The 288,358-nt window shown below is 43.6% G+C and overlaps 7 protein-coding genes across 12 annotated transcripts; 2 read left to right on the plus strand and 5 right to left on the minus strand.

The window, feature by feature from the left end:
* Positions 1-50,109: 50,109 nt before the first annotated feature.
* LOC121553446 (protein delta homolog 2) lies at positions 50,110-67,769 on the plus strand. The gene is made up of 6 exons (XM_041866549.2): positions 50,110-50,332; positions 57,443-57,535; positions 63,967-64,024; positions 64,628-64,758; positions 64,857-65,004; positions 65,735-67,769. Exons 2-6 carry the CDS (start codon positions 57,457-57,459, stop codon positions 66,552-66,554), a joined length of 1,236 nt encoding a protein of 411 aa, XP_041722483.1. The 5' UTR covers positions 50,110-50,332; positions 57,443-57,456; the 3' UTR covers positions 66,555-67,769.
* Positions 67,770-73,437: 5,668 nt separating this feature from the next.
* On the minus strand, positions 73,438-75,518 carry dnph1 (2'-deoxynucleoside 5'-phosphate N-hydrolase 1). The gene is made up of 4 exons (XM_041866548.2): positions 75,133-75,518; positions 74,835-74,906; positions 74,408-74,518; positions 73,438-73,685 (listed from the first exon to the last, which is right to left on the minus strand). Exons 1-4 carry the CDS (start codon positions 75,266-75,268, stop codon positions 73,540-73,542), a joined length of 465 nt encoding a protein of 154 aa, XP_041722482.1. The 5' UTR covers positions 75,269-75,518; the 3' UTR covers positions 73,438-73,539.
* Positions 75,519-75,648: 130 nt separating this feature from the next.
* On the plus strand, positions 75,649-77,924 carry LOC121553444 (male-enhanced antigen 1). Of its 2 annotated transcripts, none has more exons than XM_041866546.2 (4): positions 75,649-75,755; positions 76,719-77,038; positions 77,182-77,287; positions 77,481-77,924. In XM_041866546.2, the coding sequence occupies exons 2-4, from the start codon at positions 76,751-76,753 to the stop codon at positions 77,642-77,644; spliced, it is 558 nt and encodes a 185-aa protein (XP_041722480.1). In that variant the 5' UTR covers positions 75,649-75,755; positions 76,719-76,750; the 3' UTR covers positions 77,645-77,924. The 2 variants fall into 2 exon arrangements, with proteins under 2 accessions (XP_041722480.1, XP_041722481.1); XM_041866547.2 differs by having other exon boundaries at positions 75,661-75,755; positions 76,723-77,038.
* Positions 77,925-84,282: 6,358 nt separating this feature from the next.
* On the minus strand, positions 84,283-140,020 carry LOC121553443 (serine/threonine-protein phosphatase 2A 56 kDa regulatory subunit delta isoform). 2 transcript variants are annotated; one of them, XM_041866545.2, is made up of 17 exons: positions 139,867-140,020; positions 138,713-138,796; positions 128,403-128,580; positions 99,136-99,335; positions 97,076-97,186; positions 96,826-96,918; positions 96,052-96,182; positions 95,619-95,678; positions 95,404-95,512; positions 95,231-95,284; positions 94,572-94,742; positions 94,167-94,294; positions 86,550-86,651; positions 86,299-86,371; positions 85,794-85,832; positions 85,550-85,666; positions 84,283-85,123 (listed from the first exon to the last, which is right to left on the minus strand). In XM_041866545.2, the coding sequence occupies exons 1-17, from the start codon at positions 139,891-139,893 to the stop codon at positions 84,986-84,988; spliced, it is 1,815 nt and encodes a 604-aa protein (XP_041722479.1). In that variant the 5' UTR covers positions 139,894-140,020; the 3' UTR covers positions 84,283-84,985. The 2 variants fall into 2 exon arrangements, with proteins under 2 accessions (XP_041722479.1, XP_041722477.1); XM_041866543.2 differs by having other exon boundaries at positions 85,526-85,666.
* A 2,508-nt stretch (positions 140,021-142,528) lies between these two features.
* znf318 (zinc finger protein 318) lies at positions 142,529-166,000 on the minus strand. The gene is made up of 10 exons (XM_041866305.2): positions 165,538-166,000; positions 154,785-155,696; positions 153,385-154,609; positions 153,169-153,251; positions 152,959-153,058; positions 152,535-152,854; positions 150,589-150,783; positions 149,701-149,800; positions 147,674-147,792; positions 142,529-145,988 (listed from the first exon to the last, which is right to left on the minus strand). The coding sequence occupies exons 1-10, from the start codon at positions 165,799-165,801 to the stop codon at positions 143,586-143,588; spliced, it is 5,721 nt and encodes a 1,906-aa protein (XP_041722239.2). The 5' UTR covers positions 165,802-166,000; the 3' UTR covers positions 142,529-143,585.
* An 8,707-nt stretch (positions 166,001-174,707) lies between these two features.
* Positions 174,708-191,781, minus strand: LOC121553684. The gene is made up of 18 exons (XM_041866986.1): positions 190,987-191,781; positions 190,772-190,804; positions 190,479-190,651; positions 190,291-190,336; positions 190,071-190,196; positions 189,835-189,939; positions 189,262-189,480; positions 188,412-188,549; positions 188,099-188,206; positions 187,850-187,975; positions 185,931-186,137; positions 185,606-185,746; positions 181,122-181,226; positions 180,894-180,982; positions 179,207-179,909; positions 177,128-178,972; positions 176,676-176,757; positions 174,708-175,365 (listed from the first exon to the last, which is right to left on the minus strand). Exons 1-18 carry the CDS (start codon positions 191,500-191,502, stop codon positions 174,734-174,736), a joined length of 5,394 nt encoding a protein of 1,797 aa, XP_041722920.1. The 5' UTR covers positions 191,503-191,781; the 3' UTR covers positions 174,708-174,733.
* Positions 191,782-211,554: 19,773 nt separating this feature from the next.
* Positions 211,555-264,100, minus strand: LOC121553716 (cullin-9). Of its 4 annotated transcripts, none has more exons than XM_041867044.2 (41): positions 263,938-264,100; positions 262,157-262,813; positions 256,923-257,077; positions 256,018-256,596; positions 255,766-255,907; positions 255,370-255,560; positions 254,831-255,221; positions 254,312-254,504; positions 254,004-254,205; positions 253,619-253,812; positions 253,297-253,493; positions 252,222-252,459; positions 249,501-249,606; positions 249,011-249,238; positions 247,888-247,978; positions 244,534-244,705; positions 244,116-244,221; positions 243,906-244,001; positions 243,614-243,789; positions 243,395-243,528; positions 242,844-243,029; positions 242,470-242,499; positions 240,343-240,476; positions 239,988-240,170; positions 239,615-239,772; positions 238,206-238,407; positions 235,447-235,618; positions 232,371-232,516; positions 232,134-232,263; positions 231,679-231,878; positions 231,231-231,478; positions 230,008-230,383; positions 227,710-227,850; positions 225,806-225,970; positions 225,404-225,567; positions 225,170-225,263; positions 224,111-224,296; positions 220,427-220,544; positions 213,385-213,518; positions 213,168-213,259; positions 211,555-213,042 (listed from the first exon to the last, which is right to left on the minus strand). In XM_041867044.2, exons 2-41 carry the CDS (start codon positions 262,806-262,808, stop codon positions 212,862-212,864), a joined length of 7,683 nt encoding a protein of 2,560 aa, XP_041722978.2. In that variant the 5' UTR covers positions 262,809-262,813; positions 263,938-264,100; the 3' UTR covers positions 211,555-212,861. The 4 variants fall into 4 exon arrangements, with proteins under 4 accessions (XP_041722978.2, XP_041722976.2, XP_041722975.2 ...); XM_041867042.2 differs by having other exon boundaries at positions 242,470-242,496; positions 255,727-255,907; XM_041867041.2 differs by having other exon boundaries at positions 255,727-255,907.
* Between the last annotated feature and the right edge of the window lie 24,258 nt (positions 264,101-288,358).

A 288,358-nucleotide genomic window follows, 5' to 3' on the forward strand; every position in this document is an offset into this window, starting at 1 on the left:
TCCTTGGTTGGAGAGCGTTCTGGGTTGCTGGAAAACCCATTCGTGGCACAGCGGGAAAATCTGCTCCTCTTCCGCTGTAGTGTAGTGTGGCAGAGCTTCATGTCACTAATGTGGGCAAGGCAGAGTGACAAAGCCTGCCAGATCCTTTCCCCTGTTGTCTTCTGATGGAGTGTCATTATGGTTTACAAAACCGACATGCCTGTTCCGCTCAAGTGGTGGCAAGGCCACTAAACAACTATTTACAATTCTCAACATTTTAAGTGTTAGGAATTGTTATTCACCGACATAAGCAATGACTGATTGGCTATATAGCTTGTTGAATGGAGGTTTTAGAGCTCCCAGACATTACATTGCACAGAAGAGTGATTGAAAGTAACCCCTTTGTAACTCCTGGACATCTCTAATAGGATTAAATGAGACAACAGTTGTATGCAGCCTTCAAATAAATGAGAGGAAATTCACTGTCTTATCTCGATATCTAGCATTCCCAGACATAACCACAAGGGGAGGATAGGTAACAGCGATTCCTCTCCGAAAAGTCGATGAGCATGGGGGCTCGGTCGTGCTCACTTAGGGTGACATGACGATGTCTCCTAGGGATTTTTTTGAAGGTCTATGTCCCTAGAGGAAAATGTGTGATAGCAGTGCAGCAACTGGAGCTTTCTCTGGTTACCACTCTTTCTTTCATACCTCCATCCCATTCATTTTTCCCATAGGGATTTTACTCTATTACAAACACTGTGAGTATACAACAAGTTATTGCTCACGTATATCCCTTTAATCATAATGTCATTGGAAAGCTTAGATTCACACCTATCCATCAGACACATTTTTGGAATGTTCAGATCAACAGAACTTTGACCTTTGACCTCTAGGGTACATATCAGAATTACCTGTTTAAATTGCTTTAAAAAGGAAATCCTGTTACATTTTAAACTTTGTTTGACATGTGATTCTGAAAGGTCATGAAATTACCTTTCAATTATATATAATATATGGTAACCAACTTTGAAAGCACCAGCTACAACTATTGTTTTAAAATCTCCCATATTCTGCCATTGACATTAGAATGTTGGAAGCTTAGCCATATGTTTTTAGATTGTAACTTTGGTGATAGTCACCAAATTTCACACAAACCGAGATTGTTATTTTATGTACACCGTTTCTTTTTCATTTATGTGATCGCAGCTGTAACTATTATCCACCTATCCCCAGAGATGACTTGCACTAAAGTTCGATTACTGTTCGATGCCGTTGACTAATACCTTAAATCTACTGACATGGAACTGCCATGGGCTAGGTCATGCAATAAAACAGAAGAAAAAGCAGACGTTGCGCTTTACAAGAGACACACCTCTGTGATTCTGAACATGCTAAACTCCACAGACCTTGGGTGGGACTGTCACAGTTCCCTCAGCCAGAACCCAGAAGCAGACCAGGACAAGGAGAGTTGAACGAAAGTGAGGGTTTATTCAGATAACAAAAAGGTGCAGAATAATCCAGGGACAGAGCGGGCGGCGTGGGTGAGTAGTTGGGGGGTGCAGTACTTGGTCCAGTGATGGCTCGGCAGCCGCCGACCATCAGGCAGAGGTGGGGTGAAGGTTCCGGACGTGTGACTGCAGGTGGAACAAAAACGGAGGTAAGGACACAAAAACTCGACAAAGTACAAAACAACCAAAACTCACGCTAGCACTCAAAACTGATACGCAGATACACCTACTGTTCATGGCTAACGATCCGGCAGGAACTGGATGTTGGGCCAGAGCCTAAGAAAGGTGCTGATTAGGCCCAGGTGTGCAGATTGCTAATGGGAAGCAGGTGCGGAAACCAGAGCGCTCCCGGAGCGTTCCCGAACCCTCGGGAAACTGGAGATTACGACCAGGACCCGACTCAGACAGCCGGGATCGTTACAGTACCCCCCTCCGACGAACGCCACCGGGCGGACTCCCGGAGCGCCAGGATGGAGGCGGTAAAAGTCCCTGATGAGATCCGCATCTAGGACCTGTCGCCGTGGAATCCAACTCCTCTCTTCAGGACCATACCCCTCCCAGTCCACGAGATACTGGAAACCCCGGCCCCGCCGTCTGGAATCCATAATGCGACGCACCGTGTAGGCAGGACCACCTCCGATCATCCGAGGAGGAGGAGGAGGAGGCGGAGGAGGCAACAGAGGACTGAGGAAGACAGGCTTGAGGCAGGAGACATGAAAGGTGGGATGGACTCTGAGCGTCCTCGGTAGTTTGAGTCGCACTGCCACTGGATTGATCACCTTCTCCACCACAAACGGGCCAATAAACTTCGGTAACAACTTCCTAGACTCAGTCCGTAACGGAAGATCCCGTGTAGCCAACCAAACCCTATCTCCGATGGTATAGGTGGGAGCGGGGGTCCGGCGACGATTCGCCTGGAGCTGATACCGGTCCGAACCTCTAAGGAGTGCCTTTCTGGCCCGATGCCAGGTCCGGTGGCAACGACGAATATGGGCCTGAACAGAAGGCACAGAGAGCTCCTTCTCCTGAGAAGGGAACAGGGGAGGTTGGTAGCCATACAGGCACTGGAAGGGAGACATCCCAGTGGCAGATGTAGGGAGAGTATTGTGGGCATACTCAACCCAAGGCAACTGAGAGGCCCAGGAGGTGGGGTTGGAAGAGACCAGACAGCGTAGCGTGGATTCCATCTTCTGGTTGGCTCTCTCCGCCTGACCATTGGATTGGGGGTGAAAACCAGATGTGAGACTGACTGTAGCTCCAATGGCCAAACAGAAGGACTTCCAGACAGCAGAGGTAAACTGAGGGCCACGGTCGGAAACGATATCACTGGGCAAACCGTGGACCCTGAAAACCTCCCTGACCAGGATCTCGGACGTCTCCGAGGCAGAGGGAAGCTTGGCAATAGGCACAAAGTGGGCGAACTTGCTGAACCTGTCCACGATAGTCAGAACGACCGTGTTCCCCTCAGAAGCGGGCAACCCCGTGACGAAGTCCAGGGCCAGATGCGACCATGGACGCCGGGGAATAGGAAGGGGGTGAAGTAGTCCAGAGCTGGGCCGATTGGTACTCTTATTCTGCGCACACACTGGACAGGCAGCCACAAAACCCCGAGTATCCTCGGCCATGGCAGGCCACCAAAAACGTCTGCGAAGAAACGCCATTGTCCGAGCCACGCCAGGGTGACAAGCCATCTTACTGGCGTGGGACCATTTGAGAACAGCAGGACGAACCGACTCAGGCACAAACAACCGACCGGGTGGACCGTTACCGGGACCGGGCTGAGTCCGAAGGGGCCGCCAGCACCTCCTCCTCAATCCTCCACATAACTGCTCCCACGACGCAGTTCCGGGGGAGAATTGTCTCGGTCTTGGACCCACTCTCCTCCGTCCTGGAGAACATCCGGGACAAGGCGTCCCGCCTTGCCGTTCTTAGATCCAGGTCGGAACGTCAGGACAAACTTGAATCGTCCGAAAACAACGCCCACCTGGCCTGACGGGAGTTGAGACGTTTAGCCGATTGCACGTAAGCAAGATTCTTGTGGTCAGTCCAGACAATAAACGGTTGCTCCGCCCCTCCAACCAGTGGCGCCACTCCTCCAAGGCAAGTTTCACCGCGAGAAGCTCCCGGTTACCCACATCGTAATTCCTCTCCGCAGGCGAAAGGCGACGAGAGTAGTAGGCGCAGGGATGGAGTTTACTGTCCGTGGAGCATCGCTGCGACAGGATGGCGCCAACTCCCACATCAGACGCGTCCACTTCAACGACGAACTGACGGGCCGTGTCCGGTTGAGAGAGAATCGGTGCGTTGGTGAATCGCCTCTTCAAATCCAGAAACGCTCGATCCGCCTCCGGATTCCACTTGAAGGTCCTGATGCTGGAAGTCAAGGCAGTTAATGGAGCGGCCACACGGCTGTAATCCCGGATGAATCTGCGGTAGAAATTCGCAAACCCCAAAAATCTCTGGAGTTGCAATCTCGTACCGGGCTGGGCCCATTCCAGAACCGCTCTAACCTTCTCCTGATCCATCCTAATCTCACCCCTGGAGATGATGTACCCGAGAAAGGATGTAGTGTGGGCGTGAAACTCGCACTTCTCGGCCTTCACGAACAGGCGATTCTCCAACAATCGCTGCAGAACCTGCCGGACATGCTGGACGTGGTCGGAAGGTTCCTTCGAGAAGATCAGAATGTCATCCAGGTAAACAAACACGAAGAGACCGATCATATCTCTCAGGACGTCGTTCACCATACTCTGGAATACCGCTGGAGCATTGGTCAGTCCAAACGGCATCACCTGATACTCGAAGTGACCCATCGGTGTATTGAAACCCGTCAACCACTCGTCCCCTTCTCTGATCCGGACCAGGTGATACGCATTGCGTAGGTCTAGCTTGGTGAACACCGTAGCACCCTGTAAGGAGTCGAAGGCAGAACTCATCAAGGGCAGGGGATACTTGTTCTTGACCGTGATGTCATTCAACCCCCGATAATCAATACACGGTCGAAGAGAGCCATCCTTCTTTCCCACAAAGAAGAATCCTGCCCCCAGGGGTGATGACGAGGGACGAACGAGACCAGCAGCTAGGGACTCCTTGATGTAGGTCTCCAACGCCTCACGTTCAGGTCGGGAGATACTGTATAACCTTCCCTTGGGGTAGACAGCTCCAGGAACCAGGTTGATGGCACAATCATATGGTCGGTGGGGAGGAAGTGACAGAGCCTTCTGCTTACTGAAAACTTCCCCCAAATCGTGATATGTCTCGGGAACCAGGGACAAATCTGGGGGTTTAGCCTCAATCACCTGACTGGGAACCGAATGGGGGCAGGCAGTCTTGAGACAGTTAGCATGACAATCAAGGCTCCAACTCGTTACCTTGCCCGTCACCCAATCGAACGTGGGATTGTGTTCCTTCAGCCAGGGGTATCCAAGGACCAGAGGAACATGGGAAGACGGCAGAATGAAAAATGAAATCATCTCAGAATGATTCCCCGACAACCGCATCTTAACCGGTTCAGTCCTCATCGTGATACGTGCCAGACTACTGCCGTTCAGAGTGGTCGCTTCAATGGCTTCCGGCAATTGCTCCTTGGAAAGCCCCAGCTGTTCCACCAACTCGGCATCAAGAAAGCTTCCATCGGCACCTGAATCGATAAAAGCGTTAAGCGCTAAGCTCTGATTCCTGTTCACAAGGGTAGCCGGGAAGCGGGGTCTGACAGAGGTACTGAGAGGTTGAAACTGGCTCGCTAAAAGTCCTCCCAACTTTAGCGAGCCGGGCAGTTTGACGACCGCCGGGAACAAGTGGAGATGTAATGTCCCGAGCGACCACAGTAGAGGCAGCAGTTGGTCTTACGTCTATGTTGACGCTCCTCCTTGGTTAACCCGTGCCGCCCCACTTGCATGGGTTCAGAATCGGGAGAGAGGTCCTCTCCACTAATCCTTAGTGGTGGAGAATGATCGACGTGTTCTGGTCCACCACCCGACCCGACTGGGAACTGAGAAGCTGATCGATTGGACGGACCCCATTGCTTCTCCCTCCTTCGCTCTCGGACTCGATTATCCACCCGAATAGACAAGGCTACCAAGCTGTCCAGGTCACTAGGCTCCGGATAGGAGATCAACTCATCCTTGAGCTGCTCCGACAGGCCCTGGTAAAAGGCCGCTTGCAAAGACTCCTCGTTCCACCCACTCTCCACAGCCAACGTCTTGAACTCGATCACGAAGTCGGCCACGCGGCGAGTTCCTTGGTGAAGAGAAAACAGACGCCTAGCTGCGTCCCTCCCTCGGACGGAATGGTCGAAGAGCTTCCTCATCTCGGCCGTGAACCCCTGGTATGAAGCCATGCAGGGATCCTGTCGTTCCCAAACGGCTGAAGCCCACTCCAGCGCTCGACCACGCAGCAACTCAATCAAAAAGGCTATCCTAGCCTTGTCAGTGGCATAAGAGTAGGGCTGTAGATCGAACACTAATCCACACTGCATAAGGAAGGAACGGCATCTTCCCAGCTCCCCCTCATATTTCTCCGGCGTCGGAACCTTGGGCTCACGGATGGACACAACTTCAGAAGCGGCAGGCGAGATGGGTGAAACCGGTAGTGGGTCCTCCACCGGACACTGGCGTTGGTTCTGGACCTCCATCAGGCCGGTAGAAAGGTTCCGAACTGACACCGCGATCTCCTGTAGTACCGTGCTATGATGGCCCAACATCTTCTCCTGCTGGGTAATGGCATGGCGAACGGAGTCCAGGTCCGCTGGGTTCATAATTGGCCGGATCGTTCTGTCACAGTTCCCTCAGCCAGAACCCAGAAGCAGACCAGGACAAGGAGAGTTGAACGAAAGTGAGGGTTTATTCAGATAACAAAAAGGTGCAGAATAATCCAGGGACAGAGCGGGCGGCGTGGGTGAGTAGTTGGGGGTGCAGTACTTGGTCCAGTGATGGCTCGGCAGCCGCCGACCATCAGGCAGAGGTGGGGTGAAGGTTCCGGACGTGTGACTGCAGGTGGAACAAAAACGGAGGTAAGGACACAAAAACTCGACAAAGTACAAAACAACCAAAACTCACGCTAGCACTCAAAACTGATACGCAGATACACCTACTGTTCATGGCTAACGATCCGGCAGGAACTGGATGTTGGGCCAGAGCCTAAGAAAGGTGCTGATTAGGCCCAGGTGTGCAGATTGCTAATGGGAAGCAGGTGCGGAAACCAGAGCGCTCCCCGGAGCGTTCCCGAACCCTCGGGAAACTGGAGATTACGACCAGGACCCGACTCAGACAGCCGGGATCGTTACAGGGACAGGTGTATTTCTCATCTTTCAAATCAAACAGTAGAGGCACAGCCATACTTATCCATAAGCATGTTCCATTCATAATTGACAAAAACATATCTGATCCGGAGGGGAGATTTATTCTGATAACTGGGTCACTGAATGGGCAACCAATTACTATCTTAAATATATATGCCCCTAACACAGATACTCCTGCTTTAATGTCGAAAATGATAACCCTGTTCAATGAGCATTGTGTTTCCTTTGGAGTGCTGGCTGGAGATTTTAATTGTACCCTCAACTCAACTCTGGACAAATCATTTCAACTCCCCCCCACAAACCCTAGATCGGCAAAGATGTTGAACTCTCTTACTAAAGAGATGGGACTGATAGATATCTGGAGAGAGACTAATAGCTAATCTATGGACTATACATACTACTCCAATAACACCTACTCTTGTATAGAATACATTTTTATCCCAAAGATTTTCATAAATTCTGCCACTTGTTCAATCGGACCCATAGCACTTTCAGATCACGCCTTTGTCCGTCTCCGCTTTGACCTCTGTAAAAACATCTCGAGGTCAAAGAGCTGGAAATTCAACACCTCCATGTTATCAAATGAAGCATTCCATACATTGGTTACTACATGGATAGACAACTACACACAAGACAACAAAGACTCTCCTGTTTCTCCAGCCACAATATGGGATGCTCCCAAAGCCACACCAAGAGGTCATTTAATTGCATATGCTTCCTCAAAGAAAAAAGCAATGGAAGCACACAGGTTAGATCTTGAGAGGGAGCTGGAACGCTGCGAAAAAGTACATAAACAATCCCCAGACAGCGCCTCCTGGAGCCAACTTAAAGCATCCAAAGCCAAACTTGGACTATGCTCGGGAGATAAAAAAAAAAGTTTTCTTTACTAAACAGAAACACCATGAGTATAGCAATAGGCCTAGCAGATTGCTTACCATGAAAAAAAGAGCAGTCAGAGCGTACAATCATGGCCATCCGAACAGCAGATGACAAGGTCACATATGATCCAAATAAGATCAATTTAACTTTTCATGATTTTTACTGCCAATTATATACATCTGAGAGAAAACATACGGATGCAGTACTCCATTCCTTCCTAGAGGGAATCTCCCTACCAAAACTATCAGAGATCGACCAAGAAGATCTCAACTCCCCCTTCACTCCTGAGGAGGTCCTAGAGGCAATTATCTCCATGCCACCTAACAAGTCCCCAGGCCCAGACGCATTTCCCAGAGAGTTCTTCAAAGCTTTTTGGCCCCAGCTTAGCCCTATTTTCATGCCAATGCTGGATGAATTTTGCAATAACAGAGCTCTCCCAGACTCTATGTACACAACCCGCATTACAGTGTTGCTAAAAAAAGACAGGGCTCTCTATCCTGCTCGTCCTTCCGGCCCATAAATAATTACCAAATTGCTCGCCAAAAGACTAAACACTCTTCTTCCCAAAATAATAAAAGCGGACCAAACTGGATTTATTAGAGACAGGTACTCTTATGATAACATTCGGCGTCTTTCAAATCAAATCAAATTTTATTGGTCACATACACATATTTAGCAGATGTTATTGCGGGACTAGCGAAATGCTTGTGTTCCTAGCTCCAACAGTGCAGTAGTATCTAACAATTCACAACAATACACACAAATCTAAAAGTAAAATATTAGGACGAGCAATGTCGGAGTGGCATTGACTAAAATACAGTAGAATAGAATACAGTATATACATATGAGATGAGTAAAGCAGTATGTAAACGTTATTAAAGTGACTAGTGTTCCATTATAACAGTGGCCAGTGATTCCATGTCTATGTATATAGGGCAGCAGCCTCAAAGGTGCAGGGTTGAGTAACCGGGTGGTAGCCGGCTAGTGATGGCTATTTAACAGTCTGATGGCCTTGAGATAGAAGCTGTTTTTCAGTCTCTCAGTCCCAGCTTTGATGCACCTGTACTGACCTCGCCTTCTGGATAATAGCGGGGTGAACAGGCCGTGGCTCAGGTGGTTGATGTCCTTGATTATCTTTTTGGCCTTCCTGTGACATCGGGTGCTGTAGGTGTCCTGGAGGGCAGGCAGTGTGCCCCCGATGATGCGTTGGGCAGACCGCACCACCCTCTGGAGAGCCCTGCGGTTGCGGGCCGTGCAGTTGCCGTACCAGGCGGTGATACAGCCCGACAGGATGCTCTCAATTGTGCATCTGTAAAAGTTTGTGAGGGTTTTAGGTGCCAAGCAAAATTTCTTCAGCCTCCTGAGGTTGAAAAGGCGCTATTGTGCCTTCTTCACCACACTGTCTGTGTGGGTGGACCATTTCAGATTGTCAGTGATGTGTACGCCAAGGAACTTGAAGCTTTCCACCTTCTCCACTGTGGTCCCATCGATGTGGATAGGGGCGTGCTCCCTCTACTGTTTCCTGAAGTCCACGATCATCTCCTTTGTTTTGTTGAAGTTGAGTGAGAGGTTGTTTTCCTGGCACCACTCCGCCAGGGCCCTCACCGCCTCCCTGTAGGCTGTCTCGTCATTGTTGGTATTCAGGCCTACTACTGTTTTGTCGTCTGCAAACTTGATGATGGAGTTGGAGGCGTGCGTGGCCACGCAGTCATGGGTAAACAGGGAGTACAGGAGGGGGCTGAGTACGCACCCTTAGGGGTGGCCCGTGAGGAAGTCCAGGACCCAGTTGCACAGGGTGGGGTTCAGACCCAGGGCCCTGAGCTTAATGATGAGCTTGGAGGGTACTATGGTATTAAAGGCTGAGCTATAGTCAATTAACAGCATTCTTATGTAGGTATTCCTCTTGTCCAGATGGGATAGGGCAGTGTGCAGTGTGATGGCGATTGGATCATCTGTGGATCTATTGGGGCGGTAAGCAAATTGAAGTGGGTCTAGGGTGTCAGGTAAATTAGAGGTGATATGATCCTTAACTAGCCTCTCAAAGCACTTCATGATGACAGAAGTGAGTGCTGCGGGGCGATAGTCATTTAGTTCAGTTACCTTTGCTTTCTTGGGTACAGGAACAATGGTGGACATCTTGAAGCAAGTGGGGACAGCAGACTGGGATAGGGAGAGATTGAATATGTCCGTAAACACTCCAGCCAGCTGGTCTGCGCATGCTCTGAGGACGCGGCTAGGGATGCCGTCTGAGCCGGCAGCCTTGCGAGGGTTAACACGCTTAAATGTCTTACTCATGTCGGCCACGGAGAACGAGAGCCCACAGTCCTTGGGAGCTGGTAGCGTCAGTGGCACTGTGTTATCCTCAAAGCGGGCGAAGAAGGTGTTTAGCTTGTCTGGGAGCAAGACGTCGGTGTCAGCGACGTGGCTGGTTTTCCCTTTGTAATCCGTGATTGTCTGTAGACCCTGCCACATACGTCTTGTGTCTGAGCCGTCGAATTTCGACTCCACTTTGTCTCTGTACTGACGTTTTGCCTGTTTGATTGCCTTACGGAGGGAATAACTACACTGTTTGTATTCAACCATGTTCCCAGTCACCTTGCCATGGTTAAATGAGGTGGTTCGCGCTTTCAGGTTTGCGCGAATGCTGCCATCTATCCACGGTTTCTGGTTAGGGTAGGTTTTAATAGTCACAGTGGGAACAACATCCCCTATACACTTCCTGATGAACTGAGTCACCGTGTCCGTGTATACGTCAATGTTTTTCTCAGAGGCTACCCGGAACATATCCCAGTCCGCATTATCAAAACAATCTCGAAGCATGGGTTCCGATTGGTCAGACCAGCGTTGAATATACCTTAGCATGGGTACTTCCTGTTTGAGTTTCTGGGAGGAGCAAATAGTGTCGTGATCTGATTTGCCGAAGGAAGGGCGGGGGAGGGCCTTGTAGGCATCTCGAAAGGGGGAGTAGCAGTGGTCAAGTGTTTTTCCAGAGCAAGTACTACAGTCAATCTCCTGAGTGGCGCAGTGGTCTAAGGCACTGCATCGCAGCGCTAGCTGTGCCACTAGAGATCCTGGTTCGGATCCAGGCTCTGTTGTAGCCGGCCGCGACCGGGAGACCCATGGGGCGCCGCACAATTGGCCCAGAGTCGTCCAGGGTAGGGGAGGGAATGGCTGGCAGGGAGGTAGCTGAGTTGGTAGAGCATGGCGTTTGCAACGCCAGGGTTGTGGGTTCGATTCCCACGGGGGGCCAGTATATAAAATCAAAAAAATAATAATGTATGCACTCACTAACTGTAAGTCGCTCTGGATAAGAGCGTCTGCTAAATGACTTAAATGTAATGTGTTGATAGAACTTCGGTAGTGTTTTCATCAAATTTGCTTTGTTAAAAACCCCAGCTACAATAAATGCGGCCTCAGGATATGTGGTTTCCAGTTTGCATAAAGTCCAGTGTAGTTCCTTGAGGGCCGTCATGGTATCGGCTTCAGGGGGAATATACACGGCTGTGACTATAACCGAAGAGAATACTCTTGGGAGGTAATACGGTCGGCTTTTGATTGTGAGGTATTCTAGGTCAAGTAAACAAAAGGACTTGAGTTTCTGTATGTTATCACAATCACACCATAAGTAGTTAATCATTAAACATACACCACCGCCTTTCTTCTTCCCGGAGAGTTCTTTATTCCTGTCTGCGCGATGTACTGAGAACCCAGCTGGCTGTATGGACGGGGACAGTATATCCCGAGAGAGCCATGATTCTGTGAAACAGAGTATGCTACAGTCCCTGATGTCTCTCTGGAAGGAGATCCTCGCCCTGAGCTCGTCTACTTTATTGTCCAGAGACTGAACATTAGCGAGTAATATACTCGGAAGCGGTGGATGGTGTGCACACCTCCTGAGTCGGACTAGAAGTCCACTCCGAATACCTCTTCTAGCGGTGTCTTGGATTAGCCTCTGGGATAAGTTCAATTGCCCTGGGGGGTACGAATAAAGGATCCAAGTTGTATTCCTGGTCGTAATGTTGGTGAGTTACCACTGCTCTGATATCCATAAGTTATTTCCGGCTGTATGTAATAACACAAAAAACGTTCTGGGCTAATAATGTAAGAAATAACACACAAAAAAAGCAAATACTGCAAAGTTGCTTATGCGCTAGAAGCAGAGTTGCCATGTCTGTCGGTGCCATCTTGCCAATGATATTATAGAACAAGTAAACGAACAGAAGACACCTGTCCTTCTGGCTTCACTGGATGATGAGAAGGCGTTCGACAGGATGGAGTGGAGCTTTCTGTTCTCAGTTTTAGAAAAGTTAAATATGGGCCCAAACTTTGTTAAATGGATTAAGTCCCTATATTCTCATCCAAATGTCATGGTGACAACTAATGGTCTGAATTCTGACAGATTCCCTTTGGGACGTGGCACAAGAGAAGACAAGGATGCTCGCTGTCCCCCCTGCTCTACTTGTTGGGGACGGAACCTTTGGCGGAGTTGATAAGGAGCAATCCATGTATTATGGGTGTTTCTGCAGGTGTTCTTCAGCATAACATTTTGCTCTACATTTTTACATTTACATTTTAGTCATTTAGCAGACGCTCTTATCCAGAGCGACTTACAGGAGCAATTAGGGTTAAGTGCCTTGCTCAAGGGCACATCGACAGGTTTTTCACCTAGTGAGCTCGGGGATTAGAACCAGCGACCTTTCGGTTACTGGCACAACGCTCTTAACCACTCAGCTACCTGCCGCCACATGGATGATGTCTTGCTCTACATATCCAACCCTGAGAAATCCCTCCCATTTTACATTTAAGTCATTTAGCAGACACTCTTATCCAGAGCGACTTACAGTTAGTGAGTGCATACATTATTACTTGTTATTTTCTTCATACTGGTCCCCTGTGGGAATCAAACCCACAACCCTGGTGTTGCAAACACCATGCTCTACCAACTGAGCTACATCCCTGCCGGCCATTCCCTCCCCTACCCTGGACGACACTGGGCCAATTGTGCGCCGCCAGAGCCTGGATTCTAACCAGGATCTCTAGTGGCACAGCTAGCACTGCGATGCAGTGCCTTAGACCACTGCGCCACTCGGGAGGTTTTTAGACTCAATATAAGATACAGTTGAACTAATCCATTGTTTGCCCTCTCAATCTTACACTCACCAGCTCTATGAAGACACTCTGTCCACTCCAATGGAAGACACATACCTCTTTGTAACACCAAATCTGAATTGCCTTTTCAAGGAAAATGATCTCCCACTCCTGGATTGAATCAAGAATGATCTCCGAGGGCTCCCGAGTGGCACAGCGGTCTAAGGCACTGCATCGCAGTGTTAGAGGCGTCACTATAGACTCTGGTTCGTTCACAGGCTGTATCACAACCGGCCGTGATCGGGAGTCCCATAGGGTGGCGCACAATTGGCCCAGCATCGTCTGGGTTAGGGGACGGTTTGGCCAGGGGGGGCTTTACTGGCAAATTGCGCTCTAGCGACTCCTTGTGGCGGGCCGGGCACCTGCAGGCTGACCTCGGTCGTCAGGTGAATGGTGTTTCCTCCGACACATTGGTGCGGCTGGCTTCAGGGTTAAGCGGGCGGGTGTTAAGAAGAGCGGTTTGGCGGGTCATGTTTCGGAGGATGCATGACTCGACCTTCGCCTCCCGAGCCCATTGGGGAGTTGCAGCGATGAGACAAGATCGAAATTGGGGAGAAAAATTAAATATAAATAAAACATCTCCGAACCTGGATCTCCCTCCCAATTAGCTTAGTCGGAAGAATCAATGTTATCCATATGAACTGCCTCCCTAGATTGAACTATTTATTTCAGATGCTCCCATGCTATCTCCCAGTTTCATTTTTCAAAACAACCAACCAAAGCATCACAAAATGTATATGGGGCAATAGAAAACCTAGGATCAAGTTCTCCACTTTATCAAAACCTGAATCTAAGGGTGGTCTTGCCCTTCTCTGCCTTCAATTGTACTACTGGTCTGCCCAAATCCGCAACATGCTAACATGGATCACAAACAGACAAGACTCAATGTGGATTCAGATAGAGGCCCAATCCTTTGGTTCATTGCCGCTAAGCTCAATTATATTCATTAATAACTTTAGTGAAGTGGGCAACATAGCCAAAACCTTTGTGATTTACAGCACCCTACTAGCATAGAAGGACTGTAAGGAATACCTTGACATTTCCTCCCAGATATGCTCTCACTCGCCTATAATATGCAACCCAGACTTGCCAAAAGCCCTGAGTGATGCCAACTTTAATCTTTGGCATACTCTAGGGATCAGAACCTTTTCAGATCTGTTTCATCAGAACACAACTACACTGAAATCCTTTCAAGAGCTCTGCAGTGAATTCAATGTGCCAATAATTTTTTTTATTCAAATTAGACACGTAATTTCCTCATTCACTACCAAGGTGAGGTTTAGAGCTCAGCTGAATGAAGTTGAGACCCTTCTTGCTACAGCACAATCCATCAAAAGCAAAATCTTCTATATCTATAGACTCCTTTCTGAGAATGTGGGCTCCTCCTTTACTCCTTTGAAAATAATCTGCGAAAAGGACCTTTGTCTGACTATCAGTGATGAGTTATGGGCGGATGTTTGTGACAGGGTATACTGATGTAAAAATGAAAGAATCTAATTACATTTTTGTACACATTTTATTACACCCCAGTGAGACTCCATAGAATGAATACAGACATTTCTCCTGATTGTAAAAGATGTACCTCTGAAAGTGGAACCTATATGCATGTATTTTGGAGTTGTAGAGAGATTACCAGATTTTGGCAATCTATACATACTGCTGCACAGAAAACATTCGATGTCCAGTTTGATATGACCCCGTGTCTCTATCTTCTTAATGCCCAGCAGGACTTTGTTCTTGATCCAGACAGAGAAAATGTGTTTAAAACTATCACATACTTAGCTAAGAAATGTATTCTCCTACTATGGGTTTCTAATTATTCTCCTACATTTAAAATGTGGATTGACATTGGATTGTTATGGCAAGCCTATATAAGTTCAGGAATAAACATTTGCTTACTCTGTATGCAACAATAGGGTTTAACATGCTTTTTGAATGACTACCTCATCCCTGTACCCCACCCATACAATTATCTATAAGGTCCCTTAGTCAAACAGTGAATTTCAAACACAGATTCAACCACAAAGACCAGGGAGGTTTTACAATGCCTTGCAAAGAACGGCACCTATTGGTAGATGGGTAAAAATTAAAAAAGCAGACATTGAATATCCCTTTCAGCATGGTGAAGTTATTAATTACACTTTGGATGGTGTATCAATACACCGAGTCACTACAAAGATGCAGGTGTCCTTCCTAACTCTGTTGCAGGGATTTCACCATGAGGCCAATGGTGACTTTAAAACAGTTACAGTTTAATGGCTGTGATAGAAAACTGAAGACGGATCAACAACATTGTAGTTACTCAACAATACTAACCTAATTCAATTGAGTACAGGCTTAACTGAATGACAACATCGAGTTTTATTGAATAGTTTGGGGTAGGCCTTGTCTCTGAGGAATGCTCCTCAGAGCCAGATGCTGATGACAGGTTGCCCTATGCTGGACAGCTGGCATCGAAACCTCCCCGCTTGGAGTCCGATGAAGGGCCTTCAGGTTATTATGCTGGTGGTGGTGGGGAGGAGGAAGGTCGTTGGAAGACTGTTGCTGCAAAACATCAAGTGAGAGACAAGGGGGTGAGTTGACATAAATTCTCCCCTAGATTTATGCCCATTGGTTGACAGAAAGGGAAGTGATTATTGTACGAATTATCCCATATGTTAATCAGCAAGTGTGGTGGAATTGCCTTAGCGTGCCATGCTCTTTGGCTGAAGTGAATAGGTGAATGTCATTCCGCACACTTGCTAATGGTAAAGAGGAGGAGAGATGTGACGCTATCCTGATGAGTTAACATTATTAACACTACCATAAAAATAGCTGCTTTGCTGATGGGGTAACATGGACACTCCCATATCAATACCTGCTATGCTTATGAAGTGCCATTATAAACACTACCATGGATACCAGCTATGCTTATGAAGTGCCATTATAAACACTACCATGGATACCTGCTATGCTTATGAAGTGCCATTATAAACACTACCATGGATACCTGCTATGCTTATGAGGTGCCATTATAAACACTACCATGGATACCTGCTATGCTTATGAAGTGCCATTATAAACACTACCATGGATACCTGCTATGCTTATGAGGTAACATTATAATCATTACTTTATAAATACCTGCTATGTTGATGTGGTATCAATAAAATACCTGCTATGATGATGAGTGAGATAGGAAGCGATGTGAATTATAGTTTTCTAGATGAATGAAGTGATGATCCATTCAGACCAGCCTCACTGTGGGCCCGTCCAATGATACCCCCGGACAGGGCCAACGAGGCAGGATAAAACCCCACCCACTTTGCCAAAGCACAGCCCCCACACCACCCTAGGGATATCAACAGACCACCAACCTACTAACCTGAGACAAGGCTGAGTATAGCCCACGAAGATCTCCTCCACTGCACGAGCCCGAGTGGGCGACAAACCGGACAGGAAGATGACATGCGGAGATCATCCGTTCACCTATACTGTGTCTCACAAAGACATGGTGGTTGGAACCAAAAATCTCTAATTTGGACTCATCAGACCAAAGGACAGATTTCCACCGGTCTAATGACCATTGCTCGTGTTTCTTGGCCCAAGCTAGTATCTTCTTCTAATTGGTGTCCTTTAGTAGTGGTTTCTTTGCAGCAATTCGACCATGAAGGCCTGATTCACGCAGTCTCCTCTGAACAGTTGATGTTGTGATGTGTCTGTTACTTGAACTCTGTGAAGCATTTATTTGGGCTGCAATCTGAGGTGCAGTTAACTCTAATGAAATTATCCTCTGCAGCAGAGGTAACTCTGGGTCTTCCTTTCCTGTGGCGGTCCTCATGAGAGCCAGTTTCATCATAGAGCTTGATGGTTTTTGCGACTGCACTTTCAAAGTTCTTGAAATTTTCTGGATTGACTGACCTTCATGTCTTAAAGTAATGATGGACTGTCGTTTCTCATTGCTTATTTGAGCTGTTCTTGCCATAATATGGACTTGGTGTTTTACCAAATAGGTAAATCTTCTGTATACCACCCCTACCTTGTCACAACACAACTGATTAGCTCAAACGCATTAAGAAGGAAATAAATTCCACAAATTAACTTTTAACAAGGCACACCTGTTAATTGAAATGCATTCCATGTGACTACCTCATGAAGCTGGTTGAGAGAATGCCACGAGTGTGCAAAGCTGTCATCAAGGCAAAGGGTGGCTACTTTGAAGAATCTCAAATCTCAAATATATTTTGATTTGTTTAACACTTTTTTGGTTACTACATGATTCCATATGTGTTATTTCCTAGTTTTGATGTCTTCACTATTATTCTACAATGTAGAAAATAGTAAAAATAAAGAAAAACCCTTGAATGAGTAGGTGTGTCCAAACTTTTGACTGGTACTGTACATACCCACATATATAAATACACATACATACACACATACATACATACACATAAATACACATACATATACAGTGGGGGAAAAAAGTATTGTCAGCCACCAATTGTGCAAGTTCTCCCACTTAAAAAGATGAGAGAGGCCTGTAATTTTCATCATAGGTACACGTCAACTATGACAGACAAATTGAGATTTTTTTTCTCCAGAAAATCACATTGTAGGATTTTTTATGAATTTATTTGCAAATTATGGTGGAAAATAAGTATTTGGTCACCTACAAACAAGCAAGATTTCTGGCTCTCACAGACCTGTAACTTCTTCTTTAAGAGGCTCCTCTGTCCTCCACTCGTTACCTGTATTAATGGCACCTGTTTGAACTTGTTATCAGTATAAAAGACACCTGTCCACAACCTCAAACAGTCACACTCCAAACTCCACTATGGCCAAGACCAAAGAGCTGTCAAAGGACACCAGAAACAAAATTGTAGACCTGCACCAGGCTGGGAAGACTGAATCTGCAATAGGTAAGCAGCTTGGTTTGAAGAAATCAACTGTGGGAGCAATTATTAGGAAATGGAAGGCATACAAGGCCACTGATAATCTCCCTCGATCTGGGGCTCCACGCAAGATCTCACCCCGTGGGGTCAAAATGATCACAAGAACGGTGAGCATAAATCCCAGAACCACACGGGGGGACCTAGTGAATGACCTGCAGAGAGCTGGGACCAAAGTAACAAAGCCTACCATCAGTAACACACTACGCCACCAGGGACTCAAATCCTGCAGTGCAAGACGTGTCCCCCTGCTTAAGCCAGTACATGTCCAGGCCCGTCTGAAGTTTGCTAGAGTGCATTTGGATGATCCAGAAGAGAATTGGGAGAATGTCATATGGTCAGATGAAACCAAAATATAACTTTTTGGTAAAAACTCAACTCGTCGTGTTTGGAGGACAAAGAATGTTGAGTTGCATCCAAAGAACACCATACCTACTGTGAAGCATGGGGGTGGAAACATCATGCTTTGGGGCTGTTTTTTCTGCAAAGGGACCAGGACGACTGATCCGTGTAAAGGAAAGAATGAATGGGGCCATGTATCGTGAGATTTTGAGTGAAAACCTCCTTCCATCAGCAAGGGCATTGAAGATGAAACGTGGCTGGGTCTTTCAGCATGACAATGATCCCAAACACACCGCCCGGGCAACGAAGGAGTGGCTTCGTAAGAAGCATTTCAAGGTCCTGGAGTGGCCTAGCCAGTCTCCAGATCTCAACCCCCATAGAAAATCTTTGGAGGGGAGTTGAAAGTCCGTGTTGCCCAGCGACAGCCCCAAAACATCACTGCTCTAGAGGAGATCTGCATGGAGGAATGGGCCAAAATACCAGCAACAGTGTGTGAAAACCTTGTGAAGACTTATAGAAAACGTTTGACCTGTGTCATTGTCAAAAAAGGGTATATAACAAAGTATTGAGAAACTTTTGTTATTGACCAAATACTTATTTTCCACCATAATTTGCAAATAAATTCATAAAAAATCCTACAATGTGATTTTCTGGATTTTTTTCCCTCATTTTGTCTGTCATAGTTGACGTGTACCTATGATGAAAATTACAGGCCTCTCTTATCTTTTTAAGTGGGAGAACTTGCACAATTGGTGGCTGACTAAATACTTTTTTTCCCCACTGTACATATATATATATATATACAGTGGGGAGAACAAGTATTTGATAGACTGCCGATTTTGCAGGTTTTCCTACTTACAAAGCATGTAGAGGTCTGTCGTTTTTATCATAGGTACACTTCAACTGTGAGAGACGGAATCTAAAACAAAAATCCAGAAAAACACATTGTATGATTTTTAAGTAATTCATTTGCATTTTATTGCATGACATAAGTATTTGATCACCTACCAACCAGTAAAAATTCCGGCTCTCACAGACCTGTTAGGTTTTCTTTAAGAAGCCCTCCTGTTCTCCACTCATTACCTGTATTAACTGCACCTGTTTGAACTCGTTACCTGTATAAAAGACACCTGTCCACACACTCAATCAAACAGACTCCAACCTCTCCACAATGGCCAAGACCAGAGAGCTGTGTAAGGACATCAGGGATAAAATTGTAGACCTACACAAGGCTGGGATGGGCTACAGGACAATAGGCAAGCAGCTTGGTGAGAAGGCAACAACTGTTGGCGCAATTATTAGAAAATTTAAGAAGTTCAAGATGACGGTCAATCACCCTCGGTCTAGGGCTCCATGCAAGATCTCACCTCGTGGGGCATCAATGATCATGAGGAAGGTGAGGGATCAGCCCAGAACTACACGGCAGGACCTGGTCAATGACCTGAAGAGAGCTGGGACCACAGTCTCAAAGAAAACCATTAGTAACACACTACGCCGTCATGGATTAAAATCCTGCAGCGCACGCAAGGTCCCCCTGCTCAAGCCAGCGCATGTCCAGGCCCGTTTGAGAGGAATGGGAGAAGGTCATGTGGTCTGATGAGACAAAAATAGAGCTTTTTGGTCTAAACTCCACTCACCGTGTTTGGAGGAAGAAGAAGGATGAGTACAACCCCAAGAACACCATCCCAACCGTGAAGCATGGAGGTGGAAACATCATTCTTTGGGGATGCTTTTCTGCAAAGGGGACAGGATGGCTGCACCGTATTGAGGGGAGGATGGATGGGGCCATGTATCGTGAGATCTTGGCCAACAACCTCCTTCCCTCAGTAAGAGCATTGAAGATTGGCTGGATCTTGCAGCATGACAACGACCCGAAACACACAGCCAGGGCTACTAAGGAGTGGCTCCGTAAGAAGCATCTCAAGGTCCTGGAGTTGCCTAGCCAGTCTCCAGACCTGATCCCAATAGAAAATCTTTGGAGGGAGCTGAAAGTCCGTATTGCTCAGCGACAGCCCCGAAACCTGAAGGATCTGGAGAAGGTCTGTATGGAGGAGTGGGCCAAAATCCCTGCTGCAGTGTGTGCAAACCTGGTCAAGACCTACAGGAAACGTATGATCTCTGTAATTGCAAACAAAGGTTTCTGTACCAAATATTAAGTTCTGATTTTCTGATGTATCAAATACTCATGTCATGCAATAAAATGCAAATGAATTCCTTAAAAATCATACAATGTGATTTTCTGGATTTTTGTTTTAGATTCCGTCTCTCACAGTTGAAGTGTACCTATGATAAGAATGACAGACCTCTACATGCTTTGTAAGTAGGAAAACCTGCAAAATCGGCAGTGTATCAAATACTTGTTCTCCCCACTGTATATACAGTTGAAGTCGGAGGTTTACATACACCTTAGCCAAATACATTTAAACTCAGTTTTTCCCAATTCCTGACATTTAATCCTTGTAAAAAATTCCCTGTCTTAGGTCAGTTAGGATCACCACTTTTTTTAAGAATGTGAACTGTCAGAATAATAGTGGAGAGAATTATTTATTTAAGCTTTTATTTCTTTCATCAAATTCCCAGTGGGTCAGAAGTTTACATACACTCAATTAGTATTTGGTAGCATTGCCTTTAAATTATTTAATCTGGGTCAAACGTTTCGGGTAGCCTTCCACAAGCTTCCCACAATAAGTTGGGTGAATTTTGGCCCATTCCTCCTGACAGAGCTGGTGTAACTGAGTCAGGTTTGTAGGCCTCCTTGCTCGCACACGCTTTTTCAGTTCTGCCCACAAATGTTCTATAGGATTGAGGTAAGGGCTTTGTGATGGCCACTCCAATACCTTGACTTTGTTGTCCTTAAGCCATTTTGCCACAACTTTGGAAGTATGCTTGGGGTCATTGTCCATTTGGAACACCCATTTGCAACCAAGCTTTAACTTCCTGACTGATGTCTTGAGATGTTGCTTCAATATATCCACATAATTTTCCTTCCTCATGATGCCATCTATTTTGTGATGTGCACCAGTCCCTCCTGCAGCAAAGCACCCCCACAGCATGATGCTGCCACCCCCGTGCTTCGCGGTTGGGATGGTGTTCTTCGGCTTGCAAGCGACCCCCTTTTTCCTCCAAACATAACGATGGTCATTATGGCCAAACAGTTATATTTTTGTTTCATCAGACCAGAGGACATTTCTCCAAAAGGTACGCTCTTCGTCCCCCTGTGCAGTTGCAAACCGTAGTCTGGCTTTTTTATGGGGTTTTGGAGCAGTGGCTTCTTCCTTGCTGAGCGGCCTTTCAGGTTATGTCGATATAGGACTTGTTTTACTGTGGATATAGATACTTTTGTACCTGTTTCCTCCAGCATCTTCACAAGGTCCTTTGCTGTTGTTCTGGGATTGATTTTCACTTTTCGCACCAAAGTACGTTCATCTCTAGGAGACAGAACGCGTCTCCTTCCTGAGCGGTATGACGGCTGCGTGGTCCCATGGTGTTTATACTTGCGTACTATTGTTTGTACAGATGAACGTGGTACCTTCAGGCGTTTGGAAATTGCTCCCAAGGATGAACCAGACTTGTGGAGGTCTACAAAAAAAATGTCTGAGGTCTTGGCTGATTTATTTTGATTTTCCCATGATATCAAAGAGGCACTGAGTTTGAAGGTAGGCCTTGAAATACATTAACAGGTACACCTCCAATTGACTCACATGATGTCAATTAGCCTATCAGAAGCTTCTAAAGCCATGACATCATTTTCTGGAATTTTCCAAGCTGTTTAAAGGCACAGTCAACTTAGTGTATGTAAACTTCTGACCCACTGGAATTGTGATACAGTGAATAATAATCTGTCTGTCTGTAAACAATTGTTGGAAAAATTACTTGTGTCATGCACAAAGTAGATGTCCTAACCGACTTGCCAAAACTATAGTTTGTTAACAAGAAATGGCGGTTGAAAAACGAGTTTTAATGACTCCAACCTAAGTGTATGTAAACTTCCGACTTCAACTGTACATAACTTTTTAAAATACATTTTCCTTCATTATCTTCCCCTAACCCTACCAACCCTCCCCTAATTGGAGTAAACTAATGAACAACAACCCTTAGGCTTCTACTTCCAGCTTATACCCACTATATACATTTTACGGACACAATCTATTTTACAATAGTTCTATTTTGTTTGTTTTTAGTCCTGTCCTTCCTCTACCCTCAACCTCTCCAATCTATTTCTGATGTCCATCCAGTTTGATTTCTATTTGCCATATATTTTTAACTGTGCTGTTTCACAAACGTTCTAAACCTATATACATTTTACAGACACAGTATATTTTACATTTGTTATCTTGTTGTTATTAATCCCACCCTTCAGCTCCATTCCACTCCTCCCATCTATCTCTCATCACCATCCATATTGGATTTCTATTTGCCATATCTTTTTCAACTGTGCTGTGATGCTTCACAAAAGTTCTGAACCTTTCTATTCTCATAGTTTCTACAGATTGTAAATTAAAGATAAACATTTTTGCTAAAAGTATTATTATATTATTGATCGATTGACTATGACTTTTCAAATCATCCAGTATTGCTATCTGCAGTGTTAGCGCCAGGTAAATAGATATGCCGATAGTGGACAACCTTGTTTTACTCCTCTTGACAGTTTAAAACTTTCTGAGAAGTAGCCATTATTTACTAATTTACCCCTAGGGTTACTATACATAACGTTAACCCATTTTATAAGAGATTCTCCAAAATCGAAATATTCCAGGCATTTATATAGTCGTACTTTATCAAAGGCCTTTTCAAAGTCAGCTATGAATACCAGGCCTAGTTTCCCAGATTCTTCTTAGTGTTCTATTGTTTCCAGTACTCATATATTATCTCCAATGTATCGTCCATGTAAAAAACCTGTCTAATTAGGATGAATAATATTCGACAATACCTTTTTAATTCTAGGCGCTAAGCATTTTGTTAGAATTTTTGCATCACAACACTGAAGTGAAAAAATTTTTAAAATGTAAGTGTAATGGACTGGATCATTATATTTACCACTTGGTAATTGTCATTCTTAACAATGGGCTAAAATCTAGGGTAATTGCTGTGCTTGTCAGCAAGAACACTACTGTTATTCCCCAAATGTATTTTATTATTCCACTTCTTCCCAATTTTGCCAGTGTAATCACATATTTGAAATCTGATATGCCTACTTGTGTCTTTGAAAATGAATGATATGACGCTATGTATTTTTGCAGCCATGCATTGACAGTCTTTAATAAGTCATACATATAAGCATTGGATATTAAATGCTCCAGGAATCAAATATAATTTTTGACATTTTAGTATGCACATGCTCTGCAGAGAAGGTAGGGGGACTCACAACTCATAAAGGCATCATCTTTTTTCTATGTAGAGTAAGATGATGGCAAGGATCTTCAACTAGTAGGCATAAACCACCTGAATATTGATATTCATTAGATTTTTCTTGAAGGTTTTCAAAACCCAGCACATGGAAAACATAGATCAGGGGTGGCCAAGCCTTCTGGAGAGCAAGCAGGATTTTCTTCCAGACCTATTTTAAAGAGATAGTTCACCCGAATTGCAGAATCTCCACATGAGACCTGGATGGAGTCTGAGGACAAAGTGAAGGAAATGATCTCAGAGAAACTGAAGATGGACCACAGGAAGATTGAGGTGGAGCGCGCCCACAGAACTGGAAAACCCACCACTGGCCCAGGTGACAGGCCCAGGCCGATAGTGGTCAAGTTCCTGAGGTTCAAGGACAAGGTAGCTGTTCTGGAAAAAGACAAGAACTTGAGAGGAATGGATATCTTCCTCAACGAGGACTATCCTGAAGCTGTGCGCCAGAAGAGGAAATAACTGTCCCCAGAGCGTGTGGGGACATTGCTTACATCTGCTATGACAGGCTCATTGTCCACCCTCCCTCCAAAAAGCCTGGAAGGGATGAGAGAGCCAATGCTATGGGTTCGTAGCTTCAACCCTGCAGCACACACACACTTACACACACCAACTGATTGATGGACTGCTGAATGTATATTTTTTTCTCTTGCTTTGTTTGCTTTTTCCCATATTATGCCTATCTCTGATAAGCTACCCAGGAAAGGGCTGAAAATAGCCCATATTAATATATGTAGCCTTCGAAATAAGGTTCATGAAATCAATAACTTGCTAACATCAGATAACATTAATATATTATCCATTTCTGAGACTCACTTAGATAATTCATTTGATGATACTGCAGTAGCAATACAAGGATATAACATCTATAGAAGAGACAGAAATGCTTATGGGGTAGGTGTTGCTGTATATATTCAGAGCCATATCCCTGTAATGCTTAGAGAAGATCTTATGTCAAGTGTTATTGAAGTGGTGTGGTTGCAGGTTCATTTGGCACATCTAAAGCCTTTTCTTTTGGGGTGTTGCTATAGGCCATCAAGTGCTAACAGTCAGTATCTAAATAATAGTGTGAAATGCTTGATAGTGTATGTAAACAGAGAGGTCTACTTTCTTGGTGACTTGAATATTGACTGGTTTTCATCAAGCTGTCCGCTCGAGGAAGCTTCTCACTGTAACCAGTGCCTGTAATCTGGTTCAGGTTATGAATCAACCTACCAGGGTGTTTACAAACACTACAGGAACAAGATCATCCACATCTATTGATCACATTTTTACTAATACTGTAGAACTTTGTTCTAAAGCTGTATCCGTACCCATTGGATGCAGTGATCACAATATACAGTACCAGTCAAAAGTTTGGACACACCTACTCATTCAAGGGTTTTTCTTAATTTTTTATTTTCTACATTGTAGAATAATAGTGAAGACATCAAAACTATGAAATAACACAAATGGAATCATGTAGTAACCAAAAAAGTGTTAAACAAAACAAAATATATTTTATATTTGAGATTCTTCAAATAGCCACCCTTTGCCTTGATGACATTTTTACACAATCTTGGCATTCTCTGGTTTACACAATCTTGGCATCCCAAACCAGATGGGATGGCGTATCGCTGCAGAATGCTGTGGTACCCATGCTGGTTAAGTGTTCCTTGAATTCTAAATAAATCACAGACAGTGTCACCAGCAAAGCACCCCCACACCATAACATCTCCTCGCGGAGATCATCCGTTCACCCACACCACGTCTCACAAAGACACAGCGGTTAGAACCAAAAATCTCAAATTTGGAATCCAGACCAAAGGACACATTTCCACCGGTCTAATGACCATTGCTCACGTTTCTTAAGCCCAAGCAAGTCTCTTCTTCTTATTGGTGTCCTTTCGTAGTCATTTTTTTGCAGCAATTCGACCATGAAGGCCTGATTCACACAGTCCCCTCTGAACAGCTGATGTTGAGATGTGTCTGTGACAATTTCTGAGGCTGGTAACTCTAATGAAGAAACGTTCAAAGTTCTTGAAATTTTCCGTATTGACTGTCCTTCCTGTCTTAAAGTAATGATGGACTGTCGTTTCTCTTTGCTTATTTGAGCTGTTCTTGCCATAATATGGACTTGGTGTTTTACCAAATAGGGCTATCTTCTGTATATCACCCCTACCTTGTCACAACACAACTGATTGGCTCAAACGCATTAAGAAGGAAATAAATTCCACAAATTAACTTTTAAGAAGGCACATCTGTTAATTGAAGCTGGTTGAGAGAATGCCAAGAGTGTGCAAACTGTCATCAAGGCAAAGGGTGGCTATTTGAATAATATAAAATACAAAATATATTTTGATTTGTTTAACACTTTTTTGGTTTCAACATGATTCCATGTGTTCTTTCATAGTTTTGATGTCTTCACTATTATTATTATATTATGTAAAAATAAAGAAAAACCCTTGAATGAGTAGGTGTGTCCAAATCTTTGACTGGTAGTGTAGTAGCTATATCCAGGAAAGCCAAAGTTCCAAAAGCTGGGCCTAAAATAGTGTATAAGAGATCATATAAAATACTTTGCTGTGACTCTTATGTGGATGATGTTAAAACATTTTGTTGGTCGATGTATTTAATAAGGAGCATCCAAATGCTGCACTTGATGAATTTATGAAATTGCTTCTTCCAATTATTGATAAACATGCACCTGTTAAGAAACTGACTGTTAGAACTGTTAAGGCTCTATGGATTGATGAGGAATTGGAAAACTGTATGGTTGAAAGAGATGGGGCAAAAGGAGTGGCTAATAAGTCTGACTGGCTGACTTTATGTGACTAAACTCAAAAAAAGAAGAATAAACTTTATTATGAAGCCAAGATCAATTATATAAAAAAACTTTGGAATACTTTGAATGAAATTATGGGCAGAAAGACAAATTCAACTTTCATTTAATCAGATGGCTTATTCATCACAAACCATTTTATGTTTAATATGCCATTTAGCAGACACTTTTATCCAAAGCGACTTACAGTCATGTGTGCATACATTTTTACGTATGGGTGGTCCCGGGGATCGAACCCACTACCCTGGCGTTACAAGCGCCATGCTCTACCAATTGAGCTACAGAGGATCACAATGTTGCCAATTATTTTAATGATTTTTACTTCATTGGCAAAGTGGGAAAACTTAGGCAGGAAATGCCAACAACGAACAGTGAGCCATCTTACTCATGCATTAAAACAACTAATAATGAAAGAAAAGCATTGCAAGTTAGAATTTTGTAAAGTTATTGTTGGAGATGTGGAAAAATTGTTATCGATCAATAATTACAACCCTCCTGGCATTGACAACTTAGATGGAAAGCTACTGAGGATGATAGCTGACTCTATAGCCACTCCTATCTGTCATATCTTAAATCTGAGCCTGGAGAGAAGCCAAAGTCATTCCACTACCCAAGAGTGGTAAAGCGGCCTTTACTGGTTCTAACAGCAGACCTATCAGCTTGCTGCCAGCTCTTAGCAAACTGTTGGAAAAAATAGTGTTTGACCAAATACAATGCTATTTCTCTGTAAACAAATTAACAACAGACTTTCAGCATGCTTATAGAGAAGGGCACTCAACATATACTGCACTGACACAAATGACTGATGATTGGTTGAAAGAAATGGATAATAAGAAGATTGTGGGAGCTGTACATTAGATTTCAGTGCAGCCTTTGATATTATTGACCATAACTTGTTGTTGAGAAAACAGATGTGTTATGGCTTTTCAACCTCTGCCATATTGTGGATTCAGAGCTATCTATCTAATAAAACTCAAACTTAATGGAATTTTCTATAATGTCAAACATGTAAAGTGTGGTGTACCGCAGGGCAGCTCTCTAGGCCCTCTACTCTGTTTTATTTTTTTATTTATTTTTTTATGACCTGTCACTGGCATTATACAAAGCATGTATGCTGATGAGAAACTTCAGCTAATGAAGTAATTGAAACCATATGTGCATCAGCAACTACAGCTAATGAAGTCACTGAAACCCGTAACAAAGAGTTGCGGTCTGTTTTGGAATGGGTGGCCAGTAATAAACTGGTCCTGAACATCTCTAAAACTAAGAGCAAAATCATTCCCTAAGGTCTAGACCTCAGCTGAATCTGGTAATGAATGGTGTGGCTGTTGAACAAGTTGAGGAGACTAAATTACTTGGTGTTACCTTAGATTATAAACTGTCATGGTCAAAACATATAGAGTCAATGGCTGTAAAGATGGGGAGAGGTCTGTCCGTAATAAAGAGATGCTCTGCTTTTTTGACACCACACTCCGAAAAGCATGTCCTGCAGGCTCTAGTTTTGTCTTATCTTGATTATTGTCCAGTTGTGTGGTCGAGTGCTGCAAGGAAAGACCAAGTTCGGCTGCAGCTAGCCCAGAACAGAGCAGCACGTCTTGCTCTTCATTGTAATCAGAGGGCTAATATAAATACTATGCATGCCAGTCTCTCTTGGCTAAGAGTTGCATCATTTCTTATTTTTATAAGAAACATTAATGTGTTGAAAATCCCAAATTGTTTGCATTGTCAACTTACACACAGCTCTGACACACACACACTTACCCCACCAGACATGCCACCAGGGGTCTTTTCACAGTCCCCAAATCCAGAACAAATTCAAGAAAGCATACAGTATTAAATAGAGCCATTATTGCATGGAACTCCGTTCCATCTCATATTGCTCAAATGAACAGCAAACCGGGTTTCATAAAAAAAATAAAGCAACACCTCACGGCACAACGCCTCTCCCCTATTTGACCTAGGTAGTTTGTGTGTATGTATTGAGATGTAGGCTACGTGTGCCTTTTTAAAAAGTGATGTAGTTCTGTCCTTGAGCTGTTCTTATCTATTAATGTTCTATATTATGTCATGTTTCATGTTTTGTGTGGACCCCAGGAAGAGTTGCTGCTGCTTTCGCAACAGCTAATGGGGATCAGGCTGTAACACAACAAAATGTGGAATAAGTTAAGGGGTATGAATACTTTCTGAAGGCACTGTATGTCTGTTATGAAAATATGTTCTACGTTTTTGACCCAAAGATCAACTGTACTAGTTGTTCAGGCTCTGATCTTGTCCCATCTTGATTACTGTCCGATAATATGGTAAGGTGGAGCAAAGAAAGACCTAGGAAAGCTGCAGCTGGCTCCAAACAAAGCAGCATGCCTTGCCTTTAACTGCACACAGAACTAACATCAACAAGATGCATGATAGTCTTTCATGGTTGTGGGTTGAGGAGAAATTGACTGCTACTCTTCTAGTCTTTTTAAGAAATGAAAATGCTTAACCACTTGTATAATCTATTTTCATACACTTCAGACAGACTTACACTACCAGTCAAAAGTTTGGACACACCTACTCATTCAAGGGTTTTTCTTTATTTTTAAAATTTTTTACATTGTAGAATAATAGTGAAGACATCAAAACTATGAAATAACACATGGAATCATATAGTAATGAAAAAAGTGAGATTATTCAAATAGCCACCATTTGCCTTGATGACATCTTTGCACACTCTTGTGCCCAATATAAATTAATGTTACATAATGTATTGTGTCATTTTGGAGTCACTTTTATTGTAAATAAGAATAGAATATGTTTCTAAACACTTCTACATGAATGTGGATGCTACCATAATTATGGATAATCCTGAATGAATCATGAATAATGATGAGTGAGACGTCACGGAGGGTCAAAGATCATACCCTAAAGACATGCTAACCTCCCGTTATTGGTAAGGGTGAGAGGTTAGCATGTCTTGGGTGTATGATATTTGACCCTCTAACTTTCTCACTCATCATTATTCACTATCAGTTGAAGTCATGGATCTTGAGGCTTCTTAACAACATGCCCTTGAGTGTGCCAAAGTGCCATACCCTCAGAACCCCTCCACCCCACAGACCATGCAATAACATATTTGACTGCCCTGAGGACACAATTGCCCTTAATAGGTCATTAATAGGTCATTAATCGTCAATCTGCTCCTAATTTTCCCTTTATTGTCCTGTCTGATTAAGGTTTTACAGCTGTGAGGCAGCTGGTTTGTGAGGAGCACCAGGTGGGCTATAGATTATGTCCATTATTCTGGTGTAGGAAGAGACAATGCCCAGCCCCAGCCTCACCCCAGCTGTTTCAGAAACAATGCCAAAGCCCATCTCTGCTCTCTGGAGCAATGGGAGCTATGACAAGTATGTGCATTAGTTTAGTCAACGACTCGCAACTTTAGCAGCTGCTCTTGTCATTATGGTTTCTACATCATTGTTTTTTTCGATTGTCTGCAGTGCTGTTTTGTCAAAATAACTGATGTGGATGTGGTGGAGGAGTCAGGCGCAGGACACAGAGGCTTCGTCCAACAGACTTTACTAGTCAAAAGTGCAAAAATACAATACACGGCCTCAAAAACAAACAGAGGCGAGCGATTACGCAAACCATGCGTAAAAACACTAAACAAAACAAACAGAGCGAAAACACGCCGCTCCTATCGACAGGCAGACAATAACACACAACACAAGACTAACCAAACGAGAAACTTATAGGAGACATAATTAACCAAACAGGAAACAGCTGTACACAATCAGACAAAACCAAACAGACATCGAAAACATCAAACGGTGATAGCTAATACTCCGGGGACGACGACCGCCGAAACCTGCCCGAACAAGGAGGAGGAGCAGCCTCGGCCGAAACCGTGACATGTTTTCTTTCTAATGCTCATATTAAGGATGGAACAGCACACTAGGGTTTTAGCCTACATTGAGTTTGGTGTAGGTTAGGGCTGGGTGCTGCATGTGTAGTGGTAGAAGATTACAGCGCGGGTAGAAGTGTAATCTCAGGGAAGTTCAGACTTCAAAGTCTGACTTGAAATAGTGACAGATCTCATCAACTGATTGAGCTGATGCCTCCCCTGCTGCAGAATGCAGCCGATTCATGAGACAATGTGAGGAGCAAGAGCCAAACTCTATGTCAGGAAAACACAACACCAGACCCACATCTAGGTGACGGAATATAGAGATCTATAAAAATGTAATGCAATACAGTGCCTTGCAAAAGTATTCATCCCCCTTGGGGTTTTTCCTATTTTGTTGCATTACAACCTGTAATTTAAATGGATTTTAATTTGGATTTCATGTAATGGACATACACAAAATAGTCCAAATTGGTGAAGTGAAATGAAAAAAATAACTTGTGATTGTTTTCAATCAAAAATGGTCAAAAATAGCTTCTTAGCAAGAGCAATTTCTCAAGCAAGAATTTTGTTAGTACTATTTGGGAGTGGTCTGAGTGGGGAGGAGGTTTGGAACTCTCTTTTTATTGGTCTATTAACTAATTCACCGCTTGGTGATGTCACCAAGCAGGCCAAAACGCCATCCCATCAAAACAGGCTGAAATTTCAGGCAGTCTGTTCAAACAACTGTTACACTAAAAGGGCATTATCATAATTTTTACAATTTCACAGTATTATTCCAACCTCATAGTTTGGAAATATATATGCAACACAGGAAAATCACGTTTTTGACTGCACTGGGCCTTTAAGCAGCTGGGTCATTCCACCAATTCGGTGTCTTTTGAGAAGTGTAACTTGGTTTTTTCACATATTTAAAAAATGATGTCATAAAGAGCAAATGTTCAACTTAATAAAAAACTCAATAGGTTAAATAAAAGAAAATGCTATAGTAAGGGCCTTTTAAGTGGCAAATAAAGTAACAGGGTTGACCATAACAGGGTTGACGATTTCATGTTAAATCAGCCATAAATCCCCTTGTGACAGGGGGAATGGAAGCTTGTGTGCAACAGGGAGTGGCAATTGAATACAAGCTTCACAATTTTTTATTTATTGTTAAAACAAGTATAGCCTGTCTACAGTAGGTTGGTTGAATTTATTAATTAGGATTAAATATCCTAAATTCATAGTATTAATCAGTGTGAGAGCGATCATCTAGCTGTCTACTGTATATGGTTTTGAGGGAACTGGAGAGTTCACCCGGTTGCTGTTCTGTGTATCAAGTGTAATCTTTAGTCATCCAAATCCCCTCTTTTCGGCCCCCTGCCCTTGCCTTTCCCATCCACATGATTGATACCCAGTCTTACGAGGTATCTTTGCCCCCTCCTTCAGAAGTCGTGTATCAGGTGTCCAGATATTAAAGGAGCTCATCTTCTGATGGTGACGCAGGCTCCTTGCTGGGGTGTCAAAGGAAAACACGCATGAGAAGCACAGCAGCACCTCTCACTGCTCCGTCCACCTTGAAATCTGGCACTTCTTTTAAATAGCTGGAGGGGTATTTATAAAGAGAAACATCAGAGGTCTGACATGTGAACTGGCTGACAAGTGCATCTCTGTGAAAAACGGCCTTGGTTTAATGTCTGAGGTAATGGTGGCTGGAAAGAAGGGTTATAGTGTCTCATCTTATATGCTGTACATACCAAATGTTACTCTCCAGTGACAGCTGAAGGAAGGTAATAATCAAGCAATATTGTATGTCACTTTAAACACACTCTGTTGGTGCCATGCAAAATCAATACCTCAATAACTACGATACCGTAGACCAGGGCTGCCCAACCCTGTTCCTGGAGATCTACTGTCCTGTAGGTTTTCAGTACAACTCTAATTTAGCATATCTGATTCAGCTAGTTAAGGTCTTGTTGAGCAGCTAATTAGTAGAATCAGGTGTGTTAAATTAGGGTTGGACTGAAAACCCACAGGACGGTAGATCTCCAGGAAGAGGGTTGGGCAGCCCTGCCGTAGACCATCACTTAATAAGTTGATCGTAAATTCATATGAGGCTGATGCTATCTGATCCAGGCCAGGGAGCATATGCAAGATAAACCCAAGACTAAGAGGTGAGTTACAGAACACATGTTATATAGAAACAACACGCAATGACCCTTGGCATGGTTTTCATGTCATACTATGGTGTTCATGTCACACACTCTTTTACAGACAGGTCCTGGATCCTCTTCCCAGTCACATTTAAAGCCCTCAGCTCTCTCTTGTTTGAAGTGGCCATCACTCAGGAGTGTGTGAAACCAGACACTTGATGTATCTCCTGTCACTCTCCTGCTCCTATATGAAGCCTAACACATTCTCCAGTCCAATCAGTGTAGTAGGCCATTGTTCCCTTCTGTAAGGGGAACAGTGAGTTAAGGATGTAAGATGAGATAGGTGTAACTTTCATCTCATCGTCTAACTATTGTCATGTCATGGGATTGTGCTGGTGCATCAAGTCTGACACCAACAGGCTCTTGAACAGCTTCTATCCCCAAGCAATACAACTGATAAATAGCTAACAAAATAGCTACATGGACCAAGTTTAACTTGTATCTTTATTGACCTTTTATTTCAGTATTTGCACTGTCTCTATGCACACTCACAGGGCCCTACACACTCACACACACTGTCACTCCAACACACACACAAACACTCACTCCATCATTTGCTCACTCGCACATAATATGTAAATACATTTATACTGACTCTACACACCCGCACATCCACTCACATGCAAGCTGCTGCTGCTCTGTTTATCTTACATCCTGTTGCCTAGTCCTATTACCCCTATACATACAGTATCTACATCCATCACTCCAGTATCCCTGCACATGTAAATATGGTATTGGAACTGACTTTTTAAAAATATTTCCTTAAATAAATTAGTAGGCTTACTTACTTACTTTATTGTATATTTCATATTTCTTATTTATCATGTTTTTTTCTTTCTAGTAATACATTGTTATTAATTATTGCATTGTTGGGATTATTGATCACCAGTTGTCACAACCTTCCCCTCACAACCTTCCTAACCTAACTGACATAGTACTAATCTCTGATCTCCTCTATCAATTACTAAGATTTGGAGGGCAAAGGCTGAGTAATGAATGATCAGTCATTAGGCCCCAAGAGAACCTGTTTTCACTTCTAGGCAAAGGTAGTGCATTGAATAGTTTTCTGGAAAGCGGTCAATACAGATGTAGGATCTTAATTTGATCAATGCAGGACATTTAACATGTCTAGTGTATCTGAGGTTTAAGAAGGCTTCTGAAGTTTTTCATTTCCACTTTCAAATGTCAGACTTGAATTTCCCTTATGAAAAATGTATCAACCCCTACAAAATGTCCATTCATTATAATCCACATAACAATTAACATTTCTTGTTGCTGCAGGATTATTTTCATGCTGTAGCACACTGGCTCAAATTAAGATCCTACATCTGTAACCAACACTTAATAATTTGTTTTCAGTTACCAATCAGTCCCTCATGTAACATTGTCAATGTGCAATAAATCAAATTCATCAACTATAATGGAGACCTCCCATATGCACAACTGTACATGAGTGCAAGTATATGCTGTACAACTTCCAGATCTTTATTTCTTGGACACTGTTTCACATCCATCTTCTTATTCACTGCACAGTTGTCTCCTTCTCTGAATAACAGCAATTCAATAATTGTGAGCTCCAAAAGTATTGGGACGGTGACACATTTGTTGTTGTTTTGGCTTTGTACTCCAGCACTTTGGATTTGACATGATACAATGACTATGAGGTTAAAGTGCAGACTGTCAGCTTTAATTTTAGGGTATTTTCATCCATATCGGGTGAAACAGTTAGAAATGACAGCACTTTTTGTACAAAGTCCCCCCATTTTAGGGGACCAAAAGTATTGGGACAAATTCACATATGTGTATTAAAGAAGTAAAAAGTTTAGTATTTGGTCCCATATTCCTAGCATGCAATGACTACATCAAGATTGTGACTCTACAAATGTGTTGGATGCATTTGCTGTTTGATTTTGGTTGTGTTTCAGATTATTTTGTGCCCAATAGAAATGAATGGTAAATAATGTATTGTGTAATTTTGGAGTATCTTTTATTGTAAATAAGAATAGAATATGTTTCTAAACACTTCTACATTAATGTGGATGCTACCATAATTACGGATAATCCTGAATGAATCGTGAATAATGATGAGTGAGAAAGTTACAAATGCACAAATATCATACCCCCAAGGAGCGGCCTGAGTGGAAAGGAGGTTTGGAACTCTCTTTCTTATTGGTCTATTAACTCATTTACCACCTTGCAGGTCAAAACTCCATCCCATCAAAACAGGCAGAAATTTCAGGCAGTCTTTTCAAACAACTCTTACACTAAAAGGGCATTATCATAATTTTCACTATTTCACAGTATTATTCCAACCTTATAGTGTGGAAATATAAAACACAGGAAAATCACTTTTTGACTGCACTGGGCCTTTAAGCAGCTGGGTCATTCCACCAAATCGGTGCCTTTTGAGAAGTATAGCTTGGTTATTTCACCAATGTTTTTACATTCTGTCCTAAAGAAAACATGTTCAACTTAATAAAAACATGTTCTCCCATCTCAATAGGTAAAAAAACAAAAAGAAGACTATAGTACGTGCCTTTTAAGTGCCAAATAAAGCAACAGGGTTGACCATAACAGGGTTGACCGTAACAGGGTTGACGATTTCATGTTAAATCAGCCATAAATCCCCTTGTGACAGTGGGAATGGAAGCTTGTATGCATGCCATGCCAAGGGCCATTTTATTAAGGGTTATTGCATGTTGTTTGTATAACATGTGTTCTGTAACTCACCTCTTGGTCTTGGGTTTATCTTGCATATGCTCCCTGACCTGGAACAGATACTGTAGCATCTGCCTCATATGAATTTACGATCAACATATAAAGTGATGGTCTACAGTATCGTAGTTATTGAGGTATTGATTTTGCATGGCACCAACAGAGTGTGTTAAAAGTGACATATAATATTGCTTGATTATTTTACCTTCCTTCAGCCGTCATTGGAAAGTAACATTTGGGATGTACAGTATATGATGAACGACTATAACCCTTCTGCCCAGCCACCATTACCGCAGACATTAGACCAAGACCAAAATGTGTCGTTTTGGAGTCACTTTTATTGTAAATAAGAATATAATATATTTCGAAACACTTCTACATTAATGTGGATGCTACCATGATTACGGATAATCCTGAATGAATCGTGAATAATGATGAGTGAGAAGGTTACAAACGCATAAATATCATACCCCCAAGACATGCTAATAACAGGGGAGGTTGGCATTTTTGGGGGGGTATGATATTTGTGCGTCTGCAACTTTCTCACTCATGATTATTTAAACGGTTCACCCGATATGGGTGAAAATACCCTCAAAATAAAGCTGACAGTCTGCACTTTAACCTCATAGTCATTGTATCATTTCAAATCTAAAGTGCTGGAGTGCAGAGCCGAAAAAAATGTCACTCTCCCAATACTTTTGGAGCTCACTGTATATACTGTATAGCCAGTCTATAGAGATTTTAAAAAAACATCTGATTTAAGTAACAAAAAGTAAAGAGACTAATTTCACCTCCTCACACAATCAATCAGGGTCCATAATCCTTTGTACAAACCACTGGCTCCAGCTAAGAGTCAGGCAGCCCTGCTAAATCTCCCTCAGAATTAATAAAAGAGAGTGGCCGGGTTAGGCCTGGAGATTATTAGAGAAAGGGTCTACCATCAAACACAGGGATTAGACTTCACACTTTATTAAAATCAAGCCACTAACTGAAATTCCCATGACACTACAGATAATGTTCAGTATTGTGGGATAAAATGGGACATGCTCCTTCAAAATGGAGAGAACAAAAGGAGGGGAAACCCCTTTGAAGAGGAGAAACCAAAACTGAACATGTATGTTCTGCGTTTGGAATATCTAATGTGGACTTTGATAGCCAACCCAGAATATCTGCTTAGACCAGCAAACAGATTAGGAGAATGGCTGCGTTTCCAAGAAGCTCATCAATGCATCATGCTCAAGGCCAGTAATTGTCAATTAATTATCCTGTTTGTCCTTCCTGGAATCAATTAGCCTCTCTGTAAGGAGGACTATTAATACATGGAAATGCTAAACTCTGTTCGTAATAGGGTCCGTAACCTGCAATGTTCTCTCTTAGCCTCTCAGGTCTCTGTGATGCCTGAATGAGAAGGAAGTAACTGTGTGCATCTTTTGCGAAACCAATCTCATTAAATGCACACCATTGCAGTTATGTTAATAACTGCGTAAACTCACAAAGCACAGTTGGGGAAAAAAACAGATCAGTCTGGTGGCAGCCGCACAGACAATTCAACTCTAATAAGCACGTTAGAACATTTATCTGAAATGCATGTGCTGTGTAATCTTTTAACAATATAACCATATCAGAGATCATTTGAAAATGTCAAAAATGTAGGCCGACATATAACTTTGGACGCACAATAATTTTATGGATCTAATATTATTACGGACTCTACTCAACTTGCAAACCAGTGTATATAATCGCCATTTGAATATAGTTGATATTGGCATGATACAGTCCTCTCTCTGTTGTCTCAGCACCCATCTCACTTCCTTTGAATTATGGGTAGTAGTGGACTGAGACACACGTAGCATGTTGAAAAACCTCTGCCCCGCCGGGGAGTGAGGAGGTCCCCCTGCTCCTCCTGTTTGCACCAGCAGCAACGCAGCATGGCATATTATCATCCAGATAAAAGGCAGAGTTCTCTCCCACAGCCTCAGGGCAGATGAAAACAGGATGCTTAATTGGTGCTCTCAGCACTGTACAACCGGCTTATTGGTTTTATTCCATGAAGCACTTTTCTTATCACCTCTTGGCAGGTATTAATAATGCTGCTTGGAGTGTGCTCATTGTGGTGTTGGGGATGGATCGGGTGTCGACGCAAGACCCCTATAGTAGCGGCCAACAGGGTGCAGGATGTTCCTCTGTGTGTGTTGTGATGTCACGAGAGGCTACACAGCTTTCAGCGGGATTGCTCAAGTAGTGCAAGGAGACCAGGTTCAACCAAAACAAGGATTTTATTAAAGGTCTTGGGAAACTAACGAAAGTATAACACAATTCTGTTCTCTGGTGGCTCTTTAAGGGTTAACAGTTCAGGGATGTCTCTTCCACATCCAAAATCATAACTCTCCCTCGCTCAAATAACTTTTCCCCAGTCTTACTGTATTCCACGTTGCAGCTAGTGGCCAACCCAGCAAAACGTCCTTCCAAATGTCCCACACGTATTTCCACAGGTGCATATATCCAAAGGTGAGTATTTCCCAAAGGTAAGTATCTCCAAATCCTTATATTCCTCATGGAAGTGGACGTGCAGCACTCTTGTCCTCCAGAGAGCCCAGCTTGGAGACCGTGTCTCTTCCCTTCAACAAACCTTCAGCTCATCAGCTCCTGATTGGTTTCAGCTGCGTGGGAAGATTGGCCATAGAGGGTTGGAGTTCCCGACCATACCAGCAGATGGAGCCATAGCTGTCTGGGTTTGCAGCCACCTCAGGGGGATGTAACGTCCCTCCAGGACACAGCCTCTCGTGACATCACACATCCCCCCTCCTCGGGACCGACGTCCCTCGCCGGGTAAAGGCAGCGAAGAAGGCATCACGCCGGGAGAGGGCGTCCGCATTGCCGTGGTGCTTGCCAGCCTGCTCTCTCTTCAACTCCTCCACCTCTAGGACCAGGGACTCAGCCTCCTGTTGTCTCTCCTTGAGTTTCTTACTGAACGCATCAGCCTTGGTTTTAGCAGAGTTTAGCTTCTGTTGAGCAGCTTTCAGTTCCTTCTCTCTCTCTGCCTCCGCATTCTTCATCTTGTTCTCCAACACCTTGTACTTCTCCTCTGCCTTCTTCTGGACCTCCTTACTACTGCGCAGGGTCTCCTCACACTCCTCGATGGTCCTGCGCAGCCTCTCCAGCTCCTCCTGTTGCTTATGGAAGGAGCTCTGTTGGAGTTTAGCCTGGAGGATATCTAACTCTTCTGTCTTCATGTCTAACTGTTGCTTTAACAAACGATACCTCTCAGCGGTCCCCTTCAGACCAGACAGTTCTTTGTCCAGATTCTGTAGCTCCGTCTCTGTGTCGGTCTGGGCACCTGCCATCCCTATCAGAGCCCGGGGCGGGAGTGAGTAACTCGGAGGATTGCACCGGAGCCTTCCCAGGATGAGTCTTGCCTCTCCGTTTCCGAGGTACTCGGGTTATCCTCTCCTGAGACTCTCTCCAGAGTGGGTAAAAGGCTGGGCAGTCTCGTCCAATTAGGACAGGGACGGGGAGGGAATCAACCACCCCCCGCCGTCGTGTGTATGGTTCCCCGTGTGCTGGTCATTGTAAGTTCAGTAATGGGGTATTCTCTGGTGTCCCCATGGACACAGGAAACTGGGAGGACTTTCCCCGGGGTCAGACACGTTGGGCCCACCAAATCCTTACGCACCAGGGTGGCCCGGCTACCAGAATCCAGTAAGGCCTCCACATCCTGGTGATTCACAGTTACCGGGCAGGTGGGGGGTCGATCTGGGCCGCCATCTACGACTCCCAAGAGCGAGGCAAACGGTGTGTGGGTGCTGAGCTGGAGGACTCCGCAGTGGGCATAGGTTCATCGGCTGGTTTCCCACACTGCCAGGAGATATGTCCCATCTCCCCACACCGGTAACACTGTCGAGTTTCCCCCTCCTGGTGTACTCTTCTTGGACCCGCCTGGTTTCTGGCTCCCCCTGGAGCCGGGATAAGTCCTGACGTGGCTGGGTTCGAGACCTTGGGGTCCTTTGGACGGGTTCTTCCCATTTGTGGGGGGGGGCCGCACTCCTGGGGTCTTTTCGGGAAGCATTCAGCATCTCCGCTGTGGCCTGGTACTTTTCCACAGCTTCCACGGTCAGATCAGCCGTGGTCAAGGCCTGTTGACTGATGAACCGTTTTGCCTCATAAGGCAGGGCGCGTAGGTAACGATCCACCACAACGGCCTCCACCACCGCCGCTGCTGTATTCCTCTGCGGATCCAGCCATTTCCTTGCGATTCGGACAAGTTCATGCATCTGCGCCCGAGGAGGTTGGTCTGGTTGGAAGGTCCAACTGTGAAAGCGCTGGGCCATACCAAACCTTGTGAGTCCATATCTGCTGAGGATCTCAGACTTCAGGGCATCATAGTCAGTAACCTGGTCAGGGCCCAGGTCCCGGACAGCATTCAGCGCTTCCCCGGTTAGGAAGGGGGCTAACAGACCAACCCACTGTTGCTTGGGCCAGGCTTCCCTAGTGGCCGTGGCCTCAAATGCATGCAGGTATGCCTCAATGTCATCGGTAGCTCCCATCTTAGATATAAAGTCACTTGCCTTTATTGGGCGGGTATTTTGGACCACCCTCTGTCTCTGCAACTGCAATTCCTCTGCCTTCAGAAGGTTGGCTTTCTTTTGCTCCTCCAAGAGAGCCACGTTTGCTTGCATCTGGGCTTGCTGGCCAGCAACAAGGGCTTTCAATATGTCCTCCATTTCAGTCGGCGGGGAGCCTACGGCCAACTTGGAAAACTGGGTGATCAAACCTTCGGTATCCTCCTCTGACATGCACTATTAACGCTTGAGCGTGCCCGTATTCTCCACCATCTGTGATGTCACGAGAGGCTACACAGCTTTCAGCGGGATTGCTCAAGTAGTGCAAGGAGACCAGGTTCAACCAAAACAAGGATTTTATTAAAGGTCTTGGGAAACTAACGAAAGTATAACACAATTCTGTTCTCTGGTGGCTCTTTAAGGGTTAACAGTTCAGGGATGTCTCTTCCACATCCAAAATCATAACTCTCCCTCGCTCAAATAACTTTTCCCCAGTCTTACTGTATTCCACGTTGCAGCTAGTGGCCAACCCAGCAAAACGTCCTTCCAAATGTCCCACACGTATTTCCACAGGTGCATATATCCAAAGGTGAGTATTTCCCAAAGGTAAGTATCTCCAAATCCTTATATTCCTCATGGAAGTGGACGTGCAGCACTCTTGTCCTCCAGAGAGCCCAGCTTGGAGACCGTGTCTCTTCCCTTCAACAAACCTTCAGCTCATCAGCTCCTGATTGGTTTCAGCTGCGTGGGAAGATTGGCCATAGAGGGTTGGAGTTCCCGACCATACCAGCAGATGGAGCCATAGCTGTCTGGGTTTGCAGCCACCTCAGGGGGATGTAACGTCCCTCCAGGACACAGCCTCTCGTGACATCACAGTGTATACATTACTCCCGCTGTGCACTGCCTAGTGTCTATCTGTACAATGAACATGAGTCATCTATATTTAGTAATGGCTGAAGACAGCATTGAAAGCTGATGTTATTCACTCTTTAGACATTATACAGCCCAAGGGGAGAAACAGCAGGCAGTGTCGGTTCCTGGCATAAGCGCTCGCTTAGTGCCCCCTTTTTTTGAAGGAATTCAGTCGGGTTCTCAACTTACTATTGCGAGTAAGAATAGTAGAATATACCCCCAACCAAACCTCGCTTAGGGCCTCCGGTAAGACAAGGGGTGGCGGTCTGTGTATATTTGTAAACAACAGCTGGTGAACGAAATCTAATATTATGGAAGTCTCGAGTTTTGCTCGTCTGAGGTAGAGTATCTCATGATAAGCTGTATACCACAATATTTACCAAGAGTTTTTATCAATATTTTCCGTAGCTGAAAACTATTACAGACTACAAAGGGAAGCACAGCCGCGAGCTGCCAAGTGAAACGAGCCTACCAGATGAGCTAAATTACTTCTATGCTCGCTTCGAGGCAAGCAACACTGAAGCATGCATGAGAGCATTAGCTGTTCCGGACGACTGTGTGATCACGCTCTCCGTAGCCGATGTTAGTAAGACCTTTAAACAGGTCAACATTCACAAGGCCGCAGGGCCAGACGGATTACCAGGACGTGTACTCCGAGCATACGCTGACCAACTGGCAAGTGTCTTCACTGACATTTTCAACCTGTCCCTGACTGAGTCTGTAATACCAACATGTTTCAAGCAGACCACCATAGTCCCTGTGCCCAAGAACACTAAGGTAACCTGCCTAAATGACTACCGGCCCGTAGCACTCACGTATGTAGCCATGAAGTGCTTTGAAAGGCTGGTCATGGCTCACATCAACACCATCATCCCAGAAACCCAAGACCCACTTCAATTTGCATACCGCCCCAATAGATCTATCTATCTGAGCTAAACTGACTAAGACGCACCTCCAACAACAAAACATAAAACCTCACATAATTCTGGCCAAAAACAATTACAATTTCTCTCAACCAGTGGCACATGGGCTTTTTAGGTGAGTGCTGATGCCGCCCTTTGATAAGCAGTGTCCACTTTGTCAAAGGTAGGGGCGCAAAATATTTTGCTTGTCCATTCCCAGCGCCCCTCTCCAGTGTGCTGTTGGAGAGACGCATCTCAAAAAAACAATCTAACATAAATAATGTAGCAGATATACAGTGCCTTGCAAAAGTATTCAACCCCCTTGGCGTTTTTTCTATTTTTTTGCATAACAACCTGTATTTTAAATTGATTTTTATTTGGATTTCATGTAATGGACATACACAAAAAAATTAAGAACGGAAAAGTGGTGCGTGCATATGTATTCACCCCCTTTGCTATGAAGCCCCTAAATAAGATCTGGTGCAACCAATTACCTTCACAAGTCACATAATTAGTTAAATAAAGTCCACCTGTGTGCAATCTAAGTGTCACATGATCTGTCACATGATCTCAGTATATATACACCTGTTCTGAAAATCCCCAGAGTCTGCAACACCACTAAGCAAGGGGCACCACCAAGCAAGCGGCACCATGAAGACGAAGGAGCTCTCCAAACAGGTCAGGGACAAAGTACAGATCAGGATTGGGTTATAAAAACATATCAGAAACTTTGAACATCCCACGAAGCACCATTAAATCCATTATTAAAAAATTGAAAGAATATGGCACCACAACAAACCTGCCAAGAGAGGGCCACCCACCAAGACTCACGGACCAGGCAATGAGGGCCTTAATCAGAGAGGCAACAAAGACACCAAAGATAACCCTGAAGGAGCTGCAAAGCTCCACAGCGGAGATTGGAGTTTCTGTCCATAGGACCACTTTAAGCCGTACACTCCACAGGGCTTTACGGAAGAGTGGCCAGAAAAAATCCATTGCTTGAAGAAAGAAATAAGCAAACACGTTTGGTGTTCGCCAAAAGGCATGTGGGAGACTCCCCAAACATATGGCAGAAGGTACTCTGGTCAGATGAGACTAAAATTGAGCTTTTTGGCCATCAAGGAAAACGGTATGTCTGGCGCAAACCCAACACCTCTCATCACCCTGAGAACACCATCCCCACAGTGAAGCATGATGGTGGCAGCATCATGCTGTGGGGATGTTTTTCATTGGCAGGGACTGGGAAACTGGTCAGAATTGAAGGAATGATGGATTGCGCTAAATACAGGGAAATTCTTGAGGGAAACCTGTTTCAGTCTTCCAGAGATTTGAGACTGGGACGGAGGTTCACCTTCCAGCAGGACAATGACCCTAAGCTGCTAAAGCAACACTCGCGTGGTTTAAGGGGAAACATTTAAATGTCTTGGAATGGCCTAGTCAAAGCCCAGACCTCAATCCAATTGAGAATCTGTGTATGACTTAAAGATTGCTGTACACCAGCGGAACCCATCCAACTTGAAGGAGCTGGAGCAGTTTTGCCTTGAAGAATGGGCAAAAATCCCAGTGGCTAGATGTGCCAAGCTTACAGAGAAATACCCCAAGATACTTGCAGCTGTAATTGCTGCAAAAGGTGGCTCTACAAAGTATTGACTTTGGGGGGGGTGAATAGTTATGCACGCTCAGGTTTTCTGTTTTTTTGTCTTATTTCTTGTTTGTTTCATCCCCAAAAATATTTTGCATCTTCAAAGTGGTAGGCATGTTGTGTAAATCAAATGATACAAACCCCCAAAAAATCAATTTTTAATTCCAGGTTATAAGGCAACAAAATAGGAAAAATGCCAAGGGTGGTGAATACTTTCGCAAGCCATTGTAGGATATGGTAGAAAGAGTATGTGGCCTTTTCTGTAGCTGGAGATAAAATGTATGACAATGTAATGAGACTGACACTTTTTACATCATGCAGGTTTCTCCGATCAAATAGCCTAACCTAAATGGCGCTCAATCAAAAAAAATGTTTTATGTCATATTAACAAACAACATATCCTAAAAACAGGACAGGTCAAAGTAAAATGGACAATATGGAATGGACAATCACAACTATTGTCCAGGAGTTTCACCCCGTTGTCATGATCAGTGGTTTCAAGTTTGTATCCGTCAATTTTTTTTGACAATGTGATCATAGCGAAAAAGAAAATACTGCTGCATTTCCCGCTGTGTAAACACATTGCAAATAGGCTTGCGATAACTCCTGATAAAGTTGGGTAGCTGATATTCAGAGCTTAAATAACATTTACATTTACATTTTAGTCATTTAGCAGATGCTCTTATCCAGAGCGACTTACAGGTAGTGAGTGCATACATTATTTTTTTCATACTGGCCCCCCGTGGGAATCGAACCCACAACCCTGGCGTTGCAAACGCCATGCTCTACCAACTGAGCTACACTGATTAGTCACAGCAATCAGGACTAATAAAGCCAATGCAATTGCCTGTTTTACAAATGGTGGGCCTACCACATGGATGGGCATTCATAAAATTCCATTGTGGGCGACATGGTAGGCTACACCCCAGTAAGCACGAGCCGGCGTCTTTTGGATGTCTTTTTTTGGTCCTTTCCGGACTTCACGTCAGTAAGCACGGACCGACGGTGACGTCTTTTTGTGGTGCAGTTCCAGACCGGCCTTGATTTCCACATCCACAGACGTTGATTTTTGGTCTGGTCCGGACCAAATCTGAACAAATCACAGACGTCTATGTTTGGTTCAGATTTTGGCCAGTCTGGACCAGCCTTGATTTGGCCCAAACATAGATGTCTATAAATTACTTCTTTTCAACTTTCATTCAAAACCAAAAATGAGCCTGATTTCAACATCCGAAAAATACATACTTTCAACATACACTACCGTTCAAAAGTTTGGGGTCACTTAGAAATGTCCTTGTTTTCCATGAAAACATACCGTTGAAGTCGGAAGTTTACATACACTTAGGTTGGAGTCATTAACACTTGTTTTTCAACCACTCCACACATTTCTTGTTAACAAACTATAGTTTTGGCAAGTCGGTTAGGACATCTACTTTGTGCATGACACAAGTAATTTTTCCAACAATTGTTTACAGACAAATTATTTCACTTATAATTCACTGTATCACAATTCCAGTGGGTCAGAAGTTTACATACAGTAAGTTGACTGTGCCTTTAAACAGCTTTGAAAATTCCAGAAAATGATGTCAAGCTTCTGATAGGCTAATTGACATCATTTGAGTCAATTGAAGGTGTAGCTTGTGGAAGGCTACACAAAGTTTGACCCAAGTTAAACAATGTAATGGCAATGCTACCAAATACTAATTGAGTGTATGTAAACTTCTGACCCACTGGGAATGTGATGAAATAAATAAAAGCTTAAATAAATAATTCTCTCTACTATTATTCTGACATTTCACATTCTTAAAATAAAGTGGTGATCCTAACTGACCTAAAACAGGGAATTTTTACTAGGATTAAATGTCAGGAATTGTGAAAAACTGAGTTTAAATGTATTTGGCTACGGTGTACGTAAACTTCCGACTTCAACTGTACATGAAATGAGTTTGAATAGGAAATATAGCAAAATGCATAGGAAATGTAGTCATTGACAAAGTTAGAAATAATGATTTTTAATTTAAATAATAATTGTGTCCTTCAAACTTTGCTTTCGTCAAATAATCCTCCATTTGCAGCAATTACAACCTTGCAGACCTTTGGCATTCTAGTTGTCAATTTGTTGAGCTAATCTGAAGAGATTTCACCCCATGCTTCCTGAAGCACCTTCCACAAGTTGGATTGGCTTGATGGGCACTTCTTACATACCATACGGTCAAGCTGCTCCCACAACAGCTCAATAGGGTTGAGATCCGGTGACTGTGCTGGCCACTCCATTATAGACAGAATACCAGCTGACTTTTTCTTCCCTAATTAGTTATTGCATAGTTTGGAGCTGTGCTTTGGGTCATTGTCCTGTTATAGGAGGAAATTGGCTCCAATCAAGCGCTGTCCACAGGGTATGGCATGGCGTTGCAAAATGGAGTGATAGCCTTCCTTCTTCAAGATCCCTTTTCCCCTGTACAAATCTCCCATGTTACCACTACCAAAGCACCCCCAGACCATCACATTGCCTCCACCACGCTTGACAGATAGCATCAAGCACTCCTCCAGCATATTTTCGTTTGGTCTGCATCTCACAAATGTTATCCTTTGTTATCCGAACACCTCAAACTTCGATTCGTCTGTCCATAACACTTTTTTCCAATCTTCCTCTGTCCAGTGTCTGTGTTATTTTGCCCATCTTAATCTTTTCTTTTTATTGGCCAGTCTGAGATATGGCTTTTTCTTTGCAACTCTGTCTAGAAGGTCAGCATCCCGGAGTCGCCTCTTCACTGTTGACGTTGAGAATGGTGTTTTGCGGGTACTATTTAATGAAGCTGCCAGTTGAGGACCTGTGAGGCGTCTGTTTCTCAAACTAGACACTATAACGTATTTGTCCTCTTGCTCAGTTGTGCATTGGGGCCTCCCACTCCTCTTTCTATTCTGGTTAGAGCCAGTTTGCGCTGTTCTGTGAAGGGAGTAGTACACAGCGTTGTACGAGATCTTCAGTTTCTTGGCAATTTCTCGCATGGAACAGCCTTCATTTCTCAGAACAAGAATAGACTGACGAGTTTCAGAAGAAAGTTCTTTGTTTCTGGCCATTTAGAGCCTGTAATCGAACCCACAATTGCTGATGCTCCAGATACTCAACTAGTCTCAAGAAGGCCAGTTGTATTGCTTCTTTAATCAGCACAACAGTTTTCAGCTGTGCTAACATAATTGCAAAAGGGTTTTCTAATGATCAGTTAGCCTTTTAAAATGATAAACTTGGATTAGCTAACACAACGTGCCATTGGAACCCATTATCAGGGTTGCTGATAATGGGCCTCTGTACGCCTATGTAGATATTACATAAAAAATCAGCCGTTTCCAGCTACAGTAGCCATTTACAACATTAACAATGTCTACACTGTATTTCTGATCAATTTGATGTTATTTTAATGGACAAAAAGATTGCTTTTCTTTCGAAAACAAGGACATTTCTAAGTGACCCCAAACTACGCATTTTCAACATCAGGAAAATCCGAATTTTCAACTTTCATTCAGAACCGAAAATGAATCTGATTTCAACGTCCGGAAAATACGTATTTTTCAACATCCGGAAAATATGCCTTTTCAATGTCCTGGAAAATATGTATTATAAACATACGGAAAATACCTTTTCACTTTTCATTCTGAACCTAACTTGAACGTCTGGAAAATACATATTTTAGACATCTTTTCAACATCATTTTGCTTACTTGGGACCATTCTAGTTTTGCAGGGGGGGGCATCATTTTATGGTCTCGCAGAACGGCAAGGACCGGCCTTGAGTTCTTAGCTACAGTAAGTATGTAAAATACTGTATATGACATGTAAATGTAAAAATGCAAAGAGGTAAGTAGCCAGGTAAGCGATCATTATGATTTGAAACACAGCAACAGTGTCACGACTTCGGCCGAGGCTGCCTCCCCTCCTTGTTCGGGCAGGCTTCGGCGTTCGTCGTCACCGGAGTACTAACCACTGCCGCCCCAATCATCATCACAATTGTCTTGTCTCGTTATCACACACACCTGGTTCTAATCCCCTATTTAGTCCGTGTATAAGCGTTCCCTCTGCCCCCTTGTCCTTGTGGGTGATTGTTTATTGTGAAGGTTAGTGAAGCTCGGTGGAGCTTGTGTATTTTGTTCGACGGCAGTATTTTCCTGTGTGCCTTATATTTTCCAGTGCACCTGTTTAGTGCCCTGGAGTGTGTTTGACGCAGTTCTGCGTAAACCTGTATTTTGCGGAATAAAGCCTGTTATTCTGTGATTTACCCTCCTGCGCCTGACTCCTTCAACACCACCTCATCACAAACAGTATGAGTGGTTCTTGAATGACAAGACTAGGTTGTTCCAATGATTCAGTTACATTAATTGTTTCAGTTACATTGGAATGAATGGCGCATGTCGAGGTGAAGAGGTCAAACACACAATGTTCATCCATCAGACCGTTTGTCTCCGTGATTGGGGTCTCCAGTTACCACGCCGACTGCTCTCTGGCCCCGTCACTCAGGGCCCCAACTCGTCCTTCTTCATTTGTACACACATAATGTATACACGCACGCACACACACACACATACACACAGAAGCATAACTTTTAATCCTCATCTTCGATTCCAGTAAAACTCAACAGCATAAAAACATTACTGTGTTTACCTCAGGCAGGTCCTTAAGATTTTACTGAGTTACAGTTCATTTTAGCTTTTTGTGCATATGAATCATTTCTGGGATCTTTTATTTCAGCTCATGAAACATGGGACACTTTACATGTTACATTTTATATTTTTGTTCAAATGGCATTCCCACGGCCCCGGACCTCACAACACATAACCTTGCCCTTAACCCCCACATACTACACAGAGAGGCATGCACGCAAGCACCCTGGCACCCAAACACAGACAAAGACATGCACACTTTTCAAAACCCATCCAATTGGTCATGGTGAAAACTGTACAGATGTAGGATCTTAGTTTGCTACAGCAAGAAATGTGGATTATAATGAATGGACATGTTTGTAGGGGGTTGATACATTGATACAAGGGAAAATCAAGTCTGACATTTCAAATTGGAAATTACAAACTTCAGAAGCCTTTTTCTAAACCTCAAATACACTACGAGTTTTAAATTGACTGCATTGCAGGAAAGTTCTCCTGCAACAGGGGGATGAAATTATGATCCTACATCTGTAGAGACACAATGCATGAGGCACTTGGGACAAGCTTACGAGGACCTAAGTGCTTATAGGATCTCTGTTGAATCCATACAGTCAAGAGATGCTGGGTTTGTACAGCAATTGCACGTAACATGCTGCCTGTCTTTGTCGGCCATCCGGAAACCTCGGGCGTTTGGATGCCTACTGGCCCTACAGTCTTCTTCACAAGCCTCAGCTGCTCCCAGGTCAAGGCTGCTGCTTGTGTGGAATGTTTGTTGTTCGCTCCTCCCACCATATCCGTCCCTTCATATTTCAGAGTCATTCAATACCTCCGCCATCAAGGTCTCTCCTTGCTGACAGATAGCCCCCGCGCCCCGCATTGTGTGCAGATTACTAGCAGTTAGGGAAGAACGCATCTCACAGCTGCACCGTCCAGTTCAATGTGCTACCTCTCAACCCCCCCTTAAATGAGCGGCTATTTCAAAGTCACCATTGGGCATGGTCAAATTTAGCACCCCTCAACAAACGTAACAATGAGCCCCGGGATTAGGTTACAACAACCTGGCCATGTCCCCTGGGACACCATTCCCACACCTGCCTCGGGCAGGGGACAGGCAACATATTTGCCAGAGTGCAGCAGGGGGACACCGGCACGTCCCCGCCCATCTCAAAGTGACAGGAGCGGAGCATCCCAGCAATGGAACGTTAATTCTCTCTCCCTGCTTGTAGCACACAGGGGGACGAAGGGTGTTAATGACTAGAGTGATATCACAGATAGAACAATGAGCTACTTATACAAATCTTTGGTGATATCTCCTTTCAAAACAAATATCTGTAAAGAGCAAAGAAGACAGAAAACTGGCTGCTTGGACTTGGCCACTGTGTCTCAGTGTCTTTCAGACAGTCAGGGGACTACTTCAGGCTGTGCGTCTCTCTGAAAAAGACCTTACCTGAGCTCTGTGGGCGGCTGAGTGTGAGCTCAGCTGCTCTCTCTCTCTGTCTATTGGGTTTCAACTAACAGGGTGGTGTGGTTACACCTATCCAGGAGGGCTTCCGGACCTTGGCTTTTTTCTTTGAGTGACCCGTGTAATAAAAAGTGATTCCCAACATCAAGGCCAGTAAGACAATTATATTATATAAGACAAGCTTGAGCCTCTCTATTGAGGTGATTCTAAGCATTCTTTCCTTTCCTTGCCTAAACACTGGACCTGGCTTTGGAAAATGTTAGAGGTTTAAACAGAGGTTTCTCTGTGGTTTGATGCTGACAGAAAAGCACTTGCCGGGTGTTGATTTATGAACAATAAAATATCCACACAACGAGCTTAGCTATCTGATATGCCATACAGCCGCCAGAGCAGTCTGACACAGAATCAATCAGAGAACACGTGGATGGCTTGAGGACTCTCTGTGCACTGGAAAGGCGAGTAAGTGAGCTAAGGTGTGAATAGTGGAGTCAGTGAGCGAGCACTTGTTGTCCCTCCTCGGGTACAGCACATTTCCACCAGCGCAACCCAACAACTTCTGTTCAAAGACCCCGAGAGCTGGTGGCTGCTGTATGTTTTCTCTCGATCTCTTCCACTGCACTTGGATGGGCAATAAATAGCCACAGGTTCCCTGAGTGTGGAGCTGCTATCTAATCTAAGCTTAATTTAACACTGCCGCAAAACAAGTTATCCGACAAAGTACTTGGCGATAGAAAACAACCTCCGACACTCCCTCACTCTCTCTCTCAGCTCAACGAGTAAGTGAAAGAGTGTGTGGCCTGGAGGGTCAGGTCTGCACCCAGAGGAGAGGGCGAGGCGTGGAGCAGCCAGAGAGGGTGTGAAGTGGGGTGGACGAGTGTGTCTCCTTGTCATCCATCTAGAGGGGGGAGCAGTGGCTTCTCCAGCCTGTCTGCAGCTCACCACACTAAAATAACCCAACACCCACCAGAGTGAGGCTGTTGCCCAGCGGGTGTGAGGATTGGACACACTTCATGGGCAGAGGAGCCCACCGCCAGACTGATAGATTGGAGTGTAAGAGCACACTACAGGACAGTGGACTGAGGGGGGTTTACATGCCAAGCAAGGTAAGAACTGAAATTATTTCACATAGAATACATGAACACATTTAATGTAGATCATTATGTGTGTTTGCTTGCAAAAGTGTTTGTGGGCAAAAAGGTTCAGAGCAACCTACTAAGTACATTAAAGGGATAGATACCTAATGACAAAATGACATATTGGTTTCCTTACCCTGTAAGCAGTCTATGGATAAGGGATGACAGCAATCCATGCTTTGGTTTTGTTTACCTGGCCACTGTTTCAAATGCTAACTTTTTAGCATTTGTGGCAAAATTCCAATGCTAGTCAATGGTACCTACATTATTTTAGCATTTTTGGCTTCATGTCCAAATCATCCTAAATTATCTACAAATGTATTGTGTAACTCAATTAAGTTACTTATAGATGATTTGGACATGAAGTGTGAAAATGTTAATATTTCAAGTATTTTACCCTGTTGAGACGTGCCTTTCGTTCCTGGGGTTGAGTTGTATTCTAAGCCCATTGACTTGCTCTGCTCACTTCGGATTCATTTTCCAGATCAAAAGCCAAAGGCAAACAAATGTGGTCTCCATGATAAGGGGACCACAGTGGCCCGTAAATCAGTTAATAAATACCACAACTTCCTAATAAAAAGCCAACAAGAGTCTATAAACTGTTTTCACTGGCCCTCACAACCCACTGGGCACACTTGTTGAATCAACGTTGTTTCCACTTAATTTCAATGAAATTACCTTTAACCAACGTGGAATAGACATTAAATTGACGTTTGTGGCCAGTGGGAAGGCATTCTCTGGAACCAGACTAGAACGGGCAACACGGCTTAGTGTAGTGTGTGTGTAGCCTACACATGCGTGTGTCTGTTTGGGTGTTTGTAAGTTGCGCTGGCGAGAGAAAGAGTTTGTATTTATGAGAAAATACGTTGTCTACAGCATACGTGAGGTAACGACAATTCCGGTTCTCACAGCTCTTGTGTTAGCCCACTTGCTTTTGATTTAACGTCCTTCAATAAACACCAATGTAGACATGCTGGGCACATCGACAGAAATCCAGTATCAGTGACACTCATCTGCCGAGGCTTCATTATGTTATTTTCTGGCTGCAACACTGCAGGACTCGACTCCAGATCCCTTGTCCTCCTTATCTCTCTGCCTCCTGTCCTCTACAGATGCTTCTTAGTGATTTGTAGGAGCTGGCAGAACCCAATGTAGGGCGTATCTAACACACTTATTGGCAACATCAGGCCTGAAAGGATTCTCAGGTTCGGTCATTGACTACCTGCAAGTCAGACTCCAAGTCATTGACTGTAGGCCATTACTATAACAGCTTTATGAAAATGAAGCCGCTGAAAGCTAAATAACTCATCATGCACCATATGCCCTGTGATGAGGCAATATGCTAAAGACCCTTGTAGAGATTCTCCAGAATAGCCAATCTCTTTCCTCTGTTGCCATAGCAGCCATTGACCCCTGTGGAGATCAACCAGTGTTCTGGTGGGGTTAGTAACTGGATTATTTGCTTCCAGGGCACATAGCATGTGAGAGGCCTTCAAGGTACTCCTGTTCTGGTAAAAGAAGGATGAGCCACATTGCACAAACAATAAAAGACAGATATTCAGTTTATGCAAGAAGCCTTTTCCTCTTTCAGATGCTGTGTTTTCCCTCCAAATCCACAAATAAAGAAAAAAACTGTGGCAGCTAATGAATACTAGACAGAGTTTTGGCAAGGTAGATTGATCATTAATTCTAAAGGCAGGAGAAGGAGCCATAGTGCAGTGACTCATACTATAAAACTGGCTGGCTAGAGTTACCTTTCACAACAGCCCTGTATGCGTAACAGGGAAGGTCTATGCAGTTAGATAAGACAAAGGAAAGGAAAACTCTTCAAGGGTGGCATTTTTTTCCCTTTGAGCCAATGCATGTTCTGCTTTGGATAGGAAATTGGCACTTGGGCCGATGGGAGTGGTGCAGGAGTATGTCATAAAGTATGTAACTCCATAAACATTGATTTGTATTTTTTCACTCTACTGTTGCTTTTGTAATGCCTAGAAGATTTCGAGGCCTGACAAATTGCTTTCCCTGTTTCTGAGCTTAACTACATGTGTTACTAAAGCACTCCTTGAGTGGAAAAGCTCTGGGCAGATAGTAAAACTTTCTAGGAAACCAGAAAGATCATGAATTAATGAAGAACGTGTAGCAAAAGATATTCAATAAAGTCCATAAGTACATAACAGGATGATAGCATGTATAGGAGGTCTAGGTCCGTTTTCCCACTGGTGTGCTATCACCTTAGTCTGAATAATAACAATGGGAATTCCAAGACAACTATGGGAAAAGCACACATACAGTATTTGCTCAACTCAGGCCAAAACACTGGAAACTTTAAACCCTTGATGATGTGAACGTTCTTACTTCTCTCAGTGATATATTTTGTCCCTGATATTTGTGTAAAACAATGTGATTGCAGTCAGAATCAAAGCAGGAAATGGCACAAAAATTGGACACATACATAATGCAAATGTTTTCCTATGGATCCTCAGCTGATTAAGAATGGTAATTTGACCATAACTAAACTAACAAATGACAACAAACACATTCCCTTTTGTAACCTCTCTCTTTGTAGTGTTTAATGCATACTTGTGTTAATTTAGCAATTTTCTAAATTGCAGTCATTGACATCAAATGTGGCAATTTAGAATCAAGGGGGTTTGGCAGGCTTAGTAAAAAGACTAAAGGAAGCCATATATGAATAAAAGACTAACAGAAGCCATATACTCTCTGAAAGCAGGAAAGTGAATGCTATTATTTTGTTGCTGGTGTTTCATGTGGAGCAGATGCATCATAATCATGGTGTCTGAAAAGAGTCACACAAATGTAGACATCAAATTGCCTGGTCAGATGGGTAGAATAATTGGCATGCCATTATCCCAATATAAACACAACACAACACATGCAGGCAGATAGGCAGGCAGCAGAAAGTAATAATAATAACATGCCATTTAGCAGACGCTTTTATCCAAAGCGACTTACAGTCATGTGTGCATTCATTTTTACGTATGGGTGGTCCCGGGGATTGAACCCACTACCCTGGCATTACAAGCGCCATGCTCTACCAATTGAGCTACAGAGGACCAGAATAGCACAGTGGAGTGCGCTTCTCCATTCATCAGAATTTGGAGGGATATTATTTGTACACAGAGAGGGTGCCAGGCAGGCACACACCAGGACAGCTCTAAGGCTGTTTGGGTTGAGTGAAGTGGACGGAAGTCCTTGATGTGTTTCAGGAGCTAGTTGGGCTCCAGGAGTCAAATTCCTGTTTTACAGCAGATGTGCAAACTGCATACCCAAGGTGACTGGCAAAGCTTTATAATATGGTTTATTTCATGGCCAGATGCTAGTTTATACAGGTTTTCAGGGCTTCTTACAAGTGAAATGGGACTATAGCCAATTTTAAAAACAAGCGCCTGTAACCATTGTGTACTAAAAACAATGGTTTGCCACATTTAGCTGGATAAAGACATGTTCTTGCACAATATGCAGTAAAAATACACAACAGCCACTGTCAATTGTCACACATCTAAAATGCACACACACACACACACACACACACACACACACACACACACACACACACACACACACACACACCACTGTGTCTGCAGGAGGCAGTCAACCAGGCATGTGGATGCCTGTTTTCTAAGGCACACAGCCGTGATATTGTGGAGATAATCCCCTGAAAAATGATCCCTTTCTTACTATCGCCTGCAGTGGAACGTGTGGGCACAGCAGCCCTCCAACCTCAGGAGCCTGATCTGTCGCTACAGCAACAGCCGTCCACTGACTAGCTCCACATTTCCAGGAGGCAAGCGCACACAAGGGGGCTTGATTGATATACATCTCAAATATGTTTCTCGGCTCTAGGGAGAGAAACAGTGCCAGAAATTGATCACACAATCACTTTGTGAGTCCAGTGTGGAATAGAAAGAAAGTTGATTGGCAGAAGTGATGGCTGTCTAATGGAGATAAACACAAACGGTGCCTGTCTCTTTAAGAGCTGGTCCTTGGCAGGTCTGTGTTGTTAAGTGGGGAGGTGGATCCTTGCCTGTCTTTAATCTGCTTCTTGTTTCTCTGACAGGCTTTTTGATCAACAATCCCCTCCATAATGTCTGCCTGCTCCTGAACGTGTCTATGTAGCTCTATTACGTGTTTTTAATTGTTTGTGAGAGCATGTGTTCTTAATCACTCTACCTGAGGACTCTAATTCAGCGGTGAGGTGACCACCTTCAGCTCAGGTGTGTAACATACATACAGTGTGTGTGTGTGTGTGTGTGTGTGTGTTCAAAATGATTGTAGGAGATTGTAACTTTCTCTAGACAATATCTTGCATTGTTTTGCAAATGAACCAGAATCGGGATTGCTGATTAGGGTTGTGGCATACAGTACATGAAAATGTGTGTAGGCATCTTGGTGAGTTATCTAACTATCTGGATGGTGCTTTTATTTTTCTGCAAAATTGTGGCCTGTAATTTGCATACATCTTGATATCTTCTTGTTCTACTTAAAACGGAATAAGTAAGACCGTAATTACTGAATGAAACAAAACCAAGTACGTCTTCATTTTGATTCGATGCTATTTGTCAGCAGTGCAAAAATCTAAAGTGTGGGTTTGATTGAATTTTACACAAAGTGGTGGAGCAATCAATGACTGTTAGCATTTGGAAAGTCAACCTCTATGGTCTTGTTATCGTTCAATTGACCATGTACTCAATCTTTTCAATCAACAATGATCATTGTTGGATTACAGTCAGTATTCTGAATCCTGTGATTTCTGTTCTTCCTCTATGTTTTCTCCTTGGCAGTCCATTAGCGTTTCAGTGACATGAGGACATGCTTCCAAACAGCCTCACACGAATAGCACCTCCAATAAAGTGTTCATTCTGAGACAAAATCCCACAGGAACAATTATTGAAAAATGATGTTCAAATCGTTTCTGGAGGAAATTGCAATGCTGTTTCTCAACGGAAAAACGTGTGAATGCTGGCAGGCTTGTGAAAGAAAGAAAACGACGGTGCCAATAATATCACAGGAGACCCTAAACTCACACTGTGGCTATTTCCTACAGATACACCATAGAGACAATCAGTCATTTACAGTTGTGATAGAGCGACATTTAGCTAAGGAGACTATTGCAGTGAGAACAGGAGCAGGGTGAAGTACAGGTCAAAGTGTTTATGATTCCTGTGAGCTGAAATATAATTTGATTCAGCAGTTGAGCACAAAACACTTATGTTATAACCAAAGGAGAAAGGGGACAGAAGGTAGGTCTTATTAATGAAGAGAGCTGCACTCAAGTCTCTATTTAAAGCAGGTATCAGAGTGCATCTTGTGGAAGGTCTATTGAAGTCAGACCTGAATCTGATTGATGAAGAGCCAGGACCAGGATGAGACATGCTGCCTGCTGTTAGTATGTGTCATCTGCTCTAGCTGTTATACACTCAGATCTCGCTGCCATTTTCTGTCAACAAACTGACATAAGGCACATGGAAAATGTATCTTCAGAAAGGAGAAGAGGTGAGAAATGGAAGGATCTCAATGTCATAATGTAGATTTTGTGTCAGAAAGGCCAGTACATGTTACATTTGGCGTAGTTGGTCAGGTTTTTGTGAGCGTGGGAAACAAATCCATACAATGAATTTGTTGGGGTTGCATAACATTCTTGTCAACACAGACAGCGTAGCTGATAATTGACATGGAATCCAGAGCGTCAATGACAATGGACTGTGGCTATTAAATGTGGCATGGGGAGAAAACCCTCCTTATATGGAATTAAAACTCCTCTCGGGTTTCCCGTTCAAAGCAGGGCCCATGTTGGCTCTCATTAGCAGTTCACAGAGCTCCATTAGGCTGTAGCAGGAACAGAGAAGGGCCCAGTTGGTGCCCACAGCCACATTCACAACGGAATCTCAGAATGACAATTGGGAGATTACTGTGAAGGATATGAAAACTCCAGCCAAGGGTAAGGCTGAAAAGTATAGCTCCCGGCCCCTCGCTCTTAGTTTGCTCCATTCCAGGAAGAGCTGGAAAGGTCAACTTGCCACTGCATAGAAAAGTGAGGACAGCGCCTTCATCTGGATAAGACATTTAGATGGACCTGGATAGGGTTGAGTCGGCCGACTACCAAGTGGATATCAAAAATGTAAGTTCAAGTGCTGTGTGGCGGCAATGCAAATGTGATATACCTGAGTCACTGCATACTCTAGCCATCTAAATGGTTTAGCAGACCACTGTAAGTAAAGAGACCACGCTCACATGTCACATAGGTAACTAAAAGCAACACGATACAAACACAGTTGGAGGAGCAGGTTTATGCAGTAAGCTTAGATGCAGTATCACTGCACTGATCTCAAGAAGACATAATGGTCAGTTATTATTCTAACAGAAGTTAGGTGTCAGTGTGTATGATGGCCCTGAGAGAGAGAGGTGGCACTGGAGTGGTGGGTTTTGCTGTAAATGTCCAGTATTAAAGATTCACACAACAGTGTAAATTATTGCGTGAGTGTCTGTTGCCTGTTGAACAGATCAGGTTTCTCTCAGTTTGATCTTTTAAAAAAAAAAAAAAAAATCTTTGAGGGAGTTGGAGGAGTATTTTCGCGTTACTGACTAACTCCTGACTAATAGCACACTTCATTTTGGTAGACTGAGTAAGCAAAGCCCCACTTCTGAGTTCTGGAACTACTGAGACATAGAGCTGAGTAACGTGGGGAAAGAGATCTAGGCTGATACAAGGTTTTGTTGGCATCAACAGTTGTAGGTGTCTCTCTCCAGGACCAACACTTGTCCTGGAATGCCATCATGTCCGGCTGATTTATAACTGGGACACCTGGTTAAGTGTCCTTTATCAAAACGATGACAGCAGAATAAGAGTTATGAGCCAAGATGTAATGACCCTGCAGGCCTCCATGGTGGAATTTCTCACTCCTGTTCTGTAACCTTTGGAGACCCCTTTGTGGCCATAATCACGTTTGCCTTATGGTAGAGATTTATGTCATGCCAAAGATAGATGTCCCTACATTCGAGTGTATCGGCACAAGGTAACCCCCTACAGCCTAAAGAGGAATCTTCTGTGCTCGGTTTCAGATCCCGTTTGCACCATGCCTCTGAGAGACTCAGTCACCCTGCTGCTCTGGAGTTGCTGTGTACTACTGCTCATCCACCAATGTGAGACTCAAGGTAAGGCATTTGCTGCATGTCAATGGGTGCCTTCAAATAGTCAATGGCTCAAGGCTAGCCAGTAGCCACCCACTACAGAAGTACATGTATACCGGTGTGTACTTATTATAGTACATATATGTACTACTAGACAGAGAGCCCTGGCAACTGATACTGTATGCTGGGTAACTATCGGATTGAAGCCAAAGGAGCAATACAATTTATGCTTGTTGATAAAAGTAAACAAAACTCTGTTACAAACATACATCAGAAGTAGTTTGATAAATAATTATTAAATAAAAAATTTAAATCGAAAGAAGCAACTTAAAGGAGCACACTTTATAATAAAACAAATAATAATATTTATATGTGCAATAACGAATGTTTAGATCCGACTCAATAAAACAATGTTTAAAGCATAAAGTACAAAGATTCTTAACTGCATTTCAATTTAAACTTTGAACATTGCTGGCTGTGTGTGAAGAATCATGTGCATGGAACGGCGGGGACTGTTTAGTTTATCAGGATCCCCGTTAGCTAGTGCAGCAGCTACTCTTCCTGGGGTCCACATAAAACATACAAATACATTACAAAGTACAGAACAGTAATAGACAAGAACAACATAAGATTTGACGTAAAATGTTTTTAAAAAAAAGTTATATATAGGAAAGACACCAAGAGACAACAAATATACTATTTAAACACTATTCATATACAGTGAATTCGGAAAGTATTCAGACCCCTTGACATTTTCCACATTTTGTTAGGTTACAGCGTTATTCAAAAATTAATTAAATTGTTTTTTTCCCTCATCAATCTACACACAATACCCTATAATGACAAAGCAAAAACAGGTTTTTAGAAATGTTAGCTAATTTATAAAAATACAAAAACAGAAATATCGCATTTACATAAGTATTCAGACCCTTTACTCAGTACTTTGCTGAAGCATCTTTGGCAGTGATTACAGCCTCGGGTTTTCTTGGGTATGACGCTACAAGCTTGGCACACCTGTATTTGGGGGGTTTCTCCCATTCTTCTCTGCAGATCCTCTCAAGCTCTGTCAGGTTGGATGGGGAGCGTTGCTGCACAGCTATTTTGAGGTCTCTCCAGAGATGTTCAAGTCCGGGCTCTGGCTGGGCCACTCAAGGGCATTCAGAGACTTGTCCCGAAGCCACTCCTGCGTTTTCTTGGCTGTGTGCTTAGGGTCGTTGTCCTGTTGGAAGGTGAACCTTCGCCCCAGTCTGAGGTCCTGAGCACTCTGGAGCAGGTTTTCATCAAGGATCTCTCTGTACTTTGCTCTGTTCATCTTTCCCTCGATCCTGACTAGTCTCCCAGTCCCTGCCGCTGAAAAACATCCCAACAGCATGATGCTGCCCCCACCATGCTTCACCGTAGGGATGGTGCCAGGTTTCCTCCAGACGTGACGCTTGGCATTAAGGCCAAAGAGTTTAATCTTGGTTTCATCAGACCAGAGAATCTTGTTTCTCATGGTCTGAGAATCTTTAGGTGCCATTTTGCAAACTCCAAGCGGGCTGTCATGTGCCTTTTACTGAGGAGTGGCTTCCATCTGGCCACTCTACCATAAAGGCCTGATTGGTGGAGTGCTGCAGATATGGTTGTCCTTCTGGAAGGTTCTCCCATCTCCACAGAGGAACTCTGGAGCTCTGTCAGAATGACCATCGGGTTCTTGGTCACCTCCCTGACCAAGGCCCTTCTCCCCCGATTGCTCAGTTTGGCCGGGCGGCCAGCTCTAGGAAGAGTCTTGGTGGTTCCAAACTCCTTCCATTTAAGAATGATGGAGGCCACTGTGTTCTTGGGGACCTTCAATGCTGCAGAAATGTTTTGGTACCCTTCCCGAGATCTGTCCTCGACACAATCCTGTCTCTGAGCTCTACGGCCAATTCCTTCGACCTCATAGCTTGGTTTTTGCTCTGACATGCACTGTCAACTGTGGGACCTTATATAGACAGGTGTGTGCCTTTCCAAATCATGTCCAATCAATTGAATTTACCACAGGTGGACTCCAATCAAGTTGTAGAAACATCTCAAGGATGATCAATGGAAACAGGATTTACCTGAGCTCAATTTCGAGTCTCATAACAAAGGATCTGAATAATTATGTAAATAAGGTATTTCAGTTTTTTTTTTTTATTGCAAAAATTTTTAAAAACCTGTAGGCTTTGTTTATTTATTATTATGGGGTATTGTGTGTAGATTGCTGAGGATTTTATTTAATCCATTTTAGAATAAGGCTGTAACGTAACAAAATGTGTAAAAAGTCAAGGGGTCTGAATACTTTCCGAAGGCACTGTGTCTGATTGGGACACACACACCCACATATATTTTTTATGTATTGTTTGTATTCTTTTTTGTTGTTGTATTGTTTGTATATTGTTGTGTTTTGAATTTGTATGACTTTCCTTGTCTATCTGTGTTTGTTACTAAATAAACAAATAGAAATGTTGAATCAGTCATAATCTGCCCTCGGTATGGAGTGTAATATCACAAGCAGAGAAGTTTTTCACTCCTTCTCCCTCCCTTGTGAACTCAACTGTGAAATTCCTGTCTGGTTACAGAATGTGATTAATTTTTGCATGGCCCCTTGGGGTGAGAAGGGGAGCCTTGATGTGGTATGAGGCATTGTGTCAAGAGGTGTGTGACACGTGTCAGAGGACAGACGTCTGACCCCAGAGTGGGCAGCAGTCAAGCCCTCTGTGTCACAGCAGTAGCCACTAGCCAGGGGGTTTGATTTAAGGATAAAGGGTCGTACAGTATTTCCCGACCCTGTCTGCGTCTTTAGGCCCCTCCAGGAGCCTCGGAGCCAGGGGACAGCGGCTGATGATCCCTGCTCAGCCATCTTGCCTAAATATTTTTCTAGCGCCGCAAGCAGCTGAGTGGATACAGAGATTGAATTATCCTTAATTTCTCAGGGATCTGGTTACGACTCCCTCAGCTCCTTCAGACACTGGTGGCCCCTCGCACGTCCCTCCTCACCTCCCTTTCCTCTTCAATCTGAACTTAGGGCACACACACGTGCACACACTCCTTGGAGCGTGGGCTGGTGGCAGGCACACGGCCTGTCTGGGGATCAAAATGGAGGAAACCCAAACCTGTGCTGCGTGTATGACTGGCACCAGAGCTCTGACCGAGGCGCGAGCAGGGGAGGATGGGAGGGGGGATAAAGTTTCATGGCCAGGGTTAAATTTAGATCCCCCTGGTTTTAACACGGAGAGACTCGTGTGAAGTACCCCCCCAGAGGAACACCGGGGAGCTTGCAGGCCCTGAGGGCCAGCCTAGGGAAGAAAACAGCACCTGTCCCCCCATGATTAGATGGCAAATTAGAAGCTCTTAAATAATACTGCTCCAAACAAAGGACATTGTGTTTAACAGTTGGTGGTCCAGTCATTATTTCCGTGATTATCATGGTGATACATAAGCTGGTGACAAGACCCTGGTCCAAGGCCTGGATACATACGATATCACCAACCAGCATTCTATGAATGACAAGTTGACAACTTACAGTATATTGTATATAATGTTACACAGTTGTCATTGTTTATATTTTGACAATGTTTATACTGTACTGAATCTTTTGTTATCTTTGTCAATAATCAAGCAGCTGGGGACTTTGTCCAGATTAGTTCAGGACTTTTTATCCTGATTCCCAGTCTTCCAGGATGCAGTCTGTTGCCTTCATGGTTCCAGTCTTAGCAGAGCTGGGGGGAACTTATTACAAACATACAGAGCCCACCACAGAGACAGGGAATGGGGCTGACCAGACAGGCTTCCCTGGCAAACAGTGGCTGGGGCTGGGTCACTCTGGCTTGCTGCAGGGCCAGCAGAAGGAATGAGAGGCAGGCGGCTGTCGATGCCAGGAGGCTGACTTGTCTCATCAGTCTATCCACACTCTGCAGTGATCAGACGGCTGTCTGTTTGTGCACCCTGGCCTGCTCATTCCCTCCCTATGGACATGTGCATGATGTGTGCCTTTGATGCATGCCCATCCTGCATACTCCTCCCCTCTGTCCCTCTCACTCTCTTCTCACTCATTGTGATGCTCACTGTGGCCCAACTCTTCCATCCCCTTAAATTCTCAATCTGTCTTTCCTCCTGCCAGATATAACACAGTTCACATAGCGCTTCAAGAGGCTTTGAAGTTTACTCTAATAAAAGGGAAATAAAAGGGCCTCCATGTAGCTTTAACACTAGGGAGGATGAGAAATCAGAGAGCTCTCTGCTCTTCAGCAAATAACAGAAAAATGCTCCCATTCAAACCTGAAGCACTGGCAGCATGGGGTAAATGGCATCTGAAGGATTGTTGATGGTGTATACTGACATCCTCCATGCTATTTCAGGACACTGTACAGGCCAGGCAAATGGCTGGATCAGGGATCAATTCAACTTGAATTGCTTTGCTTTGCGTACACAGTAGCATTTAAACCAATTTATTTCCTATGGTCATATAAAATTGCTAAATGTTCCTAGATGTACATGCATATGAACAGGCAGGTTTAATTAAATTCAGCCCCAAGTCATATAAGGTGACACATCTCTTAATGCTTGTTGTTAAATTGAATGAAACATGCTTTTAAAAGAGCACAGTTTCATTTTTGCATGCCAAAAACATAAATAAGGTCTCTGAAAACATAACAGCTTACTGCAGTATTCCCATTGTCAGTGAGAATACTTGTTTTAATAGCTTCCCTGTTTAGAATACATTAGCAAATATTGGGCTTTCCCAGCTGTCCGCATTTAAGAGATTACGGTTACTGTTGTTGTTTTTCTGAACTGCTTCACCATTCTCAGATAACAGTTACTACTTCTCAGCTGTTCCCGTGATGGCGACGGGAAAGCCAAGAATTTCATTGTTCAAGGTCCGCTATGTTCCCACGGACACAGGGCTTTTTGCAGCCCACTGTCGTGTTGTTCATGGAAAATGCCTGCAATTCCACATCAAGCCAATGAGTGTCTGCATTGTATGCATACGCAACTGCAGGATAACTCAATTGTCTTATGGTACAGATTATAATTGCCAAAGCTACACTATTCTATATGTTGAGATGTGAAGACGCAACAAAAGTATGAAATATAGTCTGATTAGCTGAGAAACTAAAGCTAACAGCACAGGCTGTACGAGAAAATGTCCTACTGTATATTAAAGACATAATTTGTAGAAGTTACTGCTTGGGAAGAAATAGAATATAGTCTGTAAGAACACTGCTCTAAAAATCCCTCAAAGTCCACCTCTCTATAGTGAGAGGGTTGGGATTTGGACTGTACTACAGTGTGGAAGGCGAGACAAGGAGTGTTTGTGAATTCCAGTGGGGTTTGGGCAGAGTTTGTGCGGGCGGAGACATGACTGTACAGCATTCCTCTCCTCCCACCGCACACGCTCCCCTCGTGCTGCTTACTGCAACCACACGCACCCCCTACAACCTACCTGGCAAACCCCCATTATTTACTAAAGCCAAGTACAGACAGTACATAGGTATGCCTAAGGCCAGCCAAATCCACTAGTAATAACTGAGGACAATAACAGATTAATCACATATCCCTTTAGTAGTAGTTCAAATGCTTGCCAGTTTACAGGGATGTTTAATAACTCAGCAATGCAGCTGTAGTTACCTTTCTGAAACCAATAGCATATAATTAATAGTCAGATACATTCAGGTACAATCATATGAAACCCCAAGTGAAATCAAACTTTGTGAGTTATGTGGGCTTCGTCTAACCTAGTCCCCACTCCACATAGATCTGGCTGGTGGACGAGACTGGCTTTGACTAACATTTCTTCACTGTTGTTTCATCATAACAAATGAGTCGCCCTATAAGGCAGATCCTCAGATGCCTGTCTGTCTGTCTGAGCAGCAGCTCAAAGTTCCCCAGCAGTTGCACTGAGGAGTCATCTCACAGTCTCCGTGGAAGACAAGCTCTTGTAAATAAACACCACACACGGATGACCGACTGCCTAGGGTTAGAGGTAGTAGTACCATTAGCATCCCATTGAGCCCTGAAATCCCTCATGTAGCACTCAAACAGTGGTCATTCAGATACACTTATTCTGACTTTACAATTATCGAACCACCAGTGTATTTTTCAGCAACTGTTGTGTTAGAAATGGTTGTGGTAGAAAATGTATGCACACACGACTGTAAATCGCTTTGGATAAAAGCGCCTGCTAAACGGCATATATTATATTAGGAATAAACTCCCTGAATTCAACTGAGTTTTATAGAGCATAAAATGTATTTATTATCAGCTGCTGCTGGAGGAATAGAGTTGTGGAGTACATGCTTACAAACAGCAGAAATATCACAGATACGGCAAGTGAATCTGTTTAATGGATAATAGCCGTATCTAATCAATGACAAGTATTAAGTCTGAACGTCAGGGAATTTCTGGTACATCTGGGATCTTTCTCTGAAATGAGAGTTTCCTTTCTCTTACAGCTCTAAACTGCACGTGTAATGTGACCAATAGTCGGTGTGATGAAAATGCAGTGTGCAGGTAAGGAGAAACTTGATGGAAGATGCATCCATCTTTAACATGTCTAAGATATGATATATTTTAATATGTTGACTATGTCAAGCATATATGACAAACCTATAAAGCCATCATCCAGGCCCACGATATTCTGGTGTCAAGTATGTCCTTGTCACTCTTTAGAGCTAGTCACACTCACAAAATGTATGGAGTGTTTCTACAAAAGGACATTCTATGAATGTTCATATGTATTTGCCTCACAGATACTCTACAGAGCAGGGCATTGCAAAGGTTATTTTGTTAAGTATGGGCGCCCTCCTGTGTCCATTGCGGAGGGTAAGAGTGGCCATGCAATTTTTGAATATGCCACTGTATATAACTGTATATCAGTGGAGGCTGCTGAGGGGAGGACGGCTCATAATAATGGCTGGAATGGAGCAAATGGAATGGCATCAAACCATGTGTTTAATGTATTTGATACCATTCCACTGATTCCGCTCCAGCCATTACCACGAGTCCATCCTCCCAATTAAGGTGCCACCAACCTCACGTGCTGTATATCTCCCTCATGAGGCTGTGTTGGCTATAGAGTTGAGAGCTGATCTAACTGGCTGTGCTGTATTGCAGGTGTGACCCAGGTTGGGAGGGGCAGCAGTGCGACGTATGTGTGAGAATGCCAGGCTGTGTCCATGGATCATGTCATCAACCCTGGCAATGCACCTGCGAGCCTGGATGGACGGGACGCTTCTGCAACAAAGGTGACAGAAAATATTTGTATGTATCAGCCCATCATAATTGTATTTGTTCAGTGAGTGGTAGCGCAGTACTTATTCACCGCTTCTCTCCTTTGCTTCAGATATCCATGTGTGTACAAATGAGGCACCTTGTCAGAACGGTGCCACTTGTTATGCCAACGTTTCAGGGGAGTACTCCTGCCTCTGCCCTGAGGGATTTCACGGGAGGAACTGTGAGCACAAGACAGGGCCCTGTCATAAGACCGGCAGGTGAGTTCAATTAGTAACACACTCGAAAACAAACTATGGAACAAGTTTGTCTCAGGCCTACTGCTTCTGCCTTAATCAAAACAAATCACAAATTCAACTCCAACCAGTGACTCAACATATAGGATTGAGTGGTCATTTTAGGCTTTCAAACGGGAAACTAGCTACAGTATTAGTGTGTGTAAATGACAATAAATCAGTTGTTCTCGCAGAGCCTGTTCGATGTCTGTGTTTCAGTGTGTGTGTGTGTGTTTTGACTGTGTGGTGTCCCAGCTGGTCCCCTGATGGCAGTCAAACACATGCAGACTGGCGCGGGCCACGTAGCAGCCTGGTCAATTTGTATCCACTGGAGAGCAATCATGTGATTTAATGGGCTCATTATCGGCCAAGTGAGTGGCCTCTAGTGCTAACAGACACACTGAAGCCAGGCATCTACACTACAGCCCCCATGGAGTTCCCAAATCACTAGCTAAACGGTTACCAGGGAAACCATGCAGGCCAAGGCACAGGCTCTGGGTTAGATTAGACTTAAAGTGCCAAATCAATGCCTGATTGAATGTAATCAGTGATCATCACAGAGTAAGCGCCACACATTTACTTACAAATCAGTTGGCTGTCCAGGCCCATATGAACAGGCTTGGGTTAAGTAATCAATTCAGCATTGAACATCTATTCAGTTATTATGAACATTTCCCTCAGGGTTTTTAGTGCTTATGTTGTCTTTATCTTTCAGGTCTCCATGTAAGAATGGCGGGCAGTGTGAGGACAGTGGCGGCTATGCCCCAGAGCTCTCCTGCCGCTGCCTGGCAGGCTTCACCGGGCCGCGTTGTGAGAACAACATGGACGACTGCCTGATGCGCCCCTGTGCCAACGGTGCCACCTGCCTGGATGGCATCAACCGCTTCTCCTGCCTCTGTCCCGAGGGCTTCACGGGCCGATTCTGCACCATCAACCTGGACGACTGTGCCAGCCAGCCCTGCCTCAATGGAGGGCGCTGCCTGGACCGCGCCAGCACCTTCCACTGCCTCTGCAAGCCTGGATTCACTGGCAGGACCTGCGAGGTGCCCTTACAGAGCCCAGAGAGCCAAGCGCCCATCAGAAGCTCCCATGGCTGGGCTGGGGGAGGTGGGGGCTGGGGAAGGGTGACTCAGGCCAGGCCAGACCAGGACACCACGAGGGGGAACTCTCAGGGCAACAGTAACAATAGTAGTGGAGACAGGCTGCTGAAGATCTCTGTGAAGGAGGTGGTGACCCAGCGGGGGTCATCTGGCCTGTCAGAGGTGCAGCTCAACACCCTGCTGGTGCTGGGGGGCATGACGCTGGCCGTGGTGGCGCTCACAGCTGGCCTTGTGCTGAAGGGGCATTGGCAGGACCGCTGTGCAAGCTGCCGGTGCGGCCCCACCCCCCGCCTGCACCCGCTGAGACACAGAGACTGCCAGCCACCCCCGCAGAGCCACCTAGTCACCGTGGAGCAGGAGTGTAAGATCAGCTTCCTGCACACGCCCACAGCCCCAGAACTGGAGAAGAAGAAACTGAACACTGAGGTGCTTTAGGCTAGGTTTACTACCTCCACAGCCCTGAATACAGGACAGGAGCAGACAACAGACTGCTCTCAGCTGAAGGAAAGCCATGCTTTCATCCCAGCCCTGTCTCCATGACTGATTTTCTTCAGTACTGACAGTCAAAATACAGACAACATACCGATCTAGGAATCGATACCTAGAGAAACTCAGGACCAAGAAGGGACCAGTGTGTCTGTTCAAGGGTAGATGTTAGGAGAATGTGTTTCACACTCCTAGCAAAAGGAGCATAGTCCTAATATGACGGATTATTGCTTGACCATAATGAGAAATATACTCAAGTCCCATGGTTACTTGTCACGGACAACCAATGTGTAATTTGTCCGTCCTCAATATCAGCTGATGCGGTTTCTTGGCATGAACTGCATGTAAGACAGGCCTACTGACAAACAGCTTTGGAATGCAAGCCGAGACAATGCCCTTGTTATGTCAACCTAATTGGTGTACTGGTATTTGTCACTGCTGTTCTCGTCACGATATTAGGCCAAAATGTTAGACATGAATGAATCTGCCCATTTATTTCCAAATGGGCTCTGACCTCTCAGCCTCGGAACAAATTCCCTGCTTGCAGCTCTGCAGTGACCAGAATTCAGACATCCAGACAAATTATTCATGTTATTCATGTTGTTTTAACAATGTACTTTTTATACCACAGACTAAAAGAACTGCAACACCGCAACACCTACTTCAGTTAAGTAACTGTCCAGTCTTTTCAGATTTCTATGAAATATGACCTATAATTAATTACAATATGAGTAAAATAGTTCCTTCCAAAGAAAGTGTAATTAAGTATGTATTCTGTGTTGGAATGGTGTGGGCGTGCCCCATAGAGTTCGATAGAGGCATGGGCATTGCCATTGAGTGCTTTCAACATTTTAAGGTAGTCAACTGGGTGGGACTTCCTATGGGTTAAGGAAGGATCACATGATTCCATCCAGGTCATCAGGAGGGATCAGCCAATGAATTATACTTGTGAGAAAACACTAGATGACAGCATGTACCTTTTCAGTTTGTTTGTCAACTCATAGAAGTAGTAGAAGAAGAAACTGGACTACTTCAAAATAAAGATTGCCTCAACGGAGCTGCATGTGCGCTCACAGGCACCATAATGGGACATACACTGAGTGAACAAAACATTAGGAACACCTGGTCTTTCCATGACGTAGACTGACCAGGTGAATCCAGGTGAAAGCTGGATCAGTGTAGATGAAGGGGAGGAGACAGGTTAAAGAAGAATTTTTAAGCCTTGAGACAATTGAGACATGGATTGTGTATGTGTGCCATTCAGAGGGTGAATGGGCAAGACAAAATATTTAAGTGTCTTTGAACGGGGTATGGTAGTAGGTGCCAGGTGCACCGGTTTGAGTGTGTCAAGAACTGCAACGCTGCTGGGGTTTTCACACTCAACAGTTTCCCGTGTGTATCAAGAATGGTCCACCACCCAAAGGACATCCAGCCAACTTGACATAACTGAGGGAAGCACTGGAGTCAGCATGGAACAGCATCCCTGTGGAATGCTTTTGACACCTTGTTGAGTCCATGCCCCCGACGAATTGAGGCTTTTCTGAGGGCAAAAGGGGGTACAACTCAATATTAGGAAGGTGTTCCTAATGTTTTGTATACTCAGTGTATATCTATCACTGTGGAGTATCCCAACAACAGAATGATGTGGGCATATACCGGCATATATCGGAAGCTCATCCTTCTCCGGAGGATGATATCATCCTCTATGAGGAAATAGCAAGCATTTTCTAAATGTTCTGTTTGAGATACATGTTTGAGGTGGGGACTTGAAGTGTTTTTTTCCAATGTATGCTTTGGCCACATATGAGTATAGGATGAGTCAACAACATTATTTGGGTATTAGTTAACAGAATATGAACTTTTAAAAGTGAGATTTTCTCTGGACAGTTACTTCAAATTATAATTGTATTCTTTTGTATAAAGTAATGTTCTGTCAACACTGAAAACTAATTTGTGATCTGTTTACTTCTGTATGGTGGTTAATAGCGAATAACTATATGGATTTGCTTAACAGTATTTTGAAGCTGTACATTTTATTTATTTTCTGTAATTTATTTGTGGAATGTGGTCTTTTTGCAAAGAGTCTTATTTTTTATACTGAATTGTCTGCAATAAAGTTGTGAACTGTTTCCTGTACAAAGTGCCGTAATGACTGTCAAAATGCTTCCACTTCAGTGTAGATAGAGTCAGGATACAGATAACAGGTACAGAAGATCTAAGAACACATACCTACCTGTCAGTGGAGGCTGGTGGCAGGAGCTATAGGAGGACGGGCTCATTGTAATGGCTGGAATGGAATTAATGGAACGGAGTCAAATATGTGCTTTCCATATGCTTGATGTGTTTTAAACTGTTCCATTTATTCCATTCCAGCCATTACAATGAGCCCGTCCTCCTATAGCTCTTCCCACCAGCCTCCACTGCTGCCTGTCTTTATCCCTAAATTACATGACCACAGCGTGACAGGTTAATTCAATCAAGCAATTGAAAACAACACATTGTTCATCCATTTACTTATGATACTGTCCCTTTCTTTGCTACAAAAAAAAGCATTCTGAATGTCTATTTTCCAGGAGACAACCACCAATGGTTCAGACTTAGCGCTTTATACCATCACTGGTATAGACCTGCACTTTTTTCTAGCAAGCAATTGTTTCTACATAATTTGAGACTTACCCTTTTAGCTTCCCTGAGTCTCTGTGCTCCTATCCCACCATCAACATTTCATCAGCTCCCAAGCCCTTGAATTTGCCAAATAATACCCGGTGGGGGTGAAATGTGACCTGACCCCACCCTGACATAATATCCAGCAGAGGAAGTTATGGAGACCCCAAGAATAACATGAAACTAGAGTCCTCACTTCCTGTGGGAAAGAGCTCCAGACAGTTTCCCTCTTCAGGTTCACCACACAGGAGAGTGATAGAGCTACTCTGTAACATGCATTTCATCACAACACAAGTTACCGTAAGATAGCATTGTTGGAATCAATGTTAGAACACACCAAAATCACTGTCATTTTACTAATTGAAAAGTCAGGCCCTGGACCATACACACAATAAGATAACATGATAATCCCTAAAATAGCAGCCAGCACAAGGAAATGTAGTTGTCTGTAATCTCATTGAGGTTTACACTGACCTTTGGCCAGTTATTCAGTGCCTAATCACTGCCGATGAGAATTTGTTCCTGAAGCAGATGGTTTGCTCTGGGAGCCTAATGGTGTGCCTCCAACTGGGTACAGCATCATCATAACTGTGCCTGGAAACTGGTACTGATGTGAAACAAATGGGAACTGTTTACGTGTATGATGGTCCATAAACAGTCATGCATTCAGATCCCATAAAATATGAGCCAGTGAGCCTGAAGAAACCCATCCGGTTGTTTTAGGAGAGAGGTGCAACATCCCTCTTTGGTTGATATTAGTCATCTATGCCCTGTTATTGGCAGAAATGAAAATGACTGTCCTAACTTTGTAATGAACACAGTTATGATACTCAATACTGCCAAAGACGGGCCTAGTGTGAACCAATAACTATTTACTATTTCTTTCTCTAAGGCTGACTGGTTCCTTTTCCCTGGTCACCTGTCACAGTTCAGTGGTAAAAAAGGACTTGGAGAGGATTATGATATGGTTTCAGAGGTGATGGAAGTGCCGAGTGCCAACAACTGGGCCTGTGTGGGCAACAACGCTTGTGCCACAATGGCAGCTGCCTCTTTAGGGATAGCAAAAATGTAAACCTGTGTAGACTGGTTTCCACAGCTCTGCCACCTGTTAAGTGGTGCCAAGTCAAGCTGGCACCACTCCACTAGTCCATCTATCCTTATAGGCATACAGCGCTCTAAGGTATTAGTCTACATAGAACCCAAGATTTACAGTGGGGGAAAAAAGTATTTAGTCAGCCACCAATTGTGCAAGTTCTCCCACTTAAAAAGATGAGAGAGGCCTGTAATTTTCATCATAGGTACACGTCAACTATGACAGACAAATTGAGAAAAGAAAATCCAGAAAATCACATTGTAGGATTTTTAATGAATTTATTAGCAAATTATGGTGGAAAATAAGTATTTGGTCACCTACAAACAAGCAAGATTTCTGGCTCTCACAGACCTGTAACTTCTTCTTTAAGAGGCTCCTCTGTCCTCCACTCGTTACCTGTATTAATGGCACCTGTTTGAACTTGTTATCAGTATAAAAGACACCTGTCCACAACCTCAAACAGTCACACTCCAAACTCCACTATGGCCAAGACCAAAGAGCTGTCAAAGGACACCAGAAACAAAATTGTAGACCTGCACCAGGCTGGGAAGACTGAATCTGCAATAGGTAAGCAGCTTGGTTTGAAGAAATCAACTGTGGGAGCAATTATTAGGAAATGGAAGACATACAAGACCACTGATAATCTCCCTCGATCTGGGGCTCCACGCAAGATCTCACCCTGTGGGGTCAAAATGATCACAAGAACGGTGAGCAAAAATCCCAGAACCACACGGGGGGACCTAGTGAATGACCTGCAGAGAGCTGGGACCAAAGTAACAAAGCCTACCATCAGTAACACACTACGCCGCCAGGGACTCAAATCCTGCAGTGCCAGACGTGTCCCCCTGCTTAAGCCAGTACATGTCCTGCTTAAGCCAGTACATGTCCAGGCCCGTCTGAAGTTTGCTAGAGTGCATTTGGATGATCCAGAAGAGGATTGGGAGAATGTCATATGGTCAGATGAAACCAAAATATAACTTTTTGGTAAAAACTCAACTCGTCGTGTTTGGAGGACAAAGAATGCTGAGTTGCATCCAAAGAACACCATACCTACTGTGAAGCATGGGGGTGGAAACATCATGCTTTGGGGCTGTTTTTCTGCATAGGGACCAGGACGACTGATCCGTGTAAAGGAAAGAATGAATGGGGCCATGTATCGTGAGATTTTGAGTGAAAACCTCCTTCCATCAGCAAGGGCATTGAAGATGAAACGTGGCTGGGTCTTTCAGCATGACAATGATCCCAAACACACCGCCCGGGCAACAAAGGAGTGGCTTCGTAGAAGCATTTCAAGGTCCTGGAGTGGCCTAGCCAGTCTCCAGATCTCAACCCCATAGAAAATCTTTGGAGGGAGTTGAAAGTCTGTGTTGCCCAGCGACAGCCCCAAAACATCACTGCTCTAGAGGAGATCTGCATGGAGGAATGGGCCAAAATACCAGCAACAGTGTGTGAAAACCTTGTGAAGACTTACAGAAAACGTTTGACCTGTGTCATTGCCAACAAAGGGTATATAACAAAGTATTGAGAAACTTTTGTTATTGACCAAATACTTATTTTCCACCATAATTTGCAAATAAATAAATTAAACTTTTTTTTTTCTCATTTTGTCTGTCATAGTTGACGTGTACCTATGATGAAAATTACAGGCCTCTCTCATCTTTTTAAGTGGGAGAACTTGCACAATTGGTGGCTGACTAAATACTTTTTTCCCCCACTGTATACTGTATGAGAGAAAGTGTTATGATTGACTTAGCTCATTCACCTGCTCTGGTACTAAGAGCACACGTTCTTGTTGCATCAGTGAGAAATATCTCACTAGCTCAATGTGTCAACCATCTGTCAATTTTAGGATATCATTCATTTTTATATGAAAAGATCCCTACTTGGTGTTTAACCTCTTAAGGATCTAACCCTTTTTTTCCATTTTCGCCTAAAATGGCATACCCAAATCTAACTGCCTGTAGCTCAGGACCTGAAGCAAGGATATGCATATTCTTGATACCATTTGAAAGGAAACACTTTGAATTTTGTGGAAATGTGAAATTAATGTAGGAGAATATAACACATTAGATCTGGTAAAAGGTAATACAAACAAAAAAACATGCATTTTCTATTATTATTTTTGTTCAATCATCTTTGAAATGCAAGAGAAAGGCCACAATATAATATTGCAGTTTAAGCGCAATTTAGATTTTGGTCACTAGATGGCAGCAGTGTGTGTGCAAAGTTTCAGATTGATCCAGCGAAGCATTGCAATACTGGACTATTTTGTATCAAGTCTGCCCAAATGTGCCGAATTGGTCAATTGATACATTTTCAAGTACATAACTATAGAGAACATACAAAAATGATATGGTAATACAAAATGTAAGTTTACACACTCCCAGGAATGTCATACATGATGGATCATTAGCTTATACACTAACTTTCACACATCTAGATGGCCGGCGGGGTGGGTGTGGAGCCAGAGACAGCAGGTGTTCAAACTGTAGAACCCAGTTCCTACATTTCAATATAAAAATTGATTTTATCAAACAAAACTATGCTACATTTTATCTCTGGGACCCTTAGGATGACAAATCAGAGCAAGATTACTGAATGTAAGTACATTATTTACCTTCAGAGATGAATGTATCAAACCAGTTGTCGTGATAAGTTTTGTTGTTGTGCACTTGCCTCAAACAATAGCATGGTATCTTTTCACTGTAAAAGCTACTGTCAATTGGACAGTGCAGTTAGATTAACAAGAATTTAAGCTTTCTGCCCATATAAGACATTTTGCTGTTACTTACAACAGTCATGCTAATTACATTAGCGCACATTAGCTCAACCGTCCCGTATATGGGACACCGATCCCGTAGAGGTTAAAGGGAGCCAGTGACACCCAGTGGACTGAGGTACCTGCATCTACTGATTACCTCATGAAGAAAAGTACAATGAGCAAGATAGCGCATGCACCATGGATGTGACCTTATGATTTAGCTTTAAAAGTATTCAACAAACTGATATGAAATCAGTAAAAAGACAAGAAATGTGTATGTAGAAAATGTATTAAAAACACGTCATATCTATAAAATCTTTACAATTGTTTTTATTCATAACCATTTTTGACAAACATAGGTCCTTAATTGAGAAACTCGTAGATCAGCAAAGCGGGAATCATAACCATATATCTTCTTATACTTTTGAAGGCACCTTAGATGTACAGACTTTGACGAGTCCGTTGAAGTATTCTTCCAGGATGCCCTCCACCTCCTCCTCTTTGTAATCTTGCACCTGGAACAGGGACCCATCAACTGCCCCTCTGATCATGGCAGACAGTGCTGGACATGGGTAGAGAAGCCATATCATACAAGGTCAGTAGGTTAAAAAGACTGGAATATAGTATGAAAAATGTATGCACTCACTAACTGTAAGTCGCTCTGGATAAGAGTGTCTGCTAAATGACAAATGTAAATGTAAATGTAATCAAATCAACATCAAGTTGTGACTGTCTCAAATGTGTGATTGTTTAAATGTTTACTGCTTGCTGTGATATTTATTATAGAATTCAATTACACGGGCCTCCCGAGTGGCGCAGCGGTCTAAGGCGTCACTATAGACCCGGGTTCGATCCCAGGCTGTGTCGCAGCCGGCCGCGACCGGGAGACCCATGAGGCGGCGCACAATTGGCCCAGCGTCGTCCAGGTTAGGGGAGGGTTTGGCCAGCCGGGATGTCCTTGTCCCATCGAGCTCCAGCGACTCCTTGTGGCGGGCGCATGCACGCTGACTTCGGTCGCCAGCTGAACGGTGTTTCCTCCGACACATTGGTGCGGCTGGCTTCCGGGTTAAGCGAGCGGTGTGTCAAGAAGAAGTGCAGCTTGGCGGGGTCGTGTTTCGGAGGACGCATGGCTCTCACCCTTCCGTACGGGAGTTGCAGCGATTGGACAAGACTCTAACTACCAATTGGATATCACGAAATTGTGGAGAAAAAGGGGTAAAAAAAAGTTGTATTATGATAATTATTATTATGATAATTTTTCTCAAAGTCAAACTGTAATCTTACATTTTCCAGAGGAGGGCCGGAAAAGACAGAGGATCTTCTTGTGCATGTCCATTGCCCTTCCCAGCTCATATCCAACTCCAAGAGAGGGCTGTGTCACTTCAGCTATTATCACTGACATAAGAGAAGAGTAATGTTTAGCTTGAAACAATGTGTAGTAGCAAACACTATTAACTTGTCTTGCAACATGGGTATAGATTAGTAACTTTCAGCAATGGGTAACTTTTTAGCAAGAACAAGAGCTAATATGTAAGTACTGTAGGAGTAGCACTATACACTTGCAACTGAATGATAGAGCCAAACTTTGCTATTCTGAAATAAATACTATTCTTTCAATTAATACTGACAGAGTAGATGCACATATAATAAACAAGACAACAGACATTTAAATATTTTCATCCTAGGCAAACTCGTCCCAACTCTTCCTCACCATCAGACATCTCAAGCCATTCCATATCTCGGTCATGGATAAACTTTTCTCCATCCTGCACAGCATCCTCGCCTAGGACAGTCAATGTGCAAGGTTCAAGCAAATGTTGACAAGTTCATGACCACCACAGCACACATTCTAGTCACAATGCAAGAAATGAGTTTTTACAAACTTAACAGTCCAGCAAACGACAAGCAAGTTGAGATCAGACTGGTAGCCAACTGTACAAATTCTTACAGGGAAATAAAGAACAGATCTGTCAGACACTGTACTGTCTGTGCTAAAGAATGTGGCTCACCTTTATCTGACAGATCACAGTGACTCACGTGCTCCGTCAGAACTTCTCCATATTTCTGTAGTTTCTGCACAATTTTCTGATAAATAACCACATCCTGTCTTCCTCCACGAATACTGCCACAGAAGTAAATATGCATAGCTTTCTTTTAGCTAGCTAACTAATAGGCGTCTGAAAACGTTTTGATTAAGGCGAGTGAAATGATGCCTCAAAAATCCAGTGTCCACTAGATAACATAGCCACAAAGTCAACCAAATTTATATCGTAAAAATTAGTTTTTTTTGTTGTTGCTTTTTTGTCTTAATTTGAGGTTAGGGCACAAGGTTAGCAATGTGGTTACGGTTTGGGCTACAGTCAGGGTTCGTTTTAAAATCCCATTTTAAGAAGATACATTATAGTAATGGGCGGGGTTTATAACTTTGTGGCTATGGTAACTAGTGACGACCCGAAGTGTGTGATTTGCTGCAGTAAGCGCATGCATCGTGTCCTCTCGCCTTTTGGCGCCAGCATGTATATGCCACGTGATGACGTCAAATCCGCCTTGATTTCCGTTTCCTTGACATACAGAAACGTCGACAGTAGCTTGGTGGGCCAAAACATTTAGAAAAATATATTTAACTTTCAAGGTTAGTGAAATTAGATGTTATTATTACACACACAGATGTATATATTCAAAGGGTTTATAATACTATCAACTCATGCATGGGGTGTGTCCCTCATCGGGCAGTCGGTATCGACATCCTTTGCTAGCTAGTCGGTTAGCTAAATTGCTAACGTTAGCTATCTAAGTGACGTAAAAAAGCTATCGTCGTTTGCTTGCAGGCTAGCTAAAACGGTCTTATTTTGCTGTTAGAGAACAGCAGGTAGATGGAGATAGACTAATCTAAACTATATATAAGTATGTGTCCATGTTCGTGCATTATTCGATTCGAGTCAATATAGCTAGCTAACGTTACCTCGCTAGAAAATCATAACATTTTATTCGTCACATTCTAAGTAAACAACACAGGTGTATACTAACAGTGTGAAATGCTTAACGTTACTTACGGGCCAAATCAACAATGCAGAGAGAAAGAAAATAGAGAAGTAATAACGAAAATAATAAATACACAATGAGTAACGATAACTTTGTTATTTTGTACCGACAACTTGGCTATATACACGGGGTACCAGAACCGAGTCGATGTGCCGTGTTACGAGGTAATAGTTAGATATGTACATATAACTAGGAATAAAGTGACCTGGCAACAGTATAGATAAACAGTAGCAGCAGCGTATGTGACGAGTAAAAGGGTCAATGCAGATAGTTAAATAGTTAACCAAACAGCTACTCGGACTAACTATGGCTTGGGGATAGAAACCGTTCAGGGTCCTGTTGGTTCCAGACTTGGTGCATCGGTACCGCCGTGTGGTAGTAGAGAGAACAGTCTATGACTTGGGTGTTACAAACTTTAATACAAGCCAAACGTCCCTAGTTCCATAATGAACATCCATTGCAAAATTATAAGCCACAGGCAGACCACAAGTACTGTATATCACTGCTGTGTTGAAATGCCATTTCAACCCCTCAATAACACACTCTCCCCCAGCCAGGGCTTGTGCCTGAGTCCGGCGTCTGTGAATGGAAGTGGAGATAGCGTTCGAGATGGGTCCTGAGAGAATCTTACCAAACTCTGAGGAGGAGCTGGGTCAGGAGCGGCCGTCGGATGGTGGAGTGGGCGGGGAGTGGAGTGGAGAGGACATGGAGGAGGACGAGGGCGGTGTGGGAGACGAGGAGGAGGATGATGGAGGTTACTATTACCAACCACTAAACCAGGACCCTGATGGACTAAATGCTGCACCCGGGGACCAGCCTGAGGATATGCCCCCAGTAGCAGAGCAACTGCAAGAAGTCCAGGAGAGAATAGAGGTATCTAACCCTATATTCTGAATATGATCTGTGCAGTATTTCATTCAGTGTCATGTGTTTATCATTTGGACAAAAGTCTGTAAAATGTCAGTTGTCATATTGCTTGTCGAGACATTGATAAAACGAATTTGATTTCTCCACAGTCAATGGGCTTACATCTTCCCCAGCCCCCTCCTTTAGACAGTGATGAGGAGGAGCCAGAAGGCGCCGCTGCCCAGCGCAGCGCAGCCTCCATCCCCATGGATGAAGGTGAGGATCCAGCCTTGCTTAGTTCATCCACAGTACCCGAACATACGGGGGATACTCATACAGCCTTAGGACTGACCATAACTATTACTACTCCTTTATGGTGTTGCTCAGAATGACTTATGATCATTAAGTCTCCATGTAATGCTCACTCTCAATGTAATACTTTGTGCTGATGTCCACTCCTCTCCTAAAGACCACGTGGAGCTGGTGAAGAGGACCATGGCAGCAGTGGCCCTGCCCTCTCTGGCTATCCCGACCTGGGCTCAGGAGATCTCTGACGACCAGTGGAAGGATATGGTCCAGCAGACGCTCCAGACTCGCCAAAGCTCAGAAGGCCTGATGCTAGAGCGCAAATAAGACTGAATTGCCTCCTTCTCACAGTCCGTCTTTAACTGTGCCATGCATTTCACCATCACACTTACCCCAGGGGAGTCTGAGCTAAGGTCCTCTGAGCGGGTCATGAGTCCTAGGTGTCTCAATTCTTAAGATTTGAGAGAAATTGTGAAAACCCATCTGTCCAATTCCTATTAGGTTAGGATATCTCTCCTGAATATGTGTTTGAAAGGAGCCTCTGGGTACTCACTACTTCTAACCTAGAGGGCGGCAGGTAGCCTAGCAGTTAAGAGCGTTGGGCCAGTAACTGAAATGTCGCTGGTTCGAACGCCCGAGCCAACTAGGTGAAAAATCTGTCAATGTGCTCTTGAGCAAGGCACTTAACCCTAATTGCTCCTGTAAGTCGCTCTGGATAAGAGCGTCTGCAAAATGACTAAAATGTAAACATTTAACCTGGTGTTCGTCATTTGTAAAGTTTAATGTGAACGAGGTCATGCAAACTCTTACTGCTTCTGCTCTGGAAGGAAGAACTTGAATCAGTGTATTGGAGTTTTATGTATAATGAGGCTAAATTGTAATGACAGGTAAAGCCAATTGGCCTTGAGAACAGAAATACCCCGCCCTAAGCTTTCTGAAACGTTCCAGTGTACAGTCAAACCACCTTTTCCAACACCAGATCGCCTTTGTTTTGTGTTTTTAATGTGATTTTTATTTTTGGGTGGTGATTACCATATTGCAATACTATTTAGTCAGTCTTTGTTGAGCATAATATATCTACATATATATGGGCATCCATAAGAAATGAACAATGAAAATGTCCCCTGTCTCGTAACATGAAATCTGCAGAGGTTCATCAGCTAGTTCAGTGTTAATTTCCTGGGGACCCAAAGGGGTGCACATTTTTAGTTTTTGCCCTGGCTCTAGACACCTGATTCCACTTATCAAACGTTTCTGATTAATGGAATCAGGTGTGTAGTGTTGGGGCAAAAACACAAATGTGCACCCCTTTGGGTCCCCAGGACCCTAGAAACACTAAGCTACTGTAGTTCAATTGATGATGGATATTGACTTGTGTGTGAGGGCAACATATTTCCAAACTCAATGGATGTCAAACATGTCCACTTTATTTTTTGACTTTCTTTTCTGTACATACATGATCTGTACAAAATATGATTTTCATACTATGTAATGCTCTAACTAATTAAAGTACAACATATGTACATATGACCTGGAAAGCAGTTTAAGATTAGTGTCAGAACTGGACAGAGGGGAGGCATGAGACCCTTTGTTTCAAAATGTCCTCTTCAGTTTGTGTGGCTGCTGGACAAACTAAGCACAGTTCCATGTCATCACTCGACACCCAGCAATGGCATGTAGTGTACAGTAACAAGCTACCTCTTAGCGAGTCTGGAATGTCTCAACAGCTACCTTTTGGAAGCATGGTCAATAGGAATGCATGTGCCTTGTTCAGTCAGGTAAGAGAACAGTAACATTCATTCTATTAGGAATAACTCATTTTGAATTATATAGCGACATATAATATACTGTGTTTAAATAGATTAATATAAATGTCTCATGCACAGGTAACATTTTCAAACCTCACCAGAAAAATACAATTTAGAGCATGGGTTTTAGGAACAGACAAGATTTGGCAAATCCCATCTGAGCCGATTAGATTTGTTCCACCCAGGGTTAGTGTAGAGGTAATCGCTACTGTGATAACTGAGCACAGTACTTTCTCAAGATAAGTATTTTTACGTGTAAGGATACACGGATTTACATTTAAAGAAATTCAGATTATATAATAAACAGCTCCAGATAGTTTGGATTAAGACTACTCTGACATTATTGCTCTAACGTCATGTTCGGGGAGGAAACATTGGCAGCCAACCTTTCACTAAGCATGGGTGAGATGACGAGTCACTTTGCCCAGCAGCCATAGAAGGAGTTATTCCCCACGGTTGGAGTGATTTACAGAAAGCTCAATCAATAGATGAGACTTTACAAAGAAATTATGACATCGTACAGCAAGTGGAAAGAAACTAAAGAGGGAGGAGTAAGGGGGGTGCAACCCTAAGCAATATACGTTACAATATACCGTAACACAAATATTTGCAACAGTAACCGCAGGCTTTCCTTTTCCCCACATAATTATTGTGCCTGATTAGTGAAGCAAGTATATTTTTTCCATCTGTAGATAGTACTTTAAGGAGGATTGTTTTGCGCACTTCCATACACAATTCGACACAATTGAAGTGCATGAGTTTTTTTCTTAAACCAAAAAAATATTGCTTAGGTGCTTGAAAGAAACAATAGAACGCAATCTAGGCCAGAGACCTATTGAATCAAGCCGGTTTGGAGGAAGAGAAAAGGGAATAGGATATTTTGTAGAGATTCCCTACACTTGAACTGAAATAACCCTTACCTTTCTGCAATGAAGCCGACTCAACAGAGGAGCTTTTTCAAGAAACATACACTGAATAAAAATGCAACGTGTAAAGTGTTGGTCCCATGTTTCATGAGCTGAAATAAAAGACCCCAGACATTTTTCATTAACACAAAAAGCTGATTTACCTCAAATTTTGTCCACAAATTTGTTTAGGCCTACATCTCTGTTAGTGAGCATTTCTCCTTTGCCAATATAATATATCCACCTGACAGGTGTGGCATATCAAGAAGCTGATTAAACTGCAATACCATTACGCAGGTTCACCTTGTGCTGGGGACAATAAAAGGGCACTCTAAAATGTGCAGTTTTGTCACACAACAATGCCACAGATGTCTCAAGTTTTAAGGTAGGGTGCAATTGGCGGCATGCTGACAGCAGGAATGTTCACCAGAGCTGTTGCCAGAGAATTTAATGTTCATTTCTCTACCATAAACTGCCTCCAACGTCATTTTAGAGAATTTGGCAGTATGTCCAACCAGCCTCACAACCGCAGACCAAGGGTATGTGGTCGTGTAGGTGAGCGGTTTGCTGATGTCGACGTTGTGAACAGAGTGCCACATGGTGGCGGTGGGGTTACGGTATGGGCAGGTATAAGCTATGGACAATGAACACAATTGCATTTTATCGATGGCAATTTGAATGCAGAGATACTGTGAATAGATCCTGAGGCCCATTATCGTGCCATTCATCTGCAGCCATCACCTCAAGTTACAGCATGATTATGCACAGCCCCACCCATGTCGCAAGGATTTGTACACAATTCCTGGAAGCTGAAAATGTCCCAGTTCTTCCATGGCCTGCATACTCACCAGACATGTCACCCATTGAGCATGTTTGGGATGCTTTCGATCGAGGTGTACGACAGGGTTTTCCAGTTCCCGCCAATATCCAGCAACTTCGCACAGCCCTTGAAGAGGAGTGGGACAACATTCCACAGTCCACAACCAACAGCCTGATCAACTCTATCGGAAGGAGATGTCTCACGCTGCATGACGCAAATGGTGGTCACACCAGATACTGACTGGTTTTCTGATCCACGCCCCTACCTTTTTTATAATAATAAAACCTTTTTTTAAGGTATCTGTGACCAACAGATGCATATCTGTATTCCCAGTCATATGAAATCCATAGATTAGGGCCTAATGAATTTATTTCAATTGACTGATTTCCTTATATGAACTGTAATTCAGTAAATCTTTGAAATTGTTGCATTTTGCGTTTATATTTTTGTCCAGTATAAATCCACAAAAAAAGAAAGGCAAGAAGAGGGCTACAGAGGAATAATTAAAGAGGCAGAGGCGACGTTAGCCATTGGGCCAGAAACATTAATAAAAACATTAACATGAATTTGACGGAAGGAATGGATGAGTTGGGATAACAATCATGGCAGTCAAGAGTCTGTAGACAGAGCAAGAAGGTTATCTTAAAGAAAACGGAGAAAAGGATGGACTCATTCTGCACCCGCTTATGGTTGCTTTTCCTAAAGACAAACCTCTTGTGGACAATATTACCCTGACATTCTATCTAATGGAATTATTTTTGAAGGTTTCTTTTTGACACAGTGACATGATTCGTTTTGATCTACACCTCTAATTATAAAAAATACAAGAAACATTTTCAACGGGAGTTCTATTACAACTATTACAAGTTGAGACATTTGTCAACTCATTCTCTTGTATGGACAATTGCTAATATATCATGGTTTTGTATCTTTAAGTGCTTTTCAGTAGACCGGCTAGGAATTAACATATGAAAAGCCATATCAGTTTTGTGAACTACAAAAAGCTGTCAAAAACAGACCAAAACAAAAACACAATCCTACACTTATTAATGTGAGCAGCTGGGTCTGAACTACAGTAAGTGATCGTTTTTTCATTGACTTCTGACATAAACCAATCATCAGGGTTACAATCATGTTATTAGCATATGACTAACCAACAGGGAATGTAATTCAACAGACGCTGTAAGGCCATGATTTTAGGATGCAAAGAGGTGATGAAGATACAACTACAGTACTAAAACGTGAGCAAAACAGTGTCATTGAAGAGACTGACATACAGTAAATAATTAAATTAAGATAAAGTCAGCCACCTTGATTCCTAGTGCTCTCTCACTTCATTTAATTGCCTTGCCTAAGTTGTAGTGCTGAGCGATTAGTGCTTTTTGAGGTCGGTTCGGTTATTAAAAAATAATAATGGTTTTCGATTTCGGTTTCGATTACTTTTTTAAACATTAAATGCACAGTGCATTATGTGGGTTGTTGTGCTGAGCGATTAACCGACATTTTGTTTTTTTCTCCGGTTATTAAACAACTAATTGACCGACGTCAGTTCAATTACCGTTTTTTTGTGAGCCCAACGTGCGGTTTCTCTAGTGGGAAATCAAATAATTCACGAGAGAAATCAAGTCAAGAACTATGTGGGACGCTGGGATGAAGGGAGTTGTAGTTTTCCTTAAGCAAATATTCAACCTAGTTCATTTCCCGGCTCGGACAGAGACGGATCAGAGAGGAAGAGGCGGAACGAAAGGTTTCACTGTCGCCAAAATCAGTCCAAAATAAGCCCAATGCGATTCTATTGGCTTATTTTGGACCTAAGCTTGTCGCCTGCCTTCCCGCCTTTGGGACAATGACATTGTTAGGGCGGCGACATGAGCATCTCCTCATTATACAGATCTCTGGACAGATACACTTTTACGGATACACCTTTAAGCCTGCTACGTTAGGTTAGATACACAGACATTTACATTACATTTAAGTCATTTAGCAGACGCTCTTATCCAGAGCGACTTACAGGTAGTGAGTGCATACATTATTATTTTTTAAAATATTTTTTCATACTGGCCCCCCGTGGGATTGCAAACGCCATGCTCTACCAACTGAGCTACATCCCTGCCGGCCATTCCCTCCCATACCCTGGACCAATTGTCTCCCAGTCGCGGCCGGCTACGACAGAGCCTGGATTCGAACCAGGATCTCTAGTGGCACATCTAGCACTGCGATGCAGTGCCTTAGACCACTGCGCCACTCGGGAGACGAGACCGCATGAGAGCGACAGAGACAGTTAGTGAAAGTATGTCTTACCTACTTTGAAGAACTAGTTAAAAAAATATTTTGCCAGACAGCATACTTAGGCAGGCTAGCTGGATAGGATGACTAAAGACAGTACAGTATGGGGTGCACATAGATAACGTTAGATGGCCTGGCTGGCTGACTGCTACTGCCTGAGCAGAGATGAGATGATGACTTTAAGGAATGAAAAATAATAAAGTCATCAAATAAAAACGGAAGTATTTTATTATTTCATAGTAATTTTCAATTTTCTATTGATGTCTACCCAATGTGGACTTGACAGAGACAATGGAATATTTTCAATGTTTTGGCAATTGAATGTTTGGAATTTCCATTAAAAAGCTCTAAAATCATTGCAATGTCATTATTTCATAATGCATTTAATGTTTAAAGAAATACTCGAAACTGAAATCGAAAACTGTGATTATTTTTTAATAATCGAACCGAACTGACCTCAAAAAGCACTAATTCTCAGCACTAGTTGTTTGAATGCTATAACACAGAATAAAACAATTAATAAAAGTCCCATGATGGTAATGACTGCCCAGTGCTCCTTATTACTTATTAACCATAATTTATTCACATTACTTTAATAAAATATTTCAGTTGTGTATATTACATTTGTTTTATTTGATTACTTTATTATTTCATTCCAAGTCATCATCTCATCTCTATAGAGCTGCTGCCTATGCTGTCTGACAAAATCACTATTTTAATAGTTCTTCAAAGTAAATAAGGCATACTTTTATGACTGCTGAATACCAAGTAGCTCTTCAAAGTAAATAAGGCATACTTTTATGACTGCTGAATACCAACTAGTTCTTCAAAGTAAATAAGGCATACTTTTATGACTGCTGAATACCAACTAACAATTACTTAGATCATGTATTTTCAGGTACCTCATGAAGCAACTGCTCTCTTTCCCTCTCGATCGTGCATTCTTCTGTATATTCCATCCCTATCCATGTCCATGTCTGCCCCACACAGACCGGACAAGTAGGCGCGCAATTAATTATGGTCATTGTAGTTAATTACCACATTTTCCGCGCTAAACTATGTAGAATATTGGCCTGTTGGAAACTACAACTCCCTACTATATCGCACAGTTTGGGCTTGATCTGATTTCTCTAGAGAAACTGCGCATTGAGCTCACAAAAAATTAAATAAATAAAATGGAATTCAAATAATTGAACCAATGTCGGTCAATTAGTTATTAAAAAAACGAAAAACAACCTACATTTCGGATAATAGCTCAGCACTACTAAGTTGTCTTGTAAGCATTGTGTCCCAGATTTGGCTTCCCCAACATTTACTATGTTCCCTGGGCATGACCTGACAGCTAGGGGTTTTTACAGAGCAGAACCACTACTTCCACTAGACTTCCAGCTAGACTAGAGCATGGCCCCATTATCCACCAAACCATACATATAACCCACACCCTCTCACGCCAGACAAGCTAGCAAGCTCGCAAGAGAATCACTCACAATCTACTGCCCTCTATAGGTAATGCTGGGTTCCGAAAGGAAACAAAGAAACATGCTTCACGGATGTTTACACTTAATACTACTGTTGTGTTATTGTTGTCCTCGTGCAACCTAATGATCGGCCCACTGTAGTCAAGTATGTGTGAGTATTTTTGTGCAAGCTGGAACAATTGTAGGTCTGTATGTTCCTATGTGTGCGCATAGGAGTATGTGTGTTCTTGTCCGTCTCTGTGATGGCCCTGTTTTTTTCTGCAGATGGGGATCTCCGGCAGAGATGGAGGAGTGGAGGAGAAGAGGGGGCGTAAAGCAGGTGACTGTTTGGATGCGACATAGAGGGAGGGAGGAGTGCCACTGCTCCCTGGTCAGAGGGCCTCCTCGTTGGCCGTCAGGTACTCCTCCGCTCTCTTGTGCTGCTCCAGGGCTTTTATAGTGTACACGTCCTGCGGCAGCTCCGACTTCCGCCGGATCATCACCTTGTCTTTCTTGATGTCCTTCATCCCCTATAGAACAAAGTGTTCAAGACCATATCCAATACAGTAATGAAATGTCTCGAATGGACAGACGTGGTCTGGTGAATTCAGAAACTGACATGAGTTGGTTGAGGCATACGTTTAAACTTTAAAAACATAGAAAGATGAAAATAATAAATAAAGAAGAAGAAATAAACGTGAAACAGCAACAAAACAGTTTTGTTTTTTTCTTGATTCATTGATTAGTTGGTAGGTGTATTTATACTAGGCTGGAAAGACAGCCTGCAGGTGGTACGGGTGGTGTGAGTACATACCTGTGATTCAATAAATGAAGGCCTTGATGATTCATTGATTAGTAGGTGTGTTAGTAAGTGACTAGCCTAGAACAACAGCTTGCAGGTGGGCGTATGTAGGCTAGACAGAGCAGTGTACCTGGGAGTGTGCTGGTAGTTGTACCTGTGTGGCCTCTGTCTCGACAGTCTTCTTCAGCAGCTGAATGTCCTCAGCAGTGGGCGTCTCCGTCTCCATGGAGTACAAGGGCACCCCTCCCGGACTCTCACTGTACATCATGTACTGGAAGATTACAGACAGACACAAATTAGTTGGATCTGGTCTGGATATGGCCTGTGAAATACACCCACGGATTTACCAAGAGCAACATCAGACAGCCCCATTGAATTCAGTAAGAAAAGAGGCAGACCTCTTCTTGTGGGTGGAGACCAGGTCGGAGGTTGGTAACCTGCAGAGAAAGTAGAAAAGTTACATTGTGGCTACATTCACTGAAGCACAATTCCTCTTAATTAAAACTTCAGCTATTTGTGCCTGAGCGCTTGGAGCTGGGAATCAGTCATGAGAGATGATCAACGGTGATAATTAGATGTGTCTGGAACAAAAGGACTTTATAAAGTCTAATTAATTACAGCATGACCCTGTTTAAAACCCAAAGATCCCTGCATACACCTCTTACTGTGCAGACAATTTCACACACAACCATAGCAACATAATTGCTGAGGACTGAGGAGTTTTTCTCCCTTTTGGTTGCTTCTGGCGACAATGATATTAGGGAATGTACAGGTAGGTAACTAACAAAATAAATTGCAGTGTCTCATTTCCTGAGCCTACTCCCTGGAATAGCGTGATGTGAATGTTCCATAATGCATGGGGATAGGGTAGTGGTGTTTTTGACATCCTGCAGTAGAGATCACCTGTGGGTTATGCTTGGCCAGCTCCTCTATCTTGTGCCAGACCTCCTCACGCTCCTTCAGCTTGCACTTCTCTCTGAAAACACATCAGCGACATAAACAATGGAGTTGGAGCCAACCAGGAAATCAGCTGGTTTGGCATTTGACTGTGCTTTGAGGGAGAGGATCAATAGTTCCAGAAGGGAATAAAGGAAGGTGCTGATTTACTAGAGGACCATGCAGATGTCCTCTCTGAGCATGCCCAGTGAACTCACTTCTGTTTCTCGGCCTTGTACTGCTGGGTGCAGTCATCAAACAGCTTCTGGTTCATCTCCATGAAGAGCTTCAGGGCGTTGTAGATCAGCCCATGGATTGTCCTGAAGAGAGGAAGGGCATTTAACACAATGTAATAAAGTGCCTTGCAAAAGTATTCATCCCCTTTGGCATTTTTCCTATTTTGTTGCATTACAACCTGTAATTTAAATGGATTTCATGTAATGGACATACACAAAATAGTCCAAATTGGTGAAAAATAAATTGTTTCAAAAAATTCGGAAAAGTGGTGCATGCATATGTATTCACCCCCTTTGCTATGAAGCCCCTAAATAAGATCTGGTGCAAACAATTACCTTCAGAAGTCACATAATTTTTTTTTTTTTTGGGGGGGGGGGATGGATCAGCTTAATATTGCAGATAGATTGTATCTTCTATCAATGTAATTGTCTGCATCACTTCCAATCCCCCATGTTTTTATTTTATTTTTTATATATATATATTCCCCTTTATTACTTTTCAACCCCACCATCCTTTCCCTACTTGGAGTAAATTAGTGAACAACAACGCCCAGGCCTCTACTTCCGGTCTATAATTACTATCTACACCTTATGGACAGAGTTAATTTTACAATAATTCTATATCCATATATATATATATATATATATATATATATATATATATATATATATATATATATATATATATATATATATATATATATATATATATTAATTTTTTTATTTTTTTGCTCCTGAACTTCTTCTACTCTAAACCTCTCCGATCATTTTCATGATGTCCATCCGGTTTGTTTCTAAATGCCATATCTTTCTAACTGTGCTCTTTCCCAAAAGCTCCCAACATACAACCTATATACTTATTATGGACACAGTATGCTTACATTATTAGCTATCTTTGTTATTATTTGTTGTTATTTGTTATTAGTCCCATCCTTCAACTCTATTCAATACCTCCCATCTATCTCTTAACACCATCCATATAGGATTTCTATTTGCCATATATATTTCAACCATACTGTGATGTTTTACAAAAGTTCTGAACCTTTCTATTCTCATTGCTTCTACAGATTGTGAATTAAAAATAAACATTTTTTGCTAAAAGTATTATTATATTATTGATTGATTGACTATGACTTTTCAGATCACCCAGTAATGCTATCTGCAAGGTTAGTTCCATGTAAATATTGCAATCCTTTAGCAATTCCTGGACCTGTGTCCAAAAACAAGCTACAAATGGACAGAACCAAAACAAATGATCTAATGATTCTATCTCTTCACAGCAAAATCTGCAGAGCTGGGAAGATTGTATCCCCCCATATAAATAACATTCTATTGGTAGCAAGAATTTTATATAATAATTTAAATTGAAAGATTCTAATTTTTGAATCCGGTGTCGTTTTGCGTGTCAGTTCATAAACACTATGCCATGGGATCGTGCGTCAAAGATCTCTTCCCAACTATTTTGCAATCTATATGGGACGGCTGTCAATCCTTTGGTCCTTAAGTGAAACTGATATACTTTTTTATTTATCACAGTTTTCCAATTATGTTCTTTAATGCAAGGCCGACAGACAAGTTCCTTACTTTCTCCCCCTTCAACTTTCCTCTTCCACTTTTGCGGTAAGGCTGCAATTATTTGGTTGTAATTTTGGGTAGAGCAGACATTTCCATATGTTTTTGTTAGCTGCATGTGCGACATAACTCCACCAGTCCTACCGATGATATCATTTACGAAGATTATACCTTTTTTAAACATTCTGTCAAAAAATAAAGGTTTTTTGTCAATTAGTATATTTGAATTTAACCACAATATTTGTTGCATTATTTGTTCTGTCGTTTCTGGAGGATTAAATTGAAATTGCAACCAACTTTCTATGGCTTGTTTTAGAAATAGTGACATTTGGGAGATTATTTCCTTTTCAAATAACTGAAAGTGAGAGGTTGTAATCTGAATAAAGGAAAAAGGCCTTTCTTGAACAGTGGGTGAGACAATCTTACTAATTTGCTTGAGAACCAGTTCGGATTTAAGTATAACTTTTGGATGACTGAAGATTTTAGTGATAGGTCTAATGCTTTAATATTTAATAATTTCTGTCCTCCGGATTCATATTCATTATATAAATATGCTCTTTTAATTTTGTCTGGCTTGCCGTTCCAAATAAAATTGAATATTTTTTTCTCATATAATTTAAAAAACTGTTTACTAGGCGTAGGCAAGACCATAAGCAAATAGGTAAACTGGGATAATACTAAAGAGTTAATCAGGGTGATTTTTCCACAAATTGACAGGTATTTTCCTTTCCATGGTAGTAAGATCTTATCTATTTTTGCTAACTTTCTATTAAAATTTATTGAAGTGAGATCATTTATTTCCTTTGGGATATGTATTCGAGTATATCCACATCACCATCAGACCATTTTATTGGTAAACTACATGGTAATGTAAAAATTGTATTTTTTAGTGATCCAATACGTAATATAGTACATTTGTCATAATTTGGTTTTAATCCAGAGAGGTTAGAAAATGTATCTAGATCCTCTATGAGGCTGTGGAGGATTCTAGTTGTGGATCTAAAAGAAAACATGAATCATCTGCGTACAATGACACCTTTGTTTTTAAGCCCTGTATTTCTAATCCCCTGATATTATTATTGGATCTGATTTTAATAGCTAACATCTCGATGGCCACAATAAATAGATATGCCGATAGTGGACAACCTTGTTTCACTCCTCTTGATAGTTTAAAACTTTCTGAGAAATAGCCATTATTTACTATTTTACACCTAGGGTTACTATACATGATTTTGACCCATTTTATAAGAGATTCTCCAAAATTGAAATGCTCCAGGCATTTATATATAAATTCGTCGAACTTTATCAAATGCCTTTTCGAAGTCTGCTATGAATAGCAGGCCTGGTTTCCCATATTTTCCATAGTGTTCTATTGTTTCCAATACTTGCCTTATATTATCTCCAATGTATCTTCCATGTAAAAAACCTGTCTGATTAGAATGAATAATATCCGACAATACCTTTTTAATTCTATGCGCTATACATTTTGCTAGGATTTTTGCATCACAACACTGAAGTGTAAGGGGCCTCCAATTTTGTAAATGGACTGGATCTTTATATTTTCCACTTGTATCCTGTTTCAGTAATAATGAGATCAGACCTTCTTCTTGAGTGTCAGATAATCTACCATTTACATAGGAGTGGTTAAAACATGCTAATAACGGTCCTCTTAGTATATCAAAAAAGGTTTGGTATACCTCGATTGGTATGCCATCCAACCCTGGAGTTTTCCCGGACTTAAAGTCTTTAATTGCATCCAGAAGTTCCTCCTCTGTAATTTCACCTTCACATGAGTCTTTCTGTGTGGCTGTAAATTTGACATTATCAATAGAAAAAACATCTCTACAATTAGCTTCAGTTAGAGGAGATGGAGGCGACTGAAAAGAGAACATATGCTTAAAATACTTTGTTTCTTCCTTCAAAATATCATTAGGTGAATTATGGGTGACTCCGTCAATTGTAACCAGTTTCATTAAGTTCTTTTTGGTAGCATTCCTATGTTGAAGATTAAAAAAAGAATTTTGTGCATTTTTCCCCATATTCCATCCAGTTTGCTTTATTTTTATAATATATTACACTTGATCTTTCTTGAATAAGTTTTTCCATTTCTTTTAGTTTTTCCTCTAATTTATTCTGAGCCTCTATGTTACAGTTTTTATTGCCATATATCTGTTCTGTTAGACTTTCTATTTCCTTTCTTAGTATAAACTCTTTTAACCTAAATTGCTTTTGTTTTCGAGATGAGTACTGAATTGCATGGCATCTAAAGGCACATTTAAAGGTGTCCCATACAATAAGGGGATTCGCTGTACCTATGTTATGTTGGAAAAAGTCAGTTATAAATTCCTTTGTTCTAATTATAAATAAATTATCATCTAATAGGCTTTGATTAAATTTCCAATATCCTCGCCCACGTGGAAATTCAGTCAGAGTAATGTATATGCCTATTATATGATGGTCCGACCGCATTCTGTCCCCTATCAACACTTTTTTTTACTTTTGGTGCCAACGAGAATGAGATAAGAAAGAAGTCAAGACGACTAGCTTGATTCAGTCTCCGCCATGTATATCTCACTAGATCAGCATATTTAAGCCTCCATATATCTACTAGTTCTAATGTATCCATGACATTCACAATTTCCTTAAGAGCATGTGGGTGATTGTTTGTGGTGTGATTTCCTTTTCGGTCCATTGAGCTATTTAAAACAGTATTATAATCCCCCACCATAATAATATTGTCTTGAGTTGCTTGCAGGCTTGATAATTTATTATATATATTGTCAAAGAATTGTGGATCATCATTATTTGGTCCGTAAAGGTTAATGAGCCATATCTGTTTATGGTCCAATACCATATTTAAAATAATCCATCTACCTTGCGTGATCTATTTGGACAATTTGCACATTTGGATCAAATTACTATTAATTAATATCATCACCCCTTTTGAATTTCTTTGCCCATGGGAGAAGTATATTTCCCCCCCATTCTTTTTCCACGCTACTTCATCTCGAATTGTTGAATGAGTTTCCTGTATACAATAGATATTATATTCCTTCTCTTTGAGCCATGTAAATATTGTTCTTCTTTTGTTATTATCAGCTAAGCCATTACAATTATAACTGGCTATACTTATTTCACCATACACCATAATGAGATACAAGTTTCAAGTCTATTTATCATTATATATGTTTGTAAATTTATCAATAAAAAATAGCGTAATGATTGAGTGTCCATATAGCTGTACCGTGATATTTGCATTGCTACGGAGTAACCCTTCAATTGTTCTCCACTAATTCCCCGCTAAAGCCCCTCCCCATCCCAAGTTGAGCCGTCATCCCAGTGATCAGCATCCCACCCACGTCCCTCCGTATCCCTAAGGCCCCGAGAGGCCAGGACCCATCCATCGATAACAGCACACAGTGCCACCCACAAAACAGAAGCAGGTTAACCGCCAAAAGCATTTCAATGCTTTCACCTCTATATATATATATCTATATAACTATTATTATTATTTTTATTATGCATATCCTATTTTCCATCATTATCAATTAATATGCGTAATAATGTCGGCAGTTCACGCATAGGATTCTAACATATAACCAGGATTGCCATTGTATTACATTTAATTCATTGACAAGCAATTATTATCCTAGCAAATAATTCCCGCGGTCCATCCCATACCCCCCAACATCCCCACCCCCCACAACAGATGCCAGACCAGCACACACGCACATACTCACATACTCCAACACACTCAACCCCCCTCCTCCACAATCCACCATAAAATCCGATACTCAACGGCTGTTATATCCCAGAGCCCAACTCGAGAAATAACTTGATCTACGAGTGCACATACAGTTAAAGCTGATTGAGAAAGCATGCAGATTGAGCAGAAATTGATAACAATGTGAGATTTGATTAATCTACTTAATCTATGTCAAGTCCTAGGTGATGGAGATCAGATCCACCCTCTTCACCTGAGACACAAACACTCTGATCCCCTGTTGTAACCATTTTCCCAAGCATCTCCATGCGGTCAGACCTTTGATTGTTTTGTGCCACCTGGGCCACAATGATAGTCACATAATTAGAAGTCACATAATTAGTTAAATAAAGTCCACCTGTGTGCAATCTAAGTGTCACATGATCGGTCACCTGATCTCAGTATATATACAAATGTTCTGAAAGGCCCCAGAGTCTGCAACACCACTAAGCAAGGGGCACCACCAAGCAAGCGGCACCATGAAGACCAAGGAGCTCTCCAGGGACAAAGTTGTGGAGAAGTACAGATCAGGGTTGGGTTATAAAAAAATATCTGAAACTTTGAACATCCCACGGAGCACCATTAAATCCATTATAAAAAAATTGAAAGAATATGGCACCACAACAAACCTGCCAAGAGAGGGCCGCCCACCAAAACTCACAGACCAGGCAAGGAGGGCATTAATCAGAGAGGCAACAAAGAGACCAAAGATAACCATGAAGGAGCTGCAAAGCTCCACAGCGGAGATTGTATCTGTCCATAGGACCACTTTAAGCCGTACACTCCACAGATCTGGGCTTTACGGAAGAGTGGCCAGAAAAAAGCCATTGCTTGAAGAAAGAAATAAGCAAACACATTTGGTGTTCGCCAAAAGCCATGTGGGAGACTCCCCAAACATTTGGAAGAAGGTACTCTGGTCAGATGAGACTAAATTTGAGCTTTTTGGCCATCAAGGAAAATGCTATGTCTGGTGCAAACCCAACACCTCTCATCCCCCGAGAACACCATCCCCTTACAGTGTAAGTGCCTTGCTCAGGCCGACAGATCTGCTCGGGGATTTTCGTCTGGCGCTTGCATGTTTTTCATCAGCAGGGACTGGGAAACTGGTCAGAATTGAAGGAATGATGGATGGCGCTAAATACAGGGAAATTCTTGAAGGTAACTTGTTTCAGTCTTCCAGAGATTTGAGACTGGGACGGAGGTTCACCTTCCAGCAGGACAATGACCCTAAGCATTCTGCTAAAGCAACACGAGTGGTTTAAGGGGAAACATTTAAATGTCTTGGAATGGCCTAGTCAAAGCCCAGACCTCAATCCAATTGAGAATCTGTGGTATGACTTAAAGACTGCTGTACACCAGCAGAACCCTTCCAACTTGAAGGAGCTGGAGCAGTTTTGCCTTGAAGAATGGGCATAAATCCCAATCTCTAGATGTGCCAAGCTTATAGAGACATACCCCAAGAGACTTGCAGCTGTAATTGCTGAAAAAGGTGGCTCTACAAAGTATTGACTTTGGGGGGGTGAATACTACCTCCCGAGTGGCGCAGTGGTCTAAGGCACTGCATCGCAGTGCTAGCTGTGCCACTAGAGATCCTGGTTCAAAACCAGGCTCTGTCGTAGCCGACCGGGAGACCCATGGCGCGGCGCACAATTGGTCCAGGGTAGGGGAGGGAATGGCCAGCAGGGATGTACCTCAGTTGGTAGAGCATGGCGTTTGCAACGCCAGGGTTGTGGGTTCGATTCCCACGGGGGGCCAGTATGAAAAATAAAACAATTAAGTGTAAGTCGCTCTGGATAAGAGCATCTGCTAAATGACGTAAATGTAGTTATGCACGCTCAAGTTTTCCGTTTTTTTGTCTTATTTCTTGTTTGTTTCACAAGAGAAAATATTTTGCATCTTCAAAGTGGTAGGCATGTTGTGTAAATCAAATGATACAAACAACAAAATAGGAAACATGCCAAGGGGGGGTGAATACTTTAGCAAGCCACTGTATGTGGTTAACATACAATTAAATCATTGAAATGTATATTTCAGAGAGTACATCAAATGTTTTATGGATTATATTCAAAAGGATCCAGCACCCCATTTTTAGGGGGAGAAAAGTATTTCTGCACTATGCAAATAGTATGTTCTTCCATTACAACAATTAATAGATTTTTCTCTCAAATGTGAACCCAGGGTTCTAATTGCCAGGCTTGTTTTGGATGCACGTAAGTTCAGCAGGAGCATTTATATTTTAATTGACTTGGCTGCAGGGGTCGTACTTGTTCCAGTGGCTTTTGGAGTTCTTGTAGAGAGCAGGGAACATGATGGGGAGGATCTTGGCTGCATTGTCGCTGATCAGGCTCATAATGTACTCATTGTTCCAGTAGTACAGCGCCCTCTCTGCCACCTTGAGAGCACAACACAGGAGGCAATCAGAAACAATCCACCCCTTGTCATCTACCAAAGCAGTCTTCTTCTATTGTGGGTATTGTATAGTTCCTGTGCTAGTTCATCACTCGGTTGATGACAGAATATCGCACTCGATTCTAATACGAATTACTTTCAATTGATATGACAAGTTATTTTTCCTTCCCGAAGGCAATTTTATTTTCTGTTATGTTTGGGGCAGTGAAGCAGAATGAGTAAACACAGCAGTGAGTGAGCATGAGGCAGGCGTAGTGTACCTGGAAATGTGGACTGGACACACACTTGGCCAGCTGTCTGAACAGCGGCTCCATGATCTTGACGAACTCAGAGGGCTCAATGACGTCCAGGATCTCCTCAAGCTCGTTGAGGAACATCACCTCTTTGGGGCTGTGGGTCTTAGGCCAGAACTTCAGCAGGCCCATGATCACCTGGGGGTCAAATCATTAACACAAAATTAACATTCAACGCCCACAACAGCAAAAATCCAGCAAAATAAAAAAATCTGTATGTTTTTGCACCTCCATTTTTTTACCTGAACATTTTCATAATCCATTGGATAATTTGTAGTTTCACTTATATTTTAGCTAGTCTGGTTAAAAAATATATATCTGACCATTAATCAATTCTATAATTGCGTGATATGATTGCATTTTGCAACCCCGCTCCCCCGTCGCACCAAGATTAGTGGTTTTGACCACTAAAGTTTTGCTTCACTACACACTGCTTTGATTGGTGCAGCTAGAAACCACAAGTGTCTATCCTATAATGAAAAGGCACCTGCGAAAAAGTATTACTTTTTTATCTATTTTGTTGTGCTGTTGTTACATTTGTATTGGTGTAATGCAATGCGCTCAGGGTGTTGATATCATTTGCGGCGTGCATCGTGAGCAAAGTAATTTTAGCCTATCGAACTCACCGGTTCAGTTAGACTGCTGTCCTTTTCCAAGAACTGCACAACGCAATATGCCAGCTGTGGAGAGATAAAGAGAGAGACAAGTGGTATGAGTAAGAGCATATCAGCAGGAGCTTAAATGAGAGGCCCGCCTGACCCTCACGCTGCGTGAGGGGGCTTTCATAGCACTATGATACCTGTGGGTGGTAGACGCTGAGTGACTTCACTTTGTGAAGCGGCAGCAGCACTCGGATCAGGAACATTTTGTGCTCCTCTTTCAATGGCAGGGCAAAGCCATTGATTATGCTGGGGATAAGGGACAAGGGAAGATTTGTTTTAGATGAATGGTAAAAAAATATATTGTAAAAGAGATTGTGTTGAGGGGATAGTACACTGTGCAGTGTGCACTCACCTTCCTAAGATTTCTAAGAGCTCTGCGATTCCATTGTGATGCTCCGTTTCATATATAAACCTGCAGTATGAGACCAGACCAAGGTCAACTATCGATTACATGACACAGATAACAGATATACTGACAAATCTTCTTACATACATCAATCACAACCTCAACATTTGAAAACCTTGCAGTTTGTTCTTTGTTGTGGTTACATATTTATTCTCCCAAGAACAGACAGACAGACTCACTCAATCACACTCTGTGAATAGATTTCAAGGGCGAGAGATGTAGCTGCTTGCAAGACAGACACATAGAAATAGAATAACTAGAACGGGCATCTCCCCAATCAAGTCAGCGTCCTGTGTTAGGTGGACCGGCAGCCACATTGAGTGTACCTGTAATTCTATTTCTATGGACAGACATAACTGGTGTAAAAGCCATATCTCACCTGTAGAATATGTTGTTGATCTGTCTGCGGATGTAGGCCCGGAGGCCCAGGAACTTGCCGTAGATCCTATGGAGGATGGTCTTCAGGAAGTCCCGCTCCCTGGGGTCTTCACTGTCAAACAGCTCCAGGAGCTGTGGGGAGGGAGGGGGCGAGGGGAGGGGGATGGGAGGGGGCAGGCATAGGTATTCAAGAAACTAACACTATTCAATACAATAGATACAATGGGACACTTGCAATTGTAGAAGCAAAACATTATTCAATCAGGCAAAGGTAGAAAATATACTATTCGTCAGGCAAACACTCCATTCACTGATACACAAACATGTTCCTGAACATGTAGCACACAGTATCAAGTGGTGCGGTGAAAACAAAATTCGATTGCCATGAGATTTGATAGCGGCTGGGTTTTGCCATAACATAATACAAGGCCATGTGTGTTTGGAGCCCAAGCCAGCACTCAGAAAGTGACTAGGCTGACTCAAGTCGTTTAAATATTCATTCCCATCAGCAGTGGATGGGAAGCATCATGTGGTCAGATGGAGCAGAGTGATCCCTGCTAATTCCCTCTCAGCTCTCATGTCATCTCTACTGTGTGGGAGGGAGACGGAAGCTGGCCATGGTATGAGTGAACACACGTACACACACACACACAGGATAATTCCCAACTGCCTGGGCGCCAGGATATTACACATACTGCCAATTAAATATTTCAACAGCTCAGAAGTTACAGGGAGTGCAGTTTGTGTTTTGTTGGAGGAGGAGAGGGATACTTACAGACAGTACAAACTTTTGGTCAATGTATTTTTTAGCGACGTTAGGCTGGAAATCAGGGGACTCCAGGAATCGTAAGAAGAATTCATACACCAGCTGGAGAGAAGAACAATAGGACATTGAGATAAAAGGTTGGTATGATTTGAGGCTGAAAGTACTGAAGCTGAAAAAAACAACTCTAGCCTAATTCCTAAATGTAAGTTTAAGAAAACATTAACGCGTACACTCACATGCGCACGCACACACACATTACCTGTAGGTGTGGCCAGGCAGCCTCTAATGTGGGCTCGTCCTCCTCTGGGTCAAACTCAGCCCCTGTGGGGTTGGAGGATGGTGGTAGGGTCCTGAACAAGTTGATTGAAAACTGAACAGGGCAGAGGAGAGATGTCAATCAACATGGCAACAATCAACAATGCTAAAGCTACCATCCGATTGTAAATGTTAGGAAAACACAGCACAACCCATCTGATAATCTAATACCACACAAAAGGAATGACTTTCATAAGATCAGAGCACAAATCATTTGACAAATAGGTGGTGTTGAGAGAGGACCCCAGTGTGTCCTGGCCTCCTCTGCCTACCACTGAGAAAGGCCCTGGTAAGGGCTGTTTATAAGATAACCCTGCTAACTCTGTTTAAAGACTGTTTAGGTTAGCCCTGCTAACACTGCCACTGGGAGAGCTGCAGTTGACGTAACGCAACGCTTTCCAGCACCTGCTTCTTGTCTCGGTCTGAAACTGCCGCAGCACAGAGCCCCTCTGGCACTGAGGAGAGAGAGAGGCTGGAAATAGCCTGCCTGGCTCCACAGCTCTATCGCCCAACCTCAGCCTCATTACAGAACACTGGGAGAGGGAGAGACAACAGCAGAAAGAGTGACATTGATGGACAGCGGGGAAGCGAAAGATATACAGTAGGATGGGGAGAGAGAGAAAGGAGGGGAGAGGGAGAGAGAAAGGGAGAAAGTAGGAGAAAGAGAGGAAGAAGGGGAACGATATACAGAGGGGGAGATCCACATGAGGCCAGTGTTGTTGTGCATGGCCAACAATTCAGAGATGCTCAAAGGAAGAGCAGACGTATGGGCCATAATTTGTGATGGATAATTGCTCAACATTTCCCAGTGCACACTTATTACTCGTTGAGCATGATGCTCAAATTTGTCACAAGCGGAGAAGGAGAGAATGCCCCGGGGGGAGGAGAGAGGGAAAGAAGAGGGTGAAATAATACCCCAGGGGGAGGAGAGAGGGAGGGAGTACCCCAGGGGGAGGAGAGAGGGAGGGAGTACCTCAGAGGGGAGGAGAGAGGGAGAGTACGACATGGGGGAGGAGGGACAGAATTCCCCAGGGGGGAGGGGAGAGGGAGAGAGTACTTCAGAGGGGAGGAGGGAGGGAGATAATACCCCAGGGGGGAGGAGAAAGGGAGAATACGACAGGGGGAGGAGAGAGGGAGAGAGTACTTCAGAGGGGAGGAGGGAGGGAGATAATACCCCAGGGGGAGGAGAAAGGGAGAATACGACAGGGGGAGGAGAGAGGGCGAGAGTACCTTTAGAGGGGAGGAGGGAGGGAGATAATACCCCAGGGGGGAGGAGAAAGGGAGAATACGACAGGGGGAGGAGAGAGGGAGAGAGTACCTTTAGAGGGGAGGAGGGAGGGGAGATAATACCCCAGGGGGGAGGAGAAAGGGAGAATACGACAGGGGGAGGAGAGAGGGCGAGAGTACCTTTAGAGGGGAGGAGGGAGGGAGATAATACCCCAGGGGGGAGGAGAAAGGGAGAATACGACAGGGGGAGGAGAGAGGGAGAGAGTACCTTTAGAGGGGAGGAGGGAGGGAGATAATACCCCAGGGGGGAGGAGAAAGGGAGAATACGACAAGGGGAGGAGAGAGGGAGAGAGTACCTTTAGAGGGGAGGAGAGAGGGAGATAATACCCCAGGAGGTAGGATAGAGGTGGAAGAGAGAGTCAGATAATAGCCCAGGGGGAAAGAGAGAGGGAGAGACTTAAAGGCTTCCAGGGGGATTTGGCTCGATCTGACTTTTCACCAAAATAAATAATGAACTTTGGGAGCTCCTCAAGGGTTTGATGCTGATTCCCTCCCCCTACTGTGCTGGGTGGAATCCTGAGCGAGGCCAAGCCAAAGTCATTATTGAACACAGAGTCAGGATGTGGCATACTGAGGCGACGGGGGCCTTGATAGCATGTTTAAATCCACAACCTTCCCCTGAACATGTGATTAAATATAGGCCCAAACCTTCCACACTTTGTCAGGATTTATGTACAGTGTGTCCATGTTTGTGTGTATGTGTGTGTCTCTTTTTACCATGATGACACCCTCTGGGTAGATGGACTCGGTGACCACATCGCGGTTGTGCGTGATGTACTCCACCATCTCATTCAGACCGGCACGCTTCACCTCCTTGTACTTCAGGTCGCTCAGAGGATCCATGACAAAGTCAAAGAGCACGCAGCACTGCCGCAGCTTCTGCACAAACAGCTCCTCCCGGTCAATAAGGGGCGCATCTGAGGAGGAGAGAGGAAGGGAAGGCAGGGGGTAAGATCAATGATATGCTGTATGTCTAGATCAGGGCTCTCCAACCCAACACATCTGCTACGCTGACCCTAAACACTGGGGCCCCTCAGGGGTGCGTGCTTAGTCCCCTCCTGTACTCCCTGTTCACCCACGACTGCATGGCCAAGCACGACTCCAACACCATCATTAAGTTTGCTGACGACGCAACAGTGGTAGGCCTGATCACCGACAACAATGAGACAGCCTATAGGGAGGAGGTCAGAGACCTGGCAGTGTGGTGCCAGGACAACAACCTCTCCCTCAATGTGAGCAAGACAAAGGAGCTGATCGTGGACTATAGGAAAAGGAGGGCCGAACAGGCCCCCATTAACATCGATGGGGCTGAAGTGGAGCGGGTCGAGAGTTTCAAGTTCCTTGGTGTCCACATCACCAACAAACTATCATGGTCCAAACACACCAAGACAGTTGTGAAGAGGGCACAACAACACCTTTTTCCCCTCAGGAGACTGAAAAGATTTCGCATGGGTCCCCAGATCCTCAAAAGGTTATACAGCTGCACCATCGAGTATATCCTGAACGGTTGCATCACAGTCTGGTATGACAACTGCTCGGCATCTGACCGTAAGGCGCTACAGAGGGTAGTGCGTATGGCCCAGTACAGGGGCCAAGCTTCCTGACGGCCCAAAAAAGTCATAGACTGTTCTCTCTGCTACCGCACGGCAAACGGTACCGGAGCGCCAAGTCTAGGACCAAAAGGGCTCCTTAACAGCTTCTACCCCCAAGCAATAAGACTGCTGAACAATTAATCGAATGGCCACCCGGACTATTTACATTGACCCCCCCCCCCTCCCCGCTTTGTTTTTACAGTGCTGCTACTCGCTGTTTTTATCTATGCAGTCACTTTACAAATTACCTCGACTAACCTGTACCCCCGTGCATTGACTCGGTACAGGTACCCACTTTATATAGCCTCATTATTGTTATGTAATTTTCTTGTGTTACTTTTAAAAATATATACATATATACAGTGAGGGAAAAAAGTATTTGATCCCCTGCTGATTTTGTACGTTTGCCCACTGACAAAGACATGATCAGTCTATAATTTTAATGGTAGGTTTATTTGAACAGTGAGAGACAGAATAACAAAAAACAAATCCAATCTATGTCAAAACTGTTATTAATTGATTTGCATTTTCATGAGGGAAATAAGTATTTGACCCCCTCTCAATCAGCAAGATTTCTGGCTCCCAGGAGTCTTTTATACAGGTAACGAGCTGAGATTAGGAGCACACTCTTAAAGGGAGTGCTCCTAATCTCAGTTTGTTACCTGTATAAAAGACACCTGTCCACAGAAGCAATCAATCAATCAGATTCCTAACTCTCCACCATGGCCAAGACCAAAGAGCTCTCCAAGGATGTCAGGGACAAGATTGTAGACCTACACAAGGCTGGAATGGGCTACAAGACCATCGCCAAGCAGCTTGGTGAGAAGGTGACAACAGTTGGTGCGATTATTCGCAAATGGAAGAAACACAAAAGAACTGTCAATCTCCCTCGGCCTGGGGCTCCATGCAAGATCTCACCTCGTGGAGTTGCAATGATCATGAGAACAGTGAGGAATCAGCCCAGAACTACACGGGAGGATCTTGTCAATGATCTCAAGGCAGCTGGGACCATAGTCACCAAGAAAACAATTGGTAACACACTACGCCGTGAAGGACTGAAATCCTGCAGCGCCCGCAAGGTTCCCCTGCTCAAGAAAGCACATATACAGGCCCGTCTGAAGTTTGCCAATGAACATCTGAATGATTCAGAGGAGAACTGGGTGAAATTGTTGTGGTCAGATGAGACCAAACTCGAGCTCTTTGGCATCAACTCAACTCGCCGTGTTTGGAGGAGGAGGAATGCTGCCTATGACCCCAAGAACACCATCCCCACCATCAAACATGGAGGTGGAAACATTATGCTTTGGGGGTGTTTTTCTGCTAAGGGGACAGGACAACTTCACCGCATCAAAGGGACGATGGACGGGGCCATGTACCGTCAAATCTTGGGTCTCAGCCAGGGCATTGAAAATGGGTAGTGGATGGGTATTCCAGCATGACAATGACCCAAAACACACGGCCAAGGCAACAAAGGAGTGGCTCAAGAAGAAGCACATTAAGGTCCTGGAGTGGCCTAGCCAGTCTCCAGACCTTAATCCCATAGAAAATCTGTGGAGGGAGCTGAAGGTTCGAGTTGCCAAACGTCAGGCTCGAAACCTTAATGACTTGGAGAAGATCTGCAAAGAGGAGTGGGACAAAATCCCTCCTGAGATGTGTGCAAACCTGATGGCCAACTACAAGAAACATCTGACCTCTGTGATTACCAACAAGGGTTTTGCCACCAAGTACTAAATCATGTTTTGCAGAGGGGTCAAATACTTATTTCCCTCATTAAAATGCAAATCAATTTATAACATTTTTGACATGCATTTTTCTGGATTATTTTGTTGTTATTCTGTCTCTCACTGTTCAAATAAACCTACAATTAAAATTATAGACTGATCATTTCTTTGTCAGTGGGCAAACGTATAAAATCAGCAGGGGATCAAATACTTTTTTCCCTTACTGTATATATCTTTTGGTTATTTAGTAAATATTTTCTTAACTCTATTTCTTTAACTGCATTGTTGGTTAAGGGCTTGTAAGTAAGCATTTCACAGTAAGGTCTACACCTGTTGTATTTGGCGCATGTGACAAATACAATTTGATTTGATTTGTTCCTGGAGAGCTACCGTCCTATAGGTTTTCGCTCCAACCCTAATCTAGCTGGTTGATAAACTGAATCAGGTTAGTTCCAACTGGGGTTGGAGCGAAAACCTACAGAGGGTAGCTCTTCAGGAACGGGGTTGGAGAGCCCTGGGCTAGATAGTGATTCATAACTTCAGAGAACATTATACACCTGTTCTGTCATTTTGTCATCCCACCAGTGTCCAAGGCTAACATTGGGGATAAAGTGTGAGACTCATACAGATTCATACACCTCCATTGATACACCACGTTATTTACATTGGCTCAATTGTACCCTTAGAGTTGTGAAACTCTGCTATTCCACACAGCTAGCTACTGTTTTAGTATTCAGACTCCCTTATGCAACTAGGCTTTCATGAAACCACAGCCCCCCTCCTCCTCTTTTCCTGGACAATGAACATCAAGGTCTCCTGTAGTTGTCAGCCCCCTCACGGAACTGAGGAAAATGGCACGACATTGTGCCATGGAGGCATGCAGACTCCACCTCACACACAGGCCTATGGGTGTTTCGGCCCTCCAGAACCGGAATTGAACAGCCCTGATCTAGTGTGTTGTTGCTTGTTGCGTAATGTTAAAGCACACTTGGCGTGAGTGCTTTACTATCATGTCAGCTTAAATTAATAGGATTTACATGAATGACCCATTTCAAAGGGTCAGAACATGTTTGGATGTGAGCTCTATTGTAGTGTGGTTTTGGAGGACATTGATTAAGTTGTGATAAAACATAATTATTACATTTGCATTGTGGATAAGGACCATGCAATCGAGTGGGTATGAGAGACACTTGAAACAAAGGAGGATTATGGTCAAGGACAGACATGAGGGTTGAGCCGCTTTTCAAAAACACAAGGAACTGAATAAGAGGGAGAGGCTGGAATCTGGGGCACAGATGACAGTCCCAATTAATCTACATTTGAGAAGAGCCTTAGAGAGTGGCACATAGATTGCTCAATTGTACTGGGCAATACAAGTACCAATACATGAGAAAATGGCTTTAAATTGCCAAGACTTGGTATCAGGCTATAACACATGTTCATAAATATAGACAATACCAGTTAATAACAATGGTACCATTATCTATTTTACTATAAAAGTAGGGGGTCTAAGTTGCGAATTGTGTGTCTAGGGGAGGAATGATTCTATAAATGTTTCAAATTAACTGCCAATATGCCAACATTCCATTCAAACAATGCAGTCAATCCACAGCCACACTGGCTGAAATCAGTTGATTTGTATTTGTATTTATTAGGGATCCCCATTAGCAGCTACTCCTCCTGAGGTCCAAACACATTAAGGCACTTACATCACACAAAAAACAAAATATAAAACAGTACATCATACAACATTATTACACCATAGTGAGGGAAAAAAGTATTTGATCCCCTGCTGATTTTGTACGTTTGCCCACTGACAAAGACATGATCAGTCTATAATTTTAATGGTAGGTTTATTTGAACAGTGAGAGACAGAATAACAACAAAAAAATCCAGAAAAACGCATGTGTCACGCTCTGGCTCCGGGACTTTGTATTTTGAGCCAGGGTGTGTTCGTTTTGGTTGTGTTTTGTTTTGGTTGGGTGGTCATTGGTTTTGTGTTTCCCTTATTTGGTCAATGACTCCCAATCGGAGGTAACGAGTGTCAGCTGTCGGCTCGTTATCTCTGATTGGGAGCCATATTTAAACTGTCTGTGTTCACCTTGTGTTTGTGGGATTTTGTTCGTGTGGTTTCGTGTTGTAACCTAGACGTCACGCATTCGTTGTTTATGGTTTTGTATTTTGAGTGTGGTGCTTTACTAATTAAAGTAAATATGTTCGCTCGCAACGCTGCGCCTTGGTCTCCCTCATTAGACGATCGTGACAGAAAATCCCACCAAGACCAGACCAAGCAGCGTGTCCAAGAGCCATCGCTAATAGATCTCCGTGGCAGCTTCGATTGGGTCAAGCCCATGGAGGAGCTGAGTGAAGAGGGTTGGAGACAGAGGAGCGAGAGATGGGAGAGAATGTTGGAGGCCTGGAGAGACCCCCAGAAAATTTTTAGGGGGGGGCTCACGACGTCGGGGCAGCAGGAGGCCGCTATGGAGCGGTCCAGCGGGGTTGCAGAGGAGGCCGCCAGGTTACGGGGGCCACTGGTAGAAGAGGGGATGGTAGGTGTAGAGGCACGGCGAGAGGTACTGGCGTGTGTTGCCAGTCCGGTCCGGCCCGTTCCAGATCCCGGTGTAGAGCCAGTGGTGTGTGTCCCCAGTACGGTCCGGTCTATTCCTGCTCCCCGCACCAAACCTACGGTGTGCGTCGACAGCCCAGCCCGGTCCGTTCCTGCGCTCCGCACCGAGTCTGTGGTGCGCGTCGCCAGCCCAGCCCGGCACGTTCCTGCGCTCCGCACCGAGTCTGAGGTGCGCTCGCCAGCCCAGCCCGGCCTCTTCCTGCTCCACGCACCAGACCTGCGGTGTGCGTCGCCAGCCCAGCCCGGCCTGTCCCTGCTCCACGCACAAAGCCTACGGTGTGCGTCGTCAGCCCGACCCGGCCTGTTCCTGCCACTCGCACCAAACCAGGGGTGCGAGTCGCGGCCTGGTCCGGCCCGTCGCAGCCAGGGTGCAGTCCGGCCTGGTCCGCCCGTTCCTGCTACTCGCACCAAGCCAAGGGTGCGAGTCGTCAGCCTGGTCCGGTCTGTTCCTGCTACTTGCACCAAGCCAAGGGTGCGAGTCGTCAGCCCGGTCCAGCCCATTCCTGCTACTCGCACCAAGCCAGGGGTGCGAGGCGTCAGCCTGGTGAGGTCCGTTCGGCTCCATGCACCAAGCCTAGGGTGCGTATCGTCAGCCAGGTCCGGTCCGTTCCTGCCTCACGCGCTAAGCCAGGGGTGCGCGTCGTCAGTCCTGATCCAGCCAGCTGGGTCAGATCGGATCGGGGCCGTTATGCGGGGATTGAAGTAGGGTGGTGGTCAAGCCCGGAGCCGGAGCCGCCTCCGAGGAGCAACACCCACCCAGCCCTCCCCTATTTGGGCTTTTGAGGCGCGGTCGCAGTCCGCGCCTTTAGGGGGGGGTACTGTCACGCTCTGGCTCCGGGACTTTGTATTTTGAGCCAGGGTGTGTTCGTTTTGGTTGTGTTTTGTTTTGGTTGGGTGGTCATTGGTTTTGTGTTTCCCTTATTTGGTCAATGACTCCCAATCGGAGGTAACGAGTGTCAGCTGTCGGCTCGTTATCTCTGATTGGGAGCCATATTTAAACTGTCTGTGTTCACCTTGTGTTTGTGGGATTTTGTTCGTGTGGTTTCGTGTTGTAACCTAGACGTCACGCATTCGTTGTTTATGGTTTTGTATTTTGAGTGTGGTGCTTTACTAATTAAAGTAAATATGTTCGCTCGCAACGCTGCGCCTTGGTCTCCCTCATTAGACGATCGTGACAGCATGTCAAAAATGTTATACATTTATTTGCATTTTAATTAGGGAAATAAGTATTTGACCCCCTCTCAATAAGAAAGATTTCTGGCTCCCAGGTGTCTTTTATACAGGTAACAAGCTGAGATTAGGAGCACACTCTTAAAGGGAGTGCTCCTAATCTCAGCTTGTTACCTGTATAAAAGACACCTGTCCACAGAAGCAATCAATCAGATTCCAAACTCTCCACCATGGCCAAGACCAAAGAGCTCTCCAAGGATGTCAGGGACAAGATTGTAGACCTACACAAGGCTGGAATGGGCTACAAGACCATCGCCAAGCAGCTTGGTGAGAAGGTGACAACAGATGGTGCGATTATTCGATAAAAATAGAAGAAACACAAAATAACTGTCAGTCTCCCTCGGCCTGGGGCTCCATGCAAGATCTCACCTCGTGGAGTTGCAATGATCATGAGAATGGTGAGGAATCAGCCCAGAACTACACGGGAGGATCTTGTCAATGATCTCAAGGCAGCTGGGACCATAGTCACCAAGATAAAAATTGGTAACACACTACGCCGTGAAGGACTGAAATCCTGCAGCACCCGCAAGGTCCCCCTGCTCAAGAAAGCACATATACAGGGCCGTCTGAAGTTTGCCAATGAACATCTGAATGATTCAGAGGAGAACTGGGTGAAAGTGTTGTGGTCAGATGAGACCAAAATCGAGCTCTTTGGCATCAACTCAACTCGCCTAGTTTGGAGGAGGAGGAATGCTGCCTATGACCCCAAGAACACCATCCCCACCGTCAAACATGGAGGTGGAAGCATTATGCTTTGGGGGTGTTTTTCTGCTAAGGGGACAGGACAACTTCACCGAATCAAAGGGACGATGGACGGGGCCATGTACCGTCAAATCTTGGGTGAGAACCTCCTTCCCTCAGCCAGGGCATTGAAAATGGGTTGTGGATGGGTATTCCAGCATGACAATGACCCAAAACACACGGCCAAGGCAACAAAGGAGTGGCTCAAGAAGAAGCACATTAAGGTCCTGGAGTGGCCTAGCCAGTCTCCAGACCTTAATCCCATAGAAAATCTGTGGAGGGAGCTGAAGGTTTGAGTTGCCAAACGTCATCCTCGAAACCTTAATGACTTGGAGAAGATCTGCAAAGAGGAGTGGAACAAAATCCCTCCTGAGATGTGTGAAAACCTGGTGGCCAACTACAAGAAACGTCTGACCTCTGTGATTGCCAACAAGGGTTTGCCACCAAGTACTAAGTCATGTTTTGCAGAGGGGTCAAATACTTATTTTCCTCATTAAAATGCAAATCAATTTATAACATTTTTGACATGCGTTTTTCTGGATTTTTTTGTTGTTATTCTGTCTCTCACTGTTCAAATAAACCTACCATTATAATTATAGACTGATCATGTCTTTGTCAGTGGGCAAACGTACAAAATCAGCAGGGGATCAAATACTTTTTTCCCTTACTGTATCTACAACACAAAATGTATAATATCACCATACAACAACATTACAATGTACGTGTGTGTAGAGTGAGTGTGCTATCGTTTGTGTGCGTATGCGTGTGTCTGTAACTGTGTGTGTCTCTTCACAGTCCCCGGTGTTCCATCAGGTGTATTTTGATAGGACTTAGACAAGTTGTAAATGCAACAAGTATTGTAAATGTATCATATAATAGCACTCACAGCTTTCCAAGAAATCAAACACTTAGACATTTATGGTCTGTTTACATATATTTTAGAGGCTATTTATACAGAAAATGGGTGTAAAACCAGTAAAAACTGTATTTATAATTATATGACAATATTTTAGGTTGACAATTCTATTACACCATTTCTGATATATCACATGCCTTATTTTTATTTTCCTGCATTAGTAAAATCAAGATTATGCCTCTAATGCCATTCATTCCAATTAGACTGGTTTGGATTTCTCCCTGACCAATATGGCTGCCATTTTCACCCCATTATGGAACTTTTAGGGTTTATGACATCGCCCCTCAAGTAATTTAATAGGATCTCTATGTATTGCCCCATCTTCTCCACTGACCAGACCAGGGCCTTCCTTACAGTACAGCCTGCCCCAACCGACACAAAACAGACACTTTGACACTACACAGTCAAATTTGTCACAAGGGGTCTATTTCATTATCTCAATGTTGTCACACTCCCCACAAATCCCCCTGGTATGTGACAGTGTCTCTGGGGAAGCTCGCATGCACTCACACATAGACTACTGCAGGGGTAGGCAATTAGATTTCAGCCACGGGCCGATTTTTGTTGGAGCAGATGGTGTGGGGTGGTCAGAATAGCATTCACATTAATGTAGAATTGTTTAGAAACATATTATATTCTTATTTACAATAAAAGTGACTCCAAAATGGCACAATTACATTATTTACCATCCATTTCTATTGGGCATAAAATAATCTGAAACACAACCAAAACAAACTGCAAATGCATTTGTAGAGTCACAAGCTTGATGTAGTCATTGCGTGCTAGGAATATGGGACCAAATACTAAACTTTTGACTACTTTATTTATACTAATATTTAGGTGTGTCAATAATTTTGACCCCTACCGTTGAGAAAAAATTTGTATTACTTGTTAAACAAAATCTCTTTCTCTGAGCAATTGTATTAGTATAAAATACCCACTATATATTATGAATAATTTGTACACTGCAAATTGACCTTAACTAAGCCCAATAAGAGATTGTACTTGAAAATAATCATAATTTCTTACATTGAGACAAGATCACGTCTCTTTTTTTATTTGTGGGAATACTTGGGAACAGATTTCCTAAATTAAACAATTTTTTTGCTGAATTCCTGGTGATTTTAGTCATTTTTTTCCCCAAAAAATGTAAATCCTACAAAAACAACAAAATAAACGTTTCACTCGCGGGCCCCGACCCCTGGACTACTGTATAACATCATGGAGGACTTGTGACATAGGCACATCCTCCTACATAAGATGATATAATATGAGTGCCCAATACTGTTGCCAATAACAAGCCTTTAAACTGAGTAGCTAAAAGGCGCAAGACAACAAAGAACGTATCTTGTCTACTTTAGTCTAGAGCAACGAGAACAAATGGTAGGTTAGAGTGGAAGAGGATACTGGACACTACGGGTTTGGCACTTGACTACTTATGTCTGCCACTATTCTACTAGGAACGTAAGCTGCTTAGTGGTATAATCACAGCAAACAAAATCACTACGCTATACTGCTGACCTCAGTCTCCCTCCTCCCAACAACTGCTGGCTCCATTTTCAAGCATTTCACTTCAGGCCGGGGCCACGAATCCACGACACAAAGCTAGATTATCTAATTTCAACTTCGGGTTTTTTTGTGATGGAGGAGGAATCACCCAAGGAGGCCAGCGGCATGTGACAACAGGTGGAGGCTCCCCATTGGCCCATTGGCTTGAGGGACTAGTAGAGGGGTTGCATATGACTTGCATGCAATGAAGTGATGTGAGACCAGTTACAAAACAGCACAACTCTCATCAGGCCTCGCACAAACGGAGAATGGCTTGAACGGAGACAGAATTTGTTCAATGTGCCCAACATGTGACAGTGCCTATGGGAGATATAGAATATGGGAGAGTGGGATAAGTTGAGCCAAAGGGGTAAGTTTGGCCACACTTGTTTCTAGGAAACCATACACAAAATTAAGCATTTGACCAAATATTTAGGAAGAGGTCATCATTTCATGGAGTCTGTGAAGAAAGAAACCACATGGAAAAAGTGGTAATCAAATTAAGTTAAACAAACAACAAAAACTGATTTTCACTAAAGTAAAATGAATTTATTGTGTTAGTGGTTTCATGATGCTTGTATCTAGACCAAAGTAGATCATTTAAAGATCGTTCTATACATCAATTGGGGTCTCTATAAGATTCAATATGATTCAAAAAAGAGAAAAGAGTCACAAAAGGCTAGCGTTCTGGCTACATCTATCCTCTCTCCTTATATACTAAAGCCTGTTTTATACCTAAGGGCGGCAGTCATCCATAAAAACAAAACACAGTGTGAATCCCAGTTCTAAGCAGATTCAAGCAGAGACATCTGTACTCCTGACCTACTAAGACTCCGTGCTTTCCCTGCAGCCTCCTGAGAGCATGGGGGAGGACACCACTTTCCCTGCAGCCTCCTGAGAGCATGGGGGAGGACACCACTTTCCCTGCAGCCTCCTGAGAGCATGGGGGAGGACACCACTTTCCCTGCAGCCTCCTGAGAGCATGGGGGAGGACACCACTTTCCCTGCAGCCTCCTGAGAGCATGGGGGAGGACACCACTTACCCTGCAGCCTCCTGAGAGCATGGGGGAGGACACCACTTTCCCTGCAGCCTCCTGAGAGCATGGGGGAGGACACCACTTTCCCTGCAGCCTCCTGAGAGCATGGGGGAGGACACCACTTTCCCTGCAGCCTCCTGAGAGCATGGGGGAGGACACCACTTTCCCTGCAGCCTCCTGAGAGCATGGGGGAGGACACCACTTTCCCTGCAGCCTCCTGAGAGCATGGGGGAGGACACCACTTTCCCTGCAGCCTCCTGAGAGCATGGGGGAGGATACCACTTTCCCTGCAGCCTCCTGAGAGCATGGGGGAGGACACCACTTTCCCTGCAGCCACCTGAGAGCATGGGGAGGACACCACTTTCCCTGCAGCCTCCTGAGAGCATGGGGAGGACACCACTTTCCCTGCAACCTCCTGAGAGCATGGGGGAGGACACCACTTTCCCTGCAGCCTCCTGAGAGCATGGGGGAGGAGACCACTTTCCCTGCAACCTCCTGAGAGCATGGGGGAGGACACCACTTTCCCTGCAGCCTCCTGAGAGCATGGGGGAGGACACCACTTTCCCTGCAGCCTCCTGAGAGCATGGGGGAGGACACCACTTTCCCTGCAGCCTCCTGAGAGCATGGGGGAGGACACCACTTTCCCTGCAGCCTCCTGAGAGCATGGGGGAGGACACCACTGCATACATGACTCACTCTTACAATACAGCAGCAAGTGCTCCTTTATCTAGAAGTACACCTTACTGATGCCAAAGCATCTGTATCTGTATTTCATAAAGTTTCCATCAGACTATAGATTGGACACTTTCTATCGCCCACAGGTAGAAAACATGACCTTCTCAGGAAAAATTTTTACTGAAGATGAATTGGAATCCGTATTGACTTCACTTAGCTAAGAACAATCTGTTGGACAGTATTGTACATCTATGCTTTACAATCCCACTTACTTGTAGGCCTATATTGAAAAAGATGACCAGTGGCCTCATGGAATCTGATATCTATCTGACTTGACTTAAAAGACTTAGTGAGTGCCAAAACAGTGGAGTTCCTTACGAGAACTAATCAATAATCATGTACCCAAGCATATGGAGCAGAACATCAACATCATTCCTCTAAGCACAGCAGAATCAGATGAGGAGCCTTGTACAACATAGCTAAATATCATTCAACCCTCTGTACCATCAGTTCAGTTCTGCTTGTCAAAAACAACATCTCGGCAATAACACGTGGCCAAGGCCTTTCAGTAGGGCTGTATATTCAATATATTCAGAGACGACCTATCAGATCTCAGAATTTCTGGGGGGCCACTGGGGTGGCCAATCAGATTTCAGGGGGGGCATGGCCACCCTGTGCCACCCCCTGGACACGCCACTGATGACAGTATAATTTTAAATAACAGATATTCCCATTTAAGTCAACATTCTATGATGTGTGGACCTCCTTTGTGGTACCATTTGAAAGTCGAAATTTATATTTTATTCCCCACATTTTAGTACATTTATCAGCCAAGGTATGATACCCAATCTGTATTCAAGAGCATGGTGTGTCTCAACTGATGGCAGGCACAACACAAAAACAGTTTGACAACCCTGTTTGTAAGCTTTTAAATTAAATCAAACTCAACCGTCCACTGATGAAGACATGGATATCTCATGGTATGGTGGGTTATGCAAAATAGGTCAACTTTGAGCACCTTTATCTCCTGAATGTTTTGGCATTCAGGTCCAAAAAGTCACTTTCTGACCACTTCTTCCATGGGCAAACATGTATGGAAAGTTTTGTTTAAATCAAAAGGGATACTGTCAAAAGGTGAATTCAGATGGATTTACCCAGCGATGACATAGGTGTGCTATGCATTACTTAAGAAATAGGCTACTGGGGATCTCAATGTAGCAGAGACTGAGCAGCTATGAATAGTTACGTAGTGATGGAGGGTCAAGGTTTGATTCAGAGAGGGAAAAGTATTACGTATTGGGTAGCCATGCCAGAGTGTCACTGAAGAACAAGCCTTCTCCCATTCCTCACTTCCCTCATCCCTGACCACTGACTTCAAAATGGCCAGAGTCGCTCCCCTCCTCAAAATCAAACACTCGGCTCCTCTGACGTCAAAAACTACACAGCAGTATCCCTTCTTTCTTTTCTTTCCAAAACACTTGAGCGTGCTGTCTCTGACAAACTCTATCGCTATCTCTCTCAGAACGATCTTCTTGAACCTAACCAGTCAGGCTTCAAGAAGGGTCACTCAACCGAAACTGCTCTTCTCTGTGTCACGGAGGCTCTCCACACTGCCAAATATGACTCTCTTCTGTTCTCATCCTCCTAGATCTATCCACTGCCTTCGACACCGTGAACCATCAGATCCTCCTCTCCACCCTCTGAGGGCTGGGCGTCTCAGGCTCTGCACTCTTGGATTGCATCCTACCTGGCAGGCCGCTCCTACCTGGTGACATGGAGAGGATCTGTGTCTGCACCACGTACTCTCACTACTGGTGTCCCCCAGGGCTCTATACACCAAGTCACTCAGCTCCGTCATATCCTCACATGGTCTCTCCTATCATTGCTATGCGGATGACAGTCAACTACCTTTTTCCTTCCCCCCTTCTCACACCCAGGTGGCGACACACACCTGTACTTGCCTGGCAGATATCTCAGCTTGGATGTAGGCCCACCACCTCAAGCTCAACAAGACGGAGCTGCTCTTCCTCCTGGGGAAGGCCTGCCCACTCCAATACTTCTCCATCATGTTTGACAACTCCACGGTGTCCCCCTCCCAGAGTGCAAAGAACCTTGGCGTGACCCTGGACTACACCCTGTCGTTCTCTGCAAACATCATAGCAGTGTCGCGCTCCTGCAGGTTAATGCTCTACAACATCCATAGAGTACGACCCTACCTCACACAGGAAGCGGCGCAGGTCCTAATCCAGGCACTTGTCATCTCCCGTCTGGACTACTACAACTCACTGTTGGCTAGGCTCCCCACTTGTGCCATCAAACCCCTGCAACTTACCCAGAACGCTGCAGCTCGCCTGGTGTTCAACCTTCCCAAGTTCTCCCATGTCATCCCACTCCTCCGAACACTCCACTGGCTTCCAGCTCGCATCCACTACAAGACCATGGTACTTGCCTACGGAGCAGCAAGAGGAACTGACCCTCCCTACAGGCTATACTCAAACCCTACACCCCAACCCGAGTACTCTGTGCTGGTCTCTTGGCTCTCCCACCATTACAGGAGGGCAGCCCCCGCTCAGCCCAGTCCAAGCTCTTCTCTGTCCTGGCACCCCAATGGTGCAGCAGCTTCCCCTTGAAGCTAGGACAGCAGAGTCCCTGCCCATCTTCCAAAAACATCTGTAACCCTACCTCTTCAAAGAGTATCTTAAAGGGGCAATCAGCAATTGCTACATGCATTTTTGGACACATAGGATAATTAGCTTCAAAAAAAATTTTAAATAGCTGTGGATTTACTTATGACTATCCAATCTCAAATCAAATCAAATGTTATTGGTTACATACACATATTTAGCAGATGTTATTGCGGGAGTAGCAAAATGCTTGTGTTTCTAGCTCCAGCAGTGCAGTAATATCTAACAATTCTCAACAATACACACAAATCTAAAAGTAATAGAATGGAATTAAGAAATATATAAATATTAGGACGAGCAATGTCGGAGTGGCATAGACTAAAATACAGTTGAATAGAATACAGTATATACATATGAGATGAGTAAAGCAAAAAGATGTAAACATTATTAAAGTGACTAGTGTTCCATTATTAAAGTGGCCAGTGATTTCAAGTCTATGTATATAGGGCAGCAGCCTCTAAGGTGCAGGGTTACGTAACCGGGTGGAAGCCGCCTCGTGATGGCTATTTAACAGTCTGATGGCCTCGAAATAGAAGCTGTTTTTTCAGTTTCTCGATCCCAGCTTTGATGCACCTGTACTGACCTCGCCTTCTGGATGATAGCGGGGTGAACAGGCAGTGGCTCGGGTGGTTGTTGTCCTTGATGATCTTTTTGGCCTTCCTGTGACATCGGGTGCTGTAGGTGTCCTGGAGGGCAGGTAGTTTGCCACCGGTGATGTGTTGGGCAGACCGCTCGCATCCACTCCTACTCATCACATTAGGAATAGTAGGCTATCTTTTAGTCTGCAAATGTGATGGTAGATGCATGCAATACTTTATCATAAAGGTGATTGTTTTCATGATTTATTTATTTATTTTTATTCCCCTAACTCAGCATTTCCCAAACTATGGGGTCCTGGGCCAGAACATTTGGGAACCAAATTGAACTATTTGATTGAACTATTTGGCCTGAATGCCAAGCTGGGGTCCTGGGCCAGAACATTTGGGAACCCTAACTTGAAACTCACGCGCCACCTATGGATGTAATCTCTGACCTATATGGGCTGAGATCTCAGGTGCTCTGAGCAAACACTGTATCAGCAGCATGGATCAGTTACTGTATCATCTGTTATCCTAGTTCACTACCTTTTCTTTCACAGCCCACATTTATGATGCACTCAAAGTGGCTAGCTCAAACGACCAATTCTCTGCATGCATTTGCGTCTGAGAGTTAAAAATCCTTGGTGATCTTTGAATATGCATGCCGTGGCAAGTAGCGATCTACTCTTCCCCTAAACATACAAAATATTAGCAGTTATAATCAGTCTTATTCTAAAGCACTTCAACACTTGGCAGCACACAGTGCATCCAATGGGGTTAATACCATTTCCCAGGATATTCCAATTTTAACATTGTCCTGAAAAAGCGAGCTGCTGTGGAGGTCGACGGGTCACATACCCAAGACACTTGGCAGAATGTGCTGATCAGGAGCGGAGAGGGATAGAGAGAGGGAGTGTGTGTAGGGCCATGTGTAACACAGCCTCAGGCACTAGACAGAGACATATAGCAGTGCAGTGCCAATGGACAATATCACTGTCTGTTGGGAGAAATAGTCCTAATGCAAAATCCATAGCTGAATCACCCTGGCGGGGAACAGCCGACAAACACTGACCTTTCTCTGTGAGATCACCTTCATAACACTGCAGTGTAAAGCAGATGTTTGCGATCAATAAAGAAAATCAATAGAGCTTATAAAGGGCTAAAGAAGTTCATACTAACTAATAACTACAGCAACAAAGCCTCAACAGTATATGCATTATAAATCAGCTCTGACTACAGCTAGGAGTTTACCCCTACGGCCATTGGTCTTTTGAATACAGGGAAGAGGAGGAGGTAGGTTAGTCTGTCCTAACTAGTTTTATTGTCTTTGGTTGTCATTACATGGGATGATGATGATGGTGATTTTGATGATGATGTAATCAGCATTTGGATGTTTTGTTTTTGGTCAGCATGTTTTTTTATGATGATGTTTACGTGATGTTTCTGAGAATGGGATAGCGCACTTTACTTACCTTCTACTTTCTACTATTGCTACTGCTAATGTTGATCATAGTATTGTTCTATTCATATTGATGGCTGACAACCCATGACTGATGCACTAGCATTGTATGTACCTTTGCATTCGGTATCATTGTGATTCATGTGTTTATGTTTTTACATCATGTGCTTCTTGCTGCAAAACCAATTGCCCTCTGGGACAAATACCTTTGAAACTTGAATCAAGAAGCATGTGATAGATGTTGAATGCAGAGTGTGTATGGAACTAGGAAAGGGCTTCAGCCACATCTGAACAACAAATCTCAGAAGTAGAGGTTTCCATCCAATTTGCGAATATTATAAATCTGCATGAGAAAGATGTGCATTTCCTCACCAGAGAGGTTTCCATCTGACTGACTTTGTTGCGGATGAAAGTGATGACGTAGCACACATAAAAAAATATGAGTTTAATGTGTTTCCATTGCATTTTTCATTCTACCGATAAATGGCAAACTTGCCCAATCTGGTTTTCGCGCATGTTCTCAAGACCACAGTTCGCTGATAAAGTGGACTCTGGACAGGTTCGGTTATATGATGAGATGGATAAGAGCAAGATCATTTTTATTTGTTAATTGCCAGCTAAGCACCGATCATCATGTCACTACCATACAAATTAAGACCCTTGATATTTATTGTAAAGGAGCATGTAGCTCATCACTGTGCACTTTCACCACCCTGTATCCTAAGCTGTGCATGCTTTTCCACGTCACAGTGAGAGGACCACACAACATAGCATTGTGTGCCTGCACATTTACCTTGACATTATGGTTATTCGATCAACAATTGCGCAATAAATAGTTTCCGCCGCAATTTGTTGCATAATTCATTTTACAGACGCAAAAAGATCACACCATGTCGAACAAATCGTCTGTCAACATGTATAAAATTGTACCGACATTTCCTGTTCCCATCACACCCATCCCAAACGTGGATACTGACTGAGAAACAAGCATCTACTACAAACTACACCTATGCATTTTGGTTTGGCAGAAAACATGTTTTTTTTCTAAAGCCTGTGCACTTGGTCCATGTGCTGGTAAACAGACACTTTTTATATCAGATTTTGGCATTTATCTTCTAGAAGTACAATATGCAAATCCTCAGGTACAGTATTTGTCAAAAAGCCTAAATTGAAGAGTGAGAGTGAATGTGAGGAAGAGGCCGTGCCTAATCGGTCTGCATGGTGTGTTATGGCGAGGTTTCGCTGTCCTACTTAGTGCAGACACTTGCACTGCTGATCCAATTACTGCCTGTGATCCTTCATGTGATCCCTCTGCTCTGGCTGTCTGCCTGGCCAGACAAGGGATGACTCAATGAGAGGAGAGCCCAGAGCCACAACAGGAGGGACAGGCAGAGAGAGAGAGACACTGAGTGAAAAACAAGAATGAGAGAGACAGAGACAGAGAAGGAAAGGGATGTGGTGGTCATTGATAACCTGGGTATTACAGTAGCTTTTGTGCCAGATCCTTTAACTTAATAAGTACCACGCAATAAAGTCAATTAGTCATCCATTTTAATTTGTACGCATTTCATCAAGACCATACCTGATGAGTCATACGACTGAAAAGGCATTTCTGTACCTTGAATCCCATTGTATAGCAATAATATCCAACTTCATGCACAATAACTTAGCATTTCATAAACATTCTGATGAAAATAGGCTGATGTACAGTGCCTTCAGAAAGCATTCACACACCTTGACTTTTTCCACATTTAGTTGTGTTACAGCCTGAATTTTGTGGCTTACACACAATACACAATCATGTCAAAGTGTAATTATATTTTTAGAAATGTGTACAAATTAATACAAAATGAAAAGCTGAAATGTCTTGAGTCAATAAGTATTCAACCCCTTTGTTATTGCAAGCCTAAATTAGTTCAGGAGTAAAAATGGGCTTAACAAGTCACAATAAGTTGCAAGGACTCACTCTGTGTTCAATAATAGTGTTTAACATTATTTTTGAATGACTACCTCATCTATGGACTACAGTTCAGTCGTGTGGTCAGGTGCCACAAAAAAGGACTTAGGAAAATTGCAATTGGCTCAGAATAGGGCAGCACGGCTGGCACTTGGATGTACACAGAGAGCTAATATTAATAATATGCATGTCAATCTCTCCTGGCTCAAAGTGGAGAGATTGACTTCATCACTACTTGTATTTATGAGAGGTATTGACATGTTGAATGCACCAAGCTTTCTGTTTGAACTACTGGCACACAGCTCGGACACCCATGCATACTCCACAAGACATGCCACCAGAGGTCTCTTCACAGTCCCCAAGTCCAGAACAGACTATGGAAGGTGCACAGTTCTACATAGAGCCTTGACTACATGGAACTCTATTCCACATCAAGTAACTGATGCAAGTAGTCAAATTAGATTTTTAAAAACAGATAAAAACACCTTATGGAACAGCGGGGACTGTGAAGCAGCACAAACATAGGCACAAACACATGCATACATACACACGATAACATACACACTATACACACACGTACACATGTGCCTTGGCAGCAGCTAATGGGGATCCATAATAAATACAAAAATACAAATCTCTGTACCCCACACATACAATTATCTGTAAGGTCCCTCAGTCGAGCAGTGAATTTCAAACAACAACAAAGACCAGGGAGGTTTTCCAATGCCTCGCAAAGAAGGGCACATATTGGTAGATGGATGCTGTATCAGTACACCAAGACACTACAAAGATACAGACTTCCTTCCTAACTCAGTTGCCGGAGATGAAGGAAAACGCTCAGAGATTTCACCATGAGGCCACTCCACAATACTAACCTAAATTACAGAGTGAAAAGAAGGAAGCCTGTACATAATAAAAATAATCCAAATCATGCATCCTGTCTGCAATAAGGCACTAAAGTAAAGCTGCAAAAAATTTTGCAAATAAATTAACTTTATGTCCTGAATACAAAGGGTTATGTTTGGGGAGAATCCAACACATCACCGAGTACCACTCTTCATATTTTCAAGCATGGTGGTGGCTGCATCATGTTATGGGTATGCTTATCATCGGCAAGGACTAGAGAGTTTTGTAGGATAAAAATACATGGAATAGTCTAGAGGAAAATCTGCTTCAGTCTACTTTCCACCAGACAAATTCACCTTTTAGCAGGACAATAACCTAAAACAATGAGTGTACAAAACATTAGAAACACCTTCAATCGGGGCATGGACGCTACAAGGTGTTGAAAGCATTCCACAGGGATGCTGGCCCATGCTGACTCCAATGCTTCCCCCAGTTTTGTCAAGTAGGCTGGATGTCCTTTGGGTGGTGGACCATTCTTTATACACACGGGAAAGTGTTGAGGGTGAAAAACCCAGCAGCGTTGCAGTTTTTGACACACTCAAGCCGGTGCACCTGGCACCTACTACCATACCCCGTTTAAAGGCACTTACAGTGCCTTGCAAAAGTATTCATCCACCTTGGCGTTTTTCCTATTTTGTTGCATTACAACCTGTAATTTAATTGGATTTCTAATTGGATTTCATGTAATGGACATACGCAAAATAGTCGAAATTGGTGAAGTGAAAAAATATATATATATCTTTAAAATTTCTAAAAAATAAATAACGGAAATGTGGTGCGTGCATATGTATTCACCCCCTTTGCTATGAAGCCCTTAAATAATATCTGGTGCAACCAATTACCTTCAGAAGTCACATAATTAGTTAAATAAAGTCCACCTGTGTGCAATGTAAGTGTCACATGATCTCAGTATATATACAGTTGAAGTCGGAAGTTTATATACACTTAGGTTGAAGTCATTAAAACTTGTTTTTCAACCACAAATTTCTTGTTAACAAATTATAGTTTTGGCAAGTCGGTTAGGACATCTACTTTGTGCATGACACAAGTAATTTTTCCAACAATTGTTTACAGACAGATTATTTCACTTATAATTCACTGTATCACAATTCCAGTGGGTCAGAAGTTTACATACACTAAGTTGACTGTGCCTTTCAACAGCTTGGAAAATTCCAGAAAATGATGTCATGGCTTTAGAAGCTTCTGATAGGCTAATTTACATAATTTGAGCCAATTGGAGGTGTACCTGTGGATGTATTTCAAGGCCTACCTTCAAACTCAGTGCCTCTTTGCTTGACATCATGGGAAAATCAAAAGAAATCAGTCAAGACCTCAGAAAAATAATTGTAGACCTCTACAAGTCTGGTTCATCCTTGGGAGCAATTTCCATGTTAATCTGTACAAACAATAGTACGCAAGTATAAACACCATGGGACCACGCAGCCGTCATACCGCTCAGGAAGGAGACGCGTTCTGTCTCCTAGAGATGAACGTACTTTGGTGCCAAAAGTGAAAATCAATCCCAGAACAACAGCAAAGGACCTTGTGAAGATGCTGGAGGAAACAGGTACAAAAGTATCTATATCCACAGTAAAACGAGTCCTATATCGACATAACCTGAAAGGCCGCTCAGCAAGGAAGAAGCCACTGCTCCAAAACCGCCATAAAAAACCCAGACTACGGTTTGCAACTGCAAATGGGGACAAAGATCGTACTTTTTGGAGAAATGTCCTCTGGTCTGATGAAACAAAAATAGAACTGTTTGGTCATAATGACCATCGTTATTTTTGGAGGAAAAAGGGGGACGCTTGCAAGCCGAAGAACACCATCCCAACCGTGAAGCATGGGGGTGGCAGCATCATGCTGTGGGGGTGCTTTGCTGCAGGAGGGACTGGTGCACTTCACAAAATAGATGGCATCATGAGGAAGGAAAATTATGTGGATATATTGAAGCAACATCACAAGACGTCAGTCAGGAAGTTAAAGCTTGGTCGCAAATGGGTCTTCCAAATGGACAATGACCCCAAGCATACTTCCAAAGTTGTGGCAAAATGGCTTAAGGACAACAACGTCAAGGTATTGGAGTGGCCATCACAAAGCCCTGACCTGTGGGCAGAACTGAAAAAGCGTGTGCGAGCAAGGAGGCCTACAAACCTGACTCAGTTACATCAGCTCTGTCAGGAGGAATGTGCCAAAATTCACCCAACTTATTGTGGGAAGCTTGTGGAAGGCTACCCGAAACGTTTGACTCAAATTAAACAATTTAAAGGCAATGCTACCAAATACTAATTGAGTGTATGTAAACTTCTGACCCACTGGGAATGTGATGAAAGAACTAAAAGCTGAAATAAATTATTCTCTCTACTATTATTCTGACATTTCACATTCTTAAAATAAAGTGGTGATCCTAACTGACCTAAAACAATGAATTTTTACTAGGATTAAATGTCAGGAATTGTGAAAAACTGAGTTTAAATGTATTTGGCTAAAGTGTATGTAAACTTCAGACTTCAACTGTACATCTGTTCTGAAAGGCCCCAGAGTGTGCAACACCACTAAGCAAGAGCACCACCAAGCAAGCGGCACCATGAAGACCAAGGAGCTCTTCAAACAGGTCAGGGACAAAGTTGTGGAGAAGTACAGATCAGGGTTGGGTTATAAAAAAATATCAGAAACTTTGAACATCCCACGGAGCACCATTAAATCCATTATTAAAAAATGGAAAGAATATGGCACCAAAACAAACCTGCCAAGAGAGGGCTGCCCACCAAAACTCACGGACCAGGCAAGGAGGTCATTAATCAGAGAGGCAACAAAGAGACCAAAGATAACCCCGAAGGAGCTGCAAAGCTCCACAGCGGAGATTGGAGTATCTGTCCATAGGACCACTTTAAGCCGTACACTCCACAGAGCTGGGCTTTACGGAAGAGTGGCCAGAGAAAAGCCAGTGCTTAAAGAAAAAAATAAGCAAACACGTTTGGTGTTCGCCAAAAGGCATGTGGGAGACTCCCCAAACATATGGAAGAAGGTACTCTGGTCAGATGAGACTAAAATTGAGCTTTTTTGCCATCAAGGAAAATGCTATGTCTGGCGCAAACCCAACATCTCTCATCACCCCGAGAACACCATCCCCACAGTGAAGTATGGTGGTGGCAGCATCATGCTGTGGGGATGTTTTTCATCGGCAGGGACTGGGAAACTGGTCAGAATTGAAGGAATGATGGATGGTGCTAAATACAGGGAAATTCTTGAGGGAAACCTGTTTCAGTCTTCCAGAGATTTGAGACTGGGACGGAGGTTCACCTTCCAGCAGGACAATGACCCTAAGCATACTGCTAAAGCAACACTTGAGTGGTTTAAGGGGAAACATTTAAATGTATTGGAATGGCCTAGTCAAAGCCCAGACCTCAATCCAATTGAGAATCTGTGGTTTGACTTAAAGATTGCTGTACACCAGCGGAACCCATCCAACTTGAAGGAGCTGGAGCAGTTTTGCCTTGAAGAATGGGCAAAAATCCCAGTGGCTAGATGTGCCAAGCTTATAGATACATACCCCAAGAGATTTGAAGCTGTAATTGCTGCAAAAGGTGGCTCTACAAAGTATTGACTTTGGGGTGGTGAATAGTTATGCACGCTCACGTTTTATATATTTTTTGTCTTATTTCTTGTTTGTTTCACAATAAAAAATATTTTGCATCTTCAAAGTGGTAGGCATGTTGTGTAAATCAAATGATACAACCCCCCCCCAAAATCCATTTAAATTCCAGGTTGTACGGCAACAAAATAGGAAAAATGCCAAGGGGGGTGAATACTTTCGCAAGCCACTGTAAATCTTTTGTCTTGCCCATTCACCCTCTGAATAGCACACATACACAATCCATGTCTCAATTGTCTCAAGGCTTAAAATTCCTTATTTAACCTGCCTCCTCCCCTTCATCTACACTGATTGAAGTGGATTTAACAAGTGACATCAATAAGAGATCATCACCTGGCCGAGTTACAGTTTTGACTTAAATCTGCTTGAAAACCTATGGCAAGACTTGAAGATGGCTGTCTAGCAATGATCAACAACCAACTTGACAGAGCTTGAATATATATTTTTTTTGTGCAAATATTGTACAATCCAGGTATGGTGAGCTCTTATACTTACCCAGAAAGATTCACAGCTGTAATTGCTGCCAAAAGTGATTCTAACATGTATTGACTCAGGTGGTTGAATACTTATCTAATTAAGATATATCAGTGTCTTAGTTTTCAAAATTCACATTCTCTACAAATGTTAGAATTTTTCTTACTGAGAATTTTGTGTAGATCTTTGCCAAAAAAATGACAATTAAATCAATTTTAATCTCACCTTGTGACACAACAAAATATGGAAAAAGTTAAGGGGTGTGAATACTTTATGATGCCACTGTATATCTGTGTGATTAATTTGAGCGAAGACATGCAGTCGTGCTTTTTGAAGTACTGGGAGGAAAGGGCCAACATCAATGTGCATCATTCTCCATGACTGATGCAAGTGGAAGGGATCTAACGAAAATATGCAGACAAAAGCAATTACCAGTAAGTATTCATATAGATGCTAAATAATCACATTGCTTGTACATGCTTGAGCATCGAAGCCACTACAGGTGGGACATTTAAAGAGCGATATGAGTCAGAAACATTTATTCTAGTGTCAAAATTGACTACAAGTGTTAATAGGATAAATTTGGTCACAGAAATTGTATCTCACAGAATTAAGGGTACCCCACAGTTTTCCTTGGGTTGGGTTTATTTAAATCCTGCCCACATGCCCACAGCTGGAAGCACCCAAGTAAATCACCAATTTGGAGCGCAGCTGCAAGCAACCCGATCGTAATGCCCATGGTAAATTTGGTTCGACTTCGGATATCCCTATGGGGCTGGTTAGGGACCATGAGTAAATTACACAATATACATGGGACAATATTTTTAAAATGTCAGTAGCTCAAAATTTCAATGACTTAAATACCTCAAACCAACTATAAATTGTAGAAATTCAAATATAATGAGAAAAAAGAAGAGCTGTGAGCATTTAATAAAAAGGGAATGCATGGATTGATGGAGGGTTGGTAGATATGACTAACTTATGCTATATAGGTCTATATATTTTGTTTTCCTCTCTCACCCTCTCCTGCATCCTTTGAGTGTTCTAATTTTATTTGTATTTTCTGCATGATAGAACATTAACTTTGAGTTGCAATAAAGGGATGCATGGGCTATAACTTGAGACACGTGACTTATTTTGTTTGTTTGTTTTGGAAATGCTAAAAAAATAGATATAATTTATCAATGCAGTTAGTCACAGGGAGGGTTACAGGGAGGGTTATATAGGGCAGAGATTTGCATAGGCCTACTGCTCCTTGGGATTAGGGATGGAATGTGTGGGGAAGGATTTTTTGTTTGGTGTGTTATTATAAAGGGGGAAATGAAAAGATTATTAGTGACATGGCAATTATGGTTTGTTCCATTTTGGGGGTTTACATCCTATTTCTTTCTAGGTTACATCACAGTGAATATATGGAGCGATCCACTCATTTGATAATTTTTAGTGATGTTTTTTAAGATGATCTCTTTGAATATTAATAGCTCACATAATCCTGTGAAAATAAGGAAATGCTTATCCTATCTTCAAACAAATAAAGTAGATATTGCATTTATACAGTGACCCACCTATCAGAAACATAAATAATGAAATGGAAAAGGGACTTGGTGGGAAATATTGTGCATAGTTCATTCTCAAAAAGAAAGCACGGTGTGGCAATACTTTTCAACAAACATTTAAATGTAACCTTGCTACAGCAGTATAAGGATGATCTGTGTCGGGTGATATGTGTTAATGCCATTGTTCATGCGATTAAATTAAACCTTTGTAACATTTAGCCTATGCACCCAACATTGAAGATCCATTGTTTTTCCATAGTATAAATAAGATTATTGGTAATATGACAGAAGGAAATGTAATCCTGAATAATGATGAGTGAGAAAGTTACAGAGGCATAAATATTATACCGCCCCCCCAAAGAATGCTAACCTCCCCTGTTATTGTAATGGTGAGAGGTTAGCATCTCTTGAGAACATGATATTTCTGCGTCTAACTTTCTCACTCAGTATTATATTATTCACGATTCATTCAGGGCTATCCATAATCATGGTAGCATTCACATTAATGTAGAAGTGTTTAGAAACATATTATATTCTCATTTACAATAAAAGTGACTCCAAAATGGCACAATACATTATTTACCATTCATTTCTATTGGGCACAAAATAGTGGAATTGCAAATTGAATTACAGGGGGAAACAGTCAAAATAAGTAGGTGGTGTTTAAACAAGTTATTACAGGATGATGAACTTGAGAGATCACTTGGAGAGAGAATATGGGCTCTACTGAAACATTGGGTATGGTATGGGAAACCTCAAAGGCCTTTGTAAGGGGGAAGATGATCAGCTTTTCTCCTAAAACAAACAAAGTATAGGTAAAGCTGATACACTAGAACATCAGATACATTTATTAGAGAAAGAACTTGTAAAAAACGATTATATGATTTTGTTTAAACAAATGTGACGTAAAATTTTAGCTACTTGAGATGTACAACACTAAGGCGGAATATACCCTTTTTAGGACGAGAAGCCCGTTTTATGAAGGAAGTGATAAAGTAGGAAAACTTTTGGCAAGCCAGCTGAAGAAAAGAGATGCCAGTAATATTATTTCTGCCATAATGAATTAAGATAATAGGTTATTTACTGGCACACAGGGTATGAATTAGGTTTTCTATGGACTCTACACCAGTCAGAGGATAACTCAGTGGATGCAGATTATAATAACTTTTTTGGTTCATTAAAGGTCGCCAAAAATGTCAACAGAACAAGCAGAGTGTATGGACACCCCCATTCCAGAGGTGGAGGTTAGAAAAGCTATTGCCCAGCTAAGTGACGGAAAATCACCAGGTTTAGATGGCCTACCAGTAGAGTAGTACACGTCTTCTGTAGGTATACTAGCCCCTATACTGAATGAAATATTCACTGAAGCGTTGCGATTGAAAGACCTGACCGAACCTTGAAATTATAGACCCATCAGCCTTAGTAATGTGGATGGAAAGTTGTTATCTAAGATTCTTGCCTCTAGACTTACAGTTAGTGAGTGCATACATTTTCATACTGGCCCCCCGTGAGAAACGAACCCACAACCCTGGTGTTGAACCCTCCTACATGCCAAAAAGTTAAATTTTGGTTTCATCAGACCAGAGAATCTTGTTTCTCATGGTCCGAGAGTCCTTTAGGTGCCTTTTGGCCAACTCCATGCGGACTGTCATGTGCCTTTTACTGAGGAGTGGCTTCCGTCTGGACACTACCATAAAGGCCTGATTGCTGGAGTGCTGCAGAGATGGTTGTCCTTCTGGAAGGTTCTCCCATCTCCACAGAGGAACTCTGGAGCTCTGTCAGAGTGACCATCAGGTTCTTGGTCACCTCCCTGACCAAGGCCCTTCTCCCCCGATCGCTCAGTTTGGCCGGGCTGCCAGCTCTAGGAAGAGTCTTGGTGGTTCGAAACTTTTTCCATTTAAGAATGATGGAGGCCACTGTGTTCTTGGGGACCTTCAATGGTGCAGAATTTTTTTGGTACCCTTCCCCAGATCTGTGCCTCGACATAATCCTGTCTTGGAGCTCTACGGACTATTCCTTCAACCTCATGGCTTGGTTTTTGCTCTGACAACTGTGGGACCTTATATAGACAGGAGTGTGCCTTTCCAAATCATGTCCAATCAATTTAATTTACAACAGGTGGACTCCAATCAAGTTGTAGAAATATCAAGGATTATCAATGGAAACAGGATGCACCTGAGCTCAATTTCAAGTCTCATAGCAAAGGGTCTGAATACTTATGTAAATAAGGTGTTTCAGTTTTTTGTTTTTTATAAATTTGCAAAAATGTCTAAAAACCTGTTTTCACTTTGTCATTATGGGGTATTGTGTGTAGATTGATGAAGAAATTGTTTCATTTAATCCATTTTAGAATAAGGCTGTAACGTAACAAAATGTGGAAAAAGGGAAGGAGTCTAAATACTTTCCGAATGCACTGTATATCACTTTGTTAGTAGCTTTTCAATGTTAGCACTCAAAGTGTTATGTTTGGGGCAAATCCAACACTAACACATTACTGAATACCACTCTCCATATTTTTGAAGCATAGTGGTGGCTGCATCATGCTATGGGTATGCTTGTAATCACTAAGGACTGGGGAGTTTTTCAGAATAAAAAATAAACCGAATGGAGCTAAACACAAGCAAAATCCTAGAGGAAAACCTGGTTCAGTCTGCTTTCCACCAGACACTGGGAGATGAATTCACCTTTCAGCAGGACAATAACCTAAAACACAATGCCAAATCTACACTGGAGTTGCTTACCAAATGAATGTTCCTGAGTGGCCAAGTTACAGTTTTAACTTAAATATACCTGAAAATGATATGGGAACGATTCTTGTGTTTCCTTAAGGGCGCATAAAAGAAAATCATATAAATTATCAGGGGGAAAAAAAGTTTGTTTAGTTGATTATTGTTTTGGGATTGTATTGGTTATGGTGCACTGGGCTTAGGTATAGTTTGGTGTACTGTGTGTTTTTTTTGTAAGTATGAAAAAATGAAATAAATTGTCAATACAGAAAAATATAAATACACTGAGTATACAAAACATTAGGAACACTTGCTCTTTCCATGACAGACTGACCAGGTGAATCCAGGTGAAAGCTATGATCCCTTATTGATGTCACTTTTTAAATCCACTTCAAATCAGTGTAGATGAAGGAGAGAAGACAGGGTTAAAGAAGGATTTTTAAGCCTTGATACAATTGAGACATGGATTGTGTATGTGTGCCATTCAGAGGGTGAATGGGCAAGACAAAATATTTAAGTGCCTTTGAATGGGTTATGGTAGTAGGTGCCAGGCCCCGGTTTGAGTGTGTCAAGAACTGCAACGCTGCTGGGTTTTTCCACGCTCAACAGTTTCCTGTGTGTATCAAGAATGGTCCACCACCCAAAGGACATCCAGCCAACTTGACACAACTGTGGGAAGCATTGGAGTCAACATGGGCCAGCATCCCTGTGGAACGCCTTCAACACCTTGTGTAGTCCGTGCCCTGACGAATTGAGGTTGCTCTGAGGGCAAAATGGGTTGCAACTCAATATTAGGAAGGCGTTCCTAATGTTTTGTACACTCAGTGTATATTGTCCATTTACATTGTGTAATTTATTGACAGTTCCTTACTAGCCCCACAGATATGCTATCCAAAGTTAAACCAATTTTGCCACGGTCGCACACCGGCTGGCTGAAGCTAATTGGCGAAAGAAGTTGGCTAGCTTGCTAGCTAGTCTGGGCTATTACCAGACACAATACCTGACCAGACACAATATGTGGTTAGACTGTTTGAAGTTATCTAGAAGGTTGAGTGATTGTAACTGTGTACTGTTTTGGCAGAGTGAATGTACAAATGCTTCCCACGTGCGAACATACACACGAGACACCCACATCAAAGCACACCTCCAAGACCCAAATGTCATTCTCAGTCGCGTTTCCTAATGAGGATGACTGAAACTGAGGCTAAATCAGTCAGTTTAGCCCCCCTTTAAGATCTGGATGGAGCGAGGGGAGAGCATAGAGGATGTCTGTGTGGTTATCTATGAATAGGATCCCGATTCTCCACCTTTCTCCCCAAGTTTGCACTTGCACACCTTCCATCATGAATTTAAAATGGTGGAAACCTCCTCCAGCCAATGTTTACTTTTAAAATGTGTGAAGGGGGGGCCTCCCGAGTGGCGCAGTGGTCTAAGGCACTGCATCGCAGTGCTAGAGGCATTACTACAGACCCGGGTTCATTCTCATAGTCCCATAGGACGGCGCACAATTGGCCCAGTGTCTTCAGGGTTAGGAGAGGGTTTGGCCGGGGGGGGCTTTATACTTGGCTCATCGCGCTCTAGCGACTCCTTGTGGTGGGCCGGGTGCCTGCAGGCTGACCTGGTTGCCAGTTGAACTGCGTTTCCTCCGACACATTGACTTCCGGGTCAAGCTGGCGGGTGTTAAGGAGCGCGGTTAGGCGGGTCATGTTTCGGAGGACGCATGACTCCACCTTCGCCTCTCCTGAGCCCGTTGGGGAGTCGCAGCGATGAGACGAAATTGGGGAGAAAAAGGGGGTTAAAATAATAAAAAATAATAAAAATGAGTGAAGGGAACAGCACACTTCAGGAGAAAGGTGGAAAATCAGGATGCAGCCAGAGAAGCTGATGGTTTAGCTGGTGATACCTTTGAGGGCAGGAAGCTTCTGCAGCTCTCTGTTCTTGGCGAGGTTGAATCGTGACGAACTCTGGCGACGCTCCTTCTTGACGATCTGGGGCCCGCCAGAGTACTTGATCTTGTTGAGCTGAGTGGGTGGTGGGGTGCTGTTGCTGGGACGCTTGCTGGCAGTTTGCTGCTGCTGCGCCTGTGAACAACACACACGAAAATCACAATGAGCTTGATGAAGTTCTGTGAGGCTTGGAAAGGTTGGAACCACTGAAAATAGAATGCAAGATGGATGTTTTATTCAAACTAAATGTATAATATTCCATATCAATTTTAATATCTGTCCTGAACCCTTGACAGACTTTTCTATTTGAGAAGATTACCATTTGCATTCCCTCAGTAAACATCATTTCCATTTCTTGGGATTGACATTTACTATCACAGTAAATCAATCTAGTAGATAAAACCCCATTCAATCTGGTATACATTGTTTCTCACTAGCTGCTAACCCATACTACATTCACCATGCAGAGAGCAGTAAATGACTCCACAGAGACACTCTGATTGGCTTGGTCTAATGACACCATTATCCTGGAGTTTTAAAGGGAGCACACAGAGAGATGACTCCTGAACATATGACTGGTCATGCTGTTGAGAATGAGAGGTGGAGGGGTTTTATTCTGTCAAACACTACAAACACTATAATTCCATGTCCCAAGAATATATATTTTCTCTAAAGCTTCCCTCTGGGACATTATAGACTAGAGGGAATACAGTAGTATAGTCAGTGATGTCCTGATTTCATTCAATCAAATTCATAATCCTTTCTTCATGTCCATGATTACATGCATAGAAGTTCATCACAAACCTCAAGAGCATTGAACCCCTGACAAAATGGAGGTCCTCCTCAAGGATTGTAATGAACTTACATATGTGAAATCACAGACCAGAAGAAAGGATTTAGGTTTTCACATCACTATTATTTTCCCTCTACAATGCCTCTTGGGAATTGTAGTTCTATGCTAACCTAAAAAAAATAGATTTGCATATCCATGTTCTTGAACAAGCTTGTCATTGGACATGCAGCTGCTCTTGTAAATAGGTTTACTGAATAATGTACTGCTCTCATGCAGTCCACGCTGACTGACTAAGGTCTAGAATCGAGTGGACAATCACATCTTTGTACTTAGTTTGGACTCAAGTATGCATGAGTAACACTGCACTCCATTCAGCAGTAATGTCAACTACTCCTTTGTAATACTGAAACAGTTCAGTTGAGGTTCAACTGTATGTGCTGGGGTATTACATGTATATTTTATATTAGTTACCCTCTCTTGGCTTTCAGTAGCGATGCGTGGGGAAGCCAGAAGAAACGCCATTTTACAACCTATGTGTTGTGATAATTACGTTGCTTGCTCTTTAACCTGTTAGTTCATATGCCTTGCGACCGTGATATATAGGCCTAAAGGCCGAGACAATAAGAAGACACTGTCACGGTTTCGGCCGAGGCTGCCTCTCTCCCTTGTTCGGGCAGGCTTCGGCGTTCGTTGTCTCCGGAATACTAGCTGCCACCGTTGTATGTTTCATGTTCGTTTGCTTTTGTCTGTTTGTTGTGACACCTGTTCTCGTTTAGCGTAATTAGTGTCCTATAAGTTTCTCGTTGTGTTTGTCTAGTGTTGTGTGTTATTGATTTTGGTCTGTCGTGTGTTGGGCTTATTTTCGCTCGGTTGAGCTTTCCTCCACTGCGTTGGAGCGTTACGCACCTGTTAGTGCGCTTTTTGCTATTTTGCCTTTGTGCGTATTTTTGCCTTCGGGCAAGTGTTGTCATTTTTCCTGTTTGGAGATTTACTAAAGTTGTTTGGACTATCCTTCGGTGTTCTGCGTTTGATTCCACCACTACACCCACCTACAGCACGCGTGACAGAATAACACACCAATAATGGAATCAGCAGGAGCCGCAGCAGCCCAGACGACGCTGGAGGACCAGGTCCGGGGAACAACGGGACCAGATCCTGCAGATGGGGACCGCACTGCAGGAGGTGATCACCACCATCCGAGGCTGGGGAACGCCTCCACCGCCACCCTCCCTGCCAGCACCATCGGCCAGTCCGCCCATTCCCGCACCGGAACCCCGAGGAGTCCGACTCTCGCTCCCGAGGGCCTACGATGGAACCGCGGCCGGGTGTCAGGGATTCCTTCTCCAGGTGGAGCTGTACCTGGCCACCGTGCACCCGGCGCCCTCGGGACATGAGAGCGTGTCCGCCTGATCTCCTGCCTTTCCGGGAAGGCATTGAAATGGGCCAACGCGGAGTGGAGGAGGATCGACGCGGACACCATCACGTACGACGAGTTCTCCCGCCGCTTCAGGGCGGTGTTTGACCATCCCCGGAGGGGAAAGCGGCGGGGGAGCGTCTGGTCTTCCTCCGGCAGGGGAGGAGGAGTGCCCAAGAGTTCGCCCTCGATTTTTCCGTACTCTAGCGGCAGATGCAGGGTGGAATGATCGGGCTCTCGTCGATCACTACAGATGTAGTCTACGAGAGGACGTCCGTCGGGAGCTGGCTTGTAGGGACACCAGCCTCTCGTTCGACCAGTTGGTCGACATGTCCATCAGGCTGGATAACCTACTAGCTACCCGCGGACGTCCCGAGGGGGTCCGTCCATTTCACCCTCCAGCGCCTCCCGAGCCGTGTCCCATGGAGCTCGGGGCGCTGGCGCTAGAGAGAGGAGGGGTCGGCTTACTAGGGGGTCCATCCCCTGCACCAACTGTGGTCGGGGAGGACACACCGCGGCTAGGTGCTGGGGATGGCCTCCTAGGGGAGAGGACGACAGGTCCCGCACTGGGGGATTCCTTCCAGGTGAGTAGGCGCCCCACTCACCCAGAGCTCTCTGTTGCACATTTCTGTATGCCTGTGAGTTTTCCACAGGTAGCACCTCATTCCCAGCATAAGGCGCTGGTAGATTCAGGCGCGGCTGGGAATTTTATTGATAAGAAGTTTTGTTTAGCTTTAGGGATTCCCCTTCTTCCTGTTGATGTTCCTTTTCCCCGTTCATGCCCTAGATAGCCGTCCGTTGGGTGCGGGCTTGATCAGGGAGGTCACTGCGCCACTTAGGATGTGTGCGCAGGGGGGTCATCAGGAGATGATTCAGCTATTTCTGATTGACTCTCCTGCGTATCCGGTGGTGCTGGGCATGCCCTGGTTGAGTACCCATAACCCATCTATTTCGTGGCAGGAGAGGGCTCTGATGGAGTGGTCTGCCCGGTGTGTGGGTAGATGTTTAGGCGTTTCCGTAGGGGCTACCTCGGTGGAGAGTCCAAACCAGGTGCCCGCATTGCACGTTCCCCCTGAGTATGGGGATTTGGCTATTGCGTTTAGTAAGTCGAGGGCGACGCAGTTGCCGCCCCATAGGCAGGGAGATTGTGCGATAGACCTCCAGGCAGGAGCTGCGCTCCCACGGAGCCATGTGTATCCTCTGTCTCAGGAGGAGAAGAAAGCTATGTAAACTTACATAGACGAATCTCTGAGACAAGGATACATACGGCCTTCCACTTCCCCTGCGTCCTCGAGTTTCTATTTTGTGAAGAAGAAGGATGGTGGTTTACGCCCGTGCATCGATTACCGTGGTCTCAATCAGATCACGGTGAAGTACAGTTATCCACTCCCGCTGATTGCGACCATGACTGAGTCCTTGCATGGGGCGCGTTTCTTCACTAAATTAGATCTCAGGAGCGCGTACAACTTGGTACGCATCAGGGAGGGCGATGAATGGAAGACAGCCTTTAGTACCACCTCGGGCCATTACGAGTATCTTGTCATGCCATACGGGTTGATGAACGCTCCGTCAGTTTTCCAATCATTCGTGGATGAGATCTTCAGGGACATGCAGGGGCAGGGGGTTGTGGTGTACATAGATGACATTCTCGTGTACTCGCCTACCCGTGTCGAGCATGTGGCCCTGGTGCGCAGAGTGTTGCGGAGGCTGGTGGAGCACGACCTGTATGTTAAGGCAGAGAAGTGTCTGTTTTTCCAGGAGTCGGTCTCCTTTTTTGGGGTATCAGTTGTCTGCGTCAGGGGTGAAGATGGAGGTAGACCGGGTGTCAGCCGCGTAATTGGCAAACACCAACCACTGTGAAGGAGGTGCAGCAGTTTTTGGGGTTTGCGAATTACTACCGGAGGTTTATCCGGGGTTTTGGACAGGTGGCAGCTCCCATCACGTCTCTCTTGAAGGGGGGCCCGGTGCGTCTGCAGTGGTCTGCCGAGGCGGACAGGGCATTTGGGAGGCTGAAGGACCTGTTTACCTCGGCTCCAGTGCTGGCGCATCCGGATCCCTCTTTACCATTTCAGGTAGAGGTGGACGCGTCTGAGGCCGGTATTGGAGCCGTGCTTTCACAACGGTCAGGCGCGCCACCTAAACTCCGCCCCTGTGCCTTCTATTCCAAGAAGCTCAGTCCGGCGGAGCGAAACTATGACGTAGGGGACAGGGAGCTGTTAGCCGTGGTACAGGCCCTAAATGGCTTGAGGGGGCTCAACACCCTTTCCTCATTTTGACGGACCACCGTAACCTGGAGTACATCCGGGCAGCGAGGAGGCTAAACCCTCGGCAGGCTAGATGGAATATGTTCTTGATCACGTACATCCCTGGGTCACAGAACGGTAGGGCAGATGCGCTGTCTCGGCGGTATGACACGGAGGAGAGGTCCGTGGAGCCCACTCCCATACTGCCGGAGTCGTGTCTGGTGGCACCGGTAGTGTGGGAGGTCGATGCTGAGCTCGAGCGGGCGTTACGCGACCGACCCTAGTCCACCACAATGCCCGGAGGGTCGGAAGTATGTTCCGCTCGAGGTTCGGGATCGATTGATCTATTGGGCTCACACGTCACCCTCCTCTGGACACCCGGGTATCGGCCGGACAGTGCACTGTCTTAGTGCCAAGTACTGGTGGCCCACGTTGGCAAGGGATGTGAGGGTTTATGTTTCCTCCTGCTCGGTGTGCGCCCAGTGTAAGGCGCCTAGACATCTGCCTAGGGGTAAGTTACTACCCCTGCCCGTTCCACAACGACCATGGTCCCACCTCTCGGTGGATTTCCTTACTGACCTTCCTCCTTCACAGGGGAATACCACTATACTGGTCGTTGTGGACCGGTTTTCTAAGGCCTGTCGTTTGCTCCCCATGCCGGGCCTTCCCACCGCCCCTGCAAACTGCCGAAGCCCTATTCACCCATGTGTTCCGGCACTACGGGGTACCCGAGGATATTGTGTCTGATCGAGGTCCCCAATTTACCTCCAGAGTCTGGAGAGCTTTTATGGAGCGGTTGGGGGTCTCGGTGAGCCTCACCTCGGGTTACCACCCGGAGAGTAATGGGCAGGTGGAACGTGTGAACCAGGATGTGGGTAGGTTTCTTAGAACATACTGCCAGGACCGGCCGGAGGAGTGGGCAAGGTACGTTCCCTGGGCCGAAATGGCCCAGAATTCCCTACGCCATTCCTCCACTAACCTAACCCCCTTTCCAATGTGTGTTAGGGTACCAGCCGGTTCTGGCACCTTGGCAGCAGAGCCAGATCGAGGCTCCTGCGGTGGATGAGTGGGCGCGGCGCTCGGAGGAGACATGGAACACTGCACACGTCCACCTGCAGCGGGCCCTCCGACGTCATAAGGCGAGCGCCGATCTCCACCGCAGTGAGGGACCGGTGTACGCACCTGGTGATCGAGTCTGGCTCTCTACCAGAAACCTGCCCCTCCGCCTGCCCTGTCGGAAACTGGGTCGGCGGTTTGTAGGGCCATTTAAAGTCCTGGGAAGGTTGAACGAGGTGTGTTATAAATTACAACTACCTGTTGAATATAAAAGTATTAACCCCTCGTTCCATGTGTCCCTTCTCAGGCCGGTGGTAGCTGGCCCACTCCAAGAAAGTGAGATCAGGGAGACTCCTCCGCCCCCATTGGACATCGAGGGGGCACCGGCGTACTCCGTGAGGTCCATCTTGGATTCGAGACGTCGGATGGGGGTCTCCAGTATCTAGTGGAGTGGGAGGGGTACGGTCCGGAGGAGCGGTGCTGGGTGCCGAGGAGAGACATTTTGGACCCGTCTCTCCTGACGGAATTCCATCGTGGGCACCCGACGCACCCTGCTCCGCGTCCTCCGGGTCGCCCCCCGAGGCCGGAGTCGGCGCACGTCTGGAGCCGCGCGTCAAGGGGGGTACTGTCACGGTTTCGGCCGAGGCTGCCTCTCTCCCCTTGTTCGGGCAGGCTTCGGCGTTCGTTGTCTCCGGAATACTAGCTGCCACCGTTGTATGTTTCATGTTCATTTGCTTTTGTCTGTTTGTTGTCACGCCTGTTCTCGTTTAGCGTAATTAGTGTCCTATAAGTTTCTCGTTGTGTTTGTCTAGTGTTGTGTGTTATTGATTTTGGTCTGTCGTGTGTTGGGCTTATTTTTGCCCTTTCGCTCGGTTGAGCTTTCCTCCACTGCGTTGGAGCGTTACGCACCTGTTAGTGCGCTTTTTGCTATTTCGCCTTTGTGCGTATTTTTGCCTTCGGGCAAGTGTTGTCATTTTTCCTGTTTGGAGATTTACTAAAGTTGTTTGGACTATCCTTCGGTGTTCTGCGTTTGATTCCACCACTACACCCACCTACAGCACGCGTGACAGACACAGTGGCAGAATAAATTCAACCACACCTTTTATTCATCACAAAACCAGAGAGCAACCTCTGTCCAGTGAAGTTCACAAAGCATATTGCATGTAACAAACAGTTAGTTACATGACCTACAGCACGGTCAAGCAAGTTAATGTTTCTGACATTTTTCGGACCACTAAACAACTATTGATTTAGAACCACGGAGAGTTATCGCAAGTCGCAAAGAGAACAGGAGCTGCCTCCACTATTCCAGCACCATTTCAACATCATCAAATCACCTATGCTTAGTCTAATACAGTGACAACTAAAAGATACCAAAAACTATTTAGTTAAATCAACGTAAGCTAAATATGATGTGGCTGTCAACTGATTTCTGTGTGTGTGCGTGCGTGGTGTGTGTGTGTGCTTGCGTGTTCATGCAAGTAAAAAAAAACACTTGTAGACAAATGCCAATGCCACCCTCCTCTCTTTCATGTTGATGAAACGGTCTATCACTCTGTCATACAGTACACGCCTTTATTTCTTGTTGTCCTAGGCTACCTGGCTAAAATGCTTACTTGCTAGCCTAACGTCCTTTCATGGGCAACGCTAGCTAGTTAACATTAGCCTTCTACATCTGGCTACATGTTGAACTTCCATCCTCTCAGGCCAGGGGCACAACAATGTATGAATTAATGGTGGGATCAGAATCGCTGTTATAATCACTGGCCAATACGGAAAATTAAGTAAAATCAGTCCAAATTCCTATCTCCATCCATGGCTAATTTAGGAAAGGGACACTTTTAGCTAGCTAGCCACTGGAGGACAACAACACAACGAGATGCAACAATTCAAGTTGTTTCTGTCAATGACGAATGCTCTCAATGCAATTTGATAGGAGTGACGTCGAATCCAAACTGGCTTCCCTTGACACTTTTTTGGTGCGCCAGGACCATTCACAGTTGAGCTCACTCAGTTTAGCTCAACGCTGATTGGCTATTATTTTACACTTTTCTTTTTATCAAGGGAGGCCAAATGCTCGCTGGCTTCCCTTGCATTCAATGCTACAGGCTGCAACAATGTCATACTCTGTATGACCAGACCACATCAGATAGATGGCGTACACATACAGAGACAGAGGGGCGCTGTTTCGCTCGCTCAGTTGCGTTCTCCGGTGAGATACATTCAGCCTCTTGAGAATTGAAGGAACATTTTGAAACACAGAGACAAAATAAATTATTTTATATGTTTTTTTCTTGGTAAATTTTTTGGGGAAGCCTGGCTTCCCTTGGCGTCCATGAATACACACCACTGTTGGCTTTACAAATCACTTGTAAGGCCGCTGTTCCCCTAAAGGCCCGTTCTCCATCCCATTTTGGGCACTAACCCCTCTCTACCCTCTGCCATTACAGGCAGATATGCTTACAGGGGTATTTCCAGTCTAATTGAGTACAGGAGGGATTCCCTGAGGAATTTAGCTCCATGTTAAAAATGTATTTCATTCAATGAAATCACTGAAGTATACTGTTGAAATTAAGTTTAATTAAAAACGCATTCACGGTCCCATGTCTCAATAGTAGTGTCAAATGACACTCTATTTAAAAGGTCTGGGTAAAAGGTCTGGGTAAAATAAGTACTGTAAAAAGGTGCAGGTTGAGTAACTGAAGTACAGTAAGAGGATCTGTAGGATTGATTAGCTGCTGAAACAGCTTCCCCTTTCTTACGAGGCCACGGGAACGGATCAATCCAAAAGTGAATAACAACACGACCATCAAAGGGGAGTCCTTTATACTCATCCTCAGATAGTGTAAAATACCCATCAAACTGAGCAATAAATGTTATATATTGGCCTGCAAAGATTAAGTGCTGCAATTAAGCCTGATTTATCAGAACCCCCCCATCTCCTTTCCGGTATGACCTTTTGATAGGTGGAGTGACTGGATACGTTTTTACTATGGCTTTCACCTATCACGATCAGTGATCCAGAAGAAAAATAAATGAAGAAAGGTTGCTTTCTAAACTGTTGTCCCAACCTTTATGATTGCATGTATGTTTGAGAGTGCATAGTCTGCATGCAGTGCATTAACACATCTGGGCATGTTTTTGAAATCCTGGGTGGTGATGGTGTATGTTATGGACCATTCCCATCCGACACATGTTGGGGCTTGCCCAAGGCATGGCAGAGATGGCCGGTTTGCATGACTGGGCCGATCTCAAAATAGACCCAATCAATAGCCTTTCACCCTACGCAACGTCAAACCCTAAGCGCCCTGCGTTTCCTGTCATCAATACCGCTCTCTGGACTGTGGGATGTTTTGAGAGCGCAAACACTATTGTTTGTTAAGGTACGCACGCTATACTTACGCGAGAGGTTAACAAACCACACTCAGTGACTAATGGAGGGTATCCAGCGTCTAGCCAATGTTAATGAGGTGTACAGTTGCAGGACATGGTGATGCAACACACAGTATTGGCTTATACTGTACATCAGAGATTTTCAACCCTATTCCTGGGGACCCACTTGTGCACACATTTTTATTCTGACCGAGGACTAACACACGATTCAACTTATCAACTAATCACTAAGCCCTGGATTAGTTGAATCAGGTAGTTGATTAGTTAAATGAGGTGTGTTAGTGCTGCACTGAAAAATAATGATTAAAAAACACTGCAAGATCAAAATAATATATATATTTGAAACTGTAAGAAGAGCTACATTGTTTCTGTGAGGATCCAGGTGGCCATAAAGCATGTGCCTAGATTGCTATCTAGGAGTAATCTGTGGGCACTATATCCTAGACACCTGCCTAGCTGTCACAACAGTGATCTGTTGCATACTGAGTGCAACGCCATTTGAAACACTTAGATGCAAACAGGTCAGTGTTTGTCATCTACAAAAATGCATGATCGTATTTATCTGGCCATACCAAATCAGACATAAACAGCCAGATCAATCATATTCTGAGGTACCTGAACCTGCATGACCTCTTCCACACTGTTTTTCCATCTCAGAGCTTGTTGGCTAACCAAAACGAAATATGAGTCCTGATTCAATAATGTTTATTTAGATTTAAAAAACAAAATGTAAAATAGGCAGGTCTAACTTCTACTTTGACAGAAGGACACTTTATTGGGGAGTAAACTATGGAGAAGTTACCGCCTCTATGGTGGTCTATGCAGAGAGCTCAGCTGCATACAGAGAGGTCTGTACACAGAGGACAGCCGCTCCCTTCCTGATAAAACGGCTGGAGTCTGGATCCAACTCAAGCATCATAATGGCCCCTTAACAATGTTCCCAAGGAGCTGCTGTGAGTGAACTGAACCAGCAGGCCTATATGGCTGATCAGACATTGGCCATATGTGTCATTATGCAAAGGCATAACATTATGTTTAGCTCCTCTCTGTAATGTTGGCCTAAGCAGGGCGAGGAACAAGTATTGACACTGATGCAATACTATCTATGTAGCATTGAAAACGAACCATAGAACAAGATTAAGAAACAGGAAATACAGTGTCAAATGAAATTACATTGGGTGCATGCATAGGCCCCTTATGCAATAGACCATTTATAATACCTCAAAATAAACTCTAATTATAGGTTAATGGTCATACACAAATCTTTGATCAATTCATCTTCACAAATAAATGGCAGGCTAAAAATTAACAAATAAATACTGTTTAAGAACCATTTGGAACTGTCATGTTAATCAAATAATATCTTACCTCATCTGCATTTTCAGTTCCTGTGTCTTTCCCACTAGTGGCATTACTGTTTTTAGTGCTACTTTTGGCAGATTTGGTTGGTTCCTGTGAATGACAACAAGCCATAGTTATCTTACTGTATTCATAAAGAAGAACAAAATTGATATGGGACCATACACAACTCACATCTTCTGGTCTATGGAGTAATTGTACACTGCACAGAGATGTAATTTATGTGGTTAAATGGCCCTGATTACCGAAAGGGCACGCAGGACATGTGCCCCCAACCAAAAGGAGGTCGGAGGGCCCCAGATAGCATATGAACACCTCATAAGCAATCACAGAGGTATGTGCCCTGGGGCCCCAAATGCGGTAGTTCGGCCCTGGGTAGCAATGGCCTTATTTGCTTTACCTTCAAAAACAGTTAGAATGCATTCTTGTGGCAATGACTGTTGCATTTGTAAGACAGACTGTATAGCAATAGACTTGAAATACCCCTTAAGAGGAAAAAACAGCAATTACTATCCCCTCAAGCAACGACTAAACACAAGCGCGAGACGATATTGAAACATTGTAGCAAGCTATTTCACATATTGTAACAAGACAAGAGTGCATTCTCTTATGAAGAACGAGACATTGAACTTGTAGCTATCAACTTGAAGATAATCTTGTGTTTATGTGACTAATGTAGTCTAACCAAATGCATGCAAGCTTATAGCTGTCAACTTACTATCAGAGATCAGGCTCACACTAGTGCATGTTTGCAGTTCATATTCTGACAACACATTCAGATAAAAATACGACTATGCCATTACTAAAAATAAACATTATTTTACGAAAAAACTGATTTGAGAATATTAATTATTTAAAAGTTAAAATGCATTGTTGCTGTAGGCCGAGGCTAGTCTATCGGTATCACATCCATTAAACCATTTTTTAAAGAATGTAATATTCAGGGTAATGTAAACAAGTTGATAAGATTACATTTGAATATGTTGTTGGCTACTGATGGCATTTGCGCGGTCTGGAAAATTATCTGCTCTGCTAGGCCTTACGATAATAATACAAAATCTAGTTGGCGAATTAAAATACAATCACGAGATACGGTCAGCTTCCTCTGAATATTTGGCAACAATATTTGGATTGTTACCATTATGTTGCGATCATTACGTTACCTTTTCCTTTTTAGTTTTATTCGGCATTTTGTGGCTGTTGGTGTTTTTCACCGTGACTCCGCGACAGACTTCGCCGGGACTCGATCGCTGCCACTCGGTTACCTTCAGCTCCCTGCGCCCTTCTAGGCCAAGAAAAAGACCATTGGCCAGTCACACGTTATACTGCCTAGTGACGGGCCACTGTAATTATTACATTGGGTGGTTATAGGATGGGCGGATTGCACTCCCTGTCAAGGGGTTTCCACTAGAATGCTAGATAACAGAGTCACAAAATCAGATTCCACAGCCACAAAGTCAAAATGGGATTTTTAATTTAAGGTTAGGGTTAGGCATAAGGTTAGCAGTGTGGTTAAAGTTAGGGTTAAGATCACATTTTAAAAATATGAATTGTAGAAATGGGCGGGGTTTAGCCATAATTATGAATGTGGCTGCGCTAACTAGTGACGACCCCGTCTAGGGTGGAGGTAAAGACAGCACAGTTTGGTGGAGTTGCTGAAATTATGTACTTATTACCTAGCAACAATTCATGAATGAATCCCTACCTAGACTTATAACCTACATCAACATAATTAGGGCAAAATTGTGAATTAATTGAAAACAATCGCGTACACTTTATAATATGTCTATGTTTATCTATTCACTGACAATACATTGCATTTTTATTCAATCTAGTGCAATAATTGACCCCGTCCACGCCACTTACCACCAGTGGTTTTGATTGCAGTGCGACGCTATTGTTATATGGGCAGACAGAACATTGCACAAAGAAACAGTCATCACCAGACCTGGCTTTCAACGGGTGCAGAATAGCACTATGCCCACACTAACTGTCAGATTGTTATCACTGGCAAGTGGCCAAAGAATATAGCAACCTCCCTGAATCCTCAGCTTAAAAATATCAGGAAACATTGTTCAGAAATACAGCAATAGGAAGACTAGCTATATAGTTAACAGTAAACTACAGTATAACGGAGATGCAGCCCTTACATTGAGCCACCTTTGCCGTGACCATGCATGGTCCTATCTTTGGCATGTATGCTACAGCTGAGCACATTGATGCAGTGCTTGTCACATATGCAGGCAGCTCTGTAACAGAAATTGATCCATACTAGTTTCAGTTCATAATCTAAAAAATATTGTGTTCCGAAATGGAGGATTAAAGATATGATTATCTAATACCTTTATTCTAAACACTATTGGAAGATTTGGGGTTTACCAAAGTAACCCCATACTGTAAAGTGAGAAGTTTGACATGCATTTAGGCAATTTGTGCACATCTGTGCAGCACACCACTGGAAATAAGCCTCACAAACAAGGTTTCAGACCTCTGGCAAGCTGTACAGCCTACAAAACTATAGCCACAATGTATGTAACCACTTACAATGCACTTTTACTTCACAAAATATCTACTGGCAAAAGGCTGTGGTCTCATGTTGTAGTGTCAATGCACTTTACCAGCACCACCTACTGGGCATGATCCATATTCCCTTAGGGGCTAAAGAGGAATCCCATCTATGTGCATGGGAAATTATGTATGCCTAACACATTTGTAAAAACATACGTTGGTAAGCATGTTATTGGCAATGATCTGCACCCTCTTTTCATACATTATCAATATGGACAATGAGCTTCCATTCAAAATAATTTATTTGGCAAATTAAATGACATTGGTTGAGCAAGGTTTTAAACAATAGAGTAAATAAACAAAACAGTTGAGGCCATACTCCGAAGATCTGACAGTGAGCAAAAATTCACAGATATGGGATCATTGGCAATAGAGTATTACCCACAGTCAGTGAAACAGAATAGAAATAATTATTCAGTGACAGAGTAATGACTATTATGAAAGACAGAGAACAGCAATATCCTAGGATAGACTGTACCTGGCTTAACATAGCAAGTACATAAATTCCCCTCATGTATAGATTGTTTCCTTATTCTATCCACCTTCCACTGAACGTTCAGAAAGAAAATCATATCTTCATTGTTTAGTGGCCTTACCTTTTCTGAAGAGAAGACTGATCTCCCAGCAGGCATTGTCGAACATGACATTATGCAGAAACTTCAGATATGGTCTTTGCCATACCTTTGCTCTCAAGTCCAATCACTTGCTCTCAGAATTCTATAATTAATTATTACAGTAATATTGTATAACTGAGCCAAAAGCCTTATTCATGCTGCCCTCAGCTTTGCCATACTACCTATACACAGGTAAGTGCCAAAATAAAGGAAACACCAACATAAATTGTTTTAATAGGGCGTTGGGCCACCACAAGCCGCCAGAACCGCTTCAATGCGCCTTGGCATAGATTCTACAAATGTCTGGAACTCTATTGCAGGTCAGCCTAATTGTACACACACACACAGAGACGTGTATCATTAAATTTACTTAATCAAGGACCTGATCACAATTAAAGTGAATAAATAATAAAATCAAGTTATTTAACACAAATCAAAAACATTTAGTTAATTCACACAATTAGAAAGAACACCTATGTACATACATAAATACATATAACATTGTTCAGTTCATTTCAGAATTGGCCGTTGCAGCCACTGAGGTTTTTCTTCAGAATTCCTTTCGACTGCAAGGGGCATACCATAGTGATGCTTTATGGTTACAATGTCTGATTACAAGGTCTGAGAAATAATAGAGAAAATGTTGTGGTCACTGAAATTTATTTCAACTCTACTTTAGCAACAACAGGTAAAGGACAACCAGTTTTTTATTACATTTTCACTAACTTACACAGAATAATATTGAGCATAGTACTGTCAGTGAACCAATGGAAAGTTTAAAAAAATAATAATGAGTATCTATATCCACATCTTCTTTTCTGGAGGGTGCTGTAAAGAGTGACAGATATTACATTGTGCAATTGTCAAAGAAAGCATTGTTCAGATATCTTTTGGTCCATGCTGCACTACCTTACCAAATTCTGTTTTCTTCTTAAACGTGAGTTCTCTTGTTCCTGTATTAAAATACCTTTCAATCATTTAAAGAGAAAAGAACAAATTGCTTAAGAGTCTGAAGGTGAATATACCAAAAACCATAGTAATCAATAAACATGGTACAGTACATTACCTTTTAAGAAGTAAAGAAAGGTTTTGATGAATGAAGAAGTATAATTCTCAACACAAAAGGCTTGCAGAACAAGCTTCTAAAGTTCTGAAGAGGCATCACTTAATACAAAAGTCAAGTCTTTTAGTGGAAGTTTCACTCCATTCAAATTTGAGCTGCCTGCTAGGGCCACCAAGTTAACAGGGCTTAGTTTCCGAATCAGCAGTATTTGTGTGGGTTACTACTTGTTCCCGTCTAATGTACACCCTAATCCCATCAACTACCTAAAAACAAAATCCCCCTCCAACGGCCTGCTGTCTAGTGGAGTTTGTTACTCAAGATTAAAATCAAACAGGTCTAAACCCAGCACTTCTGTAGGGAGATCCAGGGTCTCTGTTGAGAAACCCAAAGTATCTGATGGGTTATCCAGTTGTACGGGGGCATCCTCAGGAGTCTCTTCCTTGGGCTGCGGGTCAGACCCAATCTCAGTCTCCATTGACTCCTGAGTGTCGGTTTCAACGGTGTTACTGTTGTCAAGAGCTGGGAGCTCGGGTTGGGTTTGTGGTGTTTGTGGGGCCAAGGCTTCGCTGTTCTTTGAGTCATTCGGTGCAGCTTTGGACTCTACGACTGCTTTAGTGGCCTGCGGTCAAACCCAATCTCAGTCTCCATTGACTCCCTGAGTGTCGGTTTCAACGGTGTTACTGTTGTCAAGAGCTGGGAGCTCGGGTTGGGTTTGTGGTGTTTGTGGGGCCAAGGCTTCGCTGTTCTTTGAGTCATTCGGTGCAGCTTTGGACTCTACGACTGCTTTAGTGGCCTGCGGGTCAAACCCAATCTCAGTCTCCATTGACTCCTGAGTGTCGGTTTCAACGGTGTTACTGTTGTCAAGAGCTGGGAGCTCGGGTCGGGTTTGTGGTGTTTGTGGGGCCAAGGCTTCGCTGTTCTTTGAGTCATTCGGTGCAGCTTTGGACTCTACGACTGCTTTAGTGGCCTGCGGGTCAAACCCACTCTCAGTCTCTATTGACTCCTGATTGTTGGTTTCAACTGTGTTACTGTTGTCAAGAGCTGGGAGCTCGGGTTGGGTTTGCTCCATTTGTGAGGCCGTAGTCTCCAAGGCTTCGCTGTTCTTTGATTCATTCGGTGCAGCTTTGGACTCTACGACTGCTTTAGTGGCCTGCGGGTCAAACCCACTCTCAGTCTCTATTGACTCCTGATTGTTGGTTTCAACTGTGTTACTGTTGTCAACAGCTGGAAGCTCGGGTTGGGTTTGCTCTGTTTGTGGGGCCGTAGTCTCCAAGGCTTCGCTGTTCTTTGAATCATTTGTTGCAGCTTTGGACTCTACGACCGCTTTAGTGGCCGTGGCAGTGCTGGTGATGGATGTGGTACTGGCTGTGGTACTGCTGCTATAAAATATGTCAAATAAATCTTGGGCTTTTGCGGCAGCTAGATTAGACTTGGGCTTTTCTGATTTGTTCATCACCTCACTTGGGGGTCTCTGCATGAAAGGAGGGGGTGTGACCATCACAGGGACATTCTGCTCACTCTCAGGGACTCCTGGTGCAGATACATCAGACTTCATGGTCATCATGGTCAGGGGAGGCAGGGGAGTCTTGAACTCGGGCATCACTGCTGAAGGAGTGGATGTGGGGCCTTGACTAAAATACTCTGTTGTGGAAGCTTTCTTTTCGTCTGGTGTAGAAGTGGGATCTGGCTTCTCGGTACCATCTTCTGACTTTTTCAAATCTACTTCCTCACCACAGAACGCCTTGGAAATGATGTCTGCTGCCAGTACCGGGTCCTTTTTAGGCTGGTTCTGTATGACAGGAAGAGGAGTCACTCCACTGGCACCGGGTGGTCTGATAGAGAGGAAGGTGTTGAGAGGGGCCGGTTTAGCATATACCCAGGGCCCAAGTCCAGAGGGCTTTCTCAGGACCATGGAAGGAGCAGGGAGGTTTGGGCGTATTTTCCCGGAGTTGAAGGGTACCCATGCATTAGTTGGGGAGATGACCGTCTTCCCCGACAGTTTGATAGCAATGTTCTTGGCTGCAGCCAAGGACTTTGAAAATGCATCTGGGTCGTCATCCTCTTCAACCTCATCTTCCTTCAGGAACTCAGCAGCCACTCTCTCTGCCTCCTTCGCAAGCTCATTCTCTTGTTTTTTTTTCCAGCTGAACTTACCGAAGGTTGATGGAGCCTTTGGCTCCACTTTGGCAGTTTCCTCACTTTTCTTGCGCAGCTTTGCTCTCAATGCTGGATTAGGCCCACAGAACACTTTTGGAGGCTCACTGGGCTTCTCAGGCTCAGACTGCTTTCTAGATCCTGACTTTTCCTCCCTTTGACACCCACCCTTCTCTTTCCGTGATTGTCTTTCCTCCTTTTCATTCTTAGGTTTCCCTTCCTCCCTCTCTGATCTATACCTCTCCTCCTCTTTCTTGCTGCATTTGGGATTGGGCTCTTTCCACTTACCATATCTGGACCGCTCTTCCTCTTCCTCCTGCTCATCATCCCTCCAACTAAACATGGGTCTCTCCTCTACCCTGCTAAACCTAGGCCTGTCTTCATCCTCTCTACGGTTTTTGAGCCGCTCTTCCTCTTCCCTGCGATTTCTGAACCGCTCCTCCTCATTGCCATACTTGTATCGCTCCTCCTCCTCCTTCTTACTGTACTTGGGCCTCTCTCCTCCCTCCTTGCCATGTTTGTATCTCTCCTCCTCCTCTCTCTTGCGGTACAAATACCTCTCTTCTTCCTCCTTTTTGCTGTACTTGGCCCTCTCCACCTCATCCTCCCTCTTGTTATATTTTAACTTCTCCTCCTCTTCCTTTTTGCTGTGCTTAGCCTTCTCTTCTTCCTCCTTCTTGTGTTTGGACTTCTCCTCCTCCTTTTCCTTGTCCTTTTTGCTGCGTTTAGGTTTCCCTTCCTCCTTCTCTTTGCTCTTTTTGGACTCTTCCTCTTCGTGTTTACGTTTAAGCTCAGAGTGCTTTTTGTCACTAACTTCCAACGTGAGTCCAGCCTGACGATCCAGGTTCCTTCTCTGTTCGTAGAGCGGATACTCATACATTCGTTTCTGGCAGAAGGACCAAACAAATATGCAAGTCATTAGAGTGAAATGTAAACTAACTGTCCCAAAATTTGACTTAAAGGGAACATTCCACCCAAAAACACATTTGTTTCCTTACCTTGTAAGCAGTTTATGGACAAAGACAGAGTGCAATATATGATTTGAGTTTGTTTATCTAGCCATTGACACCAAACACTAACATTAACATTTTCAAACCAAAAACAATTGTAAGCCAATGTCACCAATATTAGCATGTTTTCAATGTCATGCCCAAAATTCTCTCAACTTCAAACCAAGTCATTGAACAACACAATCTAGAGACTTTGGGAGACTTTTAGAAAATGCCTAAGTTAGCGGTTTGTGACAGTGGCTAGGTGAACAAACAAAACTTGGTTTGCAGATTACTTGAGGAAACAAATATATAATTTTGTAATTATATAGGTGAACTATGGCTGTGTTTGAATACCCATACTAACATACTGTATACTAGATACTTAATGAGTATATACTACATACTATTAGTTCATTTTCGTATACTTGTAAATGAACGGTATCCTTTCAGTTGAGCGTACTAGCGCTTCGCCTGTCTACCGGAAGTTGATGCTGTTGCTATGCAACTTCTTGCTAGCTTGTTAGCATAGCTAACAAATTACTAGCTAGACATCTTACGACTTCATTAACAATGTCCATTGAGAACGCTCAACGACTATACCACTTAGCTAAGAATGACGTAAATAATCAAATCAATAAACTTTGGGTAGTTAGATAGCATATAGTTAATATACTGGCAAGTTCGATGTATTAGTCGCCAACTAACGTTAGTTAGGTAGCTAGCTAACATACAAGCAACTGCTGTAATGATATGCCGTGTGGTCGTAAGGCTAGCGTAGCTAACAAATTGTCAGCCAACATAACGTGTAACGTATGTTTGAAAAGTAATTACTTTATCACATTGCTCAATATTTTCTTAACATTTGTCATAATTAGTTAAAGTAATGAATTTGTATCCACTCTGGTCAGACATATTTTCCGCCACTTCTTTTCCAATCTGAAAATGTTGCTCGAGCCTGCCTGGAGTGCCAAAAGGGCAAGATTTGTGGGACTATTTTGTTATTTCCATTGCACCAGAAAGCTCAATCAAGCACATTTTACATATTATTTCAGATACCATTTGTACATATGTCTGCAAAGTAGAGAATAAAAGACTACTGTGTGCACAAAGCAATGACAACAAATTCAGTAGTAGTGTTCAAGACATAACTTGAGGACAATGCATGACAAAAGCATTCCCCAAACAAAGCCTTAGGGTACTTTTGATCAGGATCCTGGAGCATTTGGTACCCTGATGTTTGAAACACAAACAAACCTTTGCTGAAATGAATCCTGGACCTACGTGAGTAGTAGGTCGAAGATCCAGGACCAGAGTGCCAGGTATTGTGACACAGCAGCACGAGTTGCATGGCACTTTTTACCCGTTGTAAACAAGCTAGCTTGCTAACATCATGTAGAATGTGCGTCTTGCAAATCGCACCCTGAAACAGTTCTTTTAAAATCTTGTGAAAGCAAAACATTTTGTAGAACTCTCCCAAACGCTCCAGGAATCCAAACCAGAGTACCGAATTTCAGATGAAAACGCCCTTAATGTAGTCATGGTGAAATAATGCCCTACTCCCAACTAGTAATGGCCTAACCTTGTATTTCTCATTGTGAGATTGACCCGTGGCATGATCTTCAGCGCAAATCGCATCCCCGCAAAACTCCTCGCACAGCTGGCAATAATATCCCCTCACTGGCACCAAAAACTCAGATCCTATAAGAGAAAAAGAGAGACGTTTTTAGAAACACCTAATGGCCACATGGAACAATCACTGATTTTTACCTTTACTGTGCTCTCCATGGAAGAAAACCTGTTGTAAAAGTAGATAGTCATTACATTTAGGTCCATTCCAGTAAACATACATAAGCACATAACATCAACATATATACCATATCATAAGTATTCACCCCCCTTGGAAGTTTTCAAAATAAATTACATTACAAAGTGGGATTGAAATGGATTTAATTGTGATTTTATGTCATTCATCTAGACACAATACTCCTTAGTCAAAGTGAAAAGAAAATTCTACAAATGCTTACAAATGAATAACAAAAATAGTAATTGCATAAGTATTCACCCCCTTGGTTTAGGAAAGCCTACATTAGTTAATGAGTAAAATTTGCCTTACAAATCACATAAGTTGCATGGACTCACTGTGTGTAAAATAGGGATTGACATGATTTTTGAATGACTACCCCTTTCCTCTGTCCCCCATACATACATCTGTAAGTTCCCTCAGTCAAGCATCGAATTTTAAGCACAGATTCAACTACAAAGACCAGGGAGCTTTTCGAATGCCTCATAAAGGGCAGTGATTGGTAGATGGGTAACAATAACAAAATCAGACACTGAATATCTCTTTAATAATTATGCTGTGGATGATGTACCAAACCACCCAGACACAACAAAGACAGTCATCCTTCTGAATTGGGCTGCAGGACAGGAAGGAAACTGCTCAGGGATGTCACCATGAGGCCAATGGTGATTTTAAAACAGCTACAGAGAGTTCAATGGTTGTGATGGGAGAAAACTGAGGACGGATCAACAACATTGCAGTGACTCCACAATAATGACCTAAATGACAGAGTGAAAAGAACAATATAAATATACAGAATAAAAATATTCCAAAACATGCATCCTGTATGCAACAAGGCACTAAAGTTATAGTGCAAGAAAACACAGCAAAGGAATACACTTTTTGGCCCAAATGCAAAGCGTTATGTTTTGGCCAAATCCAACACATCACTGAGTAACTGCCTAGTTATTTTCAAGCATAGTGGTGGCCGCATCATGGTATGGGTATGCTTGACATCAGCAAAGACTGGGGAGTTTTTCAGGATAAAAAGAAACAGGATGGAGCTAAGCACAGGCAAAATCCTAGAGGAAAACCTGCTTCAGGCTGCTTTCCACCAGACACTGGGAGATGAGACAATAACCTACAATACAAGGCCAAATCTACACTGAAGTTGCTTACCAAGAAGACAGTGGATGTTCCTGAGTGGCCAAGTTAGTTGACTTAAATATACTTTAAAATGTATGGCAAGACTTGAAAATTGATGTATAGCCATGACCCCCAACACCTTGACAGAGTTTGAAGAATTTTGAAAAGAATAATGGGCAAATATTGCACAATCCAGGTGTGCAAAGCTCTTAAAGACTTACCCAAGAAGACTCACAGCTGTAATCGCTGCCAAAGGTGTTTCTAACATGTATTGACTCAAGAGGGTGAATACTTATCTAATCAAGGTATATTAGCATTACATTTTCATACATTAAAAAAATAAAATTATTTTGACATTGACTAAATGTATTTTTTGTAGATCGTTGACAAAAAAAAAATACAAATCCATTTTAATTCCACTTTGTAGCACAACATGTGAAGAAATCCAAGTGGGTGCATACGTATGATACTCACTGTAGACATTTGTAATTGACTAAAGGTTGCCCAAAATATGATCCCCTTTACATTGCATATAAAAATCAATTTTTATTTCTTACTTCTTATGCATATTTTATATTCAATGTCTGCAAACTGTGGCAGTAAACGATTGCTAACATTTAACAGTACATAATAAATATTTCGAAAAGGGGAAAATACAAAACAGAAATTTAAGTTTGTACCTTTAGCAGGTTTAGTCATTTTCTCTCCTGAAGAGTGAATCTTATTCTTCTCATTGTTGGAGGAACTTGAAGCCCACGGTCGATTGTAAGGATCCTGAGTCTGCAAAGTGGCAAAACAAAAAAATGCATAACCAATCTGCTGTAAAAATACAAGGGACTGAACAGTTCAAATGAAAAAAATGTACGTTGGAAAAGGTAAAGGAAATCAGACCAGTGATGGGGGGACAAAGAACGGGAACAGGAGACAGCACTCATGATAGTAAACAAAAGCTCTTCAATTCACTGAGTATGACTTAATATCCAAGGGTACAGCTGCAGCCGATCAGTCCTGAGCTCTGTGCTCAAGAGATCCTTGCCGAGAACAGCCAATAGGCTTTCAGCATCGCATTCAGGAGTCTGCTGCATTCCTTTTCAAGGTAGCTAACTAACTAGCTAGCTGACTTCATAGGTAACAGAGCCTGTAAAGAGATGAGTCCATCTGAGTGTTTATTAGAAAGCAATTTAAATATAAAGTTAAATGTAAACTCGACTAGCTATCTATCATACCTTCACCAAACCATTCACACTATGCTAGCTAATAATGTATTATAAAAACGGTAGTTCTGGCCATGCAATCTTATTGTTCATCTTGCGCTCCAGCCATGCTGGTAACTGCAAGAACAGCATGGCTACCTGACCACTTTCACTCGCAAAATGTATTAATAAGACTTCTACATTCAGCAACACTGTAGCTAGCTTACGCGTTTGTTTACTGAGTAGCTTAGCAAGGACGGTTTGGTTGTTCTCTGTAGTCTGTACCGTATGTGACTGGTTCTACAGCAGAACTCCTGAGCACGGAACTGCTGAAGCTGGAGTCTTATTGGAACATTATACAAATAGTACACAAACCTTTCGGTGAGATTTGCTGTGCAAGTGCGTGAAAAAATCGAACATGGAACCACAGGTGACATTGCAGCTTTTGCACCAGTGGTTCCCAGCATCATAGTATTCAAACAGGTCTGCTGGAGTCTCGGGAGGCTGGGTACTGGCGGGGGCTTTCTTCTTCGGTTTTCCAGGAGAGGCTCTTGAAGACGATGATGCTGCCTAATGAAGAACAGAAGTTGCACGAGTCAGCAAAAGAGCTAAATAAGCCTAGAGGAAGCAGACAAAAAAAAATACAGAAAGACAGTGTTAAAAATTAAAACAGACGTTCAATAAAGAAAATTCTACGATGATCCCCAAACACTGAAGTTTTCAAAATCTCTTACCTTGGCGACATAGGCGATCTGTGTTCCAGCCTTGAGGGAGTTACTCGTGAGTTATCAGAGAATCCTGTTTAATGCTAATATCGGACTCATATCGTCGTATCCTTGTACGCTAATCTCCACCAATTAATGGTCAAAATCACATTTTAAGTACTGATCTGTGAGCAGAGCAAAGCAGTCGAGAGAAATAGACTCAATGAGTGCTGTTCACAGACCATGAGTGTAGAGAGGGAAAACATCAAGTATGATATTTCAAGAGATTTACTTGTTTACCAAGTTTTCCATACTGTACACTGCTCTCTGCTCCTCTTTTTTGTATGGTCATAAGCCCAGTATACATGATCCAAGTTAAGCGCTAAGACACAGGCAATTAGAAAAATCGGGAAAATCATATTTTGCTGATTTATTGGAGCACTGAACCATGTCGGGCGCCGTAGTTTAAAAACTCCATGGAGTTAGTGATAAAACCATGACGTCATATCTGAATTCCTACAAGTTTATGCGCCGTCGCCATTAAAATCCATTTGACTTTTAAGATACCACTCTGCTCTACTGTAAAGATGAAAATGTTCAATTTTGGTGTATTCTTGTCTTCAAACGATATGTTTTCCATATTCAATAACTTCTATTTAAATTGAATACCCTATGATTACGTTTTTGAACAACAAATTATAGATGAGTGATCACCCTATTAACATGTTATTTAAAAAAAAAATTTTTTTTATAAAGAATTAGAGCCAATGGAAAGGATTAAAACAGTCCACATAACTAGGATCCCGCTCTGTATGCAAAGTATTCATCCCAACTAATCTCTGATCTCCTACCTACATGTTGATTGTGAAAATGCTTTCATGAAATGACAGTTTCCAAACAACTGGGGAGAAAGATGGCCATCTTTCAATTTATGAATGTAAATACTCTAAATCCAAGCTTCTAACACAAACATCTTACCTGAGTTTGGCATCTCCAGAAACTCTTTTAGAGAAAAAGTTTGACATGGTTGTGGTCTTTCATAAACAACAAATACTGTTAACTCCTAGAAATATTGTAAAATGTAGGAAGAGACCCCTAAGCTTAATCCCAACTGTTGGCCATATGAAAGTGAACAGGTCCCACCTAGGTTGCAGGTATAAAACACATTCATTTGTAAACATGCATGAATTTGCAGACCAGTTATGAGATCAGTTGGGTCAGACATTGGCATACAAAGAGTATTAAATCGAGGAGTCAAACTCTGCCTCTTGGGCAACACCAACATATGACAGAGCACACGGTTCATCCAGGTTAGACTGAGTAGTTGCACCAACATTGATTAACCCCATATATGATGTATAAGCAGAAGGCTGAATGCCAGGTATTCAAAGTAAATACTGCTTACTGGTATTTAATGGATCAGACAAGGGCAAGTAGACATTTAAATCCAAACCAGCCCTTTAGAATAGTTATTCAGGAAGTCATTTAGACTCATTCTAAAATAAAGCAAAGGCTTCATGTGAATTTCTGCAAAATAATTACGTTTCTGCAGCAATTAAGGTTTTACCAGTACTTCAGCTCTCTGGCTTGTGCCTGGAGCAGCTTACGGAATTCTACCTTAGCAGAGGCATGGGCCACAGGTGATTTCTCTCGGATGTGCGCACGCTCCTTTTTCTTCTCCTTCTCTGGAGGTGGTGGGTGTGTTGGCTGCTCAAGGTCCCTAGAAGCCCTACCCTCTCGCCGGGGCTTGTCAGTTGGTTGTAGACCGAGAATGAGAGCCACCTTGTCGAGCTCGGATCTTTTCTTCTCTGCTACCTCGTGCTCTTTGCGGAGCTCAGCAATCTGAGTCATGACCTCTTCCTGCAGCCGACTGATCTCGGACAGTAACGGGTCCTTATGGCCATCCTTTTCACGCCGCTTTTTGCGCAGAAGCTCCCCTACAAAGACAATACATGTTTTATTCAACTGTGCAAAAACAGAATGAACATTTATAAATTAAAATACGAAGATCTATAGGAAAGGAATGAGATGATTGAAGTACCTTGCTGTTTCCGCAATCTCTCCAGTTCCTTCATGAGATAATCTTTCTTTTTCATGCGGATCTCTCTGTCTCGTCTCAGTTTCTCCCGTTCTTCAAGAACCTATAGAATGAAGGAGAATCATTAGAGAACTAGTGTATGGAAAGAGAACAAAACAAGCCAAAACAGTGTCAAATGACATTTGAATTGAAGTGGATAGCTGAATCCCCTACCTTTTGTTTTTGGCTTTCATTATTTCGCTCTTCTAAAACCCTCCTGTCCTTGCCATTATCTTGAGGGGCCATATTGGATGATGCTATATAGGAAGAATGTACAGAATTAGACAGGAGTTAAGTGCTGCAGTTTCATTGATCACAAGAAAATATATATATTGATGGGGAATGAACAATTAAACATTCACTTATTCAATGCCATCAGTTTATTCTCACCCTTTCGATCACCCCCCTGGTGCAACTCTGGCTGGATGACTTTAAGGTATGGTCTGTCAAAAGGCGGGACGTTCGGAAAATCTTCAATGGGAGATTGAGGCGGCATGCCCATAGATGGAGGTGGGTACATGGGCCACTGTTGGGGCATGTAAGGCCAGTTCCCATACTGCCCATAGCCAGGAGGTGGATAGTTGGGCGGTACCAGACCATGCGCCTGGGCTTGGGCGTAGGCAGGCATGGAGAGAGATGGGTGGGCGGGTGGCACTGGAGTAGTTTCAGGGGCTTGTGAAGCCTTTTGCCCCCAGCTACTGTCCTCAGTCCTCACCTCTCTGGCGCCTCGAATCTTCCCATGGGTGCTGTGCCTGTCAGATGGGGGTGACTTCTTCCGGCTCCTGCTGTCATCACGGCTGCTGCTCCGGCTCGGGCTGTGGCTGTGGCTACGACTGCTAGAGCTGCTCCCACTGTGGCTCCTACGCCTGCCCCTGCTCCCGTCTGAGCTTCCTGAAGAGTCACGGCAACCCCGCCTCTTGCCAAGTCGACGGGAGTTTTTTTTGGGAGGGGGCCTCTTTCCATGCAGACGCTCCTGAGTCCTGGCAGCCATCTTGCTGATCTCCGTCACCCCCAGGTCCAACCCAATGGTTTTGAGGAGGTCCTGGATCTTCTCGTACTCCTCCACGTCTTGCTTCTCCTTCCCTTCCAGTGGCCCTGTTCCTGGTGGGTAGTCATTAGGCTCTTCAACCTTGATATTATGGTCAGGGGTGGCAGAGGACCTGCTTTGATGCCGATACCTCATGTCCACCTGTTGCTGACGAGAGCTTCTCGGATCGACAATACCAGGATGGCCCTCTAGGTGCGGTGAGGCGCCATAGCGTGCCGGCTCACTCATAATATCACCATAGAGCTCTGACAGACTGTGCTGACGGGGAGCTTCTGCTGGAGCTCTGCCCCGATCTACATCATCTTCATCTCCATAAAGGAACTTCTCCTCATCGTCAATGTCTGGTACCCTCTTCTTTTTCTCCTCCTGCGGTGCAGGTGCACCTCCCAACAGGTCAAGGATCCCTGCAATCCCACTGGGGTCCAGCCTACCCTGGGCCATGTGCGGGTCATCCCTCAGTTCCCCCAGCATGGTGGCCAACATGATAGGGTCCATGCCTTTCATAGCTGAGAGGAGACGCTCTGCCTCAGCCTCACCAGCAGGGTCAACTCTTGGCGAATTACTGTTCTGCAAAACAAAAACAAAAAGAATGATTACCAAATTAATCATGAATAGTAATTTGGATAAAGAAAAGCCTTGTGGGATGACAGGGTTAGAGTGAGTATAGAGATGGGTAATACATTACACAGCTATATGCAACATAATTAATTTAACATAGTAATAAAATGACATTGTCCCCTACCTGCACATATGAGGGGGAGTCAGTCTCAGAGTCCATGCGCCTCTTCAGGATGGACTTTGTGGGAATATTCAGTATGTCTTCCATCTCTTTGCGGCGACGGGCCAACTCCAGCTCCTTGAACCCGCTCGTCTTCTTTATCTTATCATCATCTCCCCTGCTGCTCCTGCTACTGCTGGTGCTACTAGTACTGATACTGCGGCTCCTGCGTTGACCAACACTCTTTGCTCTGCTCTGTGCTCTGCTCATACTGCGGGCCCGACCATAGCTCTGGCCACGACTCCCGCTCCTGCTTCGGGACCTGCATGGCGGACGACTCTTGCTCCGCCCTCCCATTTCAGGGCTTTTGCTTCGGGCCCGGCTTTTGCTCCGTCCCCTCATTTCAGGGCTGCGACTTCGGGCCCGGCTTTTGCTCCGTCCCCTCATTTCAGGGCTGCGGCTTCGAGCACGGCTTTTGCTCCGTCCCCTCATTGCAGGACTGCGGCTTCGAGCACGGCTTTTACTCCTTCCCCCCATTGCAGGGCTGCGACTTCGAGCACGGCTTTTACTCCTTCCCCCCATTGCAGGGCTGCGACTTCGAGCACGGCTTTTACTCCTTCCCCCCATTGCAGGGCTGCGACTTCGAGCACGGCTTTTACTCCTTCCCCCCATTGCAGGGCTGCGACTTCGAGCACGGCTCTTGCTCCGTCCCCCAATTCCCGGGCTGCGACTACGAGGACGGCTTCTCCCCCTGCTGGGACTCTGCCGCCTGGGGCCACGGTCATCAGGGCCGTCATAACTGGACCTCTTTGGCAGGTAAGGAGGGTAGTCTCTTGAGGGTAGCCCTACCCCAGGTGGTCCAGTCAACTCATTGCCCACAGTGATTACCAGATTGTGGTCAGTGGGGATGCCACCACGGGGAGGAGATGGAGATCTCTAATGACAGAAATAGATTTGTAATCAATTTCCTTAAAAACTGTAATCAGTTTCATAACACTGCATTATTTTCAATTTTGAAATGATTAGACAGCATTTTGTGCAATTGAAGCATTGCTCCAGTAAAAAGGAAATACGAGCCAGTGCAAGGGAACAGACTAACTTCCAATCCCAATGTTTTTTTAATAAATGGCACCTGCACTTGTAGCTAACGTTAGCTAGCTAGCTAACAATTTAACCAGTATCTGGGCAGAGGAGGAGAATGAATATGACGAGTCTCCTCACTAGCCCAGTGAGCTACCATTCATTTTCCCATTAGACAGCACTGCAAACGTTATGTCAAAATACGTACGTTACTATGGAGTTTTGGTGCGTAACTGATATGTACTTCCAAAAAAAGGTCTAAATAAACATTTACACGCAACCAAAAACCATTGTCTGGAAATAATCTGTCTTGTTTTTGACCAAGTCCGCATGTGCCAAATCCACCTCTTCGGCACCAATACAAATCACTCATTACTGCCACGCACAGGTCTGCACAGTATCCCGAAAGTTCATTTATTTTATTTCCTACAACCAGGCCTGCCGGAAAACGTGTGGCGAGGCGGCATTTGCCACAGCACTTTTCAATCAGGAGGCAGCGCCACACCACTTTGGCTTTATACTGAACAAAAATAAGTTCATTAGTTACCAGCCTCAGAAATTGCAGCCCAAATAAATGCTTCACAGAGTTCAAGTAACAGACACATCAACAGTTCAGAGGAGACTGTGTGAATCAGGCCTTCACGGTCAAATTTCTGCAAAGAAACCACTACTAAAGGACACCAATAATAATAAGAAGAGACTTGCTTGGGCCAAGAAACATGAGCAATGGACATTAAGCCTCTGGAAATTTGTCCTTTGGTCTGGAGTCCAAATTTGAGATTTTTTGTTCAAACCCCTGTGTCTTTGTGAGACGCGGAGTGGGTGAACGGATTATCTCTGCATGTGTATTTCCCACCATAAAGCATGGAGGAGGTGGTGTTATGGTATGGGGGTGCTTTGCTGGTGACACTGTCTGTGATTTATTTAGAATTCAAGGCGCACTTAACCAGCATGGCTACCACAGCATTCTGCAGCGATGCGCCATCCCATCTGGTTTGGGCTTGGTGGGACTATCATTTGTTTTTCAACAGGACAATGACCCAACACACCTCCAGGCTGTGTAAGGGCTATTTTACCAAGAAGGAGAGGGATGGAGTGCTGCATCAGATGACCTGGCCTCCACAATCACTCGAACTCAACTAAATTGAGATGGTTTGGGATGAGTCGGACGGCAGAGTGAAGGAAAAGCAGGCAACAAGTGCTCAGCATATGTGGGAACTCCTTCAAGACTGTTGGAAAAGCATTCCAGGTGAAGCTGGTTGAGAGAATGCCAAGTGTGTGCAAAGCTGTCAAAGGCAAAGGGTCGCTATTTTAAGAATATAACATATATTTTGATTTGTTTAACACTTTTTTGGTTACTACATGATTCCATATGTGTTATTTCATAGTTTTGATGTCTTCACTATTATTCTACAATGTAGAAAATAGTAAAAATAAAGAAAACCATTTTGAACGGTAGGGTACGCTGAACAAAAATATGAGCACAACATGTTAAGTGTTGGTCCCATGTTTCATCAGCTGAAATAAAAGATTTAGGAAATGTTCCATATGCACAAAAAGCTTATTTCTTTCAAATGTTGTGCACACATTGGTTTACATACCTGTTAGCGAGCATTTCTCCTTTACTAAGATAATCCATCCACCTGACAGGTATGGCATATCAAGAAGACGATTAAACAGCACGAACATTACACACGTAAACATTGTGAACGGGACAATAAATGGACACTAAAATGTGCAGTTGTCACACAACACAATGTGGTCCTCTGTAGCTCAGCTGGTAGAGCACGGCGCTTGTAACGCCAAGGTAGTGGGTTCGATCCCCGGGACCACCCATACACAAAAAAAAAAATGTATGCACGCATGACTGTAAGTCGCTTTGGATAAAAGCATCTGCTAAATGGCATATTATTATTATTATTATTATTACAATGCCACAGATGATTTTGAGGGAGCTTGCAATTGGCATGTTGACTGCAGGAATTTCCACCAGAGCAGTTGCCAGAGAATTGATGACCTCCACATCCGGCTTCTTCACCTGCGGGATATTCTGTCTGTAATAAAGTCCTTTTGTGGGGAAAAACGCATTCTGATTGGCTGGACCTTACCAGGCCCACCCATGGCTGCGCCCCTGCCCAGTCATGTGAAATCTACAGATTAGGGCCTAATGAATTTATTTCAATTAACTGATTTCCTTATATGAACTGTAACTCAGTAAAATTGTTGAAATTGTTTCATGTTGCATTTATATTTTTGTTCAGTATAGTTTAATAAAATACACTGAGTATACCAAACATTAGGAACAACTTCCTGATTTTGAATTACAACTCCCCCTTTGCCCTCAGAACAGCCTCAATTCGTCAGGGCATGGACTCTACAAGGTGTCGAAAGCGTTCCACAGGGATGCTGGCCCATGTTGAATCCCATGCTTCCCACAGTTGTGTCAAGTTGGCTGGACGTCCTTTGGGTGGTGGACCATTCTTAATATATACGGGAAACTGTTGATTGTGAAAAACCCAGCGGCGTTGCAGTTCTTGACACAAACCGGTGCGCCTGGCACCTACTACCATACCCCGTTCAAAGGCACTTACATTTTTTGTCTTGCCCATTCACCCTCCGAATAGCACACATACACAATCCCTGTCTCAATTGTATCAAGGCTTAAAAAACCTTATTTAACCTGTCTCCTCCCCTTCATCTACACTGATTCGAGTGGATTTAACAAGTGACATCAATAAGGAATCACAGCTTTCAGCTGGATTCACCTAGTCAGTCTATGTCATGGAAAGAGCAGGTGTTCTTAATGTTTTGTATACTCAGTGTATATTGACGCAAAGCGTAAAAAAAGCGGGGCAAAGTGCTGTTTTTTGTTGATGTTTTTTAACAAATTTGTCTCATGATTTGTCAACCCGTGCACAATTTCTCTGTCCTTCACATCGGAGTGCTGCTGCAGGCACTTTGCGTGTCTTGACCAATCAGGGCCGGGCACAATGCTCAAGATGCGCGCTCCACTTTCCGCCTGTATTTATTTAGCAAGTCTGATAACACATCACTCCCGAAAGACAAGTTACAACTCGTACATAAATGTAGCAGCCTATACACCTAAATCAGTGGAGGCTGCTGAGGGGAGGACGGCTCATAATAATGGCTGGAACAGAGGGAAAATGGAGTGGCATCAAACACATAGAAACCATGTGTTTCATACCATTCCACTGATTACGCTCCAGCCATTAGCACAAGCCTGTCCTCCCCAATTAAGGTGCCACCAACCTACTGTGACCTAAACATTAGCGATCTGACACGCTGTATTGCATGGAACAAGTCTATTTTTTTGTCTGATCAACTGTAGACTACTAACAACAGCGGCTGCATAGTCTAGCCTACTATGCGGCCTGTCCCTCTGGCCAGCGTAAACGAAGCGATAATGTTGTGCATTTACAGTGCCTTTAGAAAGTATTCATACCCCTTGACTAATTCCACATTTTCTTGTGTTACTGTCTGAATTCAAAATGGATTCAACTGATTTTTTCCTCACCCATCTACACACAACACCCCATAATGACAGTGACATTTTTGCTAATTTATTGAAAATGAAATAAAAATATTGAATGTACATAAGCATTCACATCGATTTAAGTTAAAACTAACTAGGCCACTCAGGAACATTCATTGTCATCTTGGTAAGCAACTCCAGTGTAGATTTGGCCTTGCGTTTTAGGTTACTGTCCTGCTGAAAGGTGAATTAGTCTCCCAGTGTCTGTTGGAAATCAGACTGAACCAGGTTTGCCTGTGCTTAGCTCTATTCCGTTTATTTTTATCCTAAAAAACTCCCTAGTCCTTGCTGATGAAAAGCACACCCATAACATGATGTAGCCATCACCATGCTTGAAAATATGGAAAGTGGTACTCAGTGATGTGTTGTGCTTGCCCCAAACATAACTCTTTGTATTCAGGATAAAGCTCATTTCTTTGTCACATTTTTTGCAGTTTTACTTTAGTGCCTTATTGCAGACAGTATGCATGTTTTGGAATATTTGTATTCTGTACAGGCTTCCTTCTTTTGACTCTGTCAATTAGGTTAGTATTGTGGTGTAACTACAATGTTGTTGATCCATCCTCAGTTCTCCTATCAAAGGCATTAATAATAAATAATAATAATATGCCATTTAGCAGACGCTTTTATCCAAAGCAACTTACAGTCATGCGTGCATAAACATTTTTTTTTGGTGTATGGGTGGTCCCGGGGATCGAACCCACTACCTTGGCGTTACAAGCGCCGTGCTCTACCAGCTGAGCTACAGAGGACCACAAAATATAACTATTTTAAAGTCACCATTCCAAATCCCTGAGTGGTTTCCTTGCTCTCCGGCAACTGAGTTAGGAAGGACGCCTGCATCTTTGTAGTGGGTGTATTGATACACCATCCAAAGTGTAATTCATAACTTCACCATGCTCAAAGGGATATTCAATATCTTCTGTTTGTATTTTTACCCATCTACCAATATGTGCCCTTCTTTGCGAGGCATTGGAAAACCTCCCTGGTCTTTGTGGTTGAATCTGTGAATCAGTGACACAATCTCAATTTAATCCAGGCTGTGGATTTATTTGTTTGTTGAAAAAGTCAAGGGGTGTGAATACTTTCTGTAGGCACTGAATAGCCAATTTGTTTGTGAGAAAATATGTGAATGGGATTACATTTGGTTTATATTCAAACTTGGGTTGACTAGGCTACCTAGAGTTTTTCAATCCATCAAAATCATTAACTGGAATTAATTAAACAATAGCTGACAGACTATAAATAAATACAATTATTAGGCCTAAGGTTGCATAGGGCAGTACACCAAGCAAACCTGCATAAAGCAAGCTCAGCCCTATGAGTTTTATTGTCCAATCATGTTACTTTATCTGTGTCCGTGTATAGGAATCCCCCTTAGCCCTTCTTCAAAATATCATTCATATGAACAAGTACAAGGTTGGTGCAGTTTGTCAGAGTTTTCATCCTCTCCAACGCCAGGAGTTTTTAAAAACCATGTGACCTAATTAATACAACCATGATCTGAACATAGCCCATATTAAACATTTTTAAAACAGATGAATCACATCATACCGTATAAGGTCCGGAGTTAGGTTACCAGATCAAGAAAAAATATGGGCACCAGAATGTTTTTTTTTCACCACACCACTCTGGGACCTGTGGTGCCACCTCTGCCTACAACAGTGTATAATGTCATATCAACCTGTTATTTCACAAGTGTTACATGGAATGCAATATAATAACATTATATAAGAAGACGAATGAGACAATAGGGTATGTTTTACAATTATTTAAGCAGGGGTGAAAGTAGATTTAATTTCTTCCCAGTACGCAACGACCTGTGTGCACCAAAAAAAAATTTTTCACTAGTAGTCAACATAGAACATAATAGCAGCTCAATTCATAGGCCTATGCTACAAATTAAACAAATGTTTAACATATCTGGTTAGTATGCTATATAATCAGTTACATGTCAATAACATATCCTAATATTTTCAATCTGATTACAATGATAAAATCACCAATGTCTTTTAAATTTGTTTTTTATATTTCTTTGTGAGTTGATTGGGGAAAAACGGCTTGCAATCAAGAGAAAACGTCGCTCTGAAAAAGTCTCAAAAGGTGGATAATGAAAATAGAAGTTTCAGGGAAGAATGGACAGAGAATTAGGCATTCTTACCATATTTCTCCAACGTCAAACCAGAGTGCCTTGTTTGCAATGAAACGGTTGCTGTTTGCAAATAATTAAATATTAGACATCCTTATGAATCTAAGCCTGGCACTTTCAAAAGTTACCTTTTCACCCAGAGACTCGACTGACCTAGAAAAATATAAGCTTCAACTGCTGGCTACTCGTCCGTTGCTTAACCCAACAACAGAAGTGCTTCCATAAAAGCTGCCAGGGTTTAAACATCTCTTTTCAGAAATGGAAAAGCTTTTTGTCTCCTCGAATATTCAAGGCCGCAGCTGTTGTAAAACATATTTTTTTCCTCTGTAAACAAATTAACAATAAACTTTCAGCGTGCTTATAGAGAACGGCACTCAACATGTACTGCCTTGACAAATGACTGATGATTGGTTGAAATAAATTGATAAGAAGATTATGGGAGCTGTACTGTTAGATTTCAGTGTAGCCTTTGGTCCCCTGTAGCTCAGTTGGTAGAGCATGGCGCTTGCAACGCCAGGGTTGTGGGTTCGTTTCCCACGGGGGGCCAGTATGAAAAACGTATGCACTCTAACTATAAGTCGCTCTGGATAAGAGCGTCTGCTAAATGACTAAAATGTAAATGTAATACTATTGACCATAACCTGTTATTGAGAAAACTTGTGTTATGGCTTTTCAACCTCTGCCATATCATGATTCAGAGCTTTCTTTAATGGAAGCTTCTCTAATGTCAAACATGTAAAGTGTGGAGTACCGCAGGGCAGCTTTGTAGGCTCTCTACTCTTCTTATTTTTACCAATGACCTGCCACTGGCATTAAACAAAGCTTGTGTGTCCATGTTTGCATCAGCAACCACAGCTAATGAAGTCACTGAAATACTTAACACAGAGTTGCAGTCTGTTTTGGAATGGGTGGTCAATAATAAACTGGTCTTGAACATCTAAAACTAAGAGCATTGTATTTGGTACAAATCATTCCCTAAGTTCTAGACCTCAGCTGAATCTGGTAATGAATGGTGTGGCTGTTGAACAAGTTGAGACTAAATTACTTGGTGTTACCTTAGATTGTAAACTGTCATGGTCAAAACATATAGATTCAATGGTTGTAAAGATGGGAGAGGTCTGTCTGTAATAAAGAGATGGGCTGCTTTTTTGACGCCACACTCCAAAAAGCAAGTCCTGCAGGCTCTAGTTTTGTCTTATCTTGATTATTGTCCAGTCGTGTGGTCAAGTGCTTCAAGGATAGACCTAGTTAAGCTGCAGCTGGCCCAGAACAGAGCGGCATTTCTTGCTCTTCATTGTAATCAGAGGGCTAATATAAATACTATGCATGCCAGTCTCTCTAGGCTAAGAGTTGAGCGGAGACTGACTGCATCACTTCTTATAAGAAACAATGTGTTGAAAATCCCAAATTGTTTACATAGGCAACTTACACACAGCTCTGACACACACACTTAACCCACCAGACATGCCACCAGGGGTCTATTCACAGTCCCCAAATCCAGAACAAATTCAAGAAAGCGTACAGTATTATAAAGAGCCATTATTATATGGAACTCCATCCCATCTCATATTATTAAAATGAACAGCAAACCTGGTTTTTAAAAAATGATAAAGCAACACCTCACAGCACAACACCGCTCCCCTATTTGACCTAGATTGTTTGTGTGTATGTATTGATATGTATGCTACGTGTGCCTTTTTTAAATTGATGTAGTTCTGTCCTTGAGCTGTTGTATATTAATGTTCTGTATTGTCATGTTTCATGTTTTGTGTGGACCCCAGGAAGAGCAGCTGCTGCGTTCGCAAAACAGCTAATGGGGATCCTAAAAAAATACCAAGCTCAGCTTCAGAATGTCAGAGAGGAATCAATATATCTCCATATGCATCAGTCACTTCTTTTGTGGGCATTTTAAAGCTTGTTTCTAGTATAAGGCCCTTTTCTTTAAGAAAGGGTATGTCATACCCTCACTCAATTTGAGCCCTGGTTTTAACCAAACACCAAGCCAAGCCATTCCTAGACACGGATGTATTTAAGGAGTGCATGGTGACAGCATTGGAGGATTTGGCTATAAATGACAAATCTATGGATAGCATAACTGCATCTGTCAAACAGGTAGGCCTACCTCTTTTTTTTTTTATATAGGAAGAAATAGGCTCCAACAAAGCCCTCATGTTGTTAGTGAAGTCGAATTAAAATGAAGACAATTGTTGAAATGAATAACTTTTAGCACCATTTGCTGTCCACCTCTGATTATGCTGCAGCCGCTCCAAAGCTGATGTCTGCCCGCTTGACTTTTTGGTTGACTTTCTCCTGCACTCTCCCTCCTCATTAATAAGTATATGATTGAATAAGTGTCTGTCTCATGACATTGTAATACATTTGGTCTCCAGTCTATGGGATACAGAAAAACCACATAGGCTACTACTCTTTCTACCGTAGGCTACATGATTTCTGTTAAAATGAATGTGATGCAGCGTTGGTGGAGCGCCACGTCTCTCCAACAGCACCCTGGAGAGGCGCACTGGGCACAGACAAGCAAATTATATTTTGCACACCTGCCTTTTATCATTGTTTTTGGGCAGAATAATGTGAGGCGTTATGCGTTGTTGGAGGTGCGTCTTGGTCAGTTTAGTTTGGAAAATGCCGCCCTCGTCAAACTGGGCAGCTACCTAATCCTGTATAATGGGCATGCCGGCCGTGGGGCCTAATCAGAGAATTATATTTAGAATCCTTATTAATTCAATAGCATCTCTGTGGGCCTAGCCATACAAATTTGAGTTTTAAAAATGTATTACCTTTTATTGTGGCATAAACCCAACCAGTCATGAAGTTTTCATTTGATTGTCAAACAATCACTTCAAAGGGCACCTTTACTAGGTTACCCGTGCACGTTCATCCACTCGCAACTTATTTTCAACCTCCAAACAGTGGTGAATGGAGAGAGACATCTGTTACACAAAACACCAAAAAGTGTAATGACATTTGGCGATTGTCATTAGGCCAGAATTAATGCCTCCACTGCTGTCTGCGCGTGTCTCGGTGTCCGCCATTCATCTCTGCCTTGGCAAAATGTCTGTGTTCTTGTCGAACCACATTGCATTTTGGATTGTAGGGTGTCCACCCGTTTTCACTTGCTAATTTTTCCTGCCTCTGACATACGGTAATTATAAATAATGGGGTAGTAGCCTACAGTTTTCTTGACATTTGTTTTCATTATTGTGATAGGCTAATGTTTTACCGGTATGGCGTACCCCCACTATTTAGTTTGCCGGGACACTGTACCGGACCGCCTTACTTTCACCTCTGTATTTAAATAGATGAAGTAGACAAGAATATGTTTTTATAGTGATCTTTCTGAAGAGGTGGATTTGGCGCATGCGCACTTGGTCAAAAACAATACTTTTTTGGGTGTGCTTGTAAATTTTAATGTAGACATTTTTTGGAAGTACATACCAGGCATGATGGCAGTACATGATGAAAGTTGCTCAGCGAAACTCCATATTTGGTGAGTAAAGAACGTATTTTGACGTTATAATGCTTGCAGAACTGTCTAATGGGAAAATGAATGGTAGCAAACTGTGCTAGAGAGGAGACTTGTCATATTCATTGTCTCCTACCATGCAAAGAAGCTTATTCATTACGCCAATTCTGTTGCAAAACGTTTTGTCCGTTGCTTGATTTTTTTTCTCCAACAGAAACCGTTTACTCCAAATTAATGTTTTGTGACGAAAACGAGAGTTTCTATTGGACAAATTAAAGGTAGACCCCGCCCAGTTTCCTTCAGTTTGGTTCTTAAACGATAAACTGTTTCCGTTGCAAGACGTAATGAATACACCCCAGATACTGGTTCAGCTAACAATAAACAGTGATCAAATGGTTATGCCAACTAGCCTCGTTACCCCCAACAATTATAGCTACATTTACCAATGTAATTAACTAGTGGTAGGCTGGTCAGGTAGCTAGTACAGTAAATTGCAAATAATTATTGCACTTACTTCTCTTTGGGGAGGGCCGCTGCCCCAGTATTCACCGCCTGGTCCTCTGCGACTTCCTGAACCGGCTGAAGGATACCTCCTACGCGGTGGAGAACGCCTGTACGGGTCTGGAGGTGGACCGTCATGGTAACTCTCAAACGGCGGTCTAGGCCTGCCTCTTTCTTCTCTAAACGGAGGCCGAGGATACGGCCGGCCAGGCGGGGGACCACGGCCCTCGTACGGCGGAGGATACCCTCCTCGAGGTGGAGGCCGACCACGATACATATTAATCTGTTAAATTTGACTTTCCCTATCAATTACAGACACTTACTACCGCATTGATTTTATACACATTGCCGTTTTCTATTACTTACTATCTCTCTGCAGTGGGTGATAACAACAAATTACAACTACCATGTAGCTATTTGAGTTTGTTTGACGAACGCAGCGCTCACCGTGTTGCGATTTCCGGCCTGCATGGACCAAAAACCTTGTCTTCTTCTTTCGTACATTGGCGGTCCGCCAACAAACGTGAAAGGTGCATGCCGCCACCTACTGTGCTGGAGTTTGTGGTCGACCACGGTTAGATTATACATAAAAATACAACAAAAACCTAAATCCTCCGAGTCCTACCAAATCCCATACTACTAAGAAAATAAAACAGCCATGCTAATTCCGACCATAGTCCGTAAAATAAGACACTCCTCCCCATCCCCAAAATATACACACACACACAGTGCATTCGGAAAGTTTTCAGACCCCTTGACTTTTTCCACATTTCCACATACCTCAGTTGGTAGAGCATGGCGTTTGCAACGCCAGGGTTGTGGGTTCGATTCCCACGGGGGGGCCAGTATGAAAAAACAAACAAAAAATGTATGCACTCACTAACTGTAAGTCGCTCTTAGAGCGTCTGCTAAATGACTAAATGTTCTTTGTTGAAGCACCCTTGGCAACAGAGATGTTCGATCGGGTTCAAATCCGGGTTCTGGCTGGGCCATTCAGAGACTTGTCCAAAGCCACTCTTGCGTTGTCTTGGCTGTGTGCTTAGGGTTGTTGTCCTGTTGGAAGGTGACCCTTCGGCCCCAGTCTGAGGTCCTGAGCGCTCTGGAGCAGGCTTTCATCAAGGATCTCTCTGTACTTTGCTCCGTTCATCTTTGCCTCGATCCTGACTAGTGTCCCAGTCCCTGCCGCTGAAAAACACCCCCACAGCATGATGCTGCCACCACCATGCTTCACCGTAGGGATGGTGCCAGGTTTTCTCCAGACGTGAGGCTTGGCATTCAGGCCAAAGAGTTCAGTCTTGGTTTCATCAGACCAGAGAATCTTGTTTCTCATGACTGATGTCTTGAGATGTTGCTTCAATATATCCACATAATTTTCCTTCCTCGTGATGCCATCTATTTTGTGAAGTGCACCAGTCCCTCCTGCAGCAAAGCACCACCACAGCATGATGCTGCCACCCCGTGCTTCACGGTTGGGATGGTGTTCTTCGGCTTGCAAGCGTCCTCCTATTTCCTCCAAACAGAACGATGGTCATTATGGCAAAACAGTTCTATTTTTGTTTCATCAGACCAGAGGACATTTCTCCAAAAAGTACGATCTTTGTCCCCATGTGCAGTTGCAAACCGTAGTCTGGCTTTTTTATGGCAGTTTTGGAGCAGTGGCTTCTTCCTTGCTGAGCGGCCTTTCAGGTTATGTCGATATAGGACTCATTTTACTCGACCATTGATACACCGCAAGCAAGAGGTTTCTGTTTTTGGTCGCTTTCCCCTGCTCAGACGTTGCCAAGTAATTGACTGTGCAGTCAGGCACCAGATTGCTATAATGCCGCGTTCATGTGCTAGTTAGAACTAAACTGACATTTCGACTTGCTAACTGGTTGTAGTTATACACTTGAATCAGCAAGTCGGACATTTCCCCGTTTCGTAGTTCCGACCAGAGTATGTGAGCGGAGTGGAGCTGGAGCAAGGAGCGGAGTATGCCCAATTTGACTGGAGCACGGAGCGAGATTCCCAAAGGCTGGAGCGTCGGTCTTCTCGCCGGCTCCAATAACAGTAGCATTCACTTCATCAGCTCAGGGCATGCCCTGCCCAGCATGCATTTGTAGTCGACTTCAAATGCCCTTGCTTTATACCCTTGTTTGATCTACTGTCATGGAGTTCGCTAAAAAAATTAACTGATAAGACACACAGGTGCAAAATCAAGGTGACTTACAAAGAATGAGAGTGGCCAACATGGTGTTTAGCATCCCCAGTGGCTCTGCAAGCGCGGAGAGGACATTCTCCACTGCTGACCTGCTCTCCAGGCACCATCGCATGAGCTTGAAGCCACAGACTCTGGCCAAACTGGTGTTTCTAAAAATGAATTCAAAGGCACTGTAGACTGAACCTAATAAGGCATTTTTCATTTAATTTGTATTTAATTCTAAGTAAGTCATAGCCAATATGTGCAATTTATAGACTATAAAGATTTAATACACAAAATGTTGTTTAAATTCTGAGCGCTTAATGTCCCTGACTCCCTACTAACCTAGTGTGACGCACTCGCAAATGCTTCACAATGTATTTCTTTGTAGGCTATAGCCTTGAAATAATAGTCTAAATAATTCATTGTAGCCTATTTGAAATGATGAGCGCTTCTTACATTCACCTTTTCGTGTTTATTATAATAATTTTCATTCAAATCACATGGTTTGGTTTCAATACTTCAAAACCAAATGGTTGGTCCAGGTTGTCACAAATATTGATGGGTGTTGGTTAAATTGTGATTTTAATGAATGGAGCAAAATTGGAGCGGCATTTTTTTTCACGTGAGTGAGGAGCAGATTTTAGTGAAGCGGTTGGAAAGGACGTGGAGCGCCAATCCATGAGCGATGAGCCTGATTTCCTACTGCTCAACTCTGCTCTCAAACTCTGGTTCCGACTAGCATGTGAACCAGGGGAGGCTGGCTCATAATAATGGCTGGAACGGAGCAAATGGAATTGCATCAGCCATTACCACAAGCCCGTCCTCCCCAATTAAGGTGCCACCAACCTCCTGTGATGGGAACTCAGCATAACATATGGGGCATGTTCCACAGCTAAGGCGAAAAGATGCAACAACCAATGGTTGTGTGCCACGTCATCGACTGACAAATTGCTATAACATATGTGGTTAGCTTAGCTCAGTGTTTCCCAACCCTGGTCCTCCTGTACCCCCAACAGTACACATTGTTGTTGTAGCCCTGGACAAACACACCTCATTCAGCTCATTGAGGGCTTGATGATTAGTTGACAAGTTGAATCAGGTGTGCTTGTCCAGGGTTACAATACAAATGTGTACTGTTAGGGGCACTCGAGGACCAGGGTTGGGAAACACTGGCTTAGCTGGTACTTTAAATACTTATCCATGTGTAGTAAGATCTGTCAGGCGTCAGCAACGTCTAAGCATAGGAGGGTCATTCTACAGATTCAGTGACATTTCAGTATTGTCAGTGTCCCAAGATGTACTAGTGTTATAACTTGTCAGAACATTTATCAAACTACACTTAAATTACAACATTTCAAAGTTTTACATGTTTTTAATATGGAGTAGAGAATATGATTTTAAACAGAGATGAATTTCAATACTTATATGTTTGCTTTTCTTAGGAGTATTAAGAATTTCGCCTGTCCCTATTGACCATCATGCAAATGGCGTGACTCATTTTGAGTACACAGTGTTAAATAATAATGCTTTTTTTTATTTTTTATTAATTGTATATGCCCCCTTATTATGCATAATCCATTTTCTCAGCATAAGACATTTTATTTTCTGAGAAATTCAGGCTTTTACCCCTGTCCTTGTATTTCTTTCAACCCCGTAACGCAACAATACCCCCACTCACAATTAAATAATGGTTTGATCCTGTGGACATCATTTATGAGGAAGTGACATCATACAAGTCTTCAGAGAAGCCTGGTGTGACAAGTGGTAAGCTGCTCTCTCACTTTTTATAAATATTTCATGTTTTTTAAGCACATATGGGCTTTGTCAATCTCAGGTATTCAACTCTGATGGGGGGGGGGGGATTCATAGTTAAGATTTTACCAAGAATTGTTTTTATAGCTATGAAGTATAACAATGTCTTTTGTTGAATAAGGCCATGTGGCACACTGCTAGCTGCTAGCATCCCGAATTAGCAACAGATTAGCACAAAATCTTCAACCCTGTCACATTCAACCCCATCACATTTTTCAATGTTACGGGGTTGAATGGCTGTTACAGGTTGAATAGCTGTTAAATCTTAGCAATATTTAATGTATATTGCTTAATACCAATCATATTTTCTTGTTGAATGTTTGTTGTTTACGGTTTTACAGTATCAACTAAAAGTACGAGGAATTTTTGAAAATAATAACTTAAAAAAAGTGACAATTAATTTGTTCTCTCTCCTATATACATTGACATATTTAGGAGTATTATCTGCAAGTTCATGTTCATTTTACTACATAGTGATTAAAAGGATACAATATTTAGTCTTGAAGAGTAAGCAGGTCATTGACTTGACCTTGACCTACAATTTCAGATTCAACAATGGAAAAAACAGCAGCAGAAAGGAAACACACATAGAGAGGAAGGTGAGGGACATCCGCGCGCCGGTGGTCAGGTAATTCTCCTGGAAATGTAAGATCTTTAAGACACGAGGTGGTGGTGGTCATGGACACACAATCAACAGAAAATAAAGTTTTGTTGCTTTAAAGCATAATTTGGTAATGCATAAAAAGACTAGAGAATGTAAATGAAGACTAGTCTAAAAAGACATACAGTATACTGCCTTGGCAACTGGTGCGTGAGGGGTTCATGTTCACTAGCCGACTGGTTTGTACTGACATATTTAGGAGTATTATCTGCAAGTTCACGTTCATTTTACTACATAGTGATTAAAAGGATCCCTTGCTGATCGGGACACTTGTATGTGTAAGCTTCATGAAAACCTGACCTTTGTCGCAGAGAAGCTCAAACAAATTAAGCTTATTGAATCGTCAGTGCTTGAAGATTTAGTTGAAAGTGTGTGTTGTAGTTCCTTGAATAAGCAGTGCATGTACGGTGAATGTGAACAATGCAAGAACCAAACAGTTCCAATGTCAAGCTTGTATGCTGCTGATGAAAATGTTGTCTTTCTCCAGTGGATGGTCAAAGAAAAGCAAAGAAAAAATGAGGAAGGTCAAACAGTAAAAGTCACTGTGAAGGATGAGGTAAACATGACGCAGGAACAACTAGTACAGTTGTTTCATACGCTCCTCTTCAGGTTTCGGAAACATCTTTTCAACATTAAACAGCAGTATGCTTACTGTCGCGAACTCAAGAAAAACATGTCTGCAGATGAGTGCCTTATCCATATTAATTTTTCAGAAAACTTCACCTGCAGATATGGGACAGAGATACAGTCTGTTCACTTTGGTTCATCTCATGAACAGGCCGTCCTCCACACAGGTGTCCTCTACGTTGGACAGAATCAGCAACCAACTTGCTTCACCACCATTTCTCCATCAAGGAATAAGGCTCCTTCTGCTATCTGGGCACACCTCAGTCCTGTGCTTGATGACCTGCAACATACCCACCCCAACATATCAACAGTACACTTCTTCAGCGATGGCCCTTGTACCCAGTACAGGCAAAAAGGCAATTTCTTTCTGTTCAGCACAGAACTGGCCAAGAGGGGCTTGAGGGCAGGGTCTTGGAATTTCTTTGAAGCAGGGCATGGGAAGGGGAGCACCAGATGGTGTTGGTGCAACCCTAAAAGAACCGCAGACAGGCTGATAAGTCAAGGATGTGACATCTCAAATGCTCATACTCTGTACAGGGTCTTAGAGGAGAACAACACTGCCATCAAGCTTTACTTCATTGAAGACGAGGCCATCGAGAAAGCCGTCCAAGGTATGCCAGCCAATTTGCCAGTAGTTCCATCCACAATGCGGATCCACCAAGTTGTTTGTGTGGCTGCAAGGCAAATTGCCTACCGTGATGTAAGCTGTATGTGCACAGTCCACAACAAGAAACTGGAATGCCAGTGTTTCAATACACAACATTTCACATTTACCCCTAAAGTTACATCAGTCGTGTCACAGAGGGAGGTTGATTGGGCAAATCCAGACATATGCGGGAAATGGTGCGTGGCCAAATATGATGACGATTTCTATCCCGGAATAATTCTAGCCACAGATGAATCCCATGTGCAGGTCAAATGCATGTGCTGTGCTGGACCAAATAGGTACTTCTGGCCACTTCTTGATGATATCCTGTGGTATCCATTTGAGGACATCTTGGAACACATTGATCCCCCTAAACCGGTGACTTCTAGGCACATGGAAATACAGAAGGAAGTGTGGGCTAGGCTCTCTCAGTAAAAATGGTGAACAAACTGTAGGCTTACCTATAGGTTATTAATGTTAAGATGTTTGCTTAATGTTCAAACATTCAAACAACACAGACATTCCTGCCATTACTCTGGATATTTCTATGAAATCAATGAAATGTTGTAACTGTTGTTAGTTTATTAATGTGTTTTAATCTGTCTAGATTTCATCTTGATTGTTTAAACTTTAAAAGCTATGTTGACAGTAGTTTAAAATGTTAAAAAATGGCAACATGTGACCTATATAGGTAATCAATGTTAAGATGTTTGCTCAATGTTCCAACAGACTCCTGCCATTATCAGATGGATATTTTTATGAAATCAATGAAATGTTGTTACTGTTATTAGTTCATTAATGTGTTTTACTCTGTCTAGCTTTCATCTAGATTCTTTAGATTTTAAAAGCTATGTTGACAGTAGGTTTAAAAATGTTTAAAATGTTTAAAAAATGGCAACATGTTAGTGATCTCAAAAGATAAAACATATGACACGTGATGCTTTTCACTCAACCCTGTTACATGATTTTCAACCCTGTTGCGGTGCATTCATCCCTGTTACGAGATTATTTTTTTACATTTTTGTATTAAATACACAAAATATAACATCAATAGTGTTTTTATTGTGTGTATTAAATCAGGGTAAATAAGGCTATTTCAATTTTGTCAGGAATTACGCAGCATTCTTGCACATTTCTTGCGAAAATGTGGAGTTAGATTAGACATTTCTTCATCGTAAACTGGAAAGGATGGTGCTGGTCAGTTTTTCTTGATTTTCTCTTTAATTACAATATGCCATTATTTACAAGGGACATCTAAACTGTGAGATTATGCCAGAAGCTGATCTCAAGCTTATTGGAAAAATGAATAGTTGAATAACAAAATGACTGTGACGGGGTTGAATTAAATTGGGACTTGTTTGAGAAAATAATACAGAATAATAACTTAATACTCTACATTGAGATGGGAAAAGGTATTTTCTATCAAGTACACACATTACTTTGTCACATCAAATAAAAAAAAGCTTAAGATTTTAATGTTCATTGTTTCATCCTCCTCAATCACAAAAGGCACCGAATCTGTAGAATGACCCAGGAACACACCCCTAATGTGGTTAGCTGATACAGAAAATACCCATCCAGGCTTTGTAATAGCTGGCATGCTGCAGCAACGCCTGGGTAGAGGGAACACGCCCTGAGTCTGTAAAGGCTTAACATTTCTATATTTCTGAAAGCACTGGGTTTGAGTTGCCTTTTGTGTAATTATCAACAATTTACTTTTGTCTGACTAGTTGAATTCAGACGAGCAGCTTTAGCAATGTCCATTTAAATTAATTTGAGTATGTTCAACAATTTATTAGCCTGGCTACACTGAAAATGTATGTTGCATCAAAAGCTTGGGTCTAAGTAGTGCATACCAATATGGTATAGATTTTAGTAGCCTATCAATCTAATGTAAAATTATAGACAAGTCATATCTTCATAATAGGCTGGTGTTTATTGTCATACCATAATGATCTTTCAGGAGTGAAAAGATAGGAATAGCAGTAAGTTTAGTAACAAGCCTTATGACAGCGGTGTACATTTATTTTTCAGAAACATTTCAAACAGACTATCCACAAAAAACATACCCAGATCCATCCTTTTTTACAGTTCTGGATGCATTTTCATTATTCTTGATACTCTGTGCTCTGTTGTCTCTCCTCTCAACAACCACACAATGTCATCAGATGTCACAACATGCACACCTCAATGTCACCTATGGCACAGAATTTTATATTGTGATAAAAATTAATACAAAAACACAATACACAAAAAATAATGGTGACATAACTACAAAATTACATCTGGAATTTGGTACTATACTGTACATTACATTTCACAGATATTTTATTGATGTTGTAGAATGCTTTATAATTTCCAAAGATGACAAAAATAAAAATATTTTAAAAATGTACTTCAACTGAACTTGTCACCTTTGCTCTTGTTGGATGTTCAAAACCTAGTCCTGAGGTCATCATTGGAAAGGGTAAAGAGACTCGTGGATAGGTTGGAGGAAAAAGCGCACCGCTGGTCAGCCACAGGCAACCTAACAGCTTGGATACAGTGGGAAAAAAACTAAAATGGACAAGATTAAGTTAGAAATAAAAGGAAAACTAATACATAAGAGAACCTTGGAGTGGCCAATCATCTGCTAGCTAACTACTACACTAGAAAAGCTTTAGCAGCAGTGTACAAATAAAAGTTAACTCTTGTTTACATGTAGAATTTCTGTTGGACGTGTACACTTAACAAGTCCAACACTGAACAATAAAATTATCTTCAGCAATTAACAAAAAAATCGAGTGACTATATGTTTTAACAAGACAGGGTCTATGTAAGAATTTCCACTAAACGGAAGACTTTAGCTTAGCTCTCTGGTATCCTTTTTAAACATTTTTACCACCATAATTTACAGGCACAACCTAGTAAGAGGAGGCATTCAAGCAACAGTCTCATATCTCAGAGGATTCGGAGCAGAATGAAAATGCCAGACACACGATATTTCCCAATTGTCTCGTTTATTTTTATTAATTTTTTTCAACAAAATGTATACAATAAAAGTGAAAGCCTGGCATTTTGTGGATAAACATAACATGCTAATCATCAGTATGCTAAAACTTAAAAAGGAAAGTTATATACAGCATTTAATCAAAGTAGATACACCGATAGCAGAATGTATTATTTGCAATTAAGTTACATTACATCTAAATCAACCCTTAGGTTGGTATCCAGCACCGAGAGGAAACAATTACAATAGAGAAATGAATACCCCCCCATAACACACATTCATTGGGCATTTCTTAAGTCATCTCAGGAACATCGCTTGCCTCGGTCTCCCACTTCTCCAAAAAGTCCTGCAGGTTCAAGTTGAAAGTATCAATACCTTTACCAGACAGATGAACCCCGTCTGGCCTGTACAGGCCTGCATCTGAGCCACACGTGATGTTTTCATGGGTCAGGGCGGTGCCACCTAGCTCAGCGATGATGGTGTGAACTCTTCTGTTGATGGCGGCCCTAACATTGTCCACTGCTTCGCTGTCCTCCGTTTGCCTCCAGGACATCCGGGGCAAGATGTCAGACCAGACTAACAGGCATTGTGGGAAAATGCTCCTCATGGAGGTCAGGTCTTTCTTCACAGACAACATAAGGGCCTCAGGGCTGTGGGTTCCCAGATCGTTCCCACCCAGGTGCAGGATGACCACGTCCGGTTTGGGCCACTTGATCTTCAGCTGGTCTAAATGGGGCAGCAGCTGGGCCCACGTCATGCCCTGTGTGCCCTTCCACCACAACCGCACACTGCTGGGGTCCATGCCCAACTGCATGCCAATCTCAGGCGACTTGGCCCTCATCTCTGCCCAATATATAAGCGAGTGGCCACAGATCCACACGTTCCTAGGCTCAGTTTTGGCAAAGGTAACTTTGGGAACTTTTCCTGTAAAAACGCAATGAGACAGTGTACATGTATGGGTTAGCTTCACAGGGGCTCTGCTAGGTTGACGTTACTGCGAGGATTGACCTCTACTCCAGCTCTTGGGACTTTCTTCCACCTGGCCCAGAACTGATGGAGCTGACACTCAATACTATGTCCTCCTGCAGTTAGTTAACTTAGTCTAGTGCTATAACAGAACTCTCCTAATGAACTGAGGTATGAGAAATATTTGACACTAAAGACACCTTATACACTAACTGACCTAGCTTGATCTTGTTCGTGTAGTACTTCCAGACCACACCCTCATTATGCAGGCCCTAGCTAGTAGTCAGATTGACAGCAGTGACAATGTCGATCCTTGTTTTGGAGTGAAAACAACACTAACAAGTCCCCCATTCAGGCACAATTCTCCCTAGCAGTAGAGATACCCTAATCAAGAAACTTACAGTAATTCTAAAATTGTCAAAAAGTCCTAACACTATTGCGGCCTTCCTACAGCTCCCCTAATCCCTGTTTCTGTACTACATAAACAATAATGCAATTCAACAGCTGAATACCTATTGATGCAAACTCTGCTAAAATACTTACCTTTAGCTGTTGGAGAAAACATTACATGTTAAAGCTAGCTAACATTAATATGTCTTTAGAGCAACTCCAGTCCAGATTAAAGGAACATGGGAGTCTGTCGGTCTATTGTTTCTGTTATTATTAGTTTGTCTGTGCAAAAGCACTTGAAGACCACCATGTTCATAAATTGTATTGCATGCACAGTGGACAATAAATACACTTTTTTTATATATATATATTTCTTTGTGAGCATAAACCGAGCATGGGCACTTCCCTACTAGGACATACTTGCATTACACAATTTTAAGACAAGCACCAAGCTGGTAAATTGTTACAGGGCCAGGGCTTTCAAAGCAAATATATAGGAACACTAAAAACATTTTCTAAACTTTCTGAGCGAGACCAAGCCCTAACACAAGAATAAAACCAGAATATTTACATCTAGGAAAATATCAATGCTAAAGCTATCTAAGATATCCCTTAAACCGAATGAACTATGGCTGGAATAACAGCAAGTAAAACCTACATTAAACCTGTCTAAGTGAAGACTCAAACCTATCAGTGTTCCCTCCATAGCTGGCTCTTGACACCTATGGTACCACCTCATCCTATACTTTCATTTGTGTTTAGTGCCTAGTATCTAAAGCTCCAGACTTGTTCTGGCATCACCTAATCTTAACCTAGGCTACAATTTGTGGCTGGCCATATTGCCACACTTCCACCTTACTCTAAGGGTTATCTGGTACCTGCTGTGTTCTTCCTAGTGTCACGAGTATCGTTCTTCCTCTCCTGATTCTTCAGTCTCATCCGCATGTTAAACTGCTCCAGCTACAAAACAGTGACAAATGGAGACACACACACACTGTCTTTCCAATGTAAATACAGTCAACTCCTAAATGAAGCAGATTGGGACTGACTTGCCAGCGTGCACTAAAACCAGAACATTAAGTTATCAGAAGCAATTGAATAGAATTGGGACTACAAGTATTCTGTACACACTGCACTTTTCCCAAGTGCACTTATCAGGAATTTACAATTTCACACAATATACCTACCCAAAAAGCTTTAAATAGGCCTATACTGTAATTCAAATGTAAACAACACCAAGGACTTAAGGTGTCATACACAAATGTAACACAATCAGACACGTAAAATGTTTTCTAATTTCTACACATGGAATGAAAAAAACACAACATACCCTTTTCTTCTGTTTGGCCTTGATATCGTCTTCCGTCACTGGTGGACTCTGAGTCTCTGGTGTTTGAGGGGGAGGAGAGAGCTGTCCAGATGCAGAATCGGGACTTTGTGTTTTGATCTGGAGAGGTATGGTGATATTTTGTCTTGGCGAATCCTGCTGTGCACCAGACCCACTTTTGACTGTTTCAATTACCTTGAGGCATCTAGACCGGTTGGTGACTTGGAGGATTTGACTAAAGGCATCCCTTGTAGGATTCGATATAGTCACTTGATTCAATATATCCACTTGTTGTGTGAACTGAGTCTTTGCAAACAGTATCATGGGGGCACTAGGCTGCCCATAATAAGTGGAGGGCAAGGCGGTGAGTAGGTCAGGGGATTGTGCCACAGGTGATGTAAAAGTATACACCCCAGCTTCTTGTTGACCAGCTGGAACATCAGGTATGTTTGTCATGGACGGGACCGGGGAAATCTGTTGGGGGGGACCTGAGGAACCAGGCGGCAGTGATGAGAGATAGTTGGTACTACAACCCTTGCTAGGCCAACTCTTAGGCGCGATGGGTTGTGTCTTCTCAGGGCAGTTCCACTGTGTGGTGGAATAGGAGGTGCCAGGCTGTGAGGAGGGGGTGGGGGGCGAGACGCTCACTGTCCTGGTGAGGCTCTGCATCTGCCTGGCCTTCTCTAAGGCCGCCTCCTCTTCCGGGTCAAGGAACCCTCCATATTCCGAGGTGTATTGGGGGCTGAGGTACACCTCCTGCTGGGAAGACCTGGACAGCGAGGCTGACAGGAGGCGTTTGGAATCAGAGGAGTCGGTGGTGCGGCTCCGATGCCGATCTCCCCGCCTAGATGAGTGCTTCGTCTCTCTCTCTGAGGAATCGGATGAGTGTTTGGATGACTTTGTCCCGTAGAGGCGCTCCTGGGTCCTGTCTGCCAGCTTGGTGACCTCCGAGGTGTCCAGGTTCAGGCCGATGGCCTGGAGCAGGCTCTTGATCTTGTCGAAGTGCTGCGTCTTGTCCTGACTCTCCTGCTCCCTGGTCTCCTCCACCGGTGCTCTGGCTGAGCTGGACCTCCTGTTATCCCTGTACCTGTCTGACCGCCCAGGTTTCTCATAGCGCTCCTTCTCAGCCGCTGCAGAGGCTTTATCCCCATAGAGGAAGTCCTCCTCTTCTTCCACACGTTCAGGTTCTCTCAATAGCTGGCTGTGGGACATAATTCCGAGAAAGCCACCAACATCCTGGATTGCTCTCTCGTGAGGCAGCAGCCAGTCTTCGTTTCTGGGGTCGTTATAGTCGTCTGAGGTCTTCACTTGCTCCCTGACAAAGCCCCTGCGTGGGCACTCTGGCTCCTCCTCTGTACAGGGCTCATCCCTGTACAGATCTCCATCCCCACGGTCATGCGACTCGCAATAACGCTTTTGAGGTATTGAACTATATTCCTGAATACCAGCAATCTCCTCTCGAGACTCCTTGACCACAGTGGACAGCAGACCGGCATCCACACCTTTGTTGAGAGTGTTGAGGAAACGGGCGAGCTGGGTGTTCAGGTTCGGGTTATTTTCCTGAGACTCTCGAATGGGAGGTCGATTTGAAGAATGAGGGTCAAGAGGTGTTTGGCAAACTGGAGAAGGTTGCGATGGGTGCTGTCTAGAAGTCTGCTGATACGAATCATACTTGGCAGATAAGTTGGGAACAGGATGCCCAGCAAGTGAACGTTCATAACAGGACTCCTGACTGGATGTTTGGGTGTAGGGTGGTTGGGCAGAGTGTGGTTTATAGGGCGTCTCAACGTCATAACCGTATTGTTCCACAAGCCTTTGATCAAGAGGTTGAGCTTTAGGGGGTTCAGTCTGCAGAGAATAAACAAAAAATTAATAGTTGCACTTTTTCCCCCCCATTTCATACAAATGATTTGATTTGACAAATTGCTCATCATGCTGATGATTGAATGTTTATTTTACCGATATATGATAACTATAAAAAGCACTGGCACCCCATGGAATGTAATCAGCTCTTAAAAATTATTGAGAGAGAACAAACGATTATCTACATGATTGAGAAGTTTAAAAATGACAACAACTGACCTGAATTGGGAAAAGTGGCCCTGTGACATGGTCTGAGCGCTTCTTCAGAATGGACTTGGGTTTGATGTCAGTGGGTGGTTTAGGTTGTGTAGGAAGCTCTGTCATTCCATGATTGTAGTCAAAGCAGGTCTTCTCCATAGGCTTCACTTTTGGAAAGAAATGGGGAACTCCACCATGTTGCTCCAAGGCAACCATGGCTCTCTTGCGGTATATCAACTCATTGAGCTCCTCTAGTTCTCTCTTCTTTTTTTCCAGCTCATCGTTTATTCTATCTGGAGGTTTACTTTCTGAGCTTGAACCGTTCTTGGAGCTCCTCTGACTGCTTCCATCTCGCTCCTTGCTGCGGCTCCTTTTGGAGGAAGTCCTCTCTTTGCTGCTGCTCCTGTGTTTGGAATCTTTTCTCTCCAGACTGTGGCTTCGTCTCCTGCTCCCACGGCTGCTCCTCTCCCTGCTCCGGCTCCTGCTGCGACTGCTCCTGTACCTGCTGCTACCACCCCGCTCTCTGCGCTCCCTGCTCGTGCTCCACCTTTTCTTCACCCGGCCAAACTGGTCTAGGCTGGGGCTCCTGCTTCGGCTCCTGCCATTGCGCCCGTATCTGCTGTTGGAGTCCTTGGCACCAGATCCAGAGCCAGCAGTTTTTGACCGCAGAGTTTTTACCACCGCTTTCATCTTATCTGACTCCCCCGAGGCAGGTTTGTCGTTGCTGGTGCACAAAAGAATGAGGGAAATGACTTTGCGGGTGGGGGTGGTTCTACTAAGCTAACATATGGAATTGTTTAAAGATGGTCATACCAAGGATAATTTAGCTATTTGATTTTGGGACCCAAGGGGTGCACGTTTTGGTTTTTGCACTAGCACTACACAGCTGATTCAAATAATTAAAGCATGATGATTAGTTGATTATTTGAATCAGCTGTGCAGTGCTAGGGCAAAAACCAAAACGTGCACCCCTTGGGGTCCACAGGACCGAGTTTGGGAAACACTGATTAACCCCTTATTTTAGGCACTAAAATAACTCCATATATACTTCCATTATTTTGTTTTACTTGTACCTGGCTACCTTCAGACTAGTCTTGTGAGCATCCTAGAGAAAAACAACCGACATAAGTGTTCGTGAGAGACTCACCTTTCCACAGAGGGGTCATATTAGTGTGTAGCCCAAACGGTTCAGACAGAAGTTGGCAGATCGGATGTACTGATTTCAGACGAGTCCCGTGACGCTTGTGGGGGTCGTAGAGCATAACGGAGAACACCATCGTGTTTGTGAGAATCATCTTTCCATAGAGGGGTAATAATAGTTTGCGGGCCAAACTGTTCGGACGCTACAGACGTTTTCGTGAGAAGTCCAATTTTCGGGATGTCTCGTGGTCTGACAAACATCGCTCTAGCTCTGCCACCTTTCACCTCAGATGCGGAAGGGCGACATCAGCGGCTGCAGTGGATTGAGCTGCAGCCCACGCCAAAAAACTGATCTCTAGCTTAAACTGACGGATTTCGCTAAGGATCTTTTTATTATGCTAATTATATTTCCACAGGGCCGCGGACATCGACTCTAGGGGGTTAAATGTTTAAATTTCAGGGTACTTGTGGCTGTGCCAACAAATGATATCCAAAATCATCACACAATGATACTTTACCTTGACTTCATGTTGGAACCAACACTACTACTAATTACAATCAAACTCACGTGTGATCATCATCTTTGTTCTCTCCTTTGACACCTGTGCCCTTGATGAGGTATTTTGGGTCTCTCATCAGTTTGATGGTCATCTTCTTCTGTAATAGACAATAATAGGCAATAGACAGTTTAATACAACATACAGACAGCCACGTCTAACACTTAAGTGAATATGACATCCCCAAGCGCTAGCACCATTGATTAAAGTCACTGGCCTTTGTTCCATCATAAACCAACCTTTTCTTTTGCCGCCATGCCCCCTAGCTTGGGCACAGGGGTGAAGACACTGTCGATAAGGCGTTTGATCCTAATCGCTTGGTTTCCTCCTTCAGCGGTTTCAAGCTAGGAGAAAATGGAAAGAGTTAAAGAAAAACATATTAATAAAACATTTTAAGGTCCAGTGCAGCCCTTTTTATCTCAACATTAATCAACTCTTGGTAACAATTATGTAACTTACTGTACCAATTCTGTTAAAATTGTTAAAAACAACAAAAATAGCTTTTTAGCAAAAATAACAATTTCTCAAGCAAGAATTTAGCAAGGACTGTCTGGTCTGAGGGGAGCAGGGAAGAGCACCAAAGCGGTGCATTAACCACAGTTATGACTGTGGCATGGGGATCAATCCACCAGAGCGGAGGGGACTAATGGGAGAGATATATAACCTAAAGACAAGCTGTTATTGTTAGAGGTTTCAAACTCTCTTTGTTATTGTCTATTAACTTATACCGCCTGGTGATGTCACCAGGCAAGCCAAAACTTCACCATTGCAAACCCTGCTGATTAGAAGGTCCTGTGGTGATTGTATTTTCAAATAACACGTTAGTTTAATCAGCTGTTGTACAAATATGATACAAAACACAGGGAAACAGAATTTTGACTGCACTGGGCCTTTAACTTCTTTGTCCTTCTTTCTAAAAGAATCAAGACTCAGAGGACAGTGATTCAATTGATCCATATGAGAGCAGCAGTGTGGGTTATATGGAACTGTAATCAGGAAACTGCGTGTTCCTAAAGTTGGAAAGAACTGGTTTCTCTAAATAGCGTGGCGCCAGGACAACAACCTCTCCCTCAACGTGAGCAAGACAAATGAGCTGATCGTGGACTACAGGAAAAGGAGGGCCGAACAGGCCTCCATTAACATCGACGGGGCTGTAGTAGAGCAGGTCGAGAGTTTCAAGTTCCTTGGTGTCCACATCACCAACAAACTATCATGGTCCAAACACACCAAGACAGTGGTGAAGAGGGCACAACCACACCTTTTCCCCCTCAGGAGTCTGAAAAGATTTGGCATGGGTCCCCAGATCCTCTAAAAGTTCTACAGCTGCACCATCGAGAGCATCCTAACCGGTTGCATCAACGCCTGGTATGGCAACTGCTCGGCATCCGACCGTAAGGCACTACAGAGGGTAGTGCGTACGGCCCAGTACATCACTTGGGCCAAGCTTCCTGACATCCAGGACCTATATACCAGGCAGTGTCAGAGGAAGGACCTAAAAATTGTCAAAGACTCCAGTCACCCTAGTCATAGACTGTTCTCTCTGCTACCGCACGGCAAGCGGTACCGGAGCGCCAAGTCTAGGTCCAAAAGGCTCCTTAACAGCTTCTACCCCCTAGCCATAAGACTGCTGAACAATTAATCAAATGGCCACCCGGACTATTTACATTGACACCCCCTTCCCTTTGTTTTTACACTGCTGCTACTCGCTGTTTATTATCTATGCAGTCACTTTACCCCTACCTACATGCACAAATTACCTCGACTAACCTGTATCCCCGCACATTGACTCGGTACCGGTACCCCCTGTATATAGCCTCGTTATTGTTATTTTATTGTGTTACTTTGTATTTTATTTTTTACTTTAGTTTATTTAGTCAATATTTTCTTAACTGTATTTCTTGAACTGCATTGTTGGTTAAGGGCTTGTAAGTAAGCATTTCACGGTAAGGTCTACACCTTTTGTAATCGGGCGCATGTGACAAATAAAAATTGATTTGATTTGAAATAGCTAGTTGGATATACCATGCCTTCAGAAAGTATTCTCACACCTTTACTTTTTCCACATTTTGTTGTGTTACAAGGTGAGATTAAAAAGGATTTAATTGTATTTTTATTTATTTTTTGATCTACACAAAATACTCTAATGTCAGAGTGGGAGAATTTTCTTTAACATTTGTAAAAGATCAATGAAAAATAAAACACTAATATACATTATATATACAAAAGTATGTGGACACCCCTTCAAATTAGTGGATTTGGCTATTTCTGCCACACCCGTTGCTGACAGGTGTATAAAATTGAGCATACAGCCATGCAATCTCCAAAGACAAACATTGGCAGTAGAATGGCCTTACTGAAGAGCTCAGTAACTTTGCACCGTCATAAGATGCCACCTTTCCAACAATTCAGTTCATCAAATTTCTTCCCTGCTAGAGCTGCCCTGGTCAACTGTAAGTGCTGCTATTGTCAATTGCAACACTCACTACCGAGTTCCAAACTGCCTCTGGAAGCAATGTCAGCACGAGAACTGTTCGTCGGAGCTTCATGAAATGGGGTTCCATGGCCGAGCAGCCGCACACAAGCCTAAGATCACCATGCGCAGTATCAAGCGTTGGCTGGAGTGGTGTAAAGCTTGCCGCCTTTGGACTCTGGAGCAGTGGAAACGCGTTCTCTGGAGTGATGAATCACGTTTCACCATCTGGCAGTCCGACGGACGAATATGGGTTTGGCAGATGCCAGGAGAACGCTACCTACCCCAATACATAGTGCCAACTGTAAAGTTTGGTGGAGGAGGAATAATGGTCTGGGGCTGTTTTTCATGGTTTGGGCTAGGCCCCTTAGTTCCAGTGAAGGGAAATCTGAACGCTACAGCATACAATGACATTCTAGACGATTCTGTGCTTTGTAACAGTTTGGCGAAGGCCCTTTCCTGTTTCAGCATGGCAATACCCCCGTGCACAAAGCGAAGTCCATACAGAATTGTTTTGTCGAGATCGGTGTGGAAGAACTTGACTGGCCTGCAAAGAGCCCTGACCTCAACCCCATCAAACCCCTTTGGGATGAATTGGAACGCCGACTGCGAGCCTGGCGTAATCAGCCAACATCAGTGCCCGACCTCACTAATGCTCTTGTGGCTGAATGGATGCAAGTCCCCGCAGCAATGTTCCAACATCTAGCGGAAAGCCTTCCCAGAAAAGTGGAGGCTGTTATAGCAGCAAAGGGGGGACCAACTCCGTATTAATGCCCATGATTTTGAAATGAGATGTTCGACGAGCATGTAGTGTATCTTGATTAGATAAGTATTCAACCCCCTGAGTCAATACATGTTAGAATCACCTTTGGCAGCGATAACAGCTGTGAGTCTTTCTGGCTATGTCTCTAAGAGAGTTCCACACCTGGATTGTGCAACAGTTGCCCATTTTTCTTTTCAAAATGGTTGTTGATCATTGCTAAATAACAACTTTCAGGTCTTGCCATAGATTTTCAAAAAGATTTAAGTCAAAACATCAACTCAGCCACTCAGGAACACTCAGTGTCGTCTTGGTAAGGAAGTCTTGTGTAGATTTGGCCTTGGGTTTTAGGTAATTGTCCTGCTGAAAGGTAAATTCACCTCCCAGTGTCTGGTGGAAAGCAGACTGAACCAGGTTTTGCCTGTGCTTAGCTCTATTCCGGGGGGGTTTAATCCTGAAAAACTCCCCAGTCCTTAACGATTACAAGCATACCCATAACATGATGCAGCCCCCACTATGCTTGAAAATATGGAGAGTGGTACTCAGTAATATGTTGTATTGGATTTTCCTCAAACATAACACTTTGTATTTAGGACAAAAAGTGAATTGTTTGCACCATTTTTTGCAGTATTACTTCAGTGTCTTGTTGCTAACAAGATGCATGTTTTAGAATATTTTTTATTCTGTACAGGCTTCCATCTTTTCACTCAGTCAATTAGGTTAGTATTGTGGCATATCGACAACGTTGTTGATCCATCCTCAGTTCTCCTGTCACAGCCATTAAACTCTATAACTGTTTTAAAGTCACCATTGGCCTCACGGTGAAATCCCTGAGCGGTTTCCTTCCTATCTGGCAACTGAGTCTTTTCTAGTGACTGGGTGTATTAATACACCATCAAAAGTGTAATTAATAACTTCACCATGCTCAAAGGGATATTCAATGTCTGCTTTATTTTTACCCATCTACCAATAGGTGCCCTTCTCTGCAAGGCATTGGAAAACATCCCTGGTCTTTGTGGTTGAATCTGTGTTTGAAATTCACTGCTCAACTGAAGGACCTTACAGATAATTGTATGTGTGGGGTACAGAGATGAAGTAGTCAATCAAAAATCATGTTAAACACTATTATTGCATACAGAATGAGTCCATGCAACTTATTATGTGACTTTTTAAGCAAATGTTTACTCCTGAACTTATTTAGGCTTGCCATAACAAAGGGGTTGAATACTTATTGACTGAAGACATTTCAGCTTCTCATTTTTAATTCCTTTGTAAAATTTTCTAAAAACATTATTCGACTTTGACTTTATGGGGTATTGTGTGTAGGCCAGTGACAAAATATCTAAATTTAATACATTTTAAATTCAGGCTGCAACAAAACAAAATGTGGAAAAAGTCAAAGTCAAGGGGTGTGAATACTTTCTGAAGGCACTGTATACCAATTGATATTAACTTCGCCGTGCCAATCGGATCACAGCACCAGGGAGACTCACCGGAATTTCACTGAACTCCACCTTCTCTGAGATGTCCAGTTTCTTCTCCTCCATGACCTCAGTCAGATGGAAGAACAGCAGCTGGGGGCTCTGATGGCACTTAATGGTCCCAGACAGCTCCTCAGCTTGCACCACCACACCCTAGAGGGGAAAACACTTCACTTAGACATGCTGTGCAAATCAATTAAGGCATTTTTTAAATAAAAATACCATTACATAAAACATCCCATCCTTCAGTGTGTAAAGTTGTCATACTTCAAGTGGAAAAACCTAGCCAGCCTCAGACTTAACGGCATCCTGTACTGCATTCTAAAAGTGATCCTACGGTTCTGCGTTGCTCTGTTGACTCCTCAAACGTCTCGGAGAGAATCTCCACGTTGATGGCACGCTCCTCCTTGGTCACACGGTTGGTGGAGATGTTAAATTGAACCTTGTCTCCGTTAAACATGGTGGCTTCAGTCAGAATGTCAGCTGCTCCAAACGATAGCTGCTTCTGTGTGCCACCCACGAACGCCTCCAAAAGACCCTGCTCCTGGAAGGAAAAGGAGATAACACATTCTAAAATACATGATTTGACCGCCCAAACATTTTCAACAAGAGCACATACAGTGGGGAGAACAAGTATTTGATACACTGCCGATTTTGCAGGTTTTCCTACTTACAAAGCATGTAGAGGTCTGTAATTTTTATCATAGGTACACTTCAACTGTGAGAGACGGAATCTAAAACAAAAATCCAGAAAATCACATTGTATGATTTTTAAGTAATTAATTTGCATTTTATTGTATGACATAAGTATTTGATACAGAAAGCAGAACTTAATATTTGGTACAGAAACCTTTGTTTGCAATTACAGAGATCATACGTTTCCCTGTAGGTCTTGACCAGGTTTGCACACACTGCAGCAGGGATTTTGGCCCACTCCTCCATACAGACCTTCTCCAGATCCTTCAGGTTTCGGGGCTGTCGCTGTGCAATACGGACATTCAGCTCCCTCCAAAGATGTTCTATTGGGTTCAGGTCTGGAGACTGGCTAGGCCACTCCAGGACCTTGAGATGCTTCTTACGGAGCCACTCCTTAGTTGCTCTGGCTGTGTGTTTCGGGTCGTTGTCATGCTGGAAGACCCAGCCACGACCCATCTTCAATGCTCTTACTGAGGGAAGGAGGTTGTTGGCCAAGATCTCGCGATACATGGCCCCATCCATCCTCCCCTCAATACGGTGCAGTCGTCCTGTCCCCTTTGCAGAAAAGCATCCCCAAAGAATGATGTTTCCACCTCCATGCTTCACGGTTGGGATGGTGTTCTTGGGGTTGTACTCATCCTTCTTCTTCCTCCAAACACGGCGAGTGGAGTTTAGACCAAAAAGCTCTATTTTTGTCTCATCAGACCACATGACCTTCTCCCATTCCTCCTCTGGATCATCCAGATGGTCATTGGCAAACTTCAGACAGGCCTGGGGCAGGGGGACCTTGCGTGCGCTGCAGGATTTTAATCCATGATGGCGTAGTGTGTTACTAATGGTTTTCTTTGAGACTGTGTTCCCAGCTCTCTTCAGGTCATTGACCAGGTCCTGCCGTGTAGTTCTGGGCTGATCCCTCACCTTCCTCATGATCATTGATGCCCCACGAGGTGAGATCTTGCATGGAGCCCCAGACCGAGGGTGATTGACCGTCATCTTGAACTTCTTCCATTTTCTAATAATTGTGCCAACAGTTGTTGCCTCCTCATCAAGCTGCTTGCCTATTGTCCTGTAGCCCATCCCAGCCTTGTGCAGGTCTACAATTTTATCCCTGATGTCCTTACACAGCTCTCTGGTCTTGGCCATTGTGGAAAGCTTGGAGTCTGTTTGATTGAGTGTGTGGACAGGTGTCTTTTATACAGGTAACAAGTTCAAACAGGTGCAGTTAATACAGGTAATGAGTGGAGAACAGGAGGGCTTCTTAAAGAAAAACTAACAGGTCTGTGAGAGCCGGAATTATTACTGGTTGGTAGGTGATCAAATACTTATGTCATGCAATAAACTGCAAATTAATTACTTAAAAATCATACAATGTGATTTTCTGGATTTTTGTTTTAGATTCCGTCTCTCATAGTTGAAGTGTTCCTATGATAAAAATTACAGACCTCTACATGCTTTGTAAGTAGGAAAACCTGCAAAATCAGCAGTGTATCAAATACTTGTTCTCCCCACTGTAACAATACTGTTTGATTTGTACTTTCAATCTTTCAGTACCACCCGTACCTGCTTCTTTTCAGAGACTTTGAGGACAGCCTTAATGACCGTTCCTGCATGCTGCGCAGTGCTAATGTCCTCAAACACCACAGTCCTCTGGAGCAGCACCTCCTCCACTGGGGCCACTGGCTTCCACTGGAGAGACACAGTAATAAGGACATTACTGGGTATGTCACAGATGAGAGTACTCCACTCTGAATGACAGGAGATTTTCCACCTGTTGGCACCTATCATAATTTGCACTGAACTGTGCCCCACCTTGTCTTTTCCTGCAGGGTCTTCAACTATCTTCTCCTTGGTTTCTTCCAGTGTCACCGAGCACTCTTTCAGCTTCCTTACTCTGATGGCCTTCTCCTTATCTTTGATCTAATGAAAACAAACAATGACATTATGTTAACGTCAAATATATGAGTCAATCGACAAATAATTTCAACAACATTGCTATACTTAGGATCAAAACCTGTACATAGAGGGTCATAACATCACTCCCAGGTACAAACTGATCATTATTCAGTGTCAACAAACTCAATTTGCCACTGAATTATGTGGACGGGAAAGACACTATACTCACTGTGACAACTGTAAAGTCCACCTCATCCATAATGGTGAACTCAGTTAGACTCATGTTCTCTGTGGTTTCAAAGGGCAGGTTGTTCTGGTTCGCTGCCATGATGGTACCAGAACCACCCTTTAAGCTCTTTATAACACCCTGGTGGAGAGTACAAAAAATATATCAACAGCTAGCTACAGAAGGGATGGCCAACTCTGGTCCTAGAGAGCCGCCATGTGTGCAGTATTTTGTTCCAGCTCAGCTCCAACATACTTGATTTAAAGGGATTCTTTGGTACTTTTTAGCCAGTAGTTCTGAAAATAGCGCTTGAGCCAAAAGTGGTCCCCGAAAATTGCCTACTATGTGACATATGTGCACCACATCATTGCTCTCACGCTGCTGTGGGTGCATCATGTGCATCTTGCTAGCTGTCACTCATATGGCGAGGGGCTGAAGCTCATTGGTTGAACTCAAATTGCTAGGGGGCTGGCCCACGTGGGGGGAAATGTAGGGAAAATGGAACATAACAGCTTCCAGAAAAACAGTTGCTTTCAAACTAGGGATTTTGTGGCTAATTGAGGTAAGACAGTAATTCTACTCATAGATTATGAATGTATGAACTACACATTGACACATCCAGCCTAATGCGGGAGGTTTAGAAAATACTTAGTAGTCGCCAAATTACTGGAGCATGTCTTTAAATAATTGTGGTCTCAACTGAGGATCTTGAATAGATGATTATTTGACTCAGGTGTGGTCATACCGGGCTGGATAAAATGGCGTGCAGCTCTCCAGGACCAAAGTTTGTCAGAATTTGTAACCAAAATGAAGGTTTAAGAATATAGGTACGCCACTCAGACTTTAGACTCACCACCTCCCTCTTCTCGCCAGTGATCTTAAAAGTCTGTGGTGTCCGTGGCCGAATATTAGTGGCTCTAATTTTTTGGGTAACTATGTCGGTTAACAAGTTCAACGTCACATGGTCCCCTTGCAACAGAGTGATGGTGCAGTCCATCTCAGAGTAAAGCAGCGCTCTTGACTTGCCGTTGATGTTGGCCTCAATTTGGCCAGGTTTCGGCTTTGCACCAGGCTGTGTGGGGGCACATAATTCTGTTAATACCAACAAGGACATTTTTAAATGAGAAGCCAAATATTAGTCATAACAAGCCAAACATATAATCAAGTTAACTTACAATAAACAACAAACATAATAATATAATAATATGCCATTTAGCAGACGCTTTTATCCAAAGCGAGTTACAGTCATGTGTGCATACATGTTTACGTATGGGTGGTCCCGGGGATCGAACCCACTACTCTGGCGTTACAAGCGCCATGCTCTACCAATTGAGCTACAGAGGACCATCTAGTTGTGGCACTGATTAGAACTTTAATAAAGTCATGAGTGCATTTTTTTTTTCTGTGTGCTACAGAGTTCGGTCACCTGCTGCTCCAGGATAACATTGCAGACAAGACCTTCAATAATGGTGGAGTCAATCTCCTCAGTCCCCCCTGGAGGTACAGACACATCAGTGGCACACTCCCCAGCCTGGGTTTACAATACAAAGAGGGGAAAAAAAGTAGAAGCATTATTTAAAATACAATGAAAACCAATGGTTCATAAACTCCTGAAAATGTCTGTTAAACTATATCCAGTGAAAAGTTTCTAAAGTGACCCACCTTCTCCTTGTAGGCTGTAAAATGCACCCTGACCCCAGGTATCATGTTCTTGGGGACTCCCAGAAAAGCATCAAAAGTGAAGGAATATTTCTTGAGGTCGTCTCTTTCGATGTAGCCATAAGTTGGCTGTGGAGGGGAGAGCAACATTTGAGAATGCAATGTGTACTAGTGGAGATGAAGAACCTTCCATTCAAACAGGATTCTCAGCTTTTGGACTTACCCCAATGAATGAGATGACCCCCTTAGATCTTCCAGGTGGAGGAGGCCTATGATTTATAAATGTTGAGAGGAACAAATATATGAGTCATGTATAAGTGGAACTTTCTAAACAGCTTATCTAATGTATGCAATCAAACACTAATCACAAATTGATGATGACATCCAAATTGTTGACATAATGATCATTACTTGTCATTGTAGCTCTTTTTCCCTGCTGCTTTTTTGTCCTTCTTTGAGTCTTTGGTCTTCAGTTCATCAGTCTGGGGTGGATCAGGCTGAGGGACCTCGGAGCCCCGGCAGAGTCCCCACACATCAGGCACTACAGTCGTCTCAGTATGAGGGGGGGCTGTTGTCGGGACGGGCTGTTGTCGGGAAGAGAAACGGAGCCTGTGAGAAGTTGAGGCTCAGCAGCACATACCGGTACATTTAATTAAAATTGTATCATAGAGATGACAGGACAGAACAGACACAGTGGCACTTACCCACGATGGCGGAGGAACAGCATAAGGATTGGCCTAAAGGTGGCAGACTTGATGTTAGGGATTACTTTTTTCATTCATGAAGAACAAACTAATTGTTCTTGAGTGGCCATTTAACCGTGTCATGTTACTATAACACCAAAATACGTTTTTTACAAGTTCAACATTTAGAATTTACAACATGCATTAGGCACAACAAGTTGTCTTGATAAGATTACCTCGCTTTGCCAGGGTGGAGGAAAGACAGGGTTGTCCACCGGAGGCGGCACCATGGGCGGCATACCTGGGGGCGGAATACCAGGGGGCGGAATACCTGGGGGCAGAATACCTGGGAGCATTGGTCCGGGTCCATTGCCCATCATCGGATCATATGGTCCGGGCATACCTGGACCATACCCGAATCCTGGTCCATCCATCGGTGGCCCATTGAAACATCCATCCATGGGGCAACCTGGGCCCATTGGCCCATATCCATCAATGGGGCCACCTGGACCCATTGGTGCATATCCATCCATGGGGTCACCTGGACCAATTGCCCCGTAGCCTGGCTCATATCCGTGATAATCAGGTGGCATGGGGCCGTGCATCATTGGATCTCCCATAAAGTTAGGATGTGGACCTGGGCCACCGTGAAAAGGACCAAAAGGTCCAGGCGGCCCACACCAACCTGGACCCATGTCAAATGGAGGAGGTCCATTGCCTTTTCCACGCTTCCGACCACCACCTCGTCCCATTTCGAAAAATGTAACGAAAGCTAGCGCGCTAACGTTAGCTAGCTCGCAAGCTTACGTTAGCAGTAACAACTCTTCAAAGGGGGAAGTGAACGTTGAAATGCTGGCTAGATTGCCATACTAGCTATATATATATATATTATATATATGAAGGTACACTTATTCACTATTGCGTATTCACATTTTGTGGTTTAATAGGTACGTCTGGTTATATCACAACTAAAACGTCTAACGTTAGCTAGCTAGTAAGCTTCATGACCTCCCACCAGACACAAGCGAACTTGTTGCGGATATTGTGACTGTGGAGACATTACGTATATCCGGTGTAGATAGAGCCAAATCAGAGAGGAAGAGACGAAGGGGTTTCCACTAGATAACACAGCCACAAAGTCAAAATGGCTTTATGGTAGAAATGTATGAAAACAAAAATGTGCTTTTTGTTCTTAATGTAGGGTTAGGCATAAGGTTAGCAGTGTGGTTAAGGTTAGGGTTAAAATCAGATTTGAAAAACATAAATTGTAGAAATAGACGGGGTTTATGACTTTGTGAACCAGTGACGACCAAAGCGAAGCGAGAGGGTTTATACCATAGAGATCCTATTAAATTACTAGAAGGGCTGTGTCATATAAACCCTAAAAGTTCCAGAATGTCGTGAAAATGGAAACCATAGTCCGGAACGATATTCACGTATAATAAGGAATTCAACTCCAGTGTAAAAATGCAACTTCGTCATAGATTTTTTTGGTATACGGAAATAACAAAACATGCCGAAAAGCTGCTGTGATGTTCAATGTTAATTTTTTAAATTGTATTTAACCTTTATTTAACCAGGTAAGCCAGTTGAGAACAAGTTCTCATTTACAACTGCGCCCTGGCCAAGATAAAGCAAAGCAGTGCGATAAAAACAACAACACAGAGTTACATATGGGGTAAACAAAACGTAAAGTCAAAAATACAACAGAAAATATATATACAGTGTGTGCAAATGTAGTAAGTTATGGAGGTAAGGCAATAAATAGGCCATAGTGCAAAATAGTTACACTTTCGTATTAACACTGGAGTGATAGATGTGCAAAAGATGATGTGCAAATAGAGATACTGGGGTGCAAATTAGCAAAATAAATAACAATATGGGGATGAGGTAGTTGAGTGGGCTAATTTCAGAATGGCTGTGTACAGGTGCAGTGATCTCTCTCCAGATAAAATCTTGCGACTTGTGACGGCCGGCCGCCCAACAACCTGCCCGCTTGAACCTATCCCCTCCTCTCTTCTCCAGACCATCTCCGGTGACCTTCTCCCTTACCTCACCTCGCTCATCAACTCATCCTTGACCGCTGGCTATGTCCCTTCCGTCTTCAAGAGAGCGAGAGTTGCACCCCTTCTCAAAAAACCAACACTCGATCCCTCTGATGTCAACAACTACAGACCAGTATCCCTTCTTTCTTTTCTCTCCAAAACTCTTGAGCGTGCCGTCTTTAGCCAACTTTCTTGCTATCTCTCTCAGAATGACCTTCTTGATCCAAACCAGTCAGGTTTCAAGACTGGTCATTCAATTCTCTGTGTCACGGAGTCTCTCCGCACTGCTAAAGCTAACCCTCTCTCCTCTGCTCTTGTCCTTCTAGACCTGTCTGCTGCCTTTGATACTGTGAACCATCAGATCCTCCTCTCCACCCTCTCTGAGTTGGGCATCTCCGGCGCGGCTCACTCTTGGATTGCGTCCTACCTGACCGGTCGCTCCTACCAAGTGGCGTGGCGAGAATCTGTCTCCGCACCATGTGCTCTCACCACTGGTGTCCCCCAGGGCTCAGTTCTAGGCCCTCTCCTATTCTCGCTATACACCAAGTCACTTGGCTCTGTCATATCCTCACATGGCCTCTCCTATCATTGCTACGCAGACGACACACAACTAATCTTCTCCTTTCCCCCTTCTGAAAACCAGGTGGCGAATCGCATCTCTGCATGTCTGGCAGACATATCAGTGTGGATGACGGATCACCACCTCAAGCTGAATCTCGGCAAGACGGAACTGCTCTTCCTCCCGGGGAAGGACTGCCCGTTCCATGATCTCGCCATCACGGTTGACAACTCCGTTGTGTCCTCCTCCCAGAGTGCGAAGAGCCTTGGTGTGACCCTAGACAACACCCTGTCATTCTCCGCTAACATCAAGGCGGTGACCTGATCCTGTAGGTTCATGCTCTACTTCATTCGGAGAGTACGACCCTGCCTTACACAGGAAGCGGCACAGGTCCTAATCCAGGCACTTGTCATCTCCCGTCTGGATTACTGCAACTCACTGTTGGCTGGGCTCCCTGCCTGTGCCATTAAACCCCTACAACTCATCCAGAATGCCGCAGCCTGTCTGGTGTTCAACCTTCCCAAGTTCTCTCACGTCACCCCGCTCCTCCGCACACTCCACTGGCTTCCAGTTGAAGCTTGCATCTGCTACAAGACCATGGTGCTTGCCTACGGAGCTGTGAGGGGAACGGCACCTCCGTACCTTCAGGCTCTGATCAGTCCCTACACCCAAACGAGGCCATTGCGTTCATCCACCTCTGGCCTGCTGGCCCCCCTACCTCTGCGGAAGCACAGTTCCCGCTCAGCCCAGTCAAAACTGTTCGCTGCTCTGGCACCCCAATGGTGGAACAAGCTCCCTCATGACGCCAGGACAGCGGAGTCACTCACCACCTTCCGGAGACACTTGAAGCCCCACCTCTTTAAGGAATACCTGGGGTAGGATAAAGTAATCCTTCTAAACCCCCTTACCCCACCCCCCCCAAAAGAAAAAAAAATATATATGTATATACATATTGTAAAGTGGTTATCCCACTGGCTATAAGGTGAATGCACCAATTTGTAAGTCGCTCTGGATAAGAGCGTCTGCTAAATGACGTAAATGTCAATGTAAATGTGATCGGTAAGCTGCTCTGACAACTGATGCTTAAAGTTAGTGAGGGAGATAAGAGTATCCAGCTTCAGAGATTTTTGCAGTTCGTTCCAGTCATTGACAGCAGAGAACTGGAAGGAATGGCGGCCAAAGGAGGTCTTTGCTTTGGGGATGACCAGTGAGATATACCTGCTAGAGCGCAGACTACGGGTGGGTGTTGCTATGGTGACCAGTGAGCTAAGATAAGACAGGGATTTGCCTCGCAGTGATTTATAGATGACCTGGAGCCAGTGGGTTTGGTGATGAATATGTAGTGAGGGCCAGCCAACAAGAGCGTACAGGTCACAATGGTGGGTAGTATATGGGGCTTTGGTTACGAAACGGATGGCACTGTGATAGACTACATCCGATTTGCTGAGTAGAGTGTTGGAGGCTATTTTGTAAATGACATCGCCGAAGTCAAGGATCAGTAGGATAGTCAGTTTTACGAGGGCATGTTTGGCAGCATGAGTGAAGCAGGCATTGTTGCGAAATAGGAAGCAGATTCTAGATCTAACTTTTGATTGGAGATGCTTAATGTGAGTCTGGAAGGAGAGTTTACAGTCTAACCAGACACCTAGGTATTTGTAGTTGTCCACATACTCTAGGTCAGACCCGCCGAGAGTAGTGATTTTAGTCGGGTGGGCAGGTGCAAGCAGCGTTCGGTTGAAGAGCATGCATTTAGTTTTACTACTGTTTAAGAGCAGTTGGAGGCTACGGAAGGAGTGTTGTATGGCGTTGAAGCTTGTTTGGAGGTTTGTTAACACAGTGTCCAATGAAGGGCCAGATGTATACAAAATGGTGTCGTCCGCATAGAGGTGGATCCGAGCGTCACCAGCAGCAAGAGCGACATCATTGATATACACAGAGAATAGAGTCGGCCTGAGAATTGAACCCTGTGGCACCCCCATAGAGACTGCCAGAGGTCCAGACAACAGGCCCTCCGATTTGACACATTGAACTCTATCTGAGAAGTAGTTGGTGAACCAGGCGAGGCAGTCATTTGAGAAACCAAACCAAGCATGGGCAAGTTGCAGCGGAGGGTGCAGAGCTGGTGGCCGGGGTAGTGGTAACCAGGTGGAAAGCATGGCCAGCCGTAGCAAAATGCTTGTTGAAATTCTCGATTATTGTAGATTTATCGGTGGTGATAGTGTTTCCTAGCCTCAGTGCAGTGGGCAGTTGGGAGGAGGTGCTCTTATTCTCCATGGACTTTACAGTGTCCCAAAACCTTTTGGAGTTAGTGCTACAGGATGCAAATGTCTGTTTGAAAAAGCTAGCCTTTGCTTTCCTAACTGATTGTGTATATTGGTTCCTGACTTCCCTGAAAAGTTGCATATCGCGGGGGCTGTTCGATGCTAATGCATTACGCCAATGTACATGTAACCAGGTCAAAAATCCGAACTACGGTTTGCAATGCTCCCAAGTAAATGGAGCTTGCGAGAAGAGCCCTGTTGCTTCAGTCTATTTGGCGTGGGAGATGTGGGGACCCGGTGTCCAAGTACGCTACACGTAGTTACAGTGAGGGAAAAAAGTATTTGATCCCCTGCTGATTTTGTACGTTTGCCCACTGACAAAGAAATGATCAGTCTATAATTTTTAATGGTAGGTTTATTTGAACAGCGAGAGACAGAATAACAACAACAAAATCCAGAAAAACGCATGTCATAAATGTTATAAATTGATTTGCATTTTAATGAGGGAAATAAGTATTTGACCCCCTCTCAATCAGAAAGATTTCTGGCTCCCAGGTATCTTTTATACAGGTAACGAGCTGAGATTAGGAGCACACTCTTAAAGGGAGTGTTCCTAATCTCAGTTTGTTACCTGTATAAAAGACACCTGTCCACAGAAGCAATCAATAAATCAGATTCCAAACTCTTCACCATGGCCAAGACCAAAGAGCTCTCCAAGGATGTCAGGGACAAGATTGTAGACCTACACAAGGCTGGAATGGGCTACAAGACCATCGCCAAGCAGCTTGGTGAGAAGGTGACAACAGTTGGTGCGATTATTCGCAAATGGAAGAAACACAAAATAACTGTCAATCTCCCTTGGCCTGGGGCTCCATGCAAGCTCCCACCTCGTGGAGTTGCAATGATCATGAGAACGGTGAGGAATCAGCCCAGAACTACACGGGAGGATCTTGTCAATGATCTCAAGGCAGCTGGGACCATAGTCACCAAGATAAAAAATTGGTAACACACTACACCGTGAGGGACTGAAATCCTGCAGCACCCGCAAGGTCCCCCTGCTCAAGAAACCACATATACAGGGCCGTCTGAAGTTTGCCAATGAACATCTGAATGATTCAGAGGAGAACTGGGTGAAAGTGTTGTGGTCAGATGAGACCAAAATCGAGCTCTTTGGCATCAACTCAACTCGCCGTGTTTGGAGGAGGAGGAATGCTGCCTATAACCCCAAGATCACCATCCCCACCATCAAACATGGAGGTGAAAACATTATGCTTTGGGGGTGTTTTTCTGCTAAGGGGACAGGACAACTTCACCGCATCAAAGGGACGATGGACGGGGCCATGTACCGTCAAATCTTGGGTGAGAACCTCCTTCCCTAAACCAGGACATTAAGAATGGGTCATGGATGGGTATTCCAGCATGACAATGACCCAAAACACATGGCCAAGGCAACAAAGGAATGGCTCAAGAAGAAGCACATTAAGGTCCTGGAGTGGCCTAAACCAGTCTCCAGACCTTAATCCCATAGAAAATCTGTGGAGGGAGCTGAAGGTTGGAGTTGCCAAACGTCAGCCTCGAAACCTTAATGACTTGGAGAAGATCTGCAAAGAGGAGTGGAACAAAATCCCTCCTGAGATGTGTGCAAACCTGGTGGCCAACTACAAGAAACGTCTGACCTCTGATTGCCAACAAGGGTTTTGCCACCAAGTACTAAGTCATGTTTTGCAGAGGGGTCAAATACTTATTTCCCTCATTAAAATGCAAATCAATTTATAACATTTTTGACATGCGTTTTTCTGGATTTTTTTGTTATTATTCTGTCTCTCACTGTTCAAATAAACCTACCATTAAAATTATAGACTGGTCTTTGTCAGTGGGCAAACGTACAAAATCAGCAGGGGATCAAATACTTTTTTCCCTCACTGTATGTGTGTGGAAAACATTTCATCACAAGTAAGACATTTACGTTGTTTAGTATAGTTCGTTTGTAACACCACTCACTACTTGTAACCGTATAGTATTTTTGTGTTGTTGATCTTGGCTAGCTTAAATTATGTTCCGGTTGGTAGCTACAGTGGGGAGAACAAGTATTTGATACACTGCCGATTTTGCAGGTTTTCCTACTTACAAAGCATGTAGAGGTCTGTACTTTTTATCATAGGTACACTTCAACTGTGAGAGACAGAATCTAAAACAAAAATCCAGAAATTCACATTGTATCATTTTTATGTAATTAATTTGCATTTTATTGCATGACATAAGTATTTGATCACCTACCAACCAGTAAGAATTCTGGCTCTCACAGACCTGTTAGTTTTTCTTTAAGAAGCCCTCCTGTTCTCCACTCATTACCTGTATTAACTGCACCTGTTTGAACTCGTTACCTGTATAAAAGACACCTGTCCACACACTCAATCAAACCGACTCCAACCTCTCCACAATGGCCAAGACCAGAGAGCTGTGTTAGGACATCAGGGATAAAATTGTAGACCTGCACAAGGCTGGGATGGGCTACAGGACAATAGGCAAGCAGCTTGGTGAGAAGGCAACAACTGTTGGCGCAATTATTAGAAAATGGAAGAAGTTCAAGATGACGGTCAATCACCCTCGGTCTGGGGCTCCATGCAAGATCTCACCTCGTGGGGCATCAATGATCATGAGGAAGGTGAGGGATCAGCCCAGAACTACACGGCAGGACCTGGTCAATGACCTGAAGAGAGCTGGGACCACAGTCTCAAAGAAAACCATTAGTAACACACTACGCCGTCATGGATTAAAATCCTGCAGCGCACGCAAAGTCCACCTGCTCAAGCCAGCGCATGTCCAGGCCCGTCTGAAGTTTGCCAATGACCATCTGGATGATCCAGAGGAGAGATGGGAGAAGGTGATGTGGTCTGATGAGACAAAAATAGAGCTTTTTGGTCTAAACTCCACTCGCCGTGTTTGGAGGAAGAAGAAGGATGAGTACAACCCCAAGAACACCATCCCAACAGTGAAGCATGGAGGTGGAAACATCATTCTTTGGGGATGCTTTTCTGCAAAGGGGACAGGACGACTGCACCGTATTGAGGGGGGATGGATGGGGCCATGTATCATGTATGTGTTTTAGCGGTTGTCGGGAGAGGTTGTGTTTTCTCTAGCAGGAGGTAAGCTTGGCTTCTTATATGGTGTTGAGTAAAGCTTAAACCATGTATTTAGATTGTAGTTAGGTATTATAGGTAGTTTACTTAGGTAGTTATTGTAGGTTATTGTAGGTTATTGTAGGTAAGTATTGTATTCGGCGGACCCCGGCGAAGCACGAGGCTAGCTTACCCACTACTTGGACCAACAAAGCTAGCTAGCTAGCTAGCGGGTAGCTACTGGTAACTTTTAGCAACTGTGGTTAGTTGTTTCCAATGTTATTTCACGCTTAAGAGTACCTGTGATTGAGCCAGCTAGCTGCCTACCATTCAGCTGTTTTTCTAACCTCATTATCCGAGGCATTAACGTTAGGTGGTTGGTAGCTGCTGTACTTAATTACAGCTACTGATTGCAGTCTGCCACCCAGACAGCTGGCGTCGGGTAAGTTTGGCTTTATACATAGCTTGGGCTTTGTCGAGTAAGGCTTAAACTATGTATTTAGATTGTAGTTAGGTATTATAGGTAGGCATCGTGGGCTGTATATTATTAGGTAGTATAGGTAGGCATCGTGGGCTGTTGTGGGTAGTTGTTGTATGTAGTTATTGTAGGTTACTTTTGTATTCGGCGGTGCCGGGTGTAGCACGAAGCTAGCTAGCTAACTCACCTCCTGGATTAGCTGGCGAGTAGCTATTAGCAACGGTAGCAACTAAAAACAATATCCTTTTAGCCAGCTACATTCGTTCGCAGCGACGCCGTTTTCAAACAAAGTCAACACAGCAGCCATTGCTAGCTAGCCAACACTACCAGCTAGCTGTACTGTAGTAGCTAAATACAATATCTTTGTGCTAGCTAGCCAACATTTAATTATTGCTGCGTTATGAAAGAACTAGACACGGACTATCTGTTTAGTGTGTTCACACACTATTGGTAGTTTGTTGTAACCAAGTATTGGTGCTAAACTGTGTGTTATTGGATGCTAGCATGCTAGTTAGCTATGGCGTCATAGTTAGCTAGCTGAATAAAGTAAGTTGAGTCTATTCATTGAAACATTGAACCGCTGTAGTTTACAACAATTCTAATTTCTAAAGTGGAAGTTGGGAGAGTTTTATTCGGGTGGTTCAGTGAAACAATTATAGTTTCTGAGGTGGAAGTTGGGAGAGTTATATTTTTTTGGTGAGGGAGGCCCTGCTCTCTCCTTTCCCAGATGTTTAGTTCATTTCATTCCGATCTCCTCTGCATTATTGTAGCCATCTGCTACAGCCTGTCAACTATGCCTCTGCCTATCCCTGTTCTCTCCTCTCCGCACAGGCTACACAAACGCCTCACACCGCGTGGCTGCTGCCTCTCTAACCTGGTGGTCCCTGCACGCACCACACACCTGGAGTTCCAGGTCTCAGGCAGCCTCTGGAACTGCCGTTCTGCCGCCAACAAGGCTGACTTCATCCCAGCCTATGCTACCCTCCAGTCCCTCGACTTCCTGGCGCTGACGGAAACATGGATTACCACTGAAAACACTGCTACTCCTACTGCTCTCTCCTCGTCTGACCATGTGTTCTCGCATACCCGAGAGCATCTGGTCAGAGGGGTGGTGGCACAGGAATCCTCATCTCTCCCAAGTGGTCATTCTCAATTTTTCCCCTAACCCATCTGTCTATCTCCTCATTTGAATTCCACGCTGTCACAGTCACTAGCCCATTTAAGCTTAATATCCTTGTCATCTATCGCCCTCCAGGTTCCCTTGGAGAGTTCATCAATTAGCTTGACGCCTTGATAAGTTCCTTTCCTGAGGATGGCTCACCCTTCACAGTTTTGGGGGATTTCAACCTCCCTACGTCTACATTTGACTCATTTCTCTCTGCCTCCTTCTTTCCACTCCTCTCCTCTTTTGACCTCACCCTCTCACCGTCCCCCCTACTCACAAGGCAGGCAATACGCTTGACTTCATCTTTACTAGATGTTGCTCTTCTACTAATCTCACTGCAACTCCCCTCCATGTCTCCGACCACTACTTTGTATCCTTTTCTCTCTCGCTCTCCTCCAACACTACTCACTCTGCCCCTACACAGATGGTAACGCGCCGCCGCAACCTTCGCTCTCTCTCTCCCACTACTCTCTCCTCTTCCATCCTATCATCTCTTCCCTCTGCTCAATCCTTCTCCCTCCAATCTCCTGATTCTGCCTCCTCAACCCTCCTCTCCTCCCTTTCTGCATCCTTTGACTCCCTGTGTCCCCTATCCTCCCGGCCGGCTCGGTCCTCCCCTCCAGCTCCGTGGCTTGATGACTCATTGCGAGCTCACAGAACAGAGCTCCGGGCAGCTGAGCGGAAATGGAAGAAAACTAAACTCCCTGCCGACCTGGCATCTTTTCCTCCCTCCTCTCTACATTTTCTTCATCTGTTTCTGCTGCTAAGGCCACTTTCTACCACTCTAAATTCCAAGCATCTGCCTCTAACCCTAGGAAGCTCTTTGCCACATTCTCCTCACTGCTGAATCCTCCCCCCCCTCCTCCCTCTCTGTGGATGACTTCGTCAACCACTTTGAAAAGAAGGTTGACGACATCCGATCCTCGTTTGTTAAGTCTAATGACACTGCTGGTCCTGCTCACACTGCCCTACCCTATGCTTTGACTTCTTTCTCCCCTCTCTCTCCAGATAAAATCTTGCGACTAGTGACTGCAGGCCGCCCAACAACCTGCCCGCTTGACCCCATCCCCTCCTCTCTTCTCCAGACCATCTCCGGTGACCTTCTCCCCTACCTCACCTCGCTGATCAACTCATCCTTGACCGCTGGCTATGTCCCTTCCGTCTTCAAGAGAGCGAGAGTTGCACCCCTTCTCAAAAAACCAACACTCGATCCCACTGATGTCAACAACTACAGACCAGTATCCCTTCTTTCTTTTCTTTCCAAAACTATTGAGCGTGCCGTCTTTAGCCAACTCTCTTGCTATCTCTCTCAGAATGACCTTCTTGATCCAAACCAGTCAGGTTTCAGGACTGGTCATTCAACTGAGACTGCTCTTCTCTGTGTCACGGAGGCTCTCCGCACTTCTAAAGCTAACTCTCTCTCCTCTGCTCTTGTCTTTCTAGACCTGTCTGCTGCCTTTGATACTGTGAACCATCAGATCCTCCTCTCCACCCTCTCCGAGCTGGGCATCTCCGGCGCGGCTCACTCCTGGATTGCGTCCTACCTGACCGGTCGCTCCTACCAAGTGGCGTGGCGAGAAGCTGTCTCCGCACCACGTGCTCTCACCACTGGTGTCCCCCAGGGCTCAGTTCTAGGCCCTCTCCTTTTCTCCCTATACACCAAGTCACTTGGCTCTGTCATATCCTCACATGGCCTCTCCTATCATTGCTACGCCTGACGATACACAACTAATCTTCTCCTTTCCCCCTTCTGATAACCAGGTGGCGAATCGCATCTCTGCATGTCTGGCCGACATATCAGTATGGATGACGGATCACCACCTCAAGCTGAACCCTGGCAAGACGGAGCTGCTCTTCCTCCCGGGGAAGGACTGCCTGTTCCATGATCTCGCCATCACGGTTGACAACTCCGTTGTGTCCTCCTCCCAGAGTGCGAAGAGCCTTGGCGTGACCCTGGACAACACCCTGTCGTTCTCCGCTAACATCAAGGCGGTGACCCGATCCTGCAGGTTCATGCTCTACAACATTCGGAGAGTACGACCCTGCCTTACACAGGAAGCGGCACAGGTCCTAATCCAGGCACTTGTCATCTCCCGTCTGGATTACTGCAACTCGCTGTTGGCTGGGCTCCCTGCCTGTGCCATTAAACCCCTACAACTCATCCAGAATGCCGCAGCCCGTCTGGTGTTCAACCTTCCCAAGTTCTCTCACGTCACCCCCCTCCTCCGCACACTCCATTGGCTTCCAGTTGAAGCTCGCATCCGTTACAAGACCATGGTGCTTGCCTATGGAGCAGTGAGGGGAACGGCACCTCCGTACCTTCAGGCTCTGATCAGTCCCTACACCCAAACGAGGGCATTGCGTTCATCTGGCCTGCTGGCTCCCCTTCCTCTGCGGAAGCATAGTTCCCGCTCAGCCCAGTCAAAACTGTTCGCTGCTCTGGCACCCCAATGGTGGAACAAGCTCCCTCACGACGCCAGGACAGCGGAGTCACTCACCACCTTCCGGAGACATTTGAAACATTTTACATTTACATTTTAGTCATTTAGCAGACGCTCTTATCCAGAGCGACTTACAGGAGCAATTAGGGTTAAGTGCCTTGCTTAAGGGCACATTTACGTCATTTAGCAGACGCTCTTATCCAGAGCGACTACAAATTGGTGCATTCACCCTATAGCCAGTGGGATAACCACTTTACAATTATACTATATATATATATGTTATTATTTTTTTTTGGGGGGGTAGAAGGATTACTTTATCCTATCCCAGGTGTTCCTTAAAGAGGTGGGGTTTCAAATGTCTCCGGAAGGTGGTGAGTGACTCCGCTGTCCTGGCGTCGTGAGGGAGCTTGTTCCACCATTGGGGTGCCAGAGCAGCGAACAGCTTTGACTGGGCTGAGCGGGAACTATGCTTCCGCAGAGGAAGGGAGCCAGCAGGCCAGAGGTGGATGAACGCAATGCCCTCGCCTGGGTGTAGGGACTGATCAGAGCCTGAAGGTACGGAGGTGCCGTTCCCCTCACTGCTCCATAAGCAAGCACCATGGTCTTGTAACGGATGCGAGCTTCAACTGGAAGCCAGTGGAGTGTGCGGAGGAGGGGGTGACGTGAGAGAACTTGGGAAGGTTGAACACCAGACGGGCTGCGGCATTCTGGATGAGTTGTAGGGGTTTAATGGCACAGGCAGGGAGCCCAGCCAACAGCGAGTTGCAGTAATCCAGACGGGAGATGACAAGTGCCTGGATTAGGACCTGTGCCGCTTCCTGTGTAAGGCAGGGTCGTACTCTCCGAATGTTGTAGAGCATGAACCTGCAGGATCGGGTCACCGCCTTGATGTTAGCGGAGAACGACAGGGTGTTGTCCAGGGTCACGCCAAGGCTCTTCGCACTCTGGGAGGAGGACACAACGGAGTTGTCAACCGTGATGGCGAGATCATGGAACGGGCAGTCCTTCCCCGGGAGGAAGAGCAGCTCCGTCTTGCAGGGCCCCACCTCTTTAAGGAATACCTGGGATAGGATAAAGTAATCCTTCTACCCCCCAAAAAAAAAAAAAAAAAAATATGGTAAAATGGTTAACCCACTGGCTATAGGGTGAATGCACCAATTTGTAAGTCGCTCTGGATAAGAGCGTCTGCTAAATGACGTAAATGTAAATGTAAATGTATATCTTGGCCAACAACCTCCTTCCCTCAGTAAGAGCATTGAAGATGGGTCGTGGCTGGGTCTTCCAGCATGACAACGACCCGAAACACACAGCCAGGGCAACTAAGGAGTGGCTCCGTAAGAAGCATCTCAAGGTCCTGGAGTGGCCTAGCCAGTCTCCAGACCTGAACCCAATAGAAAAGCTTTGGAGGGAGCTGAAAGTCCGTATTGCCCAGCGACAGCCCCGAAACCTGAAGGATCTGGAGAAGGTCTGTATGGAGGAGTGGGCCATAATCCCTGCTGCAGTGTGTGCAAACCTGGTCAAGACCTACAGGAAACGTATGATCTCTGTAATTGCAAACAAAGGTTTCTGTACCAAATATTAAGTTCTGCTTTTCTGATGTATCAAATACTTATGTCATGCAATAAAATGCAAATAAATTACTTAAAAATCATACAATGTGATTTTCTGGATTTTTGTTTTAGATTCCGTCTCTCACAGTTGAAGTGTACCTATGATAAAAATTACAGACCTCTACATGCTTTGTAAGTAGGAAAACCTGCAAAATCAGCAGTGTATGAAATACTTGTTCTCCCCACTGTAGCTACCACTCACTCACTCAGTCATGTGGCTGGCTAGCGCCATAATGAAAAGGGGCATGAGGGAAGTAGTGAGGACACTCGGGAGCAGGCAATATTGACAAGTAATGTTTAGACATGTTGTACTTTGCTTAAATGTAATTTACTAAAACAAGCAGACAAAAATAAAAAGGTTAAGTATTTGCTATGAGCCAATGGGGTAACCTAGGAAACCACAGATTGTTTTCCGCGGGCGGTGCTGCGACGTTCTATTTATGGACGGGCAGTTCACCTCAGTTTCATCAGCTGTTTATTAACGTTTGTTCTTATATCATTAACACTTAGCTCTAAGTATAAGCAAGTGCAAGCAAACGAGCTGCGACGAGGTAGGCCTATTCGTTCAGCACTAAAAAAATGGACACCGACAGAAATTCAGATGTTAGTTCAGATCAATTCAGCAAGATATTGAGGCCTTAACTTTACTCTTTTTTAAGTCACCACACACACACACACACACACAGGGAGAGAGCGAGCCACACTCGGTTAGTCTACCATTTGAAGTATTGTATTAGGCCTATGTGGTCTTAAAAGGAAAATACAAGACAGATTGCGCAAACAAAACAACCCTCGCAATATCAATTGGAATTACATGGGTCTATTACTTTTTGTTGAAAATAAATATTTGAATGGTTAGAGATTGACACTGACAACGTTATATAGTATCTCCTCCTCATCAAGAAAAGCACATGAGCTAATTATAATACACAAAGTAAGCAAAACAATGAAATCATTCCAACATTGCCTAAAATGATGAATAAGATACTAATGTTATACCTATATTAGCAATATAACAATTGAGATGTACAAACTATGGCATAAGGGAATGATGCGCGATAAGATGCAATCCGTAATTTCGATTAAGATATTAATGAGCGAGCTAAAATGTGTGTAGTCAATAACTATTTGTTCAGCCCTTTTGAAATGTACAGCGACAGAATTCAGAACATGGGCCGTTCTTAAAGTATTCACCCTGTACACCAAGTCAGAACCATAGGATAAATAAAGTGGGCATATAAGCAGACAAAGAAAGCTCTTACAATATTCAATGACATTTCTCTAAAACAGGCTACATCTGCGCCACCAAGTCAGAACAGTAGGTTAAGTTCTGATGGGGAAAGGGACCAAATTATTAGGGTGAGGCACATGGGCTACTAACAGCTGGATGGCCGTTCAAAATGTATTTTCCCAGTCTGCGCTCGTTTTTTTCTGAGTTCCCAATTGTCTTTAACTCACTGAAGTCTAAGATTTCCCAGTTCCGAGTTTCCAGTTGTTTTCAACTCGGCAGAAGTCATGCTGCATTGACAGCATGGCAAGTGTATTCAACCTTTTCTGGCCCATGGTGTTGCGTGTGAATGTTTATCCTTTTAAGATTGGAAAAGAGACCCTTTCAGACAGATGTTTTACATCCTTAAACTCAGACTTGGACCACACACCCTCTCCACCGAATAGCAGGCAGGTGAAGCAAAATAGTGATTGCTTTGCAACACTTGCATTTAGCAACTGATTCCTTCCAAACCACTCATTGTTGAATTTGCGATTTCCGACTTGTTGTGTAATGTTTATGTCCAATGGCCAATGAGCACCGATACGTTTTATCTATAATTTCTCTTCATATGAAAAATATTTGCCAGTAGATTGTCGATGTGATTCATGACTGCTTGTCTAGCTTGCTTGCTAAGATTTTGAAAGTATGATGTTGACATGATCAGTCCAATCAAAGCTACAGTAGATATAACGTGATTTGACATAATTTTATCTGTTGCCAATGACCTTGAGCCTTCTTGGATGGGCACTTCAAATGTAAATCTATGGCAGCACTCTAGGGGGCTTGAACTGCCTAGCTCTCCCTGTAGATTCTGCGGTGATGTGGTGTCCCCATGAGTGACAGGACACTGAGCCAATCACGGCGCAACTAGAGAACATTACCAATCCCTACGCTCCGAATTTTCCGCTGGCTGCCCCACCACAGAGTGCACTGAGCTAGGCTGAGACACCTGTATTTTGGAGCTGCCTTACTCAAGAAAGAGACCATGTTTGTATGCGGCTTTATTCACTCAATACATTAATTTTTACATTGTTTGCAAACTGATATGTGACCCAAATTAATGCCAAAATAACATACAAACAGGTGGGGCTCTGCCTGTTTCAACTGTGCTCCAAATCGTTTTGGAAATCTGCAATTTAAAATCGCGAGCGGAACCTCTATCCTTGTCCGGTCTTGCCACAGCATTGTGATCCGCGGCACATGATTGGTGTAGTTATGGAAGGGATCAAGGGGATTGGAAGCATGTTTTAAAGAAACTCCCTTCAAGATTAGAGTGGAGCTGAATGCAGAGCGAGAATGTTCTCCGTTGAGTTTATAAAACTGTAAAAAGAGCAGCATGGTAGTGCTAAAGTCTATTTAATCCACACTTGCATTAGTCCCATCGTTTGGTGATTGGCATTTAGGCAGTGACAACGAAAAGGCATCAGACAGACCTACAATCAAACAGTATTTGGTTGGGTGACCTTATTTGTAACTATGAAAATAATTTTGTCAAACAGATTGTGAACCAAAGTTTGATTCTAGAGGGGGGACAATGAATATAACAATTATTTGGTTAGGGTGAAGGGGCAGATTTATGTAATTTTGTCTTCAGGAGATTGTCTATTTACTTGATTTAGTCTGATCAGTGGAACAACTCTCATTCTTAACAATGGGCTAAAATATAGGGTAATTGCTGTGCTTGTCAGCAAGAACACTACTGTTATTCCCCATACTTATTTTATTATTCCACTTCTTCCCAATTTTGCCAGTGTAATCACATATTTGAAATCTGATATGCCTACTTGTCTTTGAAAATGAATGACAAGAGGCTATGTATTATTGCAGCCATTCATGGACAGTTTTGAATAAGTTATACAAATAAGCATTGGATATGAAATGTTCCAGGAATCAAATAGTTTGTGCACAAGCTAGGCAGAGAAGGTAGGGGGACTCACAACTCATAAACGTATCATATTTTGTCTATGTAGTGTAAGATGATGGCAAGGATCTTCAACTATATAGTAGGCATAAGTAGTAAGTAAATAGCCTTGCACAAGCCTTGGTTTATGCGAGCCGGAACGGCTCATAGGGCAGGAGCCTATCTTTTGTTTCTGTAGCGTGAGGCAGCTTGATGTACAAGTACATCCCCTAGACAGGACGCTAGTCCATTGCAGGGTCTCACCCCCAATCTATCTCCTTAATAGGCATAAACCACCTGAATATTGATATTCATTGGATTTTTCATGAAGCTTGGGTGATTTTGATTAATTATTGTTATAACAAGAACATTTTCAAACACCCAGAACTTGGGAAACATAGATCAGGGGTGGCCAACCCTTCTGGAGAGCAAGCTGGATTTTCTTACAGCCCTATTTTGCCTGTGTCCCTATCTCATTTAATTACTGTGAATAAAGTGTCAAAGTACCTAAAAAAAGGTTTTAGCATTTTTTAAATATCTTCCCTAAAAAATAATAAAGTAACAAATTAGTCGTATTTTGAGTGTTCATTTAATATTCTAAGCATCCTAAATACGTAGAATTGCAGGAAATAAACTTTAAAACAGTAACATTTTCCTGGGGGAGGACCCCCAGTCCCCCGTCTAGGGGTTGTGCAACGGGGCAATGAAATTCACATAGCAAATCTCACTCCAAGCTTTCTTCAAAAGTTGGCAGACCTGCATTGGACTTGACTGAACTAGCTAGCTAACGATAGCAGCAGCCACCTTGGGGTGCACGAGAATGGGAGGATTCGATTATGCTGAGACTAAATAATACTGGAGTCCAAAGGCGGAAAACGGGTAGAAGCCGACAGATAAATATGAGGGTTTACATGATCGCTGACCCTACCATCCAGCTGCTGAACAGGATAGGTACATTTGCCGTATAATATCCATACAGGACACACACATACACAGTGCTTGCTTTGTAAGTAGGCTAGGTGTGACTCTATCTTGTGATTAGACATACTTATTGAAGGTTATTTTACTGATTAAAGATCATGGACCCTGTGTATATTAGGATAATTATTATTAGATTAAATAATGTTTCCATATCTCAGTATCTTTAGACTATCCTGTGAGGCAGATCAAAGTGCATTATGGTCAGGAGGAGAGCAGCTTCTTGAAGGTTCTGGGGGAAACATTCCCCCCAGATTAATCCAAATGTAGAGGCATTTAAGACAGACAGGAGGAGGAGGCTGGTTCCCCTGCAGCTCAGCTGGGGCTAGGGCGGTCTGTCCTGTACTTAAGATTTCAGGTATTTGATAGCTTGTGTGTTAGGGGGAGGGAGGTAGATTGAGCTTTATTATGTCACGTGATAAATGCCAGAGGTAATGAATTAATTAAAAAAGAAACAGGATTTCCCTCTGTGTACAAAAGTAATAAAGTATTTGAGTAACTAGTGCTTGCTTGTATTTTTAATTCAAAGGAAAGTGTAAGAGGAGACAACCTCAGAGGCAGAGACTCTGTCCATGGAGATATGCCTACCTGTTGCCTCACCACAAGCTTCAGTGACACTAGAGGTTTGGAATGTTAGATTACCTTTTCCACTTTTCTCATCAAATTATAATCTGGCCACGAAAATAATGCCGCATTCACATGCTAGTTGAAACTCTGAAATTTCCGACTTGCTAACTGGTTGTAGTCAGACCATATACTGTATTTAGAGAGTTAGGCCAATTTTTAGAATTTTGAATATTGTTCTAATTCTATACATTCAGTTACATAGCATTGTTTAAATATTCCCCATTTAATGTCAATGGGGAGCTAACATGGCTGCCATAGAAAGTGAGGATTTTTTTATGGGGGGGTCAATGAGTGTGTCAAATTTGGTTAGGTTGTTACCAATGCTGATAAAAGTGGACACACGTGGCATTTCAGCAACTTTGGGGGGAAAAAACGACTTAAAGGTAGATTCCGCTAAAAGACATTGCCACGAGCAGCACCGCAGATATTGAGATGAGCGAGATGCCAGACTTTGCTCTCACACAGGTCACACACAGTATCTGTGCATGTGGACGGGTTCGCTTCACGGTAGACAGGGCACCAAATCAGTGGAGAAGTTTTGTCTCGCGCTTCAAAACTCTTATTGGCCTACTACGCTCTTTACTTTCTGCATCTACGTCATATCGCTGAGTCAAGCTTTAATATTAGAGTTGTGCCTGTTGTTCACGTGTATCTGCAGGGGTGTAGTGCTGCCGGAACAGGGAGGAGCGGGGCTCTCTTACTTTTTTCAATTTGAGAATATACGGAGCTGGTAAAATTATTTCTGGAAAATTAATTCTGATAAATTCTAAATAAATTCTAATTAATTACATGAATTAAATATAATTATTTAGAATTTGAATTCCATGAAAAACAATAGAATAACAAACCAAATAAATTTGTATAGCAACCTAGAGGCAGTTGGTGGTTTCTTCAGTCTTCTCTCTGGCGGCGGTGGCGATAATTATGAACTATAGGCTACGTGTGTGTGCTGCGGAGACCCAATAGTCACTATTATTATTATTATTATTATTATTATTATTACAAATAGAAGATTACCACTTCTCACAATGGTGCTCGTTTAGTAAAGTTAGAGGAGTGACAAAGCAGTATATGCTTTGATTGAAAGGCTAATAGTTTATCATCTGCTTTAATTCGCTCATGAAATAGTAATTCAAGAAAATGTAAACGCATATTCCCATGAAACTGAGATCAATCAAATGATTGGCATGGAGATGCAGTTTGGACATTTCACCAGTAAAACAAATAATTATCATTCACGATTGACAGTTATTATGGCCTATTTTGAAATTGGGTTGCCTATGCCTAATTTGGTGTTTTAGGGTAAATATAAACATTTATTTAGACAATATGTGTGGGCATAAGCAGACGTTGCAATTGGAGGATGCATTTTATGCATATTCTATATTGATAGGCTATTCAATTGGCTACATCTGTCGGTACTAACTTTGAGGAAATTGACGTCTTTTTGTGGTTGCACTCCCTCAAATAACAATAAATTGTACTACGCCACTGGTACCTTCCCTCTCATTGGCTAGAATGGTCCCACCTGATCTCACCTCCTCCCACCTGCCTTCCATCTTTGAGGACATGTATTTCCATTGTTAGAGCGGTCACTCAACTATCTTGTCAATATAATAGATATTCTTTGGGAAGAGCCCCCTGACAAAATATTTCACCCCTCACTGCACAGAAGTATTCTCTAGCAGCCTATGGTGAAATTATGACGTTAATAATGGCTCATTTAAATCAGATAATGCAGTTATGAAATAATCTATATACAGTTATGAAATCACTCCAACATGATAGCAAAAGCGCATTTATTTAGTCAGCTGACATTGCACAACTTCAATGAGATCAGAAATATAACATTTTTGAAGATGCACAGTGTGAATATAAGGATATCTCAACAGCAAAGTGGTATGTTGAGATATCAGATACCTCTCAACCCATATACAGATAAACATTGACAAAATTTCAAATGTTCTCCCCCCAAAAAAAGCATGACGTAGCCTAGGCTAGATTAAGCACGTGGAGTAATGAGTAGGATGTTTTCACATGCAAAAGTGATTGCTTTTGATAAACATGCTTTCTGTGCCTTCCCAATGAAAACTAGTTTGAAAATTCAAACATATTTTATGGAAAAGAGATGTAGGTTTTAGACGAAGCACCATGCTGCCTTGTTAACATGAGAGCGGTGCAGATTACTGTTCGATTTGTGAAGGGCGCTCCTCCCTCACCGCTTTTGCCCGTTCATGTCATGGGCCGTAGACTGGTGCACCACGGCTCAGGCCCTCTGTAGCTCAGTTGGTAGAGCATGGCATTTGCAACGCCAGGGTTGTGGGTTCGATGCCCACGGGGTGCCAGTATGAAAATGTATGCACTCACTAACTGTAAATCGCTCTGGATAAGAGCGTCTGCTAAATGACTAAAAATGTTTAAAAAATGTTAATAGAACTCCCTCATTGCCTGCCACGCCCACGGACGTTAATTTCTTCTCCGCAATGAGTTGCTCTGTGCTTGCGCATTGTTGTTTTAGGATGGGTATCTGTATAAGCATTTTGTGACAACTGCTGATGTAAAAAGGGATTTATAAAATACATTTGATTGATCCGAGTACCTCCCTGACCCTTCACCGACAACAAACACATTCAAGGCAGTCTGATTGGTCCAGAAACCGATGGGTTGGTCCAGAAACCGATGGGTAAAGCAGCGGTTTGAAAATGTGTCATTGGCTTTGATACGGATTGGTAAGAGACGATCCAATTGCTGATTACTTTTGTACAACGCCTCTCGTCACCACAAACTACTTCAATGATGGCAGTCTGACTAAAGTATGTAGCAAACTACAATGCAGCGGAATTATTCAGTGCAAGTCGTCAAGCTACTGTGGCCAGGCACACCCAATACCTTACATCCTTCTCCTCCCAATCTTCTCCACCTCCAGCCCTTTAACCCAGATGCATGAAAATGTCTCACTCTTAAACATTATGTATTAACCGCAGTCTTGATTTTTAATAGCCTACTAAACGAACATAAAATATAATTGAACAGTATTTGAAGTTTCACTATGGAAATATACATTCTCTGATTGTGTTCTTTATTGTTATGACTGAAGGCATATCCATGTATTAAAACATATCAAGGCAAACCATTTGGTAATGAACGACATTCTGCCAACTCAACAGCCTTCCTAGCGCTGGATTATAAAATTCATTTTCAGTCAAAAAGCAGCATTTGTATTAAACAAAGTATGGGCTTTTTGTCAATTATATCCCCCCCCCCCCCAAAAAGAAAAGAAATACATTTCCTTCATTATGTCTGATGGTCATTGAACCCTCATCAGCTTCAAAACAGCGTCATGTGAAAAAGAATGAAAGGCTCTAGGAATTCAAACCTATGTGATAAATAATAAGTGGAACATGTAAGTGTGCCCATCCAACAATTGCAGTTGTGGCATGGGACTGAAATTGTTAAGGCTCAGCACAAAGAGGCTGACAGGAAAAATGAAGAATCACACCCAGCCTCACTTCAAACCAGACCATGGCTTTTCTCTGTTACCATCACTCTCTGATGGATTTTTGTTTGATTATTAAGTACTGTTTGTTTCTAATATTTTTATGGTGCACAGACTGAGACTGACATTTGTTTGATCCTTTTAAAAAATATTTTCAGATATTTAGTCAAAAGGACTGAAATCCCCCTCTAGGTTTTCGGACTCGTCGTCATCAGAGAAGAAGTCATCCTCGTCATCTTCATGCCATTCGGGAACGTACTCATCGTCATACCATTCATCCTCCTCTGCCTCATCTCCACCCTCATTGCTGTTGTCAGAGTCACCAGACTCAGAGCCCCCGGCCCTGCAGAGAGCGAAGACCTGGTCTCAACGTGAGCACAGCAAATCAGGAAGAACATTTTCACAGTAATATGCTACTAGATCCAGGAACCAATGTGGAGATCCACTTCCCAAATCTCCCGTACTCACACTTTGTTGGCATCTGTGGTCTTAGAGAGATTTGAAGCTTGAGCAGATTCCTGTTCCTGTCCCGTTTGGGAGTTGTATCCCACTCGAAAGTCCTGTGTTTGGAGAGACCAGATAGGAGGAAACCCTCATGACTTGCCGTTGATTGCACCCAATAAGTATTACCACCACACTTTGTGCTGTGCTCTTCAGAGTGTATAAATCCCTCCCTTGTCCCTACCTGGGTCGAGTGTTGTAGAATGGCCACCAGACGCTCCTGAATGCGGCGGATGAGTTCCAGGCCAGTGTTGAGGTGCTCAGGCTTCAGTAGACGGATGCAGGACGCTAGATCCGTACACTGCAACAGGGTCTCCTCTGGAGGGGAAAGACACAGACAATAAGAACTCATCCATGGTGTATGAAACATCCTTCAAAGTAGGGATGTTCGAATATCCAAACAGACGTTAGTATTCGATTACTTGGGAGAGTAATCATTTGAGAAAAATGCCTTTTATTTTTAGGCTTTGTCAAAAATTATCTATGTTACATAGCCTACAAGGATAGACTATTGCATGCAACATTTTAATAAAATAGTGAGTTTTTGAGTGCGCCCCATAAAAAAGATGCACCGGTAGCCTAAACACATTTCACACGTGTAGCTTGTTGTGTTATTGTCGGTCAATCAAAGCGGCGCAACAGTCAGAGGCTCCATGTGTAGCAAGTGAAGTGGGAGATTTCTAATCAATGCAAAATGGAATTAAAATTACAGAATTAAGTAGGCTACAATGATCAACCAACAGGTAGGCAGTTGTTTCATAGGAATGGAGTTGTTGTAGATATAAAAAAAAATTATTGGTCGACCAAGAGTAGTCTGTTCTTTAGACCAATCAATTGGTTGACATTTAACGTGTATTTTTCCATATTTAGACACATCCAATGTGTTTTAATCTACAGTGAGGGAAAAACGATTTGATCCCCTGCTGATTTTGTACGTTTGCCCACTGACAAAGACATGATCAGTCTATAATTTTAAATGGTAGGTTATTTGAACAGTGAGAGACAGAATAACAACAAAAAAAATACAGAAAAACGCATGTCAATAATGTTATGAATTGATTTGCATTTTAAATGAGGGAAATAAGTATTTGACCCCTCTGCAAAACATGACTTAGTACTTGGTGGCAAAACCCTTGTTGGCAATCAGAGGTCAGATGTTTCTTGTAGTTGGCCACCAGGTTTGCACACATATCAGGAGGGATTTTGTTCCACTCCTCTTTGCAGAGCTTCTCCAAGTCATTAATGTTTCGAGGCTGACGTTTGGCAACTCCAACCTTCAGCTCCCTCCACAGATTTTCTATGGGATTAAGGTCTGGAGACTGGCTAGGCCACTCCAGGACCTTAATGTGCTTCTTCTTGAGCCACTCCTTTGTTGCCTTGGCTGTGTGTTTTGGGTCATTGTCATGCTGGAACACCCATCCATGACCCATTTTCAATGCCCTGGCTGAGGGAAGGAGGTTCTCACCCAAGATTTGACGGTACATGGCCCCGTCCATCGTCCCTTTGATGCGGTGAAGTTGTCCTGTCCCCTTAGCAGAAAAACACCCCCAAAGCATAATGCTTCCACCTCCATGTTTGACGGTGGGGATGGTGTTCTTGGGGTCATAGGCAGCATTCCTCCTCCTCCAAACACGGCGAGTTGAGTTGATGCCAAAGAGCTCGATTTTGGTCTCATCTGACCACAACACTTTCACCCAGTTCTCCTCTGAATCATTCAGATGTTAATTGGCAAACTTCAGACTGCCCTGTATATGTGCTTTCTTGAGCAGAGGGACCTTGCGGGCGCTGCAGGATTTCAGTCCTTCCCGGCGTAGTGTGTTACCAATTGTTTTCTTGGTGACTATGGTCCCAGCTGCCTTGAGATCATTAACAAGATCCTCCCGTGTAGTTCTGGGCTGATTCCTCACCGTTCTCATGATCATTGCAACTCCACGAGGTGAGATCTTGCATGGAGCCCCAGGCCGAGGGAGATTGACAGTGCTTTATTTGCAGTTATTTTGTGTTTCTTCCATTTGCGAATAATCACGCCAACTGTTGTCACCTTCTCACCAAGCTGCTTGGCGATGGTCTTGTAGCCCATTCCAGCCTTGTGTAGATCTACAATCTTGTCCCTGACATCCTTGGAGAGCTCTTTGGTCTTGGCCATGGTGGAGAGTTTGGAATCTGATTGATTGATTGCGTCTGTGGACAGGTGTCTTTTATACAGGTAACAAGCTGAGATTAGGAGTGTGCTCCTAATCTCAGCTCGTTACCTGTTTAAAAGACACCTGGGAGCCAGAGATCTTCCTGATTGAGAGGGGGTCAAATACTTATTTTTTTCATTAAAATGCAAATCAATTTATAACATTTTTGGCATGCGTCTTTCTGGATTTTTTTGTTGTTATTCTGTCTCTCACTGTTCAAATAAACCTACCATTAAAATGATAGACTGATCATTTCTTTGTCAGTGGGCAAACGTACAAAATCAGCAGGGGATCAAATACTTTTTTCCCTCACTGTATATGCACTGAGCTTGTCTGATGCTTTAAGCACACTGTTTGATAAAAATTGACACACATTTATTTGATTGTGCCGGGCAGGGCTCAGACTTTCTGCGCTGTGTTAAAAGAATGACACAGAGTGACTGTGACTAGCACCCGTTCTCTCTCCTCCCTGCTGCAGCGACCACCACAGAACATCTCTCGCTGTCCGTGTTGCTGAAGCTGCAACATAATTACAGCCATTTGACTGAAAAGTTCTGTTACCGAAATCCCTCATTTGTTTAGGAAAAAACATTCCCTATTCCCTCAACACTTGCTCTCTTTACGTGACACATGTATGCATCACATGCACGTGACCAATAAGGCCTGACCTATAATGTATCATAATCACATAACTAAATTGGTTATAACAAACTCCGAACACCATAACAGCAAATTGGATGCAGAGGATGTGACAAACTCGAAACGGGGCAATGTTTACTGGTTGCTCAGGAGGTAAAGGGGAAGTCCGATGTCTGGAATAAATTTGAGTAGTTGTGGAAAATACTGGAGATCAAGAAAAATAAGATAAGGAGCAAGCGCTGCGTGCATATATTGTGTGTTCCAAACAGGTGTTGTTAGATTACAAAAAAATAAATTAGGTGTACCAGAGAGTCTGTTGTAACTTTTTTTTGCTAAGCCTTTATTACAGCAAAGACTAAACAGTCGCATTCATTCGTGAATGCAATTTCTGAAATGGAAGGGCTTATTTATTGTTTACGCTAATTATTCAAGGGTCGCTTTATTTTATAAAACTAAAATGCTTGATTGAATTTCAAATCATGAATGACTCGCCGAATGCTGTGTGATGACAAGAACGAATGAATTATTGATTCAGTAGCCTATTTAAGTATTGAAATATAGGCCTAAATAAGTTACGGTATTAATACTAAACAGGATGCGCTCTTAGTCCTACAGCTCGATGTGGTTATACAGTGCCTTCGGAAAGTATTCAGACCCTTTCCCCTTTTCTACATTTTGTTACGTTACAGCCTTATTCTAAAATTGATTCAATAAAAACAAATCTCATCAATCTACACACAATACCCCATATTGACAAAGCAAAAACAGGTTTTTAGACATTTTTGCAATCATTTTTAGAAAACAGAAATACCTTATTTACATATGTATTCAGACCCTTTGCTATGAGACTCGAAATTGAGATCAGGTGCATCCTGTTTCCATTGATCATCCTTGAGATGTTTTTACAACTTGGAGTCCACCTGTGTTAAATTCAATTGATTAGACATGATTTGGAAAGGCACACACCTGTCTATATAAGGTCCCACAGTTGACAGTGCATGTCAGAGCAAAAACCAAGCCATGAGGTCGAAGGAATTGTCCGTAGAGCTCCGAGACAGGATTGTGTCGAGGCACAAATCTGGGGAAGGGTACCAAAAAATGTCTGCAGCATTGAAGGTCCCCAAGAACACAGTGGCCTCCATCATTCTTAAATGGAAGAAGACTCTTCCTAGAGCAGGCCACCCGGCCAAACTGAGCAATTGGGGGAGAAGGGCCTTGGTCAGGGAGGAGACCAAGAACCCGATGGTCACTCTGACAGAGCTCCAGAGTTCCTCTGTGGAGATGGGAGAACCTTCCAGAAGGACAACCATCTCTGCAGCACTCCACCAAATCAGGCCTTTATGGTAGTGGCCAGACGGAAGCCACTCCTCAGTAAAAGGTACGACAGCCTGCTTGGAGTTTGCCAAAAGGCACCTACAGGATTCTCAGACCATGAGAAACTAGATTCTCGGGTCTGATGAAACCCAGATTGAACTCTTTGGCCTGAATGCCAAGCGTCACACGTTTGGAGGAAACCTGGCACCACCCCTAAGGTGAAGCATTGAGGTGGCAGCATCATGCTGTGGGGATGTTTTTCAGCGGCAGGGACTGAGAGACTAGTCAGGATTGAGGGAAAGATTAACAGAGCAAAATACAGAGAGAGCCTTGATATTTATTTTATACATTTGCTAAAATGTCTAAAAACCTGTTTTTACTTTGTCATTATGGGGTATTGTGTGTAGATTGATGAGGGAAAAAAACTATTTAATCAATTTTATAATAAGGCTGTAAGGTAACAAAGTGGAAAAAGTCTAGGGGTCTGAATACTTTCCAAATGCACTGTACAAGGCTGCTATACTAAGCCTACTAATGATAATGACATTACTTATTATTATAATGATGATCATAACAATAAGGAGATCAAGAAAATTTGGAACAGTGTAAACACTAAATAAATAACAAATAATACCTTCTAACGAAGAAAAGTGTAAAGCCTTTATTACAGCATAGCAAAGATTCAAAACAGCAGAATTTGTGAAATTGTTTATCCGACATGTTGTGGTTGCATGAGGCTTGGTGTTCACGGAATCAGCAGGCTATTAAACAAACACTCAAACAGGCAACAGAAGCAGGATCTGCCAGGCAGATTTAACAGTTAGGCTATTGATTATAGACCTAATTAAGTTGGGGTTCCCCCTCTCCTCACTTTATTTTAGACAATTAAGGCAAGGGCTGTTTTCTCATCTAACTCCACTGCTGCCTCCGCCGCATTGTTCTCAAAACCAATATGCTGGTTAACTTTCCTATTATGCACATAGCAACATGGTCTAGGAAAAGGCGCCAATTCAACAGCGCCCTAATGTTTCAGAACCGCGGACAACGACCACTATCCAACGCGGGAGAAAGCGTATTTGTTATAAAATATTGTTCTTATGTAATATAAACATATACAATTTCAGTAGCACGTCTTAAGAGTGATGGACATTACCATCCCCACGGCCTCCACAATGGACAAAAAAAATGGAGTCAGCCCTAGTTGTACACAAGGACACCTAAAAATTCGATTAGCCTGGCTTCTGTAGCTAGCTTCTTTACAATGATTTGATGCAGTCAAGATAGGCACTACCAGATGGTATGATGGACAAACTTGTTGCTGTCATAGGTTATCTAACTAGTGCGAATCAGTTTGGCTACTTTCTCGCTCTCCCTCCATGCCACTAGCTACGTTTCCATCCAATTAGTGACAGATTTTCATGCGAATATTCTAGAATCCGCATAAAATATTTTCTTCCCACCAGTGGTGTTTCCAAATGGACTTGTTGCGGATAAAAACCAGTGCACACAAAATGTACTTTTCCATGTACCGAATAAAAATCTAAAGTTTCCATCACATTTTCAACTCCACCGATAGATGTCACAAAAACGGTTGTGTTAAATAGCAAATGTGTCTCTGGTCTTGGCACGTGCGCTCTAGCCAACAACCGCTCGCAGGTACAGTGCAGGTAAGCTAGTCTACATTACGATATTATGATAAGAGCGAGAATATTTGTATTTGTCAAACGGCAGTTAAGCATCAATCATCAAGTCACCAGAATAAGACCCTCGATATTTATTGGAAAGGAGCATCAAGGTCACGTGCACTTTCACCACCCTGTGAAGTTCATCAACTTATTTCAACTGTACCCTAATAAACTGTGTGGTTTCCCGAGTCGTAGTGACTCCAAGTTTACTTCGATATTATGGTTATTATGTCAATATTTGTGCATAAAGGAGTTTCCACCGCCAAACAAATTCTGTCGGCATTCAAATTTTTACTGAAACTTCCTGTTCCATCACAGCTGTCATTATTATTTTTTTTACAAATATGGTATGACTTCAGCCCTATTAGAAATCCCCTCCTCCACCCTTCTGCTGAAACAAGCAGAGTGCAGCACACCGGCAAGTCTCCATTGAAGTAAACATTTTACAAAATCATATTATTCTAATAGTGAAATCATTTCAAATGCCAATCTGTACTTAATAGAAATTTGCCTTGACAATCTTACAATGATCCTTTTCCTTCCCGATATACAGTGCCTTCAGAAAGTATTCATACCCCTTGCCACCACCATGCTTGAAAATGAAAATATGAAGTGGTACTCAGTGACGTTGTGTTTGCCCCAAACATAACACTTTGTATTCAGGTCATAAAGTTAATTTCTTTGCCACATTTTTTGCAGTTTTACTTTAATGCCTTATTGCAAACAGGATGCATATTTTGGAATATTTTTATTCTGTACAGGCTTCCTACTTTTCAAATTCGGCCTCCTGGTGAAATCCCTGAGCGGTTTCCTTCCTCTCCGGCAACTGAGTAAGGAAGGACGCCTGTATATATTTGTAGTGATTGGGTGTATTGATACGCCATCCAAAGTGTAATTAATAACTTCACCATGCTCAAAGGGATATTCAATGTCTGCTTTCTTTTTTTAACCATCCACCAATAGGTGCCCTTCTTGGCGAGCCATTGGAAAACCTCCCTGGTCTGTGTTTGAAATTCACTGCTCGAATTAGGGACCTTACAAATAATTGATGGTGTGGGGTACAGAGATGAAGTAATCATGTTAAACAATATTATTGCACACAGAGTGAGTCCATGCAACTTATGTGACTTATGAACATTTTTACTCCTGAACTTATTTAGGCTTGTCATAACAAAGGGGTTGAATACTTATTGACTTAAGACATTAAAGCTTTTCATTTTTTATTAATTTGTAAAATTTCTAAAAACATAATTCCACTTTCACATTATGGGGTATTGTGTTTAGGCCAGTGACACAAAATCTCAATTTAATCAATTTTAAATTCAGGCTGTAACACAACAAAATGTGGAAAAGTTCAAGGGGTGTGAATACTTTCTGAAGGCACTGTAATTCCTGCAGGTCTTACCCAGCAGGATCTGTAGGGCGTTGGTGTGAAGCTCCAGGGCTTCCATTTGCTGCTCCATCACATCCATCTTCTCTGTGTCCTGGTTGTAGTAGCTGTACACACATGAGTAGGCCAGCACCTATATGGCACAGTCAGGCAAGGGATCCATATTAGTCATATGGATACATCTTTTGAATGCTGACAAGGTTCATCATGAATAGGGCTCTTGCGGTGACCGTATTACCGCCACACCGGCAGTCATGACCTCAGTAAAATGCCATGTGACCGTTGAGTCATGGTAATCTCCTCTTATGCACTCTGGACATGCGTCGGTAGTACCCAACAAATTAACGACCATAAGGTCACTTAATGGCCTGGTACTCAGGGCTCTATTGTCCCTCAAACACTTATCATCAAAACAGTATTGTGCTTTTAAAACTCACCTCATTGTGATTGATCAAATTGAAGAAAGAAATTCAACAGGTTGAAACAGTGGAAAACATGGTCGTTGTGGATGTTGTTTCAAAGCCTAACAACGAAATTGGCAGCACTTTCTAAAGGTGATGATTCATTCAAAGACAACCATATGCATATTAGAGTTTATCCATATACATATGAGGCCAAGCCCGAAACCCCCCGAATTAAAATAATGTTTGTGCCGTTATACGATACATATCGTACACATGGCAGAAAAACATTTAAAAAACTGATTTAAGTTGTTTTTGGTTCATAATTGGTCTAGCCTATACTCCAAAAATTAAACAAATTCTAGTAATCGCCTTTGAGTGTGGACTGTATTATTATGCATACTGGATGGACTGTTTACCTTATACTACACTCCAAACTTCCTATCCATGAGTCTGGGAGAGAACGTATAGGCCTAGGAGATGCTGTTGGTTCATTGATTGTGCAGGGCGCCTTACAGAGTTAGCCTACAATTATAGTGAATTTGCATTGGATTTTGAATAGCCTAGTAATAGGCTTTAGCTACATGATCTCACCACCGTGCGTTTCCATCTCTCGCTCTCCTTCATTCCTTTCTCAAGCATGCAGAGAGGGGCTGGCAACAGTTTAATGAAATAGTAACATGTTTTCACAACAAAACATAGGCTATCGATGTTCATTAACAGATTTCACTTGGTTTCCCAAATTAAGCACTGGGAAGCTGCAGGAACATGGTTGGAGAGCCCATGGCATAGAGTTTTGGGGGGGAATATCATCTGTCGTGCAGCAAGATGCTGCATGCTCCTCAATCACAGTGCCATCCGTTTTGTCTCCAAAGCCCCATACACTACCCACCACTGTGACCTGTACGCTCTTGTTGGCTGGTCCTCACTACATGTTCGTCGTCAACGAACCGGTGGGAAAGCGGACTCCATTCGCTATTCGAGTGCATACAGATTACATATTTCTTCCCATGCCCCTTTGATAATGGGTCATTCTGAATCTAAACTAATTTTACATATTAGTAAAGATGAGATTAAATTGAGAACAACACGTGCAGCCTGAGGCAAGGAGCAGAGCGTAAATTTGTTTTGCGACTTTCTCAAATTATCAATAGCCTATAGTCGCACCATGCAGCCCATATGTTTAAGATTTCTAAGACATTCTAAGGTGTGTATAATTTATACAAAAATATAAACGCAACATGTAAAGTGTTGGTCCCATGTTTCATGAGCTGAAATAAAATATCCCAGAAAATGTTCCATACACACAAAAAGCGTATTTCTCTAAAATGTTGTGCACAAATGTGTTTACATCCCTGTTAATGAGCATTTCTCCTTTGCCAAGATAATCCATCCACCTGACAGGTGTGGAATATCAAGAAGCTGATTAAACAGCATGATCATTACACAGGTGCACCTTGTGCTGGGGGACAATAAAAGGCCACTCTAAAATGTGCAGTTTTGTCACAACACAATGCCACAGAGGTCTCAAGTTGAGGGAGAGTGCAATTGGCATGCTGACTGCAGGAATGTCCACCAGAGCTGTTGCCAGAGAATTTAATGTTAATTTCTCTACCATAATCCACCTCTAACGTCATTTTAAATTTTTGAGGATTTGGCAGTATGTCTAACCGGCCTCACAACCGCAGACCACGTGTAACCATGCCAGCCCTGGACCTCCACATCCAGCTTCATCACCTGCGGGATTGTCTGAGACCAGCCACCCGAACAGCTGATGAAACAGGGTTTGCAAAACCAAAGAATTTCAGTACAAATGTTCAGAAACCGTCGTCTCAGGGAAGTTCATCTGTGGCTCGTCGTCCTTACCAGGGTCTTGACCTGACTGCAGTTCGGCTTCGTAACCGACTTCAGTGGGCAAATCCTCACCTTCGATGGCCACTAGCACGCCGGAGAAGTGTGCTCTTCACAGATGAATCCCAGTTTCAACTGTACCAGGCAGATGGCAGCGCGGTTTGCTGATATCAACGAGTGCCCAATGGTGGCCGGTGGGTTTATGGTATGGGCAGGCATAAGCTACGGACAACAAACACAATTGCATTTTATCGATGGCAATTTGAATTCACAGAGATACCGTGACGAGATACTGAGGCCCAATGTCATGCCATTCATCCACCGCCTCATGTTTCAGCATGATAATGCACGGCCCCATGTCGCAAGGATCTGTACACAATTGCTGGAAGCTGAATATGTCCCAGTTCTTCCATGGCCTGCATACTCACCAGACATGTCACCCATTGAGCATGTTTGGGATGCTCTGGATCGACGTTTACGACAACGTGTGCCAGTTCCCGCCAATATCCAGCAACTTCGCCCAGCCATTGAATAGGAGTGGGACAACATTCCACAGGCCACAATCAACAGCCTGATCAACTCTATGCGAAGGAGATGTGTCATGCTGAATGAGGCAAATGGTGGTCACACCAGATACTGACTGGTTTTCTGATCCATGCCCCTACCTTTTTTTTTTATAAGGCATCTGTGACCAATAGGTGCATATCTGTATTCCCAGTCATCTGAAATCCATAGATTAGGGCCTAATTAATTTATTTCAATTGACTGACTGAAATTGTTGCGTTTATATTTTTGTTCAGTGTACAACTAAAGTTGCAAAATAACTCAATCTAGCGTATAGGACTGGTTTCAAATGATCACTTTTACACTCAACATAACTACGTCAAATGCGCACTCGCACCGGAATGGGAAAAATACCCTTTATATTTTATTCAACTAAGTTCAATTATATTCTTCTTACTATAAAATCACATACTATAAAATAATGGCACGAGACCTATACGCATATGTTGTCTGCTAAATGAACAAGCCTACTTACAGCCTATGGCATGGTGCATAGCCAGATAACATTTAGTAGGCACTCATTCACTCATTCTGTTCTTCTGAAATACATTTGATTCATATCATGTTTCTTTAGACCTGCCTAAAATAAAGGATATATTGTGATGGTGTATATTAAATTGACTTATTATACTTTTTTAAATGTTGATGTTCCAAAAGCGCGCATCAGCGGCTTGTATGCTTAGAGGCCTGCAGATGCTAAACGTGTTTATGTTAATTAACGGTCAATTACCGTGAGCCTGGCAGACTTTTGCATGACAACCAGCTGACAACATTTCATGATCGCCACAGCCCTAATGAATCTTTCATGTCAGATTGCATGGTGATTGCTTACATTTCTCTACAGATTGGTCGGTTATTTTCTTATTAGTTTACTTCCTCTTACCTTGCGAGCTTGAGCGAGGACTTTGCAGGCATCAATAACAAACGTCAAGGACTTCATTTGCAGGGCTTCATTGATGGAGGAGACTTTGCTCTCTAGATTGATGGCAAAGTCCTTGGCTTGGTTGTGGAAAGTGCATCTCTCGTTGTAGTCTTGGAACTTCTTTTCCTGCCTTGCTGCTTTACTCACCTGCAGCCAGAAAAAAAGTGGATCACTGCATTGGAAATCAACAGAACTTGTTGTGTTGTATTAAAGCAGGGTTTCCCAAACTTGGTCCTGGGGCCCCACCCTGGATTGCACATTGTGTTTTGGGTAAGGTTTTGCCCAATAGGAACTGAATGGTGAATGGAGTAATTTTCTTTCCAAGTTAGTAGATAAGATGTTTCTGAACACTGAAAGATCATGAATGAAAAATGAATAATAATGAGTGAGAAGGTTACAAAGGCTAAAACAATACATGCTAACCTCACCATTACCAATAACAGGGGAGGTATGATCTTTGCGCTTCTAACTTTCTCACTCATAATTGTTCATGGTTCAGTCATGATTATCCATAATAATGGTAGCATCCACATTAATGTAGAATTGTTCAGAAACATGAGAAAATACATTATTCACCATTCAGTTCCTATTGGGCAAAATATAATCTGAAACACAACCAAAACAAACTGCAAATGCATCCAACGAGTTTGTAGAGTCACAAGCTTGATGTAGTCATTGAGTGCAAAGACAAAATACTAAACGTTTGACTCCTTTAATACAGTAATCGAATTTGTCCAAATACTTGACTTCCTCAAATACATAGTGCTTTCATTTCTAAACGGTGAAACATATGTATGAAAATACCCTCAAATAAAAAGGTGACATTCTGTAAAGTCGCCTCATGAAACATTTCATCAAATCCAAAATGGTGGAGTACAGAGCCAAATTAAAAATGTTCACTTCACTGTCCAAATACATATGGAGGGGAGTGTAAATACTCTGCAATTCATGGAAACCCTTTGCATTTGTACAAAATCGTATGAAGCACAAACTTAATTTAATCAAGTCATATGGACTTACCATAGCTGAGCAGTTGAAGTAATCTTTGTGGGTTGGTTTCCATGGCTTGAGACACCTCCAGCAAAATCCATGGTTACATTTGGCACAAGTCATACTGAAAAAGAATTAGAGTGGCAGTAACAGTGATGCCTATAAATCCCTACAACATACTTTGGTAAACCTTGAAATGGTTTGATGGAAATCGACAGAGAACAGGGCTGAGGATTGACACGGGTCCAGTGGCTTTATACTTACTGTAGGCAGCCTTCATTCTTCTCTATCTGGGCCTGGCAGCTAGGGCAGCGTTTGGAGATGAGTTTGGCAAGGTGCTTACTCTGGGCTTCCATGGTCATACCCTCGTAGTAGCCACCATCGTCCATCCACTGGGACATGTGACTGCAGCTGGCTGGGTAGTGAGCCTGGGGAGAAAGTGGGGGTTAAGAAATCAGCATAAATCTATACTCTGTGCTTGCTTGTGTCTCTATGAACAAAAATACTGTATGTACTAGATAGATTTACACTACACCAAGTCTGATGGATAACCATACAAATATGGATTTCTGATTCAATGCCATTGAAGTAAAAAAAAGAAGACAAATAAACCACAAAAAAAACATTAATGAGGACAGGAGATGTGCATGACAGCTCAGTGCTAACCTCTGGGAAGTTGCAGCTGAAGCAGGAGGACCAGCAGCACTTTGAACAGTTGCCCATGCTGCCGATGTTGTCCCTGCACAGGATCTGGTCACAGCCTACGGGGTTGGTGCACCAGGTCAGGTTGGAGCAGCACTCCACGTAGCCCCGGAGGAGCGCGTTCTCATACTGGGGGGAAACAGATGACAGGAGCGGAGGGGCCTCAGAGGATGGATAGGTGCTACTGTTTTAAACTCACGATCAGCAAACAAACATGTACAACTGGATATGTATAACTTTATGGGTTTATATACAGTACATTAAAGTATTCAGACCCCTTGACTTTTTCCACATTTTGTTACATTACAGCCTTATTCTAAAATGGATTAAATAAATAAAAATGCTCATCAATCTACACACAATACCCCATAATGACAAAGCGAAAACAGGTTGTTAGAAATCTTTGCCAATCTATAAAAAGTAAAAAACAGAAATACCTTATTTACATAAGTATTCAGACCCTTTGCTATGAGACTCAAAATTGAGCTCAGGTGCATCCTGCTTCCATTGATCATCCTTTATGTTTTTACAACTTGATTGGAGTCCACCTGTGGTAAATTCAATTGATTGGACATGATTTGGAAAGGCACACACCGGTCTATATAAGGTCCCACAGTTGACAGTGCATGTCAGAGCAAAAAACAAGCCATGAGGTCGAAGGAATTGTCTGTAGAGCTACGAGACAGGATTGTGTGGAGGCACAGATCTGGGGAAGGGTACCAAACAATTTCTGCAGCATTGAAAGTCCCCAAGAACACAGTGGCCTCCATCATTCTTTAAATGGAAAAGGTTTCCTAGAGCTGGCCGCCCGGCCAAACTGAGCAATCGGGGTGAAGGACCTTGGTCAGGGAGGTGACCAAGAACCCGATGGTCACTCTGACAGAGCTCTACATATTTCCTCTGTGGAGATGGGAGAACCTTCCAGAAGGACAACCATCTCTGCAGCACTCCACCAATCAGATGGAAGCCACTGCTCAGTAAAAGGCACAACAGCCCGCTTGGAGTTTGCCAAAAGGCACCTAAAGGACTCTCAGACCATGAGAAACAAGATTCTCTGGTCTGATGAAACCAAGATTGAACTCTTTGGCCTGAATGCCAAGCGTCACGTCTGGAGGAAACCTGGCACCATCCCTACGGTGAAGCATGGTGGTGGCAGCATCATGCTGTAGGGATGTTTTTCAGCGGCAGGGACTGGGAGACTAGTCAGGAGCAAGGGAAAGATGAATGGAGCAAAGTACAGCGAGATCCTTGATGAAAACCTGCTCCAGAGCGCTCAGGACCTCAGACTGGGGTAAAGGTACACCTTCCAACAGGACAACGACCCTAAGCACACAGCCAAGACAACGCAGGAGTGGCTTCAGGAGAAGTCTCTGAATGTCCTTGAGTGGCCCAGACAGAGTCCGGACTTGAACCCAATCAAACATCTCTGGAGAGACCTGAAAATAGCTGTGCAGCGACACTCCCCATCCAACCTGACAGTTTGAGAAGGTCTGCAAAGAATAATGGGAGAAACTCCCCAAATACAGGTGTCCCAAGCTTGTAGCGTCATACCCAAGAACACTCGAGGCTGTAATCGGTGCCAAAGGTGCTTCAACAAAGTACTGAGTAAAGGGTATGAATACTTATGTAAATGTGATATGTCCATTTTTCTTTTTAATACATTTGCAAAAATTTCTAAAAACCTGTTTTTGCTTTGTCATTATGGGGTATTGTGTGTAGATTGATGATATATATATATATATATATATTTTTTAGAATAAGGCTGTAACGTAACAATGTGGGGAAAAAATCAAGGGGTTTGAATACTTTCCGAATGCACTAAGTGTGTTGCTCTCATTGGGCTGTGTGTGGGGTGGGGGGGGGCAGACCTTGGCGATGGTGTCCTTGTTGGTCAGGATGTTGAAGAAGAACTGAGAGGTAGGTTGTGCTCGGCAGTCTGTTATTGGACAGTTGCAGTTCATCACCAGGTTCTGCTCAATTCTGGCCGTGAGGTACTCCTGCCAGCAAGACTGTAGGAAGGAAAAATAAATAAAGAATCATGAAATGGGAGTCCTGTGATGAACTGTTCACACATCAATTAGGAGCGGATGTTACGACTCCACATGTACAGATTCATTCATTCTTAAAGCAGCAATCAGCAGTTGAAACAATAACAAAGTACACTCCTCACCCGTTTCGGTAAAAAGCTGAGGGATAGGGTTGGAGAAATGTAACCACTCAAATTCATAAACAAAACATGCATTGTTTGCAGTAAGGCACTAAAGTAAAACTGCAAACAATGTAGCAAAGAAATGTACTTCATGTCCTGAAGCAAATCCAACACATCACTGAGAACCAATCTTCATATTTTCAAGCATGGTGGTGGCTGCATCATGTTATGGGTATGCTTGTTATCGTTTTTTTTAGGACAAAACGAAACGGAAGAGAGCTAAGCACAGGCAAAATCCTAGAGGAAAACCTGGTTCAGTCTGCTTTCCAACAGACTGGGAGACAAATTCACCTTTCAGCAGGACAATAACCTTAAACACAAGGCCAAATATACACTGGAATTGCTTACCAAGAAGACCGCGAGGTCTGAGGGGTTAGTTTTGACCTAAATCGGCTTGAAAATGTCTGTCTAGCAATGATCAACAACCAACTTGACAGAGCTTGAAGAATTTTTGTAAGAATGTGTAAATATTGTACAATAGCCGAATCCACTAATTTGAAGGGGTGTCCACATACTTTTGTATATATTGTGTATGTGGACACCCCTTCAAATTAGTGCATTTGGCTATTTCAGCCACACCCGTTGCTGACAGGTGTATAAAATCGAGCACACCGCCATGCAATCTTCATAGGCAAACATTGGGCCGTACTGAAGAGCTCAGTGACTTTCAATGTGGCACCGTCATAGGATGCCACCTTTCCAACAAGTCAGTTCGTCAAATTTCTGCCCTGCCAGGGCTGCCCCGGTCAACTGTAAGTACCGTTATTGCTGAAGCGCATAAAAATTGTCTGACCTCGGTTGAAACACTCCCTACCAAGTTCTAAACTGCCTCTGGAAGCAACGTCAGCACAATAACTGTTCGTCGGGAGCTTCATGAAATGGGTTTCCATGGCCGAGCAGCCGCACACAAGCCTAAGGTCACCATGCGCAATGCCAAGCGTCGGCTGGAGTGGTGTAAAGCTCGCCGCCACTGGAGCAATGGAAACACGTTCTCTGGAGTGATGAATCAAGCTTCTCCATCTGGGTTTGGACAAATCTGGGTTTGGCGGATGCCAGGAGAACGCTACCTGCCCGAATGCATAGTGCACACTGTAAAGTTTGGTGGAGGAGGAATAATGGCCTGGGGCTGTTTTTTATGGTTTGGGCTAGGCCCCTTAGTTCCAGTGAAGGTCAATCTTAACGCTACAGCATACAATGACATTCTAGACAATTCTGTGCTTCCAACGTTGTGGCAACAGTTTGGGGAAGGCCCTTTCCTGTTTCAGCATTACAATGCCCCCGTGCACAAAGCGAGGTCCATACAGAAATGGTTTGTCGAGATCAGTGTGGAAGAACTTGACTGGCCTGACAGAGCCCTGACCTCAACCCCATCGAACACCTTTGGGATGAATTGGAACGCAGACTGCGAGCCAGGCCTAATCGCCCAACATCAGTGCCCGACCTCACTAATGCTCGTGACTGAATGGAAATAAGTCCCCGCAGCAATGTTCCAACATCTAGTGGAAATCCTTCCCAGAAGAGTGGAGGCTGTTATAGCAGCAAAGGGGGGACCAACTCCATATTAATGCCCATGATTTTGGAATTAGATGTTTGACAAGCAGGTGTCCACATACTTTTGGCCATGTAGTGTATTTCTGTATCTCATTTTCAATAAATGTGAAAAAAAATCTAAAACACTTTTTCACTTTGTCATTATGAGGTATTGTGTGTAGATGGGCGGGAAAAAACATCTATTGAATCCATTTTGAATTCAGGCTGTAACAACAAAATGTGGAATAAGTCAAGCGGTACGAATAATTCCTGAAGGCACTGTATATTCTTCAAGAATCAATGGGTACATTAATTAAGTCCAAAAAACTATATAGAAACTGCAAAATGCCCCTTTTAAAGTAGCCATACAAGATTAAAACTAATTTAAAGTTGGAAAAGGATTAGAAAAATCTGTAAAGTGACTGACCCGGCAGCAGTAGTGCATGCAGCAGAGGGTGGGGGCGGGATCTGCCTCCCCTGTTTCAGAGATGAGGCACACAGGGCAGCTGGACACAGGGCTGGGGGGCGGCTGGGGGTTCCAGCCCTTCAGCCCAGCAGCCATGACCAGGGAGTCTGGGTCGTCTGTGTAGCGCTGGATCAGCACGTCCACGTTCCACTTGCAGTGGACCAGCAGGTGCTCAGCCCGGTCCAGGTCCAGACTCAGGGTGCCAGAGACCTGCTGGACTGTGCGCTGCATCAGCTGCCGTACCTCCTCCTGGTTCATAGTCCGGCCCATGGACAACAGGACAGCCTCCAGGACCCCGTCTTCCACACTCTGAGGGGCTGCAATGATGCCTTCCAGGCTGCAGGAGGAGACACAGCGGGTCACAAGAGGTAACTTACAGCTACGGAAATCTTAACTTCTTAAACGTGAGGGGGTCTCAGTTTAGTATGATTACATTGGAAATACTCTCATTTCAGAGAACAAGCATGTGTTATTAAAAACAGTGCGACAGAATAACATCTTTATGGAAAGCAGAGCTTGTAATTATCAGGTTAGTAGTGTGATTTTAATGTCAAAGAGCTGTAGAGACTAATTTTGGTATCTTCATTAATAAAGATCTCACCCCACACAGCATTTATAGACTACTGTATTATAACCACACAAAATAAGGCAGCAAACATGGTTCAAAGTTGAAATTGTCTTTTATTTATATTAATAGAACATTCACTAGCATCTTTTGACTGTTTCTCAACATATTGCATAAAAGCCTTGATCATTTTTGTGTTTCATGAATCGTTTCAGTATTGGAGCCATGGGTTTCTTTGAAGGTAAACAGCATCAGTGGTCAATGGTCATCCTGTATGTGAAATGACTGACGTTGCCAGGCATTGCCATCCAGCCTCAGTTTAGGTCAATGTGTATTTAAAAGCTCAACTAGGACAGAACGAGTGCATATGGCACAAATAAGTGCTGTAATGTCAGGGCTGAAGACCTCAACCCAATTGGTTATCTATTAAAGCATTTATGCAACAGCTATGGCAGACAGACATAGAAATGGAAAAGGCCTGTTAGTAAATCTTCTTCTACTCTCCTTCCCTACAATTCAAAAACCAAACATGCCCTGAGATACAGAATCACCACAGAGGCTACACCAGCCGTCTACATTAAAAACCCTTCCCCCACTAGGTCAAGGGTCGTCCGCACACCTGATGTCAGCGTTGCTGCTGTTGCTGGGGTTATTCTTCAGCTCTGCCTTGCTGAAGGAGAATTGCGCCTGGCCCTTCAGGGGAGTGGAGGGGTCTTCAGGCAGGAACTCCACGATGTGGGGGCTGTCCTCATTGCGCCTGATGTAGCCCTTGCTGATGACGTGCATGACACAGGACAGCACGTCTGTAGTGCTGCAGCTGAAATGCACCGAACGAGTCGCCTCCCGCTTCTGACATGTGTCCAACACCTAAGGGAGGACAAGGGATAAAATAGGGACGTAAAAGACACCCACTGCTAGCATCTGGCACATCAAATAAAGAGGAGTCTAAATAAAAGCTGGACCTGAAACATGGAGGGATGTATGTTTATGCTGCCACTACATAGGATCAGTTGATAATCTCCATTGGTCACACATGAGGGAGGACACATGAGGGAACAAGGCCTTACTCTGAACACCAGGTTGTCTATGTGCATCTCTTTCTCAGCCTTCATGATCTGGATGATGAGGCAGTAGATGAAGTTCCTCTTCCTCTCCAGCAAGCGGGCAGCATCCTCGTCCACATTCAGGTAGGTCTGCTTGGGCAGGTAGCAGTAGCTGTGGTTTTCCAAACTCTGAGACAGAGCTTTTTTGTTCAACCTCAGGACTCCTATGTGCAGAGAAGGACAAAACCTTAAATTCAGTCCAACTCCACAAACGCCAACAGTAAATTCAAATGGTCATGAAAATAACAACTAACTGGGAAACAATTGAGGAGATGGAATCTTTGGGTGTAATTATTTTTGTAAATGCAATGTCACCAAAAAATCTGCTGGATTACAGGGATCCACAGTAGCTCCATATAATGTATTTGTGAAAGGCTCAAAGAAAGAGCTAGCCAGGGAAAGAAAGAGCGGGAGCTCACCCTTCACAAAATTGGTATTGGGGCTGTCTGTGGTGAGAATGCCCTTCTCTGCAGTGAGGGGAGATAGCGCATGGGCCAGCACTATCGGGGAGAGGCCTGTGGCCTGCTGAAGAGCCTCCACAGATACATCCTGAAATAATAACAACAGGAGGTAGTTTAAGAGACATCAGCCCATTATCAATGAAAAAAATAAATAAATAAAACTCGCTTTGCACTGCGTTTCCCCCATCTAGTTACCTGTTGGTGGTTGAACTGCAGGAGGATGTACATCTGCAGGGTGGAGACATAGAGAGTGCAGGAGCCGTAGTGCAGCTCTGCATGGCCCAGCCAGGTCCACTGTAGACGCCTGGGCTTACTGTGGGTCAGATTGTACACGCACTGACCTGCAGACAAACACACATCAATCAGCCTCTAGCACTTCCGTTCTGAAAGATGCCTTTGTAACGGACTGGCTCTGATGGAACTTCGCAAGATTTTGGCATATGAGAAAGATCTAAAATATACTGAACAAAAATATAAATGCAACAACTTCAACGATTTTACTGAGTTACAGTTCATATAAGGAAATCAGTAAATTTAAATTAATTAGGCCCTAATCTATGGATTTCACGACTGGGCAGGGGCGCAGCCATGGGTGGGCCTGGGAGGGCATAGGCTCACCCACTTGGGAGCCAGGCCCAGCCAATCAGAATGAGTTTTTCCCGCCTCCCGAGTGGCGCAGCGGTCTAAAGCACTGCATCGCAGTGCTTGAGGCATCACTACAGACCCGGGTTCGATCCCTGGCTGTGTCACAGCCGGCCGTGACCGGGAGACCCATGAGGCGGCACACAATTGTCCCAGCGTCGTCCGGGTTAGTGGAGGGTTTGGCCGGCCGGGATTTCCTTGTTCCATCGTGCCCGAGAGACTCCTTGTGGCGGGCCGGGCACCTGCAAGCTGACTCGGTCGCCAGCTGGACGGTGTTTCCTCCGACACATTGGTGCAGCTGGCTTCCGGGTTAAGAGAGCAGTGTCAAGAAGCAGTGCGGCTTGGCAGGGTCGTGTTTCGGAGGACGCATGGCTCTCGACCGTCGCCTCTCCCTTGTCCATAGGGGAGTTGCAGCGATGGGACAAGACTAACTACCAATTGGATATCACGAAATTGGGGAGAAAAATTGGTAAAAGTACAAAGAAAGGGCTTTATTACATACAGAAATACTCCTCAGTTTCATCAGCTGTCTAGGTGGCTGGTCTCAGACAATCCCGCAGGTGAAGAAGCCAGATGTGGAGGTCCTGGGCTGGCGTGGTTACACGTGGTCTGCGGGTGTGAGGCCAGTTGGACGTACTGCCAAATTCTCTAAAACGATGTTCGCCTCGCTTATGGTATAGAAATTAACATTACATTCGCTGGCAACAGCTTGTGGACATTCCTGCAGTCAGCATGTCAATTGCACGTTCCCGCAACTTGAGAAATCTGTGGCATTGTGTTGTGTGACAAAACTGCACATTTTAGAATGGCCTTTTATTGTCCATAGCACAAGGTGCACCTGTGTAATGATCATGCTGTTTAATCAGCTTATTGATATGCCACACCTGTCAGGTGGATGGATTATCTTGGCAAATGAGAAATGCTCACTAACAGGGATGTAAACAAATGTGTGCACAAAATATAAGAGAAAAATAAGCTTTTTGTGCATATGGAACATTTCTGGGATCTTTTATTTCAGCTCATGTAACATGGGACCAACACTTTACATGTGGCGCTCATATTTTTGTTCAGTGTACACTACCGTTCAAAATGTTTTTTCTTTATTTTTACTATTTTCTACATTGTAGAATAATAGTAAAGACATCAAAACTATGAAATAACACATATGGAATCATGTAGTAACCAAAAAAGTGTTAAACAAATCAAAATATGTTATATTCTTCAAATAGCGACCCTTTGCCTTGATGACAGCTTTGCACACACTTGGCATTCTCTCAACCAGCTTCACCTGGAATGCTTTTCCAACAGTCTTGAAGGAGTTCCCACATATGCTGAGCACTTGTTGCCTGCTTTTCCTTCACTCTGCGGTCCGACTCATCCCAAACCATCTCAATTTAGTTGAGTTCGGGTGATTGTGGAGGCCAGGTCATCTGATGCAGCACTCCATCACTCTCCTTCTTGGTAAAATAGCCCTTACACAGCCTGGATGTGTGTTGGGTCATTGTCCTGTTGAAAAACAAATGATAGTCCCACTAAGCCCAAATCAGATGGTATGGCGTATCACTGCAGAATGCTGTGGTAGCCATGCTGGTTAAGTGCGCCTTGAATTCTAAATAAATCACAGACAGTGTCACCAGCAAAGCACCCCCATACCATAACACCACCTCCTCCATGCTTTACGGTGGGAAATACACATGCAGAGATCATCCGTTCACCCACACCGCGTCTCACAAAGACACAGCGGTTGGAACAAAAAATCTCACATTTGGACTCCAGACCAAAGGACAAATATTCAGCGGCTTAATGTCCATTGCTCGTGTTTCTTGGCCCAAGCAAGTCTCTTCTTCTTCTTATTGGTGTCTTTAGTAGTGGTTTCTTTGCAGAAATTCGACCATGAAGGCCAGATTCACACAGTCTCCTCTGAACAGTTGATGTTGAGATGTGTCTGTTACTTGAACTCTGTGAAGCATTTATTTGGGCTGCAATTTATGAGGTTGGTAACTCTAATGAACTTATCCTCTGCAGCAGAGGTAACTCTGGGTCTTCCATTCCTGTGGCGGTCCTCATGAGAGCCAGTTTCATCATAGCACTTGATGGTTTTTGCGACTGCACTTACAGAAACTTTTAAAGTTCTTGAAATTTTCAGTATTGACTGACCTTCATGTCTTAAAGTAATGATGGACTGTTGTTTCTCTTTTCTTATTTGAGCTGTTCTTGCCATAATATGGACTTGGTCTTTTACCAAATAGGGCTATCTTCTGTATACCCCCCCCCCCCAAACCTGTTAATTGAAATGCATTCCAGGTGACTACCTCATGAAGCTGGTTGAGAGAATGCCAAGAGTGTGCAAAGCTGTCATCAAGGCAAATGGTGGCTATTTGAATTATCTCAAATATTAATATAATTTGATTTGTTTAACACTTTTTTGGTTACTACATGATTCCATATGTGTTATTTCATAGTTTTGATGTCTTCACTATTATTCTACAATGTAGAAAGTAGTAAAAATAAAGAAAAACCCTTGAATGAGTAGGTGTTCTAAAACTTTTGACCGGTAGTGTACATCAATGTGAGGAGGGAAACATACAGCCAAACTTTGTGAAAAGACAGATGACAGAAGGGGACTGACTGTTAGAGTAGAAGTCTGTGAACTCCGCCAGGTAGGTGCAGAGCTGCTTGGGGAAGTATCTGCTGGAGTTGTCCAGGTAGCAGGGTGAGGAGACGGCCCAGCAGCGAGGTGACAGGACCAGCACCTTCACCTCACTCTCCTCATCAGGCTCCGACGGCTGATCATCCATCATCTGCAGCACAGCAAAGGACAACATTTTTTTGGGGTTATGGGTTGGATTCCCAAGAGGTCATATAACATCGTAATATGTGTATGCTGCTTTGGAAACGATCATCTGCTATATACAGTGAGCTCCAAAAGTATTGGGACAATGGCACATTTTTGGTTGTTTTGGCTCTGTACTCCAGCACTCTGGATTTGAAATATTACAGCGACTATGAGGTTAAAGTTTGGACTGTCAGCTTTATTTGATGGTGTTCTCATCCATATCGGGTAAACCGTTTAGAAATTACAGCACTTTTTGTACATAGTCCACCCATTTTAGTGGATCGAAAGTATTGGGACAAATTCACTTATGTTTATTAAAGTAGTCAAAAGTTTTTAGTATTTGGTCTATATTCCTAGCACGCAATGACTACATCAAGCTGACTCTACAAACTTGGAGTCATTTGCTGTTTGTTTTGGTTGTTTCAGATTATTTGTGCCCAACTGAAATGGTAAATAATGTATTGTAACTTTTATTGTAAATAAGAATAGAATGTTTCAAAACACTTCTACATTCATTTGAAAACTACCATGATTACGAATAATCCTGAATGAATTGTGAATAATGATAGGTGAGAAAGTTGGATGCACAAATATCATACCCCCAAAACATGCTAACATCTCACCATTACAATAGCAGGGGTTAGCATGTTTTTGGGGGGTATGATATTTATGCGTCTAACATTCGCACTCATCATTACTCACGATTCATTCAGGATTATCCGTAATCAGGTAGCATCCACATTAATGTAGAAGTGTTTAGAAACATATTCTATTCTTATTTACAATAAAAGTGACTCCAAAATGACACAATACGTTATTTACCATTCATTTCTACTGGGTACAAAATAATCTGAAACAAACAGCAAATGACTCCAAGTTTGTAGAGTCACAAGCTTGTTGTAGTCATTGCGTGCTAGGAATACAGACCAAATACAAAAACAAAAAAAATCGGAATACTTTAATAGACTTAAGTGAATTTGTCCCAATACTTCCGATCTACTAAAATGGGTGAACTATGTACAAAATGTGCTGTAATTTCTAAACGGTTCACCTAATATGAATGAAAATACCCTCAAATTAAAGCTGACAGTCTGGATTTGATACAATGACTGAGGTTAAAGTGCAAAATGCTGGAGTACAGAGCCAAAACGTGTCACTGTCCCAATACTTTTGGAGCTCACTGTACAGTGCATTCGGAAAGCATTCAGACCCCTTCCTCCACTCCACATTTTGTTACGTTACAGCCTTATTCTAAAATGGATTAAAGAAAACATTTTCCTCATCAATCTCCACACAATGCCCCATAATGACAAAGCGAAAACAGGTTTTTAGAAATGTATGTACTTCTATTAAAATAAAAAAACAGGAACACCTTATTTACATACGTTTTAAAACCCTTTGCTATGAGACTCGAAATTGAGCTCAGGTGCATCCTGTTTCCATTGATCATCCTTGAGATGTTTCTACAACTTGATTGGAGTCCACCTGTGGTAAATTCAATTGATTGGACATGATTTGGAAAGGCACACACCTGTCTATATAAGGTCCCACAGTTGACAGTGCATGTCAGAGCAAAAACCAAGCCATGAAGTCAAAGGAATTGTCTGTAGAGCTCTGAGACAGAATTGTGTCGTGGCACAGACCTGGGGAAGGGTACCAAAAAATGTCTGCAGCATTGAAGGTCCCCAAGAACACAGTGAACTCCATCATTCTTAAAAATGGAAGAGCTGGCCGCCCGGCCAAACTGAACAATCGGGGGAGAAGGGCCTTGGTCAGGGAGGTGACCAAGAACCCAATGGTCACGCTGACAGAGCTCCTCTGTGGAGATGGGAGAACCTTCCAGAAGGACAACCATCTCTGCAGCACTCCACCAAATCAGGCCTTTATGGTAGAGTGGCCAGATGGAAGCCACTCCTCAGTAACAGGCACATGACAGCCCGCTTTGAGTATGCCAAAAGACACCTAGGACTCTCAGACCATGAGAAACAAGAGTATTCAAGTATTTGGCCTGAATTCTAAGCGTCACGTCTGGAGGAAACCTGGCACCACCCTAAGGTGAAGCGTGGTGGCTGTGGGGATGTTTTTCAGCGGCAGGGACTGGGAGACTAGTCAGGATCGAGGGAAAGATGAACGGAGCAAAGTACAGAGATCCTTGATGGAAACCTGCTCCAGAGCGCTCTGGACCTCAGGCTGGGGCGAAGGTTCAACTTCCAACAGGACAACGACCCTAAGCACACAGCCAAGACAATACAATAATAGCTGCCAATGGTGCTTCAACAAAGTACTGAGTAAAGGGTCTGAATACCTATGTAAATGTAATATTTCAGTTTTTATTTTATTTTTATAAATGTGCAAACATTTCTAAAAACCTGTTTTCGCCTTGTCATGATGGAGTATTGTGTGTAGATTGATGAGGGAGAAAAACGATTTAACCCATTTCAGAATAAAGCTGTAACGTAACAAAATGTGGAAAAAGTCAAGGTGTCTGAACGCTTTCCGAATGCACTGTATAAAATTAAACATTGCAGTGGTGGTTTTGGTCCTTTGCTCACCTCCTCGTCGACATCCTGCAGTGTCTTGTCCAGCTGCTGGAGGCGGTAGAGGTGGAACTCCTGCTGCAGCTCCTCAGACTCACTCAGGTTCTTCAGCATCTGCTGGGGGAAGCGGTTTGGGAAGCAGGTGCCTATCTGCATTATGACGGCACTCTCCAGCCACACCTTGCCTTGGCCCAGCAGCCTATCACCCAGGTAGTACCTGTGGAGGAGGGGGGAAAAGAGATGGATTGAGACTCTCCCGAGACAATGCTACAATATGGTCCTTTTATGGATGATAAATGGTCTTAGGTTGGCCTTCCAGATTTGAGTCCCCACAGTTCCCCGTGGTTCACCCGCAAAGAAATCAGCTGGCGGGTGGAATTAAAAATGTTTTTAACCCGCGGGTCGGCTCGCGGTTCAGAACAGTTATATTGCGGGTCGGAAACGTTTTAAATCAAGAGAATATTATTTGAACAAAGGAGCTTGTTGTGTTGCGAATTCCATTATGTGAGCAGTGATGCAGACATAGCCAAGGCTACTAGCCACGCAGCGAGAGAGTGGAGCAGGGAACTGTCCATTATGTGTATGGTGTTGAAACATTCCTAATTTGTCCACGTGCAGAGCTTATGTTCCCTTCCTCCACATGACAATACATTGCCAAGTTTACTTTCCCTGACTCCTAGCTCACACAAATGGCTAACGTAACAGGATAAATCAAAAAAGATTATGATGGTGGAATACACCGTCGTGGAAACAGGTGCTGCACTAGTGAAAATCCCAGGTTTGTAATAATTTTTTCAGTCATTGCGGACAAGGAGAACAACAACCCGGTAGATGGATACACAGCTGGTAAAAGTGCAAGCAAGTCTTAGTTTACGATAATTTGGTTAATTATTACATGAATTCAGGCTTGCACTTAGACCAATACGCAGGCCATATAAAGTTTAAACCTGTGAGGCTGGTAAAAGTTTGAGTAGTCAATAGCCTACAGCATATTCGATTCTAGGAATTGTTTATTTAAATTAAATATTAGTTTTTCTAAACAACACTGAAGTAAAGGTATTGTTATGTCTGCTATAAGCTTTCATTAGGGAAGAAGGAGGCTAATAAGAAGGCTATTTTTAAAAAGCGATTGGAGTTGTGCAGCATTACATTGTGAACATAAAAAGATAGGTCTATCATTCTTAATTCATGGCATGGTTTCCTTTTATCCAAATGTTGAATAGACATGCAGACTAATTAATGCTAATAGCCTACTACTCTGGAGTCATAAAAACAATTAAATAAATATATGTTATTTGGCAGGTCACAGATCGTCTCTCGGAACAATTCTAGGCGGAAATTGATGTGGCCGGCGCAGAGCAGATGCGGCTCCAAAAAACTGACCCGTGCAAGAGTCTGCTACAGAGATAGAAATGTGGCCTTACCTGTAACAGTGCTCAAAGGTGTTGGCAAGCTCCAGGCCGGAGAGAAAGAGCATAGGTTCTAGAAATTGCTGCAACTGGTTAAGAGTCTCCACATTGCCAGAGTCCACTCCACTCTCCTGGATCATCAAGTCAATGTACTGGGCAAACTGCTCACTCATCTGCAAACACACATAGAGATGAAGAATGTAACCCACACAGACAGCAGTGATCTGGAGCATAGATGTGTTACAGGTACACTGCCGGGTCATGTTCATTAGGAACCAAACAGAAGAAAACGGACTGAAACAGAGAAGAACTATTGCAGTTTTTCGTTGCGTGCCCTAATGAACGTGACCCAGGTAGTATTGAGTACAGGTCATCCAGTATAACTCACATGCATGGCGGTGAGGATGGAGAGCTGTAGGAGAGCAGCAGAGAAGCCGTGGCGGAGAGCCAGCACAAATGCTGTCTGTTGGCCAAACAGCTCCTCCATGGCATTCTTCAGACTGAGGTACATGTTCCTGTAACGCTCCACAAAGTCTGGCAGACTGCACCTCGAGTCCAAGAATTTCTTCACCTGTTAAACATGGGTCGAATAATCACTCTCAAGTAAAAAAAGATTAATTTAGTGATGCCATCTTGACTTAAGCTTTTGATCAGAATGACACCACCAACTTACTTCAATAACATTAGATCAGAGTAGGTTTATAATGGGCCTCATTGTTTTTAGAGACGTAAGAGTGGCTTACCCGTCTCTGTACCACGCCCTGCCAACACAGTGCTATCCCTGCAATACTGCTGGTGTTCTTCACCCTTGGCTTGACAGAACTGGAGGAGGAAGAGGACACAGCAGCTGCATCTTTGTTCTTTCCGTCTTTTCCATCTGAAAGAAAATGACAAAATCAGTTATCTTCTAAGCAAAAGGTTTGAGACAAATTCAGGGTAAAAATAAATACACTATATATACACAGAAGTATGTGGACACCCATTCAAATTACTAGAATCGGCTATTTCAGCCACACCCGTTGCTGACAGGTGTATTAAATCGAGTACACAGCCATGCAATCTCCATAGACAAACATTGGTAGTGGAATGGCCTTACTGAAGAAAAGCTCAGTGACTTTCAATGTGGCACTGTCATAGGATGCCACCTTCCCAATAAGTTCGTTCGTCAAATTTCTGCCCTGCTAGAGCTGCCCCAGTGAACTGTAAATGGTCATCGTTTTCATCGCCTTGCTGCTGGATAATATGCTTCTAACGGTTGTTGTGGTTATTGTGAAGTGGAAACGTCTAGGAGCAACAACGGCTCAGCCGCGAAGTGGTAGACCACACAAGATCGCAGAACGGGACCACCGAGTGCTTAAATCGCGTAGCGCGTAAAACTTGTCCGTCCAGCGCAGCGGTCTAAGGCACTGCATCGCAGTGCTAGAGGCATTACTACAGACCAGGGTTCATTCCCGGGCTGTGCCACAACCGCCCGTGGCCGGGAGTCCCATAGGACGGCGCACAATTGGCCCAGTGTCGTCCGGGTTAGGGGAGGGTTTGGCCGGTGGGGCTTTACCTGGCTCATCGCGCTCTAGCGACTCCTTGTGGCGGGCCAGGTGCCTGCGGGCTGACCCCGGTCGCCAGTTGAACGGTGTTTCCTCCGACACATTGGTGCGGCTGGCTTCCGGGTTAAGCTGGCGGGTATTAAGGAGCGAGGTTAGGCAGGTCATGTTCCGGAGGACGCATCACTCCAACTTCGCCTCTACCGAGCCCGTTGGGGAGTTGCAGCGATGAGACAAGATCGAAAATTGGGGAGAAAAAAGGGGGTAAAATACAAAAAAAAAAAAGGTCTGTCCTCGGATGCAACACTCACTACAGAGTTCCAAACTGCCTCTGGAAGCAACGTCAGCACAATAACTGTTAGTCAGGAGCTTAATGAAATGGGTTTCCATGGCCGAGCAGCTGCACACAAGCCTAAGCTCACCATGCGTAATGCCAAGCGTCTGCTGGAGTGGTGTAAAGCTCGCTGCCATTGGACTCTGGAGCAATGGAAACGCGTTCTCTGGAGTGATTAATCAAGCTTTGCCGTCTGGCAGTCCGACGGACAAATCTGGGTCTGGCAGATGCCAGGAGCACACTACCTGCCCCATTGCATAGGGCCAACTGTAAAGTTTGGTGGAGGAGGAATAATGGTCTGGGGCTGTTTTTCCATGGTTTGGGCTAGGCCACTTAGTTCCAGTGAAGAGAAATCTTAAAGCTACAGCATACAATGATACTCTAGACAGTTCTGTGCTTCCAACTTTGTGGAAACAGTTTGGGGAAGGCCCTTTCCTGTTTCAGCATGACAGTGACCCCGTACACAAAGCGAGGTCCATACAGAAATGGTTTGTTGAGGTCAGTGTGAAAGAAGCACAGAGCCCTGACCTCAACTCCATTGAACACATTTGGGATGAATTGGAACGCCGTCTGCGAGCCAGGCCTAATTGCCCAACATCAGTGCCCGACCTCACTAATGCTTTTGTGGTTGAATGGAAGCAAGTCCCCGCAGCAATGTTCCAACATCTAGTGGAAAGCCTTCCCAGAAGAGTGGAGGCTGTTATAGCAGCAAAGGGGGGACCAACTCCATATTAATGCCCATGATTTTTGAATTAGATGTTCAACAAGCAGGTGTCGACATACTTTTGGTCATGTAGTGTATGAAACTACAGCCAAAAACAACTGAAAGAAACAAATGAGTAACACATCGTCCTGATCATTTTCAATTCAAACTGGAGGGTTGCGTGTGGTGGGGAAAGCGGAATGACTCAGTCATTAGTAATATAAAAATGGAGATGCTAGAAGAATAACTTAAAAACTGAATGCAGTACATTAGCCTCTAAGCTGTTACTTACTCTTTAAAACTTTGCTTCGGTTGATACCTTCTGAAAACAAAAGAAATACGGAAGACGTGATGGGTTGCGTCTAACAAACATTATGAATAAAGTATCAATACGTTCGCATTTCCAAATATTATACTACCATGCAAAATCTAGTCTTTAGTCTACTGAGATTTATTCGCAGCTCATTTTGATTGCCAATTCCTGTAGCATTTCCGCACCCAATTTTATGGGCAATAATTGCCAATTCACTATTGAAAAAGATTGAGAAGACCACATTTTGTCCCACTACGACTGATGAAATATCAGTCACAGCTGGACAGAGAAAAGACTTGAGTGTTTATCAGAAGTAAAGAGGTGGTAGGGTATAGGGTTACAGGATTACTCACTGCATTTGATGGGCGGCTTGAGCTCCTCTGTGTCCACTCGGCTGGTATCCACATGGACCAGTAGGTGTGTGAGGCGACGGACGCGGGAGTTGAAGATGGCGGCCCGGCTCTTGCAGCGCCTGGCTGACTCTGCGTTGTCCAGGTACTCAGCGAGTAGCCAGGAGAGGGGACTGAGGACTTCGGTCTCTGTTGGGAGTGGAGGAGACAGAGAATCATCTTAGTTGATGAAAATGTATGGCTGACTGGCTAGCTAGATTATTACGATTTCCATATAGCTAGCTGATAATTATGAAGTAAAACGTTTGCTTTGTGTATATCTTGTTTAGTCTCTATTGTTGCCATTGTCCTGGCTGGAAGAAGGTTCAGTGAATGGGAAGGTGCAGCGAGAGGTAATTCAGTAGGGGGAGCGCGAGTGCTTCTCAAATGTAATGTGTTATGCATTCTCTACACTCTCAGCCTCACAAGAACTTACTCAGAGAATAAACTCGGAGCATGAGTGTGGCGCACTGTAGTATGCATATTGAGAAACACCCAGACATTCAGGAAGTTACCCGAGATGGTGATGCTCTGTACGATGGGGGTGATGAGGGCCTCCCAGCAGGTGCGTCCCAGAGCCTCCGCTGCCTCGGCATCGGGCAGGAAGCGGTCAGCAAACATCTGCTCATGTCGCAGTGCGCTGTTCAGTCTGCAGAGACACACACCAGGCCAGTTTAGAACAGTCTGGGGGTGAGTGTAGTTAGCAGTAGTGTGTATAGTAGAGACAGGCTTACTTGTTGAAGAGCTGCAGCAGCTGGGCCTTGTCCTCCAGGATCTCCTGGCACCAGGTGTGGGCCTTGGTGCTGTAGAAGAGGTAGGTGCGACAGCAGAGCTGCTCCTTGAACACGGGCCAGAAGGTGGGCTTGGGCCCCAACACCTCAAAGCCGTGGACCCTCGCGTCGATGCCACCCTGGTGTGAAGAGAAAGTACTGTTAATCCAGGGTTGAGATCAATACCATTTCAATTCAGCCAATTCAGGAAGTAAAACGCAATTGAAATTCCAATTTTCATGATGTGACAATCCACCTGCTGACACCTCTTGATCCTGATCTGCACAATGGACCAGAAGCGGTTCATATTCTCCAGCAACACTATGCGATTGGCTGACGGCGGCACATTGACCTGTAAACACAAAGAGTTGGGCGGGTGAGGGGCTTAAACCTTAAAAAGACAAGATCATACATATATCCTACTTCCAAGAGTTTCTTACTCCTGCCTGCCTATACAGCTACTTACTGTGTTCAGCTCTGTGTTGATGTTTGTGGGGTCGTCTCCTCCAAGTACCACCATGCGAGCAGGCATATAGCTGGAGTCTTCACCGGCTACAAGCACAGCCAATTGCCTGGGTTTAACAAGAACAGGAGAAAATGTGCTTACAGTAAGTGCCCAATGGTTACAGTAAGAAATAGTACAAATATGAATGCCATTGAAGTAAGCACAGCAGTTGTTTAAGATAAAGCATGCAGTCTAGCATAAAAATCCACAGATGCAAGAACAAGGCAATAACAGAAACGTTTCAGTATACAGGCAAGGTAACAGTGAGCAACACAGCTGTGCTTCATTTTCAATTCTTTACATATTGTGCATACATATCACGAGTAAACATTCCAACATTCTAAACCCTTAGTATGACCAAAGTGATGTGTGGACATACCTAATCACCACCCCCTTGTGCATGTAGATGTTGATAAAATGGGAACCTGTGCAGCCATTGGACTCCCAGTAGGTTTTAGGGTTCTTGTCAGTGAGCTTGTTGGCGCGATGGTGATTAGAGGAAACCTCCACTTTCTCCCAGCACTTGTCCTCCTTGAGTTCCACACTAGATCCTGTTGTTAACGGTCACATACAGTAGACAAAGTATGACAAAGGTGAACATGACAGTTTAAGACAAGTTGGACTTTAACTTCCAGAAGCTTAATAAAAACTTAAGGGATGATTGGGTAAAGTAATTCATCTACCAGTACTAGTCATTTATTTCTTGATTTTATGAAAACTGAATACAAAAGGAATTACATATTGATACATTTTGCAGGGCTCCAGACTGCAACCATTTAGTCGCAACGGTATGTTCTGAATCAGAGAGCCTATTCTAAAATCTTTGTCTAAATGTAACATCTATTCAAATGTAACATCTATTCAAATGTAATTAGGGCCCGCTGGGAAACACTGACCAACACTTTGGTTCCTACCCTGTCATAACTCCTACCTGTTTTTTTTCCATTTGTTGTCATGCCAAACACCAACCATAGAACTAGAAAAATAATTTTATTTATATGATTCCAACAGTTCACCAAAGTGTTTATGTCTATATCGCAAGTCAAATTGCAATTGCAATATTTGGTTGAAAAAAATCACAATTAGATTTTTGGCCCATATCGTGCAGTCCTATTTGGAACCAACTAGTTGTCCATAATAAAAGAGAGGAGGGTCTCAGCTTTCTGTAGGTAGCGCATCGGCCATTGAGAGTGCACTAGGCCTCATTGCAAAGTTTTTTTTAGGACATTCAATTTACTGTTAGATTAATACATGACTACTAGCAGTAGGTGTTATGTTCTGAGTTTCAACTTCATCAGGTGGTGAATTAGCAACAATTGAATTAGGCCTATGTAATATTAGCCTAAAGATGGAGGCAAATTCATCTCTATTGAACAAAAACAATCTCAATTCTGGAGCTCTATTTTGAAAGTAAAACAACAAAATTGCCATATTGTCAACCTATGACTTCCATCTCCAGGCCGTTAGACTGTTATATAGTCACCGCTAGCCGGCCTTCCGCCCAGTACCCTGCCATGAACTTGGTCATTGTTACTAGCCGGCTACCACCCGGTAATGTACCCTGCACCTTAGAGACTGCTGCCCTATGTAAATAATACATTGAACACTGGTATCTTTAATAATCGTCACATACTGTTTTACCCACTTCATATGTATATACTGTATTATAGTCACGGCTCATCCTATACAACTACTGCTGTACACATATCTTCTATTCATATACTGTCCATACACACCATAAAGTATTCACACCCCTTGACTTTTTCCACTTTGTTGTGTTACAAAGCGGGATTAAATTGATTTAATTCTCATTTTTTGTCAAAGATCTACACACAATACCCTGGAAGAAAAATTATAATATTTGTAATTAAAAATAAAAAACACTCATACAGTACATCTTGATTACACAAGTATTCAACCCTCTGAGTCAATACATGTTATAATCACTGTTGGCTGTGATTACAGAGTCTTTCTGGGTACGTCTAAGAGCTTTGCACACCTGGATTGTACAATATTTGCACATTATTCTTTAAAACAGTTTTCAAGCTCTGTCAAGTTGGTTGATCATTGCTAGACAGACATTTTTTTGCCATAGATTTTCAAGCCGATTTAAGTCAAAAATGTAAATAGCCACTCAGGAACCTTCAATGTCATCTTGGTAAGCAACTCCAGTGTATATTTGGCCTTGTGTTTTAGGTTATTGTCCTGCTGAAAGGTGAATTTGTCTGTTGGAAAGCAGACTGAACCAGGTTTTCCTCTAGGATTTTGCCTGTGCTTAGCTCTATTCCGTTTCTTTTTATCCTAAAAAACTCCCTAGTCCTTGCCGATGGCAAGCATACCCATAACATGATGCAGCTACCAACATGCTTGAAAATATGAAGAGTTGTACTCAGTGATGTGTTGTGTTTGCCCAAAACATAACGCTTTGTATTCAGGACAAAGTTAATTTCTTTGCCACATTTTGGGCAGTTTTACATTAGTGCGTTGTTGCAAACAGGATGCATGTTTTGGAATATTTATATTCAGTACAGGCTTCCATCTTTTCCCTCTGTCATTTAGGTTACATGTAGTATTGTGGAGTAACTACAATGTTGATCCATCCTCAGTTTTCTCCCATCACATCCATTAAACTCTGTAACTGTCACCATTGGCCTCATGGAGATATCCCTGAGCGGTTTCCTTCCTCTCCGGCAACCGAGTTAGGAAGGACGCCTGTATCTTTGTAGTGACTGGGTGTATTAATACACCATTCAAAGTGTAATTAATAACTTCACCATGCTCAAAGGGATTTCAATGTCTGCTTTTTTATTTTTACCCATCTTCCAATAGGTGCCCTTCTTTGCGAGGCATTGGAAAACCTCCCTGGTCTTTGTGGTTGAATCCGTGTTTGAAATTCACTGCTCGACTGAGGGAACTTACAGATAATTTGATGTGTGGGGTACAGAGATGAGGTGGTCATTCAAAAATCATGTTAAACACTAGTCCATGCAAATTGTTACTCCTGAACTTATTTAGGCTTGCCATAACAAAGGGGTTGAATATTTGACTCAAGACATTTCTGCTTTTTATTTTTTAATTATTTTGTAAAAATTCCCCAAAACATCATTCCACTTTGACATTATGCGGTATTGTGTGTAGGCCAGTGGCACAACATCAAAATGTGAATACATTTTAAAATACAGGCTGTAAACACAACAAAATGTGGAAAAAAAAGTAAAGGGGTGTGAATACTTTCTGAAGGCATTGTATATTTATATTCTGGACTCTGACATTGCTCGTTCTGATATTTCTTAATTTCGTTCTTAGATTTTTTTTGATTTGTGTGTATTGTTTTGTATTTTTCTGTATCAGTGCACTGTTGGAGCTAGAAACATAAGCATTTCGCTGCACCTGCAATAACATCTGCAAAAGATGTGTAAGCGACCAATAACATTTTATTTGATTTTGATTTGATTAACTTATTTATTCTCAGTAGTCTATTACACTTCTTAATAAAGCATTGTGATTTACTATATAATTACTTTAAAAGATAATTACTCCTACCTTTTTTTGTGGCGCTACAATTATACTTTTTTTGGGGTGCGATCAAATCATGGGCTGGTGCCACCAACTGAAAAAGTTAGTGGCACCAGTGCCACCAGAGGAAATGTTAGTTTGGAGCCCTGATTTTGTCACCATTTCTTTGCGTGGCTGGTATTTAGTTGTGCTTTGAGTCAGCTAAAAGTAAATATACCTTGGCACAGATTGTGCAGAAAGACGTCAAAGAAGGGGATGTTGATTGGTTGGTGGCTTCGCCGATGCTCCTCTATTTGGCCCAAAACCATCTATATTTGGTTAGAAAGGACAGCATGGATTACAAATGAGCTATTAGCAACAGACAGAGTGGCATGACACTTGCAAGCCAAATGTGACATCCCCTATTGAAGTAACATTTCTAAGAACCACAAGTAAAAAATATAGCTGCGAGCAGCAATGAACAGGGTTCACAGGATGACAAAAGACACAAGATCAATTGGATTACAAAGCAAGCACTATTATACATTTACATTTTAGTCATTTAGCAGACACTCTTATACAGAGCGACTTACAGGAGCAATTAGGGTTAAGTGCCTTGCTTAAGGGCACATCGACAGATTTTTCACCTAGTCAGCTCAGGGATTAGAACCAGCAACCTTTCGGTTACTGGCACAACGCTCTTACCCACTAAGATTCCTGCCGCCCCATTATGTAGGAACTGTCTTCCTTTATGTGCAATCATGAGTCTAAATACAACATCTGGAGTGAATCTGACATATGTTTCATGAAGATGTTTGCAGATTATTGTGCGATTTAGCGTTATATATGCAAATAATTAGTTAATAGTTTCCTTCCAAATTCAGTGTGGTTCATCTTAAAAATGTCCATGATAGCGATGCTAAGTTTTAAGTTGATAGGCCACTATGGAGTGGATTTACAGTGGTTTAAATGGACAAGTAAAATCAGATTGACCAAATCATTAGCTTTTCTCAAACTAAGTTTAAACATATACCATGGGCCTACATTTATAAATAGTGTATTATATGGTTCATGAGAACGTATATTTTAGCATGTTAGCACGTCTTCCAAATGTCCAAGATGGAGGGAAATCTATCCTGATGGACATTACGGGTCCTATAGCCAATCGATGCATTTCTTTTTGACCAAGTTACTCGAAATTTACCAATCTATGCTTGAATTATTTGACCATGTCAAGGTAAAAAAAAACTGTTTTTAAAAATCGAAGAACAACAATAGGTTTCACTGTGAATAAAAAATGTGGAGAGAAAATATAACAATATAACTGACTGAATATTTAGATAGTAGCACTTGTACTAAACCTGTATGCAACCAGCCAGAACGCTGGTGGTCATTTTCTTGTAGAGACTGGCGTACTTCTCACAGTCTGTGATTAAGTCCCGCAGCTCTGTGACCATAAGCAGGTTGATACTGTGCTTGTCCAGCGCCTTGACCAGGGCGTCCTTTGTGCCCAGACGACACATCACCACGGCATAGTCTTTGTTCAGAGAGGCCAGGCGATACAGGAAGCGGATGAGCAGCTGGACAACCTAGAAAAAAACAACCTTGTGTCAATTACATGACCATTAATTGAATAAGTAGCTAAAATAGAAACAGGATTATAGCTATGCGTTTATAATCATGGAGGATCCACAGGAGGCTGGCGAGGACAGATCATAATAATGGCTGGAATGGAGTGGTATCAAACACATCGAAACCATGTGTTTGATTTTATTCCATTCGAGCCATTACTATGAGCCAGTCCTCCCCAATTAAGGTGCCATCAGCCACCTGTGGGAGGATCTTTCCTACCTCATGGTCATTGATGAATGCGGTCATAGAAGACAAGCATGGTTCTATGCTCTCATGCCATGGAAGCAGATCCTCCTGGTAATTGTCCAAGAACTTGTTCAATATTCTACAGGAGAGAATATAAAAACAGTCACAACTGTAACCAACTGACCCAATACATGCATTGCATACATACATAACGTACTGCCCTTTGAGGTTCATTACACAGTACATTGATGACAAAATCTAGGCACTGACATGACATTCCAACAAGTAAACCCTGTAGTTCAGGGCTGCCCAACCCTCTTCCTGGAGATCTACCGTCCTGTGGGTTTTCAGTCCACCCTAATTTAACACACCTGATTCTACTTATTAGCTGCTCAACAAGACCTTAACTAGCTGAATCAGATATGCTAAATTAGAGTTGTACTGAAAACCTACAGGACAGTAGATCTCCAGGAACAGGGTTGGGCAGCCCTGCTGTAGTTAGTAGTGCGTTGTCACGATACCAGATTTTTGACTTTAATACCAATACCGGGTTAAGTATCATGATACTCGATACCAAAACCATACTCGATAACAAAACGATACTACGGCAACAAAAAAAAACTGCATATTAGCTAGTCACAGAATAACCACTGGGCTTTATTTTTTTAAACATTGAACAATATGTTGATAACTGTTAATCTGTAAAATAAATATCTTCTATACTGAACAAAAATATAAATGCAACAATTTCAAAGATTTTACTGAGTTACAGTACATAAAGAAATCAGTCAATTGAAATAAATAAGCCCTAATCTATGGATTTTACATGACTGTGCAGGGGCGCAGCCAAGGGTGGGCATAGGCCCACCCACTGGGGAGCCAGGCCCACCCACTGGGGAGCCAGGCCCAGCCAATCAGAATGAGTTTTTCCCCACAAAGGGGCTTTATTACTCTTTGTTAAGTGTTGCAGTTATTTCAGTTGCTGTAGTAGCGGACGTGTATAGTGTTGAGTCATATGCATACATAGACACACTGTCTTTACTCAAAGCCAGTGGCATGTCGTTAGTAAAGCTGGAAAAAAGCAAGGGGCCTAGAAAGCTGCCCTGGGGAATTCCTGATTCTACCTGGATTATGTTGGAGAGGCTTCCATTAAAGAACACCCTCTGTGTTTTGTTAGACAAGTAACTCTTTATCCACACTATAGCAGGGGGTGTAAAGCCATAACACATACGTTTTTTCAGCAGCAGACTATGATCGATAATGTCAAAAGCTGCACTGAAGTCTAACAAAACAGCCCCCACAATCTTTTTATCATCAATTTCTCTCAGCCAATCAGTCATTTGTGTAAGTGCTGTGCTTGTTGAATGTCCTTCTCTATAAGCATGCTGAAAGTTTGTTGTCAATTTGTTTACAGTAAAATAGCATTGTATTTTCCAATAGTTTACTAAGGTTTCGTAACAGGCTAATTGGTCGGCCATTTTAACCAGTAAAGGGGGCTTTACTATTCTTAAGTAGCGGAATGACCTTTGCTTCCCTCCAAGCCTGGGGGCACACACATTCTAGTAGGCTTAAATTGAAAATATGGCAAATAGGAGTGGCAATATCATCCGTTATTATCCTCTGCAATTTTCCATCCAAGTTGTCAGACCCCGGTGGCTTGTCATTGTTAATGGACAACCATTTTTTCACCTCTTCCACACTCACTTTACGAAATTCAAAATTACAATGTCTTTCATAATTTGGTCAGATATACTTGGATGTGTAGTGTCAGCAATTGTTGCTGGCATGTAATGCCTAAATTTGCTAATCTTGCCAATGAAAAAAGTATTAAAGTAGTTGGCAATATCAGTTGGTTTTCTGATTAAATAAATGATGGAGCCGAGTTTGCCTTTTTTCCCAAAATTTCATTTAAGGTGCTCCAAAGCTTTTTACTATCATTCTTTGTCATTTATCCTTGTTTCATAGTGTTGATTCTTATTTTTATTCAGTTTAGTCACATGATTTCTCAATTTGCAATATGTTTGATCATGCTTGTTTAATCAGCTTCTTGACATGCCACACCTGTCAGGTGGAAGGATTATCTTGGCAAAGGAGAAATGCTCACTAACAGGTATATAAACAAATGTATGCACAAAATTTGAGAGAAATAAGCTTTCTGTACATAAACATTTCTAGGATTTTATTTTTTAGCTCATGAAACATGCATGTGGCATTTATATTTTTGTTCAGCGTATATTCAATTTCTTTAAAAAAATAAAACACCATATTAAAGAACAGAATAATACCTTCAATTTTCCTTATGCAAAACCATATCGGAGACTCAGAGCAGACAAAATACATTTTACAATTCAATCTAAACTGTTTTAAAAATGTAATTAGATAAATATCAGGGTTAATTTGCTAATCTATGGCCATAATATTGGGTGAAATTACATAGACCTATGATTCATTATAGCTAAATAATTGTATGTATTAAATGAATAGTTAAGTTCCAAAACACAAGCTCATTTCTGAAGCTTTTATATTTCAATAGTCTACACGCCATAGAAATACAATGGATTTCACACAGCATACATACATAATTCCCAGATTGCATTTCACTTCCCAGGGTGCATTTGACAGAAGTACTGAAAGTAACACAAATTCTAGTACCGAACCGTTTTTCATGTTATAGTATGGAAAAAGTATTGAGGTTTCGGTATACCGTGCAACATTAGCAGTTAGGCAGCACAACAACACTCCCCCCCGTCTCACCTGAGGATGGAGAGCTGTGCGGCCCGATCGGCTCGGTGCTGGTCCATGAGGCGCACCAGGTCCTGGTAAGTCTCTCGGCTGCGGGTCACCTGGTAACGCTCCTCCTCTAGCTGGGAGGTGTCGTCACACAGCAGCTTCTCCAGGGTCAGGATCACCTCCTTGTTGGCCGTCATCTCTTTCAGGCTCACCACCAGCATCTTTAGCTCTGCGTCCTTGAAGTCCAACTCCTCCATCAACTCTGAGGAGACATATTCAGAACATAACATACTTAATCCTCTTTGTCCAGGGTTTTTAGTGCATAGAAAAGTCTTGGGCGGGCCGCCTAAGTGTTTTTTTGGGCCACTTATGTTCAAAATAAAAATAAATAAATAAATACCTTTAGAAAATTGAAAATAGTATTTAGGATGGAAAAACGTTTTCAGTGTAATTTTAAACTAAAACCAGATCTAAAATATGTAGAAAGATAAATGGACCTATATATTTTTTTATAAGATCTTTAAGAACTAACAATCACCTAAATAAAAATCCCCCCCCCAAAAAATATTTAAAAAACAAAAAACAATCACCAAAATAAAAGCTAGACAGTCAGGGAGAATCAAATATTCTAAACATTATGCATTCAGGAGTATTTTTGGCATGGCATGGGGCCCCCATTGATTTGGTTATAATGTTTGAGTCACTCAGATAGCATAAGCCATGGCAAAAAGTGTAAGATTGCAGGAAATTGCTTTAAAACTGCACATGTTCTCTCAGCCCCATGGCAAGGTGTAGAATTGCAGGAAATTAGATTTAACAGCAAAATTGAATCACTGTGGCCAACACGCCCCCACCACAACCAACACCTAAACCCAATTTTGATCCAGAAAAAACCCTGTTGTCCACATTGGGACATAAGGCCACAAGAACAGGATGTCATATTTTGTTTATTATTTATTGTTTTTTTAGGAACTTTCATAGTAATGCAAGAGGCGTGGCAGAAAAAGCTCATGTGCAACTAGCCAGCTAGGAACGCCTACACATAACCTGACCTCGGCACTGTTTGAGGAGTGTGTTCAGACGAGCAGTGAATTCGCACCTTTTTTCTCCAACTTGTGGTCCATGGAGATGTGGTTGAGGGCGATGATGGCCAGCCATTTCTCTGGCCGAGAGGCCGCAAGGCACTTCTTAAGCACGGTGCTGACGTCACAGGCCACCAGCTGCTCCGCCAGGCTCTTACTACTAGAGATCAGCATGATGATCACCAACAGACCATTCCTCACCGACAACATACACCTGGTAGGAGAGACAGAGCAGATATCCCTTAGCCTCTACTGTAACATAGCAGTCTCATCATAGGAAACAGTGGAGTTGGGCATGTTAACATTCCCTTAGAGCCAGTTGGGGTGCAAAAGACATACCCAGGTGTGTTAAGCATCAGTTCAATGGCAGCGGGGATGACAGCCAGCAGTCCCTTGGAGCCCTCGGGAGTGACAGAGCCAATACTGGCAAAGACTCCAAGCATCATGGGTGTGACAGACTCGGAGAGAGGAAGATAGCAGCTGCTCATGCTGCCCAGGTCATACTTACTGGCGCCTGTGATGACCATCAGAGTCTAGAGCAGAGGGGAGAAACCAATCATGTTTCTATCCAAGTGTGGATAGAAACATGATAGAAAACTACTCCTTTACAGCTGTATAGTTCTCATTACTTGTCGTCCCCTAAAACTGTATAAGAAAACTAGCTAGATTACATAACAGACGGTAGTAAAAACAACAACTCAAAACAAAGTGATTGAGAACTCACCGCCAGGGCGATTTGCTGGACCTGTGGGACAGTGGGGTATTCCTGCATACAAGAGAGGATGGCTTTGACGCCCCCTTCCGTGGCGAAGGAGACCCTCCACTCGTACTTGACCATGAGGGCGCGGGTGAGACGCAGGGCGCTGACCACATTCTCCTTGGGCTGCCCACTCAGCATCTCGACCACAAGCTTCAGGACTTTATCCCTGGGGGTGGTGGAAAGAGAAAAGTCAAAGATCATATTGGAAGACACAAATGTTTGAGGTGAAATGTGACCCTATAAGAGAGGAAGTGTGCAGGCAGCAGCCTTACCGGATGGTCTGGACAGCGTCCGTCCTGAGGGTGCTCCTTTCCTGAGGCCCCTCGTCCTCTAGGACCTTGATGATAAACTTGATCCCAGCCAGCTGCTGGACTGGATCTGAGCCACTCTTCTTCATGATGTCCACCACCTCCCCAAGCTTCTCCAGGGCCGTCTTCTTGCCCTGCACCTTGGAGTTGTTGAACACTGGTGGGGAAAACACAAGGCAAAGCATGTTAGAGCAAAATTGGCTGTCATTATGTAAATCATGCTACGTCATCATCCTGTATCCTGGGATGTATTCACTAGGAACCAAACGGAAGCAAATGGACTGAAATTAGGAGGGCTCTACCTGAATTTGTCAAATAAGAAACGCTTGTTTTCATTTTCCCATTGAAAAACATTTTGCTACAACTTTCACTAATAAGAAAATGGTTTTGCTGGTCTTTCTCTGGAAAAAGGTGTTGGCTACAGCTAGAGGTAGTTTGCCAACTGCAAAAACAAACAAAGCTCAAACACACTGACTGCCACACCTTTCATCTTCTCCTCCAGGTCTTCTGAGTAATTAGACTCATCTTCCATTGGCAACTCAGACTCTGTGTCAGAGCAATAGTCTGTAGGACTCTCCTTCTTCGGCTTCTTAGAAAATGAGCACATGACAGAGGAGGAGGCGGTGGCAGCAGATGAAGAGGTGGTCTGTCCTCCTCCCAGGCCAGAGGAGCCCGGGGAGCCGTCAGGCAGTAGCTCGTCATCCTCCAGGCCTCCCCCACCGCGCCGCAGGTAGTGTTTAGAGAAGGCATGGGAGCAGAGCAGGTCCCACAGACACGAGTTCTGCAGGGTCTGCTTCAGGTAGTGAAGCAGCTTCCGGGCCACCTCGCCTGGCACCGACAGCCAGATAAGAGTGGCCTCGTCTGAGTCTGACATCTGACAGAGCAGAGAGAAGCAAGTCAAAAACATGAACTATACGGTCAACTTCCATTGGGGCTGAGTCATGAAAAGAGCAAGAAGAGTGATTAGATTAGAGAGTGAGGGAATTGAAGCCAGAGAGGAGGATTGAGTGATGGGCACTTGCCTGTTCATCGAGGCTCTGACGCAGGATGTTGTTGATCTCCTGCTGTTGCTTTGGTTCCAGCTTCTTGATAAAGAAGAGCACTTCCCACCACTCGGCCCGGCTCAGGGTGGCTCCATCAGCATGCAGCCCCTCAGCCAGGTAAGGCAACGAGTACAGCCCACCAGGAGGCTTGGAGAAGAACGTCTGACTCACTGAATACAAGGGAGGACAACACCAACGATATTAGACGACAGTTTCTAATAAAACAATATATTAGGGCAATTTGTTGAGTTTACAGAATAACCTGCAAGTCCATTAGTGCTCAAAGTTCATGGGCTTTGATGCTTCGGAGCCACGTTACTGTTGAAAGTCACTTACATGAGTGCGAGTCTGTGGGTGCAGGTGACCCCCTCTTACCAGCCGTGAGCTTGATGGTCTCAGTCAGGGAGGAGGCCTTCTCCTGGGCGTCTTTCTCAACCTGTCCACTGGTGCCAGTGGCCATGATCTCAACCATGTGCCAGTGCACCCAGTAGGTCCGAGATAGGGAGTTCCAGTACACCTGTGCGCACAAAAAGAAGCATTTAGTTTTGACTAAATCTGTCGTCACACAACCCTAACTCAGATCTCAGGAGCCAGCTGTGTGCTAATACAAGGTGTGATGTTTTGTACCTGCACTGGTGGCGAGCCGTCATTACTGTAGCGGAAGTCCCCCTCATCACCAGCGCTGACCTCCTCATAGTCTTCTAGCATACGGACCAGCATGCCGCTCTTCAGGTTGTCCTGCACGTATTCCACGTAAGCAGAGCGGCTGGCAAAGTCTGTGCGTGTCTTGAAGCCGTTGCAGGTCTTCTTCTTGGGTGGTGTGGCGGTTGCCATGCTAGAGGAGGTAGCGACAGGAAAGGCAGAGGCAGAGAAGCGGGGCTGGAAGATGGAGCGCACCATGCGGCGGGGCGGCTCGTTCTCCCCGCAGGCCCTGCCCTGGGCCAGGCTGCTGGACTGTGGCGGCTGCCGGTTGTGGTCCCAGCCCATGACCCGCACCAGCTCAGAGATGAGGTTAGCCATAGCCATGGTGAACTCAAACTCTCGCTGGACACGCAGGTTCTCTGTCTGGTGGCCTGCCCCTGCGGAGGAGCCTGCTGCGTCTTGCCGCTCAGAGCTTGACTCCACCCCTGCCGTGTTGAGCTTGTCCATCAGGGACGTCACACACAGGTAGCGCTTCACCAGGGAGAACAGCAGCTTCCCTGGGATCTGGAGCACACAGGGGAAACGTCACATTACATCTTAGTGATAGGTAATTCACTGGTTTGATCTAGGACAGGGTTCTCCAACCCAGTTCCTGGAGAGCTACCCTCCTGTAGGTTTTCGCTCCCACCCCAGTTGTAACTAACCTGATTCAGCTTATCAACCAGCTAATTATTAAAATCAGGTGCGCTAGATTAGGGTTGGATTGAAAACCTACAGGACGTTAGCTCTCCAGGAACAGGGTTGGAGAGCCCTGATCTAGGGGTGCATGTAGGAACCCATTGGTTAGTAAAAGTACTGTCCAGAGACATAGAATGTGATTTGGTAGCTACCTGAGGGAGGTGGATTCCCTCGAAAGAGATGCCATGCTCCTCAGAGGAGGTGGTCTCTGCAAACAGCTCCAGTAGGGTGTAGCGATTGTCAAAGTCCATGTGCTGCTCAATACCATCCTGCTGGCTGAGGGACAGGAGCACGTAGGCACGGCTCCCTGGGGGAAGACAGGAGCACCATTGTGTGTGTCCACATAAAATAATAACAATCTCTTGCTCTCTCCCCCTCTCTGAGCTTTCACTGGTTGGTCTGTTATGACACCTAGTATTAGGGGTGTGAATGTTTAAACTAAATTGGGATCTTTACAAAAATGTAGTTTTTTTCCCCCCACAACTTATAATCACAGTGCAGCTGGCTAGCTAATGATGCGAGAGTGTTCAGTCGTTGGTCTGTTGCATGTAGAATATCCTAGCCTATTCATTGATGATAGGCCCTGCTTTACTGAAGTTGCGAGACATTGCAAGCCAAGAAATTGCAAAATACAGCATTCCATTGTTAGATACAGCTTTTGATTGCCGATAGATAGGCCTAGTGCAGGGTTCTGAATGTCTGCCTGGTGGCCGACCTGCCTATACTGTGCCCCTCCCCTCTCTCTCAGTCCTTCGCCAACTCACTATGAAAGATACTAGTGTTTGTATTCTCAGAAGTACAGAACTAAAATCAGTCTCCTCCATTTAAAAAATACTGAATCTTAGGAGTCAATTCCTAGCAGAAGATGTGTTTTCTTTCAACTAAATATTATTTAACGACCTTTAAAGTAGAGTGGTCTGCGCACAGGCAGGAAGGCTGCGATTAGGCCGCACAAGATTATTTGATTGACAGTTCTGGTCGCCTAGTGATGGACGTCGGTCCCGCTTCAGAAGCGGCAATCCTTTACAAAATGCCCGTTCAGTTGCGACTTACAAACAAGTAAAATGCCCGTTCAAGTGGTTCTTCTAAACTAATCTCCAGAGGTTTCGTGTCGGCATTTAAAAAGCCGTAGTTCCCCCTACAGACAAAAAAACATGCCGTACCCAAGGCACTTTCAAGAGTATATGACTACGGTAGATAGAACTTCATTGCCCGGCCCTAGCAGTCATACATACGTAATAAGACCATTATTCTGCATTATGAATTGACGAGGAATTTTACAATTTTTTATAGTTTTAACAGAAAACCATTTTTTTTTTAATGGCAGTTTAAACGTTAAGCAAATTTGTCCATTTGTCATCTAGTATCTAATGAGGTGGTTACCACTGTCCCAGGAGAGTTGAGATATACCAGAGCTTAAATCAGCTACCTGATTAACAATACATTTCAGTTTCTAAAATCACGGCATGGTAATAGAACTTAAAATGATGTGCTTTGTATTTGCACTTGCACCAAGGAGCCCATGTGAACATGTACAAATGTGTTTTTAAGTGCAGAAGTGTCTGACTACATTTACAGGCAGCCCAATTCTTTTTCCCACTAATTGGTCTTTTAACCAATCACATCAGATCTTTTCATATTATATCTTTTTCAGAGCCGATCTGATTGGTCAAAAGACCAATTAGTGAAAACGCAACCTTAGTGACAAAGCGAAGGCCTTTACAACCACATCATCTCCCATTCACCTCTCAGAATACGGAAAACTTGTAAACACAGACAGGGTTCAAGAGATGTCCTGTGCACTCAAGCGTTTCAACAGGGCTTAGCTATGAAAACAAACATCAGTCAGTGACAGACACTGACAGGAATGCAGAGCTGCCCTTAGCGCCATGGCAAAGGTCTCAGCCCTTCCTGATAGGGGAGTTGCATCGAATAAAATTCCACAAGGATTGTGAGCCTCATGGCCCAAGGAGAGGGAATTCAAAAAGTACAGAAACCAAGAGGCAATACAACACTATATTTGTATTATTATTCTATACAAGACAGCAGAGCAGACACATTCAGATCTTCATTTTTAAAATGAATTGTGAGTGGGTTAATAAAGAACAAGTAGCCTACCATAATAATAAAACAACGAAATTCAATGAATGGTCAACGGTTTTCATAAAGCACGTAAAGACAAATATTTCCCTTAAACATGAAAATGTTCTCCATTTCCTCTCCAGCAGAAAGTTGCTAAGAAACCTTAAAAGTGGCAGTGCAGTTAAAAATGTTATTTCCTGTTTTTTAAGTCAAAATAACCCTACGAGGTCGAAATAACACTGAAAGTATTCAGACCCTTTGCTATGAGACTCGAAATTGAGCTCCGGTGCATCCTGTTTCCATTGATCATCCTTGATGTTTCTACAACTTTTGGACATGATTTGGAAAGGCACACACATGTCTATTTAAGATCCCACAGTTGACAGTGCATGTCAGAGCAAAAACAAAGCCATGAGGTGGAAGGAATTGTCCATAGAGCTCCGAGACAGGATTGTGTCGAGGCACAGATCTGGGGAAGGGTACCAAAAATATTCTGCAGCATTGAAGGTCCCCAAGAACACAGTGGCCTCCATCATTCTAAAATGAATGAAGTTTGGAACCACCAAGACTCTTCCCAGAGCTGGCCGTCCAGCCAAACTGAGCGATCGGGGGAGAAGGACCTTGGTCAGGGAGGTGACCAAGAACCCGATGGTCACTCTAACAGAGCTCCAGAGTTCCTCTGTGGAGATGGGAGAATCTTCCAGAAGGACAACCATCTCTGCAGCACTCCACCAATCATGCCTTTATGGTAGCGTCCAGACGGAAGCCACTCCTCAGTAAAAGGCCTGACAGCCCGCTTTGAGTTTGCCAAAAGGCACCTAAAGACTCTCAGAAAATGAGAAACAAGATTCTCTGGTCTGATGAAACCAAGATTGAACTCTTTGGCCTGAATGCCAAGCGTCACGCCTGGAGGAAACCTGGCACCATCCCTACGGTGAAGCATGGTGGTGGCAGCATTATGCTGTGGGGATGTTTTTCAGCGGCAGGGACTGGGAGACTAGTCATGATCGAGGCAAAGATGAACGGAGCAAAGTACCGAGAGATCCTTGATAACCTTCTCCAGAGCACTCAGGACCACAGACTGGGGCGAAGGTGAACGAAGGTTCACCTTCCAACAGGACAATGACCCTAAGCATACAGCCAAGACAACGCAGGAGTGGCTTCGGGACAAGTCTCCGAATGTCCTTGAGTGGCCCAGCTAGAACCCGGACTTAAACCCGATCGAACATCTCTGGAGAGACCTGAAAAAAGCTGTGCAGCAACGCTCCCCATCCAACCTGACAGAGCTTGAGAACATCTTCAGAGAAGAATTTAAGAAACTCCCCAAATACAGGTGTGCCAAGCTTGTAGCGTCATACCCAAGAAGACTCAATGCTGTAATCGCTGCCAAAGGTGCTTCAACAAAGTACTTAGTAAAGGGTCTGAATACTTATGTAAATGTAATATTTCTTTTTTTTTTTTTTTGCAAAAATTTCTAAAAACCTATTTTTTCTTTGTCATTATGGGGTATTGTGTGTAGATTGATGAGGGGGGGGGGAATAATTTAATCAATTTTAGAATAAGGCTGTAACGTAACAAAATGTGTAAAAGGTCAAGGGGTCTGAATACTTTCTGAAGGCACTGAACAAAAATATAAATGCAACATTTAAAAGTGTTTGTCCGATGTTTCATCAGCTGAAATTAAAGATCCCAGAAATTTTCCATTTGCACAAAGATCGTATTTCTCTCAAATTTTGGGCACACATTTGTTTACATCCCTGTTAGTGAGAATGTCTCCTTTGCCAATATAATCCATCCACCTGACAGGTGTGGCATATCAAGATGCTGATTAAACAGCATGATCATTACACAGGTGCACCTTGTGCTAGGGACAATAAAAGGCCACTCTAAAATGTGCAGTTTTGTCACACAACACAATGCCACAGATGTCTCAAGTTGAGGGAGCATGCAATTGACATGCTGACTGCAGGAATGTCCACGCCAGCCCAGGACCTCCACATCCGGCTTCTTCACCTGCGGGATCGTCTGAGACCAGCCACCCAGACAGCTAATGAAACTGAGGAGTATTTCTGTATGTAAAAAAACGAATTCTGATTGGCTGGGCCTGGCTCCCAAGTGGGTGGGCCTATGCTAAAAAAGGGTCAGTTGGAAGGCAAAAAAAATTATACATTTGAAAGGAGTGCTTTGTGGGACCTGGTACAAGGCATTACCAATTCCGCTAATATTTATCACTAGCTAGGTTTCCATCCAATTGTTTACAGATTTTCATACAAATATTTTAAAACCTGCAGATTTTCCCACCAGCGGTGTGTTTCCAAATGGACTTGTTGCAGATTTTTGTTGTTGTTGAAAAATCAGTGAGTGCATGATGACGTAGTGCACACAAAATGTACTTTTTCGCTTAAGTTTTCATGTACCGAATAAAAAGTTAAGTGTTTCCATCGCATTTTCAACTCCACCGATAGTTTTGTCACAGAAATGAGCTTTTTGGTCTTAAATTAAGGTTAGGCAATAGGGTTACGTTTAGGTTTAAAATCAGATTTTATGACTTTGCAGAGCTGCCTCCAGGGCAAGATTCATGACAATAAATGCCAACCTGCTAGTTAGGCTTACCTTTGCCCACAGACTGTCACTTTCAAAATTAAAATGGGAAGTATTGTCAGTCAATGACAACAGAAAATGCTACGCAAATTAAAGCTATGAGCCAAAGGAAAGATTAAACAGTGGCTAAATCCAGAATTCAAGCCCTTTTTTGGCAAATAAAGCTATGAGTCATGCAGAAATACCATTATTCAGGTCAATGACGTTTACAGAAGAATATCACACATACCTAGTGACCTAATTACCTAATAGGGGTCCGTGTTTTACATTGCAGCACATGCACAATAATCCATTAAACCACACTCAACAAACTGCGTAATCGAAAACACACCAAATCATTACATTAGGGACCATAAACAGACTGCAGGAACTGTGTGCAGATGTAAAACAGACAGTGGTCATGTCCTCACGTATTAAGTAGCCTACACAATACATTTTCCCTTACTTTTCACAGCTCATAACTGATAAAGAAAACGTACTACTGGTAAAGGCCAGTCTAGGTGAAAGCAAGAGGGCAGAAACCCTGCCTAGCCGCCTCCCAGTAAGTCTGTCTTTTCTGTCTGGTCAGTTCAGAGGTCTATATAGAAATGAAGGCGATATGTACGGAATGTATTACCACAGCCTCAGTCTCTCTACTCTGTTGTTTCCTATATGGCTGACACTGGGACAGTCTAAGAATGAAACTATCAAAGCCCCACCATACCTGCGTCATGAGAGGCCAGAGCCCGGAGCATCTTCCCAGCACTTCGGCGGGTTTGTCGCTCCTTGTTGCAGAGCAGCTCCATGAGCAGGTCCAGGGCACCAGTCTCCTTGAAGACGCCCACCAGTGAGCCGATGCTGGCGTAGGCACTCAGCACATGGATGGTGTGTGTGATGCTGATGGCAAAGTTGCTCTTCTTGGTCATCTGCTTGCGGGCCCTCTTGACCAAGTTCTTGACATCGTCCTTCATGTCAGAGAGCTCCACCTCGTCAAAGGTGACATCAGCGGGGAAATCTCCGCTGGGCCTCTCCTCCGCCTCCTGGAGGGTCCGCTGGGCGTCTGCCTTGCGCTTGCCCAGCAGCGTGGGGCAGTTGGCGTAGACATCCTCCGTTGACATCCACATCAGGATGTTCTCTGTCTTGCTCTCGCCTGAGGTTGAGCCGCCCACCCCTGAACTGCTGCCCCCTCCTCCTCCTGCCTCATTGCTCTCTCCATCTGAGCCACTACCGTCATCTATAGCCAGCAGGCACCAGCGGATCAGGTACTCAGTCTGGCCATCATGAGTCCGCCGCTGCCGGATCAACTCCTCTGGGTAGGCCTGCAGCTTCGGGCCCAGCTGAACAAGCAGGTTCCCATTGCGGCGTTCGCCTAACATGATTGCTGTATGGAAAAAATTAAGAATGAATGACTAATATCAATATACCTGGGGTGGTGATACTTTGAACATAAGATTAAATAAAAAATAATGCTGTTGGACAACTTGTAGCCAGGCTGTATCTTGTTAGTTGTGCACCTCTATGCAAATCAAAGTGAGATACTGGATCACTGAGGTATAATTAGAATGTACTGGATTGGCAAATCAGCCAATGAATGAAGGCTTGGCTGTTGAGAGATACATTTACCCTTGTTTGGAAGGATATACATAATAAAGCTATTGGTGAATGGACAAATATAGCTAGCTAGTTTGCTATACATTTCCAGAAACGTTAGTTTCATTTTCATTATGAGAGATTTGAATATAAATTTTTCGAGAAGAAAAGGTACCTATCAACACATATGTAGCTAGCAAAGTATTTAACTAGCTAGTTACCGAAATAACGTTAGTTGCGAACATCGTTTGAATAATTTGCATAAGAGATTGAGTAACAGTTAGCTAAACTATTATCCAGCAGTTGCAAATTCTAACGACAGTCGGCAAACGCTGGCTGCTGCTGTAAAGTTAATAGCGAACGTTAGCTAGCAAACGCTATCTAGTTTAGAAGCTAACTTTTAACTTCATTACATTTACATTTTATTCATTTTTGCTTATCAACGCCCTCTTCAAACATCTGATTGTATCAGCTGGGAGGTTAACGTTAGTCAGCTCCACTTTTTAAACACTAGCGAACGTTATCGTCCTATTTACTATGAAAAAGGTGTGGCTGCCAATGTCACTGATTAACTCCAACAAGTTTACCCTATAGACTGCCTCATCAGAAGGGGCCGTTTTAACAAAGCAACCCTGCCTCAAATAGCTAAAGTAGCTACATTACCTAGCTAGCTTGCTAACGCCTGCCTCAGTAGCTAACGTTAGTGCAATTTTTTTTTAGAACTAACCATATCTGTGGTACTATCTGCCCAGCACAGCTGATTTGTTGTAAAGACCATAATAAATATTTGGTTTACTAGCTACCAGTAACTAACGTTAGCTACAAAAATATATATACTATGTGGTTAACGGCTTTGCGGTTAGCTGAAATAGTGCGGGCTAATAACACCAAAATAGCAGGGGATAACTCGTTTACCTTAAGTTTTAAGTTTACCCCGCTCCTTTGTCGATTGAGTTTTCTTCTCCGTTTTAATGTATCGTTTCCCAGCCTGGAAAAAGTTTGTAGGCAGCGTTTGATTCTACGTGGTGCGCCGCACCGTGACAGCATAGACAGTCCAGTATGGTTTAGAAACTGTGGTGACGGGTAGGAATTTCCCTGTGAAACTAACGGTTGTTACTAGTTACCACAGCCACAAAGTTGGCTATATCGTCAAAAATGATGAAAACAAAAAAATAGCTTTTTGGTCTTAATTTAAGGTTATGGTTAGACAAGGTTAGCAGTGTGGTTAGGTTTTAAATCAGATTTTATGAAGAAATATTGTAGAAATGGGCTGGGTATATGACTTTCTGGCTGTAGTAACTAGTGACAACCGATTGAAACCGCTTTACTTCCGCTTTACTTCCCTAGCTTGTCCCCCTAATGTCAGAGAAGAAGAGGCGAAGCGAGAGGTTGTACTCCACCCAAAATATCTCCACCAAAATAAACCCACGAAGTGAGGAATATTTGTATGGAGTTCAATGAGAGTGTCGAATTTGGTCAACAAAAATGAAATTGGTAATTTGCTACGTGAGGCTTATTTAATCGAATAGAAGTTTCATAATGGTAAGTTGTTACCAATGCACTGATATAAGTGGCCACACTTTGAGAAAATAAAACGACTTTATATCAGAGTTTTGACTGTTTTCATATATAGAGGACTCATCATGGCCGTTTTAGCATGGCCATTGCCATTGAGGGCTTCCACCATTTTTAAGTAGTCAACTGGGTGGAGATTCCTATGAGTTGGGAGCAATCAGCAAATTAATAAGAAGATCATTCACTAGTTTAAAATTGAGATAGCCTCAAAGGCGTTGTCCATGCAGTTACAGGCGTTATAATGGCACAGATACAAAGATGAGCCCTTTATCCATCTCTATGGACTGTTGTTCACATGCATATGTGCCCTCTCATTGAATAGAATCACAGATAGACAGATATTTCACTGGATATATAAATGTGAAGCATTGGGTTGGCGTTCCCACTCAATACCAAATATCGTAGTGAGAGGAAGCCCGTGGGAAGGCAGTGGGAGAAGATGGAACAAGATAGATTTTGGCCGACATTCTGTTAATTTACTCATCAATGAGACATTTGATCTCAATACAGTTCTGTTCCCAAAACTACAATCTGTCACGAACAGAGTGAACTAAGTTTTGTAGTCTTTACCCTTTGCCAAAGTTGTGTTGTTTAGAAGGAGTGCAAAGGCGAATTGAGTTATTGCGTAGGCGTTCCCCAACGGAAATATGCAAATGGTGCTAGAACACGCCAATAGGACCTCGCTAGCTCGTGCTTAGCTCTGCCCACCTCCTTGCTTGTTCTGCCCACTATGGCTCCTTTGTTCCCGTTTGAAACGACAGGCAGTGGTCCATCTTGGTTTAGTTATAAAAATCTTTGCTAGAATGGTCACACCAGAGCTCGCCTCCTCCCGCCTGCCTTACCTCTTTGAGGACATGTATTTCCATTGTTAGAGCGGTCACTTGACTATCTTGTCAATATAATAGACAGTCTTCGCTAATGTTTTGAATGGCCTTCAGGATTATTTTTACATTTTAGTCATTTAGCAGACGCTCTTATCCAGAGCGATTTACAGTTAGTGAGTGCATACATTTTCATACTGGCCCCCCGTGGGAATCGAACCCACAACCCTGGTGTTGCAAGCGCCATGCTCTACCAACTGAGCTACACGGGACTATATTATATCATCAAATTCGTGAAAACGCACTAATTTAAGATATACATAGACATATTCGTATTTGTGGATGAATTTACTAATGCCAGATTTTACTTCTGCCTTTTATGAAGTTTTTGCCTTTGAAGACCTTTGCACTACGTTTTTACCCATTGAAGGAGTAATGGGTAACTGCATATGTGGTGTGTCTGAAAATGGGCGTTGCGAAATAAGTGGGAGGATCAACATGAGTGGGTGTATGGAAACCTAACATCTAACTGGGCAGATTGGTTGCCACTCAAGACTGTTTTGTCTGGCTGCTTGCTGCTTCCTTGTAGCATTTTAGCTAAGCCTAACCATAACCCTTTTCCTAACCTTAACCTTATAACCTGCGCGGTTAGTTCTCCTAACCTGCCACGTTAATTATCCTAACTGGCTACTGTTGTGTTTTGGGGTTGTGCCGCAGAGCATCATAGGACTTGTGGAGTGTGTCGAGATGATCACATTCCAGATAAACGGTTGAACTGAATTCCTGTCTCCCATCATCATTATTGAATTGTTATAAAGATGTGGTTATGAATACCCACAAGACATAACAAAAGATTGGCGACGAGTAAGTCTAAACCTACGGGAACTATTCTGTCCGGAAGAAGTCGGTTTGTACATGTTTGAAACTGTTATTTTCCGTGGTACAGTGTAGGCTAATGATAGCACAGTATATTGCTAGCAAAGGCAAGTGCATAGTCAAGCTAGCTAAGAGAGAGAGTTAGCATCGTCATTGACAGCAGAAAAGGATTCGAGATGGATGTGTTGATGATCACAAGTTTACTGGAGAACGGAGACCAAGTAGAGACTTTCGGACAAGGTGGATAATTGTATAATATGAGGCAGTTTATTCAGAGGTAAAGATATCTGTAAATAGCGTGCACGGACCCGTTCGTCAACCTCGTAGGGAGATATCTGAGAGAGCGAGCCCCTAAACATTGTGTGCTGACATTTTATACAATAAAATAAAGTAGGTTGATTCTAGTAGTTCTGATCTTCTGATTGGTCCTGATGAGTTGGTCGAGGTCACTTCCATTGCATTGGCTCTGAGTCGGGTTCTCTGTCTTCAGATGTTCAGCCTAAGAGAAGGGGGTTTTTGTGTGTGTGTGCTTAACAATGATGATGTGTGTGTGTGTGTGTGTGTGCGTGTGTGTATGTGTGTGTGTGTGTGTGTGTATGTGTGTGTATGTGTGTGTGTGTGTATGTGTGTATGTTTAACAATGATGATGTGTGTGTGTGTGTGTGTGTGTGTATGTGTGTGTGTGTGTGGGGGTGTGTGTGTGTATGTCCTCAGAGCAATAACTCGTGAGTTGGGAGAACTGAGAGACCTATGGCGTGGGTGTTGTCCATAGCCACCTGCTGATAAGGCCGACAAGATAGAAGTCTTTGTGCATTGTATTAAATCCAAAGGCCCAACACAAGATGGGTTATGCACAAGATTTTAGTCAGACCAAGCTATAACATAATATATTTACTACGACAAATCCCTCTCTTCACGTCTCCCCAGAGACGTGACCAAGTAACAGTAAAGAAGGAAAACTTAAGACGTGACACAAGCTAACAGTGTAATTGGCAAAATAGGGAAAACTTTATCAGAAGATAAAGTTTTACATTCCCCCTCTTCACGTCTCACAAGAGACGTGACATAAAGCTTAAATGCTGCAATTTGGCAAAATAGGGAAAACTTTATCAGAAGAAAAAGTTTTACATTCCCCCTCTTCACGTCTCACAAGAGACGTGACATAAAGCTTAAATGCTGCAATTGGCAAAATAGGGAAAACTTTATCAGAGGATAAAGTTTTACATTCCCCCTCTTCACGTCTCACAAGAGACGTGACAAAAAGCTTAAATGCTATTCATCATCCAGATATCCTTGGTCAGCATCGTCAATAGCAAGCAAAGGAAACATCTGACCGTTATCTGCAGGATGTGGATCAATAGCGGTGGTTATAATCCTGGTTGTCAGCGTCCGTATGCATGGAATGCAACAGCATCCACAAAGCACTAGAATTGCAGCAAAAACAGAGATGGATACAAGTATAGAAGAAACAAGCGTTTTATATTTACCAAACGCATCCATCCAAGAGTCCCACATTGAAGTATCCACCCCTGAGTGGCTCTTCATTTTGCCATTAAGAGTTCGTAACCCTTCCAGGGCGACAGTCAAGCTGCCATCTGTGGCTGTATTGTTGGGAATAAAGGTACAACATTGTTCACCAAACATAGCACATACTCCTCCTTTTTCAGCCAGGAGCATGTCGACAGCAATACGATTTTGGAAAGCCATGAGAGAGGTCGCAGCCAACTGGCCATGCACCGCCTCAAAACCTTGTTGTGTCCAATTGCCTAATTTTTGAACATTAAAATGGACATAATTGATTCTGTCAACATTTTTATTAATTGTGCACCACCAGCAAAATGAAGATTCAAAACCTGCGGCTACTTGGTCAATCAATTTATACTCATCTGGTACCCCCCTAGGGACCCCAATTGCATCAATGTAGGTTGGGTCCCCATGAGTAGGGCCCACAGCGCGCCTGGTCCTGGTAGGAATTAAGTCAGACACATGGGTCACCAGCTCCTGAACACCTGTTGGATACACAGAAATTGGTAGCAAAAGAGAGACTAGTGCACAGGTGCCTGTGGCATTTCCAGGCAGTCCATCAAACAGATGAACGCCTCCACACCACCACCAGACATCAGCCCTGGAAACAGGTTTAAACTCAGCATTAGGCGTATAGATAAACCGACACCATCCAACAGGTACCATACCCAACAATGGTAGACCTTTCGTGAGATTAACACAGGTAAAGTTAGCTCTAGCCACCTGATAGGAAAAAATTGGTTTCTTAGTTGCTTTAGTAACCAAGGGATGAACTACGTCCCATAGTGTACAATTGGCGGAAGGGTTGTCATGTTTCATGACAGACAGGAAGCATTCTGGCGTAATGGCGGCAGGGATAATGCGAAGCAATGGCCGTGCCCCCATACAAACCACACAACTCTGATGAGTCACCTTTGCCGCTTCCTCAGTCAACAAGAGCCAGTTGTTAGAAAGGCCGGAGACACCTGTAGCGGTCAGGATTGCATCATCCAAAGTAGGTGGAGTGGTAAGTAAAATAATAGAATTATTCTTATTACCATTTTCATTAATAGCCTGTGCTTTTGTGTTATTAATATGACAAATTCGAACATTCCAATGGACTGGTGCAGTGGTACAGCTTACATAAGGAGCAAGTCTAAAGTCCTGGCAGCCTAATGCAATACCAGGATAGATAGTAAATTTGAGTCCTTTAGAGTTTTTTGTCAAAGTCAAGAGTTTCCTCCATTGTTTTCCTAATGTAGTAGAGGTGCAACTGGACCAGTCATAATTAGTCTCACATACCAAGTTTGTCCAAGTCCAATCGCTATGGGTGACCCCCACTGTCATATACCAGTCCCAGTCACGGTAGTAGGAAAGGTCTCTGAAGTCTACCCACGGCACTGTCGCAGTAGTGGTAACATTAAAGGGTATACATAATGTGGTGCTTCTATACAATTGTCTGGGCCCACAGGAAAGGGTGTTAGAGACAACTTGTCGTTTATTTACGTGGTGGCTGTGGCTTACATTCTGATCTGGGCTCAATGTGTCGGAGTGCAGGTTGGTCGGACGTATGGTTGTGGCATTGAATGTGTCGTTAGGTTTACTAGTGGGTGTAATGGGTGTCTGTGTCATGTGCTGTACTGACCAGAGTATGATTCCTAGAGTAACCCCAATAGTTACAATCAGCAAAACAAGGAGTGGAGCAGAGCACCCCAGTCTCTCCCATGGTGGTCTGTCCCTCCTCTGTTTTTCCCCCTCCAGTATCTGAAGATGGGAGTCTCCTCCACATATTCAGATAGTGTTGGTGTCAAGAATTTGATCCGAATTTAATGTGATTAAATCACTTCTGACTTCAGTCAGGGTTCTGGAAGGAGTTGGTGCTGGTGTACAATGTGTCAAGTGGTGCCAAGGTGCGCCCGATTTACCTTTGACCTGGACTGAGTGTGAAGTAACCTCCTTCACTTCGTACGGTCCAGTCCACCTGGGATCTTGCCACTTTCTCTTGTGAACCTTGATCCTTACCCAGTCGCCAACTTTTACCTTCAGCAGCGCCGGATCTCCCGTCAGCTCCCCCTCTTGGACCTTGTGAATCTGTTTGGAGAGAGCTGCAGAGAGCTCCGTTAGTTTTCTCACATATTCAGACATTACAATTTGTTGTACATCAAGGGCGGGCATATGACCTCCCTCCCTTGGTGGACCAGGCATGACTCTACCAGTCATAATCTCATGTGGAGAGAGATGGGTGCCTGCTCCTGGAGAGGCTCTCATGGCCATCAACGCCAGGGGCAGAGCTTCAACCCACGTCAACTTTGAACCTGCACATACCTTGGCTATCTTAGCCTTCAAAGTTTGATTGGCGCGTTCCACGAGGCCCTGAGATTGCGGCCGGTACACAGACCCAAACTTGTGCACAATGCCGAACCTCTCCTCCACCTGTCTCAGGTGTTGGTTACTGAAATGGGACCCGTTGTCGGATCGAATTTGTCTTGGAACCCCATACCTTGGTATGAGTTCAGTCTGCAGCCACTTAATAACTGACCTAGCATCCTCACGTGCTGTTGGTATTGCCTCAACCCATTTGGAGAATCGATCTACCATTACCAATAAGTACCTTTTCCCATTAGTTACATTATCAGCCCCCATGTCAGTGTAATCTATGCTAATGTCCTGAAAACATGCATTAGGTACTGGGTATGAACCCATGGGTGTTTGGAAAGGTTTCTTTGGGTTGTGGCTGCCACAAATGCTGCACTCATCACAAAACAAGTCTGTCATGTCCTTAATGTGTGGGTGCCACCAAATATGGGAAACCTTCTGTAAAGTTTTGAGTTTCCCTTCATGGGTGGGCCCATGAGCCTCACGTATCAGCTCGGGACAGAGATTAGCTGGGGCCACCAACCTGCCCGTCATGGCATCTCCAAAGTTCATCAGGTCCTTTGGTGGCTCCCATCTGTCCCCATACCGAGTGCTCATACGGGCCCGCTGTGAATTGTAGTTCCTTTATGTGTTGGTCTGTGAGTTCTGTTCTAGCTGGTTGAGTCTGCAGCACCATCTGTCTTGGAGTGTAGCCCCCAGCTTTCTTGGCTGCTTTGTCAGCTGCGTCATTTCCCTCGCTGACTTTGTTCTTGAGTTGCTGATGTCCTTTGCACTTCATGATGGCCACCTGCTCAGGTAGTGAGACTGCTTTTATCAGTCTCTCCATTTGTGCCTTGTGTTTGATCGGAAGGTTTCCTGTTGTGGTGAAGTTACGTCTGACCCATTGTGGTCCATCTGTATGGACTGCTCCATGAGCATATGCTGAGTCAGTGTAGATGTTCACAGTCTTTCCTTCAGCCTTTTCCAGGGCTTGAGTCAAACCAATGATCTCGGCTAGTTGGGCTGAGGCAGGTTGTGGGATGATGTCTGATTCCAGGGTCACGTGTGACCCGTCTGGAGCTGCTGTACCACTGCATATGCTGCTATGTTCCCTTCTTCTCCTCTATAGCAGCATCCATCGGTGTACAACCATAGATCAGGATTGGTAAGGGGTTCGTTTCCCAAGTCTGGTCGCAGTTTCAGTTCCTGTGCCGCTCTCTCTTCGCAGGAGTGTGCCAACCCTTCTTCTGCATTGAGTGCGTCTGCCATGTTTTTGTCGGTGTTGACAAAAGTAATGTGTGATTGGGTGCATTTATTCTGGATTTTGTTCTTTCTTTCAGCGCTGAACGTGAATTCCTTGCTCATCAGATATGCTGCAACCCCATGGTGCGTATGGATTTCCAATTTGTGGCACATTACCAGGTGGGCGGTTTTTTCAATAGCTTTTGCCACTGCAGCCACGTACCTGGAACATGTTGTCTGACCTGCTTCAATATGGTCCAACTTAGAGGAATGATACATCAGTACTCTTCTCTCCCCCTCTTGTTTCTGAAAAAGGATGGAAGAAGTGAACCCCACCTTTTTCAGAAACATCAAGATGAAATTTGTTTTTGTAGTCGGGTGCTGTCAGAGCTGCTGCCACCGAGAGATCGGTTTTTAGGAGAGCAAATGCTGTTGATGCTTCAGGTGTCCAGGTAAGTGAGGAGTGTAAGTTTCTTGGTCCTGCTTCTCTCACTATTTCTCTCAGTGGTTCAGTCCTGGATGTGTAGTCAGGGATGTGGGTACGGCTGTACCCTGTCAACCCCAGGAAGGACAACATGCCTGACACTGTGATGGGACGTGGATGATGGAGTATGGAATCTCGGTGGGATTTCGAGAGACCAGCACCTTCTCCTGAGATTTCTCTGCCAAGGAAAAGGACAGTTCTGCGACAGGACTGGACTTTGCTCATTTTGACCTTGTAGCCTTTGACAGCCAAGAAGTCAAGTAGGGTTTTTGTCATTTGTAGACAGAGATCAGATGTGGGAGCCCCCCAGCAAAAGGTCATCTACATATTGGATGAGTATCACTCCTTCAGGGATTTTCAATTCAGCCAGGTGTGTCTTTAGGATATGATTGAAGATTCCGGAGAACACCTGTAACCCTGTGGAAGAACCGAATACGTATACTGTTGATGTTCATATGTGAAGGCAAAGAGAGGCTGTGAAGCCTCATCCAGTGGAATGCTGAAGAAGGCATTAGCCAGATCCACAACGGTGAAGTATTGGTGTTTTGGTGAGAGATTACTCAGTGTAATGTGAGGGTCAGGGACAGGTAGGTCAATGGGTGCAGTGACGTCGTTCACTGCTCGGAAGTCTTGTACCATCCGGTATGTTTCACCTCCTGTTTTCAAGACTGGTAAGATTGGTGTGTTCCATGGAGACACAGTGCGATATATGACACGAGCTCCCAACTGTTATGATTTAACTGGATAGAACCCAAATGCAGACAAGTACACCAAGCCAGAGAAGTTTTAACAGGTTTATTATAATGTTCAATAGTCCAGGTTTCCAATAAATGGGGAAGAGCAAGTCCAGGTTACAGGGAGGGTACAGATCCAGGTCAGGGCAGGTGTGGTACCGTAATGTCCTAGTGTCCGTGGTGAGTCCAAAGGAGAGGCCCGATAGTGGAGAGCAGGATGGTGGTGGCAGGAGTGAAGCGGAGGCAGGAGTCAGGTTCCAAATATCTGTGGCACAGGAGAAAAAGTAAATAAACAGTCCAAAAACACAAGAGCGAAAACAGACAGGTTGAGTCGGCAGCGAGACTAACATGGTTGTCTTGACTATGATCTGACGATGAGTGGAAAGTTTGACCGGGTCTTAAAGGCTGAGGTGATTATGGTGAATGAGCTGCAGCTGGAACCCTGACTCCCGCACACCAGACTTCACTCCTGCAATCAAGGACAGACAGAGGGGAGGGGGAGAGCAGAGAGAGAGCTACCTAGCAGCAGTAGGCCTAACAGTACCCCCTCTACGGACGCCACCTGGCGGCCGACAGGGTTTATCAGGATGTAACCTATGAAACTCACGAACCAGAGCAGGATCCACAATGAAGCTCCTGGGCACCCAGGAACGTTCCTCAGGACCATAACCCTCCCAATCCACCAGGTACTGGAAACCCACGACCCCGGCGGCGAACATCCAGAAGTCGCCGGACAGTGTAGACCGGACCCCCACCCACGATCTTGGGCGGAGGAGGGGACGAGAGGCGGGGCACAAAGGGCTAACCGACACAGGCTTAATCTGGGAAACATGAAAGGTGGAATGAACCCGTAGGGAGGCAGGAAGCTGTAGCTTAACCGCGCAGGGGTTAACAATAGACAGTATCTTGAACGGTCCTATAAAAGCAGGCGCCATCTTCTTCGACTCCACCTTCAATGGAAGGTCCCGTGACTTCAGCCATACCTCTTGACCAGGAGAGTAACCGGGAGCCTGGGACCGGTGACGGTTGGCTTGCCTCTGCATGTACGCCGAAGCTCGGGACAGAGCTACCCTGGCCTTCCTCCAGACCTTGCAGCAGCGGCGCATGTGGGACTGCACCGAGGGTACCGCAAGTTCCCTCTCTTGGGAAGGGAACAGGGGAGGTTGATAACCCAGAGCACACAGAAAAGGAGACAAACCAGAGGAAGCGTTAGTCAAGGTGTTATGAGCATATTCCACCCAGGGGAGCATGGAGCTCCATGACCCAGGGTTAGACCCAGTGACACAGCGAAGTGCGGTCTCCATCTCCTGGTTCGCTCTCTCGGCTTGCCCGTTGGTCTGGGGGTGATATCCAGAGGACAGGCTGGATGTAATGCCCAAAGCTTTACAGAAAGCTTTCCACACCTGGGAGACAAACTGGGGACCCCTGTCAGAGACAATATCCGTGGGTAGACCATGAGAGCGGAACACATGTTCAACCAAAATATCAGCCGTCTCTCTGGCAGTGGGCAGTTTAGGTAGGGCCAAAAAATGAGCGAACTTAGAAAAACGATCAATCACCGTAAGAATGACAGTCTTACCAGATGAGGGGGAAGTCCAGTGACAAAATCCATAGCGATATGCGACCAGGGCCGGCTGGGTATAGGTAGAGGTCGTAGATGACCAGCGCTGGCCTGGGTGGAGTTTTTACTTCGTGCACATACCGTACAAGCAGCAATGAAGGCTCGAGTGTCCGCCTCCATCGTGGCCCACCAGAACTTCCGTCGCACAAAGTCAAGGGTCCGCGAAACTCCAGGGTGACAGGTAAGGGGAGACGAGTGAGCCCACTGAAGTACCTGGGAGCGAGCAGACTCAGGGACAAACATCCGGTTAGGAGGACCCCTCCCAGGGTCAGCTTGATGATGTTGAGCCTGTCTAACAATCCCCTCGATGTCACATGTGATGACTGCAATACTGCAGGTAGGAGGCAAAATGGGTTCAGGGTTACTACCAGTATCAACAGCCGAATGAACACGAGACAGGGCGTCAGGCTTGACGTTGCGTGACCCAGGACGGTAAGACAGAGAAAAATTGAATCTCCCAAAAAATAGTGCCCACCTGGCTTGACGGGGGTTGAGCTGCTTCGCTGACTGGAGGTAAGCCAGATTCTTATGATCCGTCCAAACGATGAAGGGTTGTTCCGCCCCCCTCCAACCAATGTCGCCACTCCTCGAGAGCCAGCTTAACGGCGAGCAGTTCACGATTTCCAACATCATAATTCCTCTCTGCCTGAGAAAGTTTCCTTGAGAGAAAAGCACAGGGATGCAGTTTGTTATCTTCAGGAGAACGTTGTGACAACACTGCACCTACCCCAGTGTCGGATGCATCCACCTCCACGACAAACTGGCGGTCGGGGTCGGCTGCATCAGAATGGGAGCCGAGGCGAGCGATGTTTCAGTTCTTCGAACGCTGATTCGGCCCCTTCATTCCAAGCGAACGGTCGTGAGATGGAGGTGAGAGCGGTGAGTGGCGCCGCAATGCGGCTGTAGTCCTTGATGAACCTCCTATAGAAGTTCGCAAACCCCAGGAATCGTTGAAGTTGTTTGCGGGTAGAGGAGCTGGCCAGTCCGTGACAGCAGAGATCTTAGCTGGGTCCATCCGCAGCTCCCCCTGAGCTATGATGTAACCCAAAAAAGAGGTCTCAGACACATGAAATTCACATTTCTCCATCTTCACAAACAGTTTGTTCTCCAACAACCTTTGCAACACCTGGCGCACATGCAGTTCATGTTCCTGGGAGGACTCTGAGAAAATCAAGATATCATCCAGATAGACAAAAACAAACCGATTCAACATGTCCCGAAGGACATCATTGACTAATGCCTGAAAAACAGCAGGGGCATTAGACAACCCAAAAGGCATAACCCGATACTCAAAATGTCCCAAGGGTGTGTTGAAGGCAGTCTTCCATTCATCACCCTTACGAATGCGCACCAGGTGATACGCATTTCGTAGATCCAGTTTCGTAAAGATGGTAGCACCATGAAGGAGGGGAAAAAGCAGAATTAATCAAAGGCAGAGAATACTTGTTCTTAATGGTGATGTTGTTAAGTCCACGGTAATCAATACAGGGTCTGAGGGTCTTATCCTTCTTAGCAACAAAAAGAATCCCGCTCCTACAGGTGACGAGGAAGGACGCATAATACCTGCCGCCAAGGAGTCCCGAATGTAGTTCTCCACAGCCTCCGTCTCCGGCCGGGAGAGATTGTACAGGCGACTGCTGGGGAGCGGGGCTCCTGGCTGGAGGTCAATGGCGCAGTCGTAAGGCCGGTGAGGAGGAAGAGAAGTAGCTCTGTGTTTGCAGAAAACGGATGCCAGGTCATGATACACGTCAGGAACAGCAGAAAGATCCATGGACTCCAGTGGAGGTTGAGGCACAGTACTGGCAGGAGTCTGAGCAGAACACAAACAATTCACATGACAAAATGTGCTCCATGAAACAATGCTACCTGTCACCCAATCAATGTGTGGATTGTGTTTTATGAGCCAGGGGATACCAAGGACCAGGGGAGTCTGTGGGCAGTCGATAATATGGAATTGAATGTTCTCCTGATGATTTCCCGACACTCTAAGACAAACAGGAACAGTCTGATGGGTAATGCGGGTCAACAATTGTCCATTTAGACCCTTAGCCTGCAGCGGACAGTCCATAGGAACAGTCTCCAAATCCATTTGTTGAGCCCACTCTCTATCCAAAAGCTTTCCGTCGGCACCAGAGTCAATCAGCGCACTAACAGAGAAATTCTGGGACTGCCACTGGAGGGATGCCTGGAGCAGAATGCGGGGAGAAGAGGAAGAATCCGCTGCTCGGCTCACCAAAACTTCTCCCATAAATGATGAGCCGGCCCTTTTCCCCGGACCGAACTGGGCAGGAAGGAACGAAATGACCAGCTTCTCCACAATACAGGCAGACCCGAGCCTGAATACGACGTGCACGCTCCTCTGAGGACAACCGTGCACGACCCACCTCCATGGCTTCGGGTTCAGTGCTCCTCGTATCGACTCGGGAAGACACGGCTCTCTCCGTAGGGACGATGCAGGGAGGAGTTTGTTGATGACAGACAGGTTGCTTGGAACTAACACTCCTCTCCCGGGCGGCGCTCCCGAATCCGATTATCCAACCTGATAGTGAGTGAAATAAGATTATCCAGCGTAGGCGATTCATCATATGACACCAATTCATCTTTTAAAGTCTCAGACAAAGCATTGATGAACACTCCTTGTAATGCCTCGTCATTCCAACCACTCACTGCTGCTAAAGTCCGAAACTCCACTGCCATCTCCGCCACACTCCGAGCCCCCCTGCCGAAGAGAAAACAACCGTTTCGCAGCCTCCTTGCCTCGTACGGGGTGGTCAAAAACCTTCCTCATCTCCGTGGTGAAGGCCACGTAAGCGTTGCAAATGTCCGACTGACTCTCCCAGACCGCGGATCCCCAGGCACGAGCGGAACCGCTAGTAGAGTTGATAAGGTAGGCAATACGGGCTCTTTCTGAGGCGTAGGTGAGGGGCTGTTGTTCAAACACTAACGAGCATTGAGTCAAAAAATCGCCACAGGTTCCCATGTTCCCGTCATAGCGCTCTGGAGCAGGAACAAAAGGCTCTCTGATCTGGGCTGAAGGGGTAGTAAGGACAGACACTTGATTGGTGAGTAATTGAACCTGATTAAGCAGCACCTGACTGTCCTCAGCAATCGTCTTAAACAGGGTATCATGTTGGCCAAGTAGAATGCCCTGATTGGCTATGGCAGTCCAAATTTGAGTGCACTCTGGGGTGGTATCCGAGCTACTGTCTGCTGGGTTCATGATGGTCAGATCATACTGTTATGATTTAACTGGATAGAACCCAAATGCAGACAAGTACACCAAGCCAGAGAAGTTTTAACAGGTTTATTATAATGTTCAATAGTCCAGGTTTCCAATAAATGGGGAAGAGCAAGTCCAGGTTACAGGGAGGGTACAGATCCAGGTCAGGGCAGGTGTGGTACCGTAATGTCCTAGTGTCCGTGGTGAGTCCAAAGGAGAGGCCCGATAGTGGAGAGCAGGATGGTGGTGGCAGGAGTGAAGCGGAGGCAGGAGTCAGGTTCCAAATATCTGTGGCACAGGAGAAAAAGTAAATAAACAGTCCAAAAAACACAAGAGCGAAAACAGACAGGTTGAGTCGGCAGCGAGACTAACATGGTTGTCTTGACTATGATCTGACGATGAGTGGAAAGTTTGACCGGGTCTTAAAGGCTGAGGTGATTATGGTGAATGAGCTGCAGCTGGAACCCTGACTCCCGCACACCAGACTTCACTCCTGCAATCAAGGACAGACAGAGGGGAGGGGGAGAGCAGAGAGAGAGCTACCTAGCAGCAGTAGGCCTAACACCAACAACCCATCTATGGTTGGTTTGATCCCCATGGTCTGTTCAGGTTTCAGACGGTACTGTGTTCGGTAGATAGGAATTTGATCAGGGTTGAGTAAGGTGATGGTGACTGGTGCCACCTGTAGTTGTCCAACATCAAATGGGGTGTGTGTCCATATGCCTTCATCAATGGTGGAAAGCAGTGCTTGTGATGAGGGGTGGTCTGTGTAAGGTTTACCATGGTGTCTTGGGAGAGTCAAACGTTCAGGAAGGCAATGTTCCTCTGTGTCAACTGTCATAAACCTCCACATGTTCTCAGTGGTGGCTTTGGTTATTCCTGGAGTTTGGGTGGGTTCCCACTGGAGTTTGGATGCTCTTCTGATCATAGGCCCAAGGCTCCTTGCTTCAAAACCGTTTCCAACTGCCAGTGTAACATGGGGAGCAGATTCTTCGCCCAGTAGGTACCAGGATTTCAAATGGGAAGGTAGGATAACCGGAGCAGCCACTCCTTCCTGTCCACACACTATGGTACAACATCTGATTGTTGGTGTCAGGTGCATCATGTTTTCATCCCAGTCATCGGTATATGGGTTGACATCATTATCAGTCACATTAAGTGTACAGTGGATTTCAGCTTGAGGAGTCTTGTATGGGTGAAATGTGTAAATGAGTTGTCTCAGCTGGTTGAACTTGAATTGAACCTCAGGGGTTCCTTGGCCGGATTCGATGCACTTCAACCAGTATATTTATTGGGTCAGGGAGAGCACTGGGGTTGGGATGATGGGTAGCATCAGCACCCTAACTGGATGAACTGGTGTGGAGGTAATGGGATCAATGGAAACCTCCACACCCTTTTCGGTAAGGTAGATTGAACATTTCAGTTTGCACAATAGGTCCCTTCCTAATAGGTTGATTGGACAGTTGGGACAATATAGGAATTGATACTTCAAATTGGAAGGGCCCCATTGGAAGAGCAATGGTATGGTCTTGTTTTGTGCTTCGGGTGTTCCTGATACCCCCACCACCTGTATTGATTCCGAAGAGAGTGGTTGACGAGATCTTATGGCAGAGTACGTACATCCTGTATCTACCAAAAATTGGTGGGTAACTCCCTCCACTTCACACATGACAGTTGGTTCAGTGTGGAGTGGAAAATGCTGACCCCCATTCCCGTTCTGTGGTGGTGGGCAGCTTCAGGGCCAGGGAGGATATTCGTCTGACATGCCCTGGAAGGTAGGAGCTGGCTGCTGGTTAGGCTGTTGGTTTGGGTCTTGTTGTGGGTGGTTATATGCTGGTAGGGCAGCATGTGGCTGGTACATCGGTCTTGGGCCTCCTCTTGATCTGAAGGCATAACCTCTACCCCTGTTTGCCAGCCAGTGTTGCTGTTGCGGACTAGGTGGTAATGGACACCATCTGACAGAGTGTCCATATTGATGACAATTGTAACAGGCCCCCCATTACCTTGTGGCCTTGGCCGTCTCCATTGAGTCTGGTATTGTGGGGGTCCTCCCCTTTCCTCTACCTCTCCATTGTGGTGTACCTCTGCCTCTTCCCCTCCATTGGGGTTGATGGTTAAATTGTGGGTGTTCCTTACAATCACGCCTAAAATGTCCAGCTCCTCCACAATTGTAACACAGGTAGTTCCCTCCTCTTGGAGGACCTAATGGGGTGCCCTGCTGAGGCCATGGTCGTGGTTGTGGGCCAAAAGTCATGGTGCCTGTTAGGCTGTATAGTGAGGTGGGGCCAGGAGTGGTGCTGGTACTGGCCTCTGGGGAAGCTGCTTCAGTGGCCACACACATCGTATCTGTTTTCTTTGGTTGCACCCTCCTGCTCTCCACTATTGCCCATGTCCCTATTCTCAGCTCTTCCTCGGCTTTCTCAACTGCCACCTCTAGTCCTTTCTTCATAAAGGTGAGTTGCCCTTTAGACGGGGCACCCCCGCTAAAGTAACCTGCCTGTGTCCATTTGAGTTTCACTCCCTCCCACACTTTCTTCACTGTCTTATACTGTTCTTTCCCTCCCGCTCTATCCTGTATTTTTTGATCTAGATATTCATTAAATTTGAGTTTTGGGACGGTAGTGGTTGCCATGGTTATACAGTTTATTAGACTATCTTGGTGCTCTCTGCCCGTCACTGGCCGAATCCAGCAATGTATTCTTGGCGCTGACTGAGATTTATCTCTGATGTCCCACCCTCGTACACAAAAAATGTTCAATGCTTTATTATTAGGAATTATTTTGCAAAAGGTATTATTGTTTTTCAATTATTCGAATTATTATATATTTTCCCAAAAGGTATCAGAACCGCCCTTTTGGAACAATACATTAACAAACCCGAGCGCTCCCAAAACAATCATCAATTTAATCCCAGGAATTATTTTGCAAAAGTTATTATTGTCTTTCAGGTACTCGAGCTATTATATACTTTCCCAAAAGGTATCAGAATCGCCCTTTTGGAAGAATACATTAACAAACCCAAGCGCTCCTAAAATAATTATCAATTTAATTTTGGGAATTATTTAGCAAAAGTTATTATTGTTTTTCAGGTATTCGAGTTATTATATATTTTCCCAAAAGGTATCAGAATCGCCCTTTTGGAAGAATATATTAGCAAACTCGAGCGCTCCTAAAATAATTATCAATTTAATTTTGGGAATTATTTTGCAAAAGTTATTATTGTTTTTCAGGTATTCGAGTTATTATATATTTTCCCAAAAGGTATCAGAATCGCCCTTTTGGAACAATATATTAGCAAACTCGAGCGCTCCCAAAATAATTATCAATCTAATTTTAGGAATTATGAAAATACCAACACCACAAGAGGGAAAAAGTTCAAGTCAGCTTTTAGCGCAGCGGACTACATAACAGGCAAAATAGGACTCAGTGGTCCTCTTAAAAGTTATCCACTAGTTAGTCTCATGAACGGCCAATCTTACACAACATTCAGGTTATCATTTCAACAATTACATTTTCATTACATATCAGCATCAACACACGAATTCAGTTTAAGTTCCTCACAGTACATATAGTTGAGTGCCACGTCAACCAATTGCCCGACTATCTGAACTTGTATTTTTTTATTTTTATTTTTTGATTCTCCTCAAGGAGACTCCCAGTCGTTTAAACCATTCAACTGGCGTCTAGTCGGGAGAACCTTTTCTGGACTTGGATTCTCACGGAATTAACTCAACCCGACTATCTGAATCTTTTTATCAAGTCACCAGATCCTTCTCTTGTGGATCAAATAAAAGGGTCCATCGCTTGTGAACCAAAAACTGTAATAGGCTTCTCACTAGAAAGCCGCAATTCAACAGGAAATAAAACCACTGTAACTAGACTTCTTCTCTTAGAGTCACATTTCAACAGTAAAAACCTAAGATTTCAGATATCAACAGCAAAAAATAGAAGGGTCCGTCTCTCGTGAACCACAACCTCTGTAACTAGACTCCTCCCCTAGAGAGTCACATTTCAACAGTAAAAACCTAAGATTTCAGATATCAACAGCAAAAAATAAAAGGGTCCGTCTCTCGTGAACCACAACCTCTGTAACTAGACTCCTCCCCTAGAGAGTCACATTTCAACAGTAAAAACCTAAAGAATTCAGATATCTTTACATATGTGCCTTTTGAGTCATAATAGATATGTTATAAATTTATCAGTAATCCATACTCACGCCCAGTACTACTGATCATAATTTGGGTTTATCCTACAATACAATATGCAGATTTTGTTTTAACAGGTTCTGCTTACCTTTGTATTGACGGCCGTCTAGATCAGTTTCCTGAGGCGAGCTGGATTCCCGGCTGCTCCTGCGGACAGGTCACCCGTCCTTTCAGATCCGTCTCTTACTTGTCTCCTGTCTCTCTCAACTTTTATGGACCGAATTCAGAGTTAGAAAACCACCCTCTGCTACCAAGTTTGTTGATGATCACAAGTTTACTGGAGAACGGAGACCAAGTAGAGACTTTCGGACAAGGTGGATAATTGTATAATATGAGGCAGTTTATTCAGAGGTAAAGATATCTGTAAATAGCGTGCACGGACCCGTTCGTCAACCTCGTAGGGAGATATCTGAGAGAGCGAGCCCCTAAACATTGTGTGCTGACATTTTATACAATAAAATAAAGTAGGTTGATTCTAGTAGTTCTGATCTTCTGATTGGTCCTGATGAGTTGGTCGAGGTCACTTCCATTGCATTGGCTCTGAGTCGGGTTCTCTGTCTTCAGATGTTCAGCCTAAGAGAAGGGGGGTTTTTGTGTGTGTGTGCTTAACAATGATGATGTGTGTGTGTGTGTGTGTGCGTGTGTGTATGTGTGTGTGTGTGTGTGTGTGTGTGTGTGTATGTGTGTGTGTGTGTATGTGTGTGTATGTGTGTGTGTGTGTATGTGTGTATGTTTAACAATGATGATGTGTGTGTGTGTGTGTGTGTGTATGTGTGTGTGTGTGTGGGGGTGGGTGTGTGTGTGTATGTCCTCAGAGCAATAACTCGTGAGTTGGGAGAACTGAGAGACCTATGGCGTGGGTGTTGTCCATAGCCACCTGCTGATAAGGCCGACAAGATAGAAGTCTTTGTGCATTGTATTAAATCCAAAGGCCCAACACAAGATGGGTTATGCACAAGATTTTAGTCAGACCAAGCTATAACATAATATATTTACTACGACAGATGTCAGAGCGGGAAAACAACGTGATTAAAAAGGGAGGAATACACAGTGAGTAAAGGAAAGGACATTTATTCAACTGTGAAGACTTTGAGGGAAATAACTGCTAAATGAGCGAATTTGACAATGAAACGTCAGTGAGTGAAGTGAATGAAGATCACGGTACTGTGAGAGATTTATTATTCTCCCAATTGATGGGATGACTAACTTAGAAAGAATGCATTCTTGACTGGGCTAATGTAAGTTGTGTCACCTGGCAAGCTGTGATTGATGTGAAGAGCTGTTTTAGGGGGTAAAATGAGATAAGGATTTGTGTCTCCAAATACTAGACTATACTGGTTCTTTGTGATCTGTGAACCTTCCTAGGACGTAGGAATGGTGTCTAGGGGAGCTGGCTCTTCTCACTATGACAGGTTGTTATGATAAACGTATGCCTGGTAACAGAAGAGGCGGGGAACAGCCGGTGCGCCAACGGATAGGCTGAGTAAGTCTAAACCACGCTCAAGTCTCTACTCTGATTGGCCAGCAGAGAGGTGGGAAACTCTCTCTGTAAGAGTATTTGAAGAAAAATCTGAAACAATGGATTTAGTTCTCTGAAGTGCCCTGCGAGGTATTTCAAAGAGCCCGTATATACGAAACATCATATTTACCATTGAAGGTTTTTGCATTAATTAAAATAACTAGTATATCTTAGAAGTCGTGTTGACCTCTTTTGTTCCTAATGCCAGATTTGAATTGACGCAACTTTGACAATTGGTGACTTCCGACGTGATCTGGTAGAAGGGACTTCGCTGGGTATTGTCCGGCCCATTTGGTCACCTCTTTCATTGGACTGTGTGTTTCACAAAAAGTCCGGACTACTTAAAGAAGGTAAGCAGATACCTATTGTTAAATAACTAAAGATCTGCACATTGGCTTTATTCAAATTAATTTTGTGAAACAACTGTCTGATGTAAGTGAACTAAATTATGAAACTATTATGAGTAGATAAGCACAATATTGTGACATGTAAACCTGTGGTGAATGTGATGTTAAACCTTGGTACCATTGAGTATTGTTTCTTTGACACATATCCAGAGAGATATGGCTAGGTTCTGAGAAAATACTGAAGTCCCCAGGCTAGGATCACCAGGGGTGAGAACTGGAGACACAGGGAATTATTGGATAAGGGCGTTGGCTACTGACACATATCCATCGAGATATGGCTAGGATCAGAGGAGCGCCAAAATTTTAGTTGAGTATTGTTTCTTTGACACATATCCAGAGAGATATGGCTAGGTTCTGAGAAAATACTGAAGTCCCCAGGCTAGGATCAACAGGGGTGAGAACTGGAGACACAGAGAATTATTGGCTAAGGGCGTTGGCTACTGACACATATCCATCGAGATATGGCTAGGATCAGAGGAGCGCCAAAATTTTAGTTGAGTATTGTTCCTTTGACACATATCCAGAGAGATATGGCTAGGTTCTGAGGAAAATACTGAAGTCTCTGGACCTCAAATGGTGGAACTGTGAGATACAGGGATTAATTGATCAAAGTGTAACGTTGTGGCACATATCCACTGAGATACGGCTAGGATCATAACGGGCACTTACATTTTAGATAGTGTTACGCTACTGACACGTATCAGAGGGCTAGATACGGCTAGGATCAGGGGGACACTGGGTGTTGTTGTATGCATGAGTGCGCGAATGATCACAGACGAAATAAAATAGTGAATAGGGGTTATTAAAAATAATAAACCTGTATATTAAGACGTCTGTGGCTGTCCAAACTGTATAATTTGTGAATAACTGTTGGGTTTGTGGTTGCTTAAACCGTATAACCCGTTAATAACAAATGGGAATATGAAGGTAAAATAATGAATAACTAGTATGACTAAACTGAAACGTTTGAACTGATATAATTGAATTGTAATGTTTAATGTTTGACATAGCATAACACTGGTTTTAAATAAGTAAATTGAAGTAATATGGTTAAGAGCTTGATTTGATATAACAACCATTGGTTAAATAATTGAAACACTTGGGTTTATTCGTTTGATTTACCATTTGATGTGTAGCGCTTGATTTGATATAACAACCATTGGTTAAATAATTGAAACACTTGGGTTTGTTCGTTTGATTTACCATTTGATGTGTAGCGCTTGATTTGAGATAATAACCATTGGTTAAATAATTGAAACACTTGGGTTTATTCGTTTGATTTACCATTTGATGTGTGGCGCTTGATTTGATATAACAACCATTGGGTAAATAATTGAAACACTTTGGTTTATTTGTTTTGATTTACCATTTGATGTGTGGCACAGTAAGAACACTGCTTTCAAACAATTAGACTGAAATAATTCGGTTTATCGTTTAAATATAAACGTGCACCAACTTTAACTAATTAGGTGGGAATTATTTGATTTAAATAAATAGACTAAAGTACCTTAATTAACGGCAGAATATTGAAAACACTAAAACAAGAAACACAGCTCCTCAGAGGACACGGAAGGTAGAGTTGCGAGGGGAGGGGCTGGAGAGAGCGAAAGTGTGGCTTTTGGAGCCAGGAAAGACTGGGAGTTGGCTGGGAACGCCACACGGGGTGATTATTTGAGAGGTGCATGTGGGTTTCTGACGAGGGATGTTCTAAACTTGCTCACCCGAACGTAGACGTACAACATGGGTGAGAAAGTAGAGAACATTTACATTTGCATTTTTGGTAATTTGGCAGACGCTTTTGTCCAGAGCGATTTATGGGAGCAATTGGGGTTGAGTGACTTGCTCGAGGGCACATCGGCAGATTTTTCGCCTGGTCGGTCGGGGATTGGAACCGGCGACCTCTCGGTTGTTGGCGCGGCGCTATTGGTCACTAAGCTGCCTGCCGGCCCAAATGAGTTTAAGGTTGTGGCGTTGTTGGATCATGTGATGGTGGAATAAACTGACCATAACTAATGTTGTTTTAGACGTAATGTATAATATAGTACAAAGCAGATGGAGGGTTCAATTGAACTAATTATCATGGTAGAGCTAACGTAGTACAGTGAGGGAACTTCATTTTGTGTTAGAGGGTAAGATGAGAAATCATTGTAATATGCTATTGGTGGAAATCTATTTATCATTTCAAGGCATGGAGTAACAATCTGCATTTATGAGTGTAAATTCCACTGCTGATGTGTTGATTGAATGGGTACGATGGAGTATTTGGTATTCAGAGTATTCAGAGGAATGGTTATCACTAGGGAAATGGATAAAACAGGGGAAAAACATTACTGACTGGCAGAATACACCAAATGGGGATCAGTATGGCCACTCCACTGGGAGATATAGAAGAATGTTAAATTGGAGAGCAAAAACCCTGCCCGGGGTCCACTTGGAGACAAGTTTTAACGGATGACAGGAAGAGATTTTCTTAACTCAGGAACAGGAGGCTGAGTTAGCAGCAATTCCGTTCAAATTATGGTCACAAGGACCAGCAGATGTAGGACTAATTAAGGGGGTAGCTCCAGTACAAGTGATTCCTCGATCCGATAATAGACCATAACAAAAGCAATACCCTATGAAACCAGAAGCAATAAAAGGGATAACACCTACATTTCAGCATTTACTTAAGGGAGGGGTGATAATTCCTGGAGATGAGGCACAATGCAACTCTCCAGTATTTCCTGTTAAAAAGGCGGCACCTAGCGCCGACTGGAGGATGGTCATGGACTTGCAGGGGGTTAATAGAAATATAATTCCCAGAGCTCCATGTGTACCAGATCCACATACATTGCTGAACCAATTGAAACCAGAGAACTCCTATTTTACAGTGATAGATTTAGCTAATGCTTTCTTTAGTATCCCAGTTCATCCGGATAGTCAGGGGTGGTTTGGCTTTACTTTTCAGGGAAGGAAATGGACTTACGCTAGGATGCCTCAAGGCTACTCGGAAAGTCTTACAATCTTTGTCCAGGCTATAACTAGGAATTTGGGAAAGTTTGAACCTGGGGAAGGAAGCCAAAAATGTTAGTTTATGTAGATGATATTCTATTGGCTAATCCCACTCAGGAGGGATGTAAGAGGGATACAACCCAATTGTTAACCTTCCTGGCAGAACAGGGACACAAAGTGAGCAAAAAGAAACTTCAACTTTGGCAGAGCGAGGTCATTTACCTAGGACACACTATAACTCAGGAGGGGCGAATGTTAAACGCATCCAGGAAAACTGCTGTACTTGAAGCGCCAAAACCGTTAAACAAAAAACAAATGATGAGCTTTTTGGTAATGATAAACTGCTGTAAAGCTTGGGTACTCCATTTTGTACTGCATACGGGTAAATTAAGTGATCTTATCTATGGGAAGGCAATGGCAGCCCATGGTAAAATCATTTGGAACTCTAAGGAGGCATACATACATCAGGGATGTTATCCAAATGGTAGAGAGTAAAGAGGGATATGACATTGGTCGTGATTTAAAGATGATGAGGTTTTTTGGTGGGCTATTAGATATAACTGGGTTAATCATGAACATAGAGGTTTTTATTCTTTGTTGCTAGACAGAAGACTTAGGTGACCTAAATATGGACTTGTCATGTCCAACAATCAGTCTTCAGGTCAAGCCCGGGAGAGCCTGGGTAGAACAGAGTTTGAACTAAACATGAGTGTTTTTACATTTAACATTTACATTTAAGTCATTTAGTAGACGCTCTTGTCCAGAGCGACTTACAGTTAAGTGAGTGCATACATTTTTCATACCATTTTTCATACCATACAAGATAAGAGATTGATGATTGGATTACTAATTGATTCTGAACTGGATGAAAGTCGAATTTAGCTGCCATAAAAGACAAAGGAAGTGGGAGGAGCAATAAAGAAGCAAAAGACAATCTCAAAAATGAAAGGCATGGCAATTGGATGATAAATTACCTAAGGGATGGTTTAGGAAGGTGGTAATATTGACACATGGGCAAATCATGTGTCAAAAAGGGGGAGTGATAGGATTAAATAATAATGATAGGATTAAATAATAAATATATATAAAAAAAACAACAACAATAGAAATTGAGAGCTCAACATGTATGTGTGAAGATAGTTTATTAACCACACCCGTATGTCAGAGGTTTTGTGCCCCACAGGTGAACTAAAGGAGAAGGTGACCCACTCTATCTCACCAGGAGACTGGGTGTGGATCCAGTCCCTAAAAGAAGAAAAACTGGAAGCAGGCCTGTTGGGAAGGGCCCTACCAAGTCCTATTAGATCCACCTGGGTGCATGTCACATACTGCAAAAAGGTAAACCCAGTTACACCTGATGAACAAACACAGAGTTAGGAGAAAGAACCGATCACCACTAGGGCTCGGGGGTTGGCTCCTTAACGAAGATTCCCTTACCCTGTCTGATCATCCCTGTGTGAGTTCGGTAGAAGGTGAAGCAATGGGTTGGCGTCTGACATGTTCTCAGGGCGAGGGTGGGGATTCACAGGTCTCCCGACGGTAGGTAGCTGTCTGATTGTGGGGGCCATATTCCTAACACACTCAGACCCTCCTGATCAGCCAGAAGTAGTAGTTAACCTAACACAAGTTGATAAAATAATACCTGAGCACAGTCTACGAAGGCATAGGAGACAGCTAGACGTAGGGAAAGGGGAAGTACTAGGGACTTTAGGGAAGGACATCACCATATGTACAGTGGGGGAAAAAAGTATTTAGTCAGCCACCAATTGTGCAAGTTCTCCGAC

This window comes from Coregonus clupeaformis, chromosome 37 (genome assembly GCF_020615455.1).
Source record: "Coregonus clupeaformis isolate EN_2021a chromosome 37, ASM2061545v1, whole genome shotgun sequence".
Lineage (NCBI taxonomy): Eukaryota > Metazoa > Chordata > Actinopteri > Salmoniformes > Salmonidae > Coregonus > Coregonus clupeaformis.

Bases quoted from the DNA above. Each gene is read 5' to 3' on its own strand.
- LOC121553716 (XM_041867041.2), bottom strand. From the start codon at position 262,808: ATGTTAGGCGAACGCCGCAATGGGAACCTGCTTGTTCAGCTGGGCCCG. The intron at 239,773-239,987 runs GTGAGTTATACT...GTGTGTTTGCAG, and splicing joins CCATCCTCACCGCCATGCAT to ATGAGTGAGCAGTTTGCCCA. The intron at 227,851-230,007 runs GTCAGTCACTTT...TCCTTCCTACAG, and splicing joins GCATGCACTACTGCTGCCGG to TCTTGCTGGCAGGAGTACCT.
- znf318 (XM_041866305.2), bottom strand. From the start codon at position 165,801: ATGTATCGTGGTCGGCCTCCACCTCGAGGAGGGTATCCTCCGCCGTAC. The intron at 147,793-149,700 runs GTACAAACTTAA...TTTCTCTTATAG, and splicing joins AATGACTAAACCTGCTAAAG to GATCTGAGTTTTTGGTGCCA. The intron at 145,989-147,673 runs GTTAGGCCATTA...TCCTTCTGCCAG, and splicing joins CTCACAATGAGAAATACAAG to AAACGAATGTATGAGTATCC.
- LOC121553684 (XM_041866986.1), bottom strand. From the start codon at position 191,502: ATGGGACGAGGTGGTGGTCGGAAGCGTGGAAAAGGCAATGGACCTCCT. The intron at 185,747-185,930 runs GTAGGATCACTT...TTTCCCCTCTAG, and splicing joins CAACAGAGCAACGCAGAACC to GGTGTGGTGGTGCAAGCTGA. The intron at 179,910-180,893 runs GTGAGTTTGATT...TTTGTGCACCAG, and splicing joins AACAAAGATGATGATCACAC to CAACGACAAACCTGCCTCGG.
- LOC121553444 (XM_041866546.2), top strand. From the start codon at position 76,751: ATGGAAGTGGAGATAGCGTTCGAGATGGGTCCTGAGAGAATCTTACCA. The intron at 77,039-77,181 runs GTATCTAACCCT...ATTTCTCCACAG, and splicing joins AAGTCCAGGAGAGAATAGAG to TCAATGGGCTTACATCTTCC. The intron at 77,288-77,480 runs GTGAGGATCCAG...CCTCTCCTAAAG, and splicing joins CTCCATCCCCATGGATGAAG to ACCACGTGGAGCTGGTGAAG.
- dnph1 (XM_041866548.2), bottom strand. From the start codon at position 75,268: ATGCATATTTACTTCTGTGGCAGTATTCGTGGAGGAAGACAGGATGTG. The intron at 74,519-74,834 runs GTGAGGAAGAGT...CTCTTATGTCAG, and splicing joins ATGGCTTGAGATGTCTGATG to TGATAATAGCTGAAGTGACA. The intron at 73,686-74,407 runs GTAAGATTACAG...ACCCATGTCCAG, and splicing joins CCGGCCCTCCTCTGGAAAAT to CACTGTCTGCCATGATCAGA.
- LOC121553443 (XM_041866543.2), bottom strand. From the start codon at position 139,893: ATGCCGAATAAAACTAAAAAGGAAAAG. The intron at 128,581-138,712 runs GTAAGATATTAT...TGTTGTTCACAG, and splicing joins GAACTGAAAATGCAGATGAG to GCGCAGCAGCAGCAAACTGC. The intron at 96,183-96,825 runs GTAAGTATCCCT...CCCTCCCCACAG, and splicing joins ACCAAAAGTTTGTACTGTCT to CTCCTGGAGCTGTTTGACAG.
- LOC121553446 (XM_041866549.2), top strand. From the start codon at position 57,457: ATGCCTCTGAGAGACTCAGTCACCCTGCTGCTCTGGAGTTGCTGTGTA. The intron at 64,025-64,627 runs GTAAGGAGAAAC...GCTGTATTGCAG, and splicing joins GATGAAAATGCAGTGTGCAG to GTGTGACCCAGGTTGGGAGG. The intron at 64,759-64,856 runs GTGACAGAAAAT...CCTTTGCTTCAG, and splicing joins GGGACGCTTCTGCAACAAAG to ATATCCATGTGTGTACAAAT.